The following is a 233,445-nucleotide window of genomic DNA, read 5'->3' as shown; positions in this document are numbered from 1 at the left end:
CAGTGGTAGAAATGGACCACAGGAATAAGAACCAACTTGCAATTGCACCAGATAACCACTAATGCTAACAAATGTGCGCAAGTTCTAGGATAATAGGGGAAGAGGGACTCGAGATCAAAGTGTGCCATGGATCAAACGATTTTGGCAACCAAAAAAAAAAAAAAAACTCAGGCAAACTGAAATGGTGGGTATCAGTTAAAATACATCCACACAACTCAATACTACATAGTTCTCAGTCTATCCATGGTCTCAGCAATTATTGCATCAAATCTCTGAATTCACTTTACAGGGTCCTTAAGGCCATATCACCAACCCAAGCCACAACTTTCAGATAGTAGGAAGTACACGATGACCCTAAAAAAATGTCAATTGCACCTCACAGAAACCAGTTATGCAAAGATTTGAATGTTTTTGTTTTTCACTCATTTTATTTTGCTTCATGATAGAAATACTCTTTCCTATTTGAAATCACGTTCCAAGAACCAGAACATAGACAGACCCCAGCACTCCCAAGACGTAGTCAGAGCCAAACACAGAGGTCAAGAGGATGTGACAGGCCCGGAAATACTAGACTCAGGGCCATGTAGTGTTAAAGAGAAGGCAAAACGGATATCAAACACTTCTTTTCTTTTATAAATAATATCAATAGAGTAAGCAGGACATGGACTCAGCCCAACAATTAAGACACCACTATTTACAGGTATGATGTTAAACAGTTTCAAAACAAACAAAAATAATTAACAAATTGATAAAAATAAGGGAAAGTCATTTTAAATACATATTCAATATATTCATATTTCACCCACATTCATATGGTATAAGCTTTGATAGAAAGTAAAAGACTGCGACAGTTACACAGACAAATAGTCAGAGCCACAAACTAAATGACATTGCTTGTAATGTAGGATCTGTTGGTCTGTCTCCAGGGCGTAGACACAGCCTGACATGATGTGAAGACAAAGACACCGGATGCCTCCAATAGGATTTTTTTCTTGACATATACTGTAAGGGGTGGGAGGGATCTGTACAAATAAAGCAAGTGTTTAATTCCAATGGAGGTTGTCAGGTTGTAGACAGGCTCAAGTGGAAATTAATCATGTGAGTTTTGTATGATTACAGTACATTCGTTAAGAACAATTAGCTGAAACATTTTCATTCCCTGCATGATTTGGATGGATGGATGGATGGATGGATGGAGACATTCAGGCAGTGAAACATAGCCCGGGGTGGCTTAAATAATGTTCTAAACAAGAAGTTAGTTCCAGGTGTTCGTCTGACCCCGGTCTTCCATTTAAGGTTTTTGGGAATGGAAGATCACTCAGGAAGTAGTTTCAGCCGGACCCAGCTTAACTGCCATCAGGAGCTGGTTCTTTACTGAGACGGACTAATTCCTGGGACAGAACCTCCAGGTCCTGAAAGACAGAAACAAAAAATGTCTTCTTTTTTTGACCACTGGGGGGAAACAAGTGGACATTCCTTTGCAATGGTTCTCAAACTTTTACCACCAACTACCACCATCATGACAAACGTTAAAATATAACTTAGAATATAACTTTATGGCTGCAACACGTTCCAAAGAAGCTGGGACAGAGTCATGTTTACCACTGTGTTACTCACCTTTTCTTTTAACAACATTCAATAAACGTTTGGGAACTGAGGACACTAATTGTTGAAGGTTTGTAGGTGGAATTCTTTCCCATTCTTGCTTGATGTACAGCTTCAGCTGTTCAACAGTCCGGGGTCTCCGTTGTCGTATTTTACGCTTCATAATGCGCCACACATTTTCAATGGGAGACAGGTCTGGAATGCAGGCAGGCCAGTCTAGTACCCGCACTCTTTTACTACGAAGCCACGCTGTTGTAACACGTGCAGAATGTGGTTTGGCATTGTCTTGCTGAAATAAGCAGGGGCGTCCATTGAAAAGACGTTGCTTGGATGGCAGCATATGTTTCTCCAAAATCTGTATGTAATGGTGCCTTCACAGATGTGTAAGTTACCCATGCCTTTGGCACTAACACAGCCCCATCAGAATCAGAATCATCTTTATTTGCCAAGTATGTCCAAAAAACACACAAGGAATTTGTCTCCGGTAGTTGGAGCCGCTCTAGTACAACAACAGACAGTCAATTGACAGAGAACACTTTTGAGACATACCATTACAGATGCTGGCTTTTGAACTTTGCGTCCATAACAGTCCGACTGGTTCTTTTCCTCTTTGGCCCGGAGGACACGACGTCCCCAATTTTCAAAAACAATTTGAAATGTGGACTCGTCGGACCACAGAAGACTTTTCCACTTTTCATCAGTCCATCTTAGATGAGCTCGGGCCCAGGAGGCGTTTTGGGTGTTGTTGATAAATGGCTTGTTTTGCATGGTGGAGTTTCAAGTTGCACTTTCAGATGTAGCGCCGAACTGTATTTACTGACATTGGTTTTCTGAAGTGTTCCTGAGCCCATGCGGTGATAATGATTTGCAAATCATTGTATTCTGTTTTTATTTGTTTAACACAACGTCCCAACTTCATTGCAATTGGGGTTGTACTTAAATAAAATATTACTGAACTGTGCTTGACAATTAAACCATGTCAAAGTTAAATAAAACTACACCGAAATAAATGTTCTTAACAATAGGACAATATCAAGCTTGGTGTGCTTTGACCACTTTGACTGCTTCACTTTATTGCATTTTTGTAAGAAATGATTTGCGTTTGCTTATAACTTGGCATTTGAGATGCACTCATTGCCAACAACTTGGCCACATCGCGCATACCACACCTAGCGCCTTCATGATAGCATCTAATGCCAACGTTAGCGTGGAGGTTTGTGCAAGTGCTTAGCGAGGTGTTTGCTTTTACCTTGTGAAGGTGCATGTTCTTGGTCAGCTGCTCCTCCAACATGTTCTGCAGCTTCTTGTTCATCTCGCGCACATTCTCATCTCCAGACTTGACCAGGTCCCTCAAGACGGAACCCAGACCTCCTCGGTCGGCCTGAGAAGCTCCGCCATGACCACCTGTGGCGCCGCCTGACACATCTGAGCGCACCGCGGACGGTAAAACATGATTGTGAGGACACAAGAAGAATCATCATCATTTACGACAGGGTTAGGTGACCACGTAACTGCGACGATGCAGCCCAGCCAGCATTTATGTAAACAGTCCTGGAATGTTTGTTGCATTCATTTAGACATTCCCCCCCCTGCAATTGCTTAATCATAGTGTGTTAAGGACTATTTTCATTTTCATTTACCTCATTAATATCTGCCCAATGGATATATTGGAAGTTATATTAGTAAAATACACAATCATACATCATCTTTATTTATTTGATTAAAGAGTTGGTTAATTTATTCATGGTAAATATCACAATAAAAAATATTGAGTGCAAAGTGCAAAAAAAATATAAAAAAAATCATCAAATGGCTTATTTATTGTAAATAAAAGTATTAGCTAAATTAACTACTTCATGCCAATTCTATTTTTTATTAAATGATTGATTAATGGTAAATAATACAATTAAAAATAGTACATTAATTTTACATCACTCTAATTTCTTTGATCAAATAAATGGTTAACTGGTTTATGGTAATAAACTTAGTAAAAAATAAAGTTTAAATATATATTTGAATCAAATAATTTGTTGATGGATTTATTGTAAATAATGAAATAAAAAATGTCTAATAGCAATTTTAGATGATATTGTATTAAATAATTGGTTAAATAATTTATTTAAAATTAAATGAGTCACCTATTGTAAACATTTATTTTACTCAATAATTTGTTAATTTATTTAAAATAAAAAACAGTAAAATAAACTTTTTACCAAATTATTTATTTTATTCCACAATCGGGTCATTGATTTATTGTAAAATAAACAATTTACACTATTTGTATTGATGATGTTGCATAATTACTTCATGAAAAACTACATCAAACTGAAAACTAAATGATAAGAATCAATTGTGATTTGAATATTAAAAGAGCCAATTTGACATTTGAACTCTTGTGATTATGCGGACGTGATTGTGACGTCACCTCTGCGGCTGTCCATGACGTATGTCTCGATGATGGCACTCTTCCTGCAGATGTCCTCCGCCATGGACGAGCAGCTCACCTCCAGATGTTTCACCTGTCAATAACATGGCACAGGTCACGTGACAGGCCCGGCGACCAATGATAGGAGGCCAGCCATGGGGGGGACCCCTCGACATACAAGTAAGTCCAGCAGTGGAAGCATAACAACATCATATTGGATGAGGAAAAGTGGAGCTCCAGGATGGTCGAAGATTCTGTAGGGACTAGAACCTTCTCTTTGGACAACCCCATCCTCTTTGTACTAGTACCTTCTTCTCTGGACCAAAACATTCTCGAGACCAGACCTAATCTCTGGACTAGAACCTTATCTCGGCACCAGAACCTTAATTTTGGACTACACCATACTCTTGGGACTAGAACCTTAGTCCGGTACTACAAACCACAATTCCAATGAAGTTGGGACATGGTATAAAACTTAAGTTAAAACAGAATACAATGATTTGCAAATCCTTTTCAATCTATAGTCAATTGAGGTATGTTTTTTTCTTTTTCTTTTTTTGCAAATACTCACTCGTTTTGATTTTGACGCCTGCAACATGTTCCAAAAAAGCTGGGACAGGGGCATATTTACCACTGTGTTACATCATCTTTCCTTTTAACAACAATAAGTAAGCGTTTGGGAAATGAGGAAACTAAGTTTTGTAAGTGGAATTCTTTCCCATTCTTGGTTGATGTAAAACTTCAGTTGCTCAACAGTCCGGGGTCTCCGTTGTCGTATTTAGCACTTCATAATGCACCACACATTTTCACTGGGAGACAGGTCTGCAGAGGTGGCAGGCCAGTCCAGTACTCGAGCTCTTTTATTACGAAGCCACACTGTTGTAACACATGCAGAATGTGGCTTGGCAATGTCTTGCTGAAATAAACAGGGACATTCCTGAAAAAGACATTGCTTGGATGGCAGCACATGTTGCTCCAAAATAGATATGTACACAGATGCTGACTTTTACACATTGTGCTGAGAACAGTCCAGATAGTCCTTTTCCTCTTTGGCCCGGAGGACACGACGTCCAAGATTTTGAAATGTGGATTCATCAGACCACAGCACACTTTTCCACTTTGCATCACTCCATCTCAGATGAGCTAGGGCCCAGAGAAGATGGCGGCGTTTCTGAGTGCTGTTGATATATGACTTTCACTTTGCATCGTAGAGTTCTGAGTGCTGTTGATATATGACTTTCACTTTGCATCGTAGAGTTTTAGCTTGCATTTGTAGATGTAGCGTTTAACTGTGTTAACTGACAATGGTTTTCTGAAGTGTTCTTGAGCCCACGTGGCAATATCCTTTACACGATGATACCGGTTTTTAATGCAGTGCCGCCTGATGGATCAAAGGTCACGGGCATTCATTGTTGATTTTCATGCTTGCAGTTTACGTGCAGAGATTTCTCCAGATTCTCTGAATCTTTTAATGATATTATGATTGCAGATCATGAAATCCCTAAATTCCTTGCAAATGTAAATTGAGAAACATTACCCTTCAACCTTTGGATTATTTGCTCACGCAGTTGTTCACAAAGTGGTGAACTTCGTCCTATCCTTGCTTGTCAACAACTGAGCCTTTCGGGGATGCTCCTTTTATACCCAATCATGACACCCACCTGTTTTAAATTAACCTGTTCACCGATGGAATTTTTCCAACAGGTGTTTTTTTTGGGGGGGGGGGGGGGGGGGGGGTTAGCTTTCCTCAACTTTCCCAGTCTTTTGCTACTCCTGTCCCAGCTTTTTGGGAACGTGATTGCAGGCATCAAATTCAAAGTAAGAGAATATTTGCAAAAAAACAAAAATGTTAAGCAGTTTGAACATTAAATATCTTGTGTCTGTAGTGTGTGTGTTTTGCAGAACATTATATTCTGTCATTGTATTCTGCTTTTATTTACATTTTATACAACATCCTAACTTAATTGGAAGTGGGATTTGGAAAACCTCCACTTTGGCCTACACCATTCTGTTGGGACTTAAACCTCTCGGGACTAAAACCTTCACTTTGGACAACACCATTCTCTGGGCACTAGAACCTTATCTCGGGACTAAAACCTTCACTTTTGACTACACCAAAATCTTGGGACTAGTACATTCTCTCGGGACTAGTACTTCTCTTGGGCTGAAAAACCTCACAGGACTAAAACCTTTACTTTGGACTAGACTAGGGCTGCATGATATTGGGGAGAAAAATAACATTGCGTTTTTGGTAACAACATTACCTCAAGCTCTCCTTGAAGAATGGATCATCCAAAACGTCTTCTGAAGCACCCAGGGACGACACCACATCTCTAGAATTTACTGTAAGCAATGGTGCTAACCTTATTAGAATGTCTAGCTTTTCCCATCACCGTATGCTAGCACTTTGGTTAGAAGACATTTGTTGTTTAATTATTTCTTTTACATGATAGTTTTACAGTAAATTAGAGCTGGGAGAGACAAACAGCTCGAGGCAAGAACATTTTGCCTCTTATTTGGAGAATGTTTTGCGAGCTTCAACTATTCAAAGTAACATTGTGATTGGTGGAATGATGCGCACAGTGCATGTTGGGTAGCCATGTTCTTTTCCCACCAACATCGTCAGGACCTTTGCGACGTAACTATTACGCATGCGCACATCGTAAAAACAATGATCAAAAATTTACCGTGCAGCCCCAGACTAGACAATTCTATCGCTACTAGAACATTTGGACAACACCATTCCGTGGGACTAGAACCTTCTCTCGATACTAAAATCCTACTCATCATTATTGGCACCCCTTCATTTAATGCATAACCTGTATAATATCTTCAGAAATAAATGGAAATGTACAAAACTTAGGCAGGATCTTTTAATTGGAGGTCCTAAGTAATTTCATAAATATTTGTTTGTTTTTTTTAAACTTACATATTGTAATTTCAAAGAAGAAACAGAAAACAGCATGTGCAGCAATATTGGCAACCCTCCTTAATATTTGGATGCAGACCCTTTGGCAGCGATGACAGCCTCCAAACGTTTCTTGTATCCCATCTTTAGTCGTGGTAATTTACTCCCATTCTTCCTTTGCAATTTGTTCAAGCTCTTGAACATTTGCAGGGTTCTTTTCCCCCATGGCAGATTTGAGCTACCAACAAAGAATTTCAGTTGGACTGAGATCAGGACTCATTGCTAACCATTTTAAAACAGTCCATTATTTCCTTTTCAACCATTCCTGTGTGCTTTGGGATGTGCTTTGCATCTTTGTCTTGCTGGAGGACCCATGATATTCGCCTCAAATCATGTTTTCTTACACTGGGTGAGACATTTCGCTCTAAAATCTCTTGATAATTTTATGATTTCATGATACAGTCGAGGCCTCCAGTACCAGATTCACAAAGCAGCTCCACAGCATTATGGATCTTCCGCCATGTTTGACTCTTGGCAGTGTGTTCTTTTCCTTAAAGGCTTCATTGCGCTGTCTATAAACATACTGTTTGTGTGCATTGCCAAAAAGCTCTGTTTTTGTTTCATCTCTCCATAAAATGTTGTTTATCATTTGCTCTTTTGTATCAAACACATTCTCTATAGAAAAATGTTTCACTTGATTCATTTTCTCCAGGATATATTTTACATTTAGTACTTAAACTTCATGGGTGCCAATAATGGTGAGCAGGACAGTGTAACTCTTTCTCTGGAATAAATACTTCTCTTGGGACCAGAACCTTTCCTTGAGACAAGAACCTTATCTCGAGACTGGACTCTTCACTTGGGAGTAGAACCTTCAATGTGGACTAAAACGATCTCCCAGGACTAGTACCTTCTCTCTGGACTAAAACCTTCTCTTGGGACGTGAAATTTATCTCGGGACTAAAACTTTCACTTTGGATTAAAATGATCTTTAAGGAATTGTGACTTCTCTCTGAATTAAAACCTTCTCTGGGAAACTGAAACCTTCTCAAGACTTGAACCTTTTCTCCTGGGACTAAAACGTCTCGTGTGCCGAGAACCTTCTCTTTTTGGTATTGTGCTTCCTGAGGGTGTAACAATACACGTTAAGCCTTTTTCGGTGGTGGCCCGAGCCAAGTTGTGGTGGCCCTGTCAGAATTCGTACTGGCCCTGTATTTTCATGATATATGTTAAGTTTTACTGGCCCTGTATTTTCATGATATATGTTAAGTTTTAGTCATTATTTCATATTTAGCGTCTTTATACTGTATTATTTAAGGCCCTTTAAATAACAATTAGTACAATTGCATTCATGGCAATGACTCTGCATTAACCTCACTAAAATCAAGGCATTGCAATTGCTCAAATTAATAATAATGCTTAAAAGAATAAATCAATGACAAAATTAGTAAAATATTTACTTAGCAGTGACATGCCAACAATGCTTTATCTTGTGTCTTAATGTAGTGGACACTATGTATACTATGTACTTCTGCTGCTGCTCTACCGTTCAGCAATACTAGTCCTTTTTTGTCGAGGATGAAAAATATACAGTGGGTACGGAAAGTATTCAGACCCCCTTAAATGTTTCTCACTCTGTTAAATTGCAGCCATTTGCTAAAATCATTGAAGTTAATTTTTCTCGTCATTCATGTAGACACAGAATGCAGCCCTATGGGTGGCACAAGTCAGTGCAAACTGTAGGCCGGTCCCAAGCCCGGATAAATGCAGAGGGTTGCGTCAGGAAGGGCATCCGGCTTAAAACCTTGCCAAACAAATATGAGCGTTCATCCAAAGAATTCCATACCGGATCGGTCGTGGCCCGGGTTAACAACGTCCGCCACCGGCGCCGTCAACCTGCGGGGCGCCGTTGGAAATTCAGCTACTGTGGGTCGAAGTCAAAGAAGAAGAGGAGGTGGAAAGCGGGTTCTTCGGCAGAAAGAGAAGAGGAAAACACAGAGCCTAGAACTGAATGTGGGGACTTTGAATGTTGGGACTATGACAGGAAAATCTCGGGAGTTGGTTGACATGATGATGAGGAGAAAGGTTGATATATTGTGTGTCCAGGAGACCAGGTGGAAAGGCAGTAAGGCTAGAAGTTTAGGGGCAGGGTTTAAATTATTTTACCATGGTGTCGATGGGAAGAGAAATGGAGTCGGGGTTATTTTAAAAGAAGAGTTGGCTAAGAATGTCTTGGAGGTGAAAAGAGTATCAGATCGAGTGATGAGGCTGAAATTTGTAATTGAGGGTGTTATGTGTAATGTGATTAGTGGCTATGCCCCACAGGTAGGATGTGACCTAGAGGTGAAAGAGAAATTCTGGAAGGAGCTAGATGATGTAGTTCTTAGCATCCCAGTCAGAGAGAGAGTCGTAATTGGTGCAGATTGTAATGGACATGTTGGTGAAGGTAATAGGGGTGATGAAGAAGTGATGGGTAAATACGGCATCCAGGAAAGGAACTTGGAGGGACAGATGGTGGTAGACTTTGCAACAAGGATGCAAATGGCTGTAGTGAACACTTTTTTCCAGAAGAGGCACGAACATAGGGTGACCTATAAGAGCGGAGGTAGAAGCACACAGGTGGATTACATCTTGTGCAGACGATGTAATCTGAAAGAGGTTACCAACTGTAAGGTAGTGGTAGGGGAGAGTGTGGCTAGACAGCATAGGATGGTGGTGTGTAAGATGACTCTGGTGGTGGGGAGGAAAATTAGGAAGACAAAGGCAGAGAAGAGAACCATGTGGTGGAAGCTGAGACAGGACGAGTGTTGTGCAGCTTTTCGGGAAGAGGTGATACAGGCTCTCGGTGGACGGCAGGAGCTTCCAGAAGACTGGACCACTGCAGCCAAGGTGATCAGAGAAGCAGGCAGGAGAGTACTTGGTGTATCTTCTGGCAGGAAAGGAGAGAAGGAGACTTGGTGGTGGAACCTCACAGTACAGGAAATCATACAAGGAAAGAGGTTAGCTAAGAAGAAGTGGGACACTGAGAGGACCGAGGAGAGGCGAAAGGAATACATTGAGATGCGACACAGGGCAAAGGTAGAGGTGGCAAAGGCAAAACAAGAGGCATATGATGACATGTATGGCAGGTTGGACACTAAAGAAGGAGAAAAGGATCTATACAGGCTGGCCAGACAGAGGGACAGAGATGGGAAGGATGTGCAGCAGGTTAGGGTGATTAAGGATAGAGATGGAAATATGTTGACTGGTGCCAGCAGTGTGCTTGCTAGATGGAAAGAATACTTCGAGGAGTTGATGAATGAGGAAAATGATAGAGAAGGGAGAGTAGAAGAGGTAAGTGTGGTGGACCAGGAAGTGGCAATGATTAGTAAGGGGGAAGTTAGAAAGGCATTAAAGAGGATGAAAAATGGAAAGGCAGTTGGTCCTGATGACATTCCTGTGGAGGTATGGAAGCATCTAGGAGAGGTGGCTGTGAAGTTTTTGACCAGCTTGTTCAATAGAATTCTAGTGCGTGAGAAGATGCCTGAGGAATGGAGGAAAAGTGTACTGGTGCCCATTTTTAAGAACAAAGGTGATGTGCAGAGCTGTGGCAACTATAGAGGAATAAAGTTGATGAGCCACACAATGAAGTTATGGGAAAGAGTAGTGGAGGATAGACTCAGGACAGAAGTGAGTATTTGCGAGCAACAGTATGGTTTCATGCCTAGAAAGAGTACCACAGATGCATTATTTGCCTTGAGGATGTTGATGGAAAAGTACAGAGAAGGTCAGAAGGAGCTACATTGTGTCTTTGTAGATCTAGAGAAAGCCTATGACAGAGTACCCAGAGAAGAACTGTGGTACTGCATGCGGAAGTCTGGAGTGGCAGAGAAGTATGTTAGAATAATACAGGACATGTACGAGGGCAGCAGAACAGCGGTGAGGTGTGCTGTAGGTGTGACAGAAGAATTTAAGGTGGACGTGGGACTGCATCAGGGATCAGCCCTGAGCCCCTTCCTTTTTGCAGTGGTGATGGATAGGCTGACAGATGAGGTTAGACTGGAATCCCCGTGGACCATGATGTTTGCAGATGACATTGTGATCTGCAGTGAAAGCAGGGAGCAGCTGGAGGAACAGTTAGAGAGATGGAGGCATGCACTGGAAAGAAGAGGAATGAAGATTAGCCGAAGTAAAACAGAATATATGTGCATGAATGAGAGGGCTGGTGGGGGAAGAATGAGGCTACAGGGAGAAGCGATAGCAAGGGTGGAGGACTTTAAATACTTGGGGTCAACCGTCCAGAGCAATGGTGAGTGTGGTCAGGAAGTGAAGAAACGGGTCAAAGCAGGTTGGAACGGGTGGAGGAAGGTGTCAGGTGTGTTATGTGACAGAAGAGTCTCTGCTAGGATGAAGGGCAAAGTTTATAAAACAGTAGTGAGGCCAGCCATGATGTACGGATTAGAGACAGTGGCACTGAAGAGACAACAGGAAGCAGAGCTGGAGGTGGCGGAAATGAAGATGTTGAGGTTCGCTCTTGGAGTGACCAGGTTGGATAAAATTAGAAATGAGCTCATCAGAGGGACAGCCAAGGTTCGATGTTTTGGAGACAAAGTTAGAGAGCGCAGACTTCAATGGTTTGGACACGTCCAGAGGAGAAATAGTGAGTATATTGGAAGAAGGATGATGAGGATGGAGCTGCCAGGCAAGAGAGCTCGAGGAAGACCAAAGAGAAAGTTGATGGATGTCGTGAGGGAAGACATGATGGCAGTTGGTGTTCGAGAGGAGGATGCAGGAGATAGGCTTACATGGAAAAGGATGACGCGCTGTGGCGACCCCTAACGGGACAAGCCGAAAGGAAAAGAAGAAGATTCATGTAGACACAGCACCCCATACTGACAGAAAAAAACGGAATTGTTGAAATTTTGTATTAAAAAAGAAAAACTGAAATATCACACAGCCATTACTATGCAGACCCTTTGCTGTGACACTCGTATATTAAACTCTGTGTTGTCCATTTCTTCTGATCATCCTTGAGATGGTTCTACACCTTCATTGGAGTCTAGCTGTGTTTGATTATACTGATTGATTAGGAAAGCCACACACCTGTCTATATAAGAACTTACAGCTCACAGTGCATGTCAAGAGCAAATGAGAATCACGAGGTCAAAGGAACTGCCTGAAGAGCTCATAGACATAATTGTGGCTAGGCACAGATTGGCCAAGGTTACAATACAAAATCTGCTGCACTTAAGGTTCCTAAGAGCACAGTGGCCTCCATAATCCTTAAATTGAAGACATTTGGGATGATCAGAACCCTTCCTAGAGCTGGCCGTCCGGCCAAACTGAGCTATCGGAGGTGAAGAGCTTTGGTGAGAGAGGTAAAGAAGAACCCAAAGATCACTGTGGCTGAGCTCCAGAGATGCAGTCGGGAGATGGGAGAAAGTTCTAGAAAGTCAACCATCACTGCAGCCCTCCACCAGTCAGAGCTTTATGGCAGCGTGGCCCGACAGAAGCCTCTCCTCACTGCAAGACACATGAAAGTCCGCATGGAGTTTGCTAAAAAACACCTGAAGGACTCCCAAGAAGTTGAGAAATAAGATTCTCTGGTCTGATGAGACCAGCAAGATAGAACCTTTTGGCCTTAATTCTAAGCGGTATGTGTAGAGAAAACCAGGCACTGCTCATCACCTGTCCAATACAGTCCCAACAGTGAAACATAGTGATGGCAGCATCATGCTGTGGGGGTGTTTTCAGCTGCAGGGACAGAACGACTGGTTGCAATCGAATGAAAGACAAATGCGGTCAATTACATGGATATCCTGGATGAAAACCTTCTCCAGAGTGCTGAGGATTTCAGACTGGGCTGAAGGTTCATCTTCCAACATGACAATGACCCGAAGCACACAGCTAAAATAACGGAGGAGTGGCTTCAGAACAACTCTGTGACTGTTCTTGAATGGCCCAGCCAGAGCCCTGACGTAAACCCAATTGAGCATCTCTGGAGAGACCTGAAAATGGCTGTCCACCAATGTTCACCATCCAACCTGACAGAACTGGAGAGGATCCCCAAATCCTGGTGTGAAAAATTTGTTGTATCATTCCCAAAAAGACTCATGGCTGTATTAACTCAAAAGGGTGCTTCTACTAAATACTGAGCAAAGGGTCTGAATACTTATGGCTGTGTGAAATTTCAGTTTTTCTTTTTTTTTTTAATAAATTTGCCGTTCAAATCAATTCCGTTTTTTTTCTGTTAATATTGGGTTCTGTGTGTACATTAATGGGGGGAAAATGAACTTAAATGATTCTAGTAAATGGCTGCAATATAAAAAAGAGTGACAATTTTAAGGGGGTCTGAATACTTTCCGTACCCACTGTATTCCTGTGAGTAATGTCATTATCGGTCTCCACATATAGTTCCACCATACGCGTTCATATATCCGTTTCTTAACCTGTTCTAAAACCGTGGCCGTCGATACTGTTTGCATGTCCATAGCGTTTTCCATTCATTTGGTCGTTGTTTGTTAGCATTAAGCTAGTGGCCTTTCCTAAGGCAAAGCTGTGGTTGTTTTAACATCCACATGCAATCCTCTTTATTTTATGCTTAGTTTGACCATAAACTTCAACTGGAAGTGACAAACAGCTTGAAACCTCTTTTGGGATGAAATGTTCACCATTTGTTAAAGTGGTGCTTATTGTGAAGTGCATTGAATTGAGGTTACAGCCACCACAAAGTGCTCGTATCTACGTTTGTGCGCGCATATCAAAGCAAAACTTCAGCCGAATGACGCCTCGTATCTCAAAAACTCTTAAGTTCAATCACTTGGATGTCAAGGTACCACTGTACATGTAATTTGTATTGAAACGTTTCAGTACAGAGTGGATTTTGTTCCCATACCGTACCGAAAATGCACCCAACGTGACGTCAGAACCGAGGTACGTAATGAACAGCGATTTTTGCGTATCGTAGCGTACACCCCTAGTGCTTATATACCTATATCCTATACATATAAGGAGTTAACATTATAATCGTCAAAAGAAAAAAAGATATACAGGTATGTGTTTGAGGTGCATGTTTTCTCAATCTGAATGAACAGGAGGTATTGACTGCATTTTTTAGGATGTGGCTTTCTGAAGCGCAGCATGATGATACTCTGGTTTCCTCCCAGGTAGGTTGATTGAAAAAATTGCCAGTAGGTGTGAATGTGCGTGCGATTGGTTGTTTGTTTATATGGTGTACCCCGCCTCTCACCCAGAGTCAGCACGCCCACGACCCTAGTGAGGATAAGCGGTATGGAAAATGGATGGATGGCTTTCTGAAGTTCAGTCCATTGACTTGCATGAGTTTACAGGGCAGATTTGCCACATCCAATAGTAGTGATATCCAGATCCATATCAGCAATAATCATACATACTTTACTTATTTTGTAGGAGGGAATGTTACAAAAGGCTTGATGATGTGGTACTCCAGCAGAGAACAATAATCAGCGACAGTAGGTATGAGAAAAATGGACCCATTTTTTTTAATTAACCAATAGATGACATAAAGTAACTTTAAAAATATAAATGTACTACAATTGAATAAAACCCATTTATGTTAGAAAATTCTGAAAAATAACTTCAATATCACCAAAAACAAAAATATATTTAAATTGCAACATAACCACTGTTTAACTTAAACACCCCTACCCAATAGGGGCTGACGTGCTGGCATATTGCAGCAAAGGACTAACTTGCGTCATGAGACATCTACATGTATTCAGACCCACCTTCTCCTCCAGCATCCATTTCTCCTGCTGGACCTCAGCAAGCCTTTGGAACAGTTCTCCTAGCTCGTCATCAGACAGCTCTGCGGCACGCTGACACTGAGGACTTCCTCCTCCCGACTGGTGACAAGAAGTGCCCATGAGACATTTACTTGGGTGTTCTCTACGCTGCCGATCACACGAGTTAGGCCGCATGATCCACCTTGTTCTGACCGCCGCTCTGGCACTCCTTCATCATGTCTCGGTAGGAGAAGGATGAGACAGAGGACGAGTCTCCCGTCTGCTGAGTGCGACTGGGACTGTGGATCTCAGACAGGACTAGTTCCTCGAGGCCTGCAGGAAGAGGAACACACCGCTTCGTGTTAGCTCGTAACAGTGGCTTCATTTAAATGAGCAACCTTAAATTTCTATTACTGTCAGCCTGAAAATATTGGCGATTAGTGACCAAGAACCACCACTCCAAAAAATATAGCCCTTCAAGTACATACACTGTATGTATAAGGGCAACTTTATTAATGAGAAGTTTGAAACAACGCATTTCTTTGGTCTTCCTTACCGTCATCGTTTGGTTCTTCTTTATCTACTGTACAGGATTCTGTATCATGCCCTGATGGCAGGATATTGCGGTGTAACTTTTTCCTCCTTTTAGCATATCCAAGAGATTGACATTCTCCTGGAGCATCATAACTTTCTTCTTAGAAGGAGCATGGCACCATCTTATGGCGCGACAAAAAGAGCACATAAATATGCCAATAGGTGCCTTTTTCAGCCAATAGTTGCAGTTATGTTTGACAGAAAAATTGGCCGGGAGGTGACTTTGCCAATGGCGAGGGTTTTCCATACTTCAATAAGCATGTCTGCCAGCACACTAAACATGACCTTGAAGGAAAGGACATGCCCTTAAATGTAAAAACACGCAGACACATCTTTCAGGGCAAGGAAATGAGCATTTAAAAAATAACGTTAAATATTTAGGCAAAGATATACCCCTTTAGGATGAGGGCACACCCCTTTAAAGGCAAACACACCCCTTTAAGAAGAGGAAACAACCCTTTCAGAAAACGACAAGCCCATTTTAAGCAGGCGCTAGCACAGGACAGAATAATGGTAGTGGTTCTACTTCAAATATCTGATTGTCAGCTTTGTCCAAAGTCCAGAAATGCTCTTTAATCTTTCCTTATAGATTATACATGGTAATGTGTGTGTGTGTGTGTGTGTGTGTGTATAAGTATAGCAGAGGGAATCAAAAGCATTGTATGAAATATTTAAGAGAAGGTTCTGGAATGAGGCAGAACCTCCTGATGAGTTCACATGATGCTGCTTATCTTTTGGAATCTTACTCAACAAATATACAAACACACGCGTACACATTCTCACACAAACTCCACTTACTGTATCCTCCCTTTTTGTCGGCTTCAACATGCCTGAAAACGCACCAGTTTTAGCAAATGCTTGTACCCTGGCGAAAAAGTATGTATTGTCGGGGGTCACCATAAACAACTCCCTTGTGAGGGTCTCAGACTCGTACCTGTTCTGCTCTTGCTGTTGGTTAGAATTTCTTGAAGTCTCTCCTGCAGTTTGTCTGCTCGCTTTCTCTCCAGCTGCAACTGTCTCTTTAAGTCCTTCAACTACAGACACACACAGAAATGTAAATGTATATATCTGCAAATATTTTAAGTCTTTTCTGTTGTAATGCTATTGGCTTTCATTCGTTTTATCTGCCGCCACCCACGCAAATCAAAGTCTGCACTCCCACCGACCTCCCAACAACACAAAAAGGCTTTGATACTTCACAAAAGCAAACCACTGTGGTTACATCCTATTCCCAAACCTTTTTTTTAAAGCTCTAAGAGCCATGAGTGATGACTAAGTAGTGTAATCGGTGGATAGTAATCTGCATGCAAACTTAACGTTTGTGGCTGGCTTTCTTTTGCAACAAAGCACTACACTATAAATCTTTAAAAAAAAAACACTCAAGTATCCAACCTAACTATTTTCACTAGATATTGTCTAAAAATATATTCAGATTTTCAATCTTGAGGTGACACAATGCCGCATGGCTTCCACGACGTGATGAAGAGGCCGAGTTATATGACACTTCTCAGGCTGTTGAAGTGACCGAGAGAGTTAATAGTCCAAGAGTGCGTCCAAGAGAGTCAAGTCTAAATTCTCATGCTATTTTCAACACATTAAATTAGTTAATAATGTTTAAAAATAACAGACGACCTAGGAAAAGACCAATAGTATAGATTTGTGAAAAAAAAAAAAACATTGACCATACTTGGACATACAGGGTTTCCACCTGACAGCGACGATTACACACCCACACATAACTGCAGTGTTGTTCATTAACATATCATCACTGTCCAAATAAAAGCATGTCTCTGCAAAAATTGTTAAGTCTTTTTTGTTGTGACGCTATTGGCTTTCTCTCATTCATCTTATCACGTATGCATGCATGCACGAACACTCACACACAGTCACACACACCCACCGCTGCACTTCCTTTCTTCTCTAATATCCTCTGTCCATCCATTGTGTCTTTGATCTCCTGCAGAAAAAGAAGACGTGTTCTCTGATAAACGGTTCCGTGTTTTGGTGCATTTGAAACCTCCTCTAACCCATATCAAAGTTAAATGTAATCTTAGTGCAAGTAGATTTTTGGCATACAATTTGTGCTGAGCTTAACAGGTGAAATCAACATGTGAAGCACCTTGTAATGCTTGAATGGAGTTATTGAAGAGAAACTATTGGGATTATTGGCATTTTTAAGTGTCTGTAAAACTTGGATAATTTATTATGGCATGGGTCAAATTGGCCGAGGGACATTATTGTTGTCCTGAGAAACAATAGGAGGGTAAAATGACACTTTGGTATATTGCAATGTGACTATTATTGATTCAGTACGATATGTTCCTGATGTTTTGCCAACAATAACGTCACAATACAATAATTAAGTGATAATGTGTACACTGGATTAAAACCAGAAAGGATACAATCTATTGCAATACGGATATAGTGTCCATGCAGTCCATTGATGCTGACCTGTTTGAGTTTGACGATAGTGCTGTGGTGTTCGTCTCTCTGATTCTGGACATCAACCAGCTGCCCGTGGACCGCTTCCACCTCGGCCTGCTTGGCCTGTGATGTACATACAACATACATGGTGCCGTGAAAAAGTAGTTTCCCCCTTTCTGATTCCTGATTTATTTGCATATTGTATTGTAGTATTTTTTGTGAGAGTGGCCTCTTGGAAAAGTAATTTAAGCCCTCTGTATGTCTCAAATACATTGAGGACTAAAAATAAATGGTGCCATACCATACTATATATATATATATATCAAACTTAAATGTCTCTGATCATCAAGCCAGTTTTAATCTCACAAAGCAACCCCAGTAAATGCAAAATGCAGTTTCTAAATGATTTTATTTATTAAGGATAATAAATAAAATCTAATCAAAAATAATCAAACAGTCTGAAGCCTAAAAAGCAATCAAACAAAAAGAGCAATCAAACAGTCTGAAGCCTAAAAAAAGCAAACTGCCAAGCATGGATTGTATTTTCACTCATGGAGGCAGTGCTTCATCGCCAAACTGGGTAACAGAGCTGTGTGTCGCAAGCAAGGGACACCCTGCCAAACACAACAGCCCCACCATAGTCTCAACAACTATTTAACGGTAAACTCTGCAGACAATCAACATTGCAACTCTGATTACCATTTCGCTTTGACACGATAGTGTTTCAAGACAGTGTAGTTGCATGAAAGAGAAAATGGGTTTGGGTGTGGTATATAAAATAGCTGCATTGTTACATCACAATTTGGGAAACTTCGTAAGGAAACGCTCCCAGACACATCTGACAGTCAGATAACTAAAGATGGACTTGGGTGTTAAATTTCACACTTGATTGACTGGACTATTTCTAGATAGAGCCACCCAGCCAGACAGAGACACTACCTGTAGATCAAGTGTGTGTTGTTCATGGAGAGTTTTCACGGCTTCCTGATGTTCCAACGTCAACTTGTCTGTGTTTTCCTGCTCACACACAAGTGTGTACACACGCAGTGTAAATAAATACAGTGAACCCCGGATAATCGTGGGCATAAGTTCCCAACCCATTTGAAATAGGTGAAAACCTGTGACAGAGAGACCATATAAAACATTTTTTTTATTGTTTAAACCTCCCACATGCTTTAAGCACATTTAAACTTATCAAGATACAGTTAAACATTTTATAACACACTTTTTAAACACATGATAAACATGTTTTAACACAAAAAAAAACATGGCAAGCATAAAATGAATAGAAAATAGTGTGTATTGTAGTGCCTGTGTGATATTTACATGCATGTGCATTTACGAGGTGGGACCGATTGGAGTAGCGTGTAACGTCAGTGAGTCTGGGTGTGAGCTGTGGCTGACAGCATCTCCTGAGAGAGTGTGCACACTGTGTTTTACTGTTCTTCCAGCTAAAATGGCTGAAAAGTGAATTGACAAATGTGGCTCTCCTTTCCCACATGCAAGGGTATTACAGTCAGTAAGGATACTGTATAAACTAAAAAACAGAAATAAAGACGCAATTTTTCTTACAGGACTCTGGATAATTTAAATGCGCAGATTAAAGAACAGAACGGGGCCGATGTACTTCGTCCATACCTGATTTTCAGTATCACTATTGTTTCCTCGCACCCACCTTGGCCTCATTGATCCGTCGTTCAAACCATGCTTTGGTTTCTTTCAGGGACTGCAGCTGACTGTGAAGTTCTTGCACTTTGGTCTGAAGACTCTCAAGCTCTTTGCTTCGAGCCTGAAACACAAAATATTTAATGATATTGCCATCAAATCCTCCTCTTGTTTTTGTTCACCTTCTCGTCTCGGAGCTGCTGCCGAATGTCCTCCTCAGAGCGGGTTTTCTCCTCGTGAAGACCTCGAAGTTCCTTCTCATAGCGAGCCCTCACGCCAAGGACCTGAAGGATGCAACAGGAGAGAGGGAAAGAGAGCAAGGACAGAGGAGGGGAAAATAAGCTTTAACTTGAACTTGTGAAAAGTATGCAGGGGGAGCAAAGAGCATTGCCAAAGTTATAGCCGTACTATATTAAAAAAGTCTGGGACGCAGCCACAGTACTGGTCCTACTCACCTCCTTCTCGTGCTGCAGTCTGAGGTCTGACAGCGCCTCCTTGTGGTTGGACTTCTCCTGGTTTAGCTGAATGGCCATGTCATCTAACATGGCCTTCCTCTTCTCAGCTGTCTGCACACACAAACATACACCATATAGTGTGCAGGGCTCGAGATTGTGACCACATTTTTTGTTCAGCTTCCGCGATTAAAAATTCCATCTTATCACATTTGCGCAAGTGCATTTTTAATGGTTGAAATTCACCTTTTTTTCCCCCACTGCAATCTCCTTGAGAGAGAGAGATGGAGAGAGCAAGAGAGAGAGCGAAAGAGAGAGAGATGTGATGCCGTGTCAATCATCGTTATGAGTTCCATTTACGTTAAAAGCGACCCGCTGCAATATGATTGGCTGCCTGCTGCAAGGTTGGACTACTTCTTCTAGATAGGACACGCTTTTATCAACAGCAACGTCTCATACATGCGCACCACATATAGGCTGTACGCCGTTGTGTCTGGCAAGTAGCCACCATGTACCTATATTGACGCTGGCCCGCTATTTACCCATTTTAAATGACAAGTGTAAGCCGTCAACTCATCTGGACTACTGATAAGCAAGCTACCTAGCCCGCACCTACATTGTAAAGTCCAGTAAGCCCGTAAACTCCTCCTGCCCCAACTCTCCTCCAACCTTTCTTTTTACACACATTATCAATGCTGCTAACATTTGTCACGGAAATAAAACCAAAAGTTGTTTCCCCGTTTAACATCACGTATGATTATTGATCGTCTCAAAATTACCAGTGTGTGTGATTGCCTGCTTAATTTGTCCGTCATTTTCAAGTCACTCATTATTATAAACACATAATGTGCAAGAGTTTTAATACCTTTGTTATGAAGCGAGCAAAGCTCACAAATCTAGCTCTCTCTCTCTCTAAACCCTGTTTATAGCGTAGACATATAGAGATACTGTATGTGCAAAGTTAAAAAGCCCAGACTCTTTTAAAGAGGATTGTATAAGAAAACAAACTCTCGTTAAAATAAAGTGCAATAATTGCAGTAGTAATAATTTTGTGACTATTATTTTAAATAGGTAAATTGGTTTGTTTTGCTAGTAAATAATTTGCAAAATAGTGTGAATAATCATAAACAATACTTTTATATGGTGGTGGTTAGGGTTGGGCATCGAGAATCGAGAACCGATTGGATCCGGGACTAACGTTCCAGTTCGCCCAGAGTCATTCAAATTTTAAAATTTCGGTTCCCAGTTTCGGTTTTCAGTTTTATCCTACAGCTAAAAACCAACGTAGAAGCCGCGAAAACCAACGAAGAAAAACATGGACGAAGATGTGCTTGTGCCCAACAGCGGTGAACAAAAGTATGTCTTAACTTCGTTAAAAACACTGCCTCAGTGCAACACTTGGAATAAGATTATATTGTCCAAAGGAGGCTTTCACGATGTGTAACCTCTGACACGCTCCGAGCCTCAGCCTACACTGCGCGGCACTTCAGTGAAGTCAACTCTCAGTCAATTGGGTGAGAGAAACAATAAAATACATCTATGCCAACATTGTGACAGCTAAGAAGGTAAATGGTTTGTTGCACTTTTGCACTGATGGTTTTTAGCGTTTATTTTAGTCTTCAAACCAACGTAAGCGCTGATGACAGAAAAAAAAGCTTAACATTGAGCTAAAACTTCACCGTAGCAACTTTATATCGCAATGAATAGGGAAATGCTGAGTTCCGGTGCGTACCCTTCAAAACAAAAGGCTACAAGCTTAAAATAGGAAGTCAAGTTAAATATACATATATACCAGTTGACGTGATGACACAGTCCCAAATAACTATTTTAACAATGCTATATTTAACTTTTAGCTAAAACATTAATTAATGAATATTAATTCATTTGGGTTAGTTCCACACACATTGCCATTTAGTTCATAGGGTTGATACTGATACTGGTTAAACAGAACCCTGAGTCAAATGTTAATTTTAGTCTGTGCTGCGGGTTGCTAAGAAAATGGATGTTCATAATTTGGACATCCTTTATTTAAACCATGCAAACCTTTTTGACCCAGCACCCTAAAAGAATTGGAACCAAGAATCGTTTGGAACCGGAATCGAAATAATAAATAAGGGTCCTTAAAGGCAAACAAATAAACAAAAGTAAAGCATTTGTTTTTTGTTTTTACCTGCTTTGTCTGCTACTGCTTGTTACGGGAAAACTTCTTGTTCACAGTAACATACTTTGCAAATATATCTTGAGTCACTGTCAATCGAAACTATGGTATGCCATGGTCATGCTGTACGTCCTTAAAATATGGTGCGACCAAATCATGTGCTGACCAACTTTTTCAGTTGGTCGCACCAGTGCTACTAGTGCAAAAGTTAGTATAGAGCCATGGTATGCATATTATCATGTGTGTGTGTGTGTGTGTGTGTGTGTACCTTCTTGCTCTCTTCAAACTCCCTCAAGAGCTTCTCTTTCTCTTGTCCTTCTTCTGTTAACTGCTCCAACAACTTCCTGTTGGCAAAACTGGACTCCTGAAGGAAGGGCAGTCAAGGACACAAGGAAGGAAACAAACTGCATTAATACAGTTGCAAGAAAATGTATCTGGAGCCTTTGGTATTAACGACATTACTCTGCATAAATTGGACTTCATCCAAGTCACAATTTTAACCATGCCTCGCACAAAATCACTCTCAGAAGACCAACAATTAAGAATTGTTAACTTGCATGAAGCATCTGTAAATGCCTTGAGGTTAGACGTTTTACAATTAATTGATAAATTGACAAGTAATCGACCCAAAAAATTAATTGACAACTATTTTGACAATAGATTGTTTAGAGTCATTGTTTAACTTAAAATTGTCCAAATCCTCTGATTTCAGCCGACCAACAGTAAATATTCTCCAATGATGAAAGCAGACTAATTATCTTTTGTGGTTAATCAAAATAAGACATTTGCTTTTATTTGGGAAAATGATCAACATTTCCCCATTCTCTGTTATAGACAAAACCAGTAACTGAATCATAATGAATTTATGGAAAAAAATAATAGTGGAAATTTAATGTATTACAAAGATAATGATTATTTGGGCGGAATGGTGGACGACTGGTTAGCACATCTGCCTCACAGTTCTGAGGACCGGGGTTCAAATCCCGGCCTCGCCTGTGTGGAGTTTGCATGTTCTCCCCGTGCCAGCGTGGGTTTTCTCTGGGCACTCCGGTTTCCTCCCACATCCCAAAAACATGCGTGGTAGGTTAATTCATCCATCCATTTTCTGAGCCGCTTCTCCTCACTAGGGTCGCGGGCGTGCTGGAGCCTATCCCAGCTGTCATCGGGCAGGAGGCGGGGTACACCCTGAAGTGGTTGCCAGCCAATCGCAGGGCACATAGGAACACACAACCATTCGCGCTCACAGTCAAGCCTACAGGCAATTTAGAGTCTCCAATTCATGCATATTTTTGGGATGTGGGAGGAAACCGGAGTGCCCGGAGAAAACCCACGCAGGCACGGGGAGAACATGCAAACTCCACACAGGCGGGACCGGGGATTGAACCCGGGTCCTCAGAACTGTGAGGCTGACACTCTAACCAGTCGGCCACCGTGCCGCTTGGTAGGTTAATTGAATACTCTAAATAGCCCATAGGTGTGAATGTGAGTGTGAATGGTTGTTTGTTTCTATGTGCCCTGCGATTAGCTGGCGACAAGTTCAGCGTGTACCCCGCCTCCCGCCCGAAGATAGCTGGGATAGGCTCCAGCACGCCCGCGACCCTAATGAGGATAAGCGGTTAAGAAAATGGATCGATGGATGATTATTTGCAACTGTAGTATGAATAACCTCTAAGTGACATGTACTTAAACCTGAAGCAGCCTCAGAAGCAAACTAGTAGCCCTTCGTTCGCATTAATCAGTACTGAGTAACTGAGTAGGTAACCTCTGATTTAATTATTTAATCAAAACATGTCAACTACACAAAAAATATAAAATGGGAATGTGCAAATTCAGATATTGCTCCACAATAATACTTTAACTCAAACAGATAAATGCAGTCTTCATAACAAATAAATTAGGGCAAATTCTTCTGCCAAAATAAATCGTCTTGACTTAACTTAACACTCATGAAACACCACAATAGACTCACCAGGCAGAGAGTACATGCTCTTCTTTTCTCTGTTGTTTTCACCATGGATCATGAAAATTAGTTACTTTGAAAGTTGCGTCTGTGTGAGGCTGCAGAAATTTTGTGTGCATTCATGTGACTGTCAGGCTTCGTTTGATGGGGCAACTGGAGTCAAACGTGACTAGTAGTTCCGTTGGCTTGGTGAAACCGACATGATGTGACAGCGCCCAAGTCGGAAAGTCTCTGACAAAACTAAATATATTGAATCTATATACAAGCAATATTAGATGACTAAAAATAAAAGTAGTGAGCAGAATGTAGCTCAATGTAATGAAGTAAAAGTACCATTTATTCTTAACAGAAATACTCTAGTTAAAGTAAAAGGGTGTTGGAATAAAACTGTTCTTATAAATATAATTTTTTCTAAAAATATATAAATGTAATGGAGTTTATGTAGCGTGTTACTACCCACCTCTATATATAATTGATCTCAATGAGAACTGTTGCTTGGAAGTAAAAAACAAAATTGGTCCAACGAATGTCACCAAGCCCACCTGCAGCTGTGAATCCAGGTCGTCCCTCTGGGCCAAAAGCTTTTCCTGCTGCGCCCGACTCTGCTGCAGTTCGGCCGCCTGCGCCTCCTGCTGCTCGCGCAGCAGGTTGACCTCCTGCATCTTGCTCGTCTGAATCTGCAATCATCAAATAGACCTGAGAACGTGCTCGCCTGCACTTGACAAAGTCATATGACCTCCAGAAGATATCTGAGCTTCGCAGACAGCACGGGAAGAACTTTAAGAAGCAAAACTGGGAGGACAGAACGTAAAGCTGGAAACACGCAAAGCATCAACTCATCATCTTCCCGGGCTGGGCGATACAGCCTCAAAATAAAATCTCAGATAATCACAACTAGTGAGGGTTTACTAGATTTCTGAAAGAAAAAAAAATCTTGACCCATAAATTCAAACAGATTAAATCAATTAATCACCAAGCCCTAGCTTCATCAAAGTGTAGTTTTTTGCATGTTCTTCTTGTAGATTACCTGTTCTAAAGCAGCTAGGTTAGTCCTCAGAGCATCATTCTCCTGCAAGATGTTGTCCACCTGCTCCTGACTGACTGTGCTCTGACTCGCTACCTGCAGTGTCTCATCACGGGCAGAGGGCAGCATAGAGGCAAAGGCGAAAGATAATGAGAAGGGAAAAGACGCGAGTAAAAAGAACCAGGAAAAACAAGAGAACATCCAATGTGGTAAAAAGAGGATAACAGAATAAGTGCTGTGTCACTGGTGGATTTGCTATAAGGTTAATCCTGTAATTCAGACTTTTGTTGTCCAGATGTGCACTTGGGGGAACCCTTGGTCAGGGAATGAAGTTTAACAAAACAAACTGACCTGATCTTTGAGAGCGTACAGAGCCAGTTGGTGATCTTTGTCACTGGTTTCAAGCTTCTCTCTCAGCTCCATCGTTACCTAACACAGAAGAAAAACAACATCCAGTAACGGTCACTTCCCAAAGATTACCATCGTTACCATGTTGAGGGCCAAACGTTGCCCTCTGACCTGACTGGCTGCAGTTAAATCCAACTGAAACTTATGGATTCGCGTGTTCATCAACTTGAGCTCTTCCTCTTTCCTCTGGTTGATCTCCTCAATCTTTGTCCTGCAGACAAATTTGGCACAAGTTCAAAGTGGACGTGTCTCAGACTCATCACGGTGGGAAGACGTGACAATGACGTGTCGCTCTGACCTGCTGTCGTTGTACAGAACCTCCTTCTCCGCGTGAAGACGCTGGAAACTGCAGTATAGAACGAGAACATTTTGAAACCATGAGAGCTGAAAAAAATCACTCAAAACCCGGAATAAAGAAGATTTGTGTTTGACGATGTGTCAGGTACATGCGCTGCATACACCGATCCGCAGACCACTTGACAAGTGTAATTTAGCGGCTGTGTGATTAAGTGCTGCCCCAACAGTGAAAATGCAATCCATGGCGTCTTTGTGGTGGTTCGCACCAAGGTTATTATACTGAACGAAAACGGACAAAATAAATAAAACTAAAATTAAAACTAAAGTAAAAAAAAAATCATTTTTTCAAACAAAATAAAATAAAAATTAGCATGTTTTAAAAAAAACGTTAACTAAAACAAAATTTTACATTTGCAAAAACTATAATTATAGCAAAAATGTCCTTCGTTTTCATCTTTGTCAATTAATTTCATATATGAGGTTTCTGGATTGATTTTAAATGTATTTATTTCGGATAGAGAAGGATGGTCCAACAGTCCTTTGGGAATTGACATCATTGGGCAGCGCCATCATATTAACGGCTGGTCAGACCTAGCGCAAGTTTTGCCGCCAAACTAACTTTTACGTTCAAGCTGTTTTCGTTGCTACGTGTTGCTAACGGAAACAGCTAAGTTGACTACTGACTATCTAACGCCTTCACGGAACCTGCACGTCGGTTATTCGTCTTCTGGGGAAAATTCCAAGAAAGGGGCAACCGGCAAGAGTCTCAACATGCCGCTGTTTCCCACCACGATAGGCAGATGTGAAAGCAGACAAGGAGTTTGTCTCGCTGACACAGCAGGTGACTGAACTACTGCAAAAAAAGGACATTTTCACAGCACTACTTTAGCAACAACAGGAAAACTTGAAACGCTTTGTCACAATAATCACGGACTCAAAAGAAAGGAAAAAAAATAACGGACTGGATGCACTTTCACTGGAGATAAAGCAGGTAAAAGCAAGCTTACTTTCTATCCATCTGTCTACCAGTCACAAATCTGAAAGTCCACTTGAGAAGTTTGCAATTTAGCAACAAGGGAAGAAAAACATGCAAATAAGTAACTTTAACTTGAAAATTCATTTTCAAGTTTAAGTTAAACATACAAACACATTTTTAAAAGGGAAATACCAAAGCGTGCCTCATGAATGGTTTTACGGTACATTGTGATGAGCTGGGGACTCCATCGTTCTGCTGGGGGACTTCAATGCTCACGTGGGCAGTGACAGTGAGACCTGGAAGGGCGTGATTGGGAGGAACGCCCCCCCCCCCCCCCCCCACCCCCCGATGAGAACCCGAGCAGTGTTCTGTTATTTGACTTCTGTGCTCATCACAGATTGTCCATAACGAACACCATGTTCAAGCATAAGGGTGTCCACACGTGCACTTGGCAGCAGGACACCCTAGGTCGCATCGACTTTGTGGTCGTGTCATCGGACTTGCGGTTGCATGTCTTGGACACTCGGGTGAAGAGAGGGGCGGAGCTGTCAACTGATCACCACCTGGTGGTGAGTTGGCTCCGATGGTGCGGGAAGATGCCGGTTCGACGTGGCCGCCCCAAACGTATTGTGAGGGTCTTCTGGGAACGTCTGGCAGAATCCCTTGTCAGAAGGAGTTTCAACTCCCACCTCCGACAGAACTTTGCTCATGTTCCGGGGTAGGCGGGGGACATCGAGTCCGAGTGGACCATGTTCCGCGCCTTCATTGCTGAGGCGGCCGACCGGAGCTGTGGCCGTAAGGTGGTTGGGTGCCTGTCGTGGCGGAAATCCCCAAAACCGTTGGCGGACACCAACAGTGAGGGATGCCGTCAAGCTGAAGAAGGAGTCCTATCAGGCTTTTTTGGCCAGTGGGACTCCTGTGGCAGCTGATGGGTACCAGCTGGCCAAGCGGAACGCAACTTTGGTGGTCGCTGAAGCAAAAACTCGGGTATGGGAGGAGGAAGGCTTGAGGAAATTCTGGTCCACCATCCGGCGTCTCAGGAGAGGAAAGCAGTGCACCACCAACACTGTGTATAGTGGGTTTGGGGCGCTGCTTACCTCGACTCACGACGTTGTGAGTCAGTGGGGAGAATACATCGAAGACCTCCTCAATTCCACCCATATGCCTTCCCACTCCCCGGGAGTGGATGAGATTCGCCCGGAGTTCCTAAAGGCTCTGGATGTTGTGGGGCTGACCTGGTTGACACGCCTCTGCAACATTGCGTGGACATCGGGGACAGTGCCTCTGGATTGGCAGACTGGGGTAGTGGTCCCCCTTTTTAAGAAGGGGGACCGGAGGGTGTGTTCCAACTACAGGGGGATCACACTCCTCCGCCTCCCTGGTATGGTCTATTCACAGGTGCTGGAGAGGAGGTTATTTCGGGAAGTCGAATCTCAGATTCAGGAGGAGCAGTGCGGTTTTCGTCCTGGCCGTGGAACAGTGGACCAGCTCTACACCCTTGGCAAGGTCGTCGAGGGTGTTTTGTGGACTTTGTGGACCCTGATACGGGCTGTTCGGTCCCTGTACGACCGGAGTCAGAGTTTGGGCCGCATATCCGGCAGTAAGTCGGAATTGTTCCCAGTGAGGGTTGGACTCCGCCAAGGCTGCCCTTTGTCACTGATTCTGTTCATAACTTTTATGGACAGAATTTCAAGGCCCAGCCGAGGTGTAGAGGGGGTCCGGTTTGCTGGCGTCAATATTGCAGCTCTGCTTTTTGCAGATTATGTGCTTCTGTTGGCTTCATCAAGCCGTGATCTCCAACTCTCACTGGAGCAGTTCGCAAGCGAGTTTGAAGCGGCTGGGATGAGAATCAGCACCTCCAAATCTGAGACCATGGTCCTCAGTCGGAAAAAGGTGGCGTGCCCTCTCCAGGTCGGGGATGAGATCCTGCCCCAAGTGGAGGAGAGATATCTTGGGGTCTTGTTCATGAGTGAGAGAAGAATGGAACGGGAGATCGACAGGCAGATCGGTGCAGCGTCTGCAGTGACGCGGACTTTGTATCAATCCGTTGTGGTAAAGAAGTAGCTTAGCCGAAAGGCGAAGCTCTCAATTTACTGGTCGAATTACGTTCCTACCCTCACCTAATCTCATACTTGACAAATATCCCCTATAAAAAAACTAAAACTAATAAAAATTAAACCAAAGCATTTTTGAAAAAAAAAAAAAAAAAAAAAAAAACTAACAACAAACCTGCTCTAAAATCTACTTAAAACTAACTGAATTTGAAAAAGAAGAGTCAAAACTAAATAAAAGCGAACTATAATGGAAAATCCTAAACTATTACAACCCTGGTGTTCTTTCGCTCTCGCTCTCTCTCTCATCCAAGACTCAACAAATATTCGCCCATAGCCCCACTCTCAGTAGCAAACGCCTTACTCGGCTGATCCGACATTATTGGGGGCAGACATAAGACATTTGCCTCAAAACACGCACATTTCAGATAAAGTCAAAGAGATGTTAAGTGCGCTGTAATTCTTAATCCCTGGGGTTAAATTTTAAATATGGAAAAAAGGGTAAATATGTCTCCTTTTAATAAAAATTGTTCAAAAAGTGATGGACATCTCACCTCTCCTGTTTCTTCTTTAACTTGTCAGACAGCTGAAAGACAAATGTTGCATCATTCCAAGATCACTCAAAGAATTGGTAAAGCATGGCGAGCATTGGTGACGTTTACCTTTGACAATTCATCCTGCAGTTTGGAGAGTTCAGCCTGTTTGGTAACCTGGAAGTTGATTGGGAAAAGGATTGAATTCACATGATGACAACAGTCACCGTATAAAGTTCATGACCAAGCTCACTATGAGAAGATGATGATTTTTGTTGACAGGTAAAACAGATGTGTCAAAGTGACAGCTGAATACGGTGGGAGAAAAAAGTATGTGAAGCCTTTGAAATTTCTTACATTTCTGCAGAAATTGGTCATAAAATGTGGTCTGATCACCTAAATCACAAGAAAAATCCGTCTGCTTAATCTAATTCCACAAACAATTATATGCTTTCATATTTTTATTGAAAATAATATGTAAACATTCACAGGACAGGGAGGAAAAAGTCAGGATTGAATTGAATAACTGGTTTACCCTACTTTGGAAGGAATAACAACTAAACATCTCCTGTAGTTGGAGATCAGGCGTGCTCAACAATCAGGATGAATTTTGGACGATTACCGTAATTTCTCATGTATAATGCGCACCTCCAAAGTTCACCTAAAAATTCTGGAAAACCCTTCTACCAATGTATTATGCATTTTTACAATGCATGATTTTGCTTCTACCCATATGATCAAAACATTAAGTAGTATCTGTATTTTGTTAGTTTTTTGAAAGAATTATTCTGAAGTTAAGCACTTTATTTGAACATGTAATTATTTGTATTAACTTGCTCTTATTTTGAAACGCACAGCCCCACTTTTATTTAGTAAATTAGAAAACACTGTTGTGCTCATATGTTTGATTTCCCAGGCAGAATTTGTAAGATGGAGACTCTTTAAAGAAACCATGAAAGGCCAGGCGAAACAATTTAAGTTTATTTTAATGGAATTCAAATTAAACTGTCAAGCATTTCAGAAAAGCATTATCCTTAAACAAAACATAACCATAAAGAAATTAATGATGGTTGTTGTTCAGTCATCCGTTGTATTTAAAAAAAAAAAAACATTTCACAAATTCTGCGAGGGTATGTCCACTTATGAGCACAAAGGAGGTCGCATACATTTATAAAATGTGAGTTGTTTTCATTTTCCCCTAAAAAAAATTACTTTTGACATTTTTGGGGGGAAAGAAATGCGCATTACACACGAAGAATTACGGTACTCTTTACAAATCTGTTGCAGTTTAGCAGGATTCCTGGGATGTCTATTGTGCATCTCAATCGGGCTGAGATCAGGACTTTGACGAGGCCACTCCAGAAGACATTATTTTCTTCTGAAGCCATTCTGTTTCGGGTCATTGTCCTGTTGCGATACTGATCCTCTTTTGAGCTTCAGCTGTTGGACAGATGGCCTCAAGTTCCTCTGAAAGATAGGTTGATAAACTTGAGAATTAATTTTTCCATTGATGATAGAAAGCTGTCCAGGCCCTGAGCAAATGAAGCACACCCATGATGCTGAGTATTGACCATCTGGCAGCGTGGTGGAGTCCATGGCCATCTTAAAGGCCTCTTTATACTCCCGCATTGTATCACGTGACCGACGCATTGGGCCGCGCGGCCCCTCTGCGTCACTTGACGCGAACACGGCAAAAAATTTTGCTGCGCATAGAATACCGCAGAGATCATCTCTCGAAATTGGTCCGTTTTAGTCACATGCTGTGATGACATACTCAGCGTTCCCCTTGGTTCTACATACCATCTACGCCCCCGCCTTCTTGATCGATTTTGCAGCATAATTAAACATATCATCTGCTCATCTAGGTCCATTTGTTCTAGCAGACACTGTTACACGGTCGCCATTGTTGTCGCTTTGTTCCTTGTTCCGGACAGGAAAGTCAAAACGGCTACCGGAAATGGCCAAAAAAATGCACCCTGTGGTGTCCTAGCCAATACCAGCCGTAGCGACACCCCCAACTTGGAGGAGAACTGCAGTACATTCAACTGCGTGCGTGGGTTGCGCTCGAGTATCAAGACAAACTGAATGCGGGATAGCCGCAGTGACTGCACGCGCGAATATAAAGAAGCCTTAAGGAGGGCAGCTAATTGGAGATGGGATACAGCTGCTGAGTGACTCCAACGCAGCACACCTGCAAGAACTCACAAACAAGCACACGTGCACACACGGGCACAGCTCAGGGTGCCGAGACAGCAGACCTGACACATTGAGCATTCTGTGGTCTGCTCTTGCAGTCATCTTTACGTGACAGCCACTCCTTGGAAGATAAGCAACAGTGCTGCACTTTCTCCATTTATAGACAGTTTGTCTAACTGTGGACTAATGAACATCAAGACTTTTACAGATACTTTTGTAACCTATTACAGCTTTATTCATGTTAACATTTCTTAATCGTAGGTCTTCTGAGAGCTGCTTTGAGCGAGGCATGGTACACATCAGGCAATGCTTCTTGACAGCAAACAATTCAAAACTGATTGCGTTTTCTAGTGGTCAGACCAGCTTTAAGCCACATCTTCAATCTTGTATCATGGATTGGACTCTAGGTTGGCTCACACCTGACTCTGATTAGCTCTTGGAGAATTTGAAGAAACATTTTCCTGCCGGTCCTGTGAATGTTTACATGTTCTCTATTTTCAAGAGTAAAATGAAAATATATACAGTCATTTTTTTGTGTGGTTTAAGTTAGTCTGTTTGTTTATTCTTGCGATTTTGGTGAAGATCAGACCAAATTTATGATGTATCATACACGTACGAGTAATTTAATACCATTAATTGGGTTGACTACTGTTTTACTTTCACTTTTATTGGTTTTTATTGTTTGTTTTGTTTTTGATTGGTTTATATGTTTGCCTTTTTTCTAGAGATGCACGATAAGTATTGGACTGATAAGTATTGGGCCAATATTGGGGGAAAAAATGACGTCACACCCATCAGTCCAATAACCACCCCCAATAAATAAATAAATAGAACATTTTTAAAAACTGGACCGATAACAGCTGTATTATTCAGGGGTGCGCTGGTCGCCACTCGCCAGCGGCCACTCGGTATGAGGCTGTTGTTGCATTCGCTCCTGACAGTCATGTATATTATGACCAAAATTCAACTCCATAAAGTCAATATCCGCAGTAAATTAGCTTATGTCGCCAGCACTTGCTGAAATTACAACCATCCAGTGACTGAGTTCGTAACTACCACGCTCACGCTTAGCACCTATAGCCGACAGAGGAGCAAGCAGGGGCGGTTTGGCCGCATGCGAAAGCACGGTTGACGCAATGGGGTAACAGCTAAGATAAGAAGAGCTAACCCATCCAAACACCGCTCTGCCTATCCTCCTTTCCAATGTTCGTTCACTGAACAATACATTATTATACATATACATATATATACATACATATAAACAAATATAGACACACACACATATATATATACACATACATATAAACAAATATATACACACACACACACACACATATATATATATATATATACACACATAGATATATACAGACATATATATATATATATATATATATATATATGTGTATATATATATATATATATATATATATATATGTGTATATATATATATATATATATATATATATATATATATGTGTATATATATATATATAGAGAGAGAGAGAGAGAGAGAGAGAGAGAGAGAGAGAGAGAGAGAGAGAGAGAGAGAGAGAGAGAGAGAGAGAGAGAGAGAAAGAAATGTGGTGTCAGGTTTTCAACAGTGTGACAAGTGAATGTTAAGTATGTGTCAAGTGTGTGTGACAGAGCAACAGGTGTGTGTGACAGCTGAATGAAAGGAGAGTGTCAGTGCTTGTGTGTGTGACAGAGCAACAAGTGTGTGTGTGTGTGTGTGTGTGTGCGTGTGTGACAGGTGTCAGGGCAGTGGCGAGTGTGTGTGTGTGTGTGTGTGTGTGTGCTTGCGCACACACCTCCAAGTGGCGCAGTTGCTCCCTCAGCAGCCTCTTCTCCTCATGCTGGGTGTTCAGGGCGACCTCCAGCTCTGCTCCAAAGCAGTGAGTTATTGGACACAGAGCAGCCGACCAGCCTAGCGCTGAGTGCTTAGCTACAATCTCCTCTACGCTCTTCTCTGACAGGCCTAAAGGGGGCGCCGCACACAGCAGGGGCAGTCTGCCAATTAGTGTGCTAGACACACAATACACCATTTACACCGCGAGTTGTAAAAATTGGGATCGGCCCAGATGCATAGTATGTCTGCCTTATGAAGGCTTCAGTTGTGGTAGTGATAGTGCTGCGCTACTGTTGTGATAGTGTTCTGGCAGCGTTATGGTAATGCAAAATAATCCTAACTTTTTGCGAGTAGTATAATTAATAGGACCACAATAACAATACAACATATTGTTTGTGACACGTGAGTCTGAAGTTGTGCAGCCATTGCCGATGAGTGTGGTGGCCATTTAGCACCACCTGGTGGATTTGAATAAAGCTACATGTTTTGTCCACTGTATAGTCGAATACAGTGATTCCCAACCAGTGTGCTGGGGCACATTAGTGTGCTGTGGGAAATATCTAATTTTACTTACTTGCTCCAAATTTTTTTTATCTTTATTCATCTATTTATGCCAGTGACGCAAAGTGACAGACAGAACAAATAAATGCTCTTCTATTAGATGGCAGGAAGTACATACAGTAATTAATGTATCCACTTTTTGTGACATTTTTGTTTGTTGGTGTGCCGTGAGATTTTTCAATTGTAAAATATGTGCCTTGGCTCCATAAAGGTTGGGAATCACTGGTCTAATAGCATGTGAGTAGCATGGGGTGTAATTAAATAATAGAAATGTTCTCACCATGTAATTGTGTTTGTTTCAGCTGGGCTTCACTCTGCAAAAAGGAAGGAAACAAAGTCAGTTTCCATGGTAACCTGAGAGCAAGTTGACTTAGGACACTGTCAATCACCTGCTGCCCATTCTCACGAGCACACTCTGTTGCTGGCTCCTCCCCTTTTCCGCTGACATCACACACACCATTGGCACCAGCTGACCGGTCTGTCTGTGAGGTAGCATTTTGGTCGCCATGAGAAAGTGCTGTTGTCGGCTGCTCGGTGTTACAGTGCTCCTGCAGTGCTGCAGGGGAACAACCAGGGGCGTCAGTAGGTTTTAGGGATCGGCGGGCTTAGTCCCCAGGAGATGCACAGGATGTGAGCGAATGTAGCGTGCGAGCACAAAATTTTACAAATACCCAATGAAGACAGAGAAGTTGCTTTTTAAAATTTTTAGACAGATTTTAAAACAATACTGGGTAAAGGTTTTAAGACACTGTTAGATTTTTAGTGCTATTTCAGTCTTTTTTTTTTAACACAGTACACAAACACAGGAAGTATGTTTACAGCATTAACCACAAAACGAAAATATGTAGACATTGTTTCAGTATGTGCAAAACTGTATGTAAAAAAGGTCACTGTGTTGTCACAAAGTCAGGCAAGCCCATGATTTTCAATTAACAAAAGAATTACAGAAAATTCCCTTCCAGGAGTTAACAATAATCAAAATCAAATTAATAGCTGCAATCGCAAGCTACTTGGTGGGTGAAAGCATCAACGAAAGCACTCTTGTTTTTAAGGGTGTCAAATTGGTCTATTACTCTGTTATGACTCAGATAGTAAAGACTAGAGTACTGCAAGACTGAATTATTCGCCTTCAAGATATATTGAAAAACAATTAATAATAATTGATCACTATAGAGGCTAATGGCATGACTTTGGCCCACAACACAATAACTGTTCCAATACTTTTGGAGTCACAGAGATGACATTATGTGCACAAATGGTTGGAGAACAATATTTCTTAATTACTTTTAAATTAAACAATAAAGTAATATTAAAGAAGTCTTTAAAATATATGGGCCAGGTTAATTTGGCTCATATATATCTCTTGGCTCTCTCCACTCTCTAATAATAACTCACCTAAATAAAATTTCAAGTTAAACAAGTCTTATATGATCCACCTTGGCTGAAATGTTTCATATTTCATCTCCATATTGAGTTGCATATCAGAATCGGAATCATCTTTATTTGCCAACTATGTCCAAAAAACACACAAGGAATTTGTCTCCAGTAGTTGGAGCCGATCTAGTACGACAACAGACAGTCAATTGACAGAGAACACTTTTGAGACATAAAGACATTGACAAAAACAGTCACTGAGCAATACAGGGTTGCTAGTTATCTGGTAATGCCGGTACAATTTTTATTTTATTTTTTTGAAAATTGTGCAAAAAGATGCAGCACTTAGAGCAGTTCAAATGACGAATCTTGCAATAGTCCGGTGCAATGACCATTGTGCAAAGGGCGCCAAGACTTCAAGGACTCTATGCAGTTTAAAGTGCACGAGTAGTGCGATAATCTGGGACAATGTTGATTGTGCAAATGTTGCAGATATTCCTCAGTCAGTGTGAAAATGGGGCAGATGCTACTCTGGCATGAGTGGCCAGTATTGGTCAACAACAGATATGCAAATAGTGCAGCGTGGCGAGACTACAATAGTGAGTGCACGAGTAATATATAATTGGCCCGACAGAAATGTGACAACAAACTCAGACAAGAAATTGGCAGCATGTTGCAATGGAATTGTAGGTTAGCTGTTTAAAATGTTGATTGCAAGAGGGAAGAAGCTGTTGGAATGTCTGCTAGTTCTAGTTTGCATTGATCGGTAGCGCCTACCTGAGGGAAGGAGCTGGAAGAGCCGGGGACCGGGATGTGGAGGGTCCGAGAGGATTTTGCACCCTCTTGTCTTAGTTCCGGCAGCGTGCAAGTCCTCAAGCGTGGGTAGGGGGGTACTGACAATCTTTTCAGCAGTTTTGATTGTCCGTTGCAGTCGGAGTTTGTCCTTTTTTGTAGCAGCACCAACCCAGACTGTGATGGAAGAACACAGGACTGATTCGATGACCGCTGTGTAGAACTGTCTCAGCAGCTCCGGTGGCAGGCCGTGCTTTCTCAGAAGACGCAGGAAGTACATCCTCTGCTGGGCCTTTTGGAGAACGGAGTTGATGTTGGTCGCCCACTTCAGATCCTGAGAGACTGTAATTCCCAGGAACTTGAAGGTCTCGATGGTTGACACAAGGCAGCTGGACAACGTGAGGGGCAGCTGTGGCGAACGATGCCTCCTGAAGTCCACGATCATCTCTACAGTCTTGAGCGTGTTCAGCTCCAGGTTGTCTCCACTTCCTGTCGATATGCAGACTCGTCACCATCCTTGATGAGGCCGATGACAGTGGTGTCATCTGCAAACTTCAGGAGTTTGACAGCCGGGTACGTTGAGGTGCAGTCGTTCGTGTAGAGAGAGAAGAGCAGTGGAGAGAGGACACAACCTTGGGGTGCCCCAGTGCTGATGCTGCGTGTGGATGAGATGGTCTCTCCCAGCCTCACCTGCTGTGTCCTGCCGGTCAGGAAGCTGTAAATGCACTGGCAGATGGCAGGTGAGACGCTGAGCTGGAGAAGCTTGGAGTAACGGAGTTCAGGGATGATGGTGTTGAACGCAGAGCTGAAGTCCACGAACAGGATCCTCGCGTAAGTCCCTGCACTGTTGAGGTCTTCTAGGATGAAGTCCAGTCCCATGTTGACTGAATCATCCGCAGATCTGTTTGCTCGATAGGCCAACTGCAGGGGGTCCAGCAGGGGACCTGTGACGCTCTTGAGGTGGTCCAGCACGAGACGTTCAAAGGACTTCATGACCACAGATGTCAAGGCAACAGGCCTGTAGTCATTTAGACCCGAGATTGTAGGTTTCTTGGGGACTGGAATAATGGTGGAGTGTTTGAAACAGGATGGTACTTCGCACAGTTCCAGAGATCTATTTAAGATCTGTGTGAAGACTGGAGCGAACTGGTCCGCGCAGACTTTGAGGCAGGATGGGGACACATGGTCCGGGCCTGCCGCTTTGTTAATCTTTTGTTGTTTGAAGATGCGTCTCACATCCTGTTCGTAGATGGTTAACGCAGAAGTCAGAGGTGTGATTGTGGTCGGTGGTGCGGCTGGGTGGGTGTGCGGTGTGAAAGTGTCCTTTTCAAATCTGCAGTAGAATGTATTCAAGTCGTTGGCTTGTGTGCTACTGTTCTCAGGTTGGGGGGATCGTCGCTTGTAATTGGTCAGCGATTGGAATGCATGCCAGACTGATTTAGAGTCGTTAGCGCTAAACTGTTTTTCCAACTTTGCTGCATAGTTCCTCTTTGCAGTGTTAATTTCTTTAGTCAGCAGGTTTCTAGCTCGATTATACAGGGCCCTGTCCCTTAGTTGCTTAAGTTTGGCAGTGAACCATGGCATGTTGTTATTGAATGTGCGAAATGACTTTGTTGATACACACACATCTTCACAGAAACTGATATTGGATGAGACAGTGTCCATATATTCATCCAGGCTGCCAGCTGACTTTTCAAAGACACTCCAGTCTGTGCAGTCTAAACAGCTTTGAAGTTCCATCTTTGCTTCATTGGTCCACTTTTTCACTGTTTTCACTGTCAGCTTCGCACATTTAAGTTCTTGCCTGTATGTCGCTATTAAGTGAATTAACCAGTGATCAGACGTGCCCAGGGCTGCTGATTCCTAGACTGGATCACAAATGGCTTTATTCTGTGAAATCCTTTAGACTCAAATTTCCAGTCGATGTCCCTCCCTTGTTAATCTCTACTCATCCGTCCTGATTGCTAAAGTTCAATAGTCTATTATTAGTAATATCCACTCAACTGAGTGAATGAGGTCAGCTCCTGTTTCATGGTGTGAATTCATACACAAAGTTCACTCTATAACCTCGTTCATCTTTATGTAAACAGCCAAAAGCTTCACAATGCATTTCGGGCTAATTGACAAGCTTGTTAGTAGCAGCATGGGACTTTCTACTGTTTGGTGGGGGCCACAGCTAACTAATTGTTACCACAAGCAGTGATGATGACTTACTTTCTTGAAAAAACTTTATGTCCATCCATCACGTTCTTTTCCTCACGCTGCTTTTAGTCAGCGCTGTGTGCTATTTAGGCAAGACAGCAGCAGGCAGGTACCAGTGCAAGCAAGGTCGCACGGAAAACATGGACTGTAATTTCAGTAATAAGGACATTCTCTATATAATAATGTGGAAAGGATTTGGGGCTCTCTACCACACTACGAATTGAAGGGATTTATGATCATATTTAGGTGAATAATGATAGTACATCCTTCACTTTCTTTTCCTTATGCTAATTTTAATCAACCCTATGAGGTACCTACACAGGTACACACTAAATGTACACGCTATTAGAGGCAGATACCAGTGCAAGTAAGGTCGCAGGTAAAACATGGACTGGCAATTCAGTAAGAAGGATGTTCTCTATATGAACAAGTGGAACGGATTGGATAATGACAAACTTGAAGGGCTCTCTACCTTACACTACGACACTTACAGATTTATGATAACATTTAAGTTAATCATGATAGGTTATGTGATTATTTAAACTCATTTCCTGGCCACTTTATATTGAATTTGTTGGTACTTCTTTTGTATGTAGAAATTAATAAATAAATAACCACCAAATAGTTTAGGGGGGCTTAAGAACATTTTAGGAGAGGGTGTGAAGCCCTCCACCCAAAAAAACAGGCCTAATGACGCCACCTGGAACAAGATTGCATTTTGGCTGCATTTTCAATGTTTGCTGCTTTCAGCGGTTGAAATAAGTATTTAACACGTCACCATTTTTCTCAAATATATTTCCAAAGGTACTATTGACATGACAATTTCACCAGATGTTGGGAACAACCCAAGTAATCCATACATACAAAGAAAGTAAAACAAATGAGCTCAGAAATTAAGTTAAATTAATTGTATGTAGTAATGTGAAATGACACAGGGAAAAAGTATTGAACACGCCAACTGGAATGTATTTAATACTATGTACAAAAAGCCTCTGTTTGCAATGACAGCTTCAAGACACCTCCTGTATGGAGAAACTAGTCGCATGCATTCTTCTGGTGTGATTTTGGCCCATTCTCAACCACACAAGCAGTCTTCAAATCTTGAAGGTTCCGTGGGCATCTTTATTTTTTATCTTTGAAACCAACTGAGAGTTTCCTTGGCAGTGTGTTTTGGATCGTTATCCTGCTGAAATGTCCACCCTTGTTTTATTTTCATCAACCTCGTAGATGGCAGCATATTTTTGCCAAGAATGTCTCGCTAGATTTGCCCATTCATCCTTCCTTCAATAATGTGAAATGTACCAGTACCATTTGCTGAAAAGTAGCCTCACACCATCAGGTTCCCACCTCCGAACTTCACTGAGGGTATGGTGTTTTTAGGGTGATGTGCAGTGCCATTTCTCCTCCAAACGTGGTGTGCATTATGGCATCCAAACAGTTGAATTTTGCTGTTATCCGACCATATTTTCCCAGTATTTAACTGGCTTGTCCAAATGTTGTCAGCAAACTTTAAATGAGCTTTGACATGCTTTTTTTTTTTTTTTCAGCAATGGGGTCTTGCGTGATGTGCGTGCATACAGGCCATGGCGGCGGAGTGCATGACTCACTGTTTTCCGTGTGACATTACCTGGCTAATTCTAGGTCTTTTTAAAGATCTCCACAAGCGGTCCTTGGCTATTGGACAACTCTTCTGATTATTCTTTGTACTCCTCTGTCAGACATTTTGCAAGGCGCACCTGATCGAGGCAAATTTATGGTGGTATGTTTGGCTTTCCACTTATGTATTATGGTCCCAACCGTGCTCACTGGAACGTCCAGAAGCTTAGATATGCGCCTGTAACCAGTGCCATCGTTATGTTTTGCAACAATTACTTTGCGATGGTCTTGAAATGCAGCCCTATGGGGGGCACAAGTCAGTGCAAACTGTAGGCCGGTCCCAAGCCCGGATAAATGCAGACGGTTGCGTCAGGAAGGGCATCCGGCTTAAAACTTTGCCAAACAAATATGAGTGCTCATCCAAAGAATTCCATACCGGATCCATCGTGGCCTGGGTTAACAACGTCCGCCACCGCCGCCGTCAACCTGCAGGACGCCGTTGGAAATTCAGCTACTGTGGGTCGAAGTCAAAGAAGAAGAAGAGGTGGAAAGCGGGGTTTTCGGCAGAAAGAGAGGAGGAAAGCACAGAGCCTAGAACTGAATGTGGGGACTTTGAATGTTGGGACTATGACAGGAAAAACTCGGGAGTTGGTTGACATGATGATAAGGAGAAAGGTTGATATATTGTGTGTCCAGGAGACCAGATGGAAAGGCAGTAAGGCTATAAGTTTAGGGGCAGGGTTTAAATTATTTTACCATGGTGTAGATGGGAAGAGAAATGGAGTCGGGGTTATTTTAAAAGAAGAGTTGGCTAAGAATGTCTTGGAGGTGAAAAGAGTATCAGATCGAGTGATGAGGCTGAAACTTGAAATTGAGTGTGTTATGTATAATGTGATTAGTGGCTATGCCCCACAGGTAGGATGTGACCTAGAGGTGAAAGAGAAATTCTGGAAGGAGCTCGACGAAGTAGTTCTGAGCATCCCAGACAGAGAGAGAGTCTTAATTGGTGCAGATTGTAATGGACATGTTGATGAAGGAAATAGGGGTGATGAAGAAGTAATGGGTAAGTACGGCATCCAGGAAAGGAACTTGGAGGGACAGATGGTGGTAAACTTTGCAACAAGGATGCAAATGGCTGTAGTGAACACTTTTTTCCAGAAGCGGCACGAACATAGTGTGACCTACAAGAGCGGAGTTAGAAGCACGCAGGTGGATTACTACATCTTGTGAAGACGATGTAATCTGAAGGAGGTTACCAACTGTAAGGTAGTGGTAGGGGAGAGTGTGGCTAGAAATCATAGCATGGTGGTGTGTAAGATGACTCTGGTGGTGGGGAGGAAGATTAGGAAGACAAAGGTAGAGCAGAAAACCATGTGGTGGAAGCTGAGAAAGGAAGAGTGTTGTGCGGCTTTTTGGAAAGAGGTGAGACAGGCTCTCAGTGGACGGGAGGAGCTTCCAGAAGACTGGACCACTGCAGCCAAGGTGATCAGAGAGGCAGGCAGGAGAGTACTTGGTGTATCTTCTGGCAGGAAAGGGGAGAAGGAGACTTGGTGGTGGAACCTCACAGTACAGGAAATCATACAAGGAAAAAGGTTAGCTAAGAAGAAGTGGGACACTGAGAGGACCGAGGAGAGGCGAAAGGAATACATTGAGATGCGACACAGGGGAAAGGTAGAGGTGGCAAAGGCCAAACAAGAGGCATATGATAACATGTATGGCAGGTTGGACACTAAAGAAGGAGAAAATGATCTATACAGGTTGGCCAGACAGAGGGATAGAGATGGGAAGGATGTCCAGGGTGATTAAAGATAGAGATGGAAATATGTTGACTGGTGCCAGCAGTGTGCTAGCTAGAAGGAAAGAATACTTTGAGGAGTTGATGAATGAGGAAAATGAGAGAGAAGGGAAAGTAGAAGAGGCAAGCGTGGTGGACCATGAAGTGGCAATGATTAGTAAGGGGGAGTTAGAAAGGCATTAAAGAGGTTGAAAAATGGAAAGGCAGTTGGTCCTGATGACATTCCTGTGGAGGTATGGAAGCATCTAGGAGAGGTGGCTGTGGAATTTTTGACCAGCTTGTTCAATAGAATTCTAGTGCGTGAGAAGATGCCTGAGGAATGGAGGAAAAGTGTACTGGTGCCCATTTTTAAGAACAAAGGTGATGTGCAGAGCTGTGGGAACTATAGAGGAATAAAGTTAATGAGCCACACAATGAAGTTATGGGAAAGAGTAGTGAAGGCTCGACTCAGGACAGAAGTGAGTATTTGCGAGCAACAGTATGGTTTCATGCCTAGAAAGAGGACCACAGATGCATTATTTGCCTTGAGGATGTTGATGGTACAGAGAAGGTCAGAAGGAAGTACATTGTCTCTTTGTAGATCTAGAGAAAGCCTATGACAGAGTACCCACAGAGGAACTGTGGTACTGCATGCAGACGTCTGGAGTGGCAGAGAAGTATGTTAGAATAATACAGGACATGTACGAGGGCAGCAGAACAGCGGTGAGGTGTGCTGTAGGTGTGACAGGCGAATTTAAGGCAGAGGTGGGACTGCATCAGGGATCAGCCCTGAGCCCCTTCCTTTATGCAGTGGTGATGGATAGGCTGACAGATGAGGTTAGACTGGAATCCCCGTGGACCATGATGTTTGCAGATGACATTGTAATCTGCAGTGAAAGCAGGGAGCAGCTAGAGCAACAGTTAGAAAGATGGAGGCATGAACTGGAAAGAAGAGGAATGAAGATTAGCCAAAGTAAAACAGAATATATGTGCATGAATGAGAGGAGTGGTGGGGGAAGAGTGAGGCTACAGGGAGAAGAGATAGCAAGGGTGGAGGACTTTAAATACTTGGGGTCAACCGTCCAGAGCAATGGTGAGTGTGGTCAGGAAGTGAAGAAACGGGTCCAAGCAGGTTGGAACGGGTGGATGAAGGTGTCAGGTGTGTTATGTGACAGAAGAGTCTCTGCTAGGATGAAGGGCAAAGTTCATAAAACAGTGGTGAGGCCAGCCATGATGTACGGATTAGAGACAGTGGCACTGAAGAGACAACAGGAAGCAGAGTTGGAGGTGGCGGAAATGAAGATGTTGAGGTTCGCTCTCGGAGTGACCAGGTTGGATAAAATTAGAAATGAGCTCATCAGAGGGACAGCCGAGGTTCGATGTTTTGGAGACAAAGTTAGAGAGCGATGGTTTGGACACGTCCAGAGGACAAATAGTGAGTATATTGGTAGAAGGATGATGAGGATGGAGCTGCCAGGCAAGAGAGCGAGAGGAAGACCAAAGAGAAGGTTGATGGATGTCGTGAGGGAAGACATGATGGCAGTTGGTGTTCGAGAGGAGGATGCAGGAGATAGGCTTACATGGAAAAGGATGACGCGCTGTGGCGACCCCTAACGCGACAAGCCGGAAGGAAAAGAAGACTTTGCGATGGTCTTGAGACAGCTCTTTGCTCTTAACCATCGTAAGATGTGTCTTAACTCACACCTTGGCAATGAGACCTTTTGTTAGGCCATCAATTAGGACTGAACCATCTGATCTTCATTTGCACTGACAAGGAGTTCTATTGCTGTTTGATTGTTGATAGATTTTAGGTGTTGTCTTGGCTTTCCATGGCTTGATGCACCTCCCTTTCTTCATCAATACTTTTTAATAATAAAAAAATCAATACTTAAATGACAACTTTTTCCTTGTGTCATTTCAGATTTTTACACGCAACTTAATTTATGATCTTATTTGTTCTACTTTCTTTGTATGTATGGATTACTTGGTTGTTCCCAACATCTGGTGGAATTTTCAGGTCAATAGCACCTGTGGACGTATATATAGTGAGAAAAATTATTTCAGCCACTGTATGTGGAGCACAACTGTTATAACTCGGGATATCCTGATCACATTTTTGGAACCAAGTCCGAGTCTTTTGATTTTAGTATCTGCTGATACAGAGTCTCGATCCGACACACACAGTATAACGATCAAAACTCAATGTTTCATATTTAAAAGACCAACCAAAACATAAATTAGTATTCGTAATTACTAAAAAAGAATATACAATTCTGGTAAAACATTAAATCATTTTTCACAGATTAGAAAGAATCTATACCTGTGAGTATTGTTATATTACCTGTCTGTATGTGTTACTATGATGTTTGTGTATAAATATTCATTATTTGAAGATAAATCCCACCTGTGATGCTAATTCTAGCTAGCCCGTCAATGGGGGTTTCCACTGACTCAGCATTAAGTTGGCTATTTCTAAAACGATCAAGTGTGTCTTGTATTTAAATATACAACGTGTGTAATTCTTTTTGTTGCGTGTTTAGTTCCGTAAACTCCACCTGCAGTGTCATTAAACAGTTTAAAGCACGCTCAGGGAGGAAAGAGACTGTGTTTGTGTGCGTGTCTATCACGCACGCACACACAAACAGTCGCTTAAAGGTCATATTATACAAGTACAAAAACAATACCCCAAAATGTTACATTGTTTAATATAAAACGAAGCTATTACCTTTCCATTTGGAAAGATCTTTGTACCTTTGGATTATTTTGTCACATTGTAACATTTAAAATGTTAGAAAAAGAATAAAACTGATCGTTGTCACGCCATTTCAATCAGCTGAAAATCACGCGATCAACCCTGGATTTTTGATGACGTGATTGGATCGGGACATCTCTCATTTTTACTTTGGTGTTTTTTTATACAGTCCAATATTGGTGAGTGCAGTTTTTCTTGTTAAAAATAAATAAATAAATAATTTAGGTGTTGGGGGGTAGGAACAGATTCATTGCATACTCATTCATTTCAGTAGGGGAAAATTATTTGAGATGAGTGTGGTCACCAGGGTTATAATTGTTTGGGATTTTCCATTGTAGTTAGTTTTTATTTCATTTTGACTTTTCTTTTTCAAATTCAGTCAGTTTTAATTCGTTTTTAGAGCAGGTTTGTTAGTTTTAAATAGTTTCTAGTTTTTCACAAATGTTTCGTTTCAGTTTTGTTTTTATTAGTTTCAGTATTCGTTTTAATTTTTTTATTTAGGGTATTTGTCAAGTGTGAGATAAAAAAAAAAGATCACAAGTATTGTGTAATAAAAACAAACAAACAAAAATTTACAAAAAAAAAGTATTAATTTATTAAAAGATGAACCACCATCCACAAATCCAATATGGGTACTGCATAACAGTCCACAGAATTTGAAGTGCAATAAGTGCAGTGCAAAATCCTGCCACTAAGGTTAGATTAGATGCATCACAACGGTAGAGTAATCCATTCATGAGACATGCTGTAGTTTGGCCTTTTTAAAAATGTGTTTATATGTTTGATTTAAAAAAATCAAGTTCTTATTTGCATGTTTTCCAAACTTCTCAAGTGGACTTTCAGATTTGTGACTGTTCGATAGACAGATATCGAAAGACAAATACCCACCGTGCAGGTTCTTCAAAGGCGCAAGCTAGTCGTTAACAGTCTTCGACGTTTCCATTAGCAACACGTAGCAACACAAACAGCTTGGATGTTAAAGTTATCTTCGCGGAAAAACTTGCGCTTGATCTGGCGAGCCGTCAATACGACGTTGCTGTCCGATGAAATCACTTCTAGGCGACACACAGTAAGTGAAGTACAATTCCCAAAGGACTGTTCGACCAGCTTTCTGTATCTGTTCTGTATCAATGTATGTATCTGAAATAAATACATTTAAAATCAACGGCGAAAGCTCATGTATGAAATTAATTTACAAAGACGAAAACAAAGGACATTTTTGCTATAATTAGTTAATTTTAGTTAGTTTTGCACATGTAAAATATTGTTTTAGTTAGTTGTTGTTGTTTTTTTTTAAACATACTCGGTTTGTTTTGTTTACAATTTTTATTTTATTTTAGTTTGTTATTTTGTTTGTTTTCGTTTACTATAACAACCTTGGTTGTCACAGGACAACTTCAACTCATATCTTCTCAAGGCACTTCTCTACTTGTTTACAAGACATTTTCTAAAGTATGTCCCCTTAACTCATCAACTATGAAGACATGAACTTTGCCCGTGTGTGTAAAGATACAGTAACTCAACAAACTAACCTCGCACTTTCTTCAGCAGTGTGGCGTTCTCAGCCTTGAGGCGCAGCAGTTCTTCATCAGCAGGACTGGCGGCGGCATTAGGGCTCAGCTGGGAAGCTGCGGCCCCGCCCTCTTCCTTGAGGTGCTGGTTTTCCTCTTCCAGCTGCTCAATTTGCATGCACAACTGGAAGCGACCAGAAGACAAGGGGAGTGAAAAATGCCGACCCGTTGAAGTTCATCCATCTGTGACCAACGCTGGCAGTACCTTGGAGAGCTCAGCCATGAGTGTGCTGTTCTGAAGTCGAAAGTCTTCTTCCTGACTGTGAAGTTTCCCCTGAAGCATCTCATTCTCGCTCAGCAGCGCTTCCACTTCCTGCAGACGGGTTACTTTGACTTCAGGGGTACCTAATTAATTGGCCAGTGAGAGTGGTACTCTTGTTGTGCTACTGTTATAGTGAGCTATTGTTATAGTTTTGTTATTCTAAGGTTGTAGTACTGCTTTGACACCCTGTTAGTGGTGTGGTACTGTTGTAATAGTGCTGTGCCTCTGTTGCATAGTGCTATAATTGTGTTGTGTTTCTGTTGTGGTAGTGTAGTGCTACTGTTGTAGTAGTGTTGTGTTATGTGCTACTGTTGTGTTGTGCTATTGTTGTAGGAGTGTTGTTCTACTGTTGTACTGCAGTTGTGTGTGACACTATGCTAGTGTTACTGTTGTAGTTGTGTTGTTGTAGAAGTGTTGCTCTACTGTTGTAGTAGTGTTTGGTATTGTAGTTGTGTTGCACTACTATTGAGTATAGAGTTGTGCTACTGTTGTGTTATAGTGCTACTATTTTAGTAGTGTGTTAATGTTGTGTTGTGAAGTAGTGCTACTATTGTAGTAATGTTGTGGTGAAATGCTATTATTGTAGTAGTGTGGCAATATTTTGCTGATGTTATAGAAGTTTTGCTGTACTCTGACAGTAGTGTTGTGGTACTGTAGTAGTTGTGTTGCGCTGCTATTTTCGTAGAGTTGTGCTACTGTTGTGGTGTAGTGCTACTATTGTAGTAGTGCTATGGTGTACTGTTATTATTAGAGTAGTGTGGTAATGTTGTGCTAATGTTGTAGAAGTGTTGCCATACTGTTGCAGTAGTGTTATACCACTGTTGTAGGAGTATTGTGGTGTAGTAGTTGTGTTGCACTACCATCGTAGTAGTGTGCTACCATTGTAGTTATATTGTGGTAATGTTATAGCACTGTGGTGTGACTGTAATAGTGTTGGGGTAAGGCTTCTTTATACTCGTGCGGGCAGCTACCGCGCTGACCTCACTGCGGCTATCCTGCGCGCAGTTTGCGCCTTTATACTCGAGCACAACCCACGCGCGCAGTTTTGAAAATGTACTGCAGTTGTCGCTACGGCTGGTCTTGGCTAGGACACCACTTGATGGAGTTTCCTCTGCATTTTTTGGCCTTTTCCGGTAGCGGTTTTTACTTTCCTTTCCGTAACAAGGAACAAAGTAACAACAATGTCGACCGTGGAACAGTGTCTGCTAGAACAAATGGACCTAGATGATACGTTTAATTATGCTGCAAAATCAATCAAGAAGGCGGCGGCGTAGATGGTATGTAGAACCAAGGGGCACGCTGAGTACGTCATCACAGCATGTGACTAAAACGGACCAATCACGAGAGATGATCTCCGCGACATTCTACGTGCAGCAACAATTTTTGCTGTGTGCGCGTCAAGTGACGCATAGGGGCCGCGCGGGCCAAATCGTCGGTCAAGTGATGCAATGCGGGCGTTGTCGGCTGCGCGAGCGCAGGAGAATAAAGAGGCCTGTACGTAGTGCTGTTTTAGTATAGTGTAGTACTGTTGTGACATTGTGTTAGTGTTGGACTACGGTTGTATTTGTGTTGTGGTACAGTTGCAAGAGTGTTGTGTAGTCCCATCTTAGCTATGTGCTACTTTTCTAGTAGTGGTGCGGTTCTGCTGTGCTACTCTTGTGCTACTATGCCATACTAGTATTGTGGTATGAAGTTCTGCTAGTGTACAGTTGTGCTACTATTGTGACACTGGGGCAGTGTTGTGTTACTGTTGTGGTCATGTCGCTGTTGTTGTGCAACTCTTGTGCAGTGAACCCCTGCGCATTTGCAATTTCCCCTACTTGCGGATTTTTAGGGGAAACTATCCTTCGTTTTTGGCTAAAACTCACCAATTTGCTGATTTGTGCTCGGGCCAAAGCCATGTCTAACAAGGAAAATGTGCACTGGTGCCTTCTTGTGACAAGTATAGGCAATTACAAGCCTTTTTTGTGGGCATCAATTCAGTATATCCGCAAATTACTTCCGCATTCGGGAAAAAAGGTACTAGTACTTACGCCTCGCTTGGGAATGGGGAAGAGGACCGTCTCAAAGCACTCGTACGAACTTTAAACGTCTACCTTTTAAACACAAGACGGTGTTTGGGCTTCTTTCATGTTTACACGTATGATATCATATTTGTATAAATAAATTACATACATGTATTTAACGTTTGTCTGAAGACACCAGCCATAAAGAAAATAGTTGAGCAAGTTCAGCTTCAAAGAATAATGTAATCAATCGTAGTTTTGATCTTTAACAAAGCATACACAGGAAGTCAACTATTCCGTGTTGGTCACATTACGTTCGGTATCGAGCGGATTACTCAAAAAGCGGAGGTTCATTCTGGCATGGTAGTGACGTGAGAGGGGTCAACCACTAGAGGGCGCACTCGTAACCCTGGTAACAAGCAAGCCCCCCACTCACCTGCGCTCTTTTACTCTTATTCAGAGCCTGAGGACAGAGAAGTACCAAACATGAAACAAGATTGATCATAATATAATAATACCAATATTTATAATAATAAAAACACCTTTACCTTCTGTGCTTTGACAAAATCTCTTTCCAGCACCACATTTTTCTGACGCAAGGCGCTCAGCTCTGTAAGACAACGAATGATCATTGTCATTATCATGTGATATCATAAAGATGCTAGTGAGGGAGCACCAGACAGACACAGAAGTTTTGTTTACCAACAGAGTTCTTCCTCAGCTCATCAGACAGCTGATAGTTTTGTGTCCTCAACTCCAGCAGTTGAGTCTGATGACCACGCGCGCACGCACACACACGCACACGCACGCACACACGCACGCGCGCGCACGCACGCACGCACACACACACACGTCATGCCAAGTCATGTGATTAGCATCAAGCTACTTTGTAGTGCTACTGTACCTTTTTAAATACATAAGCTGCAATTCTCTGAGCACTTCCGTGGATCAGTGACATGACATGGAACTGTATGTTATAAATGACTACATTCTCCCACTAAACGGCTGTCGTTGAGTGCCTTCGTCATACGGATGGTTGTTGATGCTGAAACGGCTAGCACAGTAGTGTTTACCGTGCACACCAGCTAGATGAGTTCTGTCACACTTTGCTTTAAAGATGACAACCACATGAATGCAGCCTTGCTTGTGTCACGGGGTTGCTAGGCTAAGCTAACTGCACAAAATATGCTCGTTCAGGCAGCGGTCGTCCATCCCCAAGCGGTTAGCATGAGTTAACAGCCAAAATATTCAGTTGGTATCTTTGGGGGAAAAGTGAAGTGCAGTGTTGTTCTTACCTGCATACGGTGAAACTCCTCCTCTGAAAGCGCCTGCGACATAATGTGATTGCTGGCGGCTCGCTAGGCTAAACTAAGGCTAAGGGGAGAGCCGACGAACTCAGAGCAGAGATGGGAAGAGCGAGCGTCGCGGGGACAGAGCGCCCACTCGGACGCTTCTTTCCGAGCTTGACATTCACCTGCCTGTGTGTGACGTCATCGTTTATTTATTTTTGGCGGGGGCAAAAACAAAATGTCTTCGTCATGGCAAAAAAAATCCACATTTGGTCATTTTCAGAAAGATGGCAACCTTGCTTATTATACAGCAAGCAGGGAGCGCTCATGTGTAATTGGCCGGTGTCACCAGAACAAGAACAGGTACATGACGTCATACTGCGCGTGCTCAGGACTCAGCACTGTCAGCAGCACACACAACGATGAACTCTGACCTCCGTATTTTACTGCCGCAGTAACTGTAGCACAAATGGTAAATTTACTACATTAGCACAACACTACCACAGCATAACTATAACATTAGTACAACACAACCGCAACAGTAGTGCAACACTATTGCAACATTTAGCACAAAAGTACCACAATACTACTACGACCACCCCCTTATGGCTGTGAGTGAATGGACTGCACTTATATAGTGCTTTATCTACACTATCACAGTGCCCAAAGCCCTTTACAAAGACTCACATTCACACACCAATGGGCAACTTCTGCCATGCCCACTGGGAGCAAATTAGGGTTCAGTGTCTTGCCCAAGGACACTTCAACATGCAGACAGTCGGAGCTGGGATTTGAACAAGCTACCCTTCAGTCACTGGATGACCCACTCTACCTACTGAGCCACAGCCACCCTGCAGACCACTATGAAAGTCTTTCTTTCTTCATATGACCCACAATGCTGTGTGTGTGAGGGGGCAGGCCATGGGGGAGGTCATTAAATGAGCCATCATGTACTTTAGTGAGCTAATAGCCGCTTAGGTATGTGTGCACGTTGGTGTGCCGGTTACCATGGTTATATTCACCCGCTGCTCTCTGACCGACACATGACATGGGTGGCATGAAACGGCATGTTTGACCAATGCTGATTGGCTGACAGGCGTGGTGGCAGAATTTACACAGTGACACAGCCCAGAAAATAGGAAGCAACACTTCCTCTATGTAAATTATACCGTTGGAGAGAAGTGAATCTTCTGTTTTGTTGGACTTCACTTTTTAATCTTTGAAGCACGACGAGCATGGAGAACACAGTCAACTAACGGGTTGGTACACTTTTTTTGACTTTATGCATCTTTGTTTGCGTGGGACATGAAGATGACATAAACATGATTTGGAGTGTGTTAGCAGAGAAGAAAAAGAACAAGAACAAGGAAAGAGGTGACAAGTGAACAAGTAAATAAGAACAGAGAAAAGTGGTGACAAGTGAAGGACAAAAAAAGAACAAGGAAGGAAAGAGGAGACATGAACAAGGACAATAACACAAGGAAGTAGATGACACGTGAACAAGGAAAGCGGTGAGAAGTGAACAAAGAAAACAGGGAAATAAGAGCAAAAGAAAGGAATGAGGTGACCAAGGTTATACAACCCCAATTCCAATGAAGTTGGGATGTTGTGTTAAACATAAATAAAAACAGAATACAATGATTTGCAAATCATGTTCAACCTATATTTAATTGAATACACTACAAAGACAAGATATTTAATGTTCAAACTGATAAACTTTTTTGTTTTTAGCAAATTATCATTAACTTAGAATTTTATGGCTGCAACACGTTCCCAAAAAGCTGGGACAGGTGGCAAAAAAGACTGAGAAAGTTGAGGAATGCTCATCAAACACCTGTTTGGAACATCCCACAAGTGAACAGGCTAATTGGGAACAGGTGGTGCCATGATTGGGTATAAAAGGAGCTTCCCTGAATTGCTCAGTCATTCACAGGCCGAAAACCAACATTGAATGCCCGTGACCTTCGATCCCTCAGGCGGCACTGCATCAAAAACCGACATCAATGTGTGAAGGATATCACCACATGGGCTCAGGAACACTTCAGAAAACAAATGTCAGTAAATACAGATTGGCGCTACATCCGTAAGTGCAACTTGAAACTCTACTATGCAAAGCAAAAGCCATTTATCAACAACACCCAGAAACGCTGCCAGCTTCTCTGGGCCCGAGCTCATCTAAGATGCACTTCAACAATTCGTGTCCTCAGTTCCCAAACGTTTATTGAATGTTGTTAAAAGAAAATGTGATTTAACACAGTGGTAAACATGACCCTGTCCCAGCTTTTTTGGAATGTGTTGCAGCCATAAAATTCGAAGTTAATGATAATTTTCTAAAGACAATAAAGTTTAGCAGTTTGAACATGAAATATCTTGTCTTTGTAGTGTATTTAATTAAATATAGATTGAACCTGATTTGAAAATCATTGTATTCTGTTTTTATTTATATTTAACACAACGTCCCACCGGCGGCACGGTGGGCAACTGGTTAGAGCGTCAGCCTCACAGTTCTGAAGTGCGGGGTTCAATCCCCGTCCCCGCCTGTGTGGAGTTTGCATGTTCTCCCCGTGCCTGCGTGGGTTTTCTCCGGGCACTCCGGTTTCCTCCCACATCCCAAAAAACATGCATGAATTGGAGACTCTAAATTGCCCGTAGGCGTGACTGTGAGTGCGAATGGTTGTTTGTTTGTATGTACCCTGTGATTGGCTGGCAACCAGTTCAGGGTGTACCCCGCCTCCTGCCCGATGACAGCTGGGATAGGCTCCAGCATGCCCGCGACCCTAGTGAGGAGAAGCGGCTCAGAAAATGGATGGATGGATGGACAACGTCCCACCTTCATTGGAATTGGGGTTGTGGAACATAGGGACAGAAAGGGATGACAAGTGAACAAGGAAAGAGGCGAGAAGCAAGGAAGGAAAGAGGTGGCAAGTGAAAAAGGAAAGAAGTACATAACGAAAGAAAAGGTTGATGCGCAAGAAAAAAAGAACACAAAGACAGCTGGAAAGAGGTTAAATGTAAACAGGGAAAGAAAAATATAAGGCGCTCATCTCATTTCTCTATTTGCAACTTTTTAGATCCTCGCTCAAGGAGATTGACAGAAGGGCGAGGCGGGAGGAGGCAGCAATGTTTCGGGGAAATAAGCCGATCGTTCCTTGATGACATCATTTAATATAGGGCGTCTAGTAAAGATGACATCACGTCCATGACGCGTGTCACAAATGAATCGTCTGCATGACAGAATTGTTATCGCCACAAATGTCCACTTAATGCTTAATATTTAAAGTGGGATTAAATTAAAGTCATATATCCATCCATCCATCCATTTTCTGAGCCGCTTCTCCTCACTAGGGTCGCGGGCGTGCTGGAGCCTATCCCAGTTGTCATCGGGCAGGAGGCGGGGTACACCCTGAACTGGTTGCCAGCCAATCGCAGGGCACATAGAAACAAACAACCATTCGCACTCACAGTCACGCCCCCCAACCCCCACCTCCACCCGTCACACAGCACATATTTGGAGTGATTCGTAAATAAGTAAAGTGTTGATGTGCTGGTTATCCATTACGTTGAATGAAAACGTGTAGAACAAACAGAATGTTTTTATTTTCTTTATGTGCCCAAATGCATTGGACAAAATGACAGCCTGCGATACAAACAGAAATAGGTGGTTGGTTCGGCGTATGTAGTAACCATGAGCCAGTCAGTGTGATGAAGTCATTTTGATATCAAATACTGCCCCAAATAGAACAGACACTTGGCAAAATATGAATATCCAAACTAAAATAATCAATGAATGAAGAAAACAACATTATGTATTTTATTTGAAGTTCTGCTCCAATTACGTTCCAGCTGGTGCACGCCCATTTTAATTCGTAACCATCGAGGAACTAGGATACTTCTGCATTGGATACATAAGACATCCCTCAATTTAAACTAGCTCTTGGAAGCTTCTCAATACTAGATGCTCTTTCCTCAATGCAGGTTTTAAGAAAATGGAGACGCTCCTTAATATGGTGGCGTGACAACAACTTCCGGGTCACTTTCAATGTTTTGAGGACTGAGGAGCTAGGAACGTTGCAATTAAGAGACTTGAGATGAGCCCATGGTCGGGGTGATCAGTAAACAAGGAGAGAGGTGGCAAGTAAAAAAAGAAGGAAGGAAAGTAGTGACAGTTGAACAAGGAAAGAGGTGACAAATGAAACCAGAGATGAGATGTAAACAAGGGAAGAAGAACATAGGAAGGAAAGCGATGATGTGAACTAGGGGTGACAAGTAAACAAGGAACGAAAGAAAAAGTGACAAGTGAACAAGGAAAGAAGAACATAGGGAAGGAAAGCAGTGACAAGTGAACAAGGAAGGAAGAACATGAGGATACAACTAAAGAAGTGACAAATGAACAAACAAAGAGGTAAGACATCAACAAGGAAAGAAGAACAAAGGAAGGAAAAGGGTGACGTAAAGAAGGAAAGACCATATGGATGTGAAGAGGTGATGGGTAAACAAAGGTGACAATTAAACAAGGGGAGAAGAAAATAAGGAAGGAAAAGGGTAAAAAGTCACCAAGGAAAGAGGTGATAAAGTGAACAAGAAATGAGGAGTGAAAAAGGAAAAAGCTGTGAAGAAAAAAGGAGAGAGGAACAGGGAAGGAAAGAATTGACAAGGGAACAAGAAGAACATACGGGAGGAAGAAAAGGTGACAAGTAAAGAAGGAAAGAGGTGAAAAGTGAACAATCCGAAGCTATGCTAGCTGCTCAGGTAATGCTACACTAGCATTAGCATTGGTGACCTGTTGTCTCACTGCCCAGACAGCAAATTGAATGAGAGACGACATGAGTGACATGACGTACGCTGTGGTCAACAAACCCAAACAGCCACACCCACCGTCTGAAAACAGGTACATGCACGTGCAGCCATTCATGCCTTCTTTCTCCCTTACTATGTTCTTGTTTCCTTGATCACCTATCCTCCCCTGTTCTTCTCTCCGTCCTACCTTCCTTCCTTATCTTCTTCTTCCATTTTTTACTTCTCACCGCTTTCCTTGTTCACTCTTCATCTCTTTCATTATTCACTTGTCACCTCTTCCTTCCTTCCTCATGTTCTTTCCTTGTTCACTTGTCACCTGTTTCCTTGTTCACGTGTTACCTCTTTCCTTCCTTGTTCCTCCCTTCTTTCCTTCCATCCTTCTTTCCTCATGTTCTTCTCCTTGCTCCCTTGTCACCTCTTTCCTCCCTCCTGATGTTCTTCTTTCTTCTTCACTTCTCAGCTCTTTCTTTCATTCTTTCGTTCCTGTGTTCTTTTTTCCTTCACTTGTCCCTTCTTTCCTTCTTTATGTTCTTTCTTTGCACACTCATCACACTTCACTTTTCACCTCCTCCCTTCTTTTTGTCCTTCCTTCCATCTTTTCCTTGTTACATCTCACCTTTTTCCTCACACGTCACCTCCTCAATTGTCGCCTCCTTGTCACCTTCCTTCCTTCCTTCCTTTTCTTTCCTTCTCCATGCGTCACCTCTTTCCTTCCCCATGTCCCTCTTTCCCTGTTTACTTTTCACCTCTGTTCCCTTCCTTATGTTCTTCTTTACTTGCTCAGCTATGTCCTCCCCTCATTTTCTTATTTCCTCATTCACTCTTCACCTCTTTTCTTCATTCCTTTTTTATGTTCACTAGAACACTGCATGGCTCCCATCACTATGACAACGAGCCACAGCCCACAACAGCGCCGTTGTACAGCATGGTTGGAACTCCGGAGGGCGCTGTGAACTCAGTTTGTACTGCCAAACGCACGGCGGTATTGGCAGGATTAGCGATTAGCGCTAGTGCGGAACAGGTTTCAGGTAATGTGCGCTCACCCAGGGAACATATTAGCAATTAAGGTCTCCTTTTCATGAAAGACCCTGTGAAGTTATTTTTGTATTTTGTTTCTAAATACATTAAATATGTTTGAAGATAAGTGCTGAAAACATACAAAGTCTGAGAACCATTTAGTACTGAATTGTTTGAGATGTAGCGTTAAACTTTTTTTTTTAACCATCTCAGTTGTACTGACTTTTTGTGCGGGGTTAAAATAAACCCCAGTACACACTTGGGCTTGACCATATAGGCCACCCCGCACTATGTAAGTACTTAGAAGAAGAAGAATCACCTTTATTGTCATGAACATACATGCATGCATGCACATGAAACTTGTTCTCTGCATTTTACCCATCACAGTGAACACACACTTGTGTGTGGAACACACACTTGTGTGTGGAACACACACTTGTGCTTGTGTGTGGAGCAGGGAGCAGCTGAAGCACCCAGGGAGCAGTTTGGGGTATTATTAGTGTCTTGCTCAAGGACACCACAGCCATGAGTCCACGGGATGTTGGCTGAGGGTCCAGTCGGGGTCTTGAACCTAGGTTCCCCACGGGGGCAGCCGATGATCTTGACCATTGGGCCATAGCTGCCCATAAATGTTAGTGACCCCAACATGATTTGAACACACAACCTTCTGATCTGTAGTCAGACGCGCTACCGTTGCGCCACGAGGACACCTTAGAGTCTCTTTTCTTCTATGGCTATCCGTCAATTGTGAGTTACTTAGTAATAGCCTATTTCTACCACTACAGTGTGCAGTTAGCCAGCTCGCTCTACCTACAATCCCAGAAAATGCATCTTCTCTGAAGTGTTATGGTGTGATACACGGAGCATGCTGATGGCGATTTGGAAGGCTCCACTGGGAATTTGTTGGCTACTAGCGGCTAGTAAGGGGTTTCCGGCCCGGCACTGGGTTCATCCAATACTCCACACAACCGTTTATTGTTAATTGTTTATTATGTTCGCTAGCCCACGAGCTAAAGAGCTAACGGCAGGTAGGTTTAATATAGTAGCACCTCGCTAGCTGTTGTTGTTTGGGTCCCCACATAACAGCGACATCTAAGGGAAAGTTCGCTGTTTATTAAAGAGAACAGCACACATTATTCAGCCTTTGTGGCTGACTACAGACACTTGAGCACATACTGCACGAAAGAACGTATTTAATTGACAGGTGAAGGTTGAGCGGGGTGGATTTTCAGGGCATTCAGCGGGCTCGCCCGCAGCATCCTCTCACTGGTAGGTGGGCTCTATTTTTTGGGATTTTGGAGCCTTATTTTACATACTTGATGATTTTGTTTTTAATTCAGTCAAATTTACCAGGCTTGTTAACAATTCTTGTCTCTGTGCTGTCAAATTTAAAAGCTTTTTTTGTCGCTTTACAGGGTCTTTAAGTGTCTTTTGTGTGCCTCTATTATTTAAAATTTCAGTATTTTTCAGTCTCACATTCAACATTTCTTCAATTTCAATTAATTCAAGTCAGATCTTTAGCATTCACACAATTTCTAAAGAAATAGAACTCTTAAGAAAAATATAATTATTCAGCGGTTTGGAAAATGGATGGATATTCTTATTACTCATGGCCGTGGCCCAATGGTTAAGATCATCGCCTGCCACCGTGGGGGACCTAGGTTCAAAACCCCAACTTGACCATCCACCAACATCCCCCGGACTCACAGCTGTGGTGTCCTTGAGCAAGACACTGATACCCTGAAATGCTCCCTCTGCTCCAGTGTGTTCCACTAACATGTGTATGTGTTCACTGTGATGGGTTAAATGCAGAGAACAAATTTCGTGTGCATGCATGCATGTTCATGACAATAAAAGATGATTCTTCTTCTTCTTCTTCTTCTTCTTCTTCCAGGCACACACAACGATTACGAAGACTTTTCCACCTCGGTGACAGATATGAACGACATGTGTGTGTGTGACAGCCTAGGTCAGTGGATATTCTACAAATGTTTTCCAAGCTAGGCGGAAAGAGGTGAGAACGGAGTGAGGGAATACCTGTAGTTGAGAAGTGAATGAGTAAAAAGGTTACAAGCGAGTGAGAAAATAGATGATTATTGAATGAGGAAAGAAGTGACAAGTGAACAATTAAATAAAAAGGGGGGATTAGAAAGAATGCCGGCACGGTGGACGACTGGTTAGAGCATCTGCCTCACAGTTCTTAGGACCGAGGTTCAATCCCTGGCCCCGCCTGTGTGGAGTTGGCATGTTATCCCCGTGCCTGCGTGGGTTTTCTCCGGAAACTCCGGTTTTCTCCCACAGCCCAAAAACATGCATGGTAGGTTAATTGATGACTCTAAATTGCCCGTAAGTGTGACTGTGAGTGCGACTGGTTGTTTGTTTGGTTGTTTGTATGTGTCCTGCGATTGGCTGGCAACCAGTTCAGGGTGTACCCCGCCTCCTCCCCGATGATAGCGGGGATAGGCTTCAGCACGCCTGCGACCCTAGTGAGGAGAAGCAGCTCAGAAAATGGATGGATGGATGGATGGATTAGAAAGAGGTAAGGAAGAAAGGAAAGCGGTGACAAGTGAGCGAGAAAAGAACACAAGGAATGAAGGAAAGAGATGACAACTAGGAAGTAAGAATGTAAGGAAGGAAAGGGGTAACAAGTGAGCAACGAAAAAGGTGAAAGTGAACAAGAAAAAGATATGCATGTAGTGTGGCAGACATTTTAACGTACAGTTCTTTAACTCATTATCATTTGGGTTCTGTTTTAGAATTTAATTGCCGGGTTCAGAAGCCAAGCGGACCCAGACCACCACCTGCTGGCTGGACATGACAGGTGGCCACCAAGCACAATTGGACGTGTTCGTAATTTGTACTATATATGTTTGTTCTTGTCTAAATTAAAACAAATTATCAAGTACTTGTCTGAAACATGAATTTAGAGCATTTAATCTCTTCATTTAGCAACTAGCCCCTGAACATAGAGGAGCGTTAATCTTCTTAGTTTAGCAAGGAGCCCCTAAACACAAAGGAACATTTACCATTTGAGCTTAGTAACTATCCCCCGAACGCAGAGGAACATTCATCTTCTTACCTAAGCAAATAGCTGATGTATATGGAGCAGCTTTTCACGTCTTAATTAACCATCTTAATGTCTTATTAAACTAACCCTCGGAACACAGAGGAGCCTTTGGCATCATAGTTAAGCAACTGGCCCCTGAACATATAGGAGTCTTTAGTGTCTTGAGTATTTTAAACAGTCCCAACACATTGAGTAAGGAACATACTCTACATTTTCTTAGCCTATCAACTAGCTCTTGAACATACAGGAGCATTTAGCGTCTTAGGTTTAGCAAATAGCCTCCTGAATATTGAGGAACAGGGCTTGACATTACAGAGCATATTTGAGAGTTTTACCGTCATGTAATTTCCATCGTTATGAACTAAGCATAGATATATGCAACTGTTGACACCCATGTCCCATTATACAATATAAGACTCGCATACAGTGTTTTAAAGTTGTGTAAGTTGTATATCCATCTTACATATGCATTTTAATCAGCACCTAGCTCCTAAACATAGCCTTTTAGCTTAGCAACCCCCCCCCCCCCCCCAAATATAGAGGATTGTTCATTTTCTTATCTTAGAAAGAAGTTGATGAATGTGGCGCAGCCTTTAACATTTTAATTAGCGACTAGCCCCCGAACATTGAGGAGCATTTAGCGTCTTCGCCTAGATGCCAGGCCCTGAACACAGATGAGCCTTTAGCACCTTAATTTGCTACTAACCCCTGTACATAGAGGAGCATTAAGCAGAGTATTTTAGCAACTAGCCCCTAAACATAAAGGAACATTTAGCGCCTTAATTAGCAACTAGCACAAAGACATAAAGGAACATTTAGCTCCTCAATTAGCAACTAACCCTAAACATGGAGGAGCTTTTAGCATCTTAACTTTGCAACTAGCCCTGAGCATAGAGAAATATCCGTGTTCTTAGCTCAGCATGTAACTCTCGAACATAGATGAACGTTCATATTCTTAGCATAACAAGTACTGTACCCAATAAACATACAAGAACATTCAACATCTTAGCATAGTAACCAATCCCTGCGCATAGAAAAACAACCATGACCTTTGCTTGGCAAATAACCTCCCGCACATAGAGGAACAATGTACACAACCATAAAAAGTGGAAACATTTTGTGATGATATTCTGGAGCATTTAGCAGTTTACCGTGCGCTCTGGCCACACTGTGACGCATTTAAGGTCTTAGCTTAGCAATAAGCTGCCGCATGAACATAAAAGTAGAGAGAAGTGAGACTGACAAAACGAGGGATGAGTGATTCGATTTCACGTGATGATGTGATTTAGGAAGGAGATCGTGTTGCTAGGCAACACAGCAGCTCCCCTTTCAAGTTTCGCCTCCTTGTTGATGTATTTTTTAAACAATCAGGTCAAAGCGAAGCTTATAGGTAACCATGACAACAACCTCATCGTCACCATTGCACGGCCTCCATCCCCGCTGCTCCGTCATGGGTTGGAGGCAACAATGTTGAACAGGAAGTAGCAATCCTTGTCACGATGTCATTTCCTGCTTCTTCTAACCACAGAAGCAAACATTCCTCATCTGTGGTTCTTTTTTTTCTGGCCATCTTTTTTGTCTCCTTCCCTCCTTCCTTCCCTCTCAGCCTGCCGCCTAGTGAGTGTGTATGTATGTGTGTGTGTGTGTGTGTGTGTGCATGCTTGTGCGTGTGTGTGTGTGTGTGTGTGTGTGCATGTGTGAGTGTGAGAGTGGAAAAAAGATGAAAACATCAAGTGAATAAAATGACAGAGGCAGAAGCGGTGGAATGATTACAGGCTTCAACGTTCAAACCTTAAAAGTCAGCAGACGTTATTTTGGGCCTGGGCCTCCACTTAGGAATGTTTCTGGTTCTGCTGGCTCACACCCTGCAACCACGTGACCCATCAGTCCTCACTGATGAGGAGGCTGTTGCCATACTAATCAGCACCCCCCCCTCCCCCAGCACGAACATTTTATTATCTTTGCATAAACCTGAAGTCCAGTCAATATGATATTTTTTGACTAATGATGACATAAATTAGGGATGACCCAGGATATGCCTGAGTCAGCAGTCTACTTTGAAATATTGGGATGGTGGTTTGGATAGGAGAAAGATAGTGGAGATGTAGTTTCCATGCCTGCTTTACAGCGGGGAGGTTTGTGGTTAAAATCTGAACTCTTTAGGCATTCCGGTTTGCTTCCAAAAACATGTCATAATGTTAGACTGACATTGATTGGCAACCAGTCCAATATTTGTCTCCAAGTGCCCTGACTTTGACAGGCAACCAGTCTATTGTTTGTCTATATGGGTGTACTGAGCTTCTACCGACCAAAGTAAACTGGATATGCTGCTCCAGATTAAGTGGTATAGGGTTGGATCTGGAAGATGGTTCCACAGGAGAGTAGCCTTTAATTTACTCAAATGCAGTCAAAGGAACGTGATAGCCTCGCCTAGGTCTGAGCAGTACTCGAGCTGCAACATTTTGGAGGTTCTTTATTGAAGGTGGGAATCATTGTATTTTGCCAACTATAGCAATAATATCACAATAAAGCCATTCTACAATAACTGCATTCAAAGAAACACAATTGCCCTGCCTAGTTCTGGTCGGTACTCGAGCAGCAATGGCAGTATTCCACAGATTTAGTGGCAGAAATGCAAATAGTTTTGCCTGATGTGATGCGTTTAATGTTTTGTACCATTTCAATGGACTCACACAATTCATAATAGCGTCGTAATAACACATTTTCATTGCCCGTACAGAACATAGTACTAAGATTCACCACAAAATCATCATGTTGTCATCAATAACAGTGCGGTGTATTTGATTGTTCTTTCGATTTGTGTTTCTTTTATTGACAATAGGATCATCTCTCTGTTCATAAGACAATCGAAGAACAAAGAGTACAGCTTGGTATAATTTCCATCTTTCTTTACATTTTGTGGATCGCTTATCTTGTTTAGGGTCGCGGGGAACTGGAGCCTATCCCAGCTGACTTCGGCCGAATGGTAGACTAGATCCTTGACTGGTCGCCAGTCAATTGCAGGATGCATATGAAGTACAGTCAGACAACCATTCGCTCTCACATTCACACTGAGTTGGAATTGAGCCCACGCTGCCTGCACCCATGTATCAGTACAATTTCAAATGTTTGTGTTTTTGCATTTTGACCATCTGGAAAACCTCTATACTCCTCACACCCACTAGGGGGCATGTTTGACATGCTGTATGGTAATTGCTATGATATGCTGTAATGCGTGCATTTCTGTCTTTGTTGACATCATCGCTCAGCAGTCACACTCTTTTGCAAATGCTCTTTCGGATCTGTGTGTCCATCCATCCATTTTTCTAACCCCATACAAGTGTACAATAGTGTGTGTGTGTGTGTGTGTGCGTGTCGCCCATTTGCTTTTCTCCATTCGAAGTGCTGCACCAATCTCTCTCTCTCTCTCTCTCTCTCTCTCTCACACACACACACACGCGCTCTCTCTCTCTCTCTCTCTCTCTCTCTCTCTCTCTCTCTCTCTCTCGCCACATCTGCTTAAAGAAGAGAAAAACAGCAGATTCTGTTTGGAGCGTACCAAATCACACGCAGTTTGGGTTTTTTTTGTGCCCCGAACGTATTTTTTTTAAGTCAAATGTGATGCCGCGTGGCGTCAAATTGCATTACTAGACGTGAACTAAGCATCACAGCATATTATATTTCATTTTATGGAACATTACATAGAATATTGTTAAATAGGTCTCATCAAATTAACTTTCCACCCCTTTCTTGAGTCGAGTGGTGGTACGGTCCAAATGGGGGTCTCTCTCGCGCGCACGCGCCCACAGACACACACACGCAAACACACACGCATACATACACTGAGCCGAGCCGAGCCGAAGCAGGTTGAGTGTGAATGAGCGCATGGGCCGTCTCTCTCTCTCTCTCTCTCTCGCTCTCTCTCTCTCGCTCGCTCGCTCTCTCTCTCTCTCTCTCTCTCTCTCTCTCTTTCGTTTCTCTCTGGATTATCCGCCCTGTTGTTGTCGGTACCGGTACAGTAACAGCGGGGCAATTCAGCAGTGGACCTCTTCCGGTACCGGCTGGTCTCTCGCAGCCTTCATGAGAGGAGAAAGCCACACGAGACACTTTGGATTCACGAGCTAACCGGAACAATCCCCCCACCCCTCCCGACCCTGCACTCCTGTCTGCTTCCAGGTACGTCCGCTAGCTCATGGTGGTGGTGGGAAAGGGGTTTGAGGGGAATGGAGGGAGGGGGCGTGGGGGTTGCGTTGGATGACGGTGTCTCACTTCAAATGCGCGCATCCACGCTCATATCGTGCTGTGTTTTTGTGCGCCTTTTTCACCATTCCCCCACTGGGAAGGACTGTGTCTAAGGAGGGTCGCGTGTGAGGGGGGTCCGGGGGGAGGGGAAGATCAACCCAGGTGGGGCTGCGCGATTTGACCCACGACACGCCGAACGTTGGTGTCCTCGTGCCTGGTGGTGGTGGTGGGGGGTCGGTACCCCCCCCCCCTCTTCCCAAAAAAGGGAGGAGGTTAAAGAGGCCATTAATGCCTGTGCGAGTTCATGTGTTGGTATAAAGGGGGAGGTGTGTGTGTGTGTGTGTGTCTTGGATAGGGCCTTCAAGCAGAGGGACTCCAGACACTGATCCATTAAAGAAGAACAAAGAGGGGGTTGTTTGGGGGGGGGGGGGTCCAAGGCTTGGTCCATGTTTGTCATTCCACCTCCATGTGCTGCTGGCGGGGAGGGGCGAGTTGCGTCTTATCAGCGATCGATAATGTCACGTCACATCGGATTGGAGTGTTGAATGAAAGCGGATTGGTCTCTGAAGGAGCCTCTGATCATCCAGTAGATCAACCAGTCAATCGTTCAATCAGTCAGTCAGAGATCTTCGATAAAATGACAGATCGCATATGACGTCACCATTCGGCATCAGTGATCCATTGATATCCAGAGAACGTTGTTGATCCTTGAATTAATTCATCAATTTTTTCCACCGCTTATCCTTATTAGGGTCGTGGGTGAGCTGGAGTGAGAGGCGGGGTAACCCTGGACTGGTCGCCAGCCAGTTGCTGGCACAAATAGACAAATAACCATTCACATCAATGGAGCATTATAAGGACAATTTAGCGTAACCCATGAATTGATTAGTGATTTATATGGAGAAATGGTCTTTGGTGGGCCACACAGTGGATGAGGTGTGAGTGTGAATGCTGATCTATTTGTGCCCTGTGATTGGCTGGCAACCAGTCCACGGGCCACAGTGCCTATTGCCCAAAATCAGCTGGGATAGGCTACAGCTCACCCGTGACTTATGATAAGCGGTATAGAAAATGGATTGATGGATGAATTATTTTTGGTCTTCGCTTGGCAGCATGGTAGGCAGGTGCTTAACACAACTGCTTCACAGTTCTGAGGTCCTAGGGTTTGAGTCTGTGTGAAGGAAACCAGAGTGCCCGGAGAAAACCCACACAGGCACGGGAGAACATGCAAACTCCACACAGGTGGGGCCGGGATTTGAAGGCAGATGTGCTAACCAATTGTCCACCGTGCCGCCTATATATAAATATAAATAAATAAATAAATACACATCGCCATATACACACACACACACATATATATATATATGTCAATATATATATAGGTCAACTCACACTAGATGCCTGTCGTAGACAAAAAAGTTTCACAATTAAGTTCATGTCATCCGTCTAGTATACCTGTTTGAGATTTGGGCTCATTTATGCCAATTTCCTGTTAGGAGTTCATCAAAGTACCAACTCTGCAATTGACCCAAAATGGATGCTTCAAACCAAAACTTTCTGTTAAATTTTGTGCATGTGTGAGACTTTTCATGTGTCCTGTTTCGATAAACGTGTCCAACCAATTTTGTGTCGATTGATGATACTGGTGTTGTGGGCAAATTTATTGTAAGTTTTAGGAGGCACTACTTGACTAACAATCTTAATCAACACAATAAAAAAACTGCTTGGTAGCGGGCACAAAACAGGAAGAAAAATCACAGGTATCATTTGAAATCAGTCCTGCAGTATTTACATAAAGCGCTGTTGCTTGCTCATTGAGCAGTTACAGCAAAGTGAATATAAGCGCTAACGTTTAATCAGCTAGTTAGCTGTCGATGCTGCAATATTTTTTTTCTCCGCAGTCTCCACTTGGCTGCCATTTCTTTAAGTCTGTTCTTCCTGTACACACACATGCATATAAATACACGATATACATATATTATGTATAAAAAATATAAACTATAGATACATCCTTCGTACATCGAGTTGATAAACATGTATTTATTATATATGGTGTGTATGTTATGGGTCACTCTAAATTGTCCTTGTCACTGACAACAACACACATTTGTTGTTGTTGTTAGCGGTGTAATGACATAATTTCCTGCCTCTCATTCCACCAGATCAGATTTTATTAGTAACGAGTAGCAAGTAGCGGCCATCTTTTGCGGAATTTTTTTGAAAAACATGGATTGAGCACATCAAACACCTCTAAAATCCTTCATAACAAATACATTCAGGGAAAAAATAATGGATGACTAAGTACATGACCTATTTTACTGCTCTGCACCAATAATGTTCCATTTGTGCTATTTAGTTTTTAGGGCAAGTGACGCTGTTTGAAACGTTACGGTCATTATTACGCATCGAATTGGAGGACCACTCGGAATTTCGTCCCATACCAGCTTATTGGCGGATATTTTTAACTAAAACTTGTCAGCCAGCCAGATCAGCATTTTGACAGTGTGTCATTTTTGAGAAATCCTGTCACTTGTAATTTGATAGACCGTTTCACTATCATGTCACAAATACTAAAGGGTGGTAAAAGTCAGAGCTTTCTCTGTTGGTGCCACTAATAAACACACCCTTACATGTCATTTGACTAATGCAGAGCGATTGAGGAAATGGGAAATTTGTGAAGTGTCAGTCGAAAAGATGTTACGTTAGATAAACAGCTGAGAAGCGAGACTCAATGTTAGTTAATTGAGGAGATAGAAATAATTGAAATGCCTTAACCTTGGCTAATGTAAGTGACTATATTGCACCAACTGTTCAATTTTGGACAGTGGATAGTTCAAAGTAAGCCTAACAAAGAAAGTTTTACAATCGAAACTGTTTTTTGTTAGCCTGGGCCGAGACATTAAGTGTACCTAATTTTTTTGCAGCTGGGTAAATCCTAGCTAGCATTAGCACTTCAACTTAACTTTAACTTAAACAAGACCTGACGTTAACTAGCACGCTAGCCAATATGTGTTGCTAAATTACTCAGACAACCCAGCCAAACATGTTATATGGATGTGAGAAAACGTCTTCCACAAACCGGGTGATGGAGGTTTCGTTCCCAGTCTGGCCCTTTACAAGTGAAGCCTTATGATGTTCTCTGTACAACAATTTACGATATCCACTCAATTTAGCCTCTTCACCCAAAGGTTGTGCTGAATTAATTTGTTTTTTGGGGGGGAAGGAAAAAACAACAACAACCTAAACCAGCAGGTTTTTGTCATTATTTCAATTCAGGTCAGCGGTAGTCATTCACGTTCTGCCACCCTAACGTACCCTGGCGCCTCTTGTTTACAATCATTATGAAATTTTCTTTTTAGGGTTGTTTAACCTGTAGGCTTCCTTCACTGCACGTGTTCTTGTGTGTGTGCTTGTGTTTGTTTTTGTGTGTGTGCTTTCATGATGTCATCGGTGTAATGATAATGAGATTTCCGCTGTCTGCTCTCCAGAATGTTCCTCATCATGTTATTACAAGAAAGATGTCACTGCACTGTTATTATGTGATATTGATTGTGTGCTCGCGCGCATGTGTGTGTGTCAAAGCTAGACCTAACCTGAGCTTATTCTGCAGGTGGCTGGGGTCATAGCTCATCTCGGTGCAATCTTCTTGTCAGTCCTGTAAGGCTCCTAACATTTCATACACACGCACACACACATACACACACAGACACACACACACACACACACAGAAGACAGGATATGCAGAACAACTGAAAGGAAACAATCACTTGGCCCTTTTCTTTTCCGCTCTAGATGACCCCTGACCTGCAGCAGTGGGGACTCCGTGTGTGTGTGTGTGTGTGTGTGTGTGCGTGTGAGAGAGAGACAGAGCTTGAAAGTAGACTGTGCATTCTTCACAGTTTAAATTCCCACGTATCTTCTTTTTTTCAGAATATTCCCACGTTCTTAATTTTTTAAAGATTATGTACATACATCATTCCAATATTTTCTCTCTCTCAACAAGACAAAATAAAACATTCAAGACAAAGAGATACAAGAACAGGCGAAAAAGAGATACAAATATCTATTATTATATATTAATAAAAATAATAACAAAAAACAAGCATTCGCTGCCCCCACCCCGACCCCAGAATGCTACACCAATCAGCCCTCGATGTATAACATATTTACTACAACACTGTTAAACACTATTAACTAGGCCTGTCACGATAAACATTTTTTAATGACGATATATTTTCCCCAAAAATATCACGATAAATGATTATATCGTTGGTGGTTTTTTATGCCTCTGAAATCATGAAAAATAAGGGCCGCCCTCTAGCTGCAAGACTGTGGTTGGTACGCTGAAGATGAGCCCTTTACCTGTCAATCAAATATATGTTGACGTTTGCTGTCATCAACAGGGGTTATCCCACGTGCTTCTGGTTTTAAGGACTGATCCCGCGCCGCCTCTTCCGGTCTGTTGATCTCTACGCCAAATGATTTGATTATTTACAATTCAATCAAGGCACACCGAAAATTTCGCAGAATGAGTTGAGCCATATCATGAAAGCATATTCTTCCAAGTCAATACCCGAGTTTAATATGGACTGATCGTTTAATGCGTCGCTAGTATAGCTATTAATGTTAGCTCACTTGAGCTCACTCATTCATTGGTCAAAACTACAAAAGATGACACAATCATTGACATTTTACTAACGTCTTTAAGCAAAGCAAACTACATCACCACAACATTATTTTATTTTTTCCTCCTTTCGTAGTGATTTCAAGTAGCAAGCCGTTTTTTATCTGTGAGGCCGGCCACTTAATTAGGGACAGTGAGCAAGACGGCTTGTCGTTGCCATGCTTCTGCACACTAAATATATTGTCTTGCATTGGACAATGAGAACGGTGACCTTTGAGCTAAAAGCCAGGCCGTAAGCTCAGTGGCCTGTAGCGGGCAGTGGAGAGTGAGGCTTCTTAACGTACATCAGCAAGGCCTAGCTTGCTCCCGTTACACTAACACACACAACAACTCAGAGAGAGGCATTGACGTTTTACTGTAAACAACTTTGCCGCAGTGGAGCAAGCTGTTTAGCTCCTTAGCTCGCTAGCTAGTTAGCTCATGAGCTACTGAACATAATAACTTTATCGTATGTGTTAATTGGGGACTAACACACACAACAACTCTGAGAGAGGCCCTGATTTTGCAAACGACGTGGAGCGAGCTATTTAGCTCCTTAAATCGGGGTACAGGCTAGGTTGTTAGCTCGTAGGCTAGCTCAGTAGCTCGCAGGCTAGCAAACATAATCAACAGTTAACCTTCCCTTAAAGGTCAGAGGACAAAGATGTTAAAAATGTTCTTGATAACTCTAGATTCCCTGTATAAACCACATCTGCCATTTCAAAGTGATTATATAGCAGATATGCATCCATTTTCTGAGCCGCTTATCCTCACAAGGGTCACGGGCGTGCCGGAGCCTATCCCAACTGTCATCGGGCAGGAGATGGGATACACCCTGAACTGGTTGGCAGCCAATCGCAGGGCACACATAAAGAAACATCCAATTTAGATTCTTCAATTAACCTACCATGCATGTTTTTGGGATGTGGGAGGAAACCGGAGTGCCCGGAGAAAACCCACCCAGGCACGGGGAGAACATGCAAACTCCACACAGGCGGGGCCGGGGATTGAACCCCGGGGACCCAGAACTGTGAGGCAGACGCTCTAACCAGTCATCCACCGTGCCGCCTATATAGCAGATATACAGCAGTTAAATAGAGAAATATGATTCAGAATGCACCTTCTGCTTTATGCATCTAGCGCCTTCCTTCCGGTCTTCGGCTCTATCCGGTGCTGTTACGTAACTCTAGCCAAACAGCCTGTTCATTCAGCATTGTGTGCTATTGTGCCATGCTGTTGTTTCCATCCTTGTATAGTTGTTGTCGTACGATTTAGCGATTTTACGATGGTTTATTGTGTGACATTTGGTTGTACAAATGGTTCAGGCAGTGGCAAGAGTTTATTTAGCTTTCCAAGTGAAAAAGGAAAACGTGACCAGTGGATAGGGAAACTCAATCGACAGGGGAAGAAACGTGGTCAGCTATGGGTGCCTAGTAAGCATTCCAGAGCAGCGTGTTTTGAGAAAGACTTAGGAGAAAGCATTGGATACACAGGTGTAGTTAGGCAGAGGCTGAAACCAGCTGCAGTGCCAACTATTTGACGTTTGCTGTCATCAACCGTCAGAAAGAGAACTAAATCACGCAGCCGCCATGGTGCAGCAGCGAAGCGGCGCAGACAAGAGGTGAGGATTTCCTTATATATACCTACGACTCTATTATGGTTATTATGCACTGGGCAGTCGAAAAAAAGACCCACGCAGTACTTTTCAGTACTGTCGTCTGTACTTTTGCCTATATGACAAACTAACAGACACAGCAAATACTTTCTGTGCGGCGTGTTGTAAAGATACATGAGCGAGGGGCACACAATATATAGGAATACTGCATACTATGTAAAAGCTTGTGCTGTGTCACTGAAACATATATGAATGTATAATACGTATAGTCATGCTAAAAAATATTGGCCCCCCTGGGTGCCATTATTTCTAGCCACGACTGTATAAAAAGACATGCTTTTTTTCCCTTAACTGTCTGACCCCATGAGCATGCCAGTTATATTTTATTCATGACTCAATGTTTCTATCGACAAGTGAGGATGCTGGAGCAAGTAAATTATGGATTTATGGGATGCAAAAACATACCAGTCTGTATTTCCAATCCGCTCTCCGCGGCCCAGTGGTCATTCTCTTTTTTCTGTTGTACAGCTGCTACTTGGCTGCTCGTCGCCGTCACTGTTATTTTACGACCTCCTGATCGGCTCAAAAATATACGGTTTGACGATGGCAAGTTCAGCTGGGTGCTCCTGTACGTCGAAATCCTCCTCCTCCTCATATTCCAGTAGGTTGCTCGCCATTGCTTATAGTGTGTAGCGCGCTGCGTTTGGCAATTGCAACGTCACTTCTGGTAGCCTTTGCGGTGGATAGAGTAACTACACCCCAGTGTCTCGAGCTTCGGGTATGTTCGGGGAGTGCTCAATACGCGTATTAAAAACCAAATTTTTTGCTATAGTTGACAGCTTGCTGGAAATGTCATGCATGTATAACATAACAAAAAATGCAAATATTAATTTTAACTGACCCATAACATCTTTGTCCTCTGACCTTTAAGTGTCTCTGTTGAATGAAACTATGCGATGCATATGGAGCAAGGCTGTGGAGTATTGGATGGAGCCAACACCGCCGGCGTTACATGAGTCCACTAGCGGCTAATGACACAGCTGTCCAACTCTGTCAGCTCACTCTGTGATCCGCACGCCGCATCACCACAACAATGACAGTTTATCGAGTCCCGAAAAACTATCGTGTCCATTTTTTGTATCAAATGATAAGTATATAGTAATTATCGTGACAGGCCTTCTATTAACTAAAGAAAGACTAAATCACCCAAGAGGAGATGTTGATCTGAGGAAATTTCCCCAGATCTTTTCAATCCCAGCTGTTTTTTTCAAAATACCCCAAGGATCAGGAATTACAGACATAGAAGAAGTTTTTTTACAGCATACAGTAATCTCGAAAATACGAATGAATTTACTTTATTTTTTCTGTGGGACCTATCCACCTTTTTTGTTGAAAAACTCACCTATTCACAGTTTTTGTACTCTTTCTGAAATGCACAAAATGCCACCAAAACCCCATCTAAATAGGAAAGTGTCAAGGAAGTACACTATATTTCCAAAAGTATTTGCTCACCTGCCTTGACTCAGATATGAAAGTGACATCCCATTCTTAATCCATAGGCTTTGATATGACATCGGTCCACCCTCTGCAATTATATCATCTTTAACTCTTCTGAAAAGGCTTCCCACTAGAGTTGAAGTGGTTATCATGTAGCTACAAAGGATCGACCAACATCATATTAAACCATATGGATTTAGAATGGGATATCACTTAAAATCTATGTGATCAAATGTGAGTCAAGGCAGGTGAATGAATATTTTTGAAAATATAGTGTATATTAAAGTAACTGAGAGACAAGCTTTGTATGTCGGGGAGGAGCTACGTTTAGCATGGGTTGTTAGTGGAACCTACAGAGTCTTTGTCACATGTGCATGGAAATTTTTCCTAAGTTAAAACTTCGGTGAGCAATTTTTTTTATAAATGTAATGTTGTGAAATGACTTTGAGATGATAGCCATGTGTTTTGGGATCATAGTTTGTGGTATATTTATGGTTTAAAATATTAACATAAGCAATGATAAACATTTTTAGGCATTTTCTGGTCTCTATATCCTGCCAATAACAGGGAATTACTGTATTTCTTGCCATGGTGAAATTGGATCATTTTAAGTGCAGATCTGTCTCGTATAGTGAGTCAAGCCAAGTCAATTTTAAATATACATGTATAAAGCCAATTCAGAACAGAAGTTATCTCAAGGCACTTTACACATTGAGCAGGTCCAGAAACACACTAATCCTACATTAAAAAAGAAAAAACATTAAATCCCATATGAGCAAGCATTTGGCAACAGAGCCAAGGAAAAAAAACTCCCTCTGGGGAAGAAAGTTCAAACGGAAACTTCAACCCCAGGCTCTGTTGGGCGACCGTCTGTCTCGGCTGGTTGGGTTTAGATGGAGAGACAGAGTAGAAGGACAGAGAGGCGAGAGAACAATGGGCACAACAACAGCTGTTAACTACTAATAGTTAGGGTTGTCCTTACCTGATATTTGATCCTGGATCACGGTGCGATATCAGCACAAAAAACAGAAATGGACCTAAAAAATGTCTGTTATAAGCGCTCAGATACAAGCAGTCTATTCCATACTCCGCTACAGCTCTTCTATCCAGCAGCGCCCATATCCGGATCGATTCCATGCAGAGTCCACGTTATCGCAATAACAGCGTGTCCTAAAGCTGCAGCTATATTGGCTGGGTGACAGTTGCGGATATTTTGACCAAAACTCTTCGCCTACCACACCAAAAATAGTTAATATGCACAACAAAATACCATATGAACGCCAGCACTTGCTGGAATTATGATCATCCAGTGACTTTGTATTTTAAACGTCTTATGTGAGGTAAAATAAAAAAATTAGTAAAGTGTAAATCTCATGCTGAAAGTCATCAAGAAAAAATATTCAAAACATTTTTGTAATTTACCCAGTACTTTTGGACTTTGTCCCATAGCAAACCTCTTGGCAACGAAGATTAAAAAAATTAGCACTCTTTGGTAATCTTCGACAGTGACGTCACTTTCTGGAGCCACACCACGCTGGTTATTGTGGAGAAAGCTATTCATTTTCTCCTTTTCTAGTATGTTATTCCTCTGCGTTTCTTAGATGCCACGTTGCTGTCTCGCGATGCATTGTTCCCATTTGGCAAAGTAGTTGTTCTAGTGGCCCAAGGACATGGTTAGAGCGTCGAAGCGGACTGCTTTTGCAAAGGCAAAGCGGGTGAATTTTTTGCCAGTCTCGACAAGCGTGCTGTGTTACAAGCACTTCGAGGAAAACTCTTGTCAATCAAATGGCTCATGACTATGGGGAGGGATTTATCTCAAAATTATTTACGCAAATATAGCCGCGATTTGCACTTTTTTCAGATCCACAAATATATCCGTGATTTACATGTTTTTTTTTTCAAATCCACAAAATGGCGGTGATTTACACGTGTTTTTCAGATCCGCAAATATATCCGTGGTTGTGGCCATCCCATATTTGGAAGTGGTGACGCAACAGCCTCGAAAGAAGTCGGGAGGATTTCCCTGCTGACTGGATCGCAGCAGGGCAATATGTATTTGTCATTGTTGGAAAAGAAAGCCCTAACTTTGGTTATTTTAAGGAAAAGGAGGTGACGCAGCAGCAAAAAAAAAAAAAAAAAAAAAAAAGGGAATGGGAATATCCCTTACTAATTTCATGGCAGCAACTCTGAGTTCAAACTTGTTCGTGAGCTTTCGAGTTCCAGGAAGAGTACTTCGAGGCATATTTCAGGCTGAGCAGGGAGCTTTGAAAGGGAGTTTGAAAGCCTTCCGCAGACATGTCTCGATATATTATTTTTCTCTTGGCCCAAAGTTCAGAATAGTGGGATACTGCAATTATTATGCTTTCCTCCATTTCCCCCTTGCCGTTTCCAGTACAAGTCAGCCAAAATAGCACTCAGAAATGACTCCGCCAGCCCCGCTCCCATTGGAGGAGCTTTTTGACATCACCACGTCAATGGTCCCGTATAGAAAATGTTTCTATTCGATGATGCGGCGCTGAGCGTCAGACGTCCCCTGCTTTGACACAACACTCAGCGTCCGTCAAAACGCGCTGATGCCCCCTCAGCACACACACAATGAATGGGAAAGTCGAGGGCATCAGACGCCTTGCCAAGTGCAGTGTGAAAAGAGCCTTAAGTCAACAGAGGAGCAAGCGGAGGCGATGTGACTGGAGGGGAAAGCACTGCTTTTGAGGTGGGCTAACAGCTAAGCTAAAGAGCAAAGCCCCTTTTGCATTATGCTGTACATGACTGCAGTTCTCAAAATCGGACTATGTATTTTTAAATTACTGCTGCATCAGTAACTACATTTTTAGATTTTTTAAATTTATTAATTACCTTTTTAAATGTATATTCCAAATGCTGTGGTGAGCCAAATGCAACAAAATTTCATTCCATAAACACTTGTGGATACCTGACGGACAATAAAGTCTATCTAAGTCTAAAGTATAATTTCTATTTATTATTAATTCATTCATTCATATTCCGTTCCGCTTATCCTCACTAGGGTTGCGGGCGTGCTGGAGCCTATCCCAGCAATCTTCGGGCGTTGTATTTATTAGATTTGCTGAAATTATTTTTCAGGGTCTTCATTTTTTTATTTTTTTATTTAGTCTATTCAATAGTAGAATATGCTTACTGTATGTTTAAGGTACACATAGTGGTTATTTAACACTTTAAAATATATACATTCTGCTTTTATCGTATTTAATGACGTTATTTTTCCGGATTTTCCTTGTTTTTATTTAGCTGTAGTGTATTCTTATGTTTAAGGTGAAATTTTATGTAACCCATTGGTTTATAACAATAAATGGGTCAAATCAACCTTGGGTACAAAGGTTTGGAAGAAAGCAAATAATACAGAAGCTTACTAGCTAGCAAGCTTTTCCTCTAGATGGTGAGTCGGTTATCATTTTACACTAGTGCCCCCATGCTTGTTTCCTTGCAGTCGCGATGATTAGTGCTTAATGAGACGGAATCCACCACCACGTCACCTTAAGGAAGTTCTAGTCCAGCACAGCAGTCATGCTGTGCGCGCACACACGCACGCACGCACACACACACACACACACACACTGAAGCACAAAGAAGCAGTGAAAGATCAGCACATTAACTAATTAGCCTGCTGGGCTGAGGGGGACACCAGAGAGGAGCGGTCGACAGATGGACCTGTGTGTGTGTTTCTTGAAGTGCTCTTCAATTTCATTTGACCATCCATCACCCTGCAATCTTGTTATTTTTGTTTGAATGTACCTCCGCTGAGTCACGTACTCCACCTACACAACAAGTTTGCAGATGTAAAAGAGGCGTTCAGGGTTAACAGCAGGGCTCGGCGATATTGCATTCATATAAAAACATCTATAAAAAAAATTATTTTGTAAAAATCCAATTTCGGATTTTAATATTTTTTCCCCCTTTGCTTGTAGAGAAAGGAAATACCATTAGCAAGTCACAATTACATTATTCAAATGTTTTGTTTTTTCCCTTTTCTGGACACCAAATGAATATTTTTTTTCTGAGCATTACCTTTCACCAACTTCCACAGAAATACAGTGGTGCCTTGAGATACGTGTTTAATTTGTTTCATTGACCATGCTTGTATCTCAAACACACGTTTCTCTAATTATCTTTTTACATTGACATGAATGGAAATGCTATTCAGGACATAATTAAATATAATTAAATACACTTGAACAGCCTTCTGGTGTGCCTGCCTTGGCCACCTGGGGGCAGACAGACAGACAACTATAATGTTCATTTAGGCATTATGATGTATGCCACTTGAGTTCTATGCAGTCCTGCCTGGATGCAGCAGCCAGTCATATTGTAGCGTGGCGTGTCCTGCCTAGAACGCACGTGGGAGTCATAAAACACTTCATTGAGTCGTCTCAACTCTTCTCTCAGCTCCATTTTTTTGAATAGTTGTTCACTATTTACCAAATTGCTCCTTATTGCTGGAAGAGGAGATCTTGTATCTCAATGGGATAATTCTTGGATAAATAAAGGATAAATAAAAACTGTAACGTGTGTTGAGTTGAGTTTCCTGCGATCGCAAGTCACAGCAACAAATCGGCTCTAACGAAAGCTCGATACACTCATAAGTCGGGTCACTCGTATCTCAAGGCACCACTGTAATGGATATGGCAAAAAAATATTTTCGCTAGGTCTCGGACTCGCCCTGTAAAACCTCATTCGCTTTTCATATTGACAGTAACGAACGACTAGTGAATCACAATCGAATCGATACTCCTTGTACTATTCTGAAATAACAATCCAACAAATGAAAAATCCAATTTGAATATTTGAAGACTGTCTATTGAACCAGTAAGAGTAGACGCTGGCATGTTTTGGCTGATGTGTTTTGGCTGGCGTGTATTAGTTGTTGCGTCTCTGTACAGAAAAGCTTTTCTTTTTAGTTTAAAATGGCTTACTTTAACTTCACCGTACCTTGCCCTACGGTAGAATTCTGTCTCTTTTTTATGCTCATCAGTGCTGCCTTCCCAGCTAGCCTGCTGGATACTTAGCCTGCTGGCAACCTAACTACTGTCATCAACTTTCACGCTGTGTTTGACAAACATTCTCCAATTCCATCTTCGCGGTCGTCCCCTCCAGCGATGGCTTTTTCGGCTTCTGTTGTGGCACATCCATGTAATGCCTGGATCAGACTACAAGAGAAATTTGGTCTTTGACGATTGCACTGTGTCAGACTACTGCCATAAAATCCTGCCGTATCTCGGGCAGACAGTGGCAACACTACACGACATCTTGTCCGATACCACCGGATACCGTCTTTTAGGATCATTGGGCTTTATCTTGTCAAATCAAACACTGTTAGAGAGGCGGAAACAGAAAACGTTTGACCGGTCAACGCGACCGGATACATTCGTTACCATGGCGACGACAACAACAATGCGCCGCACTAATGTATTGTGTCGGGGGAAAAAAAGAATAAAATGAGGAAAAAACATGTGGTTGTCATCACCGGTGCTTGGGAGAGGACATTCATTCAAGGTTTGCTTTAGGTATGTTCACGACCTTTTAATACAATATGGCTTGCAAGCAGGCAACAAAACATTATGCAGCCTAGCAAGCTAGTGGTAGCACTAATGGTTGTACGTAAACATGCCGGCGTTCTGTCGAATCATCCTCTAAAGCTTCGGTAAACATTGGTTCGTGCGTGTGAGTAAATGTTGACAACGGCAAGCACGGGAGGCGAGGCGCCGGTCACAATACGCAATCCTATTGGGTAATGTCAAGGTGTGCTGTCAGAGAGTTGTCGTTGATATGTCACACTACACGGAAGATATCCCAAAAAACCAACATGCTAGACTTTACATTTTGGCATTGTAGGGCTAACGTAGGGCCAAATCATTCATCCTGTATTATGTCACACTACAAGAGGTTTTGTCATTCCCGACAAAATATGTTTGGCCCGATCTAGATAATCGGCTGCGATAGCTCATCGGGCCAATATTGGGGCTAAAATCCTGTAGTCTGATCTAGGCATTATCCATGCAGCTCATCGGAGCGAGGCTAATGGAAGCCTTATGCGGGAGCTTTTTTCTCTCAGAATTGCAGCTCTTGGCAGAATAAACTAAGCAGTGTGTTATTCTTTGACTCGTGATTTGAATCCGAAAAATCTGAACTGGAGTTAATTTTTTTCATCGCACTCGAATGTACCACCGGGTCACCACTGATTTGTTCGTAGCCCTACTTTTCAGAATGTGTAAATACTGAAAGTGTTTCTCTTTGTCGAAACATGTCAACACGATCCTTAATAATTTCACATTTTAAATGTTGAACAATTCTGTGATTGGCTGGCAACCAGTTCAGGTTGTACTTCGCCTCTCGTCCAAAGTTAACTGGGATAGGCTACAGCACACGTGCTACCCTAGTGAGGATAAGCCATTCAGAGAATGGATGGATGGATGTTGAACAATTTAACATGAAATGAGGCATCAACTACCTGAATGGAAGAGCAACATCACACCCCTTACAGCTCTCTTTGGAGGCATCATTTCCAACATGTGGATCAATGACTGCTTTTCCATAACATATAAATGGGCACCATGTCTTTGGCCATGTTCAGCGCCAATGACTCACTGACTCCTTTCTTGCCATATGCAAAACAATGTGAGAGCAGAATTAATAACAAAATAATCCAAAAACAGTGTTATGAAGACAACTGTGACCAGTCTCGCATAAATTCACCCGTGACATTAATAAGAACAAGTGCTATAGAAAATGGATAGATTTAGTTAGCACACCAGTTTCAAAGGTTCTGATTAATTTCCTGGTGTGCAAATGACGATTTTAGGATTATATTCTTCTCTGTAGAGGTCTCAAATGTTATCGGAACCCGCTTGGGCCACTCGCCCACTTTGGGAGTCACAGCCCTGAGATCTCCGATTACCACTAAGGCACCACTATTAACTTTACTTTCCACTTCTTCTTCCCTCCTTCAGTCCCAACTACAAAGGTTTTCCTGGCTCAAATTGAAGCAGAGGCGCTACTGTTCTTATCATTCACACACATGCGTATTCCACTTCCCCCCGCTGGCTCAGACAAACACTGTATTTACATGGATTCTATTGTATTTAAGCATTTACTTTTTCTTCAATCATATCCATCCATTTTGTATAGGGCATAACCTAATTCGGGTCATATTAGGGATTAGGGTGAACTGGAGCCTATCCCAGTTGACTTTGGGCCAGGAGTGGGCGGAGTACACCCTGGACTGGTCGTGGGTCAGTGGCAGAGCACATACAGACAAACAACGGACTCATAGTCAGTAGGAGTGCGACAGTACAGGTAACCCACGGTACTGTCCATACCTTGGTTTTCGGACCATGGTTTGATACATTTTTTGTACGTTTTTTTTTGCATGAAGAGAGCAATTATTTTCTCCTCAAATTCATGTCTTTACTTTGCTTGTAAGCAAAAACCTTTGTAGTGTACTAAATAATATAACTTATTTCAAGTTCACCATTATTTAAACAATAAACAAAACTCTTTTAAATGGTAAACAGCCTTTTATTCCTTGACTAATTGTATACTCTTGACAATACAATAGTATAAAATATGTACAACAAATTAAAACATACAAAAATGTAAACACTACTTGTGTAACAGTCTGATTAAGCCTTGGTCGATTGGTCATGCTTGCACCCGACTCTGCAGGAGCAATCGGCCCACACTTAATCCAACTTACACTTGGTTTAGGAATGAAAACGTTGCTAAAATGTGAACTGAAGCATAATGTGGTTCAAGCATTTTCATTAAGCGGCCAAACCACACATCTTTGACCACAGAGAGAGTCTACAAATCTGTAACAATAAATGTTCCTACTGCAAGGGTTATATTCTTGTGTTTTACTTAAGTGGCAGCATTCTCAATATGTTTCTGATAAATACTGATGAACAAAGATACAGATGAACAAAAACACATTATATGGAGTTAATAAATGATCATTTTCAGACCAATAAGGAGAAGTTGAATCATTTCTCTTGGCACACCTCATGATCTCTCATGGCATCAATCCCTGCTCTAAACTAAACGACGTCTAATGGTGGCTATCTTCTTTGTTTTGCAGTCATGACCTGCTGACACTGTTCATCCACCTGTGGACAACTCCTCCTTCCTTTCCCGTCTCGTCCGTCTCCCGCCATGTTTCCCTCTCCCATCCCCGTCCTCTCGCTCCTCCTGCTCTCCTGGCCCCTCCTCCTCCTCTGTGCTCCGGCAGAACGGCCTACCCCCCTGGTGGCAGCAGGTGACCGAGCGGCGTACCGGGTGTTTGACACCTCCCTCACCCACCTGACCGTCCACAAGAGGACAGGCGAGGTTTTCGTCGGAGCCGTCAACCGAGTTCTCAAGCTGTCTGCCAATCTGACCGAGATGAGGAGTCACATGACTGGACCGGTGGAGGACAACGCCAAGTGTTACCCCCCACCCAGTGTCAGGGCCTGCGCTCACCGGTCTGTCTCACCCCAATTGCCAAAACTGTCTGTCTGTCTGTCTGTCTGATTACCTGTGTGCGCCCTCAGCCTGGACTCGTTGGACAATGTGAACAAGCTCCTGTTGGTGGACTACACTGGCAACAGGCTGGTGGCGTGCGGCTCCATCTGGCAGGGCGTCTGCCAGTTTCTCCGACTGGAGGACCTCTTCAAACTGGGGGAGCCTCACCACCGCAAAGAGCACTACTTGTCTGGTGCCAGAGAGGCTGATGGGATGGCAGGTAGGCGGGGCTTCTCACACTTCCTTCGCACCAGCTGGTGTCAAAACGGCAACCGGGTTTTGAAGCCAGATCAGCGACGAGTGTCATGGCTGACTCAAAGGACGTGACAAAACAAGGGAGCTGACACACAGAAGTGAAGCTATTTTATTTAAATAGAGTTAGGTTTGACCAAGCTGCATGAAATTATTATGATATAAGGAGTCGGGGCAGCACGGTGGACAAGTGGTTAGCACATCTCCCTTAAAGTTCTGAGTTGGGCTGCAACTAGCGATTATTTTAATAATCGATTAATTGAGATGTATCGGATCAAAAACATTATTCCCATCCCTTTATTCAAAAACAGGACATTATGTCAAATTGGCAGTGCAGAAAAGTGCCCAAACAAGTGGGTGCATGAACATCCCACAGCTCTTAAAGTAATAAATTAGGAATAAAAAAAACACTAAATGTTGATGTCAAATAGCTTTACAGGAGGCCATGGACCAATACACAAAATCATACAAATGCTATAAAATATCTGCAGAATATATATATTTTTACATTAACGTGCACAAAAACAGATCAGGTTAACCTGCTCAAAACCAATCCTACCAGACTTAAAGTATCCATCCATCCATCCATTTTCTACGGCTTATCTGAGGTCGGGTCGCGGGGGCAGTAGCTTTAGCAGGGACGCCCAGACACCCAGCCACTTCATCCAGCTCTTCTGGGGGGATCCTGAGGCGTTCCCAGGCCAGCTGAAAGAGGTAGTCTCTCCAGCGTGTCCTGGGTCATCCCCGGGGTCTCCTCCCGGTGGGGCGTGCCCGGAACACCTCACCAGGGGGGAGTCCGGGAGGCATCCGAATCAGATGCCCCAGCTACCTCATCTGCCGCCTCTCGATGTGGAGGAGCAGCGGCTCTACTCTGAGATTTTCCCGGATGACCGAGCTTCTGACCCTATCTCTAAGGGAGAGCCCGGACACCCTGCGGAGGAAACTCATTTTGGCCGCTTGTATCAGGGATCTTGTTCTTTCGGTCACGACCCCCAGCTCGTGACCATAGGTGAGGGTAGGAACGTAGATCGACCGGAAAATTGAGAGCTTCGCCCTTTGGCTTAGCTCCTTCTTTACCACAACAGACCGATACAAAGTCCGCATCACTGCGGACGCTTCCCCGATCCGTCTGTCTATCTCCCGTTCCATTCTTCCCTCACTTGTGAACAAGATACTTGAACTCCTCCACTTGGGGCAGGATCTCATCCCCGACCTGGAGAGGGCACGCCACCCTTTTCCGACTGAGGACCATGGGCTCAGATTTGGAGGTGCTGATTCTCATCCCAGCCCCTTCACACTCGCTTGCAAACTGCTCCAATGAGAGTTGGAGATCACGGCTTGATGAAGCCAACAGAAGCACATCATCTGCATAAAGCAGAGATGCAATACTAAGGCCACCAAACCGGACCCCCTCTACGCCTCGGCTGGGCCTTGAAATTCTGTCCATAAAAGTTAGGAACAGAATCGGTGACAAAGGGCAGCCTTGGCGGAGTCCAACCCTCAGTCCGACGAGTCTGACTTACTGCCGGATATGCGGACCAAACTCTGACTCCGGTCGTACAGGGACCGAGCAGCCCATATCAGGGGGTTAGGTACCCCATACTCCCGAAGCACCCCCCACAGGACCCCCCGAGGGACACGGTCAAACGCCTTCTCCAAGTCCACAAAATACATGTAGACTGGTTGGGCAAACTCCCATGCACCCTCGAAGACCCTGCTGAGGGTGTAGAGCTGGTCTACTGTTCCACGGCCAGGACGAAAACCACACTGCTCCTCCTGAATCTGAGATTCGGCTTCCCGACGGACCCTCCTCTCCAGCACCCCTGAATAGGACCTTACCAGGGAGGCTGAGACGTGTGATCCCCCTGTAGTTGGTCCCCCTTCTTAAAAAGGGGGACCACCACCCCAGTCTGCCAATCCAGAGGCACTGTCCCCGATGTCCACGCGATGTCGCAGAGGCGTGTCAACCAGGACAGCCCCAAAACATCCAGAGCCTATAGGAACTCTGGACAATTGTTGACGAACTCTGATGTTGGGGGTTTGAATTCAGACACTGACCTTCCTGTGTGGAGTTTTCATGTCCTTTCACATTACAAAAACATGCATGTTAGGTTCATTGAAGACATTCATGAACATAAATTGTCCTTGGGTGGGAATGTGAGTATGAATGTCTGTTTGTCTATATTCGCCCAGCAATTGGTTGGCGGCTAGTCCAGGGTGTAAAACAAAGCAAAATAAAAGCAAATACAAATACTTTGTACATGCATACATACGTGGACAACAAACTACCATATGATATAGTTACATATATACGCAATACATAACATTGCCTGTACAGAATCACTCTCTTACTGTCTGTTGTCTGCGTGAGTGAAGAGACGGCCAATTGACCACAATTAACCACAGAGTACAGTTCACAGTGGTCAGTTAAGATAGGCGTATGTGTTGGTCAGCTGGTGTTACCGTGGTAACCACAAACCTCTCCAGGTGTGGTTGTCGGCGAGGATGACTGGACCAATGACCCGAAGAGAAAGAAAACGACGAAGGGTGGCAGCCGGCTCTTCATCGGCGCCGCCATCGATGGAAAGTCTGAGTACTTCCCCACGCTGTCCAGCAGGAAGCTGGTGGCTGACGAGGAGAGCGTCAACATGTTCTCGCTGGTCTACCAGGACGAGTTTGTGTCGTCGCAGATCAAGATCCCGTCGGACACGCTGTCCCTCTACCCTGCCTTTGACATCTACTATGTCTACGGCTTCTCCAGCTGCACTTATGTCTACTTCCTGACGCTGCAGCTGGATACACAGCTGACGCAGATGGATGCCGGCGGAGAGAAGTTCTTCAGCTCCAAGATTGTCAGAATGTGCTCCAACGACACGGAGTTCTACTCGTACGTGGAATTCCCTCTAGGATGCACTAAGGACGGCGTGGAGTACCGACTGGTCCAGTCTGCCTACAAACAAAAACCGGGACGACACTTGGCTCAGGCGCTCGGCCTGTCGGAAGACGACGATGTCCTGTTTGTCATTTTCTCCCAGGTGACTTATTTCTGCGACTCTCAAAGTGTTATACGTGATCTCCCTCTAGTGGGACTCAGTGTGTCGTACGTGGTGAAGTTCTTAGCACTAAATGCTTGATACCATCACATCTCAAACGGCATCTTACATCCGAACAAACAACACCTAAGAACAAACCAATATTTTTTTTCATTTCGTTGTATTTAACTTTAAAGTACAAAAATTTGCATTTGAAGTGGGATTTTGCAGTTTTAAAACCGCTAGCAAGATTTGAATGTAGCCTCACTTCACTAATCCCCGCCCTCGAGTTACTAATGAAAGCCGTGCCCCTCACTGACGTGCACGAGCGCAATTCTCAAACATGGCCTTTCATAATGGCATGCGATTAAGAACGTGTGTACTTTTGCTAGTCACAAAGTGTGCTGTACAGCTTCAACAAAATAGCACCTAGCAATTCTAAGCAAGCATTAGCGCTGTAAACTTGCCAATGTTAGCCACAGCTGCTATGTTGTGCATTACTTATTCGTGATAGTGGTACTATAACACTCAATCCTATGGGTTTGAAGTTTTATTTTTTTGAGTATAAGATGAATTAAAAATCAAAAAGAGGTGATAAACTTACCTGTCGAGAAGAAATGTTAATTTCGCGCCACTTTTAAATCCTCAGCTTCCTGAGATCCTTTGCACTGCTTCTATTTGCTAGTCTTATGCCAAGTTGTTAGCAAACAAAGGATGGGCATTTTTCTGGAGTTTTTTCTGGAGTTGTGTCTTCCGCCATAGTTTCAGCAAAGCTCCTGAAGCCCAAGTTAACAGATCAGCATAAGGCTGAGGTGGTGTGCCCACTACGACAATGCCGTGCTATGAGTGTGCCTGTGAATGCGCAGCAAATGATTGACACTTTGTTGGTCACACCTTTTGTCTCAGATTGGTGATTCATCCTCGGGCGCAGTGGTTTCTTAAAAATCTAATTGGAGATACAAGATGAGGCCAGAAATTGATGATTTTTTTTTTCACAGATCATTTTACTAATATACTACTGTTAGGTTTATACTGACAGTTTCAACAAATATGACAAAACGTAACTGAAATAAAACAACTGAAAACCCCCCTTTAATCTGCAAAAAATGTTTTTTTTAAAACATTCATTTTGGTACAATTGTTATTTAAATTTTATGTGCAATACATTTTAAATGAATCATTTCAGTACAGTTTTTAATTTTCCTATATTTAAGTGCAGTGTTAATGTAATGTTAACTGTGCATAATGTTATAGTGGCTTACAGTAATAGTTGATATTATGTCTCTGTCTTGTTTTTGATGAACACTTAGCCCAACTTTGCTCCTGAATTTTAATGTTGGTAATGATAGTGGTACTTGGAGTCCTAAGTATTTTTTTAAGTGGATCTGTGTGTACGAAGTTTAAGAACCATTGACTCACTTGATTTTCTCGCACGTGTGTGTGTGTTGTTCAGGGTCAGAAAAACCGCTCAAACCCCCCCAGAGAGACGCTCCTGTGTCTGTTCACGCTGCACGACATCAACCTGGCCATGAGAGAGAGGATACGCTCCTGCTACCGCGGGGAGGGCCGCCTCTCGTTGCCATGGTTACTTAACAAGGAGCTGCCCTGCATCCATACAGTGAGTTACATCCCATTTCAGGAAGCTACACCCCCTCACTCTTTGTATGTGTGTGTTACAGATGTGCACTTTTTTAAAGGAGACCTGAAGCATATTTTTTCACAATTTAAGATTACAGATCTCCTTATAAAATCTTGCTGACATTCTTGGGTGAAAATCAACTAGCAACCAATCTAGCCACTTTTTGTGGGGTCATTGGAGACTTGTGCATACCCCATTCCCCCAACCCCCTAAAGTGAGTGTGCCTATACATATTAAATTTAACTTGTGGAGGCAGCACTTTATCACCACTAGGGTTGGGCATCGTTTGAATTTGAGCAATTCCGGTCCCATTCGAACATCCTTTCGGGTCCCCTGACGTCCAGCTATGCTCTCCCCAGCCCGTTGCTTGTGTCCAACTGCAGCGGCAAACAAAAGTGTTAACTATGTTAAAATAAATGACCAGTGGCCTCAGTGCAACACGTGGATTAAGATTATATTGTGCTAAGGAGGGCGGCTCGGTGGACGACTGGTTAGAGCGTCTGCCTCACAGTTCTGAGGACCGGGGTTCAATCCCCGGCCGCGCCTGTGTGGAGTTTGCATGTTCTCCCCTTGCCTACGTGGGTTTTCTCCGGGCACTCCGGTTTACTCCCACATCCCAAAAACATGTATGGTAGGTTAATTGACAACTCTAAATTGCCCGTAGGTGTGAATGTGAGTCCGTATGGTTGTTTGTTTGTATGTGCCCTGCGATTGGCTGGCAACCAGTTCAGAGTGTACCCCGCCTCCTGCCAGATGATAGCTGGGATGGGCTCCAGCACGCCCGCGACCTTAGTGAGGAGATGCGGCTCAGGAAATGGATGGATGGATGGATGAAATTTAATCGTGATTTCAATTTTGGCTCCCTACTATCACGAAAACATTGTAATTGAAGAAAAATGATTAATGTGCCAAATGCCGCAGTGTGTGTTTGCAACGTTCCTGCATTGTCAAAGCACCCTGCAGTCACCTGCGTTGCCTGCAGCAAGCGTGTGTAGGGATGGGAACGGGGCCGGTCATACGCGAGGGCAAGAAACGCAAACAAACGCCATGCCCCTTCAAATTCATGCAATCGCACATGCTTCCTCAAGTCTCCTCCAGTTCGTGCAGTGTGCCGCCTGTCCGGTCTACAGTCTGCAGTGAGACTGTAGATTTGGCCACAAAGTCATTTATTGTTTAAGAAAATATGTTAATCTTTATAATTACATAAGTGCATGAAACATGTAAGCATTTGTATAATGTTATTTCTTTAGGAGTTTAATTTACGTGATTTGTGGAGACCGTTATGTGACGTTCATTGCAAAACTACTGACGTTGGGCGATCGTTAAGTAAGTCTGCCACCAGAAGTGGTGCAATTTTAAGTTTCAAAATAAGAGCGAAAACCTGAAGTGTTCTGTTTGAGGCTTGAATATTGCTGGTTTAACATCGTTTTGATGGAATAGAATAGAGTAGAATAGAATAAAGTATAACATTGTAGAATAGAATACAATGCCTTTTATTGTCACTATACAAGAATTTGCTTTGTGGAGTGTACTTATTGATGCTATGTTATGTCCACTTGCCTATTTGTACTCTGAGAAAACCACTCCCACACAACACACAAGTAAAGATATGCACGAACAGACAGGAATTGTATTCAAGGAAAAAAACTAATGTAAAGGAGGAAAAGTCACACATTACTGCTGCCTCACAGTTCTGAGGACCAGCGTTCAAATCCGTGTGTGGCGTTTGCATGTTCTCCCCGTGCTTGCGTGGGTTTTCTCTGGGTACTCCGGTTTCCTCCCATATCCCCAAAACATGCATGGTAGGTTGATTGAAGACTCTAAATTGCCCCTCGGTGTGAATGTGAGTGTGAATGGTTGTTTGTTTATATGTGCCCTGTGATCGGTTGGCAACCAGTTCAGGGTGTACCCTGCCTCTCACCCTGAGTTAGCTGGGATAGGTTCCAGCATGCCCGCGACCCGAGTGAGGATAAGCTGTGTGGAAAATGAATGAATGAATGAATGAAATGTATTATTAATGTGTGCAAATCGTGTGTTGCAAATGTTTTGCTTGTCAAATTTGGCGGGAACAAGTTTTGCTCTGACTAACCAGTCAGAATGCTGATGCTAGTGTGGGTCACCTATCTGGTGGGTCACCTAGTTCCTGGTCAGATTACTTTGACATGGCAGCACATATTGGCTGAAAAGTGAGCAGACAAAAAAAAATTTGACATCCGCAAACACATCCTGGAAGCAGAAATACTATGAAATGGAGTGACTAGATTGTGACTAATTTCATGGAACAAATATTCAAATTTAGGTTGGAGATCGTGAGCCTAATAGCATAATTGCTTAAGTCATTTTTTAACCTTTTGGGAAAACAAAGCAACAAACAGAAAAAAACCCAACAACTTCAACAAACAAAAAGAATCCATTTGCCTCGACTCAACCTTTTCGGATTACCATGACCTGGGTACCAGAGAATCTACACAGACATGAAGAAAATACAACATTTTTAGCAAGCTCAATGGTATTTTTTAAATTGAAATATTAACAATAAGTTAATTATGCTATTACGCTAACATAAAGTGCTTCTGAAAGTTTATGCCAACAGAAAAGGCCCTGATGCCGCACACTGTCTCAGACTCATATTTGGAAATAGTAGTAACAAAAGAGTGACTTGTTTGTTTAATTTAACAATTGCTGGGGAGGAGGGCACTCCAGAAACAAAACTATTTATATATAACATATTAAAAAATGTCGGCACGGTGAACGACTGGCTAGCACATCTGCCTCACATTTCTGGGGACTGGGGTTTGAATCCCAGCCCCGCCTGTGTGGAGTTTGCATGTTCTCCCCGTGCCTGGGTGGGTTTTCTCCGGGCACTCCGGTTTCCTCCCACATCCTAAAAACATGCGTGGTAGGTCATACTTGCTTAACAACATCCTAATTTCATTTTTATTCCTGTTGTCTGACTGAAATTACATTTTAAATGCCAATTATCCTCACCCATTAATTTTATTTTAAAGAAATGATAAAGCACATAAATATTTATTGATTAAAGCAGGGTACTACACACATCCCGATTTTGAACATCTTTACCGACTTTTAAAACATGAGGAAGTCCACGCATGATGAAGAAAACATAGGCAAGTGTCTATTTCTTTCTTGTGATGCTCACTTATTGTATTATTAAATTACAACTGCGTTCATATTTACTGTTATTGATGTATCTGTTCTTGTTTTTAATATTAATATTTAATATTGTGGCGGCACGCCTCACAGTTCTGAGGACCCGGGTTCAATCCCCGGCCCCGCCTGTGTGGAGTTTGCATGTTCTCCCCGTGCCTGGGTGGGTTTTCTCCGGGCACTCCGGTTTCCTCCCACATCCTAAAAACATGCGTGGTAGGTTAATTGAACACTCTAAATTGCCCGCAGGTGTGAATGTGAGTGCGAATGGGTCTTTGTTTCTATGTGCCCTGCGATTGGCTGGTGACCGGTTTAGGGTGTACCCCGCCTACCGCCCGAAGATAGCTGGGATAGGCTCCAGCAGCCCGCGACCCTTATGAGGATAAGCGGTAAAAGAAAATGGATGGACATTCAAAAATCACTTTTACATTTTATGTCACATTTAAAAGACCATTGTGTGTGACAAACCTGTCGTTGTGTTTGGTCAGCCGAAGCAGATTGGAGACGACTTCTGTGGTCTGGTGCTGAATCAGCCGCTGGGGGGTCTGCGGGTCATTGAGGGGAGTCCATTGTTCGAAGACCGCACAGAGGGCATGGGTGCTGTGGCAGCGTACACGTATGGCGAGCACACTGTGGTTTTTGTGGGGACACGCAGCGGCCAGTTGAAGAAGGTAAGCGCTTTTTTGGATTGCAATTTTCATGCATTTGATGTGTTGAACTCCAACCACACGAGGGACTTGGGCTGGGCTATATAGCCTTAAAATAAAATCCCAAAAGGATAAAACATAAAAATTCCTTTTCCTTTTGGGATTTTTTTTTGTTCTTCATGTAATACCAAACAAGGTTTGAAACAGTTTTTTTTTTTTGGCATTAACTTGCATCAACTTCCACAGAAACAATGTTCTTACCTTTACAGATAAGATCTTCACCTTTTATCCCTTTTTTTAAAACATCCTTAACAAATTAACATTTGAAATGTTCAACAATTTCAAATTAGCCGTTAAACTGTAAGGATGGAAGTGTAACACAGCAACCTCTCCAACTCTTTCATACTATTTTCTCATGTAGAGTTGTACTGGTGAGGCAAGGTGACCTCTGCTTAATATTTGGGGCTTGGCAGCACATACCTCAGTTCAAGTTTCCAACGTGGATAAATTACTGCTTTTGCAACTTTTACAGGGGTGTCTTGAGACTTGCCTTGAGGGCCGTAGGAGTTTTTCGAGATCCGAACCGTTGTTTGGCCAATGTTCTTATTTTGACTTGCGAGCAAAACATTTAAACAGGAGCGCTGCATGGTGGAAGTGAAGTCTACTCAGCTCACTTGACAACAAGCAGCTTGGCAAAGTGAACAAATCATCAAAAAAGTGGCTTCATGGATTTGAACCCCGGTCCCCAGAACTGTGAGGCGGCTTTGCTAACCAGTCGTCCACAGTGCCGGCATAAAATTACGTGTATTTAAAAAAACAACAACACCACCTTCTATCAAAACAATGCAAAACGGCATATACGGGGCTAATGAATAGCATCGATTTGGTGATATTATAATGCTTTAAGAGAGTGGTTCCCAACCGCCGGGGCATTTGGTACCGGTCTGCCCGCCATGCACGACCCCGCCACGTCGATGACTAGCATCCGATCCAAACATGGCATCGCTCATCCACGCCACGCCAAAAATCCACAAGACTTGACTTTTCACACTGCACTTGACAAAGCATCTGACACCCTCAACTTTCCCAATCATTGTGTGTGGGCTGAGGGGGCGTCAGGGCATTTTGACGTGACGCCGAGCATGTTATTTTGGTGGTCTTTGGTGGATTTGCACTGTAAGCGGCAAGGGGGAAATGGAGGAATGCAGAATAATTATGGTGTCGCACTGTCCCGAACTTTGGGCCAATAGAAAACTTGAACACCTTGAAGCACTCTGAAATTAGTATGGCATAATCCCATTTCATTATTTTTTTCCTGCTGCGTCACATCCTCCACCTTCATATAAGGAAAGTTTTTCATGCACACTCAAAAAGGGCTTTTTGAGTGTGCATGTGTCAGCTCCTGTTTGCTGTCAATCAAATCAAATGCCCCCCCCCCCACACACACACACACACCTTGATGTCAGGCCAGAGGGAGTTACGTAGTAGACAGTAATACAGTAAATATATTTGATGGGCAGATAGTGATATGTCTTATACTCTACTGACAACTGATTGGCTCTGAGAGTGTGTGTTTGTGTGTGTGTGTGCGTGCAAAATCATTTCAAAACAAACAGCACAGGGTAGAGAGGAGACACGCTGTGGTGACCACACGCATACACACATACACGTACACAAACACACATGCGCTTTGACGAACATACAGAAACAGATTCATTTTGTGTTTGCGAAGGACAACTGGGGAGATATATTTCCTTTATTTCATATTTGCTTGATGTATAACACCAGTATTATGATGTGACTTTATCATAATCATGTGACTACATACACACATCCTCATGACATACTCCTGTTGAAAGTTGTTGGTCGCTAACAAATGTTTACCCAGCAGTGTGTGTGTGAGTGTGTGTGCGTGTGTGTGTGTGTCTGTCTGTCTTTGGCAGCAGTAAAGGTCTCATAAAAACAAACTGTACACACACACACACACACACATTCTTTTCATCTTCTTGGCTCATTCCATTGGTCTCTGTCCTTCTACAACAATTTTTATCCATAAACACAATCCATAAACATTGTCCCCAAGGACACACACATAGAAACACAGTCATGTGTGTGTGTGGTCTAAACAGAAAACTAAGCATTTCATGGTTTGTGCGTATGTGTGTGTGTGTGCATGTGTGGTCAGTGGGCTGACACACCCAGTCTAAATGTGAACATGGGAGGAAACCCAGTGTGTGCCTGCCACACGCTAGTATTCCGGATGGCGTCACCGTGCTAGCTGCTAGCCTGGCAGCTCCATAGTGCTACCAAGGCATTGGAGCTAGCTGAGGATAGAAACAGACACAGAAAAGGAAGCATTATTGTGTGTTTGAATTACGACATTCAAAAAAATGTGATAGAGGGTGACATGGTGGACTAGTGGTTTGCACGTTAGCCTCGCAGTTCTGAGCTTCTGGGTTCAAATCTGGGCTCTAGCTTTTCTGTGTAGAGTTAGCATCTCAGCTTCATTGAAGATGAAGAAATTGTCCAATTAGGAATGGGAGTGGGAATGCTTTTTTGTCTATATGTGTCCTGACATTGGCTGGTGACCAGTCCCGGGTGAACCGTGCCTTCTACGCACAGTCAGCTGGGATAGGCTCCATTTCACTCGCTACCCTAATCAGGACAAGCGCTATATAAAATGGATGGATGGATGAATGGGAATGTTGTTGTCATGGAGATGATGGAAACTGGCATGTGTATGTGTGTGTGTGTGTGTGTGTGTGTGTGTGTGTGTGTGTGTGTGTGTGTGCGTGTGTGGGTGTGTGTGTGTGTGTGTGCGCATGCGTATGCGCTCGTGTGCGCATATGTATTTTTGACAGAAACTTCTTTGTCAGACATTTTCCTGTTCCCATTGTGTGTGTTTGTAAGCGCGCGTGTCTCAGTAAGTGTCTAACTTAACGTTCCTAGAATTCCCTGCTGAAACACACATATACTCACACACAATCTGAGAAGGATGAATTATTATGGTGTTGCCATGGAGATGATGGAAGAATTAGGGGATGTGTCAGTGAAGACTCTTCACTTTGGATCATGTTCTGTCTCTCCATACGTTACCATGGTAATGATGACATGCTGGCTGTCAGATTGACTTTTTGCCACCTTCAACATGCCCCAAAACTCACTAATTTTTGCAAGTTGCAGGTGTATCCTGGCGAAAATGTACATACTTTATGGGTCCCTAACACAACAGCCGGAAATGCACTTGGGAATAATAATAATAATAAGAAGAAGAAGAATAGGCGGCACGGGGAGAACATGCAAACCAGTCGCACATCTGCCTCATAGTTCTGAGGACCCGGGTTCAAATCCGGCCTCAAATCCGGAGTTTGTATGTTCTCCTCATGAGTCCGGTTTCCGCGCATCCCAAAAACATGCATGGTAGGTTAATTCAAGACTCTAAATTACCCGTAGGTGCAAATGTGAGTGTGAATGGTTAGTTATATGTACCCTGCGATTGGCTGGCGACCAGTTCAGGGTGTACCCTGCCTCTCGCCTGAAGATAGCTGGGATAGGCTTCAGCACGCCCGCGACCCTAGTGAGGATAAGCGGTACGGAAAATTAATGCATAAATGAATAATAATAATAGGGCGACACGGTGCCCGACTGGTTAGCACATCTACATCACAGTTCTGAGGAGCCGGGTTCAAATCCGGCCTCCCCTGTGTGGAATTTGCATGTTTTCTCCGTGCTTGCATGGGTTTTCTTTGGGTTTTCCCCGACATTCCAAAAACATGCATGGTAGGTTAATTTAATCACCCGAAGTCAGCTGAGATAGGTGACACCGCACCCGTAATCCTAGTGAGGCTAAGCGGTATAGATAATCGATAGATGTATAATAATAATAATAATAATAATAACTAATAATAATAATAATAAATGTATTTTATGTAGCGCCATTCATGAAACCCAAGGACACTTTGCATAAACAAAGACAATCACGACAAGCAGACCACAAAGACAAAATTTAAAAACAAAAAACAACAACAGAGCAACCAAACTAGGTGCCGAACACTTGTGCCATTTGTGTGCAGATTTGAAACTGTCCAGTGTTGGTGCCTGCCAAAGAGAGTTCCACAGGGTAGGTGCTGCGACACTGATTCTGACTAACTCTCCGAAGGTTTGTCTGATGGCGGTAAGGAGGCAGTGAGGAGACTTAAATCACTACTTCAGTGAGTTCCTAAAGCTTTGGACTCCAGCGAACCACAGTGAGGGCCATTATCCACAAATGGCGAAAACATAGAACAGTGGTGAAAATAAAGAAAAAAGTTAAGCTACACATTGCAACTACATACATCTCTGAGGGGGCTGCCCTTGTTGCCCATATAGAAACTTCCATTGCATGGAAGTCAGGTTAAACAAGATGTTGCAGATGACAGACAACTTGACAAAAGGTGTGGGGCCATTAGAGATGTAGTAGACTAAAGTGCTTCCTGCTTACTGAAAGAAGGTTTGAAGAAAACAAGCAAAAATTATGTATTGGTTGTGTGACTGGAGGGTGAAATGCAGTAGTTGGTGGTCTCGCTATTATCCATTGTGTGTGTGTGTGTTAGGGGGATGGGAACAGGGTAATAAGCTTAACAGTCCCCCCGCCCCTCATGTCACCCCTCATTGGCCTTCCTCCTCCTCGTCTTCCTCCCGCAGGCTCTGATGGCTCAATGAACAATGTGTAGTGTGTGAATGTCAGCAAAATGCACACGCAGACACACAGAATTCCTTGTTTATATCTATCCATGTTGTCTTAATGTGGTCATTAGTGACCAATGTGTTGTTTTTTAAATTGCTATAGACAAATTACAGACTTAGTATATGTATGTTATTTTATTTTAAAATGTGGATAAAAATGCATTTAAAACTCTGCAGTCTGTTGATTTTTGCATTAGCTCTCCCAGTTTTGTGGATCGTTTATTTCTTTTCTTCTATTAAAGGTATACAATTACTCAATGTCTTTATGAAGTACAATACTTTAGAGTGCTATTTTCTTAATAGTATTATAAAACAAGTTACAAAATTATTTGTAATGTTTTTTTGGGGCGCTGGAGCTGATTGACATTTTCATTCATTTCAGTGGGGAAAGATTATTGGAGTTATGTTATGTTACAGTATGTTTGCTACATTATATATTTTGATTTACAAGCCTGGTCATGGAATTAATTAAACTCCTAAATCAAGACACCACTGTATACTACTTCTACTCTTAGTTTATTTAATCCAAAGGTTCTATATGACTATCTTTAAAAAAAAAAAAATACCTTAAACATTAAATCTACTTCCTGTAGAAAAATTTGATTTTGCTTTCATTGGATTTGCTTTTTGCTTACAAAAAATTCCCCTTAAAATTTTTTTTTTAATTTCTTAGACTTTCGAAGAAAAATAAAACTTTATCCTCATACTTTTGAATTTTTATATAAGAGGTAATTAAATAATTAGAGGTGTTAATTGGAAAGCTATCAATTTCACCACCTCCATGTTATACACATTACACACCCACTCACACACACACAAAGTATTTCTCTCGCTCTCACAATCTCTCTCCCTCTGTCGAAAAGCAGCACCTTGAGGTCACACGTGTATATATGACATCATCGTTGTCTTATGACGCATTTTACACACACACACACACATACACAAACATGTAATCAACTACAACAATTTTTTATGTTATCCACAAAGGCACAAACAGACAGACAGAGACACATGCACACACACAATTGGGATGGAACCCTTGGAGGAGGGGCATTCTCGTGACATCATAGGATGTAGACTGGAGGCCGCGCACACACACACACAGATTGTCTTAGGGTTAGGGGTTAAAGTTCAGGTGTCAGTGTGTTTAGGGTTTAAGTCACAGTCACAGGTTAAAGTTCACCTCTTCCTGAATCACTCCCTTCTTCTTCTTGCATGAGTGTAATGGGGGTTCGGGGTGGCAAGGGGGCATGAGTGTAATGGGGTGTTGTGGGAGGCATATCGGGTGGCGACTCCAGTGTCACGTCAGCTAGATTGTGGAATTTAAACATCATCATGTTCACTACCAGCCAAATTGTTGTGTGGATGTGTCTGTGTTTGTGTGTGTGCGTGTATGTATTTATATATAATATTTCTTTCATTTTTTTGCATGCATGTTTGTGTGTACATGTGTGTGCGTGTGTGCTTGTCTTGTGTGTGTGTGTATATATCTTTCTTGTCTGCTGCAGTGTCCTACTTTCAAGCCCCTCCTCTTTTTCTTCCATACTGTTCACTGTATGCGTGTTTGGGGGGGACTCATCAGCTCAAATTAATACCAAATGCACAACAAGCAGACAGCTCATTAATACACTGGCAAACTACACACACTTCTCTCCTGTAAGTTAACCCTTTCCTTCCTTACAGCACCCCCTGAAACATACACACACACCCTACATCCCTCATCCTCGTCAGTCTTGTTTTTTTGGGTCACAGTCAGACGAGGTAGACAGAGCTTCTGAGTGCGGAAGACAAGATTATGGTTAATTTTCCTGTACTGTGACATCATAATTATGGGAGTGTGTGATGCACATCCATATACACACAAACACGCACATACTGTACATAAATGATGGCAGTTTCACATACAAGCACCTTATAGGACAACAAATAACACATTGCCTTTGACTACGTGACTATTCAAAAGGGGAAAAAAAAGCTTCTGACGAAACTATACATGTAGATTAATAATTAATAAAAATCAATAGCAGCTATGAACAATTAAAGATATTTTACAGTTAAAAATTATAAAGTGAATGAGAGTCCAAGTCCAACTTCCTTGCTGAGCAAAAAGAAGAAAAACATCAAATATATGTTTCACCTGGAGAGTTCCCATTTACGTCATTCAAAATACAGTATGTAGAGTATGTACAGACACAGTACATACACATACAGTACTTAATATACTTGCTTAACAACATCCTAATTTCATTTTTATTCCTGTTGTCTGACTAAAATTACATTTTAAATGCTAATTATCCTCATCCATTAATTTTATTTTAAAGAAATGATAAAGCACATAAATATTTCTTGATTAAAGCAGGGTACTACACACATCCCGATTTTGAACATCTTTACCGACTTTTAAAACATGAGCGAGTCCACGCATGAAGGAAACATCGGCAAGTGTCTATTTCTTTCTTGTGAGGCTCACTTATTGTATTATTAAATTACAACTGCATTCATATTTACTGTTATTGATGTGTCTGTTCTTGTTTTTAATATGAATATTTAATATTGTGGCGGCACAGTTGTTAGAGCCTCAGCCTCACAGTTCTGAGGACCCGGGTTCAATCCCCGGCCCCGCCTGTGTGGAGTTTGCATGTTCTCCCCGTGCCTGCGTGGGTTTTCTCCGGGCACTCCGGTTTCCTCCCACATCCCAAAAACATGCATTAATTGGAGACTCTAAATTGCCCGTAGGCATGACTGTGAGTGCGAATAGTTGTTTGTTTCTATGTGACCTGCGATTGGCTGGCAACCAGTTCAGGGTGTACCCCGCCTCCTGCCCGATGACAGCTGGGATAGGCTCCAGCACGCCCGCGACCTTAGTGAGGAGAATTGGCTCAGAAAATGGATGGATGGATTTAATATTGTCTGTAGGATTTTGCAGTACAAAAAACAAACTTTGAAACTTCAAATAACCATGTTTGTCGTAGTACCAAGACTGACCTGTGGGAAGCAGGACAGTGCCACAGGGCAATCAGACTGATGCAGAATGCAAAGAAGAAGAAAGAGTAGCACTGGTCGTTGTAGTAGGAGTAGTGGTAGTTGTGGTACTGATAATGATGTTACTCGTAGTAGTATCATTAGTAGTGGTAGCAATGTAGGTAGTAGTAGTAAAAGAAGACTTTTATGGTGGTAAGCTAACTGCTATCTTGCGTGACTGCTCAATTATGGTGGTTTTCATTTTTGTGGTGAATGACTTGATGGACATGTTATTCAAACATTGTAACTATTGAACAAGTGGTGGCCGACTGGTGAGAGCGTCTGCCTCACAGTTCTGAGGACCGTGGTTCAATCCCCGGCCCCGCCTGTGTGGAGTTTGCTTGTTGTCCCCGTGCCTGCGTGGGTTTTCTCCGGGCACTCCGGTTTCCTCCCATATCCCAAAAACATGCATGGTAGGTTAATTAACAACTCTAAATTGCCCGTAGGTGTGAATGTGAGTGCGAATGGTTGTTTGTTTGTATGTGCCCTGCGATTGGCTGGCAACCAATTCAGGGTGTACCCCACCTCCTGCCCGATGATAGCTGAGATAGGCTCCAGCATACCCACGACCCTAGTGAGGAGAAGCGGCTCAGAAAACGGATGGATGGATTTTCCAAGCAGATCGGGGTGGGAAGCTTACTCTTATAACACACCCCACACCACAGGATAATCGCTCAGGATCATCTTTAGAGATGGTCAATAATCGGGCCTTTTCTGACATTGATCGTAAGGGAGGGAAAATGCTACAATTTGTCCTGATTATCGGTACACATGTACCGGGCTTTAGCCATTAACAAGATTTCGGAGGAAAAATGACACTTAACACGATTAGCGGTATGTGTATACCCCGCCATAGCCCTTAACAAGAACAAGGAGGAAAATGACTTCTTACATGCTGGACGCCACAGAATAATTGCTCTGGATAATCTTTTAGACATCCAACTATTGGGCATTTGCTGTTTTCGATTGGAATTGGGTGGGGGGGGGGGGGGAGTTCAAATGTGACCTGATTATTGGTAAGTGTGTATCCCGCTTGAGCCATTAACAAGATTGTTGAGGAAAAAGGACTCTTGACATATCCCACACCACAGGATAACCACTCTTGACAATCTTCAAGACAGCTGACAATCAAGCCTTTGCTGATTTTGACTGCAAGCCAGGGAAAAATACTAAAATTGTACCCAGTTATCTGTATGCGTGTATCCCGCATTAGCCATTAACAAAATGGGGGAGGACAAATGACTCTTAACACTCCCTACACCACAGGATAATCTTTTGGAGACATCCGACAATTGGGCCTTTGTAGACTTTAGGAGAGAAAATGTGAGCGAAAATGCTGAAATATGACCTGAATATCAGTACACGTTTAAAAAATGCTGTAACCATTAACAAGATGGCGGTGGACAAATGTCTCTCAACACACCCTACACCAAAGGATGATAAATTTGGATATTCTTCAGAATCAGAATCATCTTTATTTGCCATGTCCAAAAAACACACAAAGAATTTGTCTCCGGTAGTTGGAGCCGCTCTAGTACGACAACAGACAATTGACAGAGAACACTTTTGAGACATAAAGACATTGACAAAAAAAAAAACAAAAAAAAACAAGCACTGCGCAGTAAAGGGTTGCTAGTTATCTGGTGATGCCGGTACATTTTTACATTTTTTTTTTTTTTTTGACAATTGTGCAAAAAGATGCAGAGTCCTCTAGCACTTAGAGCAGTTCGAATGACTAATATTGCAATTAGTCCGGTGCAATGACCATTGTGCAAAGGGCGCTGAGACTTCAAGGAGTGTATGCGGTTGAAAGTTACGAGTAGTGCGATCATCTGGGACAATGTTGGTTGTGCAAATGTTGCAGATACTCCTCAATCAGTGTGCAAATGGAGCAGATGCTACTCTGGCATAAGTGGCCAGTATTGGTCATCAACAGATATGCAAACAGTGCAGCGCGGCGAGACAACTACAGTGAGTGCACGAGTAATGTATCATTGGCCCCACAGAAATGTGACAACGAACTAAAGTAAAAAAATTGCCAGCATGTTGTAATGGAATTGTAGGTTAGGTGTTTAAGAAGTTGATCGCAAGAAGGAAGAAGCTGTTGGAATGTCTGCTAGTTCTAGTTTGCATTGATCGGTATCGCCTACCTGAGGGAAGGAGCTCGAAGAGCTGGTGACCGGGATGCAGAGGGTCCGAGAGGATTTTGCACGCTCCTGTCTTAGTTCGGGCAGCGTGCAAGTCCTCAAGGGTGGGTAGGGGGGTACCGACAATCCTTTCAGCACTTTTGATTGTCCGTTGCAGTCGGAGTTTGTCCTTTTTTGTAGCAGCACCAAACCAGACTGTGATGGAAGAACACAGGACTGATTCGATGAACTGCCTCAGCAGCTCCGGTGGCAGGCCGTGCTTTCTCAGAAGCCGTAGGAAGTACATCCTCTGCTGGGCCTTTTTGTGGACGGAGTTGATGTTGGTCGCCCACTTCAGGTCCTGAGAGACTGTAATTCTCAGGAACTTGAAGGTCTCGACGGTTGACACAAGGCAGCTGGACAACTTGAGGGGCAGCTGTGGCGAAGGATGCCTCCTGAAGTCCACGATCATCTCTACAGTCTTGAGCGTGTTGAGCTCCAGGTTGTGTCGGCCGCACCACAGCTCCAGCCGCTCCGCTTCCTGTCGATATGCAGACTCGTCACCGTCCTTGATGAGGCCGATGACAGTGGTGTTATCTGCAAACTTCAGGAGTTTGACAGTCGGGTGCGCTGAGAGCAGCGGAGAGAGGACACAACCTTGGGGCGCCCCAGTGCTGATGCTGCGTGTGGATGAGGTGGCCTCCCCCAGCCTGACCTGCTGTGTCCTGCCCATCAGAAAGCTGTAAATCCACTGGCAGATGGCAGGTGAGACGCTGAGCTGGAGAAGCTTGGATGAAAGGAGTTCAGGGATGATGGTGTTGAACGCTGAGCTGAAGTCCACGAACAGGATCCTCGCGTAGGTCCCTGCACTGTCAAGGTGTTCTAGGATGAAGTGCAGTCCCATGTTGACTGCATCATCTGCAGACCTGTTTGCTTGGTAGGCAAACTGCAGGGGGTCCAGCAGGGGACCTGTGACACCCTTGAGGTGGTCCAGCACAAGACGTTCAAAGGACTTCATGACCACAGATGTTAAGGCGACAGGCCTGTAGTCATTTAGACCCGAGATTGCAGGTTTCTTGGAGACTGTAATGATGGTGGAGCGTTTGAAACAGGATGGTACTTCGCACAGTTCCAGAGATCTATTGTTCTTTTAGAGACAATAGCGGCCTTTGACTTTGGGAGAGAAAATGCTCAAATTTGACCCGATTATCAGTTTGTGTGTACCCCGCTTTAGCCACTGACATGATCAGAAAATAAAAATTACTTAATACACCCCACACCATATCGTTCTGGATCATCTTTTAGACATCCGATACTTGAGCCTCTGCTTACTTTGATTAGAAGTGGGGGAAAAAAATGGTCAAATTAGGCCCGTTAATCGGTATGTGTGTACCCCTCTTTAGATGTCTGTTTAGTGTCGCAGGTGAGCTGGCGCCTATCCCAGCTGACATTGGGCAAAAGGCGGGGTACACAGTGGACTGGTTGCCCCAATGTCAGGGCTTTTGAATGTTAATGCTCGCTAAAGTTCTGTGTGTGTGTGCGTGTGTCTGCGTGTGTTTTTGTTTGTTTCAGATCCGCGTGGATGGAGTCCCGCCGCCGTCCCACAATGCTTTGCTGTACGAGAGTGTGACAGTGGTGGAAGGAAAGCCCATCCTGAGAGACATGATGTTCAGTCCGGACCACCTGTACATCTACCTGCTTAGTGACAGACAGGTGTGCATGTGCGCACACACACTCGAAGGTACAGTCACACATGCACACGTGTCTGACATGCTGGGCCATATTGTTGTTTCAGGTGAGCAGACTTCCTGTGGAGACATGCGAGCAGTATCAGTCTTGTTCAGACTGTTTGTCTTCAGGAGACCCTCACTGTGGATGGTGTGTCCTTTACAACAAGTAAGACTACACTATGACATCAGGGTTAGTAGTAGTTACTACAACAAAATGATTTGGCAAATGCTGTTTTCATTCATGTGATTTACAATTAATGCATTTTATTAGTCCACAACAATTACAGTATATTAGCTTCTGTAACTGGGCTGGTAAAAGTGAGGCCCATGGGGGATGCCCACCAAGCATTTTAATCAAGGGTCCTGTAATCCTTTTTGTCTCAGTCTTTTTTTCCTTAAAATTGGTTAAAATGTATTTTGTTGTATTTTGTATTTGTTTTTAGCTATATATTTTGTATTCCTTTATCTCATTGAATAATTAGTTAATTAATTACGTAAAGTATTTACATGGAGACTTTTTTGGCATTACGATTGAAATCATTCTAATTGAAGATCTATTTTGATTGGGTCTATACATGTGTATTATATTTCATTGGAACAGCCATGTGACGTGCACATCGACGTGAACGTCACGTTATTTGTCAAGATTGAGGTCCGTCGTCTATTTAGCACAGTAGTTGGGATTGTGTTTACACGTTTATTAAAACACGCGCTTGATAAAAACACGTTATAAGTAGTTAAAAACAAGATCTCTGTCTCATACGAACTCTGGTCGGTAACCATATATACGCCGTGTGTAAACGATGACGTCACCGCGCATTTAAGACAAGGCGGAGGTTGCGCAGACAGCACTTCCCAGTTCAATTCCGATTCAGCGGCTACATGACGAAAATGTACTTATGATCGGTTTGGCAAAAGCAATTTTCCACCCCTGTGAATCAGAATGAAATTTCATTCGGATTTGGCGTGGTTATTCCGATTGAGGTGTTAAATTGAGCATTTACATTTGGTTTGGGCTTCTAAACCGATTATAATCAGAATAAAGGCTCCATGTAACCCCCATTGATTTATTGCACAGTGATGCCTTTAGATACGTGTGACCTAATTTACGAGTATTTCGAGATATATTTTTTTGCTCTGACTTGCGAGCGCAGACTTGAGATACTAGTGTTGTATGGTGGTAGCAAACACCACTCCACTCACTTCACAATAGGCAACAGTATGACATAGTAAGCAAATCTTCAAAAAAAGAGACCAAGCAGTTTAATGTGACTCCCAGATGAAATGTACTTTAAAACCAAACTGAAAACAAAGATAATTAAACATTTTTTATTTAAAACAATAGCCACAAGTTGCTTTAAGAAGGGCTCGCCAGTTTAATGCTAACATCTTATGGAAAAAACCATTGACATGCCAATGTTTAGCATTGATAGTGGTGGTTTTAGAAGCAATGGCTATTTGAACTCAAACAGTGGAGCAATACATGTAGACACACAGTACATTATAAAAATTTTCACAGGCATATATTCTTTAAAATGACAAATATTTCATATTTATATAATTCTTTGCTCATGTCTTCATGACCAAGGCAGGCACACCAGAAGGAACAGCACAATGAAATGAATTGCAGCATTAAATTATGAAGCACAAACTGTTAATTCTTCAAATTCTATTTAATGATGTCCTTATTGTATGTTTTTTTTTTTTAAGTACATAATCATTTTATTTTATTTTTTTTCGATGGGGGGAAAATTAAATGGTATTTCCATTCATTTCAATGGGGAGAGGTGATTTGAGATACGAAGTGTCTTGACTTACGAGCATAGTCACGGAACATGTTAAATTTGTATCTCAAGGCACCACTGTATACTTCCCTCCACCCCTGAAGGTCTTGCTTTTAATGATGCTTCATAGGTTCTCAATATGGTTAAGGTCATGGGATGGATGGATGGATACAATGGGGTGAAAAAGTATTTAGTCAACCACCATTTGTGCAAGTTCTCCCACTTAAAAAGATGAGAAAGGCCTGTAATTTTCATCATAGGTATACCTCACCTATGAGGTACCTTTGTTATATACCCTTTGTTGGCAATGACAGAAGTCAAACATTTTCTGTAAGTCTTTACAAGGTTTTCACACACTGTTGCTGGTATTTTGGCCCATTCCTCCATGCAGATCTCCCCTAGAGCAGTGATGTTTTGGGGCCGTCGCTGGGCAACACAGACTTTCAACTCCCTCCAAAGATTTTCTATGGGGTTGAGATCTGGAGACTGGCTCGGCCACTCCAGAGCCTTGAAATGCTTCTTACGCAGCCACTCCTTCGTTGCCCGGGCAGTGTGTTTGGGATCATTGTCATGCTGAAAGACCAAGCCACATTTCATCTTCAATGCCCTTGCTGATAGGAGGAGGTTTTCACTCAAAATCTCACAATACATGGCCCCATTCATTCTTTCCTTTACAAGGATCAGTCGTCCTGGTCCCTTTGCAGAAAAACAGCCCCAAAGCACGATGTTTCCACCCCCATGCTTCACAGTAGGTATTGTGTTCTTTGGATGTAACTCAGCATTGTTTCTCCTCCAAAAACGACAACTTGAGTTTTTACCAAAAAGTTCTATTTTGGTTTCATCTGACATTCTCCCAATCCTCTTCTGGATCATCCAAATGCTTCAGACGGCCCTGGACAACTACTGGCTTAAGCAGGGGGACACATCTGGCACTGCAGGATTTGAGTCCCTGGCGGCATAGTGTGTTACTGATGGTAGCCTTTTTTACTTTGGTCCGAGCTTTCTGCAGGTCATTCACTAGGTCCCCCAGTGTGGTTCTGGAATTTTTTCTCACCGTTCTTGTGATCATTTCATCTTGCGTGGAGCCCCAGATTGATAGAGATTATCAGTGGTTTTATGTCTTCCATTTTTTAATAATTGCTCCCACAGTTAATTTCTTCACACCAAGCTGCTTACCTATTGCAGATTCAGTCTTCCCAGCCTGGTGCAGATGTACAATTTTGTTTTTTGTGTCCTTTGCCAGCTCGTTGGTCTTGGCCATAGTGTAGTTTAGAGTGTGACTGTTTGAGGTTGTGGACAGGTGTCTTTTATACTGATAACGAGTTCAAACAGGTGCCATTAATAAAGGTAATGAGTGGAGGACAGAGGAGCCTCTTAAGAAGAAGAAGAAGAAGAAGTTACAGGTCTGTGAGAGCCAGAAATCTTGCTTGTTTGTAGGTGACCAACTAAATTTTTTCCACCATAATTAGCTAATAAATTATTTAAAAATCAGACAATGTGATTTTCTGGATTTTTTTTTCTAATTTTGTCTCTCATAGGTGAGGTATACCTATGATGAAAATTACTTTTTAAGTGGGAGAACTTGCACAATTGGCGGCTGACTAAATACTTTTTTGCCCCACTGTAGATAGAATATTCAAAAAGACCAAAATTGTGTGGATACCAGATTTGCTGCAAACAACTGACACTCACTTGTGATTGGCTCAGATCTTATGATGAATGTGTAGGTGTGTGTGTGTGTGTGTGTGTGTGTGCATGTGAAAGGCATTTATAGAAACATTAATGATGCCACATGGGAACACATTCACTCATACTTGCACACACAGTTTGTGGGCCTCTTTGATGTTGAGAGTCCAGGTGGAGACATTTTGTCTTTGCTGTAACATCAATCAGCTTAGCCTTCAAAATTAAAGAGCCCCTCTCTGTGTTCATGAAGAAAAATCGCTGCACTCATTCAGGCTTTGCCACCACTTTCAGAATACGAGGCTGCAATGTTGCTGCTCAGCACAGGGCCATGGATACTGGGGAAGAGTGTGAACGAAAACTTAGCCTTTGTGCTGGGAATGTTTTGACGCTTCCCCTAAATGGGGTTTGTAATTGCCTATTGATGCCACAAAATGGCGGCATAGCACTTAAAATAGAGATGATCATAAAATAACACACACTGGTATTCTGTTTGGATTGATTTAGTTACTGTGGTCTGTAAGAACACAAAGAATAATCAACAAAGCATCAAGACCATGCATCGAGCACGTACACAACCATCAACCCATGTTACATACGGTAAATGACTCTATTCAGTAGTTAAATTATTCAACACAAACAAACCACCTTCACATGAGGCTCATCAATAGTGTTGGTAAGGATAGTAGCCTAAAAACCATGCCAGCAAAACTTATGTGACGTCACACGTAACACATGGCCAAACAAATATGCGCCCTAGCAGTTTACACCAACAGTATATACTGTGTATATATTTTTTATATTGTATATATATTTTTTTTTGGGGGGGGGGGGGGAATGTGCATTATACATGAGAGGTTTCAGTATATGTGGTTTACTGTAGCCCAAATTCCAGAAAAATTGTACATTCAAACCAAAAATGGTACATTCAAACTTCCTGGGGAATAACATTTTTGAGTTTTTATGTACATGGAGGGCCCCTAAAAGTAGGGCCTTCACCCAACCTGGTGTTCGGGCCCTAATAATAAACAAGGACATTTCAATAAGGTCCTTGGATCATTAATGATAATCATGTCATGTGACCCTTCCCAGATGTTCCAGACAGGAAGCATGTGAGAAGTGGCAGGAGCCTCAGCACTTCAACGCCAAGCTAGACCAGTGTGTAGACATCACCGTTACCCCCAGCAACATGTCTGTCACCGCCCCAGCAACGCAGGTACAGTACTTCTTGTCATAGACATCAAATATATGTACAGTAGACCCTGCCTTGAGCTGTAATATGTCAGCATGTCCACCATAATGAATGTGGCAGATCTGCCCCATGTACTAATGCAGGGAAATGGACTGACGTTCAGAAAGCCACAACCCACTGAATGCAACTCATTCACTAATAGATTTGGGAAACAGACCAAAAACAATTTACAGTGTAATCTTGACGCGTAAGTACCCCAACCTTTGAGTTTTTCGAGCCACGCCTGGTTGCTGCTGTCGTCTGGTTTTGGATTTAATTTCTTTTGTGTTTTAGCTGGAATTTGAGTTACGAGGGAGCTTCACATATGCTGCCGCTCGAGTGAAGTGAGAAAAAAAGGAGAGCAACAGTTGCTGATGTACTTTCAGCCGTTTTACAAATACAAAATTAATACAATGGCAAAGAGCTATAGTAAGCCAAAACTCATGCCAACGAAGGCGAACTCATTCGGCCACTGCCCCCTAAAGGCACACATGCAACACTACAGGTATTATTGTTGCGACTTGGCTTGTCCCAACATACAGTAATTACACTTTTGTTTCTGTACATTCTTTTATTGTTCTTTTACAATGCAGTGCTACTTTCTTTATTAAAAACGCGTAACCCCCCAAAATGGTGGTGTTATTTTGGGGGCTGGAATGGATTAATATAATTTCAATTCATTTCAACGGGGAGTATTAATTTGAAATACAAGTAAATTGAATTACGAGCTTGGTCATGGAAAAAAGTCAAGGTACCACTGTATCACACCTAATCTGATGAAAATAAATGTTTACTACTTCCTATTAGTATATAAGGAAGCACCAAGCCAATGTAGGGATTTTTCCAATGTTTTCGTGAGTGTTTAGTGTATGTAACACTGTCACTGTGATGTTAAGTATTAAAATAGGAATCTAAAATATTAAATTTGTGTCTAGCATCACCAGATCCTGAAATCCAGATGTGACGTGGGTTTTCTGAATACAGAGCACTACATTTACAGTTAACAGATTTTTATATTTAGCGATTGATATCAATTTAACACCCAATAATACCAATGATTGTGGATGGACTATGAGTGCAGCCTTCCCTTTGACTGCTTTGTCAGCCCTTTATCTTTGGGAAACTTGCGTAGTATGAGAAAAGTGGGATAAGCACTTATCAATCAGAGTTGTGACTTGGTGGCAATTTAGTGAAATAAGAAATTCTTTGTTTTGAGGCTGGGAATTGTGTGATGCACATACATGACTTTATAGTACCAGTCCCATTTCCAATGAAGTTGGGACATTGTGTAAAACATAAATAAAAAGTGAATACAATGATTTGCAAATCCTTTTCAACCTGTTTTTAATTAAATACACTATAAAGACAAGATATTAAATGTCCAAACTGGTGAACTGCACGTAAGCGGCAAGGCTAAAAACCAGCATTGAATGCCTGTGACTAGGCATGGGACGGTATCCGATTCTGACGGTACGATAACCTTGAGCAGAAATTTCTCTGTATCACGATATTTAAATAACAGCTCTAAAATAAATTATTTTGAAAGGTTTTTAGTAAATAAAAACAACTTTTTTTGCCATTGAACACAATCTATTTTATGTTTAAAATATTTTTAAATTTGAATTAAAAAAAATGTTTTTTTTAAATATAAAATATTTTTAAATAAAATAGAGACGAATTAGTGCATTAATAAACTTGTTCCATGTTAAGTTTAGATAGATAGATAGATAGATAGATAGATAGATAGATAGATAGATAGATAGATAGATAGATAGATAGATAGATAGATAGATAGATAGATAGATTGATTGATTGATTGATTGATTGATTGATTGATTTACTAAATCACAATGTCCCATCACTGGTCAGCTAGTCTTACAGGAGACCTGCGGGCTACTAACACTATATTACCAGTACAGTGATAGTGACAGATAACTTGTCTACAGTTAAGATTGGCATTGAGATACAACTCAAGCTTTGAGAAGCTGATACGTTTTATTCTGTCTGTTTGGAAATCATCTGCCCTGTTTTGGAGAAGAATCTTTCAGAAGGGACTGTTCGCAACAGTTCCATTAGACACACTGATACCTTAATTAATATTTTTTTCCAGAATTTGTAATGTCAATAAAATTTAAACATGTCCATATTGTTCTTTTCCTGCTACTGTCACACGTTGCCTTATCAGTCTCACCTCTAACCTCTTCGCATGCGCATTGCCGCCCGTCCCCCCCCTGCTCACCTGAGAAGGAGAGAAAAAAAAGGCAGCTGGCCTCTCCTCATTAAGATCAAAGAGGCTGATTGTTTAGCGAGTGAGAATCTCGTATTTCTGGTAATGGACAGTGTTACAGTAATTGAAACCTTGACTTTTCAAAAACTCAGCATACCTTTAACTCGGTAATCGGCCCATGCCTACCTGTGACCTTCGATCAATCAAGCGACGCTGCATTAAAAAATGTCATAATTATTAATGTAAAAGATATTGCCATGTGGGCTCAGGAACACTTCAGAAAACCATTGTTAGTTAACACAGTTTGTTGCTATATCTACAAATGCAAGTTAATACTTTACCTTGCAAAACAAAAGCCCTATCAACAACACCCACAAACACAGCCGGGTTCTCTGGGTCCGAGCTCATCTAAGATGGACTGACGCAAAGTGGCAAAGTGTGCTGTGGTCTGATTGGTCAACATTTCAAATGGTTTATGCCAGTCATAGCCAAAGAGGAAGGACCGTCTGGATGATCATCAGCGCGAAGTTCAAAAGTTCGAAAGCCAGCATCTGTGATGAAAATGGGGTTGTGTTACATAATTTATGCTGCCACATTCTCCACAGTGTGGCTTCGTAGTAAAAGAGTGCGAGTACTAGTCTGGCTTGCCAGTAGTCCAGACCTGTCTCCCACTGAAAATGTGTGGCGCATCATTAAGCGCAAAATATGACAACAGAGACCCCAGACTGTTGAGCAAATTAAGTTGTACATCAAGCAAGAACGGGAAATAATTCCATCTAGAAAGCTTCAACAATTGGTGTCCTCAGTTCCCAAACACTAATGGAGTGCTGTGAAAAGGAACGTTGATGTAACACAGTAGTAAACATGCCCTTGTCCCACCTTTTTTGGAACATGTTGCAGGCATCAAATTCAATATGAATGAATATTTGGAAAAAAACAGTATCCATTTGAACATTAAATATTTTGTCTTTGTAATGAATTCAATTAAATATAGGTTGAAAAGGATTTGCTAACCATTGTATTCTGTTTTTATTTACATTGTGCACAACGTCCCAACTTCATTGGAATTGAGGTTTGTATTTTCCACAATGTCAGCGAATTGTGTTGGCAAAATTATATAATATATAATGGTCATATGGAATCAAATGTTTTGTTCAGAACCAAGAGCTCTGGCTTTGCATCTAAAACTAGTGCCACATCTTTAAGTAGCAAATGAAGCACCTTCACCCTTTGCGCTATGCCGCCACATCCCATATGACGGCAAAGTCAACGTATGAGTCAGTGCTCAAGGTGGCGTCTGTGTGTATACCGTACGATGTCTGCACATTCTGTCGCATTTGGGCTCCTCGGTCGAGGATGTCATGGAGAGTGACGTTGTCTGTGTGCAGCTCAGCGTACAAGTGAACCACGTGCCCACGCTGTCGGGTGGCGTGTCCTGCGTCTTCCAGGACATCAGCGAAACCTCGGCGGAGGTGGGGCCTGACGGTCAGGTGACATGCATGTCGCCCACGCTCAGAGACCTGCCGCCGCACTCCTACGGTGATACGCGCGCGCACACACACGCACACGATGGATCATTCAGGATTACCTCTCACACGCACTACTGAAACACACAGTTGAGTGTATTATATGGGAGAGTTTCAGTAATTTGGGTGAGAGTGTTTCACTTCATAGTTCAAGAGCATTTTAATTGTTTGTGGGAGTGTTTCAGTAGTCAGTGTAAGTGTTTTAATAGTGGTGTGAGAATGTTTCCCTTTTGTGTGAGAGCATTTCATTAGTGCCTGTGAGAAGGTGCTTTAGTAGGGTGGAAAAGTGTTTCACTTGATTGTGTGAGTGCATTTCAGTATCCTTTGAGAGTGTTTCACTTGTGTGAGAGCATTTCACTAGTAAGTGTGAGAGCATTTCAGTTGTGTGTAAGACCATTTTAGTAGTGAGTGTGAGTGTTTCACTTGATAGTGTGAGAGCATTTAAATTGTGGGTGAGTGTGTTTCACTTTATATGTGTGAGTGCTTTTCATTAAGCCTCTTCTAAAATATAGAACACTGGACACTTCCATGTTAGCAAGCTATAGACCCATCTCAAATATCCCCTTCATAGCGAAGATTGTTGAGAAAGTTATTTTTAATCAACTCAGCAATTTATTTAATTTAAATGAACTTTTTCACAAATTTCAATCAGGTTTATGAACTCATCACAGTACAGAATCTGCTCCAATCAAATTACTAAAGGTTGAATACTGACTCTGAAAAGGTGTCAATTATTGTCTTGTTGGATCTGAGTGCGGCTTTTGATACAGTAGATCATAATATACTTCTGAACAGGTTGGAAATGTGGGTAGGGCGAAATGGAGCAGTCCTTAAATGGTTCAGGTCTCTACCTGGAGGAAAGGAGTTATTTTGTAACCATTGGAAATTTTCAATCTCATTGAATGGCAATGACCTATGGGGTCCCTCAAGGGTCAGTTCTTGGACCCCTCCCGTTCAGCCTGTATATGGTACCCTTGGGTGAAATTCTTCAGAACTTTAATTCTGCCCATCATAGCTATGCAGATTAAACACAGTTACATCTAGCAGTGTCTCCTGATGACTACAGTTCAATTGAGGTCAAATCAATTGAGTCTAAAACAGATAACTGGATGAACCAACATTTTCTTCTATTAAACCACAACAAAACTGAGATAATTGTTTTGGGAAATAGAGAAAAGAGGATTGCTGTTAGTAAATAAATGGAGTCACGCCTTAAAAACCAAAGACCAAGTCCGAAACCTTGGCGTACTGATACATTCCGACCTGACTTTTAACAGTCGTATCAAATAAATTACTAAAACTGCCTTCTACCATCTGAAGAACATATCCAAAGTGAAGGCTTGCATGTGCCAAGCAGACCAGGAGAAGCTCATCCATGCTTTTATTTAAAGCAGACTTGACTATTGTAATGGTCTTCTGACAGGCCTCCCCCAAAATACCATTAAACAGCTGCAGCTCATTCAGAATGCTTCAGCTCGGAAGAAGAACAAAGAGGTCAGAACATATTACTCCAATTCTAAAGTCTACACACTGGCTCCCAGTCAGCTTTAGAATAGTTCTGCTACTGGTCTATAAATGACTAAATGGTTTAGGTCCTGAATACATGAAAGAAATGCTAATGGCATACAAACCCAGAAGGGCTCTGAGATGGACAGACTCAGGTCAAAAAGTCCAAAGCAAAACATGGTGAAGCAGCATTTAGCTATTATGCTGCCAACAGAAGTGACCTCAGCGCCAAGTGTCAATGTTTTTAAGTCCAGGTTAAAAACTCTTATTTTTTTCTCATACTTTTTAGAGCATTTCCACTTTTAAATGATATTTCTTGCACTGCACCCTGTTTTAATTGTACTTTTAATTTTCTCGTTGTTTTAAAAGTTTACAAGCTGTTTTTGTTGTTGTTTTTAAATGCTTTTAATCATATAAAGCACATTAAGTTACCTTGTATATGAAATGTGCTCTATGAATAAATTTGCTTTGCTTTGCTTTAGTGTATGAATCTTTCAGTAGTGCATGTGAGTGTTTCACTTGATAGTATGAGAGCATTTCAGTTGAGTGTGAGTGTTTCACTAGTGTGTGTGAGAACATTTTAGTTGTTTATCAGCATTTCAATAGGCTGTGAGAGCGTTTCACTTGATAGTGTGAGAGCATTCCATCATCTCGTGAGAGCGTTTCACTTGATTGTGTGAGAGCATTTTAGTGGTGTGTGAGAACACGTCGGTAGTGTGTTTGAGAGCATTTCATTAGTGCGTGAGCACATTTCAGTGGTGAGAGAGTGCTTCATCAGTGTGTTTGACTATTTCTGTGTCTAAGCGTTTTTGTACTGCATTTGAATGTTCCACTTGATAGTTTGTGAGCATTTCATCAGCAATGTGTGAGCGTTTCAGCAGCAGAGCATTTGAGTAGTGTGTGAGTGAGAGGTAATCCTGAATGATGTCCCTTGCAACCTACGCAAATTTGCGCTGGTCACACCTGCTCATGGGCGTTGTGGTCTGGACAGGAGAGAAACGTGACATCCAACTCAGTCTTCGATCTGGCGAGACTAAACGCACGTTCATCAGCACCAAGTTCACCTTCTACAACTGCTCTGTGCTCAACTCGTAAGCCTGACGTGCACTCTTCCCCTCTGTCATCATCTTCCGCACCGCCGCGTGCTTGATAGTATCTTCACTTCCTGTTTGCAGGTGCACTTCCTGTGTGGGCAGCATGTTTCCGTGCCACTGGTGCAAATATCGCCACATGTGCACCAACAACCTGGAGGACTGTTCCTTCCTGGAGGGGCGCGTCAGCACGGCCCAGGTAAACGCACACAGTGCTCAGTAGAATCTTGTGTTTGTGCGTGGTCCTTTAGGGAGGAAAATTAATCTGAAATTTTTTGGGGAGAAATTTGTCTTTTGCTAGCTGGTTAGCATGTCTGCCTCATGCACTTGTTTATATGTGCCCTAACGATGAATGGCAACCAGTCCATTGCTTATCTAGGGGAGCATTCGCAAAACGTTATCGTGACGCTATTTTTGTGCATGCGCAGTAAGATTGAGTGGCAAGAGAGCCCATATAATATTGGCTGAGAAACCTCCTTTTGGTGGCTTTTTATCACAATATGCAAGTTTGGGCCAGCTCATGCCAAGCAAAGCTATGTAGCAAAGCTTCTGTACGACAGCGGCACCCAGAATTTGCCTTAAATACGCAGTTACGGACAAATGTGTCCCAAATCCTGGGCTGGCTTGACACCTCAAGTGTACTGTACATATTTAATCGACAACTTTTAATTTCAGCCGACACAAAGGTCTCTTGTCGCATACAGTACAAGTAAGTGTTAATCATTCAGTTGTGAGAAAAAGTAAGTCATAGCATAGCATTTTCATAGACTAACTGAAAACCTACTACCAATTGGTTTTGAAGGGGCAATAAACTATAACATGCAATATCCACACAGGGGAGGCCGGATTTGAACCCCGGTCCTCAGAACTGTGAGGCAGATGTGCTAACCAGTCGTCCACCATTCCACCCTATAAAATTTATTTTGGTTTTAAATATATTAAATATATAAATGCAGTATATAATATATACATTATTAATTCATTCATTCCTTTCCCCCTACCGCTTATCCTCAGTAGGGTCGCGGACATGCTGTAGCCTATCCCAGCTATCTTTGGGCGTGAGGCGGGCTACACTCTGAACTGGTCCCCAGCCAATTGCAGGGACTCACACTCACATTCACACCTACGGACAATTTAGAGTCCTCAATTAACTAACCATGCATGTTTTTGGGATGTGGGAGGAAACCGGAGTACCTGGACAAAACCCACGGAGGAATTGTAAGTTAACTGTTCAAGGAGTTAATGGCAAGAGGAAAGAAGATTTTGGAATGTCTGCTAGTTTTAGTTTGCATTGTTCGATAGCGCCTACCTGAGGGAAGGAGGTGGAAGAGGTGGTGACAATTCCAAAAGACGTGCTTCCCGTGCCTGTGTGGTGGCCATGTTGAATGTAGGGCATTGATGTGGCGGCCATGTTACGATGGTTATATTTGTTGTCTATTGTACATAGAGCAGTGAGAGCGCGGCATGGCTTCAGCATTAACTCTGAGGAGTACAAAACAGTCTGGAACATGCTATTTTTAGTACAGTAACAGTTTTTTTTGTCAAGCCGTTCGCCTTTGGCAACAAATTTGGAACTAGGAAGCACAGGAATTCCTCGTGGCTCATGAACGCCTATGATGAGTACTGTATGTCAACAATATCATATCAATATCATATGACCAATCACAGCGGTGTGGTATGTTTGGAAAAAATGTAAAACTTTCAAACAGTTTCAAGCTTTTTTTACATTTATTTAAAATACCTTTGTACTGTACTAGGCATTTTAAGACACATAAAAAACCTACAAAACAATAATTTTGGACTGTACAGTAAGATGGGTGCATATGGCCTAAAAAAAAGTGCTTCAATGTAACGGACAATGGGCTATATCGGGTGACCCCACCACCGCCACCCCCCACCCCATCCCACTGGTTCCACTGTATATGTGTCTTGCCAATGACTGGGAAGCTGTCCTTTGTTTATTTATATTCAGCCTGCCATTGACTGACAACTAGTCTGTTTGTCTTTATGTGACCTGACAGTGACTGGCGACCAGTCCTTTACTTTTCTAAATGTACTTTCGCGACTAGTCTAGGGTGTACCCACCTCTCAATAAAGTCAGCTGGAATAGGCTCCAGCTCACCCGCAACCCTAATGAGGACATGCTTTAAAAAATTTATATATTAGTCTGTGTGTGTGTATCTGTTTGTGTGACTATTGTGTGTGGCTAGTGTGTGTGTGTGTGTGTGTGTGTGTGTGTGTGTGTGTGTGTGTGTGTGCATGAACATGTGTGTATGTCGTTGTCTCTGCATTTGTGTGTATTTCCCTGGCGGCACGGTGGACTGGTTAGCACATTTGCCTCACAGTTCTGAGGACCAAGGTTCAAATCCAGCTTCCCCTGTGTGGAGTTTGCATGTTCTCCCCGTGCCTGTGTGGGTTTTCTCCGGACACTCCGGTTTCCCCCCACATCCCAAAAACATGCATGGTAGGTTAATTGAAGACTCTAAATTGCCCCTTGGTGTGACTGTGAATGGTTGTTTATATGTGCCCTGCGATTGGCTGGCAACCAGTTCAGGGTATACCCCGCCTCCTGACCGAAGATAGCTGGGATTGGCTTCAGCACTCCCGCGATCCTTGTGAGGATAAGCAGCTCAGAAAATGGATGGATGGATGGATGGATGGAAGTGTGTCCCTTTAAAGCCTCTCTCCACAGTCGCTGCAGCATGCTGCGCTTTGGTCCTGTGGTGCTAACGGGCTTCCTGTCAGTCACAAGGCAATTAATTACTGTGGCGATGCTCGTTCATGAAGCTTTACGTCCTCGGTGAAAAACTGTTAGTGTGTGAATGAATGCATGCATGTATCCTGCTGCTGATCACGACTTTTCAATACCAATTGGTACTGTATGAGTTAATCATATGACACAAAACTAGCAACAAAACTAGTGCTTGCACTAGAGATGAAATGCTTTGAAAATGTGATATTAGGATTATAGTGACCAAGATAATTAAAGTGATGCGATTATCACAAATTTCCAATGAAATGGCAAAAAAAAAAGTAAGGTACAAGTTTTATTTAGGAAACAAAAAATATAAAATGGGCAAACATACTGTATACATAGGACTTGGTGTTTTTTTTCTCCTGCAAAAATCCAGTTTAGCTGCTGATGCTTTTTCTAATAATACAAAGAGGGGCCAAAAAGAACCATGTACGCTCAAAAACGCTAATTACGGTAGTGACCATAATTACAATCTAAAACGCTAATGTTAACCATTTGAAATGTTTTCACGGCTCATGGAAAAACCTTTTCATCCCTCGCTCACGCTAAGAGCCACTGTTTGATCACTCACACGTACATTTGAGTCTTTTCCACTTGTTTCCGGCTGCCAAAAAACAAATCAAGAAGGCATTTCTCTGAAATCAGATTTGTGCCAAAAGAATCACACAAAACATTTTAAATCGCAAACCGCGACAAGAATGCAACATTAAATTTTCCATCATCTTAAGGAAGTGTAAGTATCTATCATATATGTTGTCAATACTGTACTAGGAAGTAGTGATTTTGTAACATTATGCTAGTAACATGTTAGAAGTGCACAGCCACACTTTATCAACAATTAGGCAGCTAATAACCGTTAGCTATATTGCTAATGTTAGCTACCATACTGACTAGTCCGTACTGTATACTATATGGCCATTGGCCACATAAAGACAGTTTTCCTTCTTATAATCTTATGGTTTATTTCAATATTAGGTATGTATTTATAGCAAATATTTTGCCCTCTGAAATATTTTAGTGCTTGCAGCAAACAACTCTAATGCATGGATAAATCTTGGTCAACTAAGACTTCCATCAACTTACTGTCAAGTAATATCATATCTAATTCTTTTTGTGTCCCACAGTCTTAATTTCGAATTTCCCCAGATTGAACAGTTGAGGATGAGGATGCATTCAATGTCCCTGGAGTGATAAAGTAGTTGAATAAACAGGAACACCAGCATCTTCTAAATGAACACCGACAAACCTTTAGGATAACGGTCTTCTTTGACCATGAATGTAACAATAAAGTAACAATACATTGTGTTTGTTCATATATTTAATTGCAAAATAAAAATGTTATGCAACGTATAAAAGGTCCTTCATTACAGCTCTATTTTTGAAAGAGTGCACTGCAAGTTCATGTCAAGCTGGACAAAATATGACAACACAGAGAGGAAGTCAGACAAGGAAATACACAGTACATTTTAATATTCAATATTCACAGTCAGTATTTTAAAATATATTCATTGCTATTGTATTAGCATCACTGTATCAAAACAGGTACTGAATGAACAACAAATTAGCTTTGGAAAAATTACATTGAAAGAAAGTCTTGAAAGTTTATATTACTTGAAACTGAATACTGGACCATGTACACAAATGCCTAAAAAAACAAAAAAATACATATTTTCCAATTCTACAATCTTCACATTTCATTTTCACTTCACTCAGTCTTTGCAGAAGATCGGGTGTCTGAATGTAGAGTTCCCCTTCAAACAAGGTCAATATGATGGGATTTATTAATCCATGAAGGATATGAAAGTTATGGTTTGATAGGGGGCAAGGCATGTCTAACACCACCAGCCGATCATCTGGGTCAAACTCAGCGCTGTGATCCCGGAGAGGTTGCTCCATTGGCTGAAAGACAGGAAGGTTAATTACATTAGACCAATGAAAACTGTTCAAACAAACCAAAGTTTGAAGCTGGGTCCATGCACTGATTTTTTTGGACACATAGTGGACTGTTTGCTAATTCTCACACCAGAAGAAGCCGTCTGGGGAAAACTGCATTGGAAGCTAGCCCAAGACAGAAGTTAAAAGAGACTACAGTGAAGGTTTGGGAATTAGCAATTTTAAATACCTTCTTATCTGTTTGCCATTTTACCACGGCATACAAATCTTAATGTTTCTAATAATAATAATTTACAAAAATAAATACTTACACACACATATACATTATACATATTCATACATATATCGTAATGCTTGTTTTCCTTCAAAACAATTTTTTTTCAGAGGGGCAAACATTTGATATAAATACAAACTTAATATTGACATAAATCCTAAGATTTTAGAAAGGAAAACTGTCTATCTGTAATTATTTTCTTTTTGTCAACACCAAGTAAGAAAGACGGGCTAACTTTAAAAGTAGATATTGTATATAATCAAGCTCTTGTAGGAAATGCAACAAGTTATTTCAGATTCCTGCTTCCCTTTTATGCTAATTCCGTCTTTAAACCGCACTGGTTATAAATGTTTAATTTTATTCAGTAATGTATTTCTCAGATCATCATAAGATGATAAAGAAATATGGCCAATGGCCATATAGTATACAGTACTGACGAGTCAGTATGGTAGCTAACCTTAGCAATATAGCTAATGGTTATTAGCTGCTAAATTGTTGATAAACTGTGGCTGTGCGCTTCTAACATGTTACTAGCATAATGTTACATCACTACTTTGTAGTATAGCATTTACAACATATATGATAGATACTTCCATCCATCCATTTTCTGTACTACTTTTCCTCACTAGGGTCGCGGGCGTGCTGGAGCCTATCCCAGCTATCTTCGGGCGAGAGGCAGGGTAAACCCTGAACTGGTTGCCAGACAATCGCAGGGCGCATACAAACAACAACCATTCGCGCTCACATTCACACCTATGGGCAATTTAGAGCCTTCAATCAATCTACCACGCATGTTTTTGTGGGGGGGGATTTGGGAGGAAACCGGAGTATCCGGCGAAAACCCACGCAGGCACGGGGAGAACATGCAAACTCCACATATGCGAGGCCGGGAACACCGGTCCTCAGAACTGTGAGGCAGAGGTACCAACCAGTTGACTACCATGCCTGATAGATAGATAGATAGATAGATACACTTCCTTAAGGTGATCGAAAATTTAATCTTGCATTCTTGTCGCTGGCTTTACTCAGTGTGACGAGGGGGAAAAAAAAGACATCACACCCGGGGGTATTAGCTGTCACTCAAAACAAGTTAGTTAATTAGGACGCATTTCTCATAAAGCCCTAACCCGAGAGATTTGAGCCAAAAAGAAAACACAAAAGGTCAGGCACAACAGTGCAGAAATTGGAACGTGAGCAAAAAGTCAGGCAGGGCAAATGCAAATATCGTCATCGCAAACAAACAATATTTTCATTGCAACTAATAATATATATATATATTTTTTTGCTTGAGTTAGATTATATCTCTCAATGTTTTAGTTTTTGTTTGGAATTCAATACGGTTTTTTTTTTTTTTTTTTTGCTTGTCTTGTTTTTTGTTTGTGGTTTAAAAAGTTTTGTGTGATCCTTTTTGGCACAAATATGATGCCATACATTTTCAGCATCTATGTGAACTCGGAATGGTAATGCTAAAAACAACCGGCATCTTGCTGAACATGTGATTTCCCGTCCACAGGGCTGTCCTCAGATCTTGCCCACGTCCGACATCCTGGTGCCGGCCGGTCTGGTTCGACCGATCACGTTGCGAGCGCGCAACCTACCACAGCCACAATCGGGTCAGAAGAACTACGAGTGTGTGTTTCACATCCAAGGGAAAGTCCAGCGCATACCGGCTGTGCGCTTCAACTCGTCCTGCATACAGTGTCAGAACACCTCGGTAAGACTAGTTTACGCTGCTTGGTTGGCTCGCTTCAAAGTCCATCCATCCAACCATTTCCAACACCGCTTATCCTGGTTAGGGTCGCGGGGTGCTGGAGCCTATCCCAGCTGACTTGGGGCGAAAGGCGGACTACACCCTGAACTGGCCGCCAGTCAGTCACAGGGCACATATAGACACGGACAACCATTCGCACTCACATTCACACCGTCACTGAGTGGGAACTGAACCCACGCTGCCCGCACCAAAGTCAGCCGAGTGCACCACTATACCATCAGTGACCCGCTTCAAAGTCACACTGTCAAAATACAGTCCCCTCCAAAAGTATTGGAACGGCAAGGTCAATTCCTTTGTTTTTGTTGTATACTGAAGACATTTTGGTTTCAAATCAAAAGATGAATATGACACAAAGTTCAGAATTCCAGCTTTCATTTCATGGTATTTATATCAAGATGTGTTAAACAAATCAGCACCTTTTGTTTGAAGCCACCCATTTTTCAAGTGAGCAAAAGTATTGGAACATCCATCCATCCATTTTCCGTACCGCTTCTCCTCACTAGGGTCCTATCCCAGCTATCTTCGGGCGAGAGGCGGGGTACACCCTGAACTGGTTGCCAGCCAATCACACGGCACATATGAACAAACAACCATTCAACCATCAAGCCTGCGACCCATTGACTTCACCAGACTGTTGCCTTCTTCATTTGAAATGCTTTTCCAGGCCCTTACTGCAGCCTCTTTCAGTTCTCGTTTGTTTCTGGGGCTTTCTAATCCAGACAACAACAAAAAAAAGAAGCATGCGTGCTACAAACTTTACAGTGCAAACACAAAAACTGTGCACGTCACACTTCAAACTGCACAGGGGAAAATGTGTCAAGAATAAAAGCACCAGAAACAATAAATTTTATTTTTCATATTCTTAATTGTACACTATAGAATATCCATCCATCCATCCATCCATTGTTTGTACCGTTTTATCCTCACAAGGGTCGCGGGCGTGCTGGAGCCCATGCCAGCTATATTCGTGCGAGAGGTGTTGTACACCCCGAACTGGTCGCCAGCCAATCGCAGGGCACATAGAAACAAATAACCATTCGCTCACACATTCACACTTACGGGCAATTTAGAGCCTTCAATCTACTTTCCACACATGGTTTTGGGATGTGGGAGGAAACCGGAGTGCCTGGAGAAAACCCACGCAGTCACAGGGAGAACATGCAAACTCCACAAAGGCGGGGCCGGGATTTGGACCCCGGTCCTCATAACTGTGAGGCAGAAGTGCTAACCAGTCGTGCATCGTGGCACTGCACTATAGAATAGTGGTTGTAAAATTGTTTTCATGTCAGGGATTGGGTGTGTTTGTGTTATATTCTGCCAAGAATAAATAATACATAGAAAATCAGTGACCCCCAAATGTGTGTGTTAGGTTGATACTGTGTTGTTATACTGTTTCCAAATATTAATTATTATGTTACAAAATATATTTAGGGATATTTATTCAAAAGCTGTATTTTTGAGTTGAAATAAATATTGGTAATTTCAATAAACTTCCAAGTTTAAAAAGGCAGCAATGTATCCCTTTTTTTTAATATATTTTTTAAAATACCAAACCCTGACCCTAAAGTATCGAACAGAACCGTAAATTTAGTTTATCGTTGCACCCTTAATACATACACGCACACTATTATTTTCCCTGAATGGATGTAACCAACAGGAATTCAAATATTAGGGTAACGGACACACGCATACTTATTATAGATCAGAGTTGGGCAAAGTAAAAAAATAAAACAATGAGCTGACTACCTCATGCAGGCTGCTTTCCTTCTGCAACGAAGTATTCCAGCGATCAATTTTAACAAAACAAGCCTTCTCAAATGTATCTATATCAAACCTTTTCACTCATTATTGTCTAAAACCATCCAGGCTTTCAATATAGGCGACGCCATACGGCTTCTGCAGAATGAGGAAATAGGAAATTAGAACACTTCCCACATTTTGTGCGCTCAAGAGCATTTATAGATTTGTTTTCAAGCTATTTACATCACTTTAAATTGGTTAATATTGCATGAAAATAACGGAAGAAGTGGGGAAAGACCAATAGTATTGATTTGTGAAGCAACCAAAAACAGTATAAGGAAATGTGCTCATCTTCGTCGTGATGTCAGCAGGCTGATGTGTCAATCACGCAGGTTTTGATCTAAATGTAGGCTGACCTAATATCTGGCTTCAAATAAAATATGTAATCAGAAAAGAAGCCCAAAATTACTGCTGAGTCTATTTTGGGGGGATTTTTTTTCTGCACACATTATTGCTAAATCTACAACTATGGAATAAGTGCCAATGTTCACAGCATAAGGTCCTACTTAAGGCACAGGTTTATTGGTAGTTGACTCACAAGCACCAAAACCCGCCCTGCATAATATGCACCGACAGGCTTGCAAATGAGCCAACAAAGCAATCTTAACTGCGCTGAACACAAAGCCCAAGCACGAAAACACACTTTTGGAGAGGAAAAAAAGATTACCTGAAGAGATCAGTTGTGCTACGCCATCAATATCTACACCGCCACGCCCCTCCCCCCGTCAAGCCCTAATAACTGGAAAATGTTAAAGTACAACGGCTCACATCCCCCACACTCGTGCACAGCTTGCTTTTCCTCTAACTGAGACACACAGTCGTCCTCTCAGCACACTGACCTTCATTTGTCCTTGTGTCAGCAAACCAGTAGAGTTTGTGTGTGTGGGGGTAAATGAAGTGGAAATTGAGCATTTAACACCCCCCCCCAAAAAAAAAAAAAAAAAAATACTGGCATTGCTGGCATATTCCTGACTCAAACAATATATATATATTTTTTTAGTAGCCTATCAATTTGTATGACTTGTATTTTAGGGTTTTCCGTGTTTCCCTCAACATGTAATGTAATTTGATCCCTAATCGAGTCGTTAAATCTGTAAATTTTTGTTGGAGTTTAAATGTGAGGTGCAGTTGAAAATAGCTCAATACAACTGATTTTATTTCGTACCAAACACAACAACAACCGCCACAAATCCTGAGTACAGGTAACTCATCTTTCAGTCTCTAATAACTAGTCTCATGAGAATTTGTGTGTGTGAGTGTGAGTGTGTTTGTGTGTGCTAAGGCTGCTTGGTGGGCTCAGCTGGATGATTTTAATGGAAATGGAAGCATTAGACACACACATAATCATTGTACCAACAGATGGACTCCAATGCAAATAGAGAGTTCAACCAAACCAGCGGAACAACAACAGGAATTAGAACGCAGAGCTAATCATTTGATGCTGGCTGAAATGGGGTCTAAGGTGGGCATTGTCCCACGTCCGTGTGCAAGATTTGTACCACACATGACAATTTCCTGTTAGAGGCATTGGAGCATCCACTGTACGGTGAACAGTTGTGAACACGTTTGCCTCAAGATAGAGAGATTTTGAGTTTGAATCTTTGCTACGTAGGTTCCTGTGTGGAAATTCTGGATTTTTCCTCCCGCATTCCAAAAATATGTTAGCATGTTTGCTTCGGTGAAGTCTCTAAATTGTCCATAGGCGTCAATGTAAGTGCTTTTTATTGTCGAGATATAACGTGATGTGTTGTCATATTTGTGTGGACTTTTGTGTCGTAGTACTGGTACGAGGGAACGGAGGCAGCTGACCTTCCAGTGGACTTCAACATCGTCTGGGATGGAGACTTCTTTATTGACAAGCCAGTGTCCATGAAAGGTAGTGCGAACTGACGCAGTTTTCCAGACATAGCGCTGACTGCTCACATGACCGTGGGTGTGATCAGTCTTCCTATGTCCAAACTGATGTTTTGCTTAAAACACAAAGAGAATTTGCCTGCGCTCTAGGAGGGCTAAGGAAATAACATTATTCACATTTGAGAGCATGAAATCAGACAATTTAGACATTTTCAAAGACACTGATGCCGTGTGATTCACGTAACCCAACTAACAAGGTTTTCAAGATACAAGTCGCTTGGACTTTTTTTATTCGACTTCAAAAATTTTAGATACGAGCGCTGCATGGTGGCAGTGATCTCAACACAGCTCACTTCACAACAAACAGCAGTTTGCATAGTGGCACACACCAGAAGGAGCTGCAGTGACTTCATCATGACGCGCAAACTGCTTAATTGTTTTGTATTCTATTTAATCTGCTATATGCGGAACATCACATGACCAAACCCGGAAAACAGGTTTGCTGAATTATTGTGCATGGTACGCTAATGAGCATGACTACAATTGATTACATTATTGTTTGAAGCCAAACTTGCTTAAAAAAAATTCTTTATGGCTGGTGTCTTCGGACAATAGATAAATACATGCAAATCATTTATTTATACAAATGTAATGGATGTAAACGCGAACGAAGCCTGAACATCAGATATTGCAATCTCTTCTGGGTCTGTGGTGACATCTTGTATTAAAAAACTACATTGTAAACATTTTATGTACCTACTGTTGGTTTGTAACGGCACCATTCACCCGAACCGGGAGGAAGTGCTTAGAGCCGTGTTGCCGAATGCGGAAGTGGGTTGCACATATACCGGATTATGTTATTACTATATGTTTTCAGAAAGTAAATTGCTATTTTCCTGATTCAAAAACATATTACAGTTTTTTGGAGAGGCTGGAACGAATTGATGGCATTTCCTTTCGTTTTGATGGCCAACGATGATTTGAGATGACTGTTTTGAGTTACGAGCTTGATCAAATCTCAAATTCAACTCATATCTCAAGGCACCACTCTCCAGTTGTACCTTGACTTACGGGTGTACTCGATTTACGAGTCTTTCGAGTAACGAGAAGTCGCTCATTCTATTTGGTTTGTCTTGTGAGACAAAATTTGAGTTACAAGCTAGTTTCAGATACACCGCCACTTGAGTGACGTGAAAGAAAAAGGAGTGCGACAGTCGCCGATGCACTTTCAGCCATCTGTTGAATGGGACAAGGAGACAAACACAAATACAAAATGAAAACACTTACAAGAAGCATAGAGAAGATTAACTAAATGCACTGCAGCACTTGACGTCGCTCACTAGGCCACACCACTGACAGGCACACCTCATATGAATACTAAACAGTGTGTGACTATTGATTTAATTACACTTAATAAACCAGTTTATTTCTTAATTTCTTTGTTTCTCTTTAATATTGTTATGTTTTTATGCTATACGGTGCTATTTTTCTTTATTAAAAACAAATTGTATTTTTTGGGTGGATGGAACAGATTAATGGTATTTCATTTCATCCATCCATCCATTTTCTGAGCCGCTTATCCTCACAAGGGTCGCGGATGTGCTGGAGCCTATCCCAGCTATCATCGGGCAGGAGGCGGGGTATACCCTGAACTGGTTGCCAGCCAATCGCAGGGGACATATAAACAAACAACCATTCATACTCACATTCACACCTACGGGCAATTCAGAGTCTTCAATTACCCTACCATGCATGTTTTTGGGATGTGGGAGGAAACCGGAGTGCCCGGAGAGAACCCACACAGGCACGGGGAGGACATGCAAACTCCACACAGGCGGGGCCGGGGATTGAACCCCGGTCCTCAGAACTGTGAGGCAGATGCTCTAACCAGTCGTACAGCGTACCGCCCCACTTCATTTCATTGTGGGAAATTGATTTTACATATAGTGTTCCCTCGCTATATCGCAGTTCACTTATTGTGGATTCACTGCATTTCAGTTTGTTTTTTATTCATATGACGTGTACTTCACCATATTGCAGGATTTTGAGTGTATGCTGTATTTTTTGTGATAAAATAATTGCTTCCTAGCCTAAAACATTAAAACTGTAAAAAAAAAAAAAATTTTTATTAGAACACATTACAAGGAATAAAATGTGTGTAGTATACAGCACTACAGTACATTACTGTATGTTTAATAGTTTAAAAGGTGTTTAAGAGTATAGAAAGTGTTTAAGTGTATGGTAGTGGTTAATAGGAGTGGAGTGTGGGCAAGATTAATAAGAGTCTGTGGAGATTCATACAGCTTTAAAATATTATTTAAGAAAATGTGGTCGCTACTTCTTGGATTTCACCTATTTCAGGGGTGGTCCAGAATCTAACCCCCGCAATAAATGAGGAAGTACTGTATGAGATAAATTAGTTAAGAGCTTTGCCACATAATTAATGAAACACGTAAGTCAAGGTACCACTGTAATAATAAAAAGAAGTTGGTAAACCTTTTCACTTCATTTCCATTTTGTGTGCAATAAGGTTGTTGACAAGAACCATGTGTTTACTGAATATTTGTGTCCAATTGGGCATTACATTATCTGGTTACTTATGCTTTACTGTTTGTGTATGTTTTAACTGTTTGGTAATGAATCTTTTGGCCGCCATGGAGAGTTTTAATAATTGGCTGGAAAAAGTACTTACTTGTGAACAATTTGTCCCTTCCTCTTCCCTTGCTTGTATGGCGCTGTGTACTCAGCGTTGCTATACAAGTGCGAGGCTCAGCGCTCCAGCTGTGGTCAGTGCCTGAAAGCATCTACAGCCTTCCAGTGCGGCTGGTGCGCCGAAAGCAGGAAGTGCGTGCTGCGTCAACACTGCGCGGCGCCCGAGCACAGCTGGATGCACCACGGACGCCACAACGTGCGTTGCAGCCATCCGTGCATCAAAAAGGTAGGAGTGCCCATGTGCCGCCTTGGCGCCACGCAGACCCTGCCTGCCCTCCATTGACAGTCTGGTCCTGCAGATCGCCCCTTTGACGGGACCTCGAGAAGGGGGGACTCGCGTAACCATTGAAGGGGAGAACCTGGGCCTGCAGGTGAAGGAGATTACGCACGTGCAGGTGGCTGGCGTTCGCTGTAACCCTGTCCCCTCGCTGTACGTCAGCGCAGAGAGGTCAGTGAGAACCAAACAAGCATTTATCACATACTTAATGTACTGTCGAGAACATTAGTACAAACAAAAAGAACAATGTAACATTTCAGTCCCAGAGAACGTGAGTCCAGGAAGCCTATATGTTGCTATGCAGGAACAACAAAGTATTTGGGATCATGTGTCGTTATCTGACAGCTGCCTTATCCACATCTTTATACCTGAATTGTATTAATTCTAGCTGGATAAATGAATAATACCTAAGAATGTTTATATATATTGTATAGTCTAACTGAAGTTTTAAAACAAAGGGTTAAAAAGCAAACACATGCTACATGCCTCATCAGCAATTTTTGCTAATTGAGCATTACCTGCACTGTACAACACCTCACTCTGGTTTAACTCTTTTGTTAATTCAAAATACAGTACCTCCAAATAATTTGACACGAAATCCATAAAATTCCGTTGAGACCTTCTGCTCTCTTTATAAATTCCACACTGTGTGTATAACGAAAGAAAGAGCTTGTTGCTGTAGCCCTCAGATGTTTGTCATTGGCTGGCTTCAGCTTTCATGCCACGGCCAACATAAAATGAGGTTTGTCATTGGCTGGCTTTAGCGCTGAATTTAAGAGCAAGCGAAAAATGAGCTGTATGTGGAGTTGCGAGTGGGCAAAATTATCGTTGATGTCAATGATTTCAACATATTAACAGTTTTTCTCAGATGCTTTGGCTCAATGATTGAAACTCGGACCCACATTCAGAGAGCAGCAGAAGTCTTCTCCTCCAAATGTGTGAAAACATTTCCATTGTTTTGACGATTCCCAGACCTTTTTCAAAACAGTTAACACAGCACTAACCCAAAGATGCATTTTTCAAAAGATTTCAACACAGCTGTCAATCATAGACATATTTTTTCATACAAAATTGATATGATTCCCATCCAAAGAACCGCAAATGAATTGGATTCCCTTTGCAAAACAAAAGAAAAATGTTCCCTCACAACCAGTTGGATTCACTTTGTGTAACGATGATTCGTTAAAGCACCCAAGAATGATTCAATTAGCAATCATTCCTCACCCAGCGATAAATGGTGCTCACCTCTGGATAATTTGTATCTTCAATCAAGGAAGAAGGAACTAAGAGACAACTTTTGAGAGGAAGAGGCCATGGCAGAGGGACCAGAGGAAGAGGACTGAAATGTGTGGTGTAGCAAGACGAGTAGGAAGACAACCCAGACCATGGATTTTCAATGAAATTCGGGCCAGAATTGTTGACCATGTCATCAGCCATGTGCTAACAGGGTAGGCTGTCAGTATCACCATGTGTACTGCCATCTCCAACGATGGGGTCCTCTGCCTACACCCCTTCCATTGGTCCCTACAACAAAGAATGACACATAACCTTCCTCAATTCACTGCTGCACAGGTTAATTTATCCTAGAGAGAGGATATTGTTGAGGCCTAGCATGACTTCTTATATCATCATTTGTGTACCACCACTCCCGCCTTGTGAACCAAGTTTTTTTTAAGAACAACCAAGTAAACTGTAATTGTGTGTGTGTGTGTGTGTGTGTGCGCGCACATGCAGGGTAGTGTGCGACATGGCCGAGGCGCTTCTGCCTCACTCTCCCGGTGGTGCAGTGGAGTTGTGTATTGGCGTGTGCAGCGCTGAGTACCGCACCATGTCCACGCAAGCGTACGCGTTCGTGGTGAGACTTTGTTCATAACCTTTCGTTTGTCTCATTCTTCATTGTTGCAAGTCTCACGCACACTCTTTATGTGTTCTCTCACTCTCTCTCACACACACACACATACGGACACAAGAGTCCCAGTTTGAGCAACATTCGTCCAGATAGAGGTCCAGTTTCCGGGGGAACCAGACTGACAGTGGCCGGTCGGAACTTGGACGCTGGCAGCAGCTTGTCTGTCATCATCGACAAAGACGAATGTCTGTTTGTCAAGTGAGTCATGAAAACAGAAATAATTCCTCACAGCAACAGAAGTCAAAGTGGAACATTCTTTTTATTCTTCTTTTCATCCAGACGCAACAATCGGGAAGTAGTCTGCATCACTCCCGCTTCGCCGTCTGGTGTTGGCCCCGCCGCCATCCGCCTGATAATCGACAAGGCGGAAGTGACCAGCTCAGAGATCAAATACACGTACACGGAGGACCCAACTGTCACCGCCATCGAACCCAACTGGTCCATCCTCAAGTAGGCCTCCGCCCAATTTTACTGTCCACCAACAGTATAGATCTCTGACACTCCCTGTATGTGTGTGTGCGTATGTGTGTGTGCGTGTGTGTGCCTGTGTGCCTGTGTGTGCCTGTGTGTGTGTGTGTGTGTGTGTGTGTGTGTGTGTGTGTGTGTGCGCGCGCGTGTAGTGGCAGCACAGTGATCACAGTGACAGGAACCAACCTGCTCACCATCCAGGAACCCAAAGTCAGAGCCAAATATGGGGGTGTGGAGACCAACAATGTAAGGCTAAGTCACATGGTTATCATATCACATCGCTATGCCATTACATTGTTATGACATCACACTCTAATGCATCAGGTGGTCATGGCATCACATCGTTATGACATCACCTTTAAATGATATCGTGTGGTTGTGATGTGACCTTCCAATCACCTTTTTATGACATCACATTGTTATAGCATCATATGTTCATAGCATCACGTTTATAACACATGGTTATGACATCATATGTTTATGACCTCACGTGGTTATGACATCACAATTGTTACAATGTCACGTTACAACAGCACATGGTTACGACACCGCATGGTTATGACAACACGTTATGATATCACATGGTTATGAGATGACATCACATTTTATAAATCACATGGTTATTATAACACATTATGACATAACATGATGTAACATTTTGTATATTACATGGTTATGATGTCACATTGTTATGACACAACATGGTATGACATCACATGGTTAAGACAACACATGAAAATACATTGTTGTGACATACAGTGGGTAGGGAAAGTATTCAGACCCCTTTAAAATTTTCACACTTTGTTATATTGCAGCCATTTGCTAAAATCATTTAATTGATTTTTTTTCCTCATTAATGTACACACAGCACCCCATATTGACAGAAAAAAAAATAATTGTTGAAATCTTTGCAGATTTATTAAAAATGAAATTCTGAAATATCACAGAGCCATATGTATTCAGACCCTTAGCTGTGACACTCATATATTTAACTCAGGTGCTGTCCGTTTCTTATAATCATCCTTGAGATGGTGCTACACCTTCAATTGAGTCCAGCTGTGTTTGATTTTACTGATTTTACTTGTTGAGGAAAGTCACACACCTGTCTAGATAAGACCTTGCAGCTCACAGTGCATGTCAGAGCAAATGAGAATCATGAGGTCAAAGGAACTGCCTGAAGAGCTCAGAGATAGAATAGTGGCAGGGCACAGATCTGGTCAAAGGTTACAAAAAAATTGTGCTCCACTTAAGGTTCCTAATAGCACAGTCCTTAAATGGAAGATGTTTGGGACGACCAGAACCCTTCCGAGAGCTGGCCGTCCGGCCAAACTGAGTAATCGGGGGAGAAGAGCCTTGGTGAGAGAGAAAGAAAAACTCAAAGATCACTGTGGCTGACCTCAAGAGATGCAGTCGGGAGATGGGAGAAAGTTGTAGAAAGTCAACCATCACTGCACCCCTCCACCAGTCGGGGCTTTATGGCAGAGTGGGCCGACGGAAGCCTCTCCTCAGTGCAAGACACATGAAAGCCCACATGGAGATTGCTAAAAGACACCTGAAGGACACCAAGATGGTAAGAAATAAGATTCTTCGGTCTGGGCCTTAATTCTAAGCGGTATATGTGGCGAAAACCAGGCACTGCTCATCACCTGTCCAATACAGTCCCAACTGTGAAGCATGGTGGTGGCAGCATCATGCTGTGGGGGTGTCTTTCAGCGACAGGGACAGGACGACTGGTTGCAATCAAAGGAAAGTTGAATGCGGCCAAGTACAGGGATATCCTGGACGAAAACCTTCTCCAGAGTGCTCAGGTTCCTCAGACTGGGCCAAAGGTTCACCTTCCAACAAGACAATGAGCCTAAGCACACAGCTAAAATAACGAGGGAGTGGCTTCAGAACAACTCTGTGACTCTTCTTGAATGGCCCAGCCAGAGCCCTGACTTAAACCCAATTGAGCATCTCTGGAGAGACCTGAAAATGGCTGTCCGGCAATGTTCTCCATCCAACCTGACAGAACCGGATAGGATCTGCAAGGAGGAATGGCAGATGATCCCCAAATCCAGGTGTGAAAAACCTGTTTCTTCATTCCCAAAAGACTCATGGCTGTATTAGCTCAAAATAGTTCTTCTACTAAATACTGAGTAAAGGGTCTGAATACATATGGCTGTGTCATATTTCAGTTTTTGTTTTTTAATAAATCTGCAAACATTTCAGCAATTCATTTTTTTCTGTCAATATGTTGCTTATTTTAAAATTTAAAAAAATCTCTGCGCGTGCTCAGGGGATCCACCCCCCCCAGATCCTACATTGTTTTGTTTTTTTTTGTCACCTTTTTCATGCCTTATTATGATGTCACATGTTATGATGTCACATTGTTTTGTTTTGTTATTATAATTTCCTATTGTTGTGACATAACGTTGTTATGATATCAAATGTTATTAGAATATCACATTGTTATGACACAACATGGTTATGACGTCAGATGGTCATGAAAATACAGGGTTATGAAAATACATTATGACATAAGTCATAACATTATTATGATCTCACATGGTTATTATAATGTCACATTGTTATGACACCACGTTGTTATGACATTACATGGTTATTATGATGTCACATTGTTTTTACATAACAGTTATTATAACGTCACATTGTTATGACACAACATGGTTATGACTTTACATGGTTATGACCTCCTCTCATGCATCTCCCCAGTTCTGCACGGCGGTCAATGACAGCGTTATGACGTGTTTGGCTCCTGGCCTGGTCTACGGCAAACCCAACCCACCAGAAGGGGTGCTGCATGCCGACGAGTTTGGCTTCATCTTGGATCAGGTGATGCGCATCGCCATGATGTCTAATGTACTGTGACACAAGATCGCTCTGACACTAAGACATGTGTGATCTGAACATTAAAGGGGACATAAAGTAGCACTGAAAATTGTCTAAAATCAGGACCACTGCTGGTCAGTCTAACAAAAGCAGCCATTGGCCCAGCAGTATGTGGGGCGGGATGAATTCTGGTCCATGTCCCCTATAAAAAAAACCATAAAGTTTTATTTTTGATCCCGAATGTGATAATGTTCAACTTTGCTATGAGTAAATCCATGTTATTGATGTTGCCGTTGATTGTTTGGTGTGATGAAATTTTGGCCATCAGGTGTCATCTCTACTGGTGCTTAACTCCACCCCCTTCACACACTACCCCAACCCAACCTTCGACCCTCTGGGTAACTCTGGAATCTTGGAGGTAAAGCCAGGGTCCCCTATCATCCTCAAGGTAAGAACCAACCCCACAGGAAGTAGGGACTTGGAGTAGGATGTGTGAACTGCGTTGTTTGCAGGGTAAGAACCTGGTCCCATCCGCCCCCGGCAACAACCGTCTCAACTACACGGTTCTGATTGGTGAATCTCCCTGCTTGTTGACGGTGTCAGAACATCAGCTGCTTTGTGATTCGCCAGAGCTGACCGGAGAGCAACGTGTTTTGGTGAGCGAGCCCTCAACCCACCGTACCCCTTTATATTAACCAACAAATCCATGTTTGAGGAATAGCTCATTGTCGGCGGAAGTGCGATGACGCTTATGTCGGCACTTCACAGCCCTTAAAAACAGCAATTACTACTTTCCTATTAACCATTTGATTACATTTTTGATGCAGTGATCCATATTTTCATTTTTTAAATCCATATTTGGCAAACGACATGACTTGAGCAGTGAGCCATGTGCAGCTCCTGAACTGTTAACCTCTATGACAGCCAACAGCAATCCAGACCTTTGTCTGTATCATCTTGAAAAGTTTACCACCCTGCTTTTTCTTATCATTCCACTAACTTTCACTATTTTGTTCCTCCCACATTTCTCCAATAAGTCCAACAATTCCAACTTTAAAATATTTACCTCATTCAGGACATTAGCGGAACTATTTTAAATACGTATTCTTGAAATTCCTACATTTCTCACAACTCAACATTTTCCATGAAAAAACAATTCCCATTGACATCAATGGAGATGTTTTTCCAAATTCAACAAATTTTTCCATTTTTCACAATTTATTCAAACGAACTTCACAGCATATTCAACCGATTCAAACTTTAAACTGTTCAGGACATGTTGGTAATTATTTTTCACATCCCCCAATTCCCAAATTTTTAATTTTTCCAAATTTTTCATGATAACATTTTCAAATCAATGGAGAAAATCCATCCATTCTCAACACCGCTTATCCTGATTAGAGCCACGGGGTGCTGGAGCCTATGCCACCCGACTTCGGGCGAAAGGCGGACTACACCCTGAACTGGTCGCTAGTCAGTCGCAGGACACATATAGACACAGACAAACATTCACACTCACATTCACACCGTCACTGAGTGGGAACTGACCCCACGCTGCCTGCACCAAAGTCAGGCGAGTGTACCACTACGTCACCAGTGACTTGCTCAGTGCAAAAATGTCATGTGTATTTCCTCCTTCCACATTTCTTGACCGATTCGAACCATTCCGACTTCAAACTGTTCAATTTTACGCTTCATAATGTGCCACACATTTTCAATGGGAGACAGGTCTGGACTGCAGGCAGGTCAGTCTAGTACCTGCACTCTTTTACTACGAAGCCACACTGTTGTTATACATGCAAAACGTGGTTTGGCATTGTCTTGCTGAAATAAGCAGGGGCATCCATGAAAAAGACGTTGCTTGGATGGCAGCATGTTTCTCCAAAACCTGTATGTACCTTTCAGAATTAATGGTGCCTTCACAGATGTGTAAGTTACCCATGCCATTGGCACTAACACTGCCCCATACCCATCACAGATGCTGGCTTTAGAACTTTGCGTCCATAACAGTCCGGATGGGTCTTTTCCTCTTTGGCCCGGAGGAGCACGACGTCCACAATTTCCAAAAACAATTTGAAACGTGGACTCGTCGGACCACAGAACACTTTTCCATTTTGCATCAGTCCATCTTAGATGAGCTCGCTCCCAGAGAACCCGGCGGCGTTTCTGGGTGTTGTTGATAAATGGCTTTTGCTTTGCTGTTCACAAATAGGTGAACCTTGCCCCATCTTTGCTGGTGATTGTGAATTCAGGGAAACTCCTTTTATACCCAATCATGGCACCCACCTGTTCCCAATTAGCCTGGTCACCTCTGGGATGTTCCAAACAGGTGTTTGATGAGCATTCCTCAACTTTCTCAGTCTTTTTTGCCACCTGTCCTTTTTTGGAACGTGTTGCAGCCACAAAATTCTAAATTGATGATTATTTGCTAAAAAACAATCAAGTTTATCAGTTTGAACATTAAATATCTTGTATTTGTAGTGTATTCAATTAAATATAGGTTGAACATGATTTGCAAATCATTGTGTTCTGTTTTTATTTATGTTTAACACGTCCCAACTTCATTGGAATTGGGGTTGGACAATGGCTATCACATTCCCAAAATTACCACATTTTTTCACAAAAAAATCTAGATTACGAGATATTATACAGGTTGACTTCATCTTTACACATCTCGTGACTGATTCAAACCATTCCAACTTCAAGTCTCACATAGATTTCAATAATTCTGTTAATTACACAGCATTTCACTACACCATCAACTCTTCAGCATTCACACGCAATTTCTATACAAATTGGATTCTCTATTTATTATTAATAACCGTCCTCACCCGCTGTTGAGTGGTAGTCGGCCTTAACCTTCAGCTGTATTCCCCCGTAGATCCTGGTCGGAGGTCTGGAGTTCTCTCCGGGAACTCTCCACATTTATTCGGACAGTGCCCTCACGCTGCCTGCCATCATCGGCATTGGCGCGGGTGGCGGCGTGCTGCTGGTCGCCATCATCGCCGTGCTGATCGCCTACAAGCGGAAGACGCGGGACGCTGACCGCACGCTGAAGCGTCTCCAGCTGCAGATGGACAACCTGGAGAGCAGGGTGGCGCTGGAGTGCAAAGAGGGTGCGCACACCTACACACAACCACCACACACGTGTGTATATGTTCTGTTAACACATAACGTTTTTGTGCAGCCTTTGCCGAGTTGCAGACCGACATTCAGGAACTGACCAACGACATGGACGGAGTGAAGATTCCCTTCTTGGAATATTGCACTTACACCATGAGGGTCATGTTCCCAGGAATAGAAGAACATCCAGTACTCAAGGAGCTGGATGTATGTCACACACACACACACACACACACACACACACAGAAGCTACTTTACAAAAGCACAGTCAGTATTGACAACTTAGCGACTTGTATGACTGTGTCTATTTCAGTCTCCGGCCAACGTGGAGAAAGCCCTCCGACTCTTCAGTCAGCTTCTCAACAACAAAATGTTCCTGTTGACCTTCATCCACACACTAGAGACTCAAAGGTCGTTTTCCATGCGGGACCGTGGAAACGTGGCTTCGTTGCTGATGGCTGCGCTGCAGGTACTCCTGTTTGCTAAATGGTGCTGACCGTACCAAAGGCCATTATTTCTTGAAATTTGGTTCTCTTTGAAATAAAATGTTTCCCATTGGGATCAATTCTACTTAACTGTAAAGTTTAAGTAACTTTAACTCAATTTTTTAGTTAATGTTGTGTCCATTGTTTGTCAATATGTGCCCTGACATTAACTGGTGACCAGTTCATTGTTTGTCTACATGTACCCTGTCAATACAGTATGTGGCTTGACATAGACTTTGGACCAGTCTGTATTTGTCTACTTGTACCCTGACGTTGGCTGACCTGGTGACAAGTCCATTTTTTGTCTATACGTGTCCTGACACTGTTCATACGGCAATCTATCTTTTGATCACAAGTGACAAGCTTGTGGCAAATAATCGGTCGTCATTGACTACCTAGCTAGCTAGCACGCGCAGCTAGCATAGCATTTTTTGACATGAACTTGGGGAGAGTGTCATGGTTGCTATGCTAATGGCCGTGGCTTTGCATCAGGGTCGCATGGAATACGCCACGGTGGTACTCAAGCAACTGCTGGTCGACCTGATCGAGAAGAACCTGGAGAATCGGAACCACCCCAAACTCTTGCTGAGGAGGTCAGTGTGTGACCATTCACATTGACCAACCCCGTCTGTGGGCTACTGCTCCATGCCCCCGTTTGACCTTTTAACTGTGTGTTGCAGGACAGAGTCTGTGGCTGAAAAGATGCTAACCAACTGGTTTACCTTCCTCCTGTATCGCTTCCTCAAGGTGATTGACATGCTCAATCACATGTCTCATGTCTGTCTGTCTGTCTGTCTATAATATAGTGTAGGTGTTACTTGGGAGCTACTTGGTGTCTGTGGGCACCAGGTTGGTGATCCCTGAAGTATTTACAATTAAACATGAAACTATTTTAGGCTTTTAACTTTTTTCTACAAAAAAAAAATTTAAGTGAAAAAACAGAATCGCTGCAAAACACAAACTATACGTTAAATTATGTACATACAAATAAAAAAATCAGCATCCAATTTGTCTACAGTTAAGATTGGCATTGAGAAACACCTCAAGCTTTGAGAAGCTGATATGGTTTCTTCTGTCTGTTTGGAAATCATCTGCCCTGTTTTGGAGAAGAATCGCTCAGAAGGGACTGTTTGCAACAGTTCTATTAGACACAATGGTACCTTCGTTAATGTTTTTTTCCAGAATTTGTTTTGTCAATAAATAAAAACGTGTCCAGATTGTTCTTTTCCTACTACTGTCACTCGTTTCCTTATCAGTCTCACGTCTAACCTGTCCGCGTGTGTGTGTGCACTGCCGCCCCTCCACCCCTCTGCTCACCTGGGAAGGAGAGAAAAAAAGGCAGCTGGGCTCTCCCAGACAGACAGATAGATTTATCTCACCAAACATTATAATGAATAAACACAAAAGGAATGAAGACGTTGGTCATTTTACTCATGAGGAGGGCGCATGGGAGATTGTTCAGGTTACAGCCTCTCAACACGCTCTAAACAATCTCCCCCGTCGCTCCTACATTTATTTGAAAATAGGAGGGTTCTACAAGACATAATGTTCTAAAGCATTAAGACACAACACAAAACATAGGACCAGACGACACCTGTCCCGTCCCCGACCACATCCGATCACGTCCTTGGTCAAGGCGCCCTTCCATCAAATGTTGCTGAGTCATCTTCTTGAAGGCGAGACATCTTTCTATCTAAATATTGTCCATAATACTAATGCAAGCTACTAATGCAAAATACTAATGCAAGCTAAGCAAATAAATGATAACTACTAAAATATATCTAACACTTTCTGTACCCACTGTATATTATCCACTGTCTACTATTCAATTTACAGTAAACAAAGTTTGTAACATTTGATTAATAAACTGTTAACAACTTTGCATAAAAACCTGACCCGTACAAGAGAAACTGATGTCATTTTTTGATTTAGTGATGCAAAGTTGTCCTAAATCAGTTGAAAAAACATAAACTTACAATTTTTTTATAACAAGTGTTACGAGACAATTCATTACTATGACAATGTAATTCACTTTACATGAGATACGTTTACTAGAATTATGTTGTGAGTTACACCGCTCACAGTCACATTACATTCACTGTGATTCTGAATTGATTCACTACAATTATGATACGATTCACTCAAATCATGATACTATTAAGTGCAATTACGATACGATTCACTCCAATTACTCTGGTTATGACACAACTGACTTCAGTTTTGACACAATTCATTACAATTATTACATTTCATTACATTTACTCCTGTTACAATACGATTCACTCTAATCATAAAATGATTAATTCCGATTACAACACAATTCACTCAAATTACGTTATGTTTCACCCTGATTATTATACGATTGACTACAGTTAGGACATGATTCACTTCAATTATGTTACAATTCACTACTATTATTATGATTCACTACACGAGCCAACTGCAAGTTTGGTGGACAGGTAACTCACTCGGTAATATAACCTAAAATGTGTTTTTTCCTCTCGCTTTAAGGAGTGTGCTGGCGAGCCTCTGTTCATGCTCTACTGCGCCATCAAGCAACAGATGGAGAAAGGCCCCATTGATGCCATCACGGGTGAAGCACGTTACTCCCTGAGTGAAGACAAACTCATTAGGCAGCAGATCGACTACAAGCAGCTGGTAACATGCACGCTCGCATATGCTCACACACGCATGCAGACACGCCTCTGCTGACCATATCATCTCCTTCAGACATTGATGTGCATACCTCCGGAGGGAGAGGCGGGCACGGAGGTGCCGGTCAAGGTGTTGAACTGTGACACGGTGACACAGGTCAAAGACAAGCTGCTGGACGCAGTCTTCAAGGGGATCCCCTTCTCGCAGCGACCGCAGGCCGACGACATGGACCTTGGTAACGCGCATTCCATAAATGAATAAACATGTTAGGGATAGGCATCTGGATGCCTAACACACTGTACCATAAATTGATTATGATACGATTCACTACAATTACAATAACATTCACTCCGATTACAATAAGAATCCCTTCAATTACAATATGATTCATGACAATTCAGTGGAATTGGCATTGATTAATATACATTTCACTACAATTACGATATAATCTACTACGATTACAAACACTTCACTCCAATTATGATATGATTCACTCCAATTACAATAAGATTCACTTCAATCACAATATGATTCACTACAATTAGATAAAAGTTACATTAATTATTATACTTTTCACTCTAATTACAATATGATTTACTACGATTACAAAACAATTCAATCCAATTATGATGTGATTTACTCCGATTGTGATACAATTGACTCAAGTTTCGATATGATGTGCTTCATCACTCCAGTTACGACTCCTTACCAAAATCTTTACTAACGTGTTGTGTGTGTTCAGAGTGGCGCCAAGGTCGGCTGACCAGGATAATCCTACAGGATGAAGACGTTACCACAAAGATTGAGAGCGACTGGAAGCGACTCAACACGCTGGCTCACTATCAAGTACGTTGTTCTTTCCATCGTGTCAGGTGACCCGGAAGTGGCGTGCAGGCTCACCGCAATGCCGATGTGTTACCAGGTAACAGACGGCTCCTTGGTGGCACTGGTCCAGAAGCAGGTTTCTGCCTACAACATTGCCAACAGCTTCACTTTCACCAGATCACTCAGCAGATATGGTATACACACACACACAGACACACACATACATACATACATACATAGTGGTGCCTTGACGTACGAGTGACCCGACTTCCATCCATCCATTTACTGAGCCGCTTCTCCTCACTAGGGTCGCGTGCGTGCTGGAGCCTATCCCAGCTGTCATCGGGCAGGAGGCGGGGTACACCCTGAACTGGTTGCCAGCCAATCGCAGGGCACATACAAACAAACAACCCATTCGCACTCACAGTCACACCTACGGGCAATTTAGAGTCACCAATTAATGCATGTTTTTGGGATGTGGGAGGAAACCGGAGTGCCCGGAGAAAACCCACACAGGCAGGGCCGGGGATTCGACCCGGGTCCTCAGAACAGTGAGGCTGACGCTCTAACCAGTCGTCCACCATGCCGCCTGACCTGACTTACATTTTTTTTAAGATACGGACACATTTTTATTTTTTTTTGCTTTGACCTGCGAGCATAAAATTGGGATGCAAGCACTGTGTGGTGGCAGTGAACTCAACTCAACTCAAACATTGGCACTTATCACATAGTACTGGATTTAAACCATTGTCTGCAGAAATACTTCCCCCACCTCCACCCTAGAAAAGGTAGAATAGACTCACCCTAAAAGATAGAAAAGAGTCAGTATTTATTTTTGGCTTATTTTCTGTTTTGAAGATATTCTGACCTGCCCACATTTCGGTCGAAACTCTACTTGAGCTGTGACGTAAGTGCCAGAAGCAGGTCTGATTTCCTCGTACTAGTTAATATACATGGTTGGCTCGCAAGTCTGGGGCGTAACTGTCCCCTACAGTCAATAGTCTGGATGTTTTTTGTTTTGTTTTTCGTTTTAGATAATAGCTAGTGAAATAGTGAGGTTCGATAAATTCGTGTATACTTGTTATACCTGTTTCTTGGGTGATTGCATCGCTCACTTGTGAAAAGCATTTTTGGAAGATGACATAACTCAGGCGTTAGCATTTATGAAGTTTTTGTATGATAGGTGGCATATGTCATCGCGGACTTTGATGGACACTGCTGCTATAACGGCGCCGTGTTTGTAGCATTTTATCAAGCTTTTTGGACGATGATGTTAGCCAGGCGTTCATGTTTTTGACATGTTAAAGGCTTTTTTTATGGTCATGGGGTTTGGCTGACCCCCTTTTATCTGCATGGCATTGGGACTCTGATATGCAAGGCTGGACTTTGATGTGCACGGCTGCTCACCACGCTGTATTCTACCATTTTAATCAATGGCCGCATAATAAATTAGCAAATTTTTTTTAGCATATTAAATTAGGGATTAAACATAATTTTGGGGTGCTATAGATGATGTGTTCTTGTAAGAGAGTGCAATGGTATATAAATGCTTGGGTTCATGAGGCTTACAAGGATGTGTGTCACTCGATGTCATGTTTGTGTCATTTTAATCATGACAACCTAATAAATAAGAGATTTCTCAGCATATTAGACTCGCGATTGAACAATTTTGAGATGCTGTTATTCATATGAGATAGCTGTTTTTCATATGAGCGTGCAACGATATATGACAGCAATATAAAGTATAATGCCAAGTTCAACAAAGAAGTGTTTGGAAATTCAAGCAAGCTGTCAATTAATACTGCCACTTTATAGTATAGTACATTCCTTTGTTCATACCGTCAATGTAGTGTCTCAAGTTGTTTTTTTGTTTTAATGTCCCAAAAAAAAATATTTTTGGAGGTGGGGATTCTACCTGACAGCGACGATATATAAAATATGAGTAAATACTGCCACTTTATAAAAGAGTAAATTCCTTTTTTCACACCAGCTATGGAGTGAATTTGGTCTCCAGTTCTGTCTCTGACATTACAACAACACATGGGGGGATGGGGAGGGGGGTCTCAGTTGGCGATGAAAAAGGGGTGTTCCAAAGGCAATTAGTTATTTAACAATCAGAATAGTCTTTATTTGCCAAGTATGTCCAAAAACACACAAGGAATAAGGAATTGATGCAATTGTTCCAAAATGGATTAATCTTATTGTAAATGACTACCAGTTTCCTTTACGTGAGCAAAAAAAATACATAAAATCAACTTGTTTGTGAAATCTGGACCATTAAGACCCCATACCTCTTTCATCAATTGTGAAAAATTATTCAAAAAAGAGGCTTCAAGCTGTTTAATGCCACTGCCGGCTGAAGTTTACTGTCAAACACTGTCAAACATAAAGCTACGTGAATTACACGTTGTGTATTTAAAACACATATCTCAGCCTTTAGTCCATTAGGTTAATGTTCATGCTAACGCATAATAGGAAATGGAAACCCTTTAAGCGACTGATGTTGGAGTACAGACGGTGTAGCAGCACATTTAGACATTCAATATAATAGTACTTAAAGTCATATGTTTTTTATCCTCTGCAAGGAGAAAAAACGGATATACTGTACAAACCCGTCTGTCTGGCTTATAGTGGCCCAGATGGCGAAGGTGGACAGCAGCACAATGGCCATTTAATTGATGCAAAGTGTGATAAAAACAGTTTTTATTTTAAATTCTATTAAAATTATGTCATGACTGTATGTTTTTATAAAGTACAATATTATAGAGTGCTATTTTAAAAAAAAACACATTACAACATTACTACACTATGAAGGGAAATGCTTGGGAGTTGGTTGACATGATGATGAGGAGAAAGGTTGATATATTGTGTGTTCAGGAGAGCAGGTGCAAAGGCAGTAAGGCTACAAGTTTAGGGGCAGGGTTCAAATTATTTGTTTACTTTTATCAACAATTTTAAAATACGAGCCACCTTTCGAAACCGCACAGACAGACACATTTAAATAAGAGAAGCCATTCATAATAATAGTGACATTCATTTGACACAAGACGGCATCTTGCAAATGGAAACAATTGTCGCGTCTGCCTACAACACAGCCAGCAGGGGGTGAGGGGTGACTATGTGTCGTCCCAATTCCAAGGGTGAATTAAATTAATTAAACTTGTATCTCAAGGCACCACTGTATTACATTACACTTATTCGACGACAGCGAGTTAGCGTGGTAGCTACTTGTCCACTTAGCGCCCGTAGTGGTTATTACATTTTATTCGCTAGCTAGCGAGCTAAATCATACAATGTATCATAATCGGAGTGAATTGTTTCATAATTGTGATCCACCAGCACGAAACTGATCGGAAGTCGGACGTGTTTTGAGCTTGAACCCATTAAGCACTGACTTGCCGCGCGCAAAACAGGGAAACCCACATCGTCTGGTATCAACAGAAAGCTTTGAGTTCCCTGCAGCCGCGGATTTAATTCAAATGTACGTCATTACACGTATGAACCAACAAGAGGCCTTAATATAGTCGCTTGTGGTGTAAACATCCTTGTTGCTAGGCTAACGCTGAAACGCTACTTCCTATCTTTAAACGGACATATCTTCATCAAATGTTACCCGATTACCAGTCTGTACATAATTGGAAAGCATTTTTAACGCCTTTTTAGAAAATCAGAAAAAGACACAGACGCGCTATTTCTGATCGGTTTTGTGCTGAGGGTCACAATTATAGTGAATCATATCATAATTGTAGTGAATCGTATCATAGTCGAAGTGATTTGTATCACAATTATAGTGAATCGTTTCATAATTAGAGTGAATGGTATTGTAATCAGGCGGCACGGTGACCGACTGGTTAGAGCGTCAGCCTCACAGTTCTGAGGACCCGGGTTAAATCCCCGGCCCCGCCTGTGTGGAGTTTGCATGTTCTCCCCGTGCCTGTGTGGGTTTTCTCCGGGCACTCCGGTTTCCTCCCACATCCCAAAAACATGCATTAATTGGAGACTCTAAATTGCCCGTAGGCATGACTGTGAGTCCGAATGGTTGTTGTGCCCTGCGATTGGCTGGCAACCAGTTCGGGGTGTACCCCGCCTCCTGCACGATGACAGCTGGGATAGGCTCCAGCACGCCCGTGACAGTTAATAGTATCAGAATCACAGTGAATCGTATCGTAATTAGATTCAGTCGTATCAAACTTGTAGTTCTATTACTGCATTGTCCATCCATCCATCCATTTTCTACCGCTTATCCGAGGTCGGGTCGCAGGGGCAGTAGCTTTAGCAGGGACGCCCAGACTTCCTTCTCCCCAGCCACTTCCCCGGCTCTTCCGGGGAGATCCCGAGGCATTCACAGGCCAGCCGAGAGATGTAGTAGACTCTGCTTCCTCATGGGAAGGCGTGTCGGTGGCATTGAGGAGGTCTTCGAAGTATTCTCCCCACCGGCTCCCAACGTCCCGAGTCGAGGTCAGCAGCGCCCCATCCCCACTATACACAGTGTTGATGGTGCACTGATTCCGCCTCCTGAGACTGCCGGATGGTGGACCAGAATTTCCTAAAAGCCGTATGGAAGTATTTTTCCATGGCCTCACCGAACTCCTCCCATGCCCGTGTTTTTGCTTCAGCGACCACCAAAGCTGCATTGCGGTTGGCCAGCCGACCCATCAGCTGCCTCAGGACTCCCACAGGCCAAAAAAGCCTGATAGGACTCCTTCTTCAGTTTGACGGCATCCCTCACCGTTGGTGTCCACCAACGGGTTCGGGGATTGCCGCCACGACAGGCACCGACCACCTTACGGCCACAGCAATGGAGGCGCGGAACATGGTCCACTCGGACTCGATGTCCCCCGCCTCCCCCGGAACGTGAGGAAAGTTCTGTCGGAGGTGGGCGTTGAAACTCCTTCTGACAGGGGATTCTGCCAGACTTTCACAGCAGACCCTCACAATACGTTTGGGCCTGCCAGGTCGGACCGGCATCTTCCCCCACCATCAGAGCCAACTCATCACCAGGTGGTGATCAGTTGACAGCTCTGCCCCTCTCTTCACCCGAGTGTCCAAGACATGCGGCCGCAAGTCCGATGACATGACCACAAAGTCGATCATCAAACTGCGACCTAGGATGTCCTGGTGCCAAGTGCATGTGTGGACACCCTTATGCTTGAACATGGTGTTCGTTATGGACAATCCGTGATGAGCACAGAAGTCCAATAACAGAACACCGCTCGGGTTCTGATCAGGGGGGCCGTTCCTCCCAATCATGTCCTTCCAGGTCTCACTGTCATTGTCCACGTGAGCATTGAAGTCCCCGAGCAGAACGATGGCGTCCCCTGCGGGAGTGCTCTCCAGCACCCCCTCTAAGGACTTCAAAACTCTGAACTGCTGTTTGGTGCATAGGCACAAACAACATTCAGGACCCGTCCCCCCACCCAAGGGCGGAGGGAGGCTACCCTCTCGTCCACCGGGTTGAACCCCAATGTACAGGCGCCAAGCCGGGGGGCAATAAGTATACCCACACCTGCTCGGCAACTCTCACCGTGGGCAACTCCAGAGTGCAAGAGAGTCCAACCCCTCTCAAGAGGACTGGTACCAGAGCCCAAGCTGTGTGTGGAGGCAAGCCCGACTATATCTAGTCGGAACTTCTCGACCTCGCACACCAGCTCGGCTCCTTCCCTGCCAGAGAGGTGACATTACACGTCCCTAGAGCCAGCTTCTGTAGCCGGGGATCAGATCGCCAAGGTCCCTGCCTTCGGCCATCGCCCAGCTCACACTGCACCCGACCCCTATGGCCCCTCCCACAGGTGGTGAGCCCATGGGAAGGAGGACCCACGTTACCCTTTCAGGCTGTGTCCAGCCGGGCCCCATGGGTACAGGCGCAGCCACCAGGTGCTCGCCTTCGAGCCCCACCTCCAGGCCTCGCTCCAGAGGGATGACCCGCGTCCGGGCAAGGGAAAACGTCTTCCTGAGTTTTTCATCTTCATAGAGGTTTTTGGAGCTGTGCTTTGTCTGGTCCCTCACCTAGGACCTGTTTGCCATGGGTGACCCTGCCAGGGGCATAAAGCCCCAGACAACTTAGCTCCTAGGATCATTGGGACACACAAACCCCTCCACCATGATAAGGTGACAGATCAAGGAGGGGTACTGCATTGTAGGTAATTTAATCTAAGAACAAATGAGAATAGCTGGGTGGACAGGTAGCTGACACACCAACCAGCTAATATTGTCAACAAATACACATTCCGCACACAACTAACAGGTGCTTGTGTGTGCAGAATCATTACTGCGTACGTCCAGTAGTCCTGACAGTCTGAGGTCCAGAGCGCCCATGATCACGCCAGATCAGGAAACAGGTAGCTGCCATTTTTCTAAGCTAACAGTGAGCTAGCACAAGTGTGCGTATAAATACTGCAGGTATATTTAATGCAGTTGTAGTATCGAAGTCGTAAATTTGGTATGGTGACAACACTAACTGCTTTTGTGTTTCAGGAACAAAACTGTGGCACCTGGTCAAGAACCACGAGCACAGTGACCAGCGTGAAGGAGACCGCGGCAGCAAAATGGTGTCCGAAATATACCTGACACGCCTGCTGGCCACAAAGGTGTCATGAAAGCTCCTCAAATTTCTGCACGTTGTTCGTTCGCGTTGGAATTGATCATAAGCCTGCGCTTTACTCTTGCCACCAGGGGACACTACAGAAGTTTGTGGATGACCTTTTCGAGACGGTCTTCAGCACCGCCCATCGAGGGTCTGCTCTGCCGCTGGCCATCAAATACATGTTTGACTTTCTGGATGAGCAGGCCGACAAGAGACAGATCAGTGACCCAGACGTGCGACACACCTGGAAGAGCAACTGGTACGAGTACCATTACGATACCTTTCACTACGATTATGATATGGTTCACTACAATTATGTTAATATTCACTACGATTGGTGGGGCTGGTGGAACACCCTGGATCCCTCGGTGTGGGAGGTATCCCATCCACCGGGCCGCTCTCAGGTGGACTCCTGGGCCCGACCCCGCCTCTCGACTAGGTGGGGTGGAGTCCTCAGTCCCCGCGGTGCAGGCACAGCAATTACAGGACACTGACTGTTATTGTGTATGCCAAATGGTGTCAATTCACTTGCATGTGTCCACAGACACACACCCAGGGGACTTATTTGCTGGGTGTGGCACCACTCACTCATTGTGACAAATAACTTATAATTATGCGAATTTCTTGGGCAGCCCCTCACTTACACTCTGGTCCTATAGATGTTTATAATTTACATAACCACTCCACGACCCCTGTTTTGCATGCTTCCCCTCCTGTCCCTGTCCTGTCCTATATTTTCCAGACTTTCCCTCACAGGGTGTAGCACTACTGACCGATACAACACTCAAATCCAATTTGTCATTGTACTAGGTATATAATGCTTTACTTTGCTCATCTTCTTTCCAGCTAGTGCTTTGTCTTTTGTTGTATTCTTTTCCCATATTATTTAGTTACCTTTTCACTCTCTCCTTTTTGTTTTTTCTGTCAGTCGCCTTTAAAAACTTTGTTCTGGTCACCTGAACGACTGTCATTCTCAATAAATATCCCTCAGAATACAAATAAACCACAGTGGCAGCTTAAAAACTCCAATGTGACACAGTAAAACTTCAGGCATAAAAGGGATACCGATCCTCCTTTCTGCTTGACCTAATAGCCGAACAGGACACACAAAAAAAAGAAATCACTACAATTACCGTTGTATGTAATTCATTATATATACAGCATATACATTATATATATATATATATATATATATATATATATAATATTTGACTATTTTATGCACTCCAATTCTAATATACTGTAATTGCAGGACATAAATCTAACAATTTCCTGTCTGCGTGTCCAGTCTTCCTCTCAGGTTCTGGGTCAACGTCATCAAGAATCCCCAGTTTGTTTTCGACATCCACAAAAGTAGCATCACTGACGCGTGCCTGTCGGTCGTGGCTCAGACCTTCATGGACTCGTGCTCCACATCGGAACACCGACTGGGAAAAGACTCCCCATCCAACAAGCTGCTCTACGCTAAAGACATCCCCAACTACAAGAGCTGGGTGGAACGGTAGCTAACATGCTAAATAGCTAGTCTAGCTAAATAGCCACTTATAAGACATTGGTAGAGAATTGGCTAATCAGACAACGTAACAGTCGCAACATGGTAAGATTTTCCGCAAAATTCAGCTGAGTCTGGTTTGACTGGCCACCTCAACCTAAGTACGACGCAGCAAGAATTTTGAAAATCGAATGATGGGTTCCGGAGAAATAGAATTTTGTGTGTGTGTGGTGGGGGGTTGACTATTTGTGGAACGTTTTTGTGTGTTATCGTATCACCCAGAGAAAATCTGCTCCAAAAATGCATTCAAATTAGATTCTAACAGTATAAAAGTATAAATTTGAATCTAACAGTATAACCTATTTATTTCCAAACACGTTCTCAACCCTTTCATTTCGTCTGCTACTCGGGGAATCCCTTCCTTGATAGGCTGACAAGTTTCAGTTAAAAATATCCAGAAATAAGATCGGACGGGCCGAAATTCCAAGGCGTTCTCCAAGTTGACGTGTCAAAATGACTGTGATGTTTCAGATGGCGTCACTTGCCATACAAACTCAACTTAAATTGTGCAAATTATTAGCATTAATGGTGAGAAGAGCAGTAGAGTAGCACATGTACTTACAGCTAATATAGCCTCATAGCCACCTACAATGGTAGAGCAGATAGGTACATAACATGCTAACTAGTTAGTATAAACCAATAGCAAACTACTGGACCTTTTGGAACGGTTTGCTAACATGCTAACTAGCTAATATACTCAAGCAGGAAACCTCAAGAGATGAGCAGAGAGGTAGCAAGAATGCTAACTAGGTATTATAGCCTCATCGCAAATTATAAGATTTGGGTGGCGAGGTAGCTAACATGCTAAGTTCCAATACAACCAAATAGCCAACCGCAAAAGTTGACCAGATAGTTGGCTAACATGCTAAATAGCTAATCGGCTGTAGCCTCATAGCCAACTACAAGACCTGGGTGGCAAATTAGCTACTGTGCTACATCAGTACTACCTGATGGTCAACTACAGCAGCTGTGTGGACAGGTAGCGAACATTCTAACTGTCCAATATCACATTATAGAGCATTATGTAGTAGTAACATGCTAACTAGCAGACTGCCAAATGACTACCAAGAGATGCTAAGGGTTTTAGCATCTGTCTTATAGGTACTACAGAGACATTGCCAAAATGCCAAGCATTAGCGACCAGGACATGGACGCCTACCTGGTGGAGCAGTCACGTCTTCATGGCAATGAGTTCAACACACTGAGCGCGCTCAGTGAGCTTTACTTCTACATCAACAAGTACAAAGAGGAGGTGAGTTACTGACTAAATTTATATTTTTTCTACCCATTTGCAACCCTGGTTGTGAGTCCTCTCTGTTCTACAGTCTACTTATTGTAATTTCTTGTGTATAATACACCCTTGAGTATAATACGCAACCCCAAAATCCATTCACCATCCATCCATTTTCCGTACTGCTTAGCCTCACTAGGGTTGGGGGGGCCTGCTGGAGCCCATCCCAGCTAACTCAAGGCAAGTACACCCTGAACTGGTTGCCAGCCAATTGCAGGGCACACATAGACAAACAATCTTTCACACTCACATTGACACCTACAGGTAATTTAGAGTCTTGAAATTAACCTACGATGGATGTTTTTGGAATGTGGGAGGAAACCGGAGTACCCGGAGAAAACCCGTGCAGTCACGGGGAGAACATGCAAACTCCACATAGGGGGGGCTGGATTTGAACCTTGGTCCTCAGAACTGTGAGGCAAATGTGCTAACCAGTCATCCACCGTGCCACTCACCCTCAAAATCAACCCCTAAAATTAGGAATTCCCCTCTACCTACGTATAATACGCACCATCGATTTGCTGGTATCCATGTTCAAAACATGAAGTGTTATCCGTATTTTATTAGGTTTTTCAAGGAAATGTTCTGCTCTGTGTGCATGCGCTGATGTTTGTCGCTTCCTCACCATGCATTTCTACTCGAGTTCTCATATTACCAAAGAACAAAAACAGTCATCGACAAAAAAAAACAAAAAAAACAGCTCAATGATACGGAGAGTATAATATTTTAATATTACTGTTGAAAATCCAGTCTTATCCGGTAGGAACGTTTCTTTAGATTCTCTTCATAATCTCACAATAGGTTTGTTTATGTCAAACACGAGGAATTATGATACCTGATCTGGGCATAGCTAATAAACTGACCAGTAAAATGATAATGATGATGATGATGATGATGATGATGATGCAGGTTCTGACAGCCCTGGACCGCGACGCCTACTGTCGCAAACACAAACTGCGCCACAAACTGGAACAAGCCATCAACTTGATGTCAGGCAGCTGAGGAGGCAAAACCAAGACATCTGCTTACTGGGGAGGAGGTCTGATTTTTTTTATTTTATTTTTTTCCCTGAACTGCACCAATCAATAAATCAATTTGCTATTTATTTGCCAAGCGACGGGCTGGGACCCAATCGTGGAATTAGCCTCAAGAGCTAAACAGGGGCTTCAACAGAGCCTCAACGACGTGTAAATAACCACAACTGATAAAATGAGTAACCAGGAAGTTAACATCCAATCACGCCACACCTCCTGACCGACCACAGCTGTGTCCCCTTTTCCCTCATTGGTCAGCCACACTGGCCTCTGATTGGCTGGGAGAACTCTTTAGTGTTTACTGCCCCACCCCAACCCCCTGACTACTCTGGACTGTACCACCTTGCGGAACATTCCAGCGCCGGCCTCACCCCCTTTTCAGGACTCCATGATGCCAATACTGTGCCCGGCGAGCAGTGCCAAGACCCGTAACCAAGACCGGAACAGACTCGGACCAAAGCCGAGATCAAAGATCAAAGCTGAAATGGACTTAACTTCAAATACCCTGTAAAGTAGAATAAAAGAGACAATACGATGACATTTACGCTTGGCATCGAGGGGAAATTCCTGATTGGCTCTTCACCAGGAAGGAAGGAAAGCCACTACTGGACCAACGCCACTGTGTGTGTGTGTGTGTGTGTGTGTGTGTGTGTGTGTGTGTGTGTGTGTGTGTGTGTTTGTGTGAGAGGAAGCAACAGACTGAAAAAAACTACTTCATGCTGTTGAGTCAGGTCTAATTACCAATATCGGCAGCCTGAAAACGCTACTTCATGCTGTTGGGTCAGGTCTAATAACTGAAATGAACAACCTAAAAAATGTTAGCTAATGCTGTTGGGTTAGGTCTTTAATTACTGAACTTAGACCCCTATCTCACTGGCATAGACATTGCCGAGACTGCCGAGACAGATCAGTTGCGGCGACTCCGGGACCCGGGAGACCAAACTATTGCTTGCACTCTCACCAGAAAGATGTCTGGGAGACGTCTCCAGACACTGACAACCAATTCACCTGGATGTCGCTGATATAGGCCTATATATTCGTTAAATAAATATATAATGTATATTATATGTGTTTGTGTGTGTGAGTATCTGTATATGCGTGCTCCGCACTCAGCCAGCGGAGCATGGACACCGGGACAGTGCTGTAATGACGAAAACATGTTAACGTCCACGAAATCCAAAATAATCGTTCTGATATTTATATATAGGTTGACCTGGGCATAGATAGTGATGTCCATATGCATTTTGGTGACGATTCCTCGCAGTTTTGGGACGTTACGCGATGTTGAGCTTTTTCTATATATGTGGGAAAATCTGGAGGTTTAACATCCATAAAATCCAAAATACAAGGGCAATCGTTCTGATATTTTCAGAGGTTGAAGTGGGCATGTAGAGATGTTTATATAAAATTTGATGACGATTGCTCGAAGTTTTGTCACATTAAGTGATGTTAGCACCTTTTTACATATCGTGAGCATATGAGAACGTCCATAAAATCCAAAATATAGGGGCTGTTGTTGTGATATTTTCAGAGTTTGAAGTGGGCGTAGGTAGAGATATCCATATAAATTTTGATGACGATTGCTCAGATTTTAGTGACATTAAGCTACATAAAGTTTTTTCTCTATAGTGAGGATTTAGAGCAGTCGCCAAAAGGTGTCCAATGAAATCAAACGTTCGATTTCACCGCAACTCCTTGACGACCCTGCTAGTCTACAGGAGACTCCAGGAGACGTCTCCGCAACAGTGGAGACTCGAGTCGCCATCAGGTCGCCAACTAGTCTCCAGGCCATTGAGATTCGGGTCTTAACAGACTTAAAATGCTAGTGGGGTAGCTGTGGGGTCAGGTCTAATTACTGAAATCACACACACACACACACACACGGGTATTTATTGATGATTTTATTTGATTTAAATTATTGTTTCCACGTTATTTATTGTGAGTGCCAACCAGTTAGGTGTTGATGAACTTCCTGTTGATGGCGATGGTGGCATTTCACGGGAATGTCGGTCACACACACACGCTTATACGCGCCACCTTGCAAATGTTGTTTGTAGCGCCGCCCGCTATCGATGCGGGCCCATCAGGTGACTTGTGTTTGACACCGAGAAGAGCGTCCGGTCAGCGTTGCATCAGGACACCAAACCACGGGAAGTGGTCGACTCCGCTTGGACAAAACACTTGATGACCAGGATGTTTCTTCATGATGTCATCAGAACAAAAATAAGGAACGAAACATGTTTATTTGTGAAAACATGTTTAATAGCATTGCCTTGTTTGATTTTTACTTTGAAATGTAACCATGACCACCATGTCCATATAATAGCCTGTTTTTTTTTCTACATCGCCATTGCCTTTGTATGACTTTGTAACATCATTACTAAAGTGTAAACAACACCTGGCTCCGCCTCTTAACTTTGCACGTGTGCCGTCAGATGCACATTGGTTTTAAGGTTGTAATAACGCACTAGCAGTCAGTTTTTTATACAGTGCCACCCGAAGGATCGAAGGTCACGGCCATTCAATATTGGTTTTCTGCCTTGCCGCTAACATGCAGAGATTTCTCCAGATTCTCTGAATCTTTTGATGACAATAGATCATGAAATCACTGAATTCCTCGCATTGTATGTTGAGAAATGTTGTTCTTAAACTGTTGGGAGTATTTGTTCACACAGTTGTTCACAATGTGGTGACCCTCACCCCATTGCTTACTTGGGAACAACTGAGCCCTTTGGAGGATGCTCCTTTTATACCCAATCATGACACTCACTTGTGTCTAATTAACCTGTTCGCCTGTGGAATGGTCGAAACAGGTGTTTTTTTAGCATTCCTCAACTTTCCCAGTTTCCAAACATTTGTTTTAGAAAGTTTGTGGTGCACCAGCAGTTCAGCAATTACATAGTGTCGCAATGATGTTGGTTTTAGAACATTTCCACACACCCACAGTTCAGTGTTGCTATGTTGGTTTTAAAATGTTTGAGATATATCAACAACGCAGCAACTAAACAGTGTCGCTACCATGTTGGTTTTAGACCAACAAACGCAGTCAAACAAGTACATGGTGCTGCTATGACTTCAGTTTTAGAGAGTTTGTGATGCACCAGCACTTCAGCAAGTAGCCTGTGTCGTTACAAAATTGGTTTTAAAATGTTTTAACACCGGCGTCCAGCAAGCAGATGCTGTACAATATTGGCTTGGAAGGTTTGTCCCAAACCAACAATGCAGCAATTAAAAAGTCGCTACTATGTTTGTTTTAGAACGTTAGATGCATACGCAGTCCAGCAAGTAGAACATGTTGCAACAAAGGTGATTTTATCACATTTGTGACACCACAGTAGTCCAGCAAGTAGGCAGTGTTGTGACAAGGTCAACTTTAAAATCTTTATGACCAACCAACAATCCAGCAAATAGACATTGTCACTGTCACATTGGCTTTAGAACATGTACCACACCCACAGTCCAGCAAGTAGAGTGTCACTAGGACATTGACGTCACCATCATCCTCCGAACAGAGCAAATCAGTTACCGTGGTAACCCGAATTTCATGAAGCATGACATCATGTCAGTGCAAAAATGGATGATGCCTAGGTGTCTCACTCAGCGATCAGCCGAGCACGAAGTTACTCGGTACTTCAACAACATGTTATTGTGGGCTCGCACTCATTTTGAAAATCATCACCATCCTTTAGAGGAAATCCAGTTAAACCATTGGCTCCTTTCCTCCAAGACTTGTCAGGGTTAATCTGCCCGGCAACAGCCAGCCAGTCCGTCTTGTGCATCATTTATGATTGGGTGGTGGCAGTCACATGACAACAGCTGCCATGTTTAAAAAATGATGGGCAAGCAGGCTGCTTGGAAATGGACAAACAGAAGAAAAAACACAGAATGCCGACAAGCTAACGCCATCAGCTCATTAGAAAGTCCCTCTGATGTTTCTTCATCATTTGAAACCCGACATCCACACGCCCCCTCCCCCAGCAGGAAGTCACATTAGCCTGAGAATGAACTGCCAGGATTGAGGTGCTGCATGTTGCTGATAACAGCACTCAGGGGGTGGGGGTGGGGGAGAGATTATGGAGGGGATGGAAAGGGGTGGTGGGGGGGTTGGAAAGATGCCAAGCAAAATAAAAGTGGAGCAACAACATGGCTACTGCTTCATGCTGAACAAAATGTGTCCTAAAAAAAACAAAAGACCACCCCCATCCCACACACACACACACACACACACACACACACCAAAACACACGCACACAGACACACTCTCTAGTCAGGGGAGGGCAAACATTTGTGCTCAAGGGCCATGATTTTTGAGACGGTTACATGGGCCAGCTCATAAAATATAATAAAGTTTAAATGTGCATGTAAAATATAACAAATAGTTTATTTCAATAACAATATAATTAATACTCATCTTAATTGTATTATTTATAATTTACATTATACATACAGTATGTCTGTAAATATTTATAAAAATATTAATGTTAAATGTATATGTAAAATGTTTATTTTACTATTTTTAGTTGTACAATTTATCATAAATGAATTAAGCAATTATTTTTAAAACGATACAAATATGTGTGAGCTAGTTTATTTGACCTTGTTTATTTACTGTGCATTAATTAGCCAATTATTTAATACATTTCATTTAAAAAATGTCAAATGTATCTTCATTTTTTATTTTAAAATTGTATTGTATTATTTACTATAAATCAATTAACCAATTACTTTAAAATAATTCAAAATGTAAAAAATATATATTCACACAATTGTTTATTTTGGTGTTATTGTACTATTATTGTATTATTTAAAATAAATTGACTATTTTAAAAAAGTATATATATTATCATAAATAACCAGTTATTTGAAAAGATATTAATAATATATGTAAACATCCATCCATCCATCCATCCATTTTCTGTACTGCTTATCCTCACTCGGGTGCTGGAGCCTATCTCAACTGACTTTGGACGAGAGGCGGGGTACACCCTGAACTGGTTGCCAGCCAATCGCAGGGCACATATAAACAACCATTCACACTCACAATTTAGAGTCTTCAGTCAACCTACCACGGGATGGGGGAGGAAATCAAAGTACCCGGAGAAAACCCATGCAGGCACAGTGAGAACATGCAAACTCCACACAGGCGAGGCCGGATTTGAACCCGGGTCCTCAGAACTGTGAATGAATAAATTAACCAATTAGTTAAATATATTAACTGGTTGATGAATAATTTAATTTGATTAGTTCAACACCTATTTTTGTTTTGTTTAATTTAGTATTTCTATTGTATTATGCACAATAAACAAATCAAACAATTATTTGGAAACATATATATTTATAATACAATGTAAAATAAAATTAAATATATGTAAACTTGTTTATTTAGCTATTTTTATTTTTTTATTTACAATTACAGTGAAAGAATAATTGAATCTAAAAAAAACTAACTACTCTTTAGATTGTTTATTTTACTATTTTTGTTTTATTATTTACGATGAGTCACTGATGGTGTAGTGGTACACTCGCCTGACTTTGGTGCAGGCAGTGTGGGTTCAGTTCCCACTCAGTGATGGTGTGAATGTGAGTGTGAATGGTCGTCCGTGTCTATCTGCACCCTGTGACTGACTGATGACCACTTCAGGGTGTAGTCCGCCATTTGCCCGAAGTCAGCTGGAATAGGCTCCAGTGTCCCGTGACCCTAACCAGGATAAGTGGTGTTGAAAATGTATAGGTTATTTACAATTAATAATTTAAGCTATTTGGGAAAAAAAAATAATGCTGAGAAAAGCTAAGTATTTTTTTTTATTTCACCAATACCTTTTATTGTTATTTTCAATTTAAAGAAGTAACCAGTTATGTAGTTCGATGGATAAATAATCCAAATGAATATTTTTTTCATTTGAATGAAAAAACAAAAAAAAGGGCTAAATGAATGGAACACATATTCTAGCACTTGTTTTAAAGCATTTTATTTGCATACAGAGTATACCATTGAAGACATATGGAGGATATAATACAAAAATAGTATACAACTTAAACAAATCAACAACTTTGCATCAAAACATGCAAGGGAGATAACAGAAGATAAAAAACAAAAATGAAACAAAGGAAGATTAAATAAAAGAAAAATATATATAACTAAACAAATATGTTGTAAAGTTAAAAATATTATAGGATTTTAAGTATTTTGGTTCGTACAGTTAGATATGGAGGAGAAATAGTTTTTATACATGCTAAAAGCTCCAAGGAGTTTGCTTTCTTGTACATAAATTTAGGTTTATGCATATAGAATTCAATTAAAATAAATAAGCTGATTGTGTATATAAAATTCTGAGCTGGCAGTCTTTTCATATCCAATAATACCAAGTAACGCATTCTTCCGAAGTCAGACCAGCGTTGTAAAAAAGGTTGACCTATATTTATATTCAATAACCTTTGCTGCTCGGTAGGTCTGATTTTATGTTGTCATAAAGAAGATGTGTGGGCTTTGGCGCTCTCTGCTGGCCATGAGACGCAGATGCAGTCCCTAACGCTCATTGGCGCTACCCAAATGTCAACGCCCTATGTGACGTAATAAAAACGCGACGTGCGAGTGACCCATTAAAAATGTGCATTAAGTTCCAAGTAGAAGTGTCTTAAATCCATCCATCCATTTTCTTCACCGCTTATCCTCACTAGGGTCACGGGCTGCTAGAGCCTATCCCAGATATCTACGGGCGAGAGGCGGGGTACACCCTGAACCGGTTGTCTTAAATCAAAATTATACAATTGTACGTACGCAACAGTAATTGTCACGCGTATCCCCGCCCCTTTCACGTATGTAACCAATCACGTGGCGGCCTCGCTGTGCGCTAGCATTTTCACCGGAAGTAGAAAGTGTTGGCCGCGGTACAAGCTAAAACCTGCCAAAGATCAACACTTGAACACATTTATTACAATCCCATATTACACTTATTATTAGCGTGTGTTAGTGTTTCGTCTACAGGTGAGTGTCAGAGATTCTTCATTATTTGTTTTATTCTACTACCGTATTCCTATGGAACAAGCTTTTGTGTTTTTATCCGCACGCTCCTCCAGTAAGTAGATGGCGCCTGTTTTATACGGCACATCACCTATATTTTTGGAAAACCTGTTCTTAGTCGTGGACAACATTATTAACATTTTATTACAGCGATGGAACGAGATGGACTGAGTGAACCTCCTTAGCGATAGGCTATGCTCGGCACTGTTGCCTTCATTGACTTGATTTTGGAATCAAAGAACACAAATGTTTCAACTTGTTTGATAAGTAGCTATAGCTTAATGGTCCATATTTCACTAACAAGTTGATTTTGTATTTTTTTGCTCAAGAAAATGAAACGGGCAGTCATTTCCAATAATATCAATCCGTTTTGGAGCTATTGGTACGTATGTTACTAAAATTTAAAAATGTTCAGCCCTAGGTTGTAACAATCGGATAAGGATCAAGGATTTTATGTCACTGTATGTAGCCAATCGGACCATATTTACTCGTCTAGAAATCAATGTAAATCAATAGAAAATGTGTGACTGAAACGTTGTCTCTTTAGTAGAAAATGCCCGGGTGTTTCTTATAAATTGAGATGAAAATGTGATCTTAAACAGGCCATTTTCATATTTTTCAATGGTGGCATTCGCTCCAGCCATCTCATTTTCCGGGCCAAACCGAGAGCAAGCACATCGTCAGATTCACTTCAAACATCATAGAAAAGAAGTTCATCACGTCCGTGCAGTTTTGAATCGTGTCCGAATCCTATGAACGTATGATTTTGGACGCCGAAATCAAGGAACATTTTCATCTTTGTCAGAACCACAGAAAATATCCTCTGAAGTAAAAAATAAATAAATGCCCCCCGCCCCCAGTCAGTGTGGTTAGCAAAGCCAATCAGGTATCACTTGTTAATAGCTAATATTATTTTTTTTTACAATGTAGTGTATACGTCTGCACACTGGCCGTGGTTTCTGCTTGCGTCACAACAACGGGTTTCGTCCATTTTATTTCACTGACAAAAGTCTTTCGGTCCAAGACCAAAAATGCACATTTGGCCCAGTTTCGGACGAAATATTTCGGTAGCTGAAATTTTGGTGCATCAGTATTGAGAACAAGCTTACACTGAGTTTCGAATAAGTTTAGATTGGAGTGTGACTGAGTGTCAGTGATCTGATTGATTTTAGATCAGGTGTGCACTGTTTACATAGTGTTTGGATGGCATTTCAAGGGACCTTTGATCCGGTTTGGAATGTGTTAAAATCAGGTTTAGAATCAGTTTAAGATAAGTTAAGACCAGGTTTTTGACTGAGTTTAAATTTTCAAATGAGTTTTCATCGAGTTTAGACTGAGTAAATTATTTTAGATCATGTTTACACTGCGTTTAAATCATGTTTAGACGGCATTTCAAATAAGATTTGATCCGGTTTGGATTGTGTGAAGAGCAGGTTCAGACTTGGTTTCAAAATGATTTTAGATCAGGTTTACACTGCATTTGGATCGGATTTGGACGGCGTTTCAAATAAGTTTGGGTCAGATTTATACTGAGTGATGATTTATTTTATTATTATTTGTTTTAAATAGGTTTATACTGAGAGTAGATCAGGTTTAAACAAGCACATTGACATGATGACTGTGCAAAGATAAAGATGTACTGTTTGTGTGTGTGTCACAGTGATGAGTCTCCAGTGGACTGCCGTGGCCACTTTCTTGTACGTGGAGGTCTTCTTGGTGCTGCTCCTCTGCATTCCTTTCATTTCAGCTAAAAGGTTTGTGCTTAAACATTCTGATTAGGGTGTGTGAATGGAATGTTCTATAGCATTCTTGTTTTAACTTGACAGTGTGAAGGCAGTTGGAGTCTTGTGAACTGCTATCTTTCAGATGCTTACATTGCAACTAGGTGGAGCCAGAGATTATGATGCGATTGACTCTGTTCATGATAAGAATCAGTCAGGTTATGATGAGTCACCCGATTGTGTTATAACTCCAATTATGATACAATTTACACCAATAACAACGCGATTCACACAAGTCATGATGTGATTCACCTCAATTAATGAGTCACTCCAATCACAATACTTTTTCCTATGATTACGGTATTTTTCACTACGATTCTGATACGGTTCACTGCAATTACAATATGAGTCAATGTGATTGCAATGCGGTTTACTGTTATATGCTACGCAGTTTTGCCCGTACACAGGCTTTTTGGGGCGGGGGGAGTCTCCAGTGATGTGTCGGTCGGGTCGCAAACAAAACTGCTCTTAATGATTCTTTGAAATAAATGATAGGCGCGCCTCAGCCCCTTCTCTCTCACACTGCGGAGCTGAGAGCAGGGTCACAAACAGTGCTGCAGGTGTACTGTGCATGCATGTGATTGATCATTGCACTGGGTAGAGGAGGGGAGGCAATTACCCACAATTACACAACACGGCCACGGATAGTTGAGAGACGAGTACAAGGATAGACGCACAAAAGAATATGAGGAATACTCTAGGTAAGAAAATGAGTGACAGTGCGAAAGAAGCAAAATATGGACACGTTTCCATTTCATTGACAATTCAAAGGCAGAGTGTAGAGTCTCCAAGAGAAATATCTGCTGGCTCCACAAATAACCTACACAGCCATATGAGGACTGTTCACCCATCAGTGCAGTTGGAAGAAAAAAGACCCATATACATAAATTAATGTGCCAATATTTCTGCTGTAGCTGTTGCTGGAGACTGTAATAAGATAATTGCAATCACTGCGTTTATAGTACGATTCTCTAATCTTAGAATTCACTACTATTATGATACAATTAACTCTGATGGCGATACGATTCACTCTAATTATGATTCACTACAATAGCTATATGAGTCAGCGTATGGTTCATTCATTCATTCATCTTCCGTTCCGTTTATCCTCACTAGGGTCGCGGGCGTGCTGGAGCTTATCCCAGCTATCTTCGGGCGAGAGGCGGGATACACCCTGAACTGGTCGCCAGCCAATCGCAGGGCACATAGAAACAAACAACCATTCGCACTCACATTCACACCTACGGGCAATTTAGAGTCTTCCATCAACCTACCATGCATGTTTTTGGGATGTGGAAGGAAACCGGAGTGCCCGGAGAAAACCCACGCAGGCACGGGAGAACATACAAACGCCACACAGGCGGAGCCGGGATTTGAACCCAGGTCCTCAGAACTGTGAGGCAGATGTGCTAACCAGTCGTTCACCGTGCCGCCCAGAGTATGGTTCACTGCGATTATATGATTCACGACGATTATAATACAATTCACTGCAATAAGATTCACTCAGATTACGATATGATGCTCTCATTACAATTCGCTGCATTACGATATGATTCATTGCGATTATGTTAAAATTCCCTCTTAATTGCAATTTACTGCATTTTAGCCTTGTCACGTGTCTTGTGACGTAGTATTGTAAGTATCTGATGGCCAGTAAAGTATTTTTTTTTTTTTTTTTTAATATATATAAATCGGTGCAAAAACATGTCAGCGGTGTGAGACAGACAACACGAAATCCATTTGCAATCTGTGCAAAACTGAAGTACCTCATGGGGGATCGTCATCTAAATGCTTCAACACAACACGTTTGATCAGGCACCTGAATAATGTGCACGAGGAGCATCCTGTGTTCAAGCAACGCAGCATGGAAAATGAAAAGCTAACGACCAAACAGACACTGGACAACACTCGTCCATAAGCCGGGACAGTGAGAAAGTTAGAGTTGGCATGTCATTGACAGTATGTATTAGTGTAATTTAATTACAATAAAGTAATTTAATTACAGTAAGTTCGCACCCATTAGTTCTGTCTCAAGTGATGTTGGTTTGAACTTTAAATTTGTCAGTGGCCAATCCTTGAATGGCCCCCCTAGAGGTCATTGATGTTTTACCTTTTGTCTAAAATGCTACAGAATACTTTTGAAGATACTCAGGATACAGTACTCAATCAGGTCAACTTTACAGGTATTTCCGTTTTAGATGTTCAAATAAACGGAGGTTCAGACCCTGAATTTTTAACGATGGCGTAAAATTCAATTTACAGGCACTTTTATCAATGTATATTCGAAGTACAGTAAGCAATTTTTTTTTATATTTGCTTAATAAACTGTTATTAACTTGGCATAGAAATCTAATCTGAAAAAGAGAAACTGATATCATTTTCGGATTCAGCAATGCAAAATTGTCCTAAATCAGTTGAAAAAACTGACAACTTAGAAACGATTTTTTTTTGTAACCCAGTGTTATGATACAACTCGGTCCGTTTACGATACAATTAACTGATTACGATTCACTCCTACTACGATGCAATTCGCTCCAATAACGATGCAATTCACTATGATGATATGCATCACTCTGATTGCGATTACGACTCACTTCTATTACGATACGAGTGACTCAGGTTACAATATGATTCACTCCAATTATGACATGATTCACTCCGATTGTGATACGATGCAATTCACCCAGGACCTGTTCATAGCCTCTTCGCTAATGTGTGTGTGTTGGTCCAGGTGGAACAGCGTATTTAGGTCTCGGCTGGTCCAAACCATTACCTTATATGGCAACACTTACTTCATGGTGGCCATGGCCATCCTTGTCTTCCTGCTCATTGGTGAGTGTCTGCGCATGTGGATGTGTGCTTGTATTTGTTTGTATATACTGTATGAGAAGTAGTAAGTGGAGTGAGTTGGTTGTGTCCAATGAAGTCATGCCACGGTGTGTGTTCTGTTCTGTTGTGCAGATGCGTTCCGTGAGGTGAGGAAGTACAGCGTGACAGAGAAGGTGGATTTGACCAACAATCCCACTGCCATTGAACACATTCACATGAAACTGTTCAGAGCGCAGAGGAATCTCTACATTGCCGGATTTGCACTCCTGCTTTGTCTGTGAGAACACACGCACATGAACACATGTAGTCCGTCTTGTCTCTCCCGCATTATCTCATCAGTGTCAATGTAACTCAGTCCAAATCTAATCCAAACTCATCTTAAACACAGTCCAAAATTGACCTGAACGCAGTCTAAACCAAATCTTAACTCTGTCTCAACCAGATCTAAGCGCATTCATAACCTGATCTAAACTCATTTGAAACTCAGTCTAACCCTGTTCAAAAAAGTTTTAAAACGTGATGGAAACTCATTTGAAATGCAGTCTAAACTCGGTCTAAACTGTATCTAAACCAGATTTTAACTCTGGCTAAACCAGATAAAAACTCATTCTAGAGTAGAACTCTAGTCTAAATGCAGTCTGAACCAGAAACTCATTTGAAATTACTCAAATTATTTCTTTGCAAATATTATACACTAACTCATACTGTATGTCATGTGCACATAGATTTCTCTCACTCACACACACACATAGACACACACTTTATTCAACCCCAATTTAACATAGCATGAATAAGTGAAAATAGACAAGGTGGTAATTTTAGCGTATCTTCTGATGAAATATTAGATTTTCAGACAGATTTTGGCCCACCCGCATTTTGGTCACGTCTCAGCTTTTCAGAGGCAATGACATTTCCTCATTGAACTGCAGTGGAACCTCGATATAACAGACCCCGATATAACGGATATCTGATCAAATGGACCGTCAGGACTGAACAATGTGTCTAAATAACAGTTTCCAGTTGTCACTTAAACTGCCTTTGAGTTCCAGTAGTTCCAGATTTGGCCACTCTTGTTTACTAGTGCTGTGGTGGAAAGAATGGAACAGACCTATTTCCGCCTCACAGATATACCATATAAGTAGATCGAACCATAAAAACGTGCCTCCCATGCCTGCGTGGAGGCCATGTTGAATGTGGCACATTGCCAGGCTATGCATTGACGGGGTGGCCATGTTGATGATGGTTCTATTGTCTCATGTCGCATAGAGTGCTGCGCAGAGAGCGAGCGGTATGGCGGTGGTGTTACCTTTTAGAGGAATACAAAACACATGTCTCTGGAGTCTGGAACATGCTGTTTTTGGTACAGGAACCTTTTTTTGTTCATGTTTTTTTTTTTTTTTTTTTTTTTTTTTTTTTTTTTGCTGCATGCTGACACACCTGCGGGACGGTTCAGCCAGTCGCGTCTCAAAAGCAGTCAGTACTTCTCCCCCGGTAGACGAGGTGGGAGAAAAGCTTATAAACTGTCCAAAAATACATTGAGGGAAAAACAAAATTGTGTGCTGGTGTTCACGTCGCAAGTATAATGTATTTTACAAATAGCAATATATATTGCAGGGTTACAAAAAAAATCCCAATATCAAGCAGCTCTAATTTAGACCCCATAAGTTCTTTAAAAAGAATCAACACATCAAACAGAACCAGCACGTGTTAGTGTACTAAAATGAGCATCCAACAGGGGGCAACACACACAAACATATAAAATGCACTGTAATAGACAGTGACTGGTGGACTTCCAAATTAGTTAGCGGAAAGTGTCGGCAGCTGATCAGATATTTCCGGACTGTCTATATGACCCGCGGCCTTATTTGGATGCCCTGAGTCACTTCCTCCCTACTCTTCTCGTCTCCTCAATAAACGGAACCCGGAACGCACTGCCCTAGTTGTTTGTCCTTTCACTGCCTATTACTTTACAAGAACGACATAAGGTTTGGTCACGTAGCTCTTACATCATCAAGCAACACGCTTCAATGCCACGAGCTCTCTGTGTGTGTGTTCCTAAATATAAATTAATGACACTCACAAATTGCAATGCAATGTGTTATTGCCTTAAATGTGCCTTATTTCAACTGCAGTATAAAGCTGATCTAAAGTCATCTGACGTAGTCTAACTTTGATTTAAACTTATTTGAAACACTGTCATCTAAGGTCAGTCCAAATGATTTAAACACATTTAAGAGTCTAAAGCTGATCTAAACTCCTTTAAAATGCAGTCCAAATCTGACCTAAACTTTTTAAATGCAATCTAAACATAATTTCTACAGATATAATAGGTCCCTTGCAGAGGTCACTGCTCGGGCCCTAATGATCTAAACTCATTTGAAATTAGGTCTTAAGCTTAACTCATGTAAATGCAGTCTAAACCTGATCTCAACTTTTGAAATGCGGTGTAAAACTGATCTAAACTCATTTGAAACTGTCTAAAACCGATCTAAACCCACGTGAAAGTCAGTCTAAAGCCGATTTAAACTCATTTAAAACGCAGTCTAAACAGCTAAGGTCAGTCCAAACCTGTTATAAACTTATTTGAAGCTAAGTCTAAAGCTGATCTGTTTCCCTGCAGATCTGATCTCATTTAAAATGTAGACTAAACCTGATCTAAACTAGGGCTGTCATAGTTATTATATGGACTTATCACTCGACAAATACAATGGACACAATAGTTGTTGTTGTTTTTTTTAACTCTATAAATTGTCATTGTTGTGGTGACGCAGCTCACGCAGCAAGCGCACGAGTTGGATGGCTCCACTGTCAAGTGCCCTGCTACTAGCGGCTAGGCTTATCTATTAGCTGTAGTGGGCTCATAGACCTCTGGCAGACTGGCCTTGGCTCCATCCGTTACTTCACAGCCTTGCTCCATGCGCCACACGTTGCTCCACACAACAGAGACACTTAAAGGTAATTGAGCTGTTTATTCCGTTCGCTAGCCCACGAACTAGCAAATTTAACAGGTCCCTTGACCGCGGTAACGTGATTTAAAACATTAGCGCCTTGCTCTGAGTTGCTGTGTGCGTTATTACCCACATAACACACACACACACACATGGGAAAGTTAACTATTAGCCATAAGCGCAGCAGCATACACTATTCAACTCTGTTTCTTATATATATTTTTTTATCTAAGGTATTTGTTGTTCATTTCAATGCCAGTGTTCAGTATTCTTTGGAATTAATATTGAATTGTTCTTAAAAAGGATGTACTTCAATTATTGTGCGCTAATATCGTTATATAGGTGGCATAAAAAAAAAAAATATACTATTGTTTATCTTGATAGTTTTTGGGAAAATATATCGTCCCAAAAAATCACGGCAGCCCTTATCTAAATTTTGAATTGTAGTCAATCTAAACTAATTTGAAACGCTGTGAAAACCTGATCTAAACTGTCTCATCTTGATCTAATCTCAGTGTAAACTAGACCAGTGATTCTCAACCAGTGTGCCGGGGCACATTAGTGTGCCGTGAGCGCTCTTCAGGTGTGCCGTGGGAAATTATAAAATTTTACGTAATTTCTCTAAAAATGATTTATTTACAAGAAATAATGTATCTTTGGTCATCTATTTATGCCAGTGAGGCATCGTGACAGACAGAACAAATATTTCTCTTCTCTTAGATGGCAAGAAGTACAACCCCTATTCCAATGAAGTTGGGAAGTTGTGTTAAACATAAATAAAAACAGAATACAATGATTTCAAAATCATGTTCAACCTATATTTAATTGAATACACTACAAAGACAAGATATTTAATGTTCAAACTGACAAACTTTATTGTTTTTAGCAAATAATCATTAACTTAGAATTTTATGGCTGCAACATGTTCCAAAAAAGCTGGGACAGGGTCATGTTTATCATTGTATTACATCACGTATTCTTTAAAAACATTCAATAAACGTTTGGGAACTGAGGACACTAATTGTTGAAGCTTTGTAGGTGGAATTCTTTCCCATTCTTGCTCGATGTACAGCTTCAGCTGGGGTCTCCGTTGTCGTATTTTACGCTTCATAATGCGCTACACATTTTCAAAGGGAGACACCCCAAAATTATGTTAAATTGACAGTCACTAAATTAATATGCTGAAAAACAGCTAATTTATTAGGTTGTCATCATTAAAATAATACAAACACGGTGGGTGGTCCCACATCCTTGCAAGCCTCGTGGAAATGATCATCTATGGAGAGGCAAACGTTTTGATTCATGAATTTATAAGTACCAGGCCGATTGTTCTGGTATTTTTCAGATGTGTAAGTAAGGCATAAATATGGATGTACTCATAAATTTTAGTGAAGATCGGCAGCAGTTTTTGTATACAAAGCGACATAACTGCTTTTGGCTAGGAGATCGATGCCCTCGTCATCTGATGTTATGACAGCCAGCCAAAGTCCGCATCTGGCACACATTGTCACCTACAGAAACGCTTTGCGATCGATAGGGACTTTAATGGGACCTATTAGAAGCATTTGTGGTTTAATAAATAAAAATTGAACCGACGAAAGCCATGTATATATGCGGGAATGAATATCCAAAGCACTTCCTCGTGTGGGATGCTCGAAGTTACTGACGTGGAAAAGTGTCGATAAAATCATCGGGCCTTTTCAGATATTTTCAGAGGTGCGTGTGGGCATATATAGGGAGGCATTTGTGATGCAATCAATACAAAATTAAGATGACATGCAGAAATTAATCTGCAAAAAATATTTCATGTGGCTTGATGTGGCTATATCTTCTTTCCTCAAGGAGGCACTTCAACGGTCTATTTTTTTTTTAATAAACAATATGCCTTCCGGCAGCACGGTGGCCGACTGGTTAGAGCGTCAGCCTCACAGTTCTGAGGACACGGGTTCAATCCCCGGCCCCGCCTGTGTGGAGTTTGCATGTTCTCCCCGTGCCTGCGTGGGTTTTCTCCGGGCACTCCGGTTTCCTCCCACATCCCAAAAACATGCATTAATTGGAGACTAAATTTCCCGTAGGCATGACTGTGAGTGCGAATGGATGTTTGTTTCTATGGGCCCTGCGATTGGCTGGAAACCAGTTCAGGGTGTACCCCGTCTCCTGCCCGATGACAGCTGGGATAGGCTCCAGCACGCCAACATATTTCACAATGACTATTTTCACTCTTTATTTTATTTAAAAAAAAAAAAAAAAAAAAACATCCAGACTTTCAATATAGGCAACAATTAGACCGCAGAGTACATGTAAGTTCTATGAGGAAATGTCCTGCTCTACATCTACATGTCATCTACATGTCAGGCTGTGGCAGGTTGATGTGTCCAAAATGTGGGTGGGCCAAAATCTGGCTGAAAATCAAATATTGTATCAGAAAGCAAGCCTAAAATTACTACTGATTCAATTTTAAAGGCGAGAGCTATGGAATAAGTGCCAATGTTCTCACCATTAACTAGTTGCTTTAAAAGAGAACAGGATGTGATTCTAAGTTTGTGTGTGTGTGTTTGTTTGTGTGGGTGCATGCGTGCGTGCACGCAGGTTGCTGCGTCGTCTGGCCACTCTCCTTTCCCAGCAGGCCTCCCTGATGGCATCCAACGAGGCCTTCAAGAAGCAGGCAGAGGGCGCCAGCAACGCCGCCAAAAGCTTCATTGATGAAAACCAAGTACTGCAAGACGTGAGTGAGGCGGGCCAATAAGATGAGAATGGGTGAAAGGTAGAGGGGGGGTGGATGTCTGCTGTCAGATCAGATGAGAAGGGAAACCCCTGCAGGACAATTTTGATTGTTTATAGTGGGGCCTTAAAATAAAATCCCAGACTTTTTGAACAAAATCCCATTTCCGATTTGAATCGATTTCCTCCTCCCCTTGCTTATAGAAAAAAATCAACTAGGAATTTGGCTTGAATGGGGTGAATGTTGAAGTTGCAGTGTTTGAATCGCTCAAAATATTTGGAAAATGGAGGTGAATAGAGCTGCACAATTAATCAAATTTTAATCGTGGTCATGGTTTTGGCTGCCACGATTAAATTAGTCTGATTTTTATATTTAAAATAAGGGCAGTGCTGCATTTGAAGCACCCTCTCAACCTAGGCAGCCAACCACGCATGGTGTTATGGCTTCACTAAGCTGCCTAAATAACAAGCAAGTGGTGTCCAGCGCACCCTGCAAGTGGGAGCTCAGTCACTCTCCGAATAGGAGAGTGAGTCATACCGAGAGAATAGAGTACAGCAAACATTGCAGATGGTGAGGAGTTAGTCCCTTAAAAAGGGATCAACATCAGTTTTCTGGACGTTTTCATTCAAGGCAACTGACGTTAAACAATAAGTCATATATAACGAGTGTAGCGGAGTTGTCTGCCCCGCAAGGTAATGCAACTAATTCGTTCAGCTGTCACGAAAAGAAAAACGGCAAAACACTGGACAACAAACATGATCCCTTCATGTAATTATTTCTCCAAAGTAGCATTAACTATATATGAAAAATGACTGCAGTCTGGCCAGCCTGTAGTCGAAAGTCTAAGCAAGCCAGCCGCCACAATGATTGTCCATACTATGCATTGCAATTACCTGCCAGCGACATGCTGCGAAGGCAAATTTCAAAATAAAAGCCTAAAATGGCATGAATGTCCAATGTATTCATATGTGAGGCTTTTATTTTGAAGTTGGTTCTCAGAGCGCGTTGCCAGCGTGTTACCGTAATGCCTAGTATGAACAGTTGTTGGGGCGGCTGGCTTGACTTGGTCTTTTTTTACTGGAGGCCGGCTTGACCGCAGTGAAAAACGCCAGAAGTAAATAAAGAGGTTAAACACAACGGTCGAGTTCTTTGCAGTTTGTGACCACAACTGACCTATGGTCAAGTGTAACAATGGAGCTATGCCTGTCCTTGACAATTCACTATATTGATAGAGATTTTCAAATGAAAAGTCAATACTTGCAGCCTAAAAAGTGCTTTTTATGCATAAATTTTTCATTTGTGCGTTTCTTATTTCTCGTTTTCATTCTCATCTCTTTCATTTTGGTCTTTTGTCTGATTTTTCTTTTATTTTTATTTTTATTTCCTCTTTCAATTCTGTCTTACTTTTCTATCTTGTCTTTCCTTTCTCTATTTTTCTTTCATGCGCCCTTTTCAGTCATTTCTTATTTTTCTCTCGCTCAATCTTATTTTTGACTCTCGTTCTGTTTTCTTTTCTCTTTAATTTCTGTCGTGCTGAAAGAATTCACACAGTTACCCGTTAACTCCTCCCGAAACAATTGTGCAGAGTGAATGAAAAAAGCGAGCTTGGCCAACTGGCTGCGTCGGGGCGCCGGGTAGAGTCCCAAGGTTGTCGTCCGTGTGTGAAAGGGAGACGATGACGCCTCGGCAGCTGTTTGACTCCATAGCTGCTCAGCTGCTCTCATCACTCACTGTTGCCTTCACTGACCCTTTTTTTCAGTTAGGACACTTTTTTTCAGTTAGGACACTTTAACGATGACGACGACGACACTTTCTTCATCTCTGTGGCATCACAGAGTGCTTGGGTGGATCCTAACTGACGTGCATGTGTGTGGATGTAAGTGTGTTAACTGCGAAAGCATAATTGGTGAAATTAAATAGCAAAAAGAAGAGAGAGAAAGCGCTGACCTCATCATGTGACAGTAACATGTTGGAGGCCATTTGGTTTGTACACCTGTTGCTCTGGAGGGGGGCTGCAGTCTTCCACACCCTCTTTCCAACACGTGACGACGACACATCATCTTCTCACAGAAACTCCGAGAAGCCGGCGTGGAGGTGCCAGAGGTGGGGAAAAAAGGAGGCGGAGTCCGGGAAGAGAACAGGACTCTGAAGGAGGAAGTGAAGACCTTGAAGGACGAACTGGACGCCACCAAGAAAGGTGAGGAGGCAGCGGAGGAGGCCAGGAGGAACACTCTCAGATTTATTCAAATTCAAATTCAACATAACAGATGTAAGAGTATCTTTGATTCTACATTGATAGCACTGCACCACTACAACTAGGTTACCCATCTACAGTGGGGCAAAAAAGTATTTAGTCAGCCACCAATTGTCTAAGTTCTCCCACTTAAAAAGATGAGAGGCCTGTAATTTTCATCATAGGTATACCTCACCTATGAGAGACAAAATGAGGGGGGAAAACATTCAGAAAATCACAGTCTGATTTTTCAAGAATTTATTAGCAAATTATGGTGGAAACTAAGTATTTGATCAATAACAAAAGTTCATCTCAATACTTTGTTATATACCTACCCTTTTTTGGCAATGACAGAGGTCAGATGTTTTCTGTAAGTCTTCACAAGGTTTTCACACACTGTATTTTGGCCCATTCCTGCATGGAGATCTCCTCGAGAGCAGTAATGTTTCGGGGCTGTCGCTGGGCAACACAGACTTTCAACTTCAAAGATTTTCTATGGGGTTGAGCTCTGGAGACTGGCTAAGCCACTCCAGGACCTTGAAATGCTTCTTACGAAGCCACTCCTTCATGCAGTGTGTTTGGGATCATTGTTATGCTGAAAGACCCAGCCACGTTTCATCTTCAATGCCCTTGCTGATGGAAGGAGGTTTTCACTCAAAATGGCCCCATTCATTCACGTCTGGGAATGCATGATTTGAGTCCCTGGTGGCGGCGTAGTGTGTTACTGATGGTAGCCTTTGTTACTTTGATCCCAGCTCTCTGCAGGTCATTCACTAGGTCCCCCCCATGTGGTTCTGGGATTTTTGCTCACCGTTCTTGTGATCGTTTTGACCCCATGGGGTGAGATCTTGCATGGAGCCCCAGATCGAGGGTGATTATCAGTGATCTTGTATGTCTTCCATTTTCTAATAATTGCTCCCACAGTTGATTTCGTCACACCAAGCTGCTTACCAATGGCAGATTCAGTCTTCCCAGTCTGGTGCAGGTTTACAATTTTGTTTCTGGTGTCCTTTGACAGGTCTTGGCCATAGTGGATTTTGGAGTGTGACTGTTTGAGGTTGTGGACAGGTGTCTTTTATACTGTTCTAACAGGTGCCATTAATACAGGTAACGAGTGGAGGACAAAGGAGCCTCTTAAGAAGGTACAGGTCTGTGAGAGCCAAAAGTCTTGCTTGTTTGTAGGTGACCAAATACTTATTTTCCACCATAATTTGCTAATAAATTCTCTAGAAATCCGACAAAGTGATTGTCAGGAATTTTTTTTTTTTTCTTCCCCTCTCATTTTGTCTCTCATAGTTGAGGTACACCTACGATGGAAATTACAGGCCTCACTCATCTTTTTAAGTGGGAGAACTTGCACAATTGGTGGCTGACTAAATGTTTTTGCCCGACTGTACAATTGAATTCCACCAACAGGCCTTCTTAGGGTTGATGTTGTTTAGCAAGAGGTGCTCAAAATCCAAACATCAGGCAGCCCTGCAACCAACCATACTCAAAAGTTAACTAGGGGTGGTTTGAAGCTGTCTGCCAGTAAGGTTGACGGGATATTTTATACTACGCGTTTCCAGATGCCGGTCGCTGGTTGCATGTTTGCGCAGTCCATCTTTGTTCAGTGACGAACCGCTGACTGTGTTCATGAAATTGGTGCTAAAGTTTCGTAAGCAGCGTAACGGCAATTCACGTTTCCTACAGAGAAAGCAATGTACTTCCCGCACCAATCATAGCACAACCACTTTGTTTTGGGAACAAATTCTTGGATCCAGCCTTGCACCGTAACCAGTTTGATGCAGGTGGAAGCCGTTTTGAAAATCAACCTCGGCAGTGCTGATCGAGGTGCCGTGATTTGTCAGCGCGGGAGATTTTGTGCAAAGGACTCATTTGACCTTTGGGCAGGTGCAAGATGATCGTCACTTTTCCAACATGTGCCCCCTTTAATGACTTTGTGCGTGTGTGTGTTCGCAGCTCTCCGTAAGAGCGACGGAGATGTTTCCGCTATGAAGAAACAAGCCGCAAACCTGACGCAGGAATATGACAGACTCCTGGACGAGCACAGCAAACTACTGGTGCACTTTCTTTTTGCTTTCCTCCTTTTCTTTTCTCTCTATCCCTATCCACTATTTGGTTATAGTAAGTTGGCCATTTTATAGTGCTGTTCGAATGTGAAGTGGAAGTGGAGATAGTTTGTGCCCTCAATGGATCTTGAAATGTAGTGGGCAACCGACGGCCACTGGAAGAGCAACATATTTCCATGATGCATTGCGTCCATGCAGAAAATTATTAGGGTTAACAAATGGCAGAGTAGTGTTTCAGTCCCGTCTCTCTTTCCCTTCCTTTCTTTTTTCTTTCTATTTTCTTGCTGTCTTCCCACTCTTTCCTCTCTTGTGCTCTTCGCTCCTTTGACTTTTTCCTTCTTTTGTCTTGTCCACTTTCTTTTTCCTCTCATTCTTCTTTCTTTTCCTCTTTATTTTCTCTTGCTTTTCTGTTTTACCCCTTCTTTCCCTTTTTCCATTCCTTTTTTATTTTGTTCTCGTTCCACTTGTTTCCTTCCCTTTCTTTCGTCACTGCTCTTTGCTAATTTTCTCGCTGTCTCTCTTCTTGTTTCCCTTTCTTCTCCCTCTTCCTTCTTTCTTTCCTTTTCCCCCTTTCTTTCCTCATTTTTTCTTAATCTTTTTCTCTTGCCACTCTTCATTTTCTTCTTTCTTTGCACTTATTTTGTCTTCTCACTTACTATTTCTACTCTTCATTTTCTTTCTATTCTTTTTCACTCCTTGCTTTCTCTTCTCTTTCCACTCTTTCTCCCTCTTTCGTTACTCGTCTCCCTCCCTTTCTTTCTTCACGCTATTCTGTATTTTTTACTTCTTTCCACTCTTTTCTGTCCCCTTGTATATGTACTTCTTTCTTTCTCTCCTTTTAATTTCTCTTTCCACTTTTTTTTCTCTTTCCTCTCTTCTCTCCCTTTCGATTCTCCTTTTTTCTTCTCTCCCTTTTTTTCTTTAACATCTTTCTTCCCTCTTCTTCTGCTCTCGCTTTCTACTTATTTTTTTCCGTCTCCCTTTCTCTCTTTACGCTCTTCTCTTTCTTCTTTTTCCACTCTTCTTTCTTTTTTGTCCCACTCTTTTCTCCTCCCTTTTTTCTCATCTTTTTCCTTTCTCCTGTCTGTCCACTCTTTTCTCTCCCTGTCTTTCTTGACTTTCTATTCATTCTTTCTCGCTTTTTTTGTTTCTTGATGAAGGAATTCACAGCCGTATTTACCCGTTAACTTGTTCACTCACACATGCACAGTTTGTCACTTCCTGTCTGATTGTCTTGTTCCCACCAACCTGCAGGAGACACTCATGTTTTTCTTTTTTCGTTTACAGGCCAGCGGTGACAAGAAGTCTGACTGAGGAGGATGAAAATAGATGCTCTCGATCATCATCGCGGTGGTGGGCCTGCTCCGTGGTGTGATGTCACTTCCTTTTGGAGCCTTAAAGCACCTTGTTGTTTGTTTAGTTTGTTTTGTCTTCGATCCCTTCAAAATAAGAACTCATATTCCCGTTGTTGAGGGTCCCCAAAAAACATGGGGTGTGCGAGAAAAGGAGCGTAATCCGAGCGGCACAACGACTTGACACTTGCTTGAACCTCTGCTCTCGCGTAGCATGACTTGTTAGGCACACTCGCGAATGTAACGCTTTTGTGTGTGTGACTTGTTTGTCACATTGTCATGGAAACTGCAAACACAACCTATGTGTCACCTCCAATACACAACTTTAACAAACTTGTGTAAGTGTGTCAATGTGTGTTCAACATGCACATGCTGGATGGAAAAGGCTTGGGGGTGTTGAAAGGCAGCTGTTGGCCTGCTTTTAGAAATGACTTTTTTTAGCCCCCCCCCCACTTCAGGATCTTGTTCCTCAAACTGCTGACTTGGACAAGTGACGGGTGAGTTATATTGGGCTCCGTCGTCCACCTTTGTGGTGACATATGCGCCATATTGGGAAAGAAATAGGAACGTTCCCAACTAGTCACAGATCTTCAGAGAGGAGACACACTGATCCCATTTCAACTGAGTGACAGCTCCACGAACTTGTTTACCTTTGTTTGCCAAATCAAACTCGCATCAGTTATGCAACAGTGACATGATGTTTAGGTCATCATTGTTGTTATTATTGTTATCATTATTATTATACAGTAGCCCAGTGGTCAGCACATCTGCCTCGCACTTCTGAGGTTTGGGGTTCCTATTTGTAATTTGAATATTGTCTCCTCCCACATTCCAAAAACATGTGGCCTTCTTTGAATGCTCTAAATTGGTGGTAGGTGTGAATGTGAGTTTGGGAAACTTGTTTGCATGGGCACTGATGTTAACTGGTTTGCAGTTAGTTTGCCTACACAGTGGTGTGAAAAAATGTTTGCCCCCCTACCTGATTTCTTGTTTTTTTTGCATGTTTGTCACACTTAAATGTTTGCCATCAGCACCTTTTGAGGATCTTTTGGTCGACTTGACCTTGTCGAGCAGATCCTATTGAAGTGATTTCTTGATTGAGAACAGGTGTGGCAGTATCAGACCTGGGTATGGCAAGAGAAATTGAACTCTATGATAAACCACAGTTGTGTTTTAACGGGGGGGGGGGCAAACACTTTTCACCCAGAGCTATATAGGTTTGGAATTTAATAATTAAAACCTTCATATAAAAATTGCATTTTGTGTTGACTTGTTGTCTTTGACTAATTTAATTTATTTGATGGGAAACCTTTAAGTGTGACAAACATGCAAATGCCCTGACAACTGGCGACCAATCCAGGGTGTACCATGCCTCTCGCTCACAGTCAGTTGGGATACACTCCAGCTCACCCGCCACTCTAAATAGGACAAGTGCTATAGAAAAAGGATGAATGGATTATTATTGTTCAGCTGTTCAAGGGAGATGGTTATTTGTTTCACAGTAATAAACAAAACAAAAATCAACAGTTGCTATTATCAATAATCTTTTTTAAAAATTATTTGTGTTTTTTTATATTTGTGGTTCACCCTCCTGTTAAGTCGTTGGTCTTGACACATTTTAAAGTAAATAATGTTATGAGTTAAAAAGTAGTATTTAGAGTGTATTAATACAGTCCCCTCCAAAGTTACTGGAACGGCAAGGTCAATTCCTTTGTTTTTGTTGTATACTGAAGACATTTGGGTTTTAGATCAGAAGATGAATGAGACAAAAGTTCAGAATTCCAGCTTTCATTTCATGGTATTTACATCTAGATGCGTTAAACAACTTAGGAAAGAGCACCTTTTGTTTGAAGCCACCCACTTTGCAAGTGAGCAAAAGTATTGGAACATGTAACTGACTGGGTGTTTCTAGTTGCTCAGGTGTTGCCTTTTAGATTGATTGCTGGAAAATCGATCAGCAATCTTGCACAAACATTGGGCATAGCCAATGCAACAGTTTGGAATGTCTTGAAAAAGAAGGAAACTACTGGTGTACTGAGCAACAGCAACAGGGGTGAAGGTATCACAATCCACTGTGAGAAGAAGACTTCTCGAGAGGAAATATACAGGCCATACCACAAGATGCAAACCACTCATCAGCAAAAAGAATCGGAAGGCCAGATTAGATTTTGCAAAGAAGTGCACAGATGATTCACAAACGTTTTGGAACCAAGTTTTATAGACCGATGTGACCAAGATGAATCTGTACCAGAGTGATGGGAAGGCCAAAGTATGGAGAAAGAAAGGATCTGCTTATTATCCAAAACACACAAGCTCATCTGTGAAGCACGGTGGAGGCAATGTCATGGCTTGGGCTTGCATGGCTGCTTCTGGAACGGGCTCATTAGTCTTTATTAATGATGTAACTCATGATGGTAGCATCAGAATAAATTCTTAAGTCTACAAAACCATTTTGTCGAGCAATTTACAGAAAAATGCATCCAAACTAATCTGGAGAAGCTTCATCATGCAACAAGACAGTGACCCAAAACACACTGCCAACACAACAAAGGACTTTGTCAGGGGGGAAAAGTGCAAGGTCTTAGACTGGCCAAGTCAATCACCGGACCTTAACCCAATAGAGCATGCATTGTACCTCCTTAAGAAGAGACTGAAGGGAGAAACCCCCAGAAACAAGCAAGAAATGAAAGAGGCTGCAGTAAAGGCCCGGAAAAGCATTTGAACTGAAGAATGCCAGCAGTCTGGTGAAGTCAATGGGTCACAGGCTTGATGCAGTTATTGCAAGTAAGGGTTATGCCACCAAATATAAAATGTTATTCAGTTTAAGTTAATTTAATATTGTCTGTTTCAATACGTTTGCTCACTTGAAAAGTGAAAAGGTGCTCTGTCCTGAATTATTTAATATATCGAGATGTGAAAAATAATGATGTGCCATGAAATAAAAGCTGCAATTCTGAACTTTTGTCTCATATTCATCTTTTGAACCAAATGTCTTCAGTACACAACAAAAACAAAGGAATTGACCTTGCTGTTCCAATGCTTTTGGAGTGGACTGAAAATATAATCAACTATAAATATTGTTAGCAGTAGAGTTAATAATGACAATGTTTGTTGGATTTTTTATTTTATTTATTTATTGCATTCGTTACTTTAGGGAAATTAGCATGCCCCAGCAACATTATTGCTCTTCCTGACAAACAGTGGGGTTAAACACCACTTCCTGACAGTTACATTTTCACAGTTAAACAACAGCATTACTATTTACAGCTTTTCACATGTATGTATGTATGTATATGCAATATGTAAAAGGTCTCCCAACAAAAAAATACTGCTACATGCTGACATCATCTGTGACATAATTTCTATAAGCAAAAGGCGACCGGAAGCATGTGGGGAGGCGGCTCAGTTGATTGGTTCCCTGCCTGGAAGTAGATCCTACATCGTCCGTATTTGCGAGAGTTCGAGTTTGGTGTTGATTTAGCAAAAAAAGAAATTTGCAGCATTAAATAATCAAACACTGAAAAGTTTTCCACACTTTGAGTGTTAGAAAAGAAAAACATTTAAAACAAATCAAAAAAATCCCTTTGAGTCAGTGTTAAAGGAGACATGGAAAAGAGACCCTTTGTTTGCATCCAAATAGTTGTGTGAAATCAAATGTAATGATCTGCCTATTTTTTTCAAATGTGTCTTTGGGCAAGCCTGTTTGTATTTTCACCCCACTTTTGGCAAATAATGGGGCTAATGAATAGAACGCCCACCCCCACACCAAGTTTGTCAGCCAATGACTTGGCCGCTTGGCTGGACCAAGGTGCAGAGCAGGGGCGCATCCAGAAATGTTTTGATGGGGCGGCTGAAGCCAATCTTCGACGGTGGTTGGGGTGGCTGCAACTTGCCGATCGAACTTTTCTGCAGACGATCCCAATCGTCGTGGGGCTTGATGGTGCCCCTGGTCCAGAGGCAAATAACCACTTTGGCTTAAGCACAATCATGTCATAGCCAAGAGGTAAGCAGAGCTGCAGTGTTGGCTGACAAGTGTTATCAGAAAAACAATGGCTTCCGATGTTGCAACGATGTACGGTTATAACGTTGTTCACGTGGGGGTGGGGGTGGGGAGTCTTTGTGATTGGCCATGTCGTGCGCCGCACCACCACAGTGATTGACAGGTGCTCTGTCGGTGGCTTGATGATGAAATGCTGAATCTGCCAGTGATGAGCAACGGAGTCTCAATGGGCGCTGCTTTGAGTGGTGTAACAGACGGGTTCGCCCCCAGAACGAGAACATTTCACCACAGCTATAAAAATGCTGTCAAAATATTCTTCATTGCGGGAATTATGAATAATGCGTGTTATTAAAACATGGGAACGCTTTTAAATTGGGGGCGGGGGGCATGTCTCCTTTAAAACAACAACAAAATTCCCTTTAGTCAGTGTTAAAGCCAAAATAAAAGCACCGCTGAAAAAGCCGCATCACATACGGCATGAAAATGAGACCCACTTCTTCGTCTCAACAGAATAAAAGTCCAGAGATTGGCTGGTGAACAACGAATGGCATTAAGACAACAGCATAAGGCAACCCGCACGACCGCTCGTCTGTCTTCCTGTGCTGCCGGGGCTGGAGAGGTTGGGCTCCGGTCCTGACTTTGGAACGGGACCTGATGCGTCACAGTGTTCGTATTTTGGCGGGTCAGACAGGAAGACGAGCGTGATGAAGTGCGAGCGAGCTGGCGAGGGTCCGGGGGGTCACATGACGCTCTCGAAGATGATGACTTTGTTGTCATCGCCGGCGGGCGACAACGAGCTGAGCGGCTTGACGTCGGGCGCCATGTACTCCAGGTGGTGTCCTCCCCACACCGGGCTGGTCAGGCGGGCCCAGCGCTGCAGGCACAAAACAGGAAGTGACGGAATTTACCGACATCCATTTTCTACGTCAGCTGGAGCCTAATACAGTTTTACTGAAGCCAGCCAATGGCGGGCCCGGCACAGATGGACAAACGGCTGGGATAGACTCGTAACCAGGGCGAAGCACTATAGAAATCGGATGTGGATGTTTTGAAAAGTGCTAGAGAAATAGAGTTACTATACATTGGTGCCTTGACTTATGAGTTGAATTTGTTCCGTGACCAAGCTCGCGAGTCAGTTAATTCATATAGCAAATCAATGTTCAGCAATGAAATGACGACATGCCATTAATCCGTTCCGGCTCCCAAAAACACTTATTTTTGTCACGTTCTTAAAAAAGGAAAAACTGTAATAAATAAAATAAACAGGTTTCATGAAGTGGCGGCATGGTGGCCAACAGGTTAGAGCGTCTGCTTCACAGTTCTGGGGACCGGGGTTCAATCCCCAGAAAAAATGTATAGGTCCGTTGTAAGAACACATGAACGTCTTAAGTCAAGGCACCACCGTATTCTTCTTCTTCTTATTATTATTATTATTATTTTGTATGACGCAGCGGTGTGAACTCTAACCTGTGCGAAGGAGCCTTTGGCGCGGAAGAGTTTGTAGAGTAGACCGAGCGGGATGCACAACATGGACGACAGCGCCAGACACCAGCCAATCACCTCACCCCACCACGGGTACACGTACGTGTTGTTGTATGTCAGCCCCTTGTAGTTGACCAGGTGGAACAGGAAGATGCCCTGGAACCCCCACATTTTCCATGAGAACATTCACAAATGAATGCACATATTTGACATATTGATTTCCTTCCACATTTCGTCCACAACCATTCCAACTCCAAAGCGTTCAGCTCATTCAGGACAATTTGGGAATTATTCTTTTCACATATATGAAACTATTTTTCCCACATTTACAAAAAAAAAAATCCTCAAATTAAGATATGTTCGACATGTCCACCTCCTCCCTCCACATTTCTCTGCCAATTGAAACCATTCCAATTTCCAAGCCCATTTCCGACATGCACAGAGCTTTTTCTGACAGTCCTAAAATTCCTTCATTTCACTGTCAAAATTCCCAAATGGAGATATTTGACATATACCGTAATTTCTCGTGCACTTCAGTTTTGTAACAAACTGGTTATGTGCGTTTGTTGTTGTTGTGTGGCTTTGAGGAGTTGTCGGAGTACGTTATGTTCTGTTGCGTTATTTCCGAATGGTTCTGAGAGACTGGCAGAGCGAGCAAGTTGGATACGTTTTGTTCTATTGTTTGCCGTATCGGCATACGATCCGCAGTAGCTGTTTTGTTGTTTCACAATAAACTCCAAGATAAACGGACTAGCGTTTCCGTGGTCATTGACCACACTACAGTGCTATTATAAGGTTACACTTCACGCATCAATGAGCATTGATTTGAGTCGATCGCCATCTTTGTTCTTTGCTAAGATGAGAACTCGAGTACAAATGCCTGGTGAGGAGGCGACAGAAACATCAGCGCATGCACACACACTAGAGCATTTCTTTGAAAAACCTAATAAAGTACAGATTTTGAGCATATGCACGAGCAAATTGAGACCAAATTAAAAATCAATTTAAGAGGTGCGGATTATATTCGACCACACGAGAAATACACGAGAAATTACAGTAGTCATCCCACACGTAACGTACCAAGCACACGCACGGCGTGATGAAGGACCAGCACCACTTCATGCAGGGCAGCGGCCTGTAGCCAATCATGCGCGCCACGTCGTCTATGAAGCGGTCAGCGCCTGCCTTGGGACGACATCATCATCATCGACATCGCCATCATCGTCATCATCATGTGGAAAATGGTTTATTTGAATAAAAATAATTTATTTGCATCACATTTTTTTTTAGCATTTATAACTATACAATTAGAATTGTAAAGGTAGTATATGTCTATAATTGTTGGTATGAGTAATATATTTACATTGTATTATTAAAATAAATAAAGAATACATCCACCATTAAGAAATTGATGCCAAATAGTTATTTTTGATAATACAATTATGAGTCATTTTTGTATTATTAATAGTTCATGTAATTATGAACGAACCAATTATAAATTCAAAATGTATATGTGGAATTGTTGTTTTTAACATATATATTTTTATTGACCAATTAATAACATCAATGAATCAAAAATGAATAAAAAAATAAGAAATGCATGTAAAATATGCAAGTGTTTATTTGAATAATAAAATCATGATTAATTTCCAATTTCTATTATTCATAATTTATTCAATTGCACTCAACCAAACATTTAGAAAAACCTTTTTAAATCTGTATGTAAAATTGTTGATGTTTCTGCTATTTTTTGATTTTATTATTTACATTAAGTGGGGCCACTCATTAGTCAAGGTACCCGTGTAAAAGGAAAACCAGCAAATCATTAGTCTAATAGTGCAGTTGCCTAAGTCAAATTTGTATGTTTTCTGAAAACAAGAAAAACAAAACATTTTGCAAGCTCTTTGGACATTTCTGATGAATATCTTCTATCGTGCTTCTCCTACTGGTGTGCTGGAGCCGAGCCCAGCTGACTTCGGAGCAGAAGCGGGGTACACCCTGGACCCTGGACCGGTCGCCAGGGCACATCTAGATAAAGAACCGGTAACACTCATATTCCCACCGATGGACAATTGAGAGTCTTCAATGACCCTAACGTGCATGTTTTTGGACAGTCAGTTAAATAACAATGACACTATGATGAACGATATGCTTAATCATTCGGATGACAGCCTATGTCTTCACAGCGCCGTATTGCATGATGGGTGTCCCATATGTGGCGACGCCATGTGACGTGCTCGTACCGTAGACCCAGGACACCACGACGCATTCCCAGAAGGCCTGCCACAAGAGCGTCATCCCGCTGGCCGAGTAGTAGTCAAACAACTGGAACACGTACATTCCACCCTGGAAGCGCAACAGAGTCGGCGGTTCGATTCCCGCCAAGAGGCTGACGTGCAAGCGGCGACCACTGACCTGTGTCACCATGGAGATGTCGATGATGAAGCACAGGAAGCAGCAGAGGGCTACGGCGAGCTCCCTCTTGTAGCGGTGCTCGTATTTCCCGGGGAACAGATCCAGAATGCCCGTCACAAAACCTTCGACGCCGACAAACTAAACACAATGAACTTCGTGAATGATGCACTGGTGTAGTTTTGTGTGTGCGTGCATGTCTGCGTGAGTGTCACCTGACTGTCCAGACCAAGCAGCAGCAGCATGAAGAAGAAGAGCCCGGCCCACAACGGAGCCACCGGCATCAAACTGACTGCCTTCGGATACGCAATGAACGCCAGACCGGGACCTGAGGCATACACACACACACACACACTTAGTATTTAGCATCAAGGTAACGTGATGAGCAAAGCCAGGAGGTCACCTGACTCGGCGACCTGCGAAATGTCCACGCCCTGCTCGGCCGCCATGAAGCCCAGGATGGAGAAGACCACGAAGCCGGCGAAGAAGCTGGTCCCGCTGTTAATCAGCGCCAGCACGAAGACGTCTCTGAGGGCAGGAGAACACAAATGCTGAGTGGCGGCCCGCTAGCATTCCACCATTGCACCACTGCCCACAACCGCTACGCGTACTTGTAGCAGTCGTTGTTGAAGCGGTTGTAGCTGCCCAGAGCCGTCAGGGCTCCCAGTCCGATGGCGTACGAGAAGAAGACCTGCGTGCCAGCGTCGATCCACACCTGCGGGGTTCACGCCTCGCAATTGATCATCTCAGCCGCGGACAAATGTAGACAAATGTACAGTATCTCACAAAAGTGAGTACACCCCTCGCACTCTTAATATATTATTTTATTATACAGTATCTATTCAAGTGACAACACTGAAGATATTACGCTGTACAATCCGGGTGCGGCTTGTATACGTGTAAGTGTACAACTTAACTGTCCTTTTAAATTCAGCACACTAACTATTAATATCTAAACAAAAGTGAGAACACTCCTAAGTGGAAAATGTCCATATTGGGCGCAATGAGTCATTTTCCCTCCCTGGTGTCATGTGACTTGTCCGTGTTACAAGGTTTCATGTGTGAACGCGGAGCAGGCGTGTGAAATTTGGTGTTATCACTCTCACACTGGAAGTTCAATATGGCACCGCATGGTAAAGAACTCTCTGAGGATACATACAGTAGTATATCAGTACTGGAACAATACACAAAGGTCACAATTCGATACATATCACGATTTCGGACCCACTGTTCGAAACCCGATTAGAATTTTTGTAGGGGTAAAAAAAAAAAAAAAAAAAAGAAAAAGATGATGATACAAAAAGTAGACTATTTATTAAGGACACTTAATTTTACATGATTGTAAAAAAAAATAATAATAATAATATATAATCGCGGGCGTGCTGGAGCCTATCCCAGCTAACTTCGGGCAAGAGGCGGGGTACACCCTGGACTGGTCGCCAGCCAATCGCAGGGCACGTAGAAACAAACAACAATTCGCACGCACAGTCACACCTACGGGCAATTTAAAGTCTTCAATCAACTTACCACGCATGTTTTTGGGATGTGGGAGGAAAGCGGAGTGCCCGGAGGAAAAACCCACGCAGGCACGGGGAGAACATGCAAAGTCGACTCAGGCAAGGCTGCACATTTGGGATGTCAAAGATCTCAGACTCACCTGAGCCTCCTCCAGCTTGGACCAATCAGGTTTGATGTAATACATGATGCCGTCGAACGCACCGGGAAGTGTGACTCCACGGACCAGCAGGATGATCAGTACCACATATGGGAAGGTGGCCGTGAAGTACACAATCTGAAAGATAGACGCGCGCACACAGATCACGTGTGTGCCTGTGGAATGTTCTGAAAGTGTGCCGGAAAAAACGAGAAGACTAAGTCTTCTTCTCGTTGTGTCAAGGAACGCAAACACACATGACTCTTGTTTTTCAATGTATCACTTCAAGACTTGTAATGTGTCAAGTGGCACAAATACATGGCACATTACATGTCACATGACATTACAGTAGACCGCTACTAATCGCGGGGGGTAGGGGAAAACTGAGCATAATTGACACCCATTATAATTGCATTGACCAAAAAAAAAGTATATATTTTTTTAAAACCCCCAAAAATCTTGAATAAGTGAGGATGAACAGGCAATAAGTGTTTTTGGTGTTGGTCCCCACAACCCCCCCCCCCTCCCCCCAAAAAAATGTTTAAAGAATTGGAAATAAATTGAAACAAATTATAAATAAATAGGTGAATATGCGTGTGGCAAAATGCCGAACTTACATGACAAGTTACACTTCATGGCACACTACAGTAAATTTCTTGGGAGACATTACAAGTCACATGACACACACACACAAACACACACATAACGTGTCAGGTAACACACGACACGTGTAACCTGCCAGTTATTGTCTGACATAAAGTGTGACAAAGTACGGTATCTGCCCTTCATTTAGGTTACATACAGTACTATTCATTTGCCATGCATGCATAATATGTTCCAGATCAAAAATAATCACATAATAATAATAATAAGAATCATCTTTTATTGTCATGAACATGCATGCATGCATGCATGCACACGAGATTTGTTCTCTGCATTTTACCCATCATAGTGAACACCCACATTTGTTAGTGGAACACACTGGAGCAGGGTGCAAAACCTAAGCACCCGGGGAGCAGTTTGGGGTATCAGTGTCTTGCTCAAGGACACCAAAGCCGTGAGTCCGGGAGATGTCGGTGGATGGGGTCCGGGCGGGGTCTTTCACCTGGGTCCCCACGGTGGCAAGCGATGATCTTAACCGTGGGGTTGTGTGTGTGTGTGTGTGTGTGTGAGACCTTCAAAGACCCGAGCCACCTTGTGTGCCTCCTATACTTAATGCGCCGCCTGCAAGCTCCGTGAGAGTGCACATGTACACGCACATGATGTTGTTATCAAAGGATTGTATTACTCATATGTTGACGTTGCTCGCGCCATTATTTAATGTGGCCCACTTAGCATTTACTTTATATCATCAAGAGGCCGGAAATATTTGTTGCATTCATTTTGCAATTGTTCCCCAAAGATTTGTTGATCAAATGACATTTATTGTTCGTGTATTTTTGTCGTCCCTCAATATAATGATTGCAATATGGCAAGTAATAATGTAAGAAAAAATATTAGTAGAGTAGGCACTTTTATGAGTACTGCGCATTGAACGTTTTTTTCATCCATCCATCCATTTTCTATACCGCTTGTTCAGTTCATCGGGGCCACGGGACGGGGTACACCATGGACTGGAGCTATATGATATAACAATTGATCATTTATGTCTTTTTTTAAAGTTCATGCACAATGTGTACATACTGTACATGAATCACCGTCAAAAGACATGAAGAGATCCATCAGCAGTCCATCTATCGTTAGATTTTCCCTCGTCGCTACTGAGGGAATCCTGCAGTTTCATTTCCTCCGCTAGGTAATATGCTGACGCCAAGTGGGATTTATTTTGCATTCACTTCATTTACAGCTCAGCGCACAGAGCCAGCATGGCATCCGTCTATCTACTTGAAGACACTATCCATCCACTTATTACTAGGAATCCCACTTTTCTAGGCAGGCCAGGCCCCGCTGCTCCATGATTGGCTACTGTGTCGCGGGAAGGGCAGGCGACTCTGATATAACAAGATGACCGTTCCAAATATTTATCACATTTATCCATTTTCTGAGCCGCTTATCCTCACAAGGGTCGCGGGAGTGCTGGAGCCTATCCCAGCTATCTTCGGGCAGGAGGCGGGGTACACCCTCAACTGGTTGCCAGCCCATCGCAAGGCACATACAAACAAACCATTCGCACTCACATGCACAACAACGGGCAATTTAGAGTCTTCAATTAACCTAGCATGCATGTTTTTGGGATGCGGGAGGAAACCGGAGTGCCCGGAGAAAACCCACGCAGGCACGGGGAGAACATGCGAACTCCACACAGGCGGGGTCGGGGATTGAACCCGGGTCCTCAGAACTGTGACGCTGACGCTCTAACCAGTCGGCCACCGTGCCGCCTACACATTTAATATTTTGTGTTATTTATCAAATAATAGGTAGTAATTATTACATTAACTATAAGTAAAACAATTTAAAAATGAGAATTACATATTATTTCATTATTAAAGTAAAAAATATTACATACATTTCATATTTTTGCTTATTCAATAATTGGTTAATTCATTCTAATCAAATTATTTGTCCGGCTGCATTGCGGGCCCTGCGGGTTGGGGGGCGTCTTGCTCTCCTGGGGGCGGGATGGTTGGCTGGGGGGGTGTCATTGGGTCCCATGCGGCCCCCGCTGGGTGGCCGGTTGTCGGGGCGCCTCGGTGGGGCCGGCGGACCGCCCTGGGTCCCTCGGTGTGGGACGTGTCCCGTCCGCTGGGCTGCTCTCAGATGGAGCCCTGGGCCTGATCCCGCCCGCTATTGATTCGGTGGGGTCCTCAGCCGCCACAGCAATTACAGGACACTTCTGTCAGTCTTTGCGCATGTAAAACGCTATCAATTCACTTGCATGTATCCGCAGGCACACAACCCGCGGACTCTTTCACTGGGTGTGGGGTCACGCGCTTACTGCGACAAACAACTCATGAATATGCAACTCGCCTGTGTATCTATCGCCTCACTTATATTCTCGTCCTGTAGACTTTTTATAATTTACCTAATTAATGCCACCACACTTCAGTTGTACAGTTTAGTGCTTTGTCTTTTGTCTTTGTTTCTCTCTCCCTTCTAGAAACTTTGTTCTGTTCGACTGATCAAGTCTGATTCTCAATAAACCTCCATTATAATACCACCCCGGAAGCTTAAAAACTCCACTGTGACACACTAAAACTGTTTCGACATGAAAGGGATACAGATTTTCCATTCTGCTTGACCTAACAGCCGAACAGGACAAAAAAATAAAAACTAAAAAAGATTTTGTTTGTAAAACAATTAACAATTTTAATTATTATTTTATTATTAAAGTAAAAAATACATATCCATTTAATATTTCTGTATTTTTATGAAATAATTAGTCAATCAACTAGAATCAAATAAACTATTATTAACACAATAAAAATAAACAATAAATCAACACAATTACATTCAAAGTTTATATTTTCCATTTATTTAATTTAATAATTGTTAAATTCACTCTCATCAAATTGATTAAAAATAATTTATTATTAAGCAATTCTTAACTCATTGAACTCATTTTCTTCAATAGTTGGTTAATGAAGGATAATTGAATAAATGATCAATAACGAAATGAGAACGAATTATTATTTTATTAAAATAAGCTATTATTGTGGTAAGAATGAGGCCAGTGACCAAAGGGTCGTAGTTCGATTCCTCCGACAGGCACAGCGCCCAGCCCCACCCTTCCCGCCATGTGCAAATCAAAGCTGCATTGTCCCAATGTCATCGCTGGAATACACATATGATCTTCATTATGTAACATTGCTAAACACACTCACGCACGCGCGCGCGCACACACACACACACACACACACACACACACACACACACACACCGTGTCTCTCAGTCACGTCCCACTGCAGAACAAATGACCCCTCCCCCCCTTGGCAAAGGACCAATCACAGGCTGCCAGATCATAGCCTCGCCGTGTCCCTGCTCTGGCCTCCTCCCAGCATCATCACCATGGCAACGATTAGTCTACCATGTGACTGCGTGTAGTGTGCGCGTGCGCTGCCGGACCGAGTGCGAGCACACCCACACGCTCGGGTTTGAGAACGACTTGTTTGGTTTGACAGCTGATCATGTGAACTTTGACCACGGATCAATGCACCACAAGGACTCTCACACACACACACATAAAAAACAAAAAAAACAAAAACAAAAAAAAACACACACACAGACTTGCGCGAGGACGCAATGATAAGGTTAGTATGTCCTCCATATATAAGTTGTGTCCTTATTCTAACCGAGTCTGACTCCACACTCTCTTGCTGACGTCGCTAACTGATGATGCGAGCACCGCGAGTGTGCGTGCTGTTGGCGTGTCGTTAGCATGTTGTCTTACCTTTCCAGTAGATTTGACGCCCTTCCACACACAGAAGTAGACGAGCAGCCACACGGTGATCAGACACAACAGCAACTCCCAATTGACGTGACCCGGATCGTCTAAGCCCGATGAGATGTTCAGAACCTTGTTCCTGCACGCACGCACGCACGCACGCACGCACGCACAAAGCTAGTTAGCATAGCTTAATTTAGGTTGAAGCTGATCAACCTCCTGCAGATGGAAATTGTTTCTGCTCATATGTCACATTACGAGTCACCTCCTATGCTACATGTCACATCAACTGACGCACTACCTGTCATGCTACACGTCAAATGACACACACTGGACGTAGCACACCACATTTCACTTTTTTGGCACGCTGCATGTTACGTGACAAATTGCAAAACGCACGACACGTGACATTACACTACATCACAAGTTACATGACACACTACATTACGTGAACCACAAGTCTACATCACCCGACACATAACAGATCACATGACACAAAACGTCACATCAAACACGTGCCATCCTAATGATACATTACACTCCATGTCACATTACCTGACACTATACAGTGGTGTGAAAAAGTATTGGCCCCCTTCTCAAATATCTTTGCTTAATGTCTCTACTTTAACGTTTAAGATGATCAAACAAATATAAATATCAGACAAATACAACCCAAGTGAACTTAAAATGCTGTTTTTAAATGGTGATTTCATTTATTAAGGAAAAAAAAAACTATTCAAAGTTACCCGGCCCTGTGTGAAAAAGTAATTACTCCACTTGTTAAATCATGAATTAATTGTGGCTAATCACAATTTTGGGCTAATTTTCACTGATTACCTCTAAACCTGTTCAAGCAAGAAATAACTTAAACAGAATATTTCCAGACAGAATCAAGTCAGACGAAGGATCTAAAAAAAAGTTGCAACAAAATGACACTATCCAAAGAAATTCCAGAACAGAAATAAAGTAATTGACATCTATCTGTCTGGGAAGGGTTACAAAGCCATTTCTAAAGCTTTAGGATTCCAGCGAACCATAGGGAGAGCCATTATCCTCACCGAGAGTAAACATGGAACAGTGGTGAACCGTCCCAGGCGTGGCTGGCCTACAAAGATTACCCCAAGAGAACAGCAATGACTCATGCAGAAGGCCACAAAGGAACTCATGACAACTTCTAAAGAACTGCAGGCCCTCCCTTGCCTCAGTCAAGGTCAATGTTCATGACACAGCAATAAGGAAGAGACTGGGCAAAATGGCTTCAATGGCAGAGTTCCGAGGCGAAAACCACTGCTGACCAAAAAGAACATAAAGGCTCATTTTACCTTTGCAAAAAAAAATCTGAATGATGACCAAGACTTTTGGGAGAATATTATATGGAGTGATGAGATGACAGTTGAGCTTTTTTGGAAGGTGTGTGCCTCGTTACATCTGGCGCAAATGTAGCACAGCATTTCATAATAAGAACATCCTACCAACTGTCAAACATGGTGGTGGTAGTGTGATGGTCTTGGGCTGCTTTTCACCTTCAGGACCTGGACAACTGTGATTGATGGAACCATACATTTTGCTGTTTAACAGAAAATCCTGAAGGAGAATGTTCAGCCATCAGTTTGTGATGTCAAGCTGAAGCGCACCTGGGTTCTGCAGCAGGGTAACGATCCAAAACACACCAGCAAGTTAACTTCTGAATGATTTAAAAAACCCAAAATGGTTTTGGTGTGGTTTAGTCAAAGTCCAGACTTGAATCCGATTGAAATGCAGTGGCATGACCTTAAAAAGGCTGTTCATGCTTGACCCCCCATTTTTGCTGAATTCAAACAATTCTCCAAGGAAGAGTAGGCCACAATATCTCCACAGTGATGTAAAAGACTCATTGCCAGTTATAGAAAACGCTTGATTTCAGTTGTTGAGGATGGCCCAACCAGTTATTAGGTTTAGGCGCCATTACTTTTCACACAGGGCCAGGAAATTCCTCGATAAGAAGATTTTTTTCCTCGATAAATGAAACCACCATTTTAAAACAGCATTTTAAGTTCACGTGGGTTATATTTGTCTGATATTTATATTTGTTTGATGATCTTAAACATTTAAGTGGGGAAACTATGCAAAAATATAAGAATTTGATAAGGGGAACAATATCTTTTCATGGCACTATGTCCCCTGACACCTACTGTAAGTCACAAGATCTGACTTTACACTACATGTCACGCTACATGTCACATGACAAATACAGTGGGTACGGAAAGTATTCAGACCCCCTTAAATTTTTCACTTTTTGTTATATTGCAGCCATTTGCTAAAATCATTTAAGTTTATTTTATTTCCTCATTAATGTACACAATGAACACCATATTGACAGAAAAATAACTGAATTTTTGCAGTTTTATTAAAAAAGAGAAACTGAAAGATCACACAGGTGTAAGTATTCAGACCCTTTGCTCAGTATTTAGTAGAAGCACACGTTTGAGCTAATACAGCCCTGAGTCTTTTTGGGAATGATGCAACAGGTTTTTCACACCTGGATTTGGGGATCCTCTGCCATTCCTCCATGCAGATCCTCTCCAGTTCTGGATGGTGAACGTTGGTAGACAGCCATTTTCAGGTCTCTCTAGAGATGCTCAATTGGGTTTAAGTCAGGGCTCTGGCAGGGCCATTCGAGAAGAGTCACGGAGTTGTTCTGAAGCCGCTCCTTCGTTATTTTAGCTGTGTGCTTAGGCTCATTGTCTTGTTGGAAGGTGAAGCCCAGTGTGAGGTCCAGAGCACTCTGGAGAAGGTTTTCGTCCAGGATATCCCTGTACTTGGCCGCATTCATCTTTCCTTCGATTGCAACCAGTCGTCCTGTCCCTGCAGCTGAAAAACAAACGCACAGCATGATGCTGCCACCACCATGCTTCACTGTTGGGACTGTATTGGACAGGTGATGAAGCAGTGCCTGGTTTTCTCCACACATACCGCTTAGAATTAAGGCCAAAAAGTCCTATCTTGGTCTCATCAGACCAGAGAATCTTATTTCTCACCATTTTGGAGTCCTTCAGGTGTTTATTAGCAAACTCCATGCGGGCTTTCATGTGTCTTGCACTGAGGAGAGGCTTCCGTCGGGCCACTCTGCCATAAAGCCCCGATTGGCGGAGGGCTGCAGTGACGTTTGACTTTCTAGAACTTTCTCCCATCTCCTGACTGCATCTCTGCAGCTCAGCCAGAATGATCTTTGGGTTCTTCTTTACCTCACTCACCAAGGCCCTTCTCCCGCGATTGGTCAGTCTGGCCGGACGGCCAGGCTCTAGAAGGGTTCTGGTCGTCCCAAACCTCTTTCATTTCAGGATTATGGAGGCCACTGTGCTCTTAGGAACCTTAAGTGCAGCAGAATCTTTTTTGTAACCTTGGCTAGATCTGTGCCTTGCCACAATTCTGTCTCTGAGCTCTTCAGGCAGTTCCGTTGACCTCATGATGCTCATTTGCTCTGACGTGCACTGTGAGCTGTAAGGTCTTATGTAGACAGGTGTGTGGCTTTCCTAATCAAGTCCAATCAGTATAATCAAACACAGCCGGGCACCAATGAAGGCTGAAGAACCATGTCAAGGATGATCAGAAGAAATGGACAGCACCCGAGTTAAATATATGAGTGTCACAGCAAAGGGTCTGAATACTTATGGCTGTGTGATATTTCAGTTTTTCATTTTTTAATACATCTGCAAAAATGTCAACAATTCAATTTTTTTTTCTGTCAATATGGGGTGCTGTGTGTACATTACTGAGGCAAAACATTAATTTAAATTATTTTAGCCAATGGCTGCAATATAACAAAAAGTGAAAAATTTAAGGGGGTCTGAATACTTTCCGTACCCACTGTAAGTCTGATGACACACGTGACTTTATACTACATGACACACTTCATGTCACAGACACTGTATGGAACACACTACGTTACGTGACACATACTACTTGACGTGTCACATGACACACTTGCCCGTAGTATTCATTTCATGTCACATGACACACAATGTATGTAACACGCCACGTTACGTGACACATCTACACGACATCACCCAATACACGACTGAACAGGTCACATGACACTCGCGACACGTCACACAATACATGACCATGACCACACGCTACATATCAAGTGACACATTACAGTTCGCATTACGTGTCACATGACACACGTGACATTTCACATTGTGTCCCACGACTCAGATGATATGCAACACACTCCACGTCAGGCGAGCCATTCAACGAGTCGGTTACGCGGACAGTGGCGTGAGCAGGACTCACTCCCAGAACTCGATGATGGGCGATACAGCGTGGGCCAGCTGGGCGCAGGTGAGGTTTCCGCCGGCGACGTTGTCACTGGCATTGTTGCAGTGGTGCAAGCTGAAGGCGTCTACACAGGAGTTGCTGTTCCAGGCGTTGTCGCACGTGGACCACGGCAGGGTGGCGCTGAACGACTTGATGAGGTAGTAGAAAGCCCATGCCAGCACCATGATGTAGTACGTGTTAGAGAAGAACATCATCACCATGGACGCGTAGCCAAGACCTAAACACAAAAAGTGTGGGACAGTTGTTCTCTAACTTTTGACACTTCAAAACTTGCTTTCCAAGTACCACCAGCATCATCTTCTTCTTTTCCTTTCGGCTTGTCCCATTAGGGGTCGCCACAGCGCGTCATCCTTTTCCATGTAAGCCTATCTCCTGCATCCTCCTCTCGAACACCAACTGCCCTCATGTCTTTCCTCATGACATCCATCGACCTTCTCTTTGGTCTTCCTCTAGCTCTCTTGCCTGGCAGCTCCATCCTCATCATCCTTCTACCAAAATACTCACTAATTCTCCTCTGGACGTGTGCAAACAATCGAAGTCTGCTCTCTCTAACTTTGTCTCCAAAACATCGAACCTCTGCTGTCCCTCTGATGAGCTCATTTCTAATTTTATCCAACCTGGTCACTCCGAGAGCGAACCTCAACATCTTCGTTTCCGCCTCCTCCAGCACTGCTTCCTGTTGTCTCTCAATTGCCACTGTCTCTAATCTGTACATCATGGCTGGTCTCACCAGTGTTTTATAAACTTTGCCCTTCATCCTGGCAGAGACTCTTCTGTCACATAACACACCTGACACCTTCCTCCAGCCGTTCCAACCTGCTTGGACCTGTTTCTTCACTTCCTGACCACACTCACCATTGCTCTGGACTGTTGACCCCAAGTATCTAAAGTTCTCCACCCTCGCTATCTCTCCTCCCTGTAGCCTCACTCTTCCCCCCTCTCCCCACCCCTCTCATTCATGCACATATATTCTGTTTTACTTCGTCTAATCTTCATTCCTCTCCTTTCCAGTGCATGCCTCCATCTTTGTAACTGTTGCTCTAGCTGCTCCCTGCTTTCACTACAGATCACAATGTCATCTGCAAACATCATGGTCCACGGGGATTCCAGTCTAAACTAATCTGTCAGCCTATCCATCACCACTGCAAACAGGAAGGGGCTCAGGGCTGATACCTGATGCAGTACCATCCACCTCCACCTTAAATTCGTCTGTCACACCTACAGCACACCTCACCCCTGCTCTGCTGCCCTTGTACATGTCCTGTATTATTCTAACATACTTCTCTGCCACTCCAGACTTCTGCATGCAGTACCACAGTTCCTCTCTGGGTACTCTGTCATTTCTCTAGATCTACAAAGAGACAATGTACCGCCTTCCGACCTTCTCTGTACTTTTCATCAACATCCTCAAGGCAAATAATGCATCTGTGGTACTCTTTCTAGGCATGAAACCATACTGTTGCTCGCAAATACCCACATCTGTCCTGAGTCTAGCCTCCACTTTCCCATATCTTCATTGTGTGGCGCATCAACTTTTTTCCTCTATAGTTCCCACAGCTCTGCACATCACCCTTGTTCTTAAAAATGGGCACCAGCAGACGTTTCCTCCATTCCTCAGGCATCTTCTCACACCCTAGAATTCTTTTGAACAAGCTGGTCAAAAACTCCACAACTCCTAGATGCTTCTTTTTCTCCTTCTTTAGTGTCCAACCTGGCATACTACGCCATCGTATGCTTCTTGTTTGGCCTTTGCCACCTCTACCTTCGCCCTACGTCGCATCTCCATGTATTCGTTTCTCTTCTCCTCGGTCCTCTCACTGTTTCACTTTTTCTTAGCTCACCTCTTTTCTTGTATGATTTCCTGTACTTTGGGGATGCACCACCAAGTCTCCTTCTCCTCTTTTCTACCAGAAGATACACCAAGTACTCTCCTGCCTGTCTCTTCGATCACCTTGGCTGTAGCGGTCCAGTCTCCTACTGTCCACCAAGAGCCTGTTTCACCTCTTCCTGAAAAGCCGCACAACACTGTTCCTTTCTCATGTTTCTCTGCTCTGCCTTTGTCTTCTTAATCTTCCTTCTCACCACAAGAGTCATTTTACACACCACCATCCTATGCTGTCTAACCACACTCTCCCCTTCCACTACCTTACAGTGAGTAACCTCCTTCAGATTACATTGTCTGCACAAGATGTAATCCACTTGAGTGCTTCTACCTCCCCTATTGTAGGTCACTTTATGTTCCTCCCTCTTCTGGAAAAAAGTGTTCACTACAGCCATTTCCATCCTTTTGGCAAAGTCTACCACCATCTGTCCCTCCAAGTTCCTTTCCTGGATGCTGTACTTACCCATCACTTCTTCATATCCCCTGTTTCCTTCACCAACATGTCCATTACAATTTGCACCAATCAAGACTCTCGCACTGTCTGGGATGCTCAGAACTACTCCCTCTAGCTCCTGCCAGAATCACACCTCTAGGTCACATGCTACCTGTGGGGCATAGCCACTAATCACGTAACCAACTCTTCTTTTAAATAACCCCGACTCCATTTCTCTTCCCATCTACACCATGGTAAAAAACTTCTGGTCTTAATGCCTTTCCACCTGCTCTCCTGGACACAAAATATATCACCCTTTCTCCTAATCATCATGTCAACCAACTCCCGAGACTTTCCAGTCACAGTCCCAACATTCAAAGTCCCCACATTCAGTTCTAAGCTCTGTGCTTTCCTCTTCTCTTTCTGCCGAAGAACCCGCTTTCCACCGCCTTTGTCTTCGACCCACAGTAGCTGAATTTCCACCGGTACCCTGCAGGTTGACGCGCGGGTGGCGGACGTTGTCAACCCGGGGCACGACCGATCCGGTATGGAATTCTTTGGATGAACGCTCATATTTGTTTGGCAAAATTTTAAGCCGGATGCCCTTCCTGACGCAACCTTCTCCATTTATCCGGGCGTGGGACCGGCCTACAGTTTGCACTAGCTTGTGCCCCCCATAGGGTTGCATTAAGTACCACGATCATGATCAAAATCAAAAGTTAAATACAACTTAACTGTACTTAGCAAATGTACTGCACTGGATTGAAAACAGCTGAAGCCACTGAAACTTTATGCACAGTTGGAAGGTTTAATTCAGTGATTCTTTGATGTAACACTGGAGGGAGCCCATGTCCCGCACTTTGAGAACCACTTGTGTCTCTGTATTGTAAACATGTAGGGCACTTTGTGAGTACTCTCTGTGGGAAGCGCTATTGAAATACAATGAACGCACTCACACAGCATACTTCAACTTCCTGATGACACGATTGGGTCAAGAAGTAGGGGGCGTGGCCTACCTTTAAATAACGGTGCGATGTTCCACACATTGATGCTTCCCGCCTTCATGAACTGACCCAGCGCAATCTCCAGGAAGAAGATGGGCACCCCGCCCACAAAGACGATCAGCAGGTAAGGGATGAGGAAGACGCCTGAGCAGGAACACAGTGGAAGAAGTGTTCCTAAGTGACCTCAATAAGTTAACCATTAACCTGCTCTACTTTTTGCCTGCAATGTTTAACTCTTAACTGATGCACATGCAATATTTATTGCAGACATACATACTGTATATTAGACTGAGTGTAGTTGGTTTAGTAATACTGCTCTCTAGTTATCTGTACAGTATGTGATTTACACTCCACATGTTGTTGTATGTTGTGCAAATAGATCACGCAGTCGAGGAGTGGGTCACAACTTAGCTTGTGGACCAACGGTATCAGGTTCGAGACCAGCTGACGACAGCAATATGTATATGAGGAGAGGAATGTCAGCGCTCACGTCGGCGGAATCACGTCACGCGCACACGAATGGCTCAGAACAGAATGTGAGACGCGTTAGCACACTAAGCTGAAGCCAGTGCCACACTTAGCAAACTAATCTGGCTAATCCCAGCTAAATCAGTGTGGTAATTGAGTTTTTATTTCTTATTTTTAGAAAAACAACGGTATAACAAACAACAGTATTTACAAAAGAAAATTGACAAACAGCCATTGCTACAACATTACTAAGACAAATAAACTCAGCCAACAATAGCACTGAACTTCAGCTCATTTTGTTGGGAAGCACAGCGTAAAATTCCGACATAAACCAGCATCTCCAAAAAAAGTATTCATGTTCCCTGTGATCCCCGTTATATATGTTCCCTGTGTTATATATATGTTATTATATGTTGCCTGTGTTCCCTGTTATAAACAAAACTCCAGTTTCAATCTCGCTTCACTTCCACAAGGCCACAGCGTTGTAATTAGGGTCAGAGTGCAAGTCGTCTCTCTGACTGATATAAATTCCATTCCATACCCTTTTCTGAGCCGCTTCTCCTCACAAGGGTCGCGGGCGTGCTGGAGCCTATCCCAGCTACCATCGGGCAGGAAGGCGGGGTACACCCTGAACTGGTTGCCAGCCAATCACAGGGCACATCCAAACAAACAACCATTCGCACTCACATTCACACCTATGGGCAATTTAGAGTCATCAATTAACCTACCATGCATGTTTTTGGGATGTGGGGGGAACCCGGAGTGCCCGGAGAAAACCCACGCAGGCACGGGGAGAACATGCAAACTCCACACAGGCGGGGCCGGGAATTGAACCTGGGTCCTCAGAACTGTGAGGCAGACGCTCTAACCAGTCCTCCAATTCATCAATTTTCATCCATCTCAGGGGACCAACATGGTTGACAATATCGCCCTCTGCTGTCGGCCGAACTTATAACTAGCATAATTGCGCGTTAATGACATGATGGTGTGAACAATTCGCGGTTATTTTCGTAATAGATTAAACTGACTATTATTTTTTCCATGAATTGATTAGGATTTACTTCTTGGTATGGTTAGGAAAATAGGTAAAAATATTGACTATTGTTTTCCAAAGTAAGAGCAGACGTTTGCAAATGTCTTATTTTGATTAAACAATCAGTCTGCTTTCATGATGGACTACAGAAATCAGAGAATATTTACTGTTGAGAGGCCGAAATCGGACGATTAGGACCATTTTAAGTTAAACAATGGCTCTTAAAAATTTATCAAAATAGTTGTTGATTAAATTTATAAAAGATTAGTTGTCGATTAGGCGGCACGGTGGACGACTGGTTAGAGCGTCAGCCTCACAGTTCTGAGGACCCGGGTTCAATCCCGGGCCCCGCCTGTGTGGAGTTTGCATGTTCTCCCCGTGCCTGCGTGGGTTTTCTCCGGGCACTCCGGTTTCCTCCCACATCCCAAAAATGTGCATTAATTGGAGACTCTAAAATTGCCCGTAGGTGTGACTGTGAGTGCGAATGGTTGTTTGTTCCTATGTGCCCTGCGATTGGCTGGCAACCAGTTCAGGGTGTACCCCGCCTCCTGCCCGATGACAGCTGGGATAGGCTCCAGCACGCCCTGCGACCCGAGTGAGGAGAAGCGGCTCAGAAAATGGATGGATGGATAGTTGTCGATTAAATGATTAATTGTACCACATCTACTGCATACGGTGTCTCGTTTCAGTGTAGTTTGTGTTGTAGAAAATAACGTCTTAACTCCAACGAAACCCAATTATTTAATACCCAACTATTTATCCGCTAAGTAAGTAAGCGAGCGACTGTCACGCCGACCTGTGCGACAAGTCAGTGACACGCGTTTCATCTCTGTGATTTGACGCCAATGAGTGGACAGAAGCACAGAAGCTAACTAATGACTTGATGAGTCCTGGTGAGCTGTCATCAAGCCGATTTGACGTCAGGTAGGGCCTCCGCGCCAGGAGGTGGCGCTGGTCGCCAATTTCTGGTGGCAACACCTGCTGGTTAGGATTAAAGGATTACTGTCAACTGGCGCTAAACTGCGGCGCACGTGGTGCCAGGGATGACCGCGTCACGGTTGTCCAACTGAACATATCCCATGCCTTTGAACTCCACGCCACGCCCTCATCACCGTGGCAACGAACCATCAATAGTCAGGAGCGAGGAGGGGCAAAACACAGGTTACTGTGGCAACCAGACTCATGATTCATCCAAAAGACTAATGGAAGCTCGCACACGCGCATACACACACATACACACTCACAAGCAACACACATGCATATACTTACAAGCACAAATAAACCACACAAACAAAACACACACACTTACAGAAACACATTCAGACACACAAAACACACAATCATACGGTACATTCACGCCCAACAACCTGTTTATTTAATGAACTGCAGGCCTCAAACTGACCTTGAGTTACATTATACTAACACTGTGAGTACATTACGATAACAGCGTGTGTGTGTGTGTGTGTGTGTGTGTGTGCGCGTGTGTGCGGGCGTGTGCATGTGTGTCTGCGTGTGAATAAAGTGTGTGACGGGATGGAGGAGGAATCACTGAAGGAAACAAGGAAAGAAAGGAGTAGGAGTGTTAACATTAGCTGTTAACAAAGGTCCGAGCCAACAAGGGCGCACAGATTCATCTGAGTCATTGACGGATGGCGGCGTGACCTTCAAGAGGAGCGTGACCTTCTAACGGCGCCAAAGTCGGCATGAGTCCAGCAACACGCGGCAACTTTGGGCTCCATCGGAGTGGTGTTTAATTGTGTTCGTGCTATCTTTCTAAGAAGGTGACGAATTGCTTTTCTCTGTGTATGGCAATGTAGAACGACCATTTGACCTTTCTACGCTGTCGTGTACGAACAAAACCGAATCGTGACCTTCATTTTCATCTTCCGCCTGTGAGAGCGAGCGGACCTTTTCCTCCTGCTCCTGCTCCCAAACGCCGCCGCTGGGTCAGCAGATGGTGTGTGTTTGTATGCGTAAATATCTTTATGTGTGTGTGTGTGTCTTTGCACGTGCGTATGTGTTTGAATGTGTGTGTGTGTGTGTGTGTTTAATGCATGTCTGCATCGGGTGCGCTGGGGGTGCACCAATATTTGACCGTGTCTGGTGCCCATCTGTCAATCAATAATCCAAGTCCTCCAAGACAAGCCACATGGCCGCTGCTAGTGGGCAGGTTTAAGAGTTCTTTCAAATCCCGACGCATGCTCTAAAACTTCATGGCCTGCATCATGGTGCCAACTGGCCTTCAAATAATATCTCACATTTGTCCAAACAAGACGCCCCTAAAAAAAGAACTGTTGTTGAAATGTTCAACAAGTTCACATTTTTAAAACGAGCCATCAAAGTGCACGCTCTTTTGTCATGCGGAGTTGTACAGGTGAGGCAAGGCGACCGCTGCAAAACATTTGCGCCTTGGACGCCCATGTCGCAGGTGAAAATCATTCAGCATGCGGATGAGTGGCTTCTTTTGTGTAACATAGAAATGGGCACCGTGTCGTTGGAACTGTTCAGCAACATTTTCTGGCTCCTTTTTCATCACATTGTCAACACTGACGGTGCTTTCGTAAAGTAGCTCCTCTCTTTGTGCAGGACAATTTTACAAATTTACTAACTTAACCATGAAATTTGATCTCAGTGAAATTCTTGAAAATCCATATATTTCTTTCTGGAAAATTAAGTCCAGTAATATTCAGACACTTTTTTTGGAAAATATATTACCTTTCCTTGTTTAAATATTCATTTTTATCTTGGAAAAAATGCAATTTTATTCTTGAAGACCATTTTTCACATTTGGAAAAAGACAACTTGATTTGGGTAGCATTATGCCTTTTGTCATCTTAAAGAAAAACATGACATTATCCATCCATCCATCCATTACCTGAGCCGCTTCTCCTCACAAGGGTCGCGGGCGTGCTGGAGCCTAGCCCAGCTACCATCGGGCAGGAAGGCGGGGTACACCCTGAACTGGTTGCCAGCCAATCGCACGGCATATATACTGTAAACGAACAACCATTCACACTCACATTCACACCTATGGGCAATTCAGAGACTTCAATTAACCTACCATGCATGTTTTTGGGATGTGGGAGGAAACCGGAGTGCCCGGAGAAAACCCACGCACGCACGGGGAGAACATGCAAACTCCACACAGGCGAGGACGGGGATTGAACGCCGGTCCTCAGAACTGTGAGGCTGACGCTCTAACCAGTCGACCACTTAATTAACTTCACTTTTTTTCCTGAGAAAAAGATCACTTTTCCACTTTTTAAACTGCACATTCGTATTTGGAAAAAAATAGAACTTGATTCTGGTAACATTGTGTAAGTCTGTCTGTCTATTTAGCCATCTATCTAGTGAATAAATACAATTTATTTCTGGTAACATTTTCATCTTTTCCTGGACAAATATGACTATTATTAAATAATTGTCCGTTGCTTTCTTCCGATTTTTTTTTTCTCTTGGAAGAAATTTGCCGGTGCTGTAGTTATTTGATTAGTTTGGCTTCACTGATGTAAGCTGAGCTCCGAGCAAAGCTGCGAGGAGGCGCGACTGAGGGGCTTTAGCGCTTTACTTTTCGCTCACCTCCTCCGTTCTTGTAGCACAGGTAGGGGAACCTCCACACGTTTCCCAGGCCCACGGCGAAGCCCACGCACGACATGATGAAGTCCATTTGTCTGCTCCACGTCTCGCGCTCCTGACGCACCAGCGGCGGCGCAGGAGGACCCACGACTACGCCGCCTTTCTTGCAGCCCTCGGAACCGGGTCCGTCCGACCCGGCCGCCATCAGCCCCTGACCGAGGTGACTCCTCTTGGCCTCCTCCGGGGGCAGCAGCGAGCAGGAGGAGTGGAGGGGGCACGCAGTCTGCCTGTCCATCAATCAAAAAGGCGCTCGCTCCAAAATAGCCCAAAGCGTTTTTTGGTCTGTTTTTCTTAATGTTCCACCTGTCCCCTCCAAAAAAAAAAAAAAAAGTAACAATCAAAATCAAACGCAAATAAAACGTCCACAGTGTTCCGACGTCGACGGTCAGAAACAATCCACAAAACACTTGAACGTCAGCTTGAAGAATCGCATCGGCTGAGAGGGGCGTCGGGGTTGGGGTCACCGCCCGACGAGCATGGGGTCGGCGAGTCCTCCTTCCAGTCCAAGCAGAGAGGGAGGGTGGTCGTGGGGTGGAGGGGGGGGGGGGGGGTCTTGACCGGAACGCGCCCGAGAGAGAGAGTGGGGGTTGGCTGATCCTGCTCCTGATCCTGTGGGCGGCCGGGCGGCCAGCGCGAGCCTTTTAAAGGGATTGCTGCTGCATCTGGTTACGTCACTGCGCACGCCCCGCCCCCACCTGTCGTCTGACGTCAGAGGGAGGGTCTCCCTCGCACAAAACGGGTGATTGAGAAACGCGCATTCAACGATTGTCATGTGGAGTGTGGAGCACTGGCTGCTCCACATATATATATATATATATATATATATATATATATGTGTAGAATATTGCAGTGGTTTTCAAAATTTGTATTTTCAAGTGTTCATCGAAAAATGCAGACAAAAAAAAAAAGCATATTTCATACTATAAGCCACTGTAACATGATGTGCATTTCGAACATTAACACTGTGTTTGAATACAGGAAAAAAAAAAAAAAAAAACTGCACTAAAATGATGATTTGATGAAATGTATTGCACCAAAATGTGTACATAAAAAGCCTAAAAACTAACTAAAAACGTTAAATACATGTACTCTTGCCCACAAGCTAGTATATGTACACTCATGGTTTTCAATGCATTTTTTTTTTCAATATCATGGACTAATCCTCTGTCTGCACTGTCATTTTCAATAGCAATCGAGCCGCTGTCGATTTATTTGAAGTCCTCTCCTACATTTAATGGGGTCATAAAATCAGGAATAGAACTTCAATTATGGCTTCATGCTGACAACTTAATTTTATACGTTTCTGATCCTCTTCTATCGATTCCTTGCATAGTGGCTTTACTTGCGCGACTTGGATCATTCTCGGGCTACGGGGTGAAATGTCTCCAAGAGTGAACGTTAACCTATCAATCAGACGGCACTTCAATTAGTTCAATCTGATATCCTTTTTAAATTGGGTCCGTCTAGCTTCAAATATTTGGGAGTGACTATACCCAGAACCATTCCTTCTCTTTTTTCTACTCATTTCCCCCCCTTAATGACTGACCTTCGATCCGACCTTCGGAGATGGGAAAATCTACCCTTGTCTCTGATTGGGAGGCTTAATACGATCAAGATGAACATCTTGCTTACATTTTTGTTTCTCTTTCATTGTCGACCTGTTTTTTTTTTTTTTTGATGAAAAGATTCTTTACAATGATACACCAAACAATATCAATCTTTTGATAGAAGGGTAAAGTACCTATACGTAAAGCGGTGCTTCAAAAGGTGTAAGTTCAATGGAGGGTTGTCATCACCAAATTCTCAATTGTATTATTGAGCCGCTCATATTCATAACATTTCATACTGGTGTGCGTCGGCAAATCCGCTTTGGTGCAAATTTGTATCCAAATCCTGTATGTCATCTTCTCTACCAGCCTTGCTCGCTTCCTCTTTTCCATCTGACACAAAATCTGGTTGTATGTTCTCCTCTCAAAATCTGGTACCAATTCAGGAGGCACTTTAAGTTTAGCCTCCTGTCTGCTTCGGATCCGTTAATGAGAAACCACTTAGTCAAACGCTGCTATTGGATTGGCTTCTCAGCCTGGCATGATGAGGGTCTGAAATCTTTTAAAACGTATATAGGAACGATGACTTTAGTAGCTTTGCCGACCTCTCGGCTGAGTTTGGTCTCTCGGCTTTCCCAACTCTTTCGAAATTTTCGGTTCAAACGTTGTGTCCAATCATTGTTCCCAAGCTTTCCTAAATTACCACCGACTCTGGTATGGGAAGAACTCTTTCAGTTAGATCTATTTCAAACGTCAGAGATTTCAAAGGTATACAGCGAATGGCTGGTTTTGGATAGCATCCCTGATGATCGAATCAAGGGGGCGTGGGAGGCCGAACTTGGACTGACCTTTAAAAACGGTTGGTGGAATGCTGCCCTTCATTCTTTTCGTACAAGGTCGTCTTGTACACGTCTCACTCATACAATTGAAGGTGATATTTAGGATTCATTATTCCAAAGCTAAATGATCTCAAATATACCCTAATGTGTCGGATAGCTGTGATAAATGTCATCTTTTACCGTGCAATTTAACTGTCTCTCCATTTGTTGCTATTCATGGGGTTTCAGTGGATTTCGCACGGTTCACAGTCAATCAACGGGAAGTTTTGGCCTTTGGTGGCTGTGGATCAGCAGGTAGAGCAGGTCGTCCAGTAACCGAAGGGTAACTGGTTCGAATCCCGGCTCTGACTGTCCGCATGTCGGAGTGTCCTCGGACAAGACACTGAACCCTAATTTGCTCCCAGTGGGCCTGGCAGCGCCTTGCATGGCAGCAGTCGCCCATGGTGTGTATGAATGTGTGTGTGAGTGGGCGAATGTGAGGTTTTGTAAAGCGCTTTGGGCACTGTGATGGTGTAGATAAAGCGCTATATAAGTGCAGTCCATTTAACATCTTTGATAGTAAGACACATCTTCTTCTCCAGTGGAAAACCACCAAGTGTCCTTCTCGTTCCCTCTGGATGAGAGATGTAATGTATTTTCTAAAATGGAAGAAAATTCAATATTCATCCATCCATCCATATTCAACACCGCTTATCCTGGTTAGGGTCGTGGGGCACTGGAGCCTATCCCGGCTGACTTCGGGCAAAAGGCAGACTACACCCCGAACTGGTCGCCAGTCAGTCGCAGGGCACATATAGACACAGACAACCATTTGCACTCACATTCACACCGTCACTGAGTAGGAACTGAACCCATGCTGCCTGCACCAAAGTCAGGCGAGTGTACCACTACACTATCAGTGAATTAAATATTCAATGAATGGTAACTTAACTAAATTTCAAAAGAAATGGGGCCCCTGCCGTTTTTAAGTCCATCTGACACCTATTCACAGAATGATCAAGGTCCCCCTCTCTCCTCTCCTCTCTATAGCATATATCTGGATGCCCTGAGCAAGCCTGTGTAAGTGTTTGATGTTGTACTGTACATACAGTATATTGTACCTGATCACATTTCTTAAACCATAAAAAGAAGTTAAGGAAGAAGCGGGTCGCTAAAGAGCGAGGACATATGCTAGAGTGGGGATATTTTAAAGGTGCCTCACTGCCTGGATTTATTTGAACATACCTAGCGTGTACGTACCATTCGTTTACATTCTGATCATAAGCTTCGCTTTTTCACCCACAGGCAAATTACACTATGAATATAGTGTAAATATTGATGTAAAACACAATATTTGATGCTTTATTTATATGGTTCGAGGCCGCACGGCGGCATGGCTCGCAAACCCGGAAATGTATTTTTTGATTGGCCACTCATGGAAAACGGTTGCCAAACCAGGCGCACTGCGCAACAGTTCACACGATTGGCCAGTTCAGGGTGTACCCCGCCTCTCACCCGAAGATAGCTGGGAAAGGCTCCGGCACGCCCGCGACCCTAGTGAGGATGAGCAGTACGGAAACTGGATGGGTGGATGGCAATGACCATGCATGGAAGGGTGTCGCCCTTGCACCCTCCATTGTCCAGCCGCCGCACGTGTGTAGCATGTTTGGATAACACCCACGCACACATGGCCGCAGGTTCAAACAAACACACGCACACACTCGACATATGCGCGACTTGCACAGAATCTCAAACTCACGCACGCAAACACTCACTCGCATGCAGGTCAGAAAACACATTCACACACACACACACTTGCAAAAAAGTACGTGAAAACACACAAACAATTACCCAGTCTTAAATGCACATACACACAAACAGGGACGTGCACAGACATTTTGGGGCCCAAGTAAGGAAAAATGGCACTTATTGCAATTTATTCATTCATTTTCTCATCTTTGCCGTTTCCTGATGCTCCATCTTCTTCCTTTTCTGGTATGTTCTTTTTTTGGCATTATGCTGCAGACATGATTGAAATGAATTGTTTTATTACTTTTGAGCTTCTAGAACGATGAAAGAGAAAACACTGTCTCCCTCCAGTGGACGCAGAAGAAAACTACAACTGTGCACTCCGATTACGACAAAAACAGGCCAAGGCAAGCGGTCCTCGGTTCACGACGGAGGTTTGTTTAAGAGTTTACCTTAAGACCTCCTTTCTAAATCCCATACCAGGCTTGAAACCTAAATTGAAACCATGCACCACTTGGGAAAGTCAAATCAACCTTGACGCCACCTTTCGTCAAGGAGAGATGAAAAGGTGCTTCTTTGGAACATAGGAAGGGACAGGACTGTTTCCAACGGATTCGACTCCACCTTTCCAAACTGACGTCATCGCGTGACGAAAATCGCTTGCGGACTTAACCTGCAAAATATTTGCTGAATATATTATGCACTGGATATTTCTTTCATCTTATTCTCTACACGAAAGACTGCACTTGAACGCACCCGGGTGTCAAACTCCTGAACTTTGCAGATGAAACCACAGTCATCAGTGTCATCAAAGACGGTGACGAGTCTGCGTATCGACAGGAAGTGGAGCGGCTGGAGCTGAACACGCTCAAGACTGGAGAGATGATTGTGGACTTCAGGAAGCATCCTTCGCCACAGCTGCCACTCACGCTGTCCAGCTGACTTGTCTCAACCGTCGAGACCTTTTGTTTGTTTTTGACCTCCAAAACCTGTATGTACCTTTCCATTAATGGTGCCTTCACAGATGTGTAAGTTACCCATGCCATTGGCACTAACACAGCCCCATACCATCACAGATGCTGGCTTTTGAACTTTGCGTCCATAATAGTCCGGATGGTTCTTTTTCTCTTTGGCCCGGAGGACACGACGTCCACAATTTCCATTAACAATTTGAAATGTGGACTCGTCGGACCACAGAAAACTTTTCCACTTTTCATCAGTCCATCTTAGATGAGCTCGGGCCCAGAGAAGCCGGCGGCGTTTCTGGGTGTTGTTGATAAATGGCTTTTGCTTTGCAGTTTCAAGTTGCACTTACAGATGTAGCGCCGAACTGTATTTACTGCCATTGGTTTTCTGAAGTGTTCCTGAGCCCATGTGGTGATATCCTTTACACATTGATGTCGGTTTTTGATGCAGTGTCGCCTGAGGGATCGAAGGTCACGGGCAGTCAATGTTGGTTTTCGGCCTTGCCGCTTACATACAGTGATTTCTCGAGAGTCTCTGAACCTTTTGTGATTTCTCCAGATTCCCTGAACCTTTTGATGATATTATGGACCGTAGATGATGAAATCCCTAAATTCCTTGCAATTGTACGCTGAGGAACATTGTCCTTAAACTGTTCGACTATTTTGTCACGCACACCTCTTTGTGAACGTCGCCCCATCTTTGCTGCACTATTTGCATATCTGTTGTTGACCAATACTGGCCACTCATGCCAGAGTAGCATCTGCTCCATTTGCACACTGATTGAAGAGTATCTGCAACATTTGCACAATCTACATTGTCCCAGATTATCACACTACTCGTCACTTTAAACTGCATACACTCCTTGAAGTCTCGGCGCCCTTTGCATAATGGTCATTGCCCCGGACTATTGCAATATTAGTCATTCGAAATGCTCTAAGTGCTAGAGGACTCTGCATCTTTTGCACAATTGTATATAAAAAAAATAAAAAACTAAAAATAAAATAAAATTAAAACATGTACCGGCATTACCAGACAACTAGCAACCCTTTATTGCTCAGTGACTGTTTTGTTGTTGTTGTTGTTGTTAATATCTATGTCTCAAAAGTGTTCTCTATCAATTGACTGTCTTTTGTCGGACAAGAACTAGCCATCCATCCATTTTCCGAGCCGCTTCTCCTCACTAGGGTGGCGGGCGTGCTGGAGCCTATCCCAGCTATCATCGGGAAGGAGGCGGGCTACACCCTGAACTGGTTGCCAGCCAATCGCAGGGAACATACAAACAAACAAACAAACCATTCGCACTCACATGCACAACAACGGGCAATTTAGAGTCTCCAATTCATGCATGTTTTTGGGATGTGGGAGGAAACCGAAGCGTCCGGAGAAAACCCACGCAGGCACGGGGAGAACACGCAAACTCCACACAGGCGGGGACGGGGATTAAACCCGGGTCCTCAGAACTGTGAGGCTGACGCTCTAACTAGTCCTCCACCGTGCCGCCACGGCTCCAACTACCGGAGACAAATTCCTTGTGTTTTTTTTTTTTTGATATACTTGGCAAATAAAGATGATTCTGAATGACTGAGCAATTTAGGGAAGCTCCTTTTATACCCAATCATGGCACCCACCTGTTCCCAATTAGTCTGTTCACCTGTGGGATGTTCCAAACAGGTGTTTAATGAACATTCCTCAACTTTTTTGCTACCTGTCCCAGCTTTTTTGGAACGTGTTGCAGCCATAAAATTCCAAGTTAATGATAATTTGCTAAAAAACAATAAAGTTGATCAGTTTGAACATTAAATGTCTTGTCTTTGTGGTGTATTCAATGAAATATAGGTTGAACATGATTTGCAAATCATTGTATTCTGTTTTTATTTATGTTTAACACAATGTCCCAACTTCATTGGAATTGGGGTTGTTGGTGCTCTTTATCGTGTATTTTTGTAATATAATGTGCCTTTTTGCCACTGATTATATGTCACTCCGAGGCAATTGTGTTTGTATACTAATTTTGTGTTTTCTGAATCTTCTTTTCCTTTCGGCTTGTCCCTTTCATGGTCAACACAGCGTGTCATCCTTTTCCATTTTCCTCTCTAACGCCAACTGCCCCCTTGTCTTCGTCACGATATCCACCAACCTTCTCTTTGGTCTTCCTCTAACTCTCTTGCCTGAGACTGATGTTGCTCATTACTGATACCTGCTGTATCTAAAAAAAAATGCTGGTATTTTAAACATTCAAGTTAATGTCTTATTTTATATCTTAATCTACTTTTTAAACACTTTTGATACCTTTAAAACGTCACCCTTTATTTATCCAGGTGAGGCAATTGAGAACTGGTTCTCATTCGCAATGCCAACCTAGGTGCAGACAGTGTTTGAGGCAACAAGTTTCAATATATACAAGTAAATCTCAATACATTTGAATATATTTATTAAATATAGTAAGTAAAAGTAGCACAGCATTTCAGAAAAAGAACATCCTACCAACAGTCAAACATGGTGGTGGTAGTTTGATGGTCTTGGGCTGCTTTTCACCTTCAGGACCTGGACAACTTGCTGTGATTGATGGGACCATGAATTTAGCGCTTTAACAGAAAATCCTGAAGGAGAATGTTCAGCCATCAGTTTGTGACCTCAAGCTGAAGCGCACTTGGGTTCTGCAGCAGGGAAAATATCCAAAGCACACCATCAAGTTAAATTCTGAATGATTTATAAAAAAAAAATTAAAAAAAGTTTTGGAGGGGTAAAAGTCAAAGTCCAGACTTGAATCTGAATGAAATGCAGTGACATGACCTTAAAAAGGCCGTTCATGCTTGAAAACCGTAACTTTTTTCTGAATTAAAATAATTCTGCAAGGAAGAGTGGGCCAAGATTTCTCCAAAGAGATATGAAAGACATCGCGAGTTATAGAAAACATTTATTTCAGTTGCTGCTGCTGAGGATGGCCCAACCAGTTATTAGGTTTAGGGGGCCATTACGTTTTCACACTGAGCCAGGTAACTTCATTTTTTTTTTCTTAATAAATGAAATCATCATTTAAAAACAGCATTTAAGTTCACTTGGGTTATATTTGTCTGATATTTACATTTGTTTGATGATTTTAAACATTACAGTGGGAAAACTATGCAAAAATATAAGAATTTGAGAAGGGGGCCAATAATTTTTCACGGCACTGTAGAAATGATTAGCTAGAAAATGAGCAGGACACATCCTATATCAGTTTCTGTGATGAGGTGTGTGTACCAATCACGTCATTTTGCACATTCAATAACAACAAGCCGTGGTTCACTGCCAAACTTAAGCAACTTCGCCAGGCTAAGGAGGACGCATATCGAAGTGGGGACAGGGGCCTGTATAATCGCACTAGAAACCAGCTGACTAAAGAAATTGACATTGCAAAGAGAAACTTGGCAGTAAAGTTAGAAAAACAGTTTAGCGCTCACGACTCTAAATCGATCTGGCATGCATTACAATCGCTAACCAATTACAAGCGACGATCACCCCAAGCTGAGAACAATAGTAGACAAGCTGACGACTTGAACACCTTCTACTGCTGATTGGATAAGGACACTTTCACACCCCACACACAATCACACCTCTGACTTCTGCGTAGACCATCCATGAACAGGATGTGAGACGCATCTTCAAACAACAAAATATTATCAAAGCGGCATGCCCGGACCTTGTGTCCCCATCCTGCCTCAAAGTCTGCACGGACCAGCTCGCTCCAGTCTTCACACAGATCTTCAATAGATCGCTGGAACTGTACCATCCTGTTTCAAACACTCCACCATCATCCCAGTCCCCAAGAAACCTTGTGTCTGAATGACTGCAGGCCTGTCGCCTTGACATCTGTGGTCATGTAGTCCTTTGAATGCCTCGTGCTGGCCCACCTCAAGAGCATCACAGGTACCCTGCTGGACCCCCTGTAGTTTGCCTACCGAGCAAACAGGTGCACGGATGATGCAGTCAAAATGGGACTGCACTTCATCATAGAACACCTCAATGGCGCAGGGACCTAGGTGAGGATCCTGTTCGTGGACTTCAGCTCTGCGTTCAACACCATCATCCCCAAACTCCTCTCCTCCAAGCTTCTCCAGCGCAGCGTCTTGCCTGCCATCTTCCAGTTGATTTACAGCTTCCTGACAGGCAGGACACAGCAGGTGAGGCTGGGGGACACCACCTCATCTACATGCACCACCAGCACCGGGGCGCTACAAAGTTGTGTCCTCTCTCCACTGCTCTTCTCTCGGTACACGAGCGACTGCACCTCAACACACCCGGCTGTCAAACTCCTGAAGTTTGCAGATGACACCACAGTCATCGGTTTCATAAAAGACGGTGACGAGTCTGTGTATCGACAGAAAGTGGCGTGGCTGAAGGTGTGGTCCGACTGACACAACCCGGAGCTGAACACGCTCAAGACTTTAGAGATGATTGTGGACTTCAGGAGGCATCCTTTGCCACAGCTGCCCCTCACACTGTCCAACTGCCTTGTGTCAGCCATCGAGACCTTCAAGTTCCTGGGAATTACAGTCTCTCAGGACCTGAAGTGGGAGTTCAACATCAACTCCATCCTCAAAAAGGCCCAGCAGAGGATGTACTTCCTGCGGCTTCTGAGGAAGCACGGCCTGCCACAGGAGCTGTTGAGGCAGTTCTACACAGCGGTCATTGAATAAGTCCTGTGTTCTTCCATCACAGTCTGGTTTGGTGCTGCTACAAAAAAAGGACAAACTTCGACTGCAACGGACAATCAAAACTGCTGAAAAGATTGTCGATACCCCCCTACCCACCCCTGAGGACTTGCATGCTGCCAGAACTAAGACAAGATCCTCTCAGACCCTCCACATCCTGGTCACCAGCTCTTCCAGCTCCTTCCCTCAGGTAGGCGCTACCGAACAACGCAAACTAAAACTAGCAGACATTCCAACAGCTTCTTCCCTCTTGGCATTAACTTCTTAAACAGTTAACTTACAATTCAATTGCAACATGCTGCCAATTTTTTGTCTTGAGTTTGTTGTCACATTTATGTCGGGCCAATTATACATTACTCGTGCACTTACTGAAGTAGTCTCGCCACACTGCGCTATTTGCATATCTGTTGTTGACCAATACTGGCCACTCATGCCAGAGTAGCATCTGCTCCATTTGCCCACTGACTGAGGAGTATCTGCAACATTTGCACAATCGACATTGTCCCAGATTATCGCACTAATAGTCACTTTAAAGTGCATACATTTCTTGAAGTCTCGGCGCCGTTTGCACAATGGTCATTGAACCGGACTATTGCTCTATTCGTCATTCAAACTGCTCTCATTGCAAGAGAACTCTGCATCTTTTTGCACAATTGTCCCAAAAAAAAAATTCATAAATTGTACCGGCATTACCAGATTACTAGCAACCTTTTATTGCTCAGTGACTGTTTTTCTCAATGTCTTTATGTCTCAAAAGTATTCTGTCAATTGACTGTCTGTTGTTGTACTAGAGTGGCTCCAACTACCGGAGACAAATTCCTTGTTTTTTTACATACTCGGCAAAATAAAGATAAATCCGATTTGCTCCTATTTTGCTTTGTTTTACTCTGCTGTCTGCAGCCAGGTCAGCATTGCAAATACCTTACCTGGATAAGGTTCAATGAATAAATAAAAATTACATGACTTCAAGGACAGCTCCTAGTGAGGTTTTAAATACAGCAGTGTGAATGAAGTATTTGGTATATGTAAATGTTTTTTGATGAAAAAATAAAAAGATTGTACATTGTATATATTTGAGTATGTATAAACACAGGAAAAAAAAGCTTGGCTTCATTTCCTTGTCTTGCACAATAGACAACAAACAAGGCATTTTTCCGCAGGCAGGAGCTCCTCCAACTTTTCTTATCTAGAACTGCCAATGAGTCGTTCACATTTCTGTGGTCTGTGGAGATATGATGGGCTATGTTGGCCCTCCAAAACCATTTTGTTTTTTTAAATCATTCAGAATTTAACTTGCTGATGTACTTTGTATATTTACCCTGCTGCAGAACCCACATGCGCTTCAGCTTGAGGTCAGAAAGTGATGGCTGAATCTTCTCCTTCAGGATTTTCTTTTCGAGCAGAATTTGTGGTCACAGCAAGTGGTGCAGGACCTGAAGGAGCAAGCAGCCCAAGACATCACACTACCACCATGCTTGACTGTTGGTAGGATATTGTTTTTCTGAAATGCTTTGCTAGATTTATGCCAGATGTAACGAGATGCACACCTTCTAAAAAGCTCAACATTTATGGCCTCCTGGATGAGTCATTGCTGTTCTCTTGGAGTAATTATTGTAGGCCGGCCAATCCTGGGAAGGTTCATCATTGTTTCATGTTTTCTTCATGTGAGGATAACGGCTCTCCCTATGGTTCGCTGGAATCCTAAAGCTGTAGAAATGGCTTTTGTAACCCTTTCCAGGCTGACAGATGTCAATCACTTTTTCAGCTGTTCTGGAATTTCTTTGGATCGTGTCATTTTGTTGCAGATTTTTTAAATCTTTTGTCAGACTTGATTTTGTTGGGACAGACTGGACAGGTCTGGGGTTAATCAGGCTTGAGTGTGATCAGTGAAAATTAACTAAAATTCTGATTAGCCACAATTAATGCATTATTTTAAAAATGACCTTTTTCCACACAGGGCCAGGTAACTGAATAGTTTTTTTTTTTCTTTAACAAATGAAATCACCATTTAATAACAGCATTTTAAGTTTACTTGGGTTATATTTGGCTGATATTTACATTTGTTTGGTTATCTTAAACATCACAGTGGGGAAACTACGCAAAAACATAAGAATTTGAGAAGAGGGCCAATACTTTTTCATGGCACTGTAGCATATAAAAATATTAGTTGTATTGTTTCACTTTAAAATGTTGCAGCTAATTTTTCACTAATTTTAAACTGAATGAGGAAACACCCCAGCCCATTGGACCCGCCGGCCTCAATAAAAGCTGACATTTAAGACGTGTCCTCCGAAAGCCCCCCTTGGACGACACGGCGCCAGGGTCGCAGCCTGTCAATCCACCTTTACTTGTGGGCTTCTCATGATCCTTTCTGCTTTCTGTCGCACCTGCATGATGGGGATAGCGGAGGAGGAGGAGGAAAAAGAGCTTAGTTAGAATCTTGGAGGTTAGCATCTCCAGGAAGTTTTTTTGTGTCTTCCACATAAGAACTTCATAGATGCGTGTTCTTCCTTCACTTTCCCGAGTCTTCTTACAGGACGGCTATCAATATACAAGATGCCACTCGTTACTTTATTACATATGTTAATACATATTAGTAACGACACCTTTGTTGTGACTTGATGGTATGTGTCAGGTGAGTACATTCTTCTCTTCTGAGGGGTAACAAAGGTGGAAACAGCGCAACAATCCATTTACCTGGTTTATATATGTATAAAAAAGTAAATCACGTACAAATTCATTGGTACAAATTTCCACAGCAGCATTTTTTCATCTTCACAACTTCCTGAAGAGCCCCTAGGTGACGCGGCAGTGTTTGTCCATTTGGAATTTGCTCACGTGTCAATCATTTAAGACGCTCCACAAATCATCAGAATTCATGAGTTACTCGATTCAGCAACCTGCTGGTAGGGCTGGGCAATTCATCAGTTTTAACAATTGTTTCAGAGCATTTGTTAGGATTTTTTTTTTTGCAGCTTCCCTATTTCCAAGTACACTGTGCTGACATGCTTTGGTTACACCAACAGTGCTGCAAAGTCTCCCTTGTCAGTGATACCAAATTAGTGACCTTTTTGCTATATTTAGCAACTTTTCTGACTGCCTCTAGTGACTAGTTTTCAAAAACGGCTTAATTTATATGACTTGGAAATAGGACTTTTGCGTTAAAAAACACCCCAAAAAAACATTGTTTTATTTTTAGGCCATATCACCCAGCCCTACAGCCCAACAGCACGTTTTCCCTTTTCACCCACACTTAATTACAAGCTCGCATTAAATACAAATCATATATTACTTTTTGAAAAAGAAAATCCCTCCTTCATGCTCATACAGCACAGGTGTCCCAAGATCACATCAATGACAGCATTTGTAATAAATAATTGATTTTCTTTTTAATCGATGCATCCATTTTTTTGTGTCAGATTTCCATCCATCTATTTTGTTTGGGTCGCTGATGAGCCTATCCCAGCTAGCTGACTTTGGGTGAGAGGTGGTGTACACCCTGCAGTGGTCGCCAGCCAATGTCACGGCACAAATTGACAAGCAAGCATTTCCACTCACATTCACCCCTATGGATAATTTGGTGCCCACTGGCACCAGATACACCCAAAGAACAACATGACTAGCCCACAAGCTTGTTCAAAAATAGCTCACCAATGACGGGCCATTGTGGTTTCCTAGGATTGTTGTAGAAGTGATGTCTATTTATAGAAATCAAGTGTTGTATAATAATAATAATGATCAGTTTCCCACCATTTGAAATCACTGGTTGTAATAATTGTGAGAAATCATTGATCAGTGTCCTCACATGGATGAATATCAATCATTATTAAAGGTCCCCTTTCATCAAAATCCAAAATGTTTCCAGTTTTATGCATAACATTGGTCAAAATGAGTCTGAGACCTGGTTTAAATTTGACATCTATGCGGTTTGTTGACAACGTAATAGCCTTTGAACCCCAAGCTGCTTACAAAATAGAATTTGAAATTGCTGTTATGATATAGAAGCAACACCCATTCAAATGCCCACTTCGTGATTGCCACGCACCCACTCATCTTCATCACTGAGTGAAAACCGCCTACATCATGTGGAAAGCTTCCATCACCTGCCAAACTCAGCCGAGTTGAGGAATAAATGGCTTCAATTTATTTTGGGAGAAATTGCTCAGCATTTCGGAACCAGTTTTGCACTGTGTTCGGGCCATTTCGTGGAGGACGACTGTAAACAGAAGCTTTCACACACTCCTGGAAGTGCATTTCCAGGTTTGGAGGATCTGACAAGTTGGGCCACTGCCACCAAACCGTTCAAATACAGTATATAAAAGGATATGTGTTGCGGTTTAGAATGCTTAACTATCCAGTGGAACCTTGATTAACGGACTAAGCCGATTGGCCATATGCACCCATTAATTTTCAGGACAAAATGTATCGCTTTTTTCGTGGCCTAAAACACCCAGAAGTTATCCATCTATCCATTTTCCGTACCGCTTATTCTCAATAGGATCACGGCCGCGCTGGAGCAAATCCCAGCTGACTCTGGGAGAGAAGCAGGGTACACCCTGAACTGGTCACCAGCCAATCACGGTACAGTATAAAGTTATTGTCAGTAAATATAAAAAAGCTTGAAAATGTTAGAAAAGTTTTACATTTTACAATACCAAAACTAAGCTGGTGTACTTGTCGTAGTGACTAGTTGCAAGTCGAGGCAGGTTGCTTTCATGAGCTGCGAGGAATTAGTGTGCTCCCTATTTCCAAAATCGGTCAAGATTAGATGCTATAGACGAAAGGCTTTTAAAAAAAAAAAAAAAACTGTTACTGTACCAAATATAGCATGTTACAGACTCCAGAGACCTGTGTGTTGTATTCCTCTTAAACACTGTCGGCATGCACGACACCAGGGGTATCAAACTCACAGCCCGGGGGCCAACTGAGGCCGGCTGGATGATATTTTGTGGCCCTTACTCGACATCAAAGTTTAATAGTAGGGCAGCCTCTGCATTTTATTTATTTTAAAGTATTTTTTAAATATTTCTAAGCTACGATAGCTCAGGCTCATGACAGCTTTTGGCAGCATCTGTCAACAAGTTAGCCAAAGTTTTGAGTCTTTCTTAAAACCTGCCGTGAAGAGAAAGGTTGGCGAGAAGCACAGCCAATTTCCAGAAAAGGGGGCGATGGAATGTTTTAAACATTGAACTGATGTCTGATATGCACAGAAAACGTTAAGAAATACAGCATTGGACATCATTACTCAGCTAGATGAGTGTTTTTTATATACTTTTCAAATGAAGAGGATTCTGATTTTGATTCTGAGGGGGGTATGCAAAAGACCTGGGTGGATGAGAGAGAGGACTGGATCACCAATCTTGTTGGCCTGTTAATAATAAAGGAGTAATAATAAATATCACCTTAATAGGCTCAGAGTAATGCTACAAGTAGTTGGGTGTTGTAGAGCGAAGGATTTATTACAATTTATGCAGAGTCTGCTGCTAATTTACCTCTAAACATATACTTGCTCCCTGGACCGTCTCCATTTGGTAAAATGCACGACGTTTACTGCCTGCTGATTGGCTCATACCCGTGCAGTGGCTGTGGAAGGGTAACCAATCAGGTGGTGCTGGGGGCAGGACAATGCTGAAGAAATAGGTCACAGATAGAGAGGCTCACTGTGGTAGCATCCAAGCCAAAATAACCCAGTATTAAATTCTCGGCTGTCAGATTAGAAAATGGCCGATGGTGATCTGCACCAAAATGCCAAATATCGGTCCCAATAATCGGCCCGGCCGATAATCTGTCCATCACTTGTAATTGTCACCAAAATGTGGCCACAGAGTGAATGAAAATCAAGGGAACCAGCTGGGGGGGGTCACCTGGGCATCTCCCTTGCCGTAGCCATTCACAGCGCACCATCGCCATATTTAAAATAAGAACAGCGATCCAAACATAGCAAAGATTATTTACATATCAAATATATTAATGAGAGAGAGGGCCATTTCAATTGCCAGGCGTAAAATACGAGAATAACTTGAAAAAGGGCATCCTGGGCATTTCCAATTATTTTTGCAAACCTGATAAAAGGACATCTAAGATTTAAAAAAACATGATGCCATGGGACCTTTAAGAACTTCATTAAAAGTAATTTGAGCAAGTGTGTTATTTCAGAAGTGTGTATCAAACTGGTAACCCTCTGCATTTACCAGTACGTAAGAAGTTCCTCTCACTTTCAAAAAGGGTGCTGAGCCCTGATGTAGAGTCTTCAATGAAGCTGACATTTTTGGGACATGCGAGGAAAACCCCACCACAAGGCCGAGAGTCGAACCTCAAACCACAGCACTGTGAGGCAGATGTGCTAACCACTTGTCTTGCATTCTACCAATTTTTATGGATGCATCGAAACAAAAACACGTATTCCACGTGAAACGCTGCCAGTCATTCACATCTGGGCGTGGCAGCACGTCAGCGTTTAAGGTGCCTGCTAAACTGAAGCAAGCTATGCACTCCCGGCTCACGCGACTCAACGAACGGCACGGTCCACACGAAAAGAAAATACACATATCGCAAGTCCATAGGCGGGCTTGTTCTCTGTCCCCCAACACAGGACGGCGCGTTCTTCTTTCTTCATACAGAGATGAAAGCAAGTTGATAATCAACCAATCAGTCCTTCGCGCTGGTCAGGTCAAGCCATGTGATTGGTGCATAAATGATGAACAACAATCACTGATCGTAAGGCTTCACCTCCTGGTGTGCTTTGATTGGCCAGTTAGTGTGTTAGGTGGGAGGTGAAAGGAGGTCAGACAGAGGCTGCATTACAAATCACTCCCTACTCACTATAAAGTGCCCTAAATAATGCGTTAGCCATTTTGTAGTGTTGTTCAAATGTGTACCGAGTAGGATTTAAAAGAGGGGGAACAATGTACATTCTCTTTTCAGGCAAATTTCCGTGGGAAGACTTTTTAAGCTGGAGAAGTTTGGACATACTGTAAATTGTAAACTTTCTATGAGAATTGAGGATCGTTTAACAAAAAGGTATCATATTAAAAATACATTTTACTTTCTTATCAGCAGATCTCCTTGCCCACACGCAAGGGCATTACAGTACCTTAATTGCCCCCCCCCCCCCCACTCGAGCGGCATCGCGTCCAAAGCTTGTTCGTTCCTCAAATTTTGGTATGCAGCAAAGAGAAAGGAGGCGGAGAGGAGAGAAAAGAGGAAAAAAAAAAAATTCAACGAAAAACCCATAAACTGGGGCACTTCTAAGTCAGGTTAGCACTGCACTTGCCCAATATCTGGTTGTATTCGGATTATATGAAAACATATTTAATACTCCCTATGAAGAGCCAACGTTTAATTGAGTAAATTCCTGGTTTGTTCTCGTAAATTCCTATGGAAAGTTTCCAACTTTGAAAATTTGTGGAATTTTACAACCCTAGTTGTGAGCATGAATAAGTTATCCCCTATACAGTTCCCTCAATTTCTCTAACAATACATCTTGAAAAGTAGTGAGCAACAATGCTCACTAAACAATCCAGTATCTTCTATGATGGGTTGAGACGATAAAGAAAACGATTATCCGTTTCCGGAATATGATTTGGATTCATGAGTTGTGACACCAAAATAATTAAGTCGAGCAACACAGCACAACACAACACGAACGGGTGTTTTGTGCTGTCCTTTGTGTTAATTTTGTAAAATACGCTCAATTTAACACATTATAATGTCTTTTTTCCAATATTTAGTACGAGGACCATTTATGTTGCAATTATGCAACGCAACTACCCTTGCGTCTAGAGTACTGTTACAAAACAATTTATTTCACAGGTGCACGATATGGTCTGCTACTGGATATAAAATCCCTAGCCAAGTGTTCCCCTGCATATTCAAGCTTTGATTCATACTTGCAGATTCACCTTTTTTCTGATTTTGTGAGGGGAACCTATCCTCCATTACCCACTGAAAAGTCACCCATTTGTTCTTGTTGTGCTGAGGCCATGTCAAACAAAAGTATTGCTTTGGCACCATATGGTGGCATCTATAGGGAATTACTGGGTAAAGCTTTTTTTAGGGGGCCGACAATTACTCACAGATTTTTGCTATTGGCGGCAGGCCTCACTCCCTCAGTATAGTAATTAGAGAGTAGGGAATGAGTGAACTACAGATTCCTAACATAGCCGGAGAGAGCAGGAGGGTTGAGTGCGGGATTCATGGATCACTTGACCACCTCTGACTTTGTCTGAAAGGCCTCTACCTTGGAGGTGCTGTCCTCAGTTCTCAACGCAGAGAAAGACGAATTGAGGGTGGCTGACGATTTAGGGAGGCTGTACATGTAGACGGCGCTGATGACCAGCCCGGCGCCAGCCACAAACAGAGGGTCCACACGGAAAGCAAACAGGTAGATGGACATGATGGTGGAGATGATGATGGAGAAGGAGGTGGCGAAGCCTTTCAGAATGTTGTCGGCGTACTTGACAACCACAGCCACCAGGAGGCCGCCGAACGCCTGGTTGAGAATGACGCACCACACCATAGACGTGTAGCCCAAGAAGAAACCACGGTGGGCCACAGCAGCACCATCGTTCCACCACAGCGCCAACATGCCCAGCGCCGTGCCGAAGATGCCCAGTTGCACGTTGCGCAACCACACAGATGCCGAGTTCGTCTTGAGGATCTTCTCGAAGTAGACACCGGCGAATCCTGACGACAGGCAGCTGATGATCACAGCCGCCAGGCCTGCCGTGTAGTTCTGATTGGCTTTCACCGCGTCCTTGTTGCCCCCATGCTGCACCTGCCAACCAATAAGTGCACACGAGGTGAAGAGGACTGGCCTGTAATGTATCGCCCGCCATCAACACCAAGTCATTTTACCCGCAATACAAAATGCAATATGGCCATACAGATAACCCCCGTTTATTGCAGCGGGGTGGGGGGGATATGTTCCACATCCACCTGCAATGTGTTAAAAAAATTTAATATAAAAAGACATTTAAAAAAACAAAAAACATTTGTATAGTTTTAAGTAGGGGGGATATGTTCCAGATTTAAGTGGAGAAATTATGCAAAACTATAAGAATTTGAGAAGGGGGCCAATACTTTTCACAGGACTGTACATGGCCAAACTATGCACTATTTGGCAATAGCCTGCTAATAGTGACATTAAAAAAATTTGACCAGTTAACATCTAGCACTACACTAGTTCTACTAGCAGCGCAGATATTAACTCGTGCAGTTACACCTCACTCATAGTAACGGTGGTTCACGATTAAAGGCGCAAAGCCTTTTGAGCATTTATTTGCAGCACACTAGTTTTCATTACTAATTCAGCGCAATCATAGGATACTGAATAAATGCTCAAAGTATAGAATCGAATGTCATCATCGGATTCAGTGAATCTTTGTCATCAAAATGTACAGTTGATTTTTAGTTTCTGCATCTTTTTTCTTAAGTGAGTCTATTTCTCCTTTGAATTGAATATCTCATGCACAGCAATGTCCAGGAAAGTAGGTTGTGGGACAAACCAATACAAGGAATCATGAGTGAGTTCAAAGGGCCCAGAACATCAAAATTGATTTCTCTCTGTTTTATAAAAAACATAGGTCAAAATGAGTCCGTGCCATGGTTTAAGTTTGACATCTATGCGGTTTGTCAATTTAATGCAAAAAGCAATAAACGGCATAAGGCTTGCAAAACGACCGGATCAGATTTCTGTGTTTGTGTACAAGTACAAGTTTAGTCATTATTCAAGTACCTGCCCACTTTGTGGTTGGTACCCAACCACTCAACTCAGCTGAACGGCAAGCCGGCATTCCTCATTTTAAAAGCGAGCCAGTCTCAGCCACCGACAAGGCATAAAATTACAGTCTGTAAAATATACGTATTTTGCAATTTACTTAACTCCACTACTGGTCAAAAAGTTTTAGAACAAGCCAATTTTTTTCAGTTGTTTTTTTTCCTTAAATGAAAGTCAACTCGTCCAATGAATAGCTTGAAATGATACAAACTAAATGGTGAACTTCCAGAGGTTGAAAAAAACTAGCCAAGGTTACCCAAAACTGAACAATAATGTACATTTCAGAATATACAAAAAGACAGTTTTCAGACTAACTTTAAACTGGACAAAAGAGTGAAAACGACACAACCTAAAGTACCACAGTTATGGGAACTTCCACAACAGAGTTGGGAAGAACTTATTAAAGAATATTTGATAACCATTTTAGCAATAATGCCACAAGTCTGTTCAGCTGCTGTATCGACTCAAGTCAAGTTTATTTGTACAGCCCTTAATCACAAAAGAGTCTCAAAAGGCTTCACAGGCCCACAGTTAGCAATGATTGACGACATCCAAAAGGATAGTCAATTGTTTATTTGTTCTTTGCTGTCAGAGTAAAATGAGAAATTGTACTGCATAAATTTCAATTTAAAAAGATGGAAAAACCGGGGTGTTCTAAAAATTTTAACCGGTAGTGTATATTAGTGGTGTAACGATTCATTAATTGTATTGATTTATATTCCTACTAAGGATGTCCCGATCACATTTATTTGCATCCGGATCAGAGTCTTAGATTTTAAGGATCTGCCGAAACACTTCATATATATATATATATATATATATATATATATATATATATATATATATAAATATTTATTACTCCAAAATATATATTACTCCAAACCCAAATATATATTACTCCAACCCCCCCCCACCAAAAAAATTATCATTGTGGCGGAGTAAAAGTATCGGTCCGTCTTCACATAAACTCAATTCCCCTCAGTGGAACACCTGGAATTAGATTATATTGTGTAAAAGAGGCTTTCACGATGTGTAGCATCTGATGCGCTCCGTCTATGCCAACATTGAGACAGCTAACAAGGTAAACGGTTGGTTGCACTTTTGCACTGATGGCTTTTAGCATTTATTTTAGTCTTCAAACCAACGTAAGAGCCGATGACAGGAAAAAAAAAAGCTTAACGTTGAGCTAAAACTTCAACGTAGCAACTTTACATCACAAAGAATTGAGACAAAATTCACAAACGTTGTCTCACAGTATTACAAACACTAACCTTGTGCCTCATCGGTTGGTAAGGAAAGGAACCGTTTTTAGCATTTGGTTCAATGCATTTATAAAAACAGGTTCTGTGTGAAGTTAATTTTCGTGACAAAACGCTGGCTTTCGGTGCGTACCCTTCAAAATAAAAGGCTACGAGCTTAAAACAGAAAGTTAAAGTTAAAACTTGCACATATAAACCATTTGACGTGATAAAACAGTGACAAATTATTTTAACAATGCTATACTTAACGTTTAGCTGAAACAATTAATAAAAATTACAAAATCAATTGGAACAAAATTCACAAACGTCTCACAGTAGCACAAACACTAACCTTGTGCCTCCATCGGTGGGTAAGAAACGGAATCAACGTTTTATAGTAGTTGGTTCCACGCATAAAAAAAAATAATTAAAAATTAATCACCGGTGCCGTGTGAAGTTACTTTTCGTGCCAAAATGCTGAGCTCTGGTGCGTTAGTTCCACACACAATGCCTTTTAGTTCATAGGTTTGATATTGATACTGGTTATAAACAATCCCGAGTCCGATGTTCATTTTTGTCTATGCTGCGGGCTGCTAAGAAAATGGATGTTCATAATTTGGACACCCTTTATTTAAACCATGCAAACGTTTTTGACCCAGCCCCCTAAAAGAATCTGAATCCAGAATCATTTGGAACCAGTATCGCTCAAAATCAAACAATTCCCAACCCTACCTCACGTGAACATTTGAAGAGCCAGACTTTATACCATGTGACACTTTAAAATCCCTTTGAAGTAACAACTTTATAGCATGTGCTACTTTTGTTTTATGAACCTTTAAAGTACCGGTTTTATTGATTTGAACCCTTCGAAGTGCCAGGTGACTGCGCATGACCCTTTGAAAGACTGGTTTTACTTTTTTTACAACCTTTTAAATGTACCGGTTTTATGACCACGAGAGGGAGCCATAATGACATGACGTAATCAAAGCAAACCCCAGAAAGGTCAAAGCCATAAACCTGATCTGTCAAGAGTTTGATGAAAAGTCACTTTTATACTTTTTTTTCATGGTCATACTGTTGCACAAAAAGGATGAAACCAAATCACGTGGAGGTGTGACCAACAGAAAAAGTTGGTCCAATAGAACCAACATAAAAAGTTGGTCGCACCAGTGCTACCAGTACAAAAGTTAAGTGTAGAGCTCTGTATACTCTTCTTTATTTTCACCCACGTCCCCTTTCAGCTCACGTTCCCGATTAGTGGGCCTACAATCCAACACTTGGTGAATTCTGCTTAACAAAATGATCCAAACTTGAAATCACTATGAACGCTTGGCCACAACAAGCTACAAGATGCAGTCATATTGCAAAGGATCAATTAGAGCAAAGATTTTTTCCATATTTAAATTAAGAATAACAGTGAAACATTTATAGAAAAGCTTACTTACATATCGAATATTAATGAGAAATCTGGGCATTTCAACTGCCAGGCGTAAAACACAAACTAGAATAGCTTGAAAAGGGCATCCACAGAATTTCCAACCAAAATGATCTTGCAAACCCAATAAAGGGACAAAAACGATTATGAAAAATATTTTGTAAAAACTTGGATGGATCTTTTTTCTAAAAACTCGTACTCTTGTCGTTTACTCGAGACTATGAATACAAGGTTGTCATATTGAAAACCATATTCTCCACAACTGCATTATGAGCAAAAGGCTCATCATCTTACTAATGACGACAAACAGCATACTGGTACATGGACCTTAAGCTGAATATCAAGGATTTAGCTCAAAGGGCTAGTAGTCAAAACAGTGGAGTTCTGCCAGGCCAAGCGTCTCGCAGGTGCTGATGTGCGCCTCAAATGTAGATAAACAGATCATCAGTGGAGTGTACGAACACGAGGGCGGGTCCTACCTGTACGATTGAGACACCGACAAAGAGCAGCAGTAGTGAAAACCACTGCACTTTGGACAGAGTCTTCCTCAGCATCAGCACACTGAAGAGCGCCGTGGTCAGGATCTTTAGCTGGTACGTCACCTGAAAACCACCATAGTCACAATAAGCAGCCTAGCTTTCCCCCTTTCAAAAATACCGCTGTTGTCCTATTTGGCGCCATACAGTTCCCCTCCTCGTACTCTACTGTCGTCCTTTCAAAAGCTACAAATAGTCTTCGCCGCACTTGGTCGCGCATTCAGCAATGCTCTCAGCATTTCTCCTGTACACATTTTCACACGACAATCACATTCACAACACTTTACACTCACACTTAATCTCTGCTGAGAAATGTACCGATCACAAACGTGTCTATGTTAGCGGCTTCAACATTCAGGGCGAGGCAAGTCACTCACACACACACACACACACACACACGATAATTTAATTTCACCAACTGATATTAACCTTGAACTGGAAGGAACTCAATGTGAATAGATGGTGGTTGGACGTTGCGAAGACTGCTGCTGTCATCTAGTGGTGTGGGACTGAAGAGAAAATATTTGCTCATATCTCAAGACAAATAAATTTGACAAATTTTTAAAATACTCGATATATGAGTAAAAATTTGCTCTTCAGTCCCACACCACTTGAAAGGTCTTAAAGTAAGTCAATTGAGCAGTTCACACGTGTATTCAGCATTAACTCCATTTCCCATAATACAACCCCAATTCCAATGAAGTTGGGACGTTGCTCAACCTATATTTAATTTGATGAGCATTCCTCAACTTTCTCAGTCTTTTTTTCCCACCTGTCCCAGCTTTTTTGGAACATGTTGCAGCCGTAAAATTCTAAGTTAATGATTATTTGCTAAAAACAATAAAATGTATCAGTTTGAACATTAAATATCTTGTCTTTGTAGTGTATTCAATTAAATATAGGTCGAAGATGATTTGCAAATCATTGTATTCTGTTTTTATTTGTTTAACACAACGTCCCAACTTCATTGGAATTGTATATTGTTGCCTTACAAATTACCGCCAAGTGACGGGATCTTACCACTAGGTGGTAGTGTACGCGCATCAGTGTAAAGCAGCGGTTTTATAAGTGACTTGAGAAACGTTAACAAATGATCCCAAAATGTCGAGGAAGTGAGAAATTGATTCCGATAGAAGGCTTTTTCAACAAAGATTGGAAAACGAATATATATTTTTCTGCTGCTGTGTCCACGGGTTTCTGTATTCATGCAGGCAAATTTTTACAGTATTCACTATTCACACATTTCTCATTAGCAGGTGGTATTCCCTTTGCACTTTATGCCAGGCCGATTTGTATTTCTAAAATGCTCTGTCACCAATGTTCTGAGCAGTGCAAAATTGTCAAACTTAATAAAAAAAAAACCTTTGACAAAGGTTAATGTCATAAATTGGGTTTGGAGATATTCTTCTTTATTTAGTTTGATGAGAAATGCGGGTTTCTTAGGATTCATGTTATAATACCAGGGCAAAAAGTAATAATAAATACAGTTACTTAACAATATGTTGAGGAGTATAGTTATATAATTGTTTTACATTACATTTAGTTACATATACTGTCTTCTAACTGGCCCTTCGACAGCATCGATAATGCCAATATGGCCCCTAGTGAAAATGAGTTTGACACCCCTGGCCTAACGGTTCAACCACCGGCATTGTGTTTAACTTATGCCTGTGATGCATGCAGCGACCTGGAAGGTGGCAGCAGGCAGGTTGGAGATTGCAATGTACTGCAGGTTGTTCTGCAGTGTGTAGATGAGCGATGGAAGGGCCAGCTTCAGCGTGTCCTTGTACTGAAACAAGATGGCGTCAACCAGGAACAACACAGTCTCCTTCACGTTGCCTGATGGAGCACAAGTTTACAAACACAAGAAACATGACACACAATTAGTGTCATTGCTTGTCAGAGACCACACAAGTTGGCTACCTAAAGGGGATGCTGGAGAAGTCAAAACAGACAGTAAACAGGAACAGGGGCGATACTAGGTTCAGATTTTTTTTGGGGGGGACTCAGCCGACAAGAAGCCACAAAGTGTATACGATGTGGTAGTGGGGCTTTGGCAGGGACTGAATGTCATGGATGTGATTTCCTACATTCCACTGCATTTTTCGGGTGACCTGGTAAAGATAAAAAAATATATATGGTGGGGAAATGGATAATAAATGCAAATAACAAATGTAACTATCCAATACATTGTACACTATAAACGGTCTGGTTTATTGTCAGAAAAGCAGATGCAGTAACAGTTTAATCTCAGTTAAATTCATAATTAGTGATGCACCGAAATGAAAATTCTTGGACGAAGCAGGAAAATGAGGAACCAAAGGCCAGAAACGCCAAAGGAAATTACTGTGAGAGCTGTCAACCTATAGAAATAGTCTTCCGGTAACAATTTGTCTGAATTTGCATATTTTTCAAATTACGTGAAGAACATGACCGCAGGACAGTTATTGCAGTATATTATGTAATAGGATAAAAAATATATATCTGCATACTGTTCAATTGCACAACATAATCATTACTCTACAAACATAATCATTAAAATTGTTTAAAACATAAATTATGGCTTCAATATTTGTTATTTTAATATACACTGAACAAAAATAACGCTACACTGGACTAACACACAGCTGGACTCCAAGATCTAAAGGTTTTTCTACATACACAAAAGGCCATTTCCCTCAAATATTGTTCACAAATCTGTCTAAATCTGTGTGAGTGAGCATTTCTCCTTTGTCGAGATAATCCATCCCACCTCACAGGTGTGGCATATCAAGATGCTGGTTAGACAGCATAACTATTGCACGGGTGTGCCGTAGGCTGGCCACAATTATATGCCACTCTGAAATTTGCAGTTTTGCTTTATTGTGGGGATCTGGGGGTTCAGAAAACCAGTCAGTATCTGGTCTGACCATGATTTGCCTCACGCAGTGCAACACATCTTCGCATAAAGTTGATCAGGTTGTTGATTATGGCCTGTGGAATGTTGATCCACTCATCTTCAATGCCTGTGCGAAGTTGCTGGATATTGGCAGGAACTGGAACACGCTGTCGTATACGCCGAACCAGAGCATCCCAAACATGCACAATGGGTTAAATGTCCGGGGAGTATGCTAGCCATGCAAGAACTGGGATGTTTTCAGCTTCCAGGAATCGTGTACAGATCCTTGCAACATGGGGCCGTGAATTATAATGCTGCAACATGGTGTATTTATTGCATCAACCTTGTATTGGCAGATGTATTTGCAGCCAAATGCCTTTTGTTGCATGCTATTTTAAAAAGAGCAGTCGATTTTCATTGAAGACAATAGTGGGAGCTGTATATCCAAGAACATAACCTGTAGCACCACTCAATAGTTTGGCTCTGTTATAGGTGTTCATCAGTTAACCCTTAGGTGGCAGTAATGCACTAAACGTGCCCAATCTGCCGGAACTGAAGCAGCAGCAGCAGCAGCAGCAGCAGAAGAAGAAAACAGGCAAAACATGAATTTTAACTGGATTCAAATTAAACGCTCAGGAATTTAAGGAAAGCACAATTATTAAACGAAACATAACCATAAAGAAAATAATGAGATGGTTCTTGTTCGGTCATCAGTCATATTGAAAGGTCCCATATTTTCCCTCCATTGAGTGACTAACATGGACATGGAGTATAAAAGTGTCAATTTTTATTATTAATAAGAAAAAGTATTGGTTTTGTCATAAGAGTTTCCAGAAAAGGACCCATTTTTTGTATCCGCTTTGTCCATATTTGGCGAAGACCGCCCCGCCCCCTTTCTTCAGCCCCAAAGCATGTTTCCACCCCCATGCTTCACAGTAGGTATGGTGTTCTTTGGATGCAACTCAGCATTCTTTCTCCTCCAAACACAAGTTGAGTTTTTACCAAAAAGTTCTATTTTGGTTTCATCTGACCGGACATGTACTGGCTTAAGCAGGGGGACACATCTGGCACTGCAGGATTTGAGTCCCTGGCGGCATAGTGTGTTACTGATGGCAGTATTTGTTACTTTGATCCCAGCTCTCTGCAGGTCATTCACTAGGTTCCCCCGTGGTACTGGGATTTTTGCTCACCATTCTGGTGATAATTTTGACCCCACGAAGTGAGATCTTGCGTGGAGCCCTAGATCGAGGGAGATTAAGAGTGGTCTTGTATGTCTTCCATTTTCTAATAATTGCTCCCACAGTTGATTTCTTCACACCGCTCCCACAGTTGATTTCTTCACACCAAGCTGCTGCTTACCTATTGCAGATTCAGTCTTCCAAGCCTAGTGCAGTTCTACAATTCTGGTGTCTTTTGACAGGTCGTTGGTCTTGGCCATAGTGGAGTTTGGAGTGTGACTGTTTGAAGTTGTGGACAGGTGTCTTTTACATTGAGTTCAAACAGGTGCCATTAACACAAGTAACGAGTGGGGGACAGAGGAGCCTCTTAAAGAAGTTTGAGGTCTGTGAGAGCCAGAAATCTTGCTTGTTTGTAGGTGACCAAATACCTATTCTTTAAAAATCAGACTGTGATTTTCTGGATTTTTTCTTCTTATTTTGCCTCTCATAGGTGAGGTATACCTATGATGAAATTTACAAGCCTCTCTCACTCTATGTGTCTGTGTTACGTGACAATAATAAGTGCCAAAAGGTTGGTGGAGGTATTGATTACAAGCAGATGTAGATACGACGACTAGGCAGACTATTTAAATATATCCATCCATCTTCTGAGCCGCTTCTCCTCACTAGGGTCGCGGGCGTGCTGGAGCCTATCCCAGCTATCATCGGGCAGGAGGCGGGGTACACCCTGAACTGGTTGCCAGCCAATCTACTTAAATATATATCACAAGAAACAGACACTAGATGATCTTCCTGACCTTTGCTCCAAAACATTTTCTTGATCTGGACCTTTTAAAAAATTTGTTGAATACCCCTGGCCTACATGAAGACACATGCTAAACTAATAAATAATGTAAATGTGTTGTTTACCATGCGCACAAACAGAGCAATCCCCATATATCGTTAAACCTTTGATGGGCCATTCCACCGAATTGGTGCCATTGCGTCCCCAGGAAATAGTATGTATAAATGCACTACACAATTACAAAATATTGATATAAAATATTATCAAGCGCCCTACACATTGATCTGTAATTTTCTCAGTGTTAACACTCTTATTAGCATAAATGTCATGTGGCTATATTTCATGTATTTGCTAATAACCATCCATCCATTTTCTTCTGCTTAGCCAAGGTCGGGTCGAGGGGGCAGCAGTTTAAGCAGGAAAGCCCAGACATCCCTCTCCCCCGGCAATTCGTCCAGCTCTTCCGGGAGGATCCCGAGGTGTTCTCAGCCCAGCCGGGAGACTTAGTTCCTCCAGCGTGTCCTGGGTCGTCCCCGGGGGTTCTTCCCACTGGGATGTACCCAGAGCACCTTACCAGAGAGGCATTCATCTTTTTCTCAATCCTGACTAGTCTCCCAGTTCCTACCGCTGAAAAACATCCCCACAGCATGATGATGCCACCACCATGCTTCACTGTAGGGCTGGTGTTGGTCAGGTTATGAGCGGAGCCTGGATCCCTCCAAACGTGACACCTAGCATTCATGCCAAAGAGTTACCAGCTTTGACTCATCAGACCAGAGAATTTTCTCTCTCATGATCTGAGAATCCTTCAGATGCCTGCCTTTTGTCAAACTCCAGGCAGGCTGCCATATGCCATTTTACTAAGGAGTGGCTTCCGTCCGGCCACTCTACCATACAAGCCTGATTGGTGGTGTGCTGGAGAGATTGTTGTGTTCTGAGAGGTTCTCCTCACTCAACAGAGGACTGCTGGAGCTCTGAGCAGAGTGACCGTCAAGTTCTTGATCACCTCCCTGACTAAAGCCCTTCTCCCCTGATTGCTCAGTTTAGACGGGTAGCCAGTTCTAGAAAGAGCCCTGGTGGTACGGAACTTGATAGAGGCCACTGTGCTCATTGGAACCTTCAAAGCAGCAGAATTTTTTCTGTATCCTTCCCCAGATTTGTGCCTCGAGACAATCCTGTCTCGGAGTTCTACATACAATTGGTCTGACTTCATGCTCCCACACTTCACCTGTGGGACTTTATATAGACAGGTGTGTGCCTTTCCAAATCATGTCCAAATCAACTGAATTTATCACAGGTGGACTCCTATTAAGCTGTAGGAACCTCTCAAGGATGATCAGTGGAAACATGATGCCCCTGAGCTCAATTTTTAGCTTTGTGGCAAAGACTGTGAATATGTATGTACATGTGATTTCTTAGCTTTTTGTTTTGAATAAATTAGCAAAAATTTCCCAAAATGTTTTCACATCATTATGGCGTGTTGTGTGCAGAATTTTGAGGGGGAAAAAAAAATCATTTGATTTTGGAATAAGGCTGTAACATAAAATGTGAAAAGTGAAGCGCTGTGCATATTTCCTGGATGCACTGTAGTAGTAGTTTCAAACAAACTAACAAAAAAAAAAAAAAAAAAAAAAAAGCAATCTTCTTCGGGCAGATTTTAGGGTCATCATAATAGCGATAATCCACTACATGCACAACATCGCGGAGTAGCTGACAACTGCGTATGCTTTGCTAACGCTCATAACTAGTATTAATTACATGATTGTTTGAAGCTGAACTTGCCAAAATGTTTGTTTTCTTTATGGCTGCTGTCTTTGGACAAAGTTAAATACGTGTGTATATTTTATTTATAAAAATATATCTTTGGTGGTTCTGTGGTGACATCCTGGGTTTGAAAAAAAGGCATTGTAGTAGTTTAAAGTTACGAAGGGTGCTTTGAAACGGTCCCTCTTTCCCCATTCACCGAGCAAGTGCTTTTATCTGATTTGCTGAATGGGTAAGTAGTTTGCGCATATACCGGATTGTGATCTTTTTGGTCATGATAATTGAGATTCATGTCTAAAGACTAATCTGGGGTCCAAAGGGCCTTAGAGGACTTACATCTCTTCTGCAGCAGGATGATGAGGAGACACGCCAACACCTTGAGGATCTCCGCCATGACTACAGCCGATGTGGCCAGGAAGCGCTCGCCCGGCAATGTGCGCACGTACTGGATGCTGAGGATGAGGGACGCATTCTGAACCACCAGCACAGCTAGACTTAAGTACTTCAGCTGGACCTTCACTGACACAGACACAGACACATTATAGCAACACTGCGTAGTAAGTACCAGATGTGAGAGTCACAAACATTACTCCCGAAAAGTTAGGGATATTCAGTTTGTCTCGTGCTGAAATCCAAACAGTACCCCAGAAACTGTAAATACTTTTTTCTTAACTGCAGGTGTACAATTTTGTTTCGGGTGTCCTTTGACAGCTCTTTGGTCTTGGCCATAGTGGAGTTTGGAGTGTAAATGTTTGCGGTTGTGGACAGGTGTCTTTTATACTGATGACTTCAAACAGGTGCCATAAATACAGGTAAAACCTGTTCTCAAACACTTGCCCAAGTCTGTTTATGACTTGAGAGTACTTTGCCACAACTTAAAAAAAAAAAAAGGTGCTGCACTTTCCTTATGTGCAAATGGTGTTGAGACTTTTGACACTGTAAATGCACAGAGAAAATTTTCATGTGAGCTTTAATTGCATTTAGAGGACATATCAGCAACAGTCTTCGCCTTGCAGCTCACAGTTCAAATGGTTCACTGTCACAGTAATATCAGTTAAAAATGTGAGGTCAAGCGTCCACTCAGTGTCATCCAGCAGTGAGGTGTCTTCACCTTTGGATGCAAACTCTCTGATTTCAGACATGCAAACACCAAAGGCATGAAAAAGGTGACCAAAAAAAAAAGATCTGATGAGCAAAACTTTTGCTTAAGCGCAAGAGTGGCAATAGAGGATGCCCGCTCCAGAGGTGAGAAGAGTAGCCAAACATTGTCCTCAAGTAAGGGTACCGTTACTTGACAATAATGTGACTCAAGTAAAAAGGAGTCCTCCAAAAAGTTACTGGAGTAAGAGTGAAAGGTACACAGTGAAATTATTACTCAAGTACTGAGTAACTTCTGATTATTATTTTTTTTTAACCACAGCATGAACAGCCATAAAAAAATACAAATAAAATACAAAATAAAATGTGAATCTGCAAATTCTGATGGTGCTTGTTATTGAATAATCAATAAGAAGGATCCGAAGGACATCATCTCGCTCACGAAATAGGAGAATTTCCTCCAATTCAAACTTTTTAGTTGAATATAAACAGGAATATGCCAAATCCATCCATACATTTTCTGTACCACATTCTCACTAAGATCGCGGCCGTGCCAGCTATCTTCGGGCGAGAGACGGGGTACACCCTGACCTGGTTGCCAGCCAATTGCAGGGCACATAAACAAACAACGATATGCACTCACATTCACACCTACAGGCAATTTAGAGTCTTCAATCAACGTACCACGCATGTTTTTTGGGATGTGGGAGGCAACCGTAGTACCCAGAGAAAACCCATGCGGGCACCGGGAGAACATGCAAACTCCATAGAGGCGGGGCAGGGATTTGAACCCCGGTCCTCAGAACTGTGAGGCAGATGTGCTTACCAGTCACCCGCCATATTCCAAATCTTTTGGTGTTAAATATTAGTTGGCTAACTTAAGCTGTTTCAAAAGTAGGAAAAAGTGGTCCAAATTACAAAGATCACATTTTGTCGACATTTAACTAAAGTACAGTACAGTACAGTAGGAGGGAGATTGGCTCACTTTTCAGTCACAGCGTTTGACGCGGGCAATATTCACATTGCCACATCCCATGTTTTCTGCTGTGTCGTCGCTAACCTCAGAATGTTTTAGAAGTAACAAGTTCATCTTAAAATGTAAGGAGTAGAAAGTACGTACATTTGTGTTAAAAAGTAGGGAGTAAAAGTAAAAAGTCGCGAAATTTTTTTTTTAAATACTGAGGTACAGATGCCAGAAAAATTGACCTAAGTACAGTAAGAATTTGTACTTAGTTACTTAACACCTCTGGAAATGGTGTAAGCCTCAAAGGCACCTTATACTAAGTAATATTGACTTAGGCTTTCCATGTTTGCACTGAGCCCATACACAGCGGCAACTTCGCCTTCCCCTTCCGCGACACTCCCACGAATGCGTGCAGTCCCCCAACTGCCCGACGACTTGCTCCACGTCAGCACCTACACACGCTTCACTTCAGCATAAGCGTCGAGTGCTTGGCTTCACGGTGACGTCACATTTACTGCGAGAGTTGCGTCCAAGCGACTTGTACAAGTACTTATTCTGTCACTGCGACTTGTCGAAGTGACTGTTCTTATTCTTGGTAGAATTCTCGAACTAAAGTCAATCATTTTTGTGGCTCCCTTTTTGGAGCGAGCGTGTGTTGACAGTTGGCGAACAGCGAAGGACGCTGAAACTTTTTTACAAGACGTATAAACAACTAAAACTGGTTCTGTATGAGCACGAAACACTTTTGTTCTCTTACTTTGACCGTTTCCCCGCGTCGTCGTCTCGTCCTTGACCACCAGGTTGGCTTTTCCATCAGCCATGCTAACGCCTGGCCGGCTAACGCCCTGCTAGCAGCGGCTCACTGGGTCAAGACAAGCGGAGGCCCGACAGACTCGGGGCTGACGGACGAGTTTTGGGTCCGATAGACAGCCTCTTAAACGGGGCTGAGGCAGCACCGAAGTGAGGAGTGAGGCAGCCCGCCGAGGAGCCGTGACGTTCGGACGGATAGCAGACAGACAAGTGGTTGCTGGCTTCGAGTGGCAGTGATACACCTTGGCGAAGAAATACCACTCTCTTTGAATACACCTACAGTTATGGATGTTATGATCGAATCTGATTCGACTAAATGAAGCGGAGGAGTGGCGACGCAGTGTTTCGGGACTTGATTCAAACGTGCGGAAAATCACGTGATCACCGCAAACCAGGCCTCCAACGTCACAGCAGCGTCGCACTGGGTGGGCGTGTCTGGAGCGCATTCACAACCGACGGTGGCCCTGAAGTTCAAAACACAACAGCAAATAACTGAACACAACGAGAAGTAAAAAAAACAACAGCAAATAACTAAAGACAACGGCAAATTTAAAAACACAACACCAAATAACTAAACACAAAGGCAAAGAAAACAACAACAACAACAACAAATAAAACACAACGGAAAATAAAAAAACAACAGCAAATAACTAAACACAACAGCAATGGTTAAGATCATCGCCTGCCACCGTGGGGGACCTATGTTCAAGACCCCAACTGGACCATCCGCCAACATCCCCGCGACTCACGGCTGTGGTGTCCTTGAGCAAGACACTGATACCCCGAAATGTTCCCCGGGGTCTTCAGCTTCCCCCTGCTCCAGTGTGTTCCACTAACATATGTATGTGTACGTGTTCACTGTGATGGGTAAAATGCAGAGAACACATTTTGGGTGCATGCATGCATGTTCATGACAATAAAAAGGTGATTATTCTTCTTCTTCATAAATAAACACAACGGCAAGTAAAAAAAACAGAATGCAAATAACTAAACAACACAGCGCTGAAGGTGGACAGCGGCCGATGGCAGAGGCACTGCGGCAGATGCCGGTGGCTGTGTTAGCGAGCTAGCTTTGTAAAATTAAATCCAATACTTATATTTAGATAGAGGTTTAACATTTATATATTTTAACATTTAGTTTTACTATTTAGGTGTAAATTTAACATTTACATTTAGGTTTATGTTTAGATATATAGTTAACATTTAGATTTGAGATTTAGGCGTCGTCTTCTTCTTTTCCTTTCGGCTTGTCCCGTTTGCGGTCGCCAGAGCGTGTCATCCTTTTCCATGTAAGCCTATCTCCAGCATTCTTCTCTCTAACTGTCCTCATGTCTTCCTTTATAACATCCATCAACTTTCTCTTTGGTCTTCCTCTAGCTCTCTTGCCTGGCAGCTCCATCCTCATCATCCTTCTACCAATATACTCACTATTTCTCCTCTGGACGTGTCCAAACCATCGAAGTCTGCTCTGTCTAACTTTGTCTCCAAAACATCGAACCTCGGCTGTCCCTCTGATGAGCTCATTTCTAATTTTTGTCTCCAAAACATCGAACCTCGGCTGTCCCTCTGATGAGCTCATTTCTAATTTTATCCAACCTGGTCACTCCGAGAGAGAACATCTTCATTTCCGCCACCTCCAGCTCTGCTTCCTGCTGTCTCTTCAGTGCCACTGTCTCTAATCCGTACATCATGGCTGGCCTCACCACTGTTTTATGAACTTTGCCCTTCATCCTAGCAGAGACTCTTCTGTCACATAACACACCTGACACCTTCCTCCACCCGTTCCAACCTGCTTGGACCCGTTTCTTCACTTCCTGACCACACTCACCATTGCTCTGGACGGTTGACCCCAAGTATTTGAAGTCCTCCACCCTCGCTATCTCTTCGCTGTCGCGTCACTCTTCCCCCCACCACCCCTCTCATTCATGCACATATATTTTGTCTTACTTCGGCTAATCTTCATTCCTCTCCTTTCCAGTTCATGCCTCCATCTTTCTCACTGTTCCTCCACCTGCTCCCTGCTTTGACTGCAGATCACAATGTCATCTGCAAACATCATGGTCCACGGGGATTCCAGTCTAACCTCATCTGTCAGCCTATCCATCACCACTGCAAACAGGAAGGGACTCAGGGCTGATCCCTGATGCAGTCCCACCTCCACCTTAAACTCCTCTACAACACCTACATTATACCTCACCTCTGTTCTGCTGCCCTCATACATGTCCTGTATTATTCTAACATACTTCTCTGCCACTCCAGACTTCCGCATGCAGTACCACAGTTCCTCTCTGGGTTCTCGGTCATAGGCTTTCTCTCGATCCACAAAGAGACAATGTAGCTCCTTCTGACCTTCTGTGTACTTTTCCATCAACATCCTCAAGGCAAATAATGCATCTGTGGTCCTCTTTCTAGGCATGAAACCGTACTGTTGCTCGCAAATACTCACTTCTGTCCTGAGTCTTGCCTCTACTACTCTTTCCCATAACTTCATTGTGTGGCTCATCAAGGTTATTCCTCTATATTTCCCACAGCTCTGCACATCACCCTTGTTCTTAAAAATGGGCACCAGCACACTTTTCCTCCATTCCTCAAGCCTCTTCTCACCCGCTAGAATTCTGTTAAACAAGCTGGTCAAAAACTCCACAGCCACCTCTCCTAGATGCAATTCCATACCTCCACAGGAATGTCATCAGGACCAACTGCTTTTTTATTTTTAATCCTCTTTAATGCCTTTAACTTCCCCCTTACTAATCATTGCCACTTCCTGGTCCACCACACTTGCCTCTTCTACTCTTTGTTCGCTCTCATTTTCCTCATTCATCAACTCCTCAAAGTATTTTTTTTCCCCCCATCTATCCAGCACACAACTGGGACCAGTCAACACATTTCCATCTGTGCCCTAACCTGCTGCACATCCTTCCCATCTCTATCCCTCTGTTTGGCCAACCTGTATCAATATTTTTCTCCTTCTTTAGTGTCCAACCTGCCATACATGTCATCATGTGCCTCTTGTTTGGCCTTTGCCACCTCTACCTTTGCCCTACATCGCATCTCAATGTATTACTTTCTCCTCTCCTCGGGTCCTCTCAGTGTCCCACGTCTTCTTAGCTGACCTCTTTCCTTGTATGATTTGCCGTACTTTGCTTTGAGGTTCCACCACAAAGTCTCCTTCTCTCCTTTCCTGCCAGAAGATACACAGAGTACTCTTCTGCCTGTCTCCACTACCTTACGGTCAGTAACTTCCTTCAGATTACGTTATCTGCGCAAGATGTAATCCACCTGTGTGCTTCTACCTTCGCTCTTCTGGGTCACCCTATGTTCCTGACTCCTCTGGAAAAAAGTGTTCACTTCAGCCATTTCCATCCTTTTTGCAAAGTCTACCACCATCTGTCCCTCCAAGTTCCTTTCCTGGCTGTTGTACGTACCCATTACTTCTTGATCGCCCCTGTTTCCTTCACCAACATGTGCATTACAATCTGCACCAATCACGACTCTGTCTCTGGCTGGGATGCTCAGAAATACTTCGTCCAGCTCCTTCCAGAATTTCTCTTTCACCTCTAGGTCACATCCTACCTGTGGGGCATAGCCGCTAATCACATGTTTCAGCCTCATCACTCGATCTGATACTCTTTTCACCTCCAAGTCATTCTTAGGCAACTCTTCTTTTAAAATAACCCCGACTCCATTTCACTTGCCATCTACACCATGGTAAAATAATTTAAACACTGCCCCTAAACTTCTAGCCTTACTGCCTTTCCAACTGCTCTCCTGTACACACAATATATCAACCTTTCTCCTCATCATCATGTAACCAACTCCCGAGATTTCCCTGTCATAGTCCCATTCAAAGTCTCCACATTCAATTCTAGGCTCTGTGCTTTCCTCTTCTATTTCTGCCTAAGGACCCGCTTTCCACCTCTTCTTCTTCTTCGACCCACACTAGCTGAATTTCCACCGGCGCCCTGCAGGTTAACGGTGCCGGGGGCGGACGTTGTTAACCCGGGCCACGACCGATTCGGTATAGAATTCTTTCGATGAACTCTCATATTTGTTTGGCAAAGCTTTAAGCCAGATGCCCTTTCTGACGGAACCCTTTGCATTTATCCGGGTTTGGGACCGGCCTACAGTTTGCACTGACTTGTCCCCCCCATAGGGCTGCATATATTGTTCTAAATTTGCAGAGAAGTCCGGGTTTGGGACCGGCCTACAGTTTGCACTGACTTGTCCCCCCCATAGGGCTGCATATATTGTTCTAAATTTGCAGAGAAGTGGCTCTTAAAAATTCACACCAGTTTTCTTTTAAACACGTTTTCAAGCTAAATGACAAAAATGACAAAATGTTTCTATTTGTGGCGTAAACAGCTTTACAACCAGCACCCCGTGTGCACTTAAACATATTAATGGACAGTACTGTTTACTGACCACCATCAAAAACAGCAAGGCGTTTCTAAACACATACAATGTCGTGGAATGAACAGCGCAGGTCGAATATGCCTCGATATGCCATAATGAGCATGGAGTGAGCCAGTGTGAGGCTGCCAGTGTGAGCCTGAAGTGACGTATTTCATGCCACGCTGAGCCAAGACTTTATTTCTACTGTGTTTTTTGACTGAAACATGTATTACGACGTGGATGATTGCACTAACACACATTAATGTACAGTACTATATATTGACCACTGTCAAAAACAACAAGCTGTTTCGAAACACATATGATGTTGTGGAATGAGCAGCAGGTTGACTATGCCTCGATATCTTCCTGAGATGCAGGACACAGCAGGTAAAGCAGGGGGACATCGCCTCATCCACACGCACCATCAGCACCGGGGCGACCAAAGGATGTGTCCCCTCTCCGCTGCTCCCCTCTTTCTACACGAACGACTGTACCTCAACGCACCCAGCTGTCAAAACTCCTGAAGTTTACAGATGACACCACAGTCATCGGTCTCATCAAAGACGGTGACGAGTCTGCATCATGACAGGAAGTGGAGCAGCTGGAGCTTTGGTGCGGCTGACACAACCTGGAGCTGAACACACAAGACTGTAGAGATGATCGTGGACTTCAGGAAGCATCCTTCGCCACCGCTGCCACCCTCACGCTGTCCAACTGCCCTGTGTTAACCGTGGAGACCTTCAAGTTCCTGGGAATTACAGTCTCTCAGGACCTGAAGTGGGAGACCAACATCAAC

At 42.5% G+C, this 233,445-nt stretch overlaps 6 protein-coding genes across 19 annotated transcripts; 3 read left to right on the top strand and 3 right to left on the bottom strand.

Annotated features, from left to right (window-relative positions):
* Nucleotides 1–406: 406 nt before the first annotated feature.
* Nucleotides 407–49,758, bottom strand: gripap1 (GRIP1 associated protein 1). 6 transcript variants are annotated; one of them, XM_061684468.1, is made up of 30 exons: nt 49,453–49,758; nt 48,860–48,926; nt 48,706–48,767; nt 48,594–48,620; nt 46,095–46,202; nt 45,851–46,013; nt 34,218–34,384; nt 34,109–34,142; nt 33,230–33,396; nt 29,352–29,399; nt 29,244–29,275; nt 25,664–25,711; nt 25,477–25,576; nt 25,309–25,386; nt 24,961–25,053; nt 24,476–24,610; nt 22,242–22,337; nt 20,062–20,085; nt 19,819–19,929; nt 19,546–19,647; nt 19,374–19,487; nt 18,638–18,715; nt 17,726–17,821; nt 17,175–17,231; nt 16,209–16,308; nt 14,883–15,013; nt 14,684–14,800; nt 4,031–4,124; nt 2,855–3,030; nt 407–1,412 (listed from the first exon to the last, which is right to left on the bottom strand). In XM_061684468.1, exons 1-30 carry the CDS (start codon nt 49,492–49,494, stop codon nt 1,347–1,349), a joined length of 2,733 nt encoding a protein of 910 aa, XP_061540452.1. In that variant the 5' UTR covers nt 49,495–49,758; the 3' UTR covers nt 407–1,346. The 6 variants fall into 6 exon arrangements, with proteins under 6 accessions (XP_061540452.1, XP_061540480.1, XP_061540472.1 ...); XM_061684496.1 differs by having other exon boundaries at nt 33,230–33,300; nt 49,453–49,757; XM_061684488.1 differs by lacking the exon at nt 24,961–25,053.
* Nucleotides 49,759–50,577: 819 nt separating this feature from the next.
* On the top strand, nt 50,578–58,189 carry ptpn18 (protein tyrosine phosphatase non-receptor type 18). Of its 2 annotated transcripts, none has more exons than XR_009769082.1 (5): nt 50,578–50,705; nt 54,246–54,334; nt 55,105–55,271; nt 57,155–57,274; nt 58,017–58,189. XR_009769082.1 is itself a non-coding variant. In XM_061684449.1 (5 exons), exons 2-5 carry the CDS (start codon nt 54,258–54,260, stop codon nt 58,076–58,078), a joined length of 381 nt encoding a protein of 126 aa, XP_061540433.1. In that variant the 5' UTR covers nt 50,578–50,705; nt 54,246–54,257; the 3' UTR covers nt 58,079–58,185. The 2 variants fall into 2 exon arrangements, 1 of the variants encoding a protein (XP_061540433.1); XM_061684449.1 differs by having other exon boundaries at nt 57,155–57,229; nt 58,017–58,185.
* Nucleotides 58,190–62,135: 3,946 nt separating this feature from the next.
* plxna3 (plexin A3) lies at nt 62,136–148,744 on the top strand. 3 transcript variants are annotated; one of them, XM_061684436.1, is made up of 39 exons: nt 62,136–62,503; nt 78,455–78,836; nt 78,906–79,096; nt 81,616–82,163; nt 83,614–83,778; nt 87,456–87,638; nt 99,059–99,199; nt 99,282–99,382; nt 103,776–103,899; nt 107,530–107,680; nt 110,165–110,264; nt 110,349–110,463; nt 116,700–116,900; nt 120,537–120,633; nt 123,359–123,549; nt 123,623–123,771; nt 125,335–125,455; nt 125,571–125,707; nt 125,789–125,959; nt 126,130–126,223; nt 128,693–128,812; nt 129,138–129,257; nt 129,322–129,465; nt 131,691–131,925; nt 131,997–132,139; nt 132,246–132,401; nt 132,910–133,010; nt 133,098–133,164; nt 134,929–135,075; nt 135,148–135,307; nt 135,815–135,918; nt 135,995–136,091; nt 142,158–142,235; nt 142,372–142,484; nt 142,570–142,739; nt 143,769–143,981; nt 145,134–145,284; nt 146,233–146,362; nt 146,438–148,744. In XM_061684436.1, the coding sequence occupies exons 2-38, from the start codon at nt 78,529–78,531 to the stop codon at nt 146,323–146,325; spliced, it is 5,700 nt and encodes a 1,899-aa protein (XP_061540420.1). In that variant the 5' UTR covers nt 62,136–62,503; nt 78,455–78,528; the 3' UTR covers nt 146,326–146,362; nt 146,438–148,744. The 3 variants fall into 3 exon arrangements, with proteins under 3 accessions (XP_061540420.1, XP_061540404.1, XP_061540412.1); XM_061684420.1 differs by having other exon boundaries at nt 146,233–148,744; XM_061684428.1 differs by lacking the exon at nt 62,136–62,503 and adding an exon at nt 68,439–68,853 and having other exon boundaries at nt 146,233–148,744.
* Nucleotides 148,745–153,196: 4,452 nt separating this feature from the next.
* bcap31 (B cell receptor associated protein 31) lies at nt 153,197–170,829 on the top strand. The gene is made up of 8 exons (XM_061684406.1): nt 153,197–153,342; nt 155,039–155,132; nt 157,891–157,991; nt 158,121–158,265; nt 163,526–163,661; nt 165,729–165,855; nt 167,854–167,954; nt 169,251–170,829. The coding sequence occupies exons 2-8, from the start codon at nt 155,041–155,043 to the stop codon at nt 169,275–169,277; spliced, it is 729 nt and encodes a 242-aa protein (XP_061540390.1). The 5' UTR covers nt 153,197–153,342; nt 155,039–155,040; the 3' UTR covers nt 169,278–170,829.
* A 1,605-nt stretch (nt 170,830–172,434) lies between these two features.
* On the bottom strand, nt 172,435–196,351 carry slc6a8 (solute carrier family 6 member 8). 5 transcript variants are annotated; one of them, XM_061684360.1, is made up of 13 exons: nt 195,964–196,351; nt 190,896–191,027; nt 187,520–187,781; nt 183,251–183,383; nt 178,867–179,001; nt 177,821–177,924; nt 177,613–177,737; nt 177,425–177,537; nt 177,213–177,350; nt 177,041–177,143; nt 175,878–175,978; nt 174,783–174,953; nt 172,435–174,189 (listed from the first exon to the last, which is right to left on the bottom strand). In XM_061684360.1, exons 1-13 carry the CDS (start codon nt 196,253–196,255, stop codon nt 174,055–174,057), a joined length of 1,944 nt encoding a protein of 647 aa, XP_061540344.1. In that variant the 5' UTR covers nt 196,256–196,351; the 3' UTR covers nt 172,435–174,054. The 5 variants fall into 5 exon arrangements, with proteins under 5 accessions (XP_061540344.1, XP_061540352.1, XP_061540377.1 ...); XM_061684368.1 differs by lacking the exon at nt 190,896–191,027; XM_061684393.1 differs by lacking the exons at nt 190,896–191,027; nt 195,964–196,351 and adding an exon at nt 189,910–190,880.
* Nucleotides 196,352–203,351: 7,000 nt separating this feature from the next.
* slc35a2 (solute carrier family 35 member 2) lies at nt 203,352–228,709 on the bottom strand. 2 transcript variants are annotated; one of them, XR_009769073.1, is made up of 7 exons: nt 228,205–228,709; nt 225,722–225,904; nt 220,469–220,620; nt 218,725–218,847; nt 214,034–214,570; nt 207,342–208,181; nt 203,352–207,227 (listed from the first exon to the last, which is right to left on the bottom strand). XR_009769073.1 is itself a non-coding variant. In XM_061684343.1 (6 exons), exons 1-6 carry the CDS (start codon nt 228,266–228,268, stop codon nt 208,128–208,130), a joined length of 1,113 nt encoding a protein of 370 aa, XP_061540327.1. In that variant the 5' UTR covers nt 228,269–228,709; the 3' UTR covers nt 203,352–208,127. The 2 variants fall into 2 exon arrangements, 1 of the variants encoding a protein (XP_061540327.1); XM_061684343.1 differs by having other exon boundaries at nt 203,352–208,181.
* Between the last annotated feature and the right edge of the window lie 4,736 nt (nt 228,710–233,445).

This window comes from Phycodurus eques, chromosome 1 (assembly GCF_024500275.1).
Source record: "Phycodurus eques isolate BA_2022a chromosome 1, UOR_Pequ_1.1, whole genome shotgun sequence".
Taxonomy (NCBI): Eukaryota; Metazoa; Chordata; class Actinopteri; order Syngnathiformes; family Syngnathidae; genus Phycodurus; species Phycodurus eques.
The sequence above is the reverse complement of the archived record's forward strand: the minus strand, read 5'-3'. Positions and strand labels throughout refer to the sequence as shown.

Excerpts from the sequence above, each read along its gene's own strand:
- gripap1 (XM_061684468.1), bottom strand. The coding sequence starts at position 49,494 with ATGTCGCAGGCGCTTTCAGAGGAGGAGTTTCACCGTATGCAG. Across the intron at positions 48,621-48,705 it reads ATTTTGTCAAAGCACAGAAG|GCTCTGAATAAGAGTAAAAG; the intron begins GTAAAGGTGTTT and ends CTCTGTCCTCAG. Across the intron at positions 18,716-19,373 it reads GACGGATCAATGAGGCCAAG|GAAAACACAGACAAGTTGAC; the intron begins GTGGGTGCGAGG and ends GTGTGTGAGCAG.
- ptpn18 (XM_061684449.1), top strand. The coding sequence starts at position 54,258 with ATGAGAGACGACATGAGTGACATGACGTACGCTGTGGTCAACAAACCC. Across the intron at positions 54,335-55,104 it reads CACCCACCGTCTGAAAACAG|AACACTGCATGGCTCCCATC; the intron begins GTACATGCACGT and ends TATGTTCACTAG. Across the intron at positions 57,230-58,016 it reads GTGTGTGTGTGACAGCCTAG|AATTTAATTGCCGGGTTCAG; the intron begins GTCAGTGGATAT and ends GTTCTGTTTTAG.
- plxna3 (XM_061684436.1), top strand. The coding sequence starts at position 78,529 with ATGTTTCCCTCTCCCATCCCCGTCCTCTCGCTCCTCCTGCTCTCCTGG. Across the intron at positions 87,639-99,058 it reads GCAGCGGCCAGTTGAAGAAG|ATCCGCGTGGATGGAGTCCC; the intron begins GTAAGCGCTTTT and ends TGTTTGTTTCAG. Across the intron at positions 133,165-134,928 it reads TCCTGTATCGCTTCCTCAAG|GAGTGTGCTGGCGAGCCTCT; the intron begins GTGATTGACATG and ends TCTCGCTTTAAG.
- bcap31 (XM_061684406.1), top strand. The coding sequence starts at position 155,041 with ATGAGTCTCCAGTGGACTGCCGTGGCCACTTTCTTGTACGTGGAGGTC. Across the intron at positions 157,992-158,120 it reads CCTTGTCTTCCTGCTCATTG|ATGCGTTCCGTGAGGTGAGG; the intron begins GTGAGTGTCTGC and ends TCTGTTGTGCAG. Across the intron at positions 165,856-167,853 it reads ACTGGACGCCACCAAGAAAG|CTCTCCGTAAGAGCGACGGA; the intron begins GTGAGGAGGCAG and ends GTGTGTTCGCAG.
- slc6a8 (XM_061684360.1), bottom strand. The coding sequence starts at position 196,255 with ATGGACAGGCAGACTGCGTGCCCCCTCCACTCCTCCTGCTCGCTGCTG. Across the intron at positions 191,028-195,963 it reads GTGCTACAAGAACGGAGGAG|GCGTCTTCCTCATCCCTTAC; the intron begins GTGAGCGAAAAG and ends GTTCCTGCTCAG. Across the intron at positions 175,979-177,040 it reads CGTGGTGTCCTGGGTCTACG|GCGCTGACCGCTTCATAGAC; the intron begins GTACGAGCACGT and ends GTCCCAAGGCAG.
- slc35a2 (XM_061684343.1), bottom strand. The coding sequence starts at position 228,268 with ATGGCTGATGGAAAAGCCAACCTGGTGGTCAAGGACGAGACGACGACG. Across the intron at positions 220,621-225,721 it reads CATCCTGCTGCAGAAGAGAT|GCAACGTGAAGGAGACTGTG; the intron begins GTAAGTCCTCTA and ends GTGCTCCATCAG. Across the intron at positions 214,571-218,724 it reads TCGGTGTCTCAATCGTACAG|GTGCAGCATGGGGGCAACAA; the intron begins GTAGGACCCGCC and ends ATTGGTTGGCAG.